We start from the raw sequence: 243,793 nt of genomic DNA on the forward strand, positions 1-243,793 counted from the left end.
ACACAGAAACTTGGTTACCTAGTACAATACATTCCAAAACAATAATTTATAGTCATTTAGACAGTACTAGTAACTTACAGATTTATAGTGTTATTCCCTTATCAAAGTGCAAAGTTTAGATGGAGCTGAGAAGTTTAATGTCTGTGGTGTTTCTATGTACCAGTACTAAATACTTTGTAAGCCACTCTCAATTCTATGAGTAGACTGGAAAAGAATTTTCAGTAAAAATTGTATTTATGAAATTTAGTTCTTCTTTCTGTTTGCAAATTGCTTGAACAGATTGTGAGATCTTACTTGTTTGTGATCAATTATTCTTTATCAAATATTATGGAGAAAAACTATGTCTACTCATTGATCACAAATTGTTTGCTGATGTTGTAAATATATATATAAATATAATGCACTCCTGTACATATAACAATTCTATATTCTATCTCTGTGATCTCTCACTTCAGGAAATATTATTAAATTCATAGAATCATAGAATCAACCAGATTGGAAAAGACCTCTGAGGTCATCAAGTCCAACCCTTGTGCCTTAACCTTTCCTCAACACAAAATCACTTTCCACAAACATTCCTAGCAATTAAACTGTTTTTCCTGTGGATTCTACACTATCTGAGCACTTGGAGTCTGTCTGTTTATCTCTCAGTGGCAGTGGCCAACCTGGAGTCGATCGGATCCATGCTGGGCTGGCAGTCTCAGTGATCCATATGTGTATAGCATTCACAGGGATGGCTGGATACATATTATCCTGAAGAATCTCTTGTCATTAAAGGTGATTTAGGGCCTTCTGTTTACTCTTGTTTACTCCTGGTCGTACAGCTTAAGTCTGGCAATATCACATACTGCTTCCATCTTTTTATTCGCGCTGGTAAATCCTATTAAATGGGGCCTCCTTGCAGATGGTCCCTGTATGAGCACAACTTTGGTTGAAGATAGATGGTAAGAAATGGACTTTGAAACTACAGCAAACCATGGATTCTTGTCCCTCCTGTCATATTGAATACCTATATATTCACTCAAGCTTTCACTTGAATTAAGGTTTGTGAAGAGTTGAATTCCCTAGAGGGTGTGCTGAGATTTTTAATTTAACGCTGGTTACTCCAACAAACACAATGCATTTGCATTTGCAGGGCAGGAAAAGCAATGCTTAAATGAAACTTAGTCCCATATTTGGAAAATCTGCAAATGATTTTAACTCTCTTACTGGTCACTTTGGGTTTCATTAAAGAATAATGGCATGAAAAAATAGGAAGCCACAGTATTCTTTCATGATTTGAAAATATAACATTACAGATAATCAAATGTAATTGTCCAGAGATTCAAGGAAGTGTTTCCACAGGCAATAATTTATATAACAAGAAAGAAAACCCCATTGTCCACTTAGAAGGGTTAAAGGTGAGGAAGTGGGAATATGAGCTATGCTCTGCAATCAAATTCTTGACATTAATTGCATGTCTTTGTGTGTTGTGTGCAAAAACCACATGAAAATGCATTCTAAGAGTATTATTTACTTTAAAGAAATCTTTCTGCACGTGTATTAGGAAACATGAAAGAAACTATGTAAAAGTTTAAGCATTCGGCATGTTTAACCATTTATGAGTTGTTTATGAATATTTTATTAACTATTGCCTAAAAGAACAGCAAAAGTGCTGCTTGCCAATTCAGAGAAAGTAAGTGATCTTTAGTGTAATGATTTAACATACAAGCTTTATGAACTGTGCTTGTTGCTATGGTACACATGCATTTCTCTGACAGAATAGATGAGAAAGTAACGGAATACACGTGGCATTCTCTTGTGTGCAGAATATCATTCCTTTTGGATCCTTTTCAGTCTGTCTGACTCTTTTCTTCTACAGACTTAGTTTCCTATCTTCACTCTTTCTTACTGAATAGTATTCTTTTCTCATGGAAAAATGCATCCAGCAACTGAATCACCCTCTTTTTGAAAGTGAACTTATGATGCACTTTTTTTTAAGTGTCTGTTGCATTTACAACAGTTGAACCGTGACATATTTTGAAAGATTGTGAAAAAATATTGCTATTTTTGCCAGCAGGAAGTGTTTCATGAATGCAAAAGCTGTGCAGAAAATAGAGCTCAAATTCATAATATATAGGGTATTTTTACCTCTTTGTATATCATACACTATACAATACCACCTCTCCCTAATTTCTTTCTTACTCTACAGGCTATACACTTTCATGAACCATTCATAATGATAATAACTAAACAAATCGTGGTTGTTATTTTGACTATGATTGTTTTAAAATGTCAGGTAAGTATAACAGATTGTGCTGTTTGTCTGTGTAGACTGAAACAAATTCTCAGTAAAGGAGGTACAACTGAAACATCAAATCGTTTGTGTGACTAGAACACTGAAATCTGATTGGACTCTAAGAGATACAATGTTGCTAGAAAAAATCAGAGAGGATGAGATGTAATAGGACATTTAAATGTATAGACGACTCAGAGGAGAAGAAGGTAGGGGATATTACAGATATATGTGTTAGCTAGGAATGATAAGGAATGACATGGAATTACAGAGATTGATATTTGAGACGCTGAAATGGCTAGTGCAGCTAGAAGGTTCAAGAGAATGTGTCTGTCTATTCCCTGATGCTAACAAGGAGAAATAATGAGGGAATTGATATTTAAATTACAGACCTAAGAAATCTGCTTTCCCACTTAAAAGTATGGAGAGACCAGGAGTTTCTCCTTTGAGTTTAGACTGTCTACGGGACATCTGTTTCCTGGTTAAAGCAGAGGAGGTTTTGATTGCTTTGGATTACCATAAAGGTGAATATGTAGGTTCTAAAGCAACACAAAAACAAGGTCAGCTAAATTTTGCAGGAGAAAGATCACGTCAAAAGCAACACACAGTACAAAACAGATACAGTGCCATAAAAAGAAGCTCAGGTAAGAGGACTGGGACAGAGACACAAAGCCTAATCCACTGTGTCTACAGCAGAGAGAAAGACAAGAAAAATGCTTACAGGAGATGAAGAATCATGAGGCAAAACTAAGGACTTCATATCCCACTGCAACAACTATCAAAAAAAAAAAAAAAGAGAGAATTCTGAAGAATAAGAGGATATCTGCCATATGACCTGAACTGCTGCACAAACTCTTGATTTAAATGCTCTGCAGGAAAAAAAAAAAAGGCTGCTATATTTGCAATTGAGTTATTAGATCACAAACCAATTCAATTTCAGCTGAATCATGGGACCAGATGCAATATGAGCCGCAGAAATATTGATAATATTACAAATATTACACTAGAGAAATGTAGCTGGGAGCTGGTGATATACAGTGTATGTGCTCTGAGTCCTGTAAGCAAAAATAAGCTGTTAATAAGAAACCTGTGAAACAAGCAACATTATCTCTTGGAGTCTGTAACAGCTGACAAGCAGAAATACCTTGCTGAGCAACAGTGTAGCATGAAAGAGCAATTTGCTCAACAAGGGCCATCAAAAGTACTCCAAACTGAAATAGGGAGGACAGCAGCATTCCAGCACGATAGGGATCATCCTTTTCTAGCAGCCCTAGTAAAACAATTGAAGAAGGAGCAGGCATATCTCCAAAGTGTTGTTACATGTGAAAGTGGCTCAGTATGATCTGCCTCCAAACACTGCTGACAAAGTCTTTTGGTAAACTAGACATTGGCATTGGCTCAGAAACACTTAATAGTGAGGAATAACATTTCTCACAAGCAGCCTCTGAGGGCTCTTGCCTGCTTTGCAACATTCAGGAGTGATTATTTGGTGTTAAATTATACACGGTCTCCTGTCACCTGACAAAGTTTTCTTCATCCTGTGGTAAGTACCTCAGAAAACAACTAACTCTGAATGCTTCCAGGAAATGTTCTAGTTTACACTGAACTTAGTATAAACTGAATGAGGTGTTAAGATCAGAACAGATAATAGCTTTTATTTTAGGAAATGGAAAGGGCAAAGAAAAAGTTAAGCAATGCTATGACATCAAGTTACAGTGACTGCTAACTGAGAAAAGAAAGAACACAAGGCTGAGTGGAGAAAAGCTAATTATAAGTTTCCCTACTTTGTACAGAGAATTTCTTTGTCCATCCAAATCTTAAGAAAGGTACTAAAAGAAATATCACCACAAGAGTTAAAAACACCTTAACCCCCTGCACTTAGTTCCCTTTCTCATTAGTGATTTGCATCCACACTCCTATATCCAGGGCTAGTGTCTTCCACCAGGCAGCAAAGCAGAGTTCCTCCCACCTCTCTTGCTGGAGCACTGTTGAAATCTATGTAGAAATAAATGCTGTCTGAGAAGTACGAGCAGGTCTCTAGTCTCCTGGTTCTTACCTGAGAGAAGACTTTGATCTAATTCCTGCTCCAGATAATGTTATTTGTACATATTGAAATAGTATTGGCAGGAAAATAATCTTCTCTTCCCTCTTTTTACATCCCCAAATAACTTATAACTTAGTAGATGACAGTGAGAATTCAAATTTACTCAGGCAGAGAACAGATCTGAATCTCCTACGTGCTTCAAAATGTACCTACTCTCTAAGAGAGTAGAAGAAAGAAGATTGATGAAAGCGACTCTGACGCATTTGTGAATCTTGTCCTGGAAATACCACAAAAAAACTATTCTGCAGAGATAATCCAAATGTGTATTTGAGGGGACTAAGTGAAACTGCATCTTTATTGAATTTAGTGCATGAGAAAAAATAGTTTGCCCAGAATTTATCTACAGTTTTGTTTAAAGGGAACTAAGCATAAATTCCAAGCAATGTAATCACTGATTTCATAAGACAGACACATGCTCACAACTTGAAGCAGGTATTGTCGAGAAAAGGAAGAGAACTGGTGCACATTCTCTTTCCCAGCAATGAATATTCAATTGAGATTATTTATGGGACAGAGAAGTGCAGTGATTGACAGTAAATAGAGATTTCTGCCCCATGTGGTCACAGTGTAATTCTGCAAGGGGGACTAGAGGATGCTATTACACAGGCTGATCTGGCTCCAGGACATTCAGACAGGAACTGTAATCAGAAAACGGAAGGTGCTGCTGTCTATCGAAATGCCCTGTTCAGACAATGTTGCACTGCAGTGAAATGGGATGATTTCTTGCCAAACAGGAATTTCAGCACAAGAAATCTTCGCTGTACCCTCAGTGCCTTCTGCAGTCAGTGGGAAAGGCAGCCAAGAGAACGGTGGTGATGGCAGCATGGACAGAAAAGGACCTCTCTGGCAGTGCTGGACAGTCACAACACACAGAAGCCTGTACTGGAACTGCTGTGCTCGGAACAGGATTGTTTCCTCTCCAGTGACTGTAGCCCTGTGATGGGTGACCCCATCCACCAGCTGCCCATCTGGCCATTCCACCACTCCCTGTGCAATAGGGCAGGGGAGACAATAAGGGGGAAAATCTCATGGATTGAGATAAAAACAGGAAGATCACTTACTGGTTACTGCCATGGGCAAAACTGACTTGCTTTGGGAAAAATTAATTTAATTTATAGCTGACTTAGAATATAGTTGGATAGCAAGAAGCAAAGTTAAAAATTATCCCCTGCCTCTCTGAGGAGGGCCTTCACTGCCTCACCCTGACCCTTCTACCTCCTCCTGCCTTGAGCTTCTCTGAGGGGCTCAGCCTTGCTCTGGAGTGAGGACGGTGGGGAACCAGCTGGAGTCAGTGAGTCCACTCAGAGCAGCTACTGCAGTCCCCCACACCTGGATATGAACAGCTGGAGCAGGGAAAGGCTGCACAAGGCAGCTGGGCACAGTGAGCACAGCTGGCTGCCAGGAGGAAGAGGTGCCAGGGATGTGTGAGGGAGCCTGGCTCCATCCCACCTCAGCAGCCTGTCAGACACAGTCCTTCTGGCTAGGTCTGGTTCATGGTGACCATGACAAAGAAATCAAATGCCATTGCAAAATAGGGGCCAACAGTGAGTCCATTCCCAAAACCAAATACAGAGCAGGGACCCTGAGTGCTTCAGCTCATTCAGAAAAGTAGGACGAAATGAGATTTGGAAACCAGCAAGATGCCACCAAGAAGAATTAAAGCAACAACAAATCCTCCTCAAGTAATCGCCCAGGGTCAGAATGACTCAGCACATGGGTTTTCACAGGGACAGAGTACCCAAACAGGGTGAGAAGGGCTGGGGGACAGGCTGTCCCTCAGGTGAGCTCCAGGCTCAGCAGAAGGGCGAGTGACAAAGGTTGTGGTGCTGGACCTGCACCTGCTGTTGATGGAAAAGGAAGGAGAGAGGATTTCAGAGAACATATCAAAGTCAACTCCCTTGCTTGTGGCTTGAAGCCAAGCTGCTGTTGCAGAATCTGAGAAACACAATTGTCACTGAGGACTTCTAGTAGAAAAAAAAAATTAGGATATAATAGCATTCTTGTCCCTGCACAAGTGTCACTTTCCTCCGTAGCAAATCTGTTCCTTATCTGTAGAGGACCCCATACCTGGAGAGGGGTGTGATGTTTTCCTTAATAGATTATGCTTGAAGATAAACTGCAAAATATTTTCCCATCTATATGCTTTAACTTCCATTAATTTCCAGAGGGAATATCTGGTTTCTGAACTAAGGTTAGAACTAACCAAATTACTTTTATTTTTCATTGAAAATTATAGTAAAACATTCAGGTTAGACATTATGTTGCAATGCCACCAAACTGGGATTTTAATAAAATAGCAAAAAATAATAATAAAAAAAAAATCAATGACAACAACAAAAACACCAGAGGCTGCAAAAAATTAGTTTAATTTTATATTTGTTTCAAATCTAAAGCAAATTCTCTCTGATGTTGGCTGAGGGAATATTCTGAAAAGTCTATGATGCAAAATCTGCAACGACTCAAACCCAAAGTGAAACAAAAGATTTCCATTTCATACCAAAGTCAAAAACTAGAGCTTTTGTTGGAGAACTTGGACCCCACTGGGGGTGACCCTGAGCTGTCTGCTCTAACTCGATTGCAGGTGTTAAAGAGGAGCGGAGGCACTCTCCAGACGTCAGTTCCTCGCCCGGACAGGACCTGCCGCTCCTCGGGAGGCAGGTGAGCCGCGGGAAGAAGCCCGTGCGCACACGCAACGGGGAAGAAGTTCGCCGGGATGCAAAGCAGGAAAAAGTAACGGGAGTTACTTTTCAGGGTAAAGTCTCTGCCTGACACCTTCCCCCGCAGCAAAGTCAAATGACAGTATTGATCGCTGGAGAGCATTTGCAGCGTGGCCGGGGCCGGGCGGCTGCTGGGTTCGCCGAGCCGCGGCCGCGCATCCCGGTGGGGCACCGCGTTATTGCGGGGCTGCCTCACGGCCGGGGGCAGAGCGGGGGACACGCGGGGCCGAGCACGGAGGAGGCGAGGACGGGGCCGTGCGGGAGCGCGGGCAGGTGCGCGGGGCGGGCGGGCCGAGTGCGGGGGCGGTGCAGGTGCGGGGCGGGGCGGGCCGGGGGGCGAGCGCGGCCGCGCGGGGCGGGGCGGGCCCGGCTCCGGCTCCAGCTCCGGCTCCAGCTCCAGCCGCGCCGCTGATCCCGCTGCGCCGCCAGCCGCGCCCGGAGCCGCGCAGTGTCCGCCGGCTCTGCCGCACCCCGAGTAAGTCCGTCAGTCCCTCCGTGCTCCCGCGGCTGCGGCCGCGGCTCCGGCCGGCCCTGCCCGCGGGGCGGGGGTGCCGGGGGTGCCGGGGATGCGGGCGCTGCGCGGGGCTGCGCCGGGCGGGTCTCGCCGCCCGCCCATTGTCTGCGGCGCCCCGAGGCTGGGGGCGAGGTGGGGCCGAGCTGGGCCGGGGGCTGAGGTGGGGCGGCTGCGAGCCCGTTCGCGGGGTTTTCCGTGGGTGGTTTTTCGTGAGCTCCGAGCCGAAGGGCTGCCGGGGGGACGTGTCTGTCCGCCCGGTACTCGGGGCGTTTTGGAGCTCGGTACTGCCGGGGCTGCTCTTCCCGTTAATTCTTCTCAGGTGTTTCTACTTTCCAGTTATTCTCCCGGCTGGAGTCTCAGCCCTTTTTGCTCGTTGACTGAGGAAATGTTTATTTATTTTAAATGATGGTAGCCCTTCTTGGTTGTCTTAGAGCAGAAGCGGGCGTGCTGTTACAGGTCTCTCTCCGCAGCATTCATGAATCCCCTTTGCCATCATAAGACATGTGCATCTAATCAGTGAGATGTAAAAGGCAAATTTATACTCTGACAGTGTCTCGCTGAACACAGGCACCTGCAAGCATCCTCCCCTCTTACGAGTCTGTGTCCTGATCACTTTGCTGCACCCACAAAGGTGTATTTCTTTAGCTATGCAAGGTAGCGATGATATAAAATATCTCATGTAAGAAGTGGTACAACTCATGACCCTAAACTGCTTGTGTGCATCAAGTGGTGCTGGGTGTTAATCTCAGGGGACTGGACATGCGTGTCTGCCTTGAATGCTTTTTGTTTGATGATCCTTGATGGACTTGCTAAGTGCATTAGTCTGTAGGCTTAGAGTTTTCTAGCCCCTGAGAGCAGCACATTCTGCGAGCACCTCTTGTCTAACGTGGAGTTTAATTTCAAAGGGAAAACCCATGGTACAGGACTGACGTTGATATTATGGAAACTTAATTCATAATTTCCTCGAAGAAAGAAGAAATCTTGGAGTGATTTTACAAATGGAATACAGGGGTGTTGCAGGAATAAAATGTTTGTATTAGCCATCATCAATATAGACATTTAGTCCTTCTCTACAGTAGTAGCAATTTGTTTTAATTTTCCATTTGTATTTCTTTCTGTAGTGATTTTATATTGATTGAATTCCTTTTCTTTCCTATCTCTGTGGATGTTGGTCTTTAATCCAATTCTTAACAGCATTTGCAACTACAGTTTCAGTTCATGCCCTCATCTTAAGGAAAAGAAAAACCATCTTGTAGGCAGTGCCCTTATTAATTTCACAACTTTGAATTTGTAAGATTCACGTGATATTGATCCCTTTATTGTTTTTGTTCTCTTTCAAGTGTTAACATAACTTTGGCCCATTTCAGGCAGGTCTTGATTGAGAAGGTGGTATAAAAATGCAATGGCTGCCTTTAATGATCATTTTGACTACTCCCATTGTGTGTTCTCCAGTTACAATGTGATGTCAGTTGTGAGTCTCTATATCTCTTCTCTCCTTCCCCTTGTATATTATTCCTCTTTACCAAAATATTTAGCAGTCAGCAAGCCCATTTTTCACATAAGTTAAATTTGGTGCTAACGCACACAGAATTGATATGATTTTTTTCCTTTCCCTAAGAAAAACTAGAAAGGGGTTAAGATGTGTATAAGTAAAGGTTTAATACAGTGGAGAACCAGAGATTTCTTTCTTTTGGAAAAGAGTCTTTACCAATGTTTATTGAATTTGCTTGTCTGCATGAAGAAAAGAACTGTTGTTTTGTTATCTAGCAGCTGTAGGAAGATTGACAGCTACAAATTGCAAATCTATGAAGGATCTGTCCATGACACAATTTTTAGTTCATTTAGATCGTTATCCTACACATCTTGTCATTTGCAAAATTATATAAACAAGATCAGTAAGTTTGTGGAGAAGATATAAATGCAGTGAATATACTGTAAAGATTTTGAAGCTCTTTGGGATAATTAGCAGAGCATGGTTTTGCCTGAAATATGACATTACTACAGTTAATTTAATTCAAGTAGGAACATACTATTGTAAACATTATACTGTACAAAAGAAATACATATTTTGAAACATGCTAACTCTGTCAGAAAAACATTAAGTGTAATAGTCTTTTTGTTAAGATAAAGAGAACATCATTGATGTTGTGGTGTGCTTTGCATTTTTAAACAGAACCCAATGAATTACAAACATTCATTATGCTACAAGCAATTGCTGAAACTTCTCAGGACCCCAAAATAGAGAGTTATTTGTATCCTCATACTCGCATATTTTCTGATTACAGTTTCACTGTAAAACCAGAAATAAATAAAAAAAGCTATTGTTCTGAAATTAGTTCTCTCCTAGCTCCAGATCTTTTGTTGGTCTACTTCTGTCTTGTAAATTTATGTTTAAATACCTCAATGTGTTCAGGTTATGGAACTTCCTGTTGGGAAGTGTGGGAAAGCTACAGAAAGGGGTCTGGGAGCAGTCTTTGTTGGATCTTGGAAAAGTTAAGGGCATATAATCTGTGGCAGAAGGTCAGGTTTACTAAATGTCTGAGAAAGAAGGTAGCTGAAATTTTCAAAGGTCAAAAAGAGCAATGTGCTAATTTTAAAGGACATCTTGCATAAATATTTTTTCTCTTAACATGTCAAAATGTGAAAAAATAAATATTTTTCATCCTCTGTTTCTGTCTTAATGCTTAACAATTCAGTATTTCTTAGGCATGATATTTGTAACACAGGTACTGTTTTTCTAAGGCTGTTTCATTCTCTGTGGACTCAAGAACAAGCCAGTGGAAATGGTCTGTATTTATAGGCCCATACCAATTTACGGCTTTTGAATGCCTCAGTTCATGACTATTCTTGGCACTGTGGGGTGTCACTTTCCAAAAATGGACTTCTTTGAAACACGTGAGTCTTTGGATCCAGTGTCATTTCGCCTCCCATTCGGTTCCACGTGTGAATGGCAGAGGTGGTCACAGCCAGAGTCTGCTGACATGGAGCTCATCACGTCTGTGTTGAGCACTGACCCTGGGGGCTGATGTGCTTGTGGTTCAGTTGGCTTAGGTTGGTACAGACAAAACTAGGTAGTTCCTTAGGGGATGTGGATGGAGGAGGATGACATCCTCTGCTGTTCACAGAGGATAGGTACTGCAAATTTATTACTGAATTCTACTGCTATTTACAACTGGTTTTAATTTATTTTTAAATACTGTCTCTTAAACCTTTATCTTGGGAATTAATTCCTGCCTTGGCACTGTATTTTAAAATTAACTCAAACCCTGGCGGATTCAATATGCAGGAGACACTTTTATAAATGACAATGTTAATGACAGATGATTAAATACAGGGGCTGGAAAATACATACCAATTTGTCTGTTGGTTTTCCATGCCATGCTACAGGTACATTGATTATCCCTGGTACTCCAGGTGATTCTCTTTGAATGCGTTGGGGTGGAACTGAAAATTACAAAAGTGTACATCTTCAGGAGCTCTAAGACATAAAACAAGTCCTAGGTTTGATCTGAAATAGTCAAGTATTGTTGATCCCCCAAGAAAGTGCTTAATGCTCATCTCTTTTAGACAATGAAACAGTCAGTTAAGTGTGTCATTTACATGGGGAGTGAATATTTAATGGAGAAAAGTCCGTGTCTCAAATTATGGTGATATTGTGGATACCTTAATTGTGAACTAATATAAATGGTGTCTTGAAAATCAGACAAATCTTCAGTGTAATTATAAGTCAAAATAAGGGAAAAGAGAGATGAAGTATTTTTGAAGGCTGGTATTGGGCAGTGTTTCACAGCTAGAAATCAATGTTATTCTGTGAGAAAAATAGGAAGTTCTTTTATTTTTTGATGGTATAAAACACCTATTTCTTCCCTTGTAAGCTGAAGATCACTTGACTTTATCATACAATTCAGATGTTTGAGACAAGCTTTCTTTGGTGAAGAAGAGTCATTGTATTTCTCAGTATGTTCTGCTCCCATGGCAGGCCTGTGAACACAGTAAGTGCTTGTGATGCTATTAGCCAAGGGCCTGTTTCTTTAGCTCAAGTAGGAAAGATCTCCACTTGGAAGAGAGAGGCTTTTGAGTCCTTTCTTCCAGAGCAGGAGGAGTTCCTATCAGTTTTGCAGTAGTATTTTTAAGCGGCTCCAATTACATATTCTTAACTTTGTTTCGCTAGTGGGAGCTCCCCTTTCAGTGTCCCTGACCTTTTTCAGTGAGGTTAGCTTCTGCTGAATCCACCCTGCCTGTTCTGTTAGGTTGTAATTCCCTTTACAAAGTCCACTTTTACCTTTATTTTGTCGCTTCTGGTTTTGATCATATTCCTTCAGTTCTCCGAAATATTTTGTCTTCCTTAATCCTTATGTTTCCTACTGATATACCACTTCCACCTCTTTTAGTCTATCCAAAGAACCCAATTCCTTCAACCCTTTGGTTTGCTCGCTAGCTCTAAGATCTCTTTACACCTACAACGTTTTCTCCCACTTGAAAGCTAGTCATGACAATGTGACAGCACATATTTTCTTTGTCCAGCTGTAGCATGTATCTGTAACTATGTTTCTGAACTTAACGTTCGTGCCACTAACACTGCACACGATTCCCTGTGAGGAGAGTTCATCCTGACAAGTTGTATTACTGTGAAAAGGGCTGATACATCCATGTTCTTGAAAGCCAGCAGAGTTGATTCCTAAGGACTTCTGTGTGTGAGAGCAGAACTATTGTGCAGCATCCGAGACATGTGATCCCAATTTTCTTTGTTAAAAAGTTAAGTGACAAACTGCTGGTGGGTTCTGTTTGCTCCTAAACCAAAAAGAAGCAGTCTTCTTGAGTCAACAGCCTTGCTGCTTTTCCTTGCTAGTCTGCTGAGGCTCAAAATTCTGAGATATATTTCCTTCTACACAGCTTAGTTTTGGTCTACAGAATGCATTACAAGGCTCTTTGGGAGAGCTTGAAGTACAGAATTCTGCTTTATTGGTGCTGCTCTAGAAAGGAGTAGTCTAACCCTGCATTTTCTTCATGACTGGTCGCTTCTTTCTAGTTCATAATGGAAAATATTACTGTAATTCCAATACTAGTCAAATTTTTAAGATCTACTTTAAAAATGTTTTAACCTCATTTGTCTGTTGGTGTGGGTTAAGGAAAAGAAAGAGTGAGTTCTTCACATATAATGAACATGCACAGTTCTGAGTCAGACATAGCCAACCTGAAAATGTCAGATCATAAAGTTCAGCATCTTTGAATTGGGGTTTAGGTGAGGCGAGACCCACTTATACTTTGTAATTTTGAGTAAGTATTACTTTTTTTATTTTCCCATAATTCAAAGAACAGGTGAATGAACCTGTCTAAGGCTGTAAAATTAAAAAGAAAAATCGCCTTTGGAAGGAAGGGAAACCAACCATTTCACAGATCAAAAGATCAAGATGAGACATTTCAGCTATAAATAAGAAATTACACAAACATTATTAGCATGAGAATGTGAGTATGTTGTGCAAAGTCTAATGAAGTGTGAAGTCCCTTTTTGTTTCATACAAAACATAGAAACTGAAAAATCCCAGGGTATGAACAGTAGTCATAAAGTCAAGTATCCAAATTTTTTTTCAAAACTAGAACTTCATGTTTTCTAGACAGTCTCCAGTTAGATCTCTTACTCCTTTTCTGTTCTGGTAGTGAGTCAACTCTTTTTCCCATTTGAAAACTGACAAAACCCCACTCTTTCTCCAGATTGCTTGAGGTTGTGAGGAGAAAAGCTTTACCTACTCATTGCCTTGGTAGCTCCACCAAGTTAAAAAAAACCCAACTAAATAAATCTGTGGAGAGTTTTGCCATGTCCTTGAGCATGTAAGATAAAATGTGTTGAACACATGCTGAATTTCTAGAAAAAACAGCTGTTAAACTCTAAGCCCTACAGAGAATTTGACACACTTATAAAGTAGGCAGGTTTCTCTTCTTCCACATGAAGAATTTGTCTCTGTCATTGGGACACACCAGAAATGTTTTTGCTTCAATCAAATGTCATATCTTTCCACTAATACAGGAAGGCCTTCAGATTTTCTCAGGAAAACATTGCTTGTCCACGTTAAAGCATTCCCATTTCCTCTTAGCAAGTTACATATAGCAGACTGAAGCATTTGCTTTACCACAGAGCATCAATGAAGCATTTATTTAAAAAAGACAAGAGAAAGGCGTTTCCTTTCCCTATAAAATGGCAGCATAATGGAATTTGTTCAAAACTATACCTCTTTCTGCTTACAACAGCATCCTGTAGCAGGCAATGTTGGGCAGCTTTAGGTGGGCACACAGCTCCTGTCCTATCTTGGGCACGTCATGGGTAGTCTGGAATATTTTTCTTTGTGGAGATCCCTGGACCTGCTGGGATGTGTCTGCACTTGAAAGCCAGTTCAGTAAGAAAAGCAGTGTGGATTAATGCAAACAGGACACTCTACTACCAGGTCTCCTGGACATGAAGTAGTTTGATGACTCCCACAATATACTTCTGTGCTCAGTATCCCCGTGAGTGACTTTGACTTGGAGAATGGAGCCATTACATCTGTGGGTATACAGCAGGCATGTTTACAAGTGTAGGGGTGAGAGGGAGAAAATACGTGATGGCATCAGGAATTCCTGTAGCAGTCCAACCTAGGATGACTGCACTGCTCACAACTGGAAGAGATGTATGTGTTGATGGATGGATGCAGAGAGTGAAAGAGATTGGTACATGTGTAGGTATTTATCAGCTTGAAAAGAAGCTGGAGTGAAGACAAAATGCAGTTAAATCTTAAAGCACTGCAATTTGAAAGGTAGCACTGTTCTGTTACCATTCCTGCTCTGTAGAAATGTTTACATGCGTGGTTCAGCTGTGAGTATGGAGTTTCTGAAGATAGCAAGTAATTGCAAAAGGGGGATTTACCTTGTTAGGCTTTCAATTGTTTAAAAAAAAAATTTACAATCTGACTTTGGATGTGATGAGAGGAAATGCATCATTTATATGGGGTTTTTTGCTTTATTTTAACTGTAAATGTAGAACTCTTCTTACTTGTGCATTATTTCAATGTGCTGTGAGCATCTAATAGACATACACATTGAGAAATTGTTGGAAATGTTTTTACCACTTTGCTTTCTGACAGACAGTCTGTAATCCAGTTTGTCAAATGAATTTTCTTGATTGCCTTGCAGCATATGCAAAGTACTTAAGAATGTTGTAATTGCCTCGGAAGAGTTGGGGTAGGGGGAGAGAACAACACAAAAGAAAACAGAAAAAAAATCAGTTTTCTATTATTATGTAAGTATAAAGAAAATGGTACTGTAAAAGGCAGCACAAAAGATATAAGAGGAATGTTATAATGAGAGCAATCAAGTCCTTCAAAATTCTGGGTAGTGGTTGATCAGGGGTTAGGGAGAACACAGATTGCTGTGTAAAACATTGAACAAGCTAAACTTAAGCTATCAAATGCACTTGCAGTCTGACTGTCACTTGAATATAAATATTTGAGTTGTGTGTTCTGCAGGACTTTCAAATGTGGTGCTCTTGCTAAAGTTGATGGGTGTCCCTCTGCCTCCAAGTCTATAAAGATCAAAATCAATTTTACTTCTACTACTGTGATATTTAAGGTATTTTAGAATGTATGTCAGCAATTGTCATCTCTCTTCCTACAGAATTCACAACTTACACTGACTTTGTTACCTACACTGAAGAAATGGAGAAAATTTTTTTCTATGTATTGTGATGTTTGGGTTATAGGTAGTCTTAAGCTATTGTTTCTTCTATGTTAACTTACTTTCTTCTTACCAAAATTATACTTACAGTATTTGTCAGGAATCTATGGAGGGCAGAGATATAAACTCTTAGCAAACAGAGAGGGCTTCACAGAGAAGTGAGAAAACACTTTGCAAGATTCATGGTATGAATTAAGCTGCTAGTTGATTAGCAATTTTTCCAACCACTCAAGAAAGGCCAGTGTGTGGTACAATAAATCTAGATATCTTAGAGGCTGATATTCCTTATCTTAGCCTCTTGGTTTTTGAAATGTTAGTAGGGCTTGTAAATCAGAAGGTTCTGCTTGATATTCTGGGCAGTGTGCCTTTGAAACCAGGCTAGAGGGAGCACCATGACTGTTGCCTTTTGGCTAAAACACCCAAAAATTGGCTGGAGAAAGTACTCTATGTGGGAAAAGATCTTCCCTATCTATTGCCAGGAGGTGTCACTACAACTCAGCAGTAACTATTTCATTCCCTTGAGATGTGCTCTCATAGTTTCAAGGTCTGGTCTAAGTGCTGGTGTCATCAGGTGCAATAGTGCACAACCCTTTATCACATGTCTGGGGAAGGAGCACTGCAATTCTGCAGTCTACTAATTGATATATAGACAAGTAAAGAGATGATACTAATGTGTGCTAAGTGTGCTGTTCCTCAAAAATCCCCTTCCTACATGGATACTGAAGTGTGCCTTCAGTGTGATACATGTGCATCCTGCCTGTGGGGAATCCGTGCATATACAGGGCGGGGGGGCAGCTGTTTGTACTCTCTTGGTCCTGCTCATCCCTCAGGGTTGTAGCAGAGTCTCAGCAGTCACTGATCAAACCCAGGACACCAGAATTAGCATGGCAAGATGTCTTTTGAGTACCACGAGAGCGGAAATGTCAGTCTGAAAAAGCTGGAGCCCATGAGTAGGTTTGGGAATCATATCCTTGAATGCTGCTGATACCACTCTTTCAAAACAATTTAAATAATTTATTTTAATGCATGAGAAGCTTTTTATTCTCAATCAGTTTTGCACAGCATATTATATGTATTTTATACAGCCTACTAATGAGCTGAAGACTTGTTAATTATATGTGTGTGGAATGGCATAGCTGCTGAATTATGCACATTATTTTTCTTTTCAACGAAGCCTTCCTCTTAACTGTGTCTATCCTGGTTCAAATGTACACCTCGAGTTGCTGTAATGAACTCATCTACTGTCACTTCATTATTGTCAGTCTTAGGGTTTTGGTGGTGTGAAGAGTCAGTCTGAAAGCTGGGAGAGTTAGCTAGGCAACAAAAAAAAATACTGTTTAAAAGTGGCTTCCTGTGTTGCATAAAACAGTTGTCAGGAAGTTTATATCCCCTGAAATAAAAGTAAAAAGTTTAATGATGAAAGAAGTGTAAAATCTGTAATGGTTCACTTAATTATCTTTGTCTGTATGGTTTGAAATTTGTTACAGTTTTCTTATTTAATATTGTCCTCTTGATGGGCAAAAACGAACAAAAAACCAGAAAACCTCAACATCAAAACCTGAAGTTATCCGGGTATTTACAGCAAAATATTTTATAATAACAGCTCAGTGTTGTGAGAATTGGAATCTAAGTAGAGATAGATACCCTTTTCCCTAACTTTATTATGCTTATAAAGAGTATAAAATGTAATGGTAAAGCTGATCAGCTGTTTCTTACCTTGGAAAATTCCAGAAAGCTACAAAAATGTGCAATGCTGGTGATATCAGTTACTTACTAAACAACACATTTTTATGTAAACTTGGCATCTAGTATAGAATTTAAATCATTATGTGGAAATAAGATTTCCAAAATCCCTGCATCTTTTACTATGAATTATTCATATTAATGAATTCTCATCTCTAGCTCAGTATATTGAATGGGCATATGTTTAATTTACATGTGTTGGAGGCCATTCTCGTAGATCTAGGGGAGATGTGGAACCTTTGCTTGTGCCAGAGCTCATATTTAAACTGGGAGGCTGCTGGTAAAGCCTGACCATGGAGTGTTTTTCAGTGTGTGTGTCTCTTTAGTGTGAGTGTGCCTTGTAAGCCTCCACTGGTCCAAGATGTGCAAAAAAAGTGAAAACCTGTATGGAAAACTTGTGCAATTTTGTCAGCTGGATGTTAGGCATCTCTGTCACTTCTTAATCTTCTCTTGGTGTTTTCAAGTTTCATTCTGATGGTTAAAGTGGTGGTTTTGATTTAGGAGCCTTAAGTGGATGGAGATGAGCTTATGTCAGCAGTTTTTTCCAGTCAGAATTGGACCCCCCAATTTTCTGTGCTCTGTCCTCTTCCCAAGCCGTGGGCTGTGCAGGTGCTGATCAAACATTCCTGCATTTATGCAGGTGTTGTTGGGAGGCAAAGGTAGTTTGAACCAGGATTTCTATCACATTGAAAATCCTGAACTTAAACAATGTCATGATTGCAGTAGGACCTGTAGGCTGAAAGTCTAAATTGCTTTTCAGAGGCAAACATTGATTGGTTTTGTGTGTTTGTTTTTGAAAGAAACACCCAACAAACCAAACAAAAACAAACCCAAAGAAACACCCCAACAAAAACCTCTGAGTTTTCAGTTTAGAAAAACATTGGGCTGCTTTTTTTTTTCCTGCTTTTTTTTTTTATTGAGGATAATTGTGTTGTAAAAGCCAAAGATTTGTGCAAGTGGGTAGAGAAAAGTAATTTTGCTGAGGATTTCTGAAACTTTGTGGGGGAGGAAGAAAGGAAGAAAAGCAAAGCTTTATATTATGCATGTAATGAAAAGAACCACAGCTTTATTTAATATGCTATACTTATGAGTTTCTCCATTTAGATGAGGGAGTTGTATATGGCTAAAATAAGCAGAAGAAGGTCAATGGACCATCTTGATCAGAGACCCAGGCTCCATGAATCAGTATTGCCTTCAACAGAGTTTTTGTAATACTGTCACTTGAAGACCTGATAAGAAGTTGTGTGTGTGTTCACACCCAGAGCAGCCTTAGTGAACTTCAGACTGAGTATCTTCTACATTTCTCTCTAGTTATGGGGAAGTTTTTGTGATTCACAAGCAACTTTAAAAAAAAAAGGAAACAAACAAAGCAAAAAAAACTACCCCTGCATTCTTCTGCGTTCTTTCTGAGTATGTGCATTTTGGACATGTACTCATGGGGAGAACAGGTGCAAAAGAAAAAAAAAATCCTAAATTAGCCTGAAGGCTTCTTCAGTCTTTGTTATTGTTTATGGAGAGTGTTCAAGAGATTTCATTTGTTGTGCTAAAGCATCAGCTTGTTTCAAATAAGCCATGAAATGACTATTAGACAAATTATCAGCCTTAAAGGATTATATGCATCCCTCATGTTAGGTGCTGCTGCAATATAAACACAATAACAATAATCAGCTTAGTTAACTTCAAGTAGGTGGACTAAAGGGAAAAGTGCATTTTCCCCTCCATCTTCAACAGTGGAACATGTGCTTATGTGGAAGACTAGGGAGATTGCTTAGGGGCATTCTGAACTCTTATGTTCTGGGTAACCAGGTTTGTTTCACTTTTCTGGGTATTCTTTTAACATAGTGATTTCATGATATGACATGGACATGAAGAACCTCAGGTTTTTTTACCTGCTATGTAAAGTGGTATGATGATCTCAGAGGTCTTTTCCAGCCTAGTTGATGCTGTGTGTTTGTGGGATTCTGTGTGATATCATGGCAAGATGGAGAGTGGATTTCCTTCCTAGCTAGTTGATGACCGCCCAGTCATTTGAGTTTTGGTAATGGAAACAAATTTTTAATTTTTATTTTTTCCTTTTCTGTACCCAGTATTGATTTTCCTCTTCCTATCTTTGAAACTTAGTACCTTTGCAAATGAAGAGAGTCTCTGATTGTTTCCATCCATGGTGTGGGAGGTGGTGGTAGCAGGAGAGCTGAGCTGGGGACTCTTGGTGGCTCCTTAGCATTGTCCCTTGAGACAGCTGCCTGCTACAGATCTGGTGGAGTGCTGAGGGTTTTCACACATGTGACATCTTTGCTGATAAGACTGAGGTATCCAAAATATCATTTAACCACTGCACATTTCTCAGTAACATGGGATTTCTCCTTCCAGAACAGATACATTCTGTTTACCTCGAGTTGTTAAATGTCTAAATTTGTTTAATGGAAATAAACTACTTGCTTTGCTGGCTGTTTTCAGTAGTAAATGTATCTGCCAAGTTCTTAAAGGGATATACCAAATATTTTCATACCTAGAAATAACTGTAAAACCAGAAAAAGAAAATGGAGCTGTACAATTACTTATGGGGATTCAGAGACTGAATGAGTTATTTTCAAGCATTTCATTACAGGACTTAATTAACTACTTGCCAAACTTTGTAGTTTAATGTCAATTGTTCATAACCAATTTGGAGTACAATTTATTGTACTGTCTTGGAGAAAATTCATGTGACTAAAAAAGTGTCTGAGGTAAGCAGTTGTTTCTGTTATGATTTAAAAATATTTTTCCTTTCTGCAGCGTTCCTTTGGGTGTTTTCTATGGCTCATATAAAGACATGATAGCTTTAATTTTGACAAAAGGTGTTGTTATTAAGAAAATTTATGGCAAAATGCTGTAATAGAGGCAAAGATGTGAAAGAGGCACAGTTTTAAGACTTTGAAAGAAAACCATAGGAATTATGGCCATGGGAGAAATTCAGAAAGTCCTTTTTTGGTTTTGTTTGTTTTGTTGTTTGGTTGGTTGGTTTTTTTAATTTTTTCTCTCTTTTGTTTGTTGGGTTTTCTTTTATATTTTATTTTTAAAACGGTTTAAGCCTAACTTAGAAAATTACAGGGAAATCCCTTGACCTACAGCTCAAAAAAATTAGGATGCAGGAGGTGCTAAAGTAGTAAATAACCCACCTCATGTGGCTTTATTTGAGGTGACACTTAGAAGACTATTCAAGTCTGAATATTAAACTCCCCATAAGCAAGCCCAGGAAGAATGTGTAGTATAAGAAACCCTCTCATGTGCCTGAAGTCTCTAGATATGGAAAAAAAGATTATTTACTACAATATTACAATTGAATTTTTTATATTTCACCTGGATGAGATGAAAGTGCCTTTGGGATAGCAAGTTTTCAGACTTTGTGCCATGACCTTGTTTTTGATTCTTCTTTATAGATTGTCCAGATAGAGGTGCCAACATGGTGTTATATTGTAGAAAGCCTTAATATGTAAGAAACGAGGGGGAACAAAACTGTCTTTATTTTTTCCCTGTGCTGTGCCATAAATAAATTGCAAGGGGAATGAGCAAGGAACTGATTCCGCTTGAAATGTGGTTGAAGAAGGGCATTTCATCCTTCTCTCTCATGCAAATCCAGTTTGACCTTTTTTTTTTTTTGGAAGTGAGATGCTATTACCCTCAAAAATCTGCACTAGCTTTACTCATTGCAATAGCTTTTGCTTATAATAATGCATAACATACTGTATGTTGTTGCCACAGATTGATCTGTGGGAACGGAGTGGAAACATACATTAGTGAGACAATGTAAAAATTTCACACTTCTGCTGCTTCTGTAGTGCTTGTGTTTGAGATAAATGACAGACCCCAGGACAGCAGTTCTCCCCCTCGTTTGCACTTTCTCCTGGCACCAAGGAAAAGATTCGGAAGCCAAACATAGACATCTAATGCCATTTTAAATGCTTCGGGTACCTGAGACATCTGTCAGGGCTAGCAGGTGTGACAGATGACTTAATGCCTTTTTTAGCAGCAGTTGAGAACCACGGTGGGATGCCCTCAGGCATCTAAAAAAGCAGTAGATATCTATGTTTGGGTACCTGCATTGTTCCTGAATGCTCTGTTGTAAAATTAAGTAGATCAGGTAAAGATGGTTTAAACAATTGTATAGGCCTATTTGTATGTGTTTAAGAAATTACCTGCAGTAATTTGGAAGTGAAAATGATAAAAGTGAGATTTATCTTAATTTTCTTTTGTATCAGTTTAAATTGCTTTAAAAATTGCTTGTAGTACAATCTCTATGCAAATTTGCAGTTGTATGACAAGGGAGGTGGGCGCTTTGTTTTTTAAATGATCGGTTACAAAGCTCCTGATAATCCCACATATTAAGCTTGTTGTGTTTTGAACTACAGAGGTTGCTGCTTGTAAGCTAACTAGTGTCAAACTCACATCATTAGATCAGGCAGATTTCCAGCAGTTTGAACAGAAAATGACTGTTTCCATCCAGCTGGTGCCATTGTGGAGATAAGGCTGTAGTTTGTGGAGTGCAACTCTGTGATCAGGCAGAGCCTTGGGCCAGGCGTACACGTGGCAGCAAAGCTGAGCCACCAACAGAATCCCAGAATATGCCAAGTTGGGAGGGACCCACAAGGATCATCGAGTCCAACTCCTGGCCCTGCCCAGGACCATCCCCAAGAGTCACACCATGTGCTTGAGAGTATTGTCCAAACTCTTCTTGCGTTGTGTCACCCTTGGTGCTGTGACCACTGCCCTGGGGAGCCTGTTCAGTGCCCAACCACCCTCTGGGGGAAGAACATTCTTCTAATATCCAACCTAAACCTCTCCCAGCACAACTTCAGACCATTCCCTTGTCTTCTGTCACTGGTCACCACAGAGAAGAGATCAGTGGTCTTGCTTTGTGTTTGAGGTCCTTCACACACCCAGGCTGGTACCTGTACCAGCTCCTGGGATCCTTCTGCTTTTATCACAGGCAAAAATGCAGGGGTTGGGAGAACTATGATTCAAGTTCTCTCTGCAGCAGGTGAGAAATAAGGAACCCATCTGTCACCTCACAGGCCATGTCTTGGATGTGCTGTTAGTTTAGAAGTAACTGCAGCATTTCATATTTTGAGGTGTTTAGTAGCCAGGTAATGTAGATATTTAAATTCAACAAAATCTAAATGACTTGTTCTGGAATTGGTAGTTACCCATTGAGCTCTGTGATCAAAAAGAAATATTGAACATTTCAGGATTATGTTATGTGTTTACATTCTCTGTAGTCGATGTATAGTTAAATAATAAGGCACAACAGGCATTAATCCCTTTTAAATATACTCCTGATATCAGAGATATAGTGGGGAATGAGCTGAAGGGTGTGTTACTTTAACTACCTCAGTGGTACAATAATCTTTAATTCATTACCAGGAGTGTCTCATTGCTGTTCTGAAACTGATATTTAAATAAATAAATAAAATCCTCAAGGAGTTGCTTTTCAGTTTACAGAAGTTTTGACAGATTTTGGCCTCGCTGGTACTGAATTGTGAAGATGTTTGCTTTATTCATATCAAGACCAGTGTGCTACATGGTCATAGCTACCAGAACTGTCACAGCTACAAAGTACATCCACAGCTGCAGTCAGTAGTCCAAGTAACTTTTCCAATACATGCTATCCATAATTTATTCTAAGCAGAACCAGAAATAATTTGTGCTTTAAAAAACTGCTAGAATGGTGAAAACTGTAACGCAGTGAAGTCAATTTTTTTTTTGTTTCAGAAAGATGTGAAGCAACTAGCGTGAATGATTTTTTATTTTTTTTTGATAGCACTTGACACTTTCCAGTATGGAACATCCAGCTAAACAGTGCATTATTGCAAAGTACAGGAGGAGTACACAAAAGCAGGAGCAGACTTGTTTCTTGTTTCTTTTTTTTTTTTTTTTTTGGCTAATATGCAATCACAGTTAGTACAAGATGTTTTTATTTTGAAACATGGCAGTGTATATTTTCATAGGTTTTAACATCTGTTCATTACCAATTGTTTTCTTACCAGCTATTCTTAAGTATTTCAGAGAAAACCCAAGGGCTTATTAAAATTTTAGTAGGAAAGCGTATTTTTTTCAGGGCACGCAAGATGTTACCTCTAAAGAAATATTAGTGAATTACTTTTTTCCCTTGGCTTTAATGATTTTATAATTATACTTTGTCTTCAATGAAATCTGCATAAGTTCATTGTTTTCCATCTTTACTGGATAAAAGCTAATCTTGCCCTGGAATGTGGACAGATGGGAATAACCATTGTAACCATTAGTTATGACTGTTTCTATGCACAAAATTAGTTTTGGTTTTTATCTTGATTTTATTTTGAGGAGGAAAACAAACAAATTCATACACATCCTACCATTTCTTTGTGTGTAGTGATTAACTGGAGTACAGAGTACTTTTATAGGCTGGAAGCAACTGAAAAATCGACATGGAAAAACAATGTTGTATTATGAGATTTCATAATTAAGAAGCAGGCAAGAACATATTTACTTTGTTTTCTTATGTAATATCTTAACAGATATGGACTTGAGAAGGGCCTTTTCTGTTAGGACCACTGGGACATTTTTCTTGTCATCTTTATTGTGAGATATGATCTGTTGCCTAGAGCTGTTTGGAATATTTCTTTTAATTGTTTCTTTGCACATGAATGTAAAATACAGACAAAGCCTTTGGTTTATTCTATATAGCAGTTTTCTGATGTTTGAGATTGTAGTGCTAAAAATCTCATTTTTCTCTTAGGATTGAGTTATCTGTATTTTGTGGTCGGAAAAGGAGGCTGGGGAAGGGGATCCCCTTGTGGAACTGGCTGGACAGTGTCTGTTACAAACTGTGTGTGATCCTATGAGATCACAGTTATTTCTCTTACTGCTTTTGTGCTTTAGTGCTGCAGCTTTTCATAAATGTGGTTTAAAAAAATAAACACTAAGTCATCAGCAGTTCTGTGACTGTCATATGGGGGAAGAAGGAAAGATATAAATTTTCACATTAAATCTAATGGTAAACATAAGTGTCTGAAAATTTGCAATATCTTGTAGTGAGTGGCTAATCCAAAATAATTAAAACAGAACAAAATTTATTCCTTAACCTTGCTAGCAAACAGTTGACTGAAGTTTAATGATTTATGTATCATCTGTAAATGTATGATGCTCAGCTAGACAGCCAATACTGTCTTGCTCTTTTTTTATTTAAATTTCTAGTCCTCTCTGAATCCATAGCTTTAGTATCCAGTCTTTATCCAGTCTTGTGTATTCATCTCCTATGGAAACTAGATATTCCTAGTCTTTAAAACCTTCTTCCACACCTTTGATTATTTCATTGCCCATCCCTGGACCTTCTCAATGTTTTCTAGTGTTGACTCGTGTAATTGCATTATTGTATTTTCAATGTTTATTCTATTTCTCTGTGCTAATACTTTTTCCCTGTGTGTTTGCAGTTCAGATTGAAGCTAATGTGTAAGCAAGACTATGCAGGAGATAGTTCTAGCAAATGGCACTGAACCTCCTTTAAAACCCTGTTTTAAAAAAACGTCTGCAGCAAGCTCTGCTGCCTTTCAGATTTTTCTTGCTCCCTCTTCCTTCTGATTTCAGCCAGGACCCAAACCCACTTACCTCCAGCGCAGAAGGAGGGGGCTAATTATTGATTCCTGGCTCCCAGACCCTGGGGGTGTCACTGGCAAGTCCAAGTCCACGCCAGTGCAGTCTGGCAGCTCCAAGTGAACTGCTGTGCTGCCTGGGAGCTGTTGAGGAATTTTCCTGACCTAGATTCTCTGCTTCCTCCTGCTCATAAACCCATTGTGAGCTACATCAAGGACTTTAAAGTGTGGAAAACTGCCATGTGCAAAATAAATTCGGGTTTTTTACCCCTTGTTCATATCTCTGAACTGTCTTAACCGCAGAGGTCATGCCAGGGGAGGGCTGAATAACCTTCCTGATAACAGCTAGTTGTTAAAGCTGGCTTGTTTTGTCTAGCCGCACTCAAGGAGCAGTCCACATTGTTCTTCTGAAGTGCCTTGCCTTGTGTTTGAGTTTATTAATTTGCCATACAAGTTTGTTTTACAATTTACCATGTCTTCTGCAGAGACAGGGCAATTCATTATGTCACTTCGCTTTCATCTCTTTTTGCCTTGGTAACCACGCTCTGGGGTACTTAGGAAAGGAAAGCTCCAGAAGCACATTTACTGAGGGTCTGGATAGTAAACCAGAAAACTGGTTAGATCGTTAAAATCTGCATGTTTTCACTCACTGACTTCACTTTTTCCAGAACAAGAATCTAACTTCAGTTGGTTCTGCTCCTTTGGTGAAGTTTAGGTCTTTCAAATCCTCTCTGAGCTGCACAAGTAGCAGAATTAATGCCTATAAAACTAAAATAGTTTGTAATTCAGGATGAGAGAAACAAAAGAAGTGACAGAGTTTTGTTGTAGGCTCTACCTGAGACCTGATTAAAGCCTGCCAAGTCTGTGTCTGCAGAAACTCTTTGGGAGGATAAGCAGTCAAATCAGTTTTACGTTAACTTTAAACCCCATATTTTAGTAAACTAAAAGTGCTTTTTGTGGCCATTGTGTGTGAAGTGAATTCAAAAAAATAATTACCAAAAAAAAGGCCACTGTAGCCTATATACAGACGCATGTCAAATTAATCCTTTAAACTGTTTGAGGGATATTAAAATTGTTCTTCACTTTCCAAATCAGATATTTCTTTCAGGGAGAAAAATATCAAGGCCTGAAATTTGTTGAGTGTAATTACCTGCAGCTTACAGTGCTAGCTATTTACTTTTCTTCAGCAAGGTCTAATTTATTTGCCCCACATCTGGTGATACTACAGGTGCTGAAGGAACTTATGAGGAACTAACTGCTTGAGTGGTGAGAGGCTTTGAAGAATTTAAAAGAGGAAATGTAAGAGGAGAAAGAAATTCCTGAGGATTTTTATACATATCTAGATACAGACTCCTACACAGTCTATCCTATAGTATTCTGACATATAACTGCAGAATGAATAACTTGGCGTATTTCCCAAGAGACGTGAGAGTTTATTTGGAATAACTCCTTTTATGGCATGATGCTGCCTATACAACTTATTTTAAGATGCAAGATACTATGTGTTATTCCTGCTGTAAATGTAACATCATTTACTGTTGGATCTTTGTGTTTTGATGGATATACTGCTATTCAACAGTTTCATTTTTTTAAGCATGTGTGGAAGTGTATATACAAACAAGAAAAATCTGAATAATAATTGTGAATCGTATTCTACAGGTTTTCTTCTGAGTTTGTAATTGCAATATTTATTGAAGTAGGAGACATACAAAAGCACTTTTAGCCTTTTAGTATGAACCTTTGTATTGTAAGCAGGTGTGTCTGAGCTGTGTTGTATTTTGTACATGCATGTACATATAGTACCAGTCTCATGGAGAAAAGGATTAAGGTCATATTTTAAGTATAACATAATAAACTCTTCTACCATGTGGCAGGAATGGATATTAAGGGGAAAAGTGAGCTATATTTGAAGTAGGGGAATAAATATTCTATTCTTCTAACTTAGTGCACAGAACTGACCTTTCTCATAACTACTTGACTCACTGCAGAAATGGCTTATGTGGACCCCAGGGCCTCTGTAACCCGTACACTGCTGAGGGTGAAAATTTAGCAGTCAGTGGGTAACACCATGGACTGGTAAGAAATGCAATAATTTTTGCATATGCAGGTGTTGGATTTTTATCAGACTTTTACAGTACTTATTGATCTGCTAAAGAATTACTAGAACTAATTTAGATCCTGGACTAAAATATGGAAATTGTAGTCATACGCTTTGCATGCAATCAATAAGTGCCTTTCAACACTTCCTCTGTGTGCAGTGTAACAGCCCCAGTTCCTCTGCCCAGAGATTAGATCCAGTAAAAGCTGGTAAGAAGGTACGTTTGTGGAAGAAGGGAGCTGAATACAGAGAGGTTACAGGTGTATTATAAGGTCAGTGGTTATCTGTGCAGAGCACTGCAGAGCATCTCAACTATTGCCCACTTCGTGTCCTCCTTTAGGAGGAAATTATGCAGTAAACATTTAGGTGGTGTGTGAAGATGGCAGATCAAAGTAGTTATTGACATAAGCAGATACAATCCCACCAACACATCCATTGTGATCTGTAGTTCTGAGGCTTGGTATTAACTCTGAAAGGAGCTAACAAAGCCAGACGAGCAGAAAGCAGGGAGGCACATGAAATGGATTTTTGACAAGTGAAAAACTGCTCATACTGGAAGAACTCCATGTACACATCGCTTCTTTCTTTTCAGCCTCACGTACAGCAGTGCTCCACCATCAGCTTTCTTTCAGGTGATAAATCATTTTGAGGTCTCATCTACTTACTGACTTCTGGTGTATGTGGAATAAGGTAGCAGAATCTATCCCTGGTAAACCTAATTATTTCTCTGTGACTGTGAGAAATCAACTCTTTGTCTCAGAGAAGATTGCCTGTATCTAACACAATCTTATGAAGCCACAGAAAACCTGAGGAGGGAGGGGAAGAAAGGAGCATGCCAGAAGTATAATGCTGCCATTTTAAGGAATTTGCCCATCCACTTAAGAAGAAAGGAGAGGCACTGGCAAGTCTCAGTGTTTGTGCCTCCTTCTTGTTCTCACAGTAACTTGGAGATATCCAGATATTGTCAGAAATCTATCATTAAACATGTCCTATTCTAAGAAAATGTTCACCAAATATGAATTTCAGGAAACTTTATGTCTTCATTGTAAAAAAAGACTTCACAAGCCATAAATCACTTTGATTGTATTTGCTAAATAAATGCTATGCCGTAGAAATAGCACAGAATATAAAAATCAGAGTTGAGAGCTTACCTTTAAGGAGAATGACAAAACCGACTTCAATTGGGTCATTTTTCACACAGAATCTCCAGAGTGCTAGAAAGGGAGAAAAATAGTTTCTAGGGAAAAAAAGCCCCTACCCAAAGGCAGTACTGAATCCAGAGCTGACGGTGATCCAGTCTTAGTGCTTTAACAACTGGTAGAGTTCTCTGATGCATTTTCTTCTGTGGTTTTAGAGGGGTTTTTTTCCCCTTTTTTATTTGCCTTTGGCTGTTTTAATGCATTATATTGAGTGTCATCTCGTGGAACTGTGTAACTTGTACGTTGGCTTTTTAATTGAAATTAAAGTTTAGTTAAAATACAACTGCACAGATAAAAAAAATAGTATGTTAAATTATTAGAATGATTTTTTTTTTATTTTATCAAGAGGTAGCTTTATCTTTTGCCTGTCCCTTATCTGACAGTTGTCCATGTGCTCCCACTGCCAATCATCACACACAGGATATTTAGTCTACTATTGTGGAAGCAAATTGTTACATTCAAGAGACAAAATGAACTGGATAATATTGTCAAAACATTTGTCAGTTTTTCATATTAGGTGCAAATTAAAAGAAGTATTTTACTAAGCAGAGCTACTAATAGGAGCTATATTAATAATGAAAGATAATTTAAAAGCATGACTGCACAAGCAGAACAAGCCTTTGAAAAGGTCCGAATGTACGACTGTGACTGAATAAACTCATTAATTCCTTACACATTTCCATTCTTATTCCAGGCAATCAAAATGAAAATACGCAACTCTTTAGTAGCAACCCTTTGCTGTAGCAAAGGAAGATGTGCTGTGTGCATGATATCACAGTACATATGTAGTTGCCTATAAAAAGTCATGCAGAGTGTCAGCACTGCATTTTCTCATCAGAAAAAAAAACATGTATTCTGGGGTGGATTTTTTGCCCGTAGAACTTCTCTTACTGGTCATGTTTCAGTTGCCTCATGCTGTGTGTTTAACAAATCTGAGTAAATAATTTAAAAATTAAGAAAAACATAGCATGTTTTTAAATGTTCCGGTATAACACTGGAGGAGTCTCTCAAATATATAAATACATATGTGGGAGGTGCTGCTGTGATATGTTAATTTGCAACTTTTTTAAAAAAAAAAGTCTTTGTAGAGAAGTTCTGTCATTGGGTACTAGACCAGAAGGGATGGATCTTGCTTAAAAAAAAAAAAAAAAGAACTGATGAATTGTTTGGGCTGGATTTGCAATGAAAAGTAGGGTTAGATAGAGAGTCCTGTAACTGTTTCCTAATCTTTTATTGCCATTTCTGACTTGCTTTAACTGAACCAGGGTCCTAAATGACCCTGCATAGTTGAGGTCTGTGTTGATGTTCTCTATCCCAGCTGTTCTCTCACAGTGTAATAAAGGGGAAAAGTCTTACAGGTCTTATTGTTGGTCATAAGAATTTTACAAATGAGTGGGAATTCTTCCTTGAGCTTCCCTGCCACCCCAGTACTGAAATATTTGGTAGAATAAGTTACCTGAAAGTTTGGTAGACATGAATAAATTTGACATAATGGGGAAATATGGGGGCAGAAAATAAAGAACAAAAAGGATTATTTTAAGGGGAGAAATGAGGTGAGCAAAGAAGACATAAGGAAAATAATAAGAAGGTTACAATTGAAGAAGAATGATAAAGTGATAAGGGGAGGAGATAGGCTTTTTAAAGAGATGTATGAAGAATTCTACACTAAAACCTGTAAAGTGAAGGAAGGCAAGAAAAAAGAAAAATTGAAAGAGGATGGTTATGTCAGTCTTTTAAACTAATAACTTCTCAACCTATTCCTTTTCAAAGAATTCCTTTTTAAAGTTAAGGAAATTAGAGAATACATGGAAAAGACTTACTGTGAAAGTGGCTGACAGCAATCAGGAAATTGAGAGTTAATGCTAACACTATCTCTGCTGGCTATTGTGCTTTGTTACTGGGGTGGCTTGCTCTTGTCCTAATCTTTAATACAAGATGTATTGTGCTTCCTGTCAGAAATAGGACACAGTACCCAAATTGGTACACCTATTACTTCCCTTATCATTCCCTGTTTAGACTTTGCTCCAGGTACTTTTAAATGAGAATTTCTGAAATCTTGAAATTCAACTTCTAGTTATTACACATGATCCTTCAGACCTTGTGTAGGGAGTAACTCCTCCTCATTTTGTTTGCTAAACACTTCCCTGCATATATAATAGATGACCCTGAATGAATTCATATGTGCTTTTGCCTCAGGGAGAACAGCAAGGTTAGGTAGGTGACTCTTGAGTAAGATCCTTTGTCTATTGACATTATTTTTAAACACTTCTTCCTCAGACTGTGGCAATGTGTACTAAATAAATGACAAACATCATACCTAACAAAGCACATGCTAACCATTTCAGCTGCAGATGGTGCTTCCCAGGTAGCTGAGAGATTTGTGTGTGAATTATTTATCTGGTGAAGGGGGAGTTGATAGTGTTATCCTGTCACCAGTTTTCTCACTCAACTAGTATTCAGGCACTCAGTAATGGAGGTGGATATTATCTAACTTCTTAAAAAAAAAAACAAAACTAAAATCACTAAAATTCAATGTTACGCTGTCTGAACCATCAAAAAATCTCCCAAGAGTAGGAGAAACTGCTGTTTTTTCAAGTGACTGTATTGCTAGTCCTTGAGTCCTGTCACAGCAATTTGTCCTGGCAAAGCATAAGGTTAGTAATGGTAAAAGTGCTAATTTCTTGTCTGATCAAACAGATATACTGACTGCTGGAATACTCAGTAAGACTCTTCCAAAGGCCAGTTTCATTGCTTACTTGCAATAAACAGCATATAAATAGGTACATAACCACATACAGTAAACAACTTCTGTTAAAGAAGTGAAGTAGCTTGATTCTCAACAGGAAAGAGAATATTATCTGTATGCCGGATGTGGGTGTCCTTATTTTTCTATGGATGCCAAAGCACTTCAGATAATTTACTCACTGCTTTTAGAGCAAAAGAGATGTTTCATATCGTAACTGTGGTGTTCTCATTCTGAAGTTGATCCATTAAACTGTGGGATAAAGCCTGGCAGGAGGGTCACTTGGAGAAAGGAAGCATGTTGACCAGGTCAGGCTTGTACTTCTGAGAGGCTCAGATATGAAGATGGAGCAGAAATTGCTTCTAAGTCCAAGAGGGTTGATTATTCCACAGACTATGCCTTTCATGTTTTATGTTTTGTGCTGTAAATATTTATGGCTCCCACGTTTTGTTTGTTGTTTCTAAACATAATGAGTTTTTGTAGCATAAGCAACGTCCCTGCTCTGCCAGCCCAAAAAGAGACAGTGAGTGCAAGGGAAGTGTCAGAAGAAACCTGGCATGGCTATGATGTGACAGTTTGTCTAATACACTGCCGTGATATTCCTGCAGAAGTTTGCTAATTAGTCATTAAACTAAAGTTACCTCTACAGTCTTGTCCAAAACGTCACACAAATAGCATTCATTCAGAACCAACAGACAAAGATGATAATTTTTTTTCAAGCTGTCTGCATAATGTTGCATTATTTTATGTGGTGCCTTTCAGTCACCGTGCGTAGTATGTGGCCTTTTTAGCAACAGCATGAGCTAGATTTGAAGTAGGGAAGCAGTCCTAGGAGTTGAGTGCTAGAATGACAGACCCATGTGCAGCCAGGGTTGCTGTGTAGCTCCGTATTCCTCAAGTGCTGATATCTTTTATAGTCCTTGCTAGACTGGGTGCAAGATTTGTGTGGGGAAGTGACTGGGGCGATGCTCTGGGTCAGAAATTCTGTTTGAGTGTGCTTACATTAGAAAGAGATGGCATACCTGTCACAGTCTTCTGCTGTGCCTTAAAAAATGTTATTAATCTCTCTTATAGGGTACTGTAAACAAGTAGAGCTGAGGAGGCAGGAGGACCTGGGTACCAGCCTTGTGACCTCCCTGCAGAGGGGCTCAGGCTGTGTAGAGATTCAGCAACAGAGGCATTGAAGGTCCTGTCTCCTGGTGTACAGTTTAGCTGTTCCCTCAGTTGAGTCTTTATAGTGCTTGCCTGGGTGGCAACATTTATGGGTTGTGCATGGAATAACTCCTAGCTTCTGGGTTTTCTTGGGTTTTTTTAACAAAAACAAAACACTACCGGAAAACCCCACAACACAACCTAAACCACACATGCCATCCCCCTCAACTGTCATCAGTTTTTAATATGTCGTAATTTTTAAGTGGGGGTTCTGTACCAGAAGAGCAAGCAGCTGTTGTGTATTTATCCATTTTTTGTTTTTCAAAAATGAATGTTGTAAAAAGTTAAATGGTGCAGCAAAGAACCATAAACTTATTTGAGAAGTGGAGAAAATACTTGCAGTGAAGCATTTGATAAGCCAAGACAGCACATTTTATCAAAAGTTTATTAGGAGATAACTTGATCAAGATATCTAAATGTGTTATAGGCAGGAAAACAATACACCAAAAGGGTACCTTAATTCTGTTAAAAAGGACAAAAAAAAAGGTCACATCTGAAAAAGGGCTTTCTGGTTTTGTGGGTGTTTTTTGTCTGTTTGTTTTGAAATAGTGGTCTGATTAACTATTGAAATGAGATATTGGTAGATGCAATGAATTTTTTAGGCTATGATAATGCTGATTTGGAAGATGTGCTTGAAAAAGTAATTGTAATTGAAAATACCAAAAAGATGTTATAATTGAAAAGAAAATCCTAGGCTTTGTACACTCACTACCTGAGGATCACTTTGTCATGGCCTTGTAGGTCGCAGCAGAAGAGCCATTGTGTTACTCAATATAAGGCTCAATATAGTTTAATTAGAAAGCAGATACTTAAGTTATTAGACTCGTAATTGAATTAAATGAAGGTCAGATTTAAATAGCTAGTGGTCTTTCTGAGTAGGGTGATGGTAGTAACAGTACCTCTCTTAAATCAAGAAAAGTAATGGGAATGTAAAAATCCTAAAATCTAGGAAGATATAAGTGGAATGACTGTATAAAGTAATCATTTGTCTCTTCCTCTCAGTCTTTCAGTAAGAGGAAATAGGATATTAATGTCTTGAGTCAATCTGAGCACTTGTCAATCAGTTAAAATTCACAAACTGTGTACAGACAAAAGCATTGCAACTGAGTCTATACTGCTGAATTTACAATATAGTGATGAGGCTGGTGCAGTCAACTTTGTCAACTTGCTTGGGCAGACAGTAGCTTGGCCATTTTCTGCTCTCTTACCCTGTGCCTTGTAGCAGTGTCTCATGGGTATGACTATGTCAATACTACCCCATTTCACCTCTTGAAATAGCTGTTAGTTGCTGATATGCCCATTGTGAATCACTGGAAATGCTGATATTTTTACCAGCCTGGGGTGTCTTTTATCCAGTGATGGTGCCCTGCTGGACAAATGCTCCCTCACCTGCCTTTCACTTCCAGGAAAGCTTTGGTCCAGCAATTCTTCTCATAAAAGGAAAAATTTGATAGCTGAATTATTTTTATTACAAGAAAGCCTCTCTGGTAAGTGTATTTCTCTAAGAAAATGGAAACTGAAATTTTGTTTTCAAGGCAAGTTTGTTCTTTCATTTTTGTTTGACCTATATCTAGGTGGGATACTGGCCTGCTCATTGATTTGACCTATGGGAAAAAAGCTGAGAGCAACTGTGACTGACGTTTTAAGACAAGTTGGATCCTAAAAACTACTTTTGTGAATGACTGGCTGTTGTGCTAGGCAGGATCTTTATAGAGGCGTTGAGATCTGCTATTGTGGAAAAACTGCACCTTTAATGCGTAATAATATATGGTAAAGTGTATTTCTCGGTACTGTGTGCGTGCTCCACGTGGTGTCTGGTAGGCAGATATTAGGCCCTGTGGGAGTTTCAGCAACATCTTCAGCAAGAGCAGGATTAGCAGGATTTGTGCATAATCATTTCACTGTTTATCAAAGGCTTGGGTGGCCATTTGGGCACCTGACTTCAGCAACTGGTTGTGGAATGAGAAGCCTGTAATGCACTTCTGATATTTCTTACAAAGGCAGAGTCAATTTATTGTTTAGTGACATACTGTGCTCTTTACACAATTACTTCTGGGTCCCAACCAACAGCCATTAAGTATGTGGAAAAGCTCCCATTGACTTTAATTAGGGTTGGTTTAGTTGCACACCAAAGAAGACTTAATTGCTGTCTGAAGCAAGACATAAGTGACAGGTACTTTATAACAACCAGAGGTAAACAGATAATATTAGAATGATTGTATTTATATGTGAGTAGGAAGTACAATTGTCTGTATAATTCTTAGTGGGTTTTTGCCTGTTATTTACTAATAAATAAAATAAAAATTTAATTTAAACTGTTGAGTAATGAGTAATAAGTACATCATGATTGTACTTTAGTATAACATGAGAGTTATATTGCCATACTGCGTGATTAGTAGTACCTGGAGGTATTATTTTCTTTTGATTTTGACTGTCTTTGTATTAAATTTATACAAGGTAAAATGTGTGTAGCTCTGGATACTTCTAAAATTTTCACTACTTCCACTTTTTCACTTAATGCTTTTTTGTATAAAAAATATTAAAGAACTATACTAATTTGCAGTGAAATGGAAGAGACTGCTAAATCAGAGGACTTCTCTGAATACTCTGAGCTAAGTCTGGGCCATGCCTTTTGGATACCACATTGCCTTCCTCGATTACATTTTGTGAGGAGGAGGAGGAGACTTGTCCCATGGTATATGACAGTTGAACCAACTGGGGGGTCTTATGCATGTTAAATTCCTGTTAACATTAATCAGAATTACACTTGCACACTATGAAATTAATAAATTAGCTGATATTGCCTCAGATAGCTCACAGAAATGCCTCAAACTTCTGTAAACAGTACTCATTCCTCCAAAGTGTGCATTCACATGGAATTGTGGAATTGGATGCAACCAGGAAAGGAAATCTGGATAGTGAATGCCAAGAATAGAGTAGTGTGACCGAAGCAAAAAGCAAGCAAAATTACTTTTGCTGCAGAGTTGTTATTGTTAATAAGTTCAGAGAGGGCATAAATTGACCAGAAAGAGAAATTATGTAAAATGGAAGTGCAAGCCCAAATGTTTAGATCAGTGGATGAGAAACAGTATGTGGTAGATGTTGCATTGAATTTGTATGTGACTTAGTTTAGAAAGAGTTTTTGGCTGGTAATATTGGTTAGATTTTGTCATTTGAGGTAAGGAGGACAGATTTTCCCTCTTGTTGATTAAAAGGATTTGGAGCAGGGTAGTGAAGTTGTGACTCCTTGGTGCAGAGGTGACTCTGGCACAGAGGAAGAAAGAGATCTAAAGGTTGAACCATAAGGTTCTTGTGAACAACATATGGAAGAGAATTAGAGAGGCAGGGAGAGAATCAGGAGAAAGCAGGGCCAAGGGAGGGAAAGATTTGAACAGAGTATGATCAGTACTTTTAAACCAGGTCTGAGGGTGAAAGAGGAGGCTGGGATATTGACTGTCACTAAGCTTTTTGCTAGGAATTAGGTTACGCTTCCAGGAAGAGCTGTGTGCTAAAAGACAAAAGAGCAGGACAGATGTGACATGTTGGGGGAATGGCATGGGAATGGCAGTGAGATTGAGGGGCAAGAGTTACTGGAGCAAATGGGGATAAAGCATGAAGAGTGATGAAAATGTTACATCTTGTTGGTCATGAAGAGGTGGAAGGCAGCAAAGAATGACATAAGGAAAAGCAGCTTCTAGGCATATATTCGCTGAAGAAATCATCAGATATACAGGGGAAAAAAGGAGAAAATGTTACAAAAAAAGAGAAAATGGTTCAAAACAAAAAAGACAGAAATAGCATAAAGAAATCTAGGATTACAAGCATACATTTCTGCCAGGGCAGAGAATTAGAGTATTTTAGCTAGGAAGATGTCAAAGCTGAAGGGTAGAAACATTTATAGAAAAAGATGTCAAGTTGGTCAGTCCTTTCCTGCCAGGAATGCCCACAGCAACACATAATAGCAGAGAAAGCAGATGTTGTGGATGAACTGGGCCTGTAGGTTGGCAAACCAGGCATTTCTTCTGTAGGGAATGAAGAGAGAGCTGTGGTTAGGAGAACAGCCTGGAGAAAATCAGAAGTTTGCAGAAATAGACCTGAAGGAAAATAGGAAAGAGAATTTTTGGAGCAGAAGAGAAGTCAGCATTGTGCATAAGCTGGAAGTAGTTACACAGATAAGTATGAAAGGGGGGCAACTGGGAAGCATTTAGGATATTAAGAAAGTCTTGGTAATTTTGCAGAGCCCTTTCAATTTGGGGACAAGTTGCATGTTAACACACACACCAAAAGGAATGAAATGTAAAATTGGAACTGCCTTTATGGGACCAAAAAGAAGTAGTTTTGTGTTATAGTGAAGGTATATTTATTTAGTACCTTTTGGCTATATAAAATTGCTTTTGGACTGTTTTTAGGATTCTTCATAAAACAAAGACTTATTAAATTTACTTGGAAGCTGTGGGGTAAGGTAAAAATGAAATAAACTGTACTTGTGGGTTTTTTTCTATTTTTTTTCTTTTTAAACAGCCTTTGGCAGTTCTCCAGCTTTTATTTTAAGCAGATTAGACTCAAAAACAGTGATTACATTTAACATCTTTGGAAACTTTTGATCATATTTAGCTATCATGAATTGTAGTGGGAAGTGTCCTGGAGTCCAGTTTGTGACCTAATGCAATGTAGGTTTAGTGAACGAGGTCTGCTGTCTGGGTTAGCTGTGGCTGCAGTGGTAATTAAGGTCCTGAGAGGTGGCACAGTTTCTCTTTTATTGTGTGACACGGAGAGTGTGCCATACTGAGGAGTGTTAATGAGCAGGGAACTGCCTGACTGAATTGCTGTTGTTGAGCCTTGCTAACTAAAATAACAGAATTCTAAATAATAGTTTTTTGAAATATCACTCTACAGTGACATTAAACATGAACACCTGCATTGGCAGGTCAAAAATATTTATCTTTTTGGTTGTTTTTGTTTTTACTGTGATACCTCACAATGTTTTTATTCACCATCAAGGAAGTCTCACCACATTTTACTTTTTTCTTCTTTGTGCCATTTCAAGTCATTGCAGGTTCTTTTTCTCTACTCAAAGCATTTGGCAGGATATAAACTGTGGTTTATGCACAGGGAACATGCCACTATTTTTTTTTGTTATTATTTTGCTGGGGGGAATAATTATTCTTTTCATTTGTTGCAGCAGTTCCTTAATTCTGTGGAGCTTTTGCTCTGCTCCTGAATGGGGTACAGCAGTTTGGTTAAACTTTGTCATGCTGGTTTCTGCACCCATCTGGAGGGCAGCAGCACTCTGAAAAGTGTGCAGGCAGCCTCTTCCAGCAGGACCTACCTGAACAGCATACACATATTCCTGCTGCTGCTCTTCCTTTTTCATGTCTAAAGATCACATCTTCTGTTTTCTTGTCACTTGAAGTAACTTTGCTTATGAATTTGTTTGGATTATGCCATTTTCTCCTTGAGGATGTTGTCCATTTGTCCTTATGTAATACATTAGATAAAATACTGTCTGGCTGTCAATTCCAGACATTGGTATTCTAGAGTAATGGTCACATTAGTCACTCTAATATATGAAAGTACTGTACAATCACTGGAGGTGACTGAGTTCCCATGTGTGTGTATATTGGCAAGAAAATATTCTTGGATCTTAAAAAAAGCTTTACAGAATTGTGCAGATCTTGTTACCTTTGTAAAACTTATATCTCTGTTCATTAAGATATAATGTAGTATGTGACCCATCTAAACATGTGCTAGTTGTTTTGGATTCCTACATTTTCAAAAGTAAATATTTTTCAGCTGTGAGTGAGCATCCCTCACCCTGGAAGAGATTTATCACAGGACAAGTTCAGAACTTTGTGACTTGATTTTCTGTACACTTGGCTATTTTGTTCTAGGCACTTAAAACACAAGGGGCAAATATAAAGGTAGGTTCACTGAGCCTCTAGCTCCTGAAGGAAATAATTCTGAAGACTATCTAACTAAAACAAGAGTGGGATTTTAGAACTGAGTGAACATGTCAAACAGCATATAATTCAGGAAGGGTACCTGTGAGGAAGGAACAGATGTCATGGAAAGGAGGCAAAAAAAAAAAAACCCAAGTGCCACTGAGCAGCTGGGAGGGTGATGAAGTACTTGATTATACCAAAACATTTGAAGATAGTGCTGTAGTGTACCTTAGTACCATAATGCCTCTATATGTATGCAGCCATCATACTAAAAATTATGTATGACCTATTAAAAGTGAGAGAGCTTATAGAATGCCCAGCAGAAATCCATCTAGAAATTCAGGCAGTGAAGAAACAATCATCTGGAAATTGCCTGATCTAAGGGAGATTAAAGAAAAATGTTTCTTTTTCCAAGGAATCGGGATTTGTTTTTCTCGCTGTGTACATCCATTATTCAGGAAAAGAGGTGAACCTTAGTTCCAATAAAGAGCCATAGTCAAGAAAGCCCACACTGGGCTCTTTCTCCTCACCCATTTATCAGCTGGCTGTAACCAACTGAGCAACGAGTACACAACCAACAAAAAATGTTATCAGCCTGGGACTGTAATGTTCAGAAAAACTGACACATTTATTTAAAACTGGAGAAAAGCACTGTCCTTGCAAGGGTGCCAGTCACTTCTGGCCTCTAGAGTTTTAGAGGATAAAATAAACTCATGGCCATATTGATAGTTGGCTCTCACAGTACTTTAAATGCAAAAACCTGAAAATTGTGTTAGCTGTATCAGTCAGTGCAGTTATGCCAGTGTAGGGGAAAAAAGGAGGTTTTGCACTGACGAAGGAATGTGTGCAAATAGCAGAGTCCTGTTCAACAAGTCTCCCCTCCTACAGATGTATTTTTCACTCCTCTGCTTCAGCGAGTTGGGCAGAGGGAGACTGTTCTGTACAGCTGCCACCGTGCCAGGGAGTCCTGGGCACGTACAACAGCCCAGTGCCCATCTCAGCTGTGTCTCTGAGAGTGTTGGTAGCCACTTTGCCCTTCAGAGTTGCCTGTAAAGCCTTTTCTTCTCTGTTCATGCCTTTAATGGCATTGAAGGCAATGAGGGTTTAGTTGTGTCGTCTGGGGATGGAGCAGCAGCTCAGAGTAACTGAGGGCCCTGTGGGTCTGCAAAATCTGGTACTGATGAGTCTGGAAGGAACTAAATTGACTTCCCTGGTTTAGTCTCATTTTAATATGTAGCAATTAATGGATGGGGGAAGGTGGTTGGGGAGCATTTAGGGGCAGGGAGAGGTTAGCCTTGTTAGCTGGTTACATCTGAACATTTCTGATGGACAGTACACATGGAACCATGTGTGGCTGTTATCAAAGAAGTATGTTTCTACATAGAAACATGCTGCAGTGATATTCACCATTGAAATTACTGTCTACATGTGTAAACCTGGATTTCTACAGGGTTTTGTACCACATTTAAAATTTGTTTTATTTTTATTATGTAAATGGTAATAAACTAAACTAGAAACAGTGGCAAAAATGGACAGTAGGGAATATGATACAGTACCAGTACTGAAAGCTAATATTACTTCTGGTGTTTACTCTTCTGACCCTTTGATGCTCTAAATGTGCATCTTTATCATTGCATTAACATAATTTTCTTACTTAACTCTAAAAAGAGCAGGAAAAAGTTGCCTATGCCTGATAATATAAATTGGGATAAATATTAAATGTTCCCCACTAAAAGGATAGCTGAAGTATAGCACGTTTGACTGAACTCCAGACATACTTTTCCATGAAAACTATCAGTTTCTATTGGGCATGAGAAGTGGTGATGGCATCTGTTTAAGAAAGTGGCTCTTTTTTTTGTGCAAAATGTGTGTAGGTAACTGAAATACAGTGAGCTTGAAAAATATGTGTAAACACATCAAACCATGTTGTATTCTTTCCCCCTCACAACACTCCGAGCAGGTCAAAATTAATCTTCCTTGTGTATCCCTAACTCCAGAGAGTGGATTTTGGATGCTTAAAGTATGTAGGTTCAAATCCCCATTTGATTGTACAGCTAAATAGAAAAATGTAATTTATAATATTAACAGACATTGATGGGTGCAAACCCACAGATTTTCCTTCAGTCTTTTGAGTATATTCTAATTCTTTTAAATTCTATTACTTTGCCCATTGCTAATATATTGAAAATTATGGTCTGCATCAGTCTTGTCTTTCTTACTGCTAATCAAGTTTGATTTATGGTAGTTTACCTTATAAATTTGATATTATAAATAAAAAATTTTGTCATTTCCAAAAGGGATCTTCCACTTTCTGGAAATGTTTTATGAACAGAAAATTAAATGTGCTTTGGCTTTTGACTATACCTTAAGACCAAGAGGGATCTCAAGAAGACTTTTTCTTCTAATAACACAGAAAGCTTGGTAGCTGCACAACCACGTAATATGTTATTCACTGAAAATTGAATCTGCAAATAGAAAATAATCTGAGAGAAAAAGTTTAATTAAAAACCAATTTATGTGTCCCTATATAGTTTACAGCAACATATGAAATCTGGAGCTGAATGCAATATTTTAATGAGTATGTTCTTTTAGAACAGAATAATATATTGCTGTGGTACTATATTATCAAAATGCAAGATTTTTGAGAGGAAATAGTCTCTTTTGTTTAAGAGACGAATAAATAACTGCACAAACTGTCATTGGGTATAACTTGTAAACCTGGAATAGACAATTATCCTTACAGGGTTTTTTTAGCACCTTCCTTTTTCTATTAACAAACATGAACATAGTAAATTATAAAGAGGATGAACTATGAGAAAAGAGGAGGAAGCTGAAAATACTAAAATGTGTTTACTTTTTTTACCCCCAAGTAGTAATGAGAAATCTAGTAAAGAGTAAGAAATGGGAGACACTGTAGTCATGCAGTCAAACTGCACAAGTCATGAGCACAAGTCATCTCAAACACTGTGATAGAAACAGTTTTTCTGTATGAGTTCTCCATGATCTCTCAGTCTACGCAATTTGAGGAGTGATTTTGAACATGGTAGGGCACTGCTGACTGTCATACTGCACATCTCTGCACCACCAGGAGGGGATGGGGAACACTGGATCCTGTAGGTTTGTGGCAGTTACTTAATCAAAGCTGCTCTCAACAGCAGGAGTGAGTGTGCAAGAGGTGAGACGTGTCCAGGGAGGAGTCCTGCACAACAGGAGCTCCCTCACGAGGTGACACAACCCTTTCAGAGCTGACTGTAATCCTCAGGGGATGCTGGGTGATGTCCAATCTATCCACGTGCTCTGTGGTGGGAGTGTAGCAGATGCCCAGGCTGGGAGCTGGGAGGGGACTGTGTGTGGTGTCAGGTCCAGACTTTCCAGACCAACTCTGTTATATGTAACCATACAAGTAAAACTTTGCTGCAGTTGGAAACTTGTACCAGTTCGTGCCCTCTTTTTTGTACTAAGAGTCACTGAGATGTATCCTACATTAAGATTTCCAGCTAAGTAATGTTGATAAATACTGTTGGAATTGGTTCAGGGGCAGAATTGGTTGAGCAGTCAACAGTGAAAGGAGAGCCTTGTGCCTTGAACCATAAGGGATAAAACTCAATCAAAGTGATCCCTCAGGTCCTCCCCAGCATGTGAACAGAATTACAGAAGTTGCAAAACAATATTTTTCTCAATGTAATTATTTTATTTACTTCCAGAGAACAGATTTCTAAGCAGAACTGAATTTAGACCAAAAAAAAATTTCTTTCTGTGGGAGCAGAGCTCTATTTTAACTTCCAAGAAAAGCAGATATATACTGGTATTGTGGAAACTTAAAGCCTATTTCTATAAAACTACCTACCACATGAGTTTGTAATCTTTCAAGGCTGCATAAAGAACAAATTGTGCACATCGAGAATTTTATTTAGTGCCGTTTTGATTGCTTTGAGTTATTTATCCTTGTCAATAAAAGTAAAGTTGATCAGCAAAGCCAAGAAACAACAGGTTTTTCAGTTTTATCAGCAGGACAGCATTGTTCTGGGCAACAGATTTTAAAATTGTTCCAGGAGGTGGGTCTAATCTGGAGTAATTACACTAGTTAAACTGCAGTTTAATGAGGTTCAGGTAAATCAAAGAGGAGAAAGTATTTTTTTTCTCTCAGATTATGCAGCAGTTGTGTACCTGTAATACAGAACTGGAAAGAAACAGGACTCCTCATCTGAATAACCATGTATTCTCTGAAAAGATCTGCTTTCTTATTGTGGTGTGTTAGTTAACAAAAGCAATAATGCAAAACTAGAGTACATTAATGCTAGCCAGATAACTTCTTATTGTGTACAGCTGTACAGGAAACAAATACAAAGTTAATGTTTAAATTTATCAGATATTTTCCATTAACTCTCTATTTAACAAATTATCAGCTATTTTGTGTAATATCCAATCTCCAGAAGTCTTAATGATCATGGATGTGCACAGTAAGAGATTAGCATAAAATTAGCACTAATGCAGCTATTAAAGAATCTTGAAAGATTCTGATATCCTGGTACATAAATTGGACTGCAGAATATCTCTGAGCTTTGTCAAAACCCCCAGGCTAGCTGAGTTCAAAAATACTTCTGTTCCCCTGGGGTGTAGTCACCATGCTCCCTCCCCCTGTTTATTACTTTGTACTAATCTTCAAATTCATAGAATAATTTATAAAACTGCAGGGGACCTGCTTCCAGCTGATGCATCTGTTAGGATCAAACCTGGGAAAGGATGCAAGTTGCTGAGTGAATCCTGGGCGGGGGATACTGTGTGTTTTCATTTCCATATTTGCTTTCTCAGCATAATGCTTGGGGTGAGGGGGTGGGAGTTTGGGGGCATGTCCTTGGTTTTTTTGGTCTTTGGATTTGTCTGGTTTGGTTTTCTTGGGTTTGGATTTTTTTAAACTTTCTGAAGTTTGCACTGCCTGGGAAGCAGTCACATTGTGTATCATGTCAGAGTATCTATATTATGGCTTGATGTTGTCTGGTACTTACAGTAAATCAATCTTTTTAACATAAAATTAAAAAATTAACTGTTTTGTGATGATCCATTTCCAGTCATTTTCCTCAACCCTGCCCTTCTCAGAGGGTCACACTGAATTGCAGCTCTTTACCCTATTTCCTCGCTCTACTGAATGCTGCAATTTTTAAGATATCTGGCAGGACTCTCCGGGAGCCAAGCATATTTTTAAAAGAATCTGTTAGCCCTGTAGGGAATATTGTCACTAAAATGAAATATTTCCAACATGAAGCAAACTCTTTAAATAGTCTGAAATTAATTCTGAATCTTTCCAGCAACAGAATTTGGGATGATGTGTTTTCTTTCATATTCCTCCCCCATCTCTTCAAACTGGCTTGTTTGTCCCTACTGGATACAACTTCCTTCTACTTGCAAAGCAGTAATTATCCTAATTACGCTTCAGCATTTAAAGCCATCTTCTAGAAGATGATTTACAAGAATTACATAAGAGATCTATATACAATGACACAGTTGCTTGTTTGACCTGAAGCATTTTATGTTTTCCACCCTAATCGGAATTCTTATGATGAATAGAGAAGTTCTAATGAGTTTCTGCATGAGTCTGTGCCTGAAGATGCTTTCAGAATTATACTTGGCTAGTTTTTTTTCTCTCTGAGCAGCTGGTAGCAGGTAAAGCAATCCTTTATTACTCTGACTTGCTGTAAGGTGTTTATTGTGATTGTTTGAGATCACAGTTGCCACCAGTGCGTGCAACAGTTTCCACTAGTTAAAAAGGTAAAAATGAGAAAGGACTGAGTGGAAGTTAAAAATAGTATCAAGAACAACAGGCAGATTGATACACTCATACCAACCAACACATAATTCTTTTTTCCAAGTGGGTAATTTAAAGAAAATATGACCACAACATAATCTATGAAAACACTGAAGAATTTCTACCTCTGGTTTTTGGGATCTCACAGGTGAAACTGGGGATGAAGATTTGACCCTCTGGGTGATGAGAGGGAAAACAGAAGTGTGATTTTTTGATGAAGACACTACTAGATCATTTGGTTCTTCTTTCTATTTGTTTATCAGATACAGTTATCAGATCATCTGAAAATGAGTGGTGGGACAAGGTATGTCAGTAATTTCATTTATGTCCATTTGGAGTTTTGTAGTCCTACCCAATATTAGTCTCAACTTTGTTCTTCATTTTTCTCTTGGAAAGTTGGCCATTGACACATAGAAAACATGCATAGTAAGCCGATATTTCACGATAACATAGTAATGAGTCATGACTCAGTGAGCTTGAATCCATCCTGAAAAGCCCACAGGAACATGACAATATGCCTGATGATTTTAATTAGCAGCCTGTTTGAAACCACTCCAGTCATAGATAGAATGCTTTCAATGGAAAATGTTTTCTGAGTAATTTTCTAAGCTCCCAAACTATAACTCTTATAATATCTTGGAGGTGGAGTGCCTACTCTGGTGTAGTAATGAAAGGATGATCTTTAAAAGCTGGTTATTCTTCTCTCTTCAGAAGCCTCATAGGAAAACTGAGAATATATCCCAATCCCATTTTGCTTACTACATCTCTATATACACTACTAAAAGTTTGAAGCATTAACATGGAGGTTTTTTAATATACATTTAAAACTGATTATAGAATCATCCAGGAGCTTTCGCCTCTGCCTCTGAAATAGTGATGGAAAAGTGGTTCAGTACAGAAAATCTGGTGGCTTCTTGGGGTAAAACTGTTATAGCAGAAGTGTTTGTAATGAAGAGGAAAGTAATTGAATCATCAACCATAACATATTCTGCTTTCAAAATACTGAGGTTATGATGATGCAATCTCATCCTAGAAAACAGTTAAGTTTTTTCTTCATATGAAGCAGGATATGCCAAGCTGTTCTATTAAGTGAAATGCCCTCCTCAAAGGCCTTAGTATGAGTTACTGCTAACCCAGGGAATGACTTATAAAAAAAAAAAAAAAAGGTTGGCTGATGTTTTCATAAAATATAACATCAAATATTAAACCTTTCTTACAGGGCAGATTTTTTGAACAGGCATTTTAAGTGAATTTTTAGAACTAGAGAAATACTTCAGCTGCTGACCAAGCAACTGGAAACTTCACCTACATTTCAGTGTTTGTTCAGATCTTATTCTGCCTGACTATGACCTTAAGTTACTGCGTGGGGACACTTCAGAAATTTCGATGTGGTGAAGTTGTGGTATTTACTGAGTTTCTGACTGTTAGATATTCCCACACGAGGGGAGCATGATATTAGTACTTCTCTAATTATATTACTGCCTCCTAACAAAGAAAAATGTACAAAATATTTGTGATGTAAGTGAGCATACAGATTTCATGGATATGGATTTCATATGGACACACGGCTCATGTTTTGAGAGGCAAAATGTAAAAGGAGGAATTCTGTCTACAGGGATACTTATGAACCCTAAACTGTTATAGAAAAGCATTAGTCCTCTGATTTGTGTGCAAAGTTTTTCAAGTCAAATATGACCTCAGAAACTTAGCAATCAAATTGTTTTCCAGTTCCTTGCTCTTTAGCTTGCTTTGATGCTCAGGCATATTATTTGCCTAAGGTTGGTCAAAATTTCTTGTACTGTGGGAAGAATAGGCAAAAAGTAATGAATTTTCAGATTGTGCATTTATTTAGGAAAGACTGTAGAAGATGGTGTGGCTTAAAGCTTAGCTACTGGTCAGCATAATAGAAGGTGAAATGTGATATTGAGTAATGCAAAGTATTGCACATTAAAATAATTTCAACTGCTTGTAGAGATTACAGGCATGTAATTAACTGCAATTACTCAGAAAAAAAAAAAAGACTAGGTATCCTTGTGGAAAGGTTAACCAGATGTCCCTTTGAAGCAGAACAGGGTGGTCAGCAAAGTTCATAAAGTTGGATAAGCCTGGAGAATGGGATTTTGGAAAATAAATCTGAAAATATTGCAATTCTCTATTTGGAATCAGTTGTTTACTGCAGTTTTAAGTCTTGTATTTGGTTCTGATGAGTTATTCTAAAAATGATATTGCAAAGAAGATAAGGACTGGTGGATTGGTATTCACTGCTGTAGCATATCATTGTAGCAAAAAGCTTAGCAGGATTCAAGAAAGGATTAAACATTTCCTTTAAAAATGAGAACACTCGTGTTTACCAAAAATAGGGTAAAAACATTTGCTAGAAATATCCCCTAAAGCTGAAAGACTGAGAAGTCAGCCACTGACTGGAGGTAAACAGAAAGCAATTTCTACTACTTTCTCTGTTGCAGGGTTTCCCTTGCATTTGCTGGAATTACTCTGGGAAGTAGGAGTGTGCACACAATAATTGTGCTGTTTAGCATAGCAGAGGTGATGTGTAACTCCAGTGTGTGGAAGATACATGTGTGACAGTATTCATTGTGATGAAAAATACCTTACCTTGACTGCAGATATTACATGTTTGCATTTTAAAAACAGCCAAATTGAAGCTTGGATTCTTCATTGCAAGGGATTATGAGCACAGTCAAAGGAACGTTATGAAGGAGCTCACATTTCCCAGTGGGTTTTGAGGTCTCTTGCTGAGGGTTTCAGTGTTACTAACACTATAGTTGGACATAAATTTTAGCAAAGAGAATTCAACAAAAAATAGTGTCAACGTGAAATCACACAACCTATATCCTAGTCAGATTATTTTTAATTGCATCTTTCATTTCTGTAAAATTTTCCATAAAATCTCTCCCCTTGTTTCTACGCTTTGTCACTAATTTTATTTTTTGTAAGATTTATTTTATTTTTTTAATATATTTATAAAATATATGGGTTTTTTTATTCTAGCAGCAAAACTCAAGAGACAAACAAATGCTTTATTGACACTTTTTTTACTTGGACTTTTTAGAAATGTTCATGCATTAGACCATTCTTTTTGTAGAAACTCTCAAGAGACAGAGTTTTAACACCTTATTGTCCTGGTTTTTTCCCCATAACCTAACCCCTCGTTTTTTACAAAGGCAATTATTGAGTGCAAATGTTTTTAGTGATGCTTGGTTTATCTGTTTGGAAATAATGTCAGGCCACAGAGCATTGCCCTTCATACCCTGCATCTGTCTGTGTCACCATGTTGGAGCAGTTCAAAACCACAAGACTTGCTCGGGCTGCAAGTCCCATTGGCATAAAGAGTCCTCACCCCTTCCCCAAACATTCTGACCCCCGTGCACCGAGTCCAGACTTGGGGAAAGGTGGGAAAGCACAGATGGGGCTATTTCTAGGTGCTTTATGGTCCCCATAGGAACCTGATTTATTCAGACTTCAGGGTGGAGACCCAGAGCTTCCTCACCCTTGGTTTCCACCCCAGCACACTTGGCCTCAAAGGCTGCTGCTGTAAAACGGGGTCTTGAATTCCCCTAACTAGGGCTTTCATTCCATTTTACAAAATCTTTAGTTCCATATGGCACCTAAAGATAGGAAAAAGTGGCACCAGTGAAGAGACTATTTCTGCTTGAGACTGTGTGCACTCATTGATAACTGGGCCTCAAAGGAGAAAGTGGAGATATTTTATTTGCTTCCCCTTTTCCTGTTTTCTTTCTGTGACAAACCACCTGTGTCAAAGTAGAGATTTTATCTCTTAGCATTGCATATGAAGGGAGGGTGACTGCTTAAACCATCTTTTATAGTGCTTTTTTTTATCATATTCATTCCCATTCAGTGAAAACCCATTTTTTTGCTGAATTAGCTTTCCTGGAAACAATAAGCAAACTTCCTGTCAATCAGTTGGCAGGAGGTGTTGTTTCCAAGAGTGCTGATTAAGCACCACATGAAACTAAAGCCTTAGAAAGAAAATTCAATAACAACTTTTTATGAAAATTCTTTTTGTGGGTTTGAGTTTTTAAAATGAAATCTGAGGGTAGGGCACCAAGGCTGACAACAGCTGAAAGCATAAGAGGAATAAAATAGAAATGGAGAGAGCTGATTTAATTTTTTCTTTCCAATTTATTCTTACCTTGTACAAGTCTTTTTGACAAAACTTAAGATTTCCCATTTCCTCTAGAAAGCTGTTATAGATTTGTGTTGCTGCTTTTTCTATTAAAAATATTGTCATTTTTCTGGAAGTCTGTCAGCATCCTGATAACATCAGAGGTTGACACCCTACCAGAAATCAATGATGCAGAAGTTTTGTAACTTATTTTATTATGTGCAAATATATAACCTGTGGAAAAAGAGGTAGCTTCAAACACTACCCAGGCACTCCTGTCTTCCCAACATCCAGTTCCCAGGAATTGCTTCTAAATATAGAGAACAATAAAGAGAATAACTTTTCTATATATGACTGATTTTACATTAATAGTAATAATTAAAAAAAAACCAAAACGAACAAAATAAAAAAGTCATTTGTCCTTGTAGAACCTAAAAACTCACACTGTGGAAGAACTCGTAGACCTGTGTATAATTGTATGTTTTTAATCTCTTAAGACTGAAATTATGCTCAATTTGATATTAAATAAGGACAGCTGCATGGAGCCCTGCTAGCAAATTGCATCTAAATTATTCAGTACTATAACCATGCTTATCTTCTTTCAAAGAGACAGGTAAGATCTTGATCTTACAAATTTCTTAGTGCTTCATGCTGGCTACCTTTGCCTCCTTACCTTTAAAAACCCATCCACATGTTTTTGTGTTGCCCTCCAATTACAATCAGACCCACACCCACAAAAAGCATTTTATCATTCATGTTTTGTCTCCATGCCAGAGCTGCTCAAACAGTTTGAAGTGCTGCTCCATGATGGCACTGGTCTGTAATCAGGAAGGCAGTTGAAGGGAGCACAAACCAAGAATTCCCAGGGTGGAAGGAAGATCACGTCTGTTCCAGGAGCAGGGACAGGGCAAATTCAGGTTCGTGCTGAAAGCTCTCAGAGCAAGGCAAGAATGTAGATATCACAATTTGCAACAGGCAAAGGCCATTGAACACAGTAACTAAGACAGAAAACCTCTTCCACCATTTCTCTGTTCTTAGCAGTTAGAGAGTTTTGATTTCATGAGCTGGGCAGCTGGAGCTGATGGGACTGAATTTCTTTTGTGTAAGTAGGCTATGAACTTGTCATAATCATAGAATGGCTTGTGTTGGAAGGGACCTTACAGATCACCTAATTCCAACCCCTTGCCACGGGCAGAGGTACCTTTCACTAGACCAGGTTGCTCAAAGCCCTGTCCAACCTGGCCTTGAACACTTCCAGGGATGGGGCACCCACAGTTCCTCTGGGCAACTTGTTCGAGTGTCTTACCTCTCTCACAGTAAAGAATTTCTTCCTAATGTCTAATCCAGACCTGCCCTCTGCCAGTTTAAAGTCACTGGACCTGTTAGCCATGCTTGCTTGGATACAGCCCAGGACACAAGTGGCTTTCTGGGCTGCAAGTGCACATTGCTGGCTCATGTTGAGCTTCTCATCCTTCTATACTTCTATACTCAGTCCTTCTGCTGAGGACTGCCCTCAATCCATCCTCCCCCAGTTCGTATTTGTGCTGGGGATTGCCCCAACCCAGCTGCATATGTGATGTATTTCTTCAGCCGTTTAATGGAGTGTGATAGGATTTAAGACTTGCCAGGGTAGGAATAGAAATAGGAACTGTTTTCTCTTCAGCATCATGCTGAACTGGCATACTGTAGAAGTAAAAATGTTGAGCTCTTTGGAGCTTGTGAAACTGTATGAGCTGAGGGCTCTTTTGAAGCTGAAGAGTTTGGTGACTACCATATTTCTGAAGGTTTTATTTGGACATACAAGGCTTCTACTAAGCAGAGCCTTTGACAGCCAGGAGGTCACTTCTGTGGAACTGTGAGTTCAGCATATGTAGCTGACTGTGGAGGAGCTTGGTGCCTGCTGCGTGGAGAAGCACTGCATTTTAGAACACTGATTTGTTAAGCACAACATAGCAGAGCTCCAAACAATGCAAAGCCACAGGCCACAACCCCACCTGCTATTCACTCAAGGGGTAATTAATGAGAGTTTGCAAAATCAGCAGTGTATTAGGCTTCAAAATTAGGTTAATAATGGAGTATTACCTGCCTATGAAATCAGAGGAAACAAGGAGCATCTTCTGATGAATAAACATCTGAGGCTTTCATTTTATATCCTTCTTACAAGGCTAATGCCTTTTCCAGGTTTAAATTTGCCATATCAAATAAGTTGCAATTGCCAGAAGATCAGGCTATCAAAAAGGATTTGGATTAACTCTTGTAAAATTATTAGAGTGACCAAGATTTTTTTAACACAGTTTATATGTAATGTCTACGTTGCTTACTCTTGCACGAGGAGGCTTACTTTTCCCATAGATCAATCGTTTCTTTCTATTTCCTTGGAGGAGAAGAATAATGGGAGCTTTAGGTTTTTTTGTGAAAAAAACAGAGCTGTTTCTCACTCCTTGGGTAAAGAAGAGCTGCTGCCAGGTTTGTGACAGATTTGGCCTTAAATGGATAAGGACCCTTGGCTTTTTATTGGGAATTGAGGGAGCCCAGAATTTGCCTCCAAACCAGGTCTTGATACTGAGTGATAGATGATTCTGTCTGAAGTGCCTACAGCTTCTCCTATCCTTTTCCTCCAGCGACAGAGAGAACATTAATTTTCTGTAAGTGTATTGCTGCAAATATGACTTTAATATAATTCTCACATGTTTGAGTAAAACCCTAATGTCTTCCAATAATTCCCTCCTATAATCCTGTGTCACTGATGACTGCAGACAGTGACAAATGCCAGATCATTTCTGATGGTTGTCTCCTGCTTCCAGTTACCTTACTGGTTTGGATAATGCAATATTCCTTGGTAGGCTGTTCTAAGTTCATTATCCTTCATATAACAGCAGTACAGGCTCTTGATGGATGGGTGTGTGCAAGAGCAGGTCTAGAGAGCTGCTAACTACCAGGGCAGGAGGGACACGGAGCAGGAGGCAGTGACCACTGCAGCTAAAGGTACAAATGCATCTGTGCTTGTGGCTTAGATTTTTCCCCAAACCACTACTTTGCAGAAACTAATTTTTTTTTTTTCACATTCCTTTCTTCTTCTTCACATACTTACTACGTAGATGTCTTAGTGTTGCTCTTATACTGCGACACTAAACTTCATTTCCTTTACTTCCTCTTCACATTACTGAAATCCAAGTCATGACCCACGGGGTCTTGTAGAGTCTTAATGTCCCATCGTTCTCCAAAGTTGCCCTTGCACTTCTTTTTTCTTCCTGTATGTGTGTTTCAACCTGTGCTTTGTCTGCCTTTTGTTCAGTGTCTGTAGCTGGCAAAGTAAATGTAAAGAGAGGCAGAGTTTTAAAGAGGAAGTTTATCTGCTGTGATTCTTCTATTTTTTAGCATCCCTGCTGAAGAAAAATACTCAAAAGTGCCACATTTGTGGCTTTAAACAGTGTCCCAGATACTGAGAGCACTCACGTAGTCAGTGATTAGTCTTTACTGACATGATTGAATTTGAATTTGTAGGAAATTTTGAAGGCTTTCAGGAATTGTAGTTGGCATTAAATTACTTTGAACATTAGGGATACAAGCAAGTGCAGCTGACCATTTGCCATTATGAAAAGCCTCTATAAGCAGTATAGTATCTGAAAGGCACTACTTTTTGAAAAAAACATTAAGGGGAACAGATGCAATTGCTACTAATTTCTTAGCTACTGGGCAGAATAATAACTGGAACTAAATTTCTATACAGTCATACTTAAAATTTTAAGTCAGCAACCACTGTGAGCATAATACTTCAGAGAATTTAATAGTAAATGCTATTTTGATTTTGCCCAAAGAAAATTTATCTGAATTAATAAGGAATGCTGTGCATTTTGCTGTCTTTGAAGAGGAAAGAGACACTGTTTATGTCCTGGCTTGGGAAGATTCACTGTGTTTCTCTAATTATTGAAATAGTTTTTCTGTTGACCACTATAATTATCTAAATCTTCTGTGTGTAGACTGAGCAATCTAAACCAAATTATTGATGTTGGTTGGGGGTGCTTTTTTTCTGGTGTTTTTTGGTTGGTTGGTTGGTTTTGGTTTTGGAGGGGGGGGTTTAAGGCTACCCATGAGCATACAAAATTCCATTTAACCTGGTTTTAAATGGATATTGTCAGAACACCCTTGTTCTCAGCTGGGTGGGTTTGGGTGTTGCCCCACCTTTTCATTTTGCATCCTGTCATAGATGTGTGATAGGAGAGACAGGAGGGGAAGCATATTGTCCAGTGGGCCAAAAGAGTTGTGTGGAATCTAGTAGGAAAAGTTGAGGAGTGGTGTTGCTGAACTCAGGTGTGGCTTCCCACTTGCTTTTAGTTATTGTAGCAGCCTTTTCCAGTGAAACCTGTTTATTCATCTCTCTTTAGACAAGAATAGCTGTGGGACAGGGAGTTCAGACCAATACTGCCACCAAGGGCATGTCTGTGATGCAAGAAGAGAGCACAGAAGAATACAGAGAGAGCCAGATGTTCTCCAAAGATATTTAAAAGACTAAGAAGTTCATGATGACTTCTTGCTGTTTGGAGACATCTTTTCTGTCAATGGCAATTTCTCCTCCTTCTCCCCCTTTCTCTCCCTTCCTCTCCCTCTTCCTCCTTCTCTCTTTCCCTCTCCCCACCCCTGGAGAGTCAAAAGGGAATATCTAACACTGGCTTTTTTCATTGGGAATAGTAGGATTGAAACTGGGTTTGTATTTATCTAAAAGGGCAATTTATTTTTTTTTTTGTCTGGTGACGTTTATCTTGCCATTGTTTTTGTTGTACCACAGTGTCATGAGATTAAGGAAGTCCATCACCTTGCTCTTTACTGTTATCCTAACACTGGTCTTGATATCTCTGAATTCTTTATAGACATTGTTTTGTTGGCATAGGACTGCTTCGAGAAAAATGGAATAAAATGGAACAACCATGCCATGACTGAATACAGGTTTCAATCCCTTAATTTCCACGAGCCGTCAAAGAATAGCCCTTTGCAAATTGGGTTGCATAATTTAACTCAAAAAATATCTTCTGTAGAATTGACACATACTGTGTTAGGTACTGCAGCTGATAATCTTTCACAAGACAATTCTGGTTACTGTAGCATGTGTGTATTAATGCTGTCACTATTCTTCTACTGAATAGTGTCATTTTATGCACGTGGTCCTATTGCTTTTAATTGAATAGTTTGAGGAATGAGGGAGGGAAAGAGCTTTCTTTAGAAGGACTAAGATGGCAGCATCAAGAATGTGGATTAAGCAGTGCTGCTTCAGGGAGTAGCATTAGACCTTAATATTTGTGTTATTGCCACTGAGATAAGTATCTTAAGCTAAATTCTCAAAGGTTTGCAAAGGGTTTAACCACACATGCCATTCAAATCAAGGGGAGTCACAGAGCTAAAACCCCATGTAATGTTTTGTGAATGTATCTCCTGGGTGCTAATTTCATCATCTAAAATATATAGCATAATGGATAGTTACTGCATGAATACAAAGTTTTAAGTCCCTCTAGGGGCTCTGCTAACAGCACAAACCATGAGAGTGTATCTGAGTTGTTTATGAACAGAAGCAGAGTCCCAAGAGTGATACACAGCTATAAATTCACTGCAGTCTGTGCCTATCTATTGTTATTTGTAATAACTGAGAGAGCAGTTTTCCTCTAAAATGACTTCCTTTAAGAGCTTTAACTGAGGAACTCTGCTTGAAAATCAGTCCTGATAGTTGAAGAGCTTTGCTGGAGAAAAGACTCCATTTTCTCTATCAGTATTTGTGTATTGTATCACACTGTCATTTTGTAGTTAACATAGTTATTTAGTCAATTCGTGTGACTGTATCATTGTAAGTGACCTTAAGGATGCATTTTATTTAGTGGACCTGATTTGATAATAGATATTCTATTAAGCCATTAAAATGTAGTATTAACACACAAGCTATAGTGACGTGCTTGAGACCCCTTTACACAACTCAAATGTTGTGTTCTGTGGTTTTTTTGCTAAAAAAGAAAAGATGGAAAGCCTAATGAACTTTTTGGAGGCTTCAGTTCCTCCCTTTTTCCAACAACAAACCCTGTTTAGGCCCAGTCAAGGCAAAGATGTAACATAGTGCAGAGGAGAAATTTGATTTTTAGCGTAGGAATTTTCTGACAAGCGTTTGTATGAACAGAGTTTTATATATGAACTAATTTCTATTAAAAGGATCAAATGTTGCTGAGTTGTCGTTATAGTGGCTTGAGTAGTAGTGCATTATTGCTTTCAGTTACATTATACTTATATATTAAAAAAAGATGTCTGTATTCAGACAGTATGCATGGGTGCTGTTGAAATTCAGAATGCTGGCTGACAGCCATACCTGTGCAGGTATGGTTTACTTTGGGGCTGTGGGCAGGGAGTGGGCAACACTAACTGGCTTGGACAATCATCAGATTGAAAAGTTAGGAAAACAAGGACTCTTAGGAGCAAAGAAAGCTTATAGTACTTGTGACAATACTGATCTCTTGAGTCCCTCAGAGAAAAAAAGCGGGAAAATTTACACGTTGCTTCTGTGCTTCATTAGTAAAAGGCCCTGATTGTTTTTCTTGTCCTGTAATTTTTGGCTGCTACCTAGACGAATTTTACAGTTCTTGCATTTTACAGTATTTTGGGGATTTATAGTCCTGGATGGTATGTTTTATTTGTTGTGTGTATGACACTGCAGACACAGTCTTGTCCAGCATAATTCTTCTGATAAACCATTTGGAACACCAGTAATTGCTCTCTTGCTCATTTTGTACCTGTTTGGTTTGCTTTTGGTTTGTTGTTTGGTCTCTTTGAAAGGTTACTGAGAAGTACTTAAGACACACTTTGGCTGTGTGCAGGTCTCCCCCAAGCAGTCAGAATTGGTACCTCTGAAATGGGAGGGACTGGCTCAGTGTTTCATACCTTCCAGAAGTGTGACCAGTGAAGATGCACCTGAGGCTATTGGGGTTGAAGGCTGGGTGGCCCTGTGTGACAGCCCTGCCTGCCAGAGGTCTGGCTGCACCTGCCTGCTCACTGCCCCTCCTTGCATGGGGCTGTTTTAGCTTATGAACATGCATAAGAAAGTGGGGAGAGTAAATTCCCATAGTAAACTTAGTAAAATTAAAACAAAAAACCCAGAAAACATAAAAAACCAAAACCACCAAGCCTGCAGCATTTTTTGAGATTAGCTGGGGTCATACTGTTGGGGTTTTTTAACAAAGAAAAACAGTCATCGAGGCCCTGTCATCAGTAGATAAAAGAGAGGAGCCTTTAAATTCATTCCAGGTCAACAGCAATAAAAAATTTGTGCGTTTTAGAAGAGATATGATTATGTTTGAACTTCAGTTTCATCAATACCAGAGTTTTTGGTAAAATGGATTTCTGCAGTAATTCTAGAAATTCATTTAAGTTATGACTCTGTGAAGTTGTAGGCTATCAAAACAAACTTCCTGTTCATGAGAAGCAGCATAGTAGGAGGCAACTCATAAATGCTTCTGTTAGTGTTTTCTGGCAGCTGGTTTTGAAAACAGTAGATCCCTTTCCAGTTAATCTCCCTGTTGTTTCTTAAATAAATGTTATTTCATTGACATAAGCAAGTGGCCCTAAAACATGATCTTTAAAAAGCTTATTTTGAACTGCTGTGTTTAGTTTGAGGGACAGAGACTTTCCTAAAGAGGTTTCTGTGACAGCACCAGTTGAGATGATGTAGGTAGCAGCTAAGTGGGTTACTTTACTGCACACACAGCAGTCCCTTTTTTTCCTCCTGTGAAGAACAGGGTATAAAAAAAGTATAAAAACAGTAACTGAAAAGGACATACATACACATTGTAGTCAAAAATACATGCAGCAAAATTTCATATCTATAGGGATATTCAGACTGTGGAAATTCAGTACAGTGAAAAATGAGACAGGTTTTTTCCTTTAGTTTTTCAGACCAAAGTGCTCTTCTGAAAATTCAGAGTGCCCCAGCAACCAGGACAGGAGTTATTTTTTATATCACAACTCCAACTTGCCTGAGATCTTACTTTAAAAAAAATTAATTATTCAAAAGAGACAGCTCAGACCATTCCATCACTGCAGAATCCATCAGCTAAAAAACGTTTGAGTCAACTGAAGTTTTCCCATTCACCTCAGTGCTTTTTAGCTTGGGCTGCCTGCACTTGGCATCTTTCCTTTGGCAAACCACAAAGGCAAGGAAATTTCATGAACTTGTAGAAACCGCATAATCTTTAAAAGTAGTACTTCTTTTCAGCTGTGCAGTGTTTCTACATACTCGCAGTCTTAATACTCTGCTGCTGTGTCCTTACCTGCTGGCTCTTGTAGAGGAAGCCTTCAGTGGAGGCCACCAGAGAATTCTTAAAATATTGATGTTTCAAGAATCTCCCCCAGTGAAGTCAAGCTCCCTCATTCCCATGAAACTTACTTCTAGTAATTTGGCAGGAGACGGGAAACTTATACTAGAAAACATTTGCACATAATGATGTTTTATAGTACAAAACAGAGTCAAAAAGCAGTTATCCTTTTTTTTTTTCTTCAGTAGCCCCATGTTTGGATGAAAGGAATTCAGGTCAGCAGTGTGATTCAGAAAGAAATAGCACTTACTCAACGTGTGCTTGAGTTGTTCAGTGTGAAATGGTGTTTAGTGGTCGTGTTCTGTTCTACATAACCACAAAAAGCAGTTTCGTGTTTCTTCTTTCAAAGAAAAAAAAATCCTTCAATATCTCTAGGACATGAGGGGAGAAGTGTCTGCTCAGTTCCTATGAACTTCTGCAAAGTTTGGGAACTGGGCAAAGTAAATAAATTGGGTTCTGGGTTTGGTGACTGTAAGACCTGTGAAGTCAAAGCTGTGCAATTGATGTGTGACACCAAGAGTTCATCTCTAAACCATTGCACTCAGATTTACATCTCTTAATTTAGGCCATTAGCACAGTGAGAAAGGTTAAGCTGACTATTATGAATAGCAGGTCTCAAGAACATGTGTTCCAAAGGCTATTTGAAAGTCTACAAAATGTGGCTTAAAGGAGCCAATTCATAAAATATTATTTGGTCTGTTTCCATGGGATTCTTGAAGTATTTCCCACTGATAACCATTCTTTGTTTACAGTTTCTAAGACAGTTTTCACTGTCTTGGAGTTCTTCCACAGTCCTCTGTGCTCCTATTTTTAAATAAGTCTTGTCCTGTCGTGTTCTCCGTGCAGTTCCCCACAGGGAAAATTTGCATCTCTCAGCCTACGGTGTCTTCTGACCTTAAAAAAAAAAAATCAATCATGATTACTTTTAATTATGTTTTTCTTTCAAACTTTGCTGGCTATTGCATGATAACCTTTGTTTTGCACAAACAATTTACTGTTGAGTTGGTCAGTGAAAGCTTCCAATAGTATTCAGTCCACTGACAGCACAGGGATTGGCGTGAAGCAGGAAATGAGATTGTACAGCAGAACTGAAAAGTGGTGAAGCATTTGCCAATATTCACTCTTTTGGTTCATCAGACTTAGAAAAAAAAATATTATCTACTCTACTGCTCATTTCTTCCACATGACACTAAAATCTTAAAGAAGGTAAAAAGCTCTTCGTGGTTTTTGTTGTAAAACACAGCAGTGCACATCATTAATAATGTTAAAGCTAGAACCTAGATGGATATATAAGTGATGGAAAGGGGATTTTTTAAGAAGTATATCTGAGCATGAGAGCTCATTTCTGCAACAGAAACTTGCTCTGGAAGTAAATAGTCTGAGGTATTTCTGTAATTTTGTAACTGACTGAATAGGAAAGTTAAGTTTGAGATTTAGTCCCCTGGTATGTAAATAATGACTCATAGCGCTCCCTGGTCTCTGCAATGGGATTTTTTTATTTCTACTTTACAGTCTTATTAATGTAAAGAACATTTCTAATATGCACATAAAATATGCAAAAAATGCACATCTAAAAAATATAGTTTGTAAAGATCTCCTGCTCCTTTTTTTTCTTCATTTTTATCAAAAGGAGACAGAAATTTACTCCAAATATGTTATTGATTATTAGGACGTAATGTTATTTACCCAGGAGACATCTCGTATGGTTGTCATCTAATATAAAGGCAGATAGTAGTTATAGTTAGAAATGGCTGCTTGCCATTCTGTTTAAAAGACAAACTTGTGTGATTTTTCTAAAGGGCTTAAAATCCACATTGAACAAACCTCTAAAGCTGGCAGCAACAGTACAGAAAAGAGAAACCAAGTAGGTTTATTTAACAGTTTAATCTGCCTTAAATGTGTGTGTCCGATTGTCCGGCCCCTTAGAATGAAAATGCCCAGAAAACAGGTTCTGAATTCATTCTGAGTTTATCATCAAGATTCTGCACATCCTTTAAAACCTACTTAAGCTAAAAAATAGGAGGAATGAAAACAAATTTTGAACTGATTAAAGATGGTAAAGGTTTAGATTTTCCCATGCAGAGTACTAGTGGATCCTGAATTGCTAAATAGTGTTCTATATTCTCTTCTTTTATGCAGAAATGATCTCAAATATGCGTAAGATGTGATAAAGAGTAAGTCTGTGATAAGGTAGACATTTGGAGAGAACAAAATCTCAAGATTTCTAATATTAATATTAATACTGAATTAAATCTACCTTTCTGTTTCTATCAATTTTAATATTTACTGCATTCTCTTTTCCCTTCCCTAGTTCTGTAACAAAAGGAAAATAATTTTATTTGTCATTGATCATTTTCCCACATTGAACAGTATCTCACTCTGTGAAATTGCCATATTGAAATTAGAATCTAGCCTGAAAAATATGCAGTGAGAGCAAGCCTGGAAAAATCTATTTTTATACTTATTCTAATCAGTTAAAGAAGTATGACTTAATCTGTGATCCATTGATCATAGGCAGCCCAGTCTATGAGCAACAAATTCACTGTATGATTGTGCTTACAAAATTAACCCCATTTCTGCAAGCAGGGAAACAGTGGAAATGAAAGTCAATGAAAAGTCAAAGCTTAGGCTGATCTTCAATTGGCTGTAAAGGCAGACCACTGTATGAAATGATCTAAAGGGTTTTGTTGCACAGACTAAGAAAACAGTGACTTGAAGTATGCTTGCTGCTGAAATGTCTAGACATTGCAATATTATTTGAGAATGAGGAATAAAAGTCATAATCTTAAAAAATTGCTCATTCTCACAGGACACTCTTTGACTAACTGGTGACAATTTTTCTGGTAAATTACCTTTGCCCCATAAGTCTTGGCTGTGGCGGTGTGTTGGCGTAGCAGTTTGGGTGTCTCAGGATGCCACCACGTTGGCATTCCAGCTCAGAAGCACACTTTTGAAGTGACTCTGCCAATCCTCCTGCATGTGCTTTGATGTGCTGACAGAGCAGCTGTCAAGTGGAAACTGAACATCTTTTCCATGAAACAAATCAGAGGATGCACTGCAGGAGGAGACCTTGTGCCTTCTGGGTTCTAATTGGTCTTTGGTCCATGGGACCAGGCTAGAACGACTCAACTAAAACAGCACAATATGATGTGTAGATGTTTCGGTTCTCACCACAAACTTCAGTGTGTACACCTTTAGTTTCCATGCTTAGAGTGTACTTTCTCTGATTTCGCTTTCATGACTCCAGTTGTACTGTAGATTTGTTCTGTGGTTGTCTTCCCTCTTGGAACATGCAGACTACCAGGAAGGCCAAACTGAAAACACAACAGGCATGAATTCCCATGGCAGTGTCTGTGAACTGAATACTTAAGGTTTCTTGTTTCTCTACAGCTTAAGAAATAAAAAGGCAGAAAGAAATCTCTTATCAGAACAAATTTTGTTTGGATGAAAATTCAAGTTAATAAACAGTTTTGCTGAACCTTTTTTAGCAATCCATCCAGTTACATGTCAAGTTAAATGATACTCAGATACTGCAGTTTCATACTGATTGCACTAACAATTATAGAAAGACTGGAGCTTGTATAGAGTTTCCTTTAACTATCTGAGTCTTACTGGGAAGGCAGTGATTTGAATGAATTGTCCTGATTTAGGCAGTTTCCCAGCTTTCATATTGGGGGCATATTTGTTTGCTTGGTTACCCCTTGGAGAGGACTGTATTTTAAATAATCATTGATGGAAACGTTACCCAGAAGATGAGTGAGCAGCATGATGCAGATTGTCAACAGGACACAAACATAAGAATAGATGTATACAAGCAGAAGAGAGATTGTAATAGATATATATAATTTTCCTATTTTCTCACACTTACTGAACACATTTACACACCATTTGTATATGCCACTTTGTTATTGCTCTTGCATCCTTAAGAAAGTAGAAATTACAGATCATCAGGAATGGTGATAATGGATATCCCATAGGATGCTGAGAGGAGAAGGTGCATAGAGAAATCAGACTCCTGTAGCTGATTAGAAATCCATTTATTCTGAAGTCTGCAGCGGCTCAACCAATCTTTATTTTGTAAGGAAAAGTTAATTTGTTTATAAAACATGAGAAGTGCAATCTTGAGTATGTGAAATAAGATTCATTAAAATGTTGTTTCTGATGAGAGGTGCCAGCTGCTTGACATGGGGCACCAGTTTAAGTCTGCTTAGAAGGGAAGTCATGCTGTACAATACAGTGACATGGAGTGTTTAAATCTCTCACATCTGTTTGATTATTTTGACTATTTTAAAAAAATACAAATTTACTAAATAGAGATGGTAATTTTGCTGTTCCAATGGAATTTTCACAGAGATGAATCAAAAGAATTGAAGAGAATGGCACAGATAGTTCGGGTGACAGTTTTAAACTGGTTCTACTCTATTAAACCTCAGAACACACCAACATGGTCAGTGCTTATGATAGTGGGGTTTTTCCCTGAAGCTTGGTCTCATAGGTCTGAGTGCATAGTCAGACAGCAAAGGAAACTTCTCTTTGATGACTAAATAGAAGTGCACAAAAAGACAGAGGATAAACAATTTAAAACAAACTCAGAATAAGTATGATTGTCTTAAAGGAAATATTAAGATTTTAGAGACATCTTTGGATATCAATGTTTAAACACTTTTAACCTCAGATTATTTTAATCTGAAATTTATTTATTTTAATTTTTAAGATGAGATGCAGATATCATTGATTTTTGCCCAGAAATACTGATTGTGAAATGCTTTCATGAGGGCTGGCTGTTTCATGAGGGCTGAAAGATTTCACCATATAGTGAAGACTAAAGGCAATTTATAGGTAAAATAAAAAAAATGTGTATAAAAGGGAGAAGAGGGTAAAAATATTTATGGTTGTCAGCATTTTTAATTTTTGGAAGGGAAAGTCACCAGAGTGTGTGGAATAACACAACCATGAGTAAAGGTTAGTATTCTGCAGTATTTCCAGAAGATAAAGTCAGAAAAAGCTTTTTTTCTTACAATTCTAAGTATTTGGACATATACATTGTTCCCCAAATTATCAGAGTTTTTCTGATCTTTCCCTCAAGATATAACTTGTTTGCATTCCAGTGTTTGAGCTTTTAGGGTATACTGTTTTCGAGCTCTTGTGTCATAACTACAAGAGCTAATAAGTCCATGCTTGTTTTTTTCTTGAGGGGTTTCAGATTTTTTTTTTTGTTTTTAAGAAAGCAGAGGTTCTCATTTAATCACTTGCTTCCAGGAAGTTGTGATTTTAAGAAAGAACTAGGTACTCAGACTTGTCAGTCAGAAACTAAAATTTAACAACTCAAAGTCCAGTTATCCCAAAATCCATGAAACAGTATTCTGGAAGAGGATGAAGCCTGATCATTCCAGGGGTGGCCTCATGTAATGTCATATTGTACTAGATCAAAACTGGATTATACATTCCTTTGAACATAAACTTCCCGAACTGCAGCTAATTCAGCTGCGTTCAGTTTGATTTTGTCACCCACTGGGACAGAGCGATTCCTTGTTGGCAATGTTTGGATGGTTTATGTCTACCTTCCATTTCAGGAAGGGATGAAAGCTGAAGGTGGTACTAGTTGGAGCTGAACACAGCCAGAACAGTTCATCATCTTCCAATGTGCCTGAATCTTTGTGAACTACTTCTCTTATGTTAATCTTTTTTTCTTTCTTGTTTTGAACCGTGTAATTACCTACTCTCCTTGTTGGCATGTGATACCTAGTTTTCCTTTCAGTCTGTACCGTGGTGAGAAGAGATTTCTGCTAAAAACCCATCTTTCCAGTCATTAGAAACCCTACTGCCATATAGCAGCTATTTAGTGTTTTAACTGCAATAGTACTTCTGCCTTATGGTCTTTGTATTGATTTTCCTAGTGGGAAATTTAACCCCATCATTCAAGAGTAAATAGTGGAATTAGCTGTTTACAGAGTGAAAGAACAACTTTTTCGACGCTAGAAAGGGCAGCACACGTTGTGGCTGCCCTCCTGCTAGTTTTATTGATAGAGTTCTGGAGAGCAGTGGCTGTTCTGTGCAGACATCAGGGCCGGCAAATACAACGTCTTTGCAAGTGCATCCAACATGTGCTTTGCATTAGTACATGACCTGGAGTACAGACACTGCACTGGGTGGTGCTGCCCCAGGGGCAGGTGACAGCCCTACTCTCAGGAAAGAGAGTTTGGTTATAGCTCTGTGTGTGTGTTTGTGGACAAAGGCAGTATATTCATCTGTACTCTTAAAGATGCAAACTTCTGATGTGCAATTTTGAATCCATTCTTGCTATCTTACTATCATTGCATACTAATCCAGCTCCACAAGTCAGAATATTATTTTTTTTTTTCCTCATGGGTTCTCCTCTGTTTCCAGTAGCAGCAGGAAAAACCTCATTGACCTCAGAGGACAAAAAAGCGAACTAACGTCAAGTGCTTGCTCTTTTCTAAATATACTGTCTTTGTGAATCAGCAGAGTGGCAAACTTCAGCAGTGATAGAACAGTGATAACCTGTTTACCAAATGGGGACATGTAGAGTACAGCAAATCTGAAATCCATCAAAACTCTAGTCTTATGGCAAGATTCCTGATTTTGACAAGTATCTGGAATCTTCAGGAGGGTCCTGAAACTCTTAGTTCAGCAAACTCCCACTGATTATGGTAGAGCTGCACTTTGCTGGCCCTTCATAAAATTAGGTTGCTCTTGTTTTGATGCTTATCTATTGGGGATTACCTATAGGCAGGCTTCCAAGTTTTAATTATTTTGCCTTTTTGTATTGCAGCAGAATACTTAACAGATGTCATTTCTTTTCCATACTGGTGTGATAACAAACATATGCCATCATTTTTTAGTAAGGGATTATTGGTATATTTATATATGTCTGGTATAAGATGGAGTGGTTTTGTTTTAGCAAAAGCACACTTCAGTTTTGCCTTAAACTCTTATCTGATTTTAAAGCCTGAATTTACCCATCATTCAAGTCATCATGGAAGAGACTTTACCTAGGATTTGAGTCCTTTGGGCTCTATAAAAATAGGATTATAGAACATCTGGCTGCACAGTAGGAATATTTCACTCTGAAGTACAAAAATAAAACTACAAAAGATAAAGAAAAAAACATTCCTGGCAAGAAATTAACCTTTCTTTATGTTTTTTGTATCCATCAAGCACTAGCCTCTTCCAGATGGAAGGCAAGGAGACAACGGAAGAAAAATGGAGAGAATTAAAGAGCCACATCATATCATTAATACTTTGGCAGTTTTGACAGCTATGAGTAGCAGTGAAAAACACTGCAGTTTCAAAGTCTGAAATAAATAGGGAGCTTGGCAGGTTCTCAAAGTAGGGCCCTCGGTTCAAATTCACAGAAAATGAGCATTCCACTCTTACTTGATGATTATATACCTAAGAGCAGAAAATTAAAAAGATCAAATGTATTTATGAAATAATCCCCAAAGAATGTACTTTTTAAAGTCTGTGATTCTGTGAACTGAGAGGTTTTTTAGAAGAAAAATCAGTAATTTTTTGGGGGGGAAGAAAAAAAAGCCTGACTTTCAGGGATAATTTGTTCACATCTTATTTAGTAATTTTTTGTATCTCAGTTAAAAACTGAAAGGGAGCATATACTGGGGCTGAACAAGTGTTTTTACTTTCTTATTTACATTCTGTTACTAATCATAAAGATATCACAAAGATCTGTGGTCTGCTTTATTTTCCTTAACACCTCATCAACCCAAGAGTAACTTGTCATGGCAGTTGTTGATAGCATAAAATAATAGCTATTGGTTTGGATATTACTTAAATATTAATTGTATGGCAATGGGGCAAAGTATCATGATGATCATTAAAAAAATAATTTCTTAATTCCAAGATAAAAAGCAGTAGGTAGGTGGGTTAGATATACAAAAAGATATCTAGGTAATATATTTTATATTTAAAAGGTATTTTATGCCTCAGAGTTGCACTCCCTTGTATCTGGTCGAGAAAAATGAACTTGCAAATAAAATGTAGTTGAGATATTATGGCCTAACAAAATCATATAGCAAACCCCTCTAAATATGCCATGATTCAAATAATTTATTTTTTTTAAAAGGGGCAAATTCAGTTTAACAAAACCCACCCCAAAACAACCACAAACAAACAAACAAACAAATGCCCCTAAACCTCAAGTACCCTTTGTGCTCATATATCTCTGAAGCTGAGCCCCACAGCCCAGGCTGAGACATGAGGGCAGTGCAGGGATTGGCTCCCTGGTATGTGTTTTTCTTCCTTGTTGGGATAACACTCACCACCTTTAGCTGGCACATATATTTAACTTCACATTCTGAAGCTTCATTTGCAACCAGGCCACTGGTTGTGCTGTTCCCCACAGTTGATTTTCTAGCTGCTCATGCTGCTCATGTAGCAAAAAGAATGAAATGCTGTAACTCAGTCTGATAACACATGGCAGCTCTTTTTCTTGTAGAAGTCAGCATTTTTCTGTGTTAAGGCATTGCAAAAGTGCAGTATTAGATGAGCATTTGCTTTGAGTTTGCTGGTACTCCAGACTATGATCAATTATTACTTGTGTTTTTAAAGCAAATTCTTCTAGAATCAGGTCCTCTCAGCATTTGTGCCTGTACAGTGCTCATGCTTTTACTGATTATCTACTTTGAATTAAAGGAGATTAGAAGCTGTCAGCAGGTGTTTGCTTGGTGTTTTTCAGTGCCTTCATTTTTTGTAAGTGGGAAGATGAAGCTGGGGTCTATCATGTTCCCTTGTTGTTTAATGTTCCATGGTCTTCAGGGAAGGAGGAATGCATGTCCCAGTTTTGTGTTGACGGCACTAGTATTTATGAAACATTTCAATTAAATAAGTTAAAGCAGTCCCGTGTTTCTGTCTTATGGCTGATGACAAGCTTTTGGCTCATCACCACTTCCATTTAACAAAATGAGACCTACTACTGCTAGGAACAGGAATCTCCAGAAGCTTGATATCCAGCTTCCCTGCACTGGTATGTCTGCTGCCTGCCAGCAACTGCCTGGGCATAATTCAGCCTGAATGGAAGATGGCAGAGAACTTCACCAGAACCAGTTTTCCTCTTTGCATAGTGATGCTTCAACAGTACAAAGTGAGACTTTAGCAAAATGTCTTGCTCGTTTTAAGCAAGCCACCATTGTTCCTAGAATAGATAGGATCTTTTAAAATTGTAAGGAGTGTTATATAATTTCTTTCAAATTGTTTGACACCTTTACAATGTATTGCCAAAGAAAGACTAAATAATTTGTAATAGATGTAATACGTTCTTAGCAAATTTCCTTGCCTTATGTTTTAATTTCCCGTGATGGTTCACCCACACTACTTAGAGAGTAAAATCAAAGACTGCTGTTGTGATTTTAAATTCTTTTCAATTGGAGTTGAAAAGGTAGATTTTTCTTCAATACTAAAAGAGGGCAATTATCTTGAAATTAGGTTCAGGCTGAATCTTGCTAATTATTACAGAGATCAGACTGCATTTTAATGCAAGCATAAAAGTTACCATATTAGAACATTTTTTTTTACTTATGTCCTAAAACATACTAAATAAGAAAAAAAAGTGTATTTTTTTAAAGATGGCCAGTTTTCATTTTTAAGGTTTTTCTTGTTAGAGGCAGTAGAAGTCTTAAATACTTATTGTACACTTCGACCTGTATGTGTGTGAGATACGTCACAGCAAAAGGGTTTGTCATACATCAGTACAGTGCTGAAAAAAAAAGGTGTTTTTTTTCACTTATTCTCTCAGTAGTATTTATTTTCTATATTAAATATCGTTATAGTCTTACTTGTTCTAACACTAAGGACTTGTCTGCCAGGGAAGGCTCAGTGGAACAGTTGAGAGCACAGGCATTTCCCAGCTGAATGCTCTTGTACCTGCTAAACTGCTGTGTGTGAGGGGTATTTACTGTGCACAGGGATTATTATGTGGGATTGTCGTGCAGGTTGGTACTTTACAGCGCATGAAAAAATTATTCATTCCAGTAGCTATTAGCTATTTAATACAGCCATGCTTTGGGTTATTTTTAACTATTTATATTACACCAGCTTACAAAAGTCTAACTGGGATTTTTATCCAAATTACCCAGATAACTGCGTCAAATTGTAGTCAAATATGATCCGTACTCATAATCTCATTGAAGGTAAATGAGTTGTAAATGTAGACAGGACACAAAGATACCAAATGACTTGTTCCAAGGTTTACTGAAAGCATGTGAAGTGTCCAGTGACAGGATTTGGGGTTTCTGTAGTACAGTCCAGTGCTGTGGGCAGGCTGCTCTTGGATGCAGACAGTGTAGCATTGGCTTGTGGTGTGTACCCACAGTTTTTTGGAACAGCTTTGTTAAAGCATCTGTCTGCATCTCTCTGTCTCCTTCTGCCCTCGTGACTTATGAACCAATGGGCCAATTGCAGGGAAAAGAAGAAAAAGTAGTGGGGAGCTTCAGGATAAGTTAGTTCTCAGTTCTTCAGATGGGTGAAAGAAACACTCCATGACACTAAACAGAAAGCTGTGGAAGGAATTCGTACTCAAAAAAGAGAGATCTCTGTTTTGTGAGATCTGCACCCTGACTTATGAGAGAGATCAGTCAGCAACTGCACCTTACTAGGCAGGTAAAAGTTGAAGACAAAAATCTGCAGAAAACCAGATTGCTTTAGCTGAAAGGCTCAAAACTTCTCTTCATTTTTAAGTAAATTGTGCATATATATTATAGACTGTTTCAACCAGATCCTTTTGCAGCAGCAGAAAGGAAGCCTGGGGAAAGATGTATTTCAGGCGATGCAGGTCCAACTCTCCCTTCTCCTGGGGTAGTGACCAGGGCACAAGCTGTACCATCATAATGTTGCAATATAAGTAGAAGTTTCATCCTTTGGATTTCATGACAGCTCCAAGAAGAGAAACATGTGGAAACATGTGGCATGGAACGAGGAGGAAAAGGGCACATGGGCTTACCTTAAAAAACTACTCAAAAGCCAAGTAATCCACCCAAAATGACCAGTTCTGAAGCTCCCATTTTATAGAATATATAGCCTTCTAGAACACAGCCACTGTTTCATGTTGTTACAGAGAGGGAAGATTCCAGTGATGAGCATATATTAAACAAGTGTTCAGTACTGTGCTAACATAGTCCTGGGACAAATTCTCACCACCATGCTGAAGCACACTGGAGATGAAGGAACATTTTCCTGGAAAGTATCTGTCACGTAATTTAGAGACCTGTAAATTGGAACTGCTTAGTAAAATAGGAGTCTCTTAATGTCCAACTTGTGTTCCTGTATTCATTTTTTCCAGTTTCTGTATTAATCTAGTTAAGTGAATATCCCAAAGAACTATTTTACTCCCTCACAGAAGTAATATTAATAGGGGAAAATGTGTGTGACTAAGCAGGTAATAAAAGCACAGACTCCAAAGAAGCTTCTTCCAGACAACCATCTAAATTATCATTAACAGCTTCACCATTTCTGTTTTAAGTATTTGTCAAGAAAGATTTTAGCATCATATAATTATGTTCAAATTATTTTTTTTTATCCTCTACTGTTACTTGTAGTTAATGTGTAAGGAGAACAGATGTTACTGTTCAAGGGCTGAGTGCTGATCTTGTATTTAAAAGGGCTTTTTGCCTTGGCAATTGAGTAAGTTCAGCCTGACATGGGATGCTGTAAAATTTCCAGAGCATCCACTCTGTGCCATGGTTTTTAAACTTAGAAATTACATGTTTTACATAAAAGAAATTGCACAGTTCAGGAGTATGCAAAATGCTGAAAAGAACTTGCTTCGAAGTTGAATACGTGTACTGATACCACAAGTTTGCTAAATGTTGTGGAAAGACCTGTTTGTATATGAAGTGGATATCTCAGTCCCTTTCTAATGCCTTCAACAAAACTTTTAGTACTGATACCAGTGCAACATTTCCAGCCTGGCTGCAAGAACTATCACATCGTGGTATACATGTCTTCCACCAGTCATGTCAGAATCAGTTTATGAATATAGTTACTTTAGCCTTTTCTTTTGTTTTCTGTAGAGGCACTGTGCTATTTTGTCTGTGGCCATCCATAATTATGTAGGCTGCTGTTTCTAGTTTGGTTGAAGTATCATTAACAGATATTTTGGAAGTGCCTAAAAACTGGTAAATAAGATGATTCGATCTTTCCTGCAGCCCCTTTACAGTTACAGAATCTTCATCTAACATGGACCCGACTGAAAAACATTAAGAGGAATTACGATGCTGCTGAGAAAGAATTTTTGTGATCCCTCTGTTTCTAACCAACTTAGACCTGCTATCTTTAGAAGCATTCTGTGGTATTTGTGTCTGTCTGTTTCTTGAGGCTTTGGCTCTGCAGGGAATTACTCAATAACAACAATTTCTGAATACTGATTGCAATCTAAACATTTTGGTTAACTTGGGACATCTCTGAAAGAGTAGGATGAGGCTATGGCATCATTTAGGGAAGGAGAGTAAACAGTGGTGCCATCTTTTATGATGGATGGCCTGGTAACTTAGAAGTAAAGACGGTAATTTCTCGTAACATCTGGACTTCAGCATCTGATTCTGTGACTGTTTAAGTTTTTGTACGAAGACAAGTGCCTTTCAGAGAACAGCTGGAGGGAAAAAAAAAAACTTCATTCCTCTGCATTATCCTAACATGAGGTTTCAGCTTGTTTCCAGATCCTGTCCCAAGTCAGGAAAGAAGGGACTTTTTGATGGGCTCTCTCCATCCAGTATGATTGCCCTGAGCATTAGCCTAAAGAAAATAATGGAAGGAGCCCATCTGTACGTCCAGTTGTATGAATGGCACCTAGGCTGTCACGGGAGACTGTCAAGGATGGCTTGAGAGGTCCCACTCTGCCCCATATGCAGGGCAAAGACACACTGCCCTGTTCCCAGAGATGTGTTTTCATTTCTCTGAACTGATCCATACCGGAATAATCCCAGCACAGCTGTGGGACATGTGAAGGCTGATGGCACGTTAACAGCTCTGAGTTTTGCAGCCCTTCTGCTGTGGTTGGTGAGCCCAGCTGGGGCAGCACTGTGTTGAGAAGGTATGAATGAGTATCCATGTTGAAACTCAGCTGATGTCTCTTCTTGGTACAAATATTTATTGTTACTGATATTGCTAATACTTATCATGGATATTCTTGTTTAATTCATAAACATAACTGTAAGTTGTGAATGTAGAAATGTGAGCTGATAAAGCCCTCAGCTGAACATGTTTAGGTTGCAAGCAAACTTCTTTTCGTTGTGAGGTCAGAGATGCAGTAATCCTGTTGTTTCAGAAAGGACGCCAGATCCCTAGATAATGTCTGCCCATGAGAAATGTGAGATGCATCTGAGCAGGATAACAACAAAGTGCAGCAGAGATAAAGAATTGACATTGTTTGAAAGGGATATCCAGTATCATTTTCTAAAAGACTAGATAACATTAGCTTCAAGCCAAACACGAAAGATAGTGATCTTTTTTAAAGGAGGTGACCATGTGCTTAACAGCTGATCAATTTACTACAATACAAAGAATTAGTAGGAGGCAATTAGGAAAAGTAGGGAAGCTTTGTTGACTAATCCTATTCTTTTTGTGTGCCCTTTTAATTCATATTTCCATTTTATATTACTCTTTATTTCCAATTTGTTGCTCTTTACTGCACTGTTACCTTTATTTCAATATCATTAATTCATTTTGATCTTGAGCACAGTTGGTTGCAAGCTGCTGTCTCTCTGTTACAAATTGATTTGTCCTTTTTAAAAAAAAAGGGAGACGGACACAAATGTCAAACTTGTTTCACAGCGGAAATGTTGAACATAAGAGTTGGCTCCAATACAGTGTCCACCCAGTGGTTCTATGAATAAGTGTTTATAGATTGCACTGAGCTCTCTAGCCAACTCCTAGTGTCTCCTATAATTGCCACTTTAGGAAAGAAAAATGTTTGTCTGAAAAACCAAGCTCTTCATTTAAGCTGTGTAAAGCTATTATTCTACTTTATGTGTAGTTTACTAGAGGACGATAAACTTATGTGTTTAAAGAATACAGAAATACAAGATTGACTCACCACAGGTTTCCTTACAACTCCAGTGATGGTTGACAATATTGTTCTGCTATACTTGATGTCTTTTAGGGCCCTTTCTGTTTTTCAGTATTTTGGTGGGGGTTTGAAAAAGTGGTCTATATGCTGATCTTTGTATTATGTGAGTCTTTCTTTTTCTTTAATTGTTGGGTTTACTCAAAAACCTTCTATCATTGTGTCTACGTGCATTTTTTCCACTGTCTGTCCTGTTAGTTCAAAATGTAAAGAAGATTAGTTCAGAAGAAATGGGAAAAAATAATCAGAGAAAAATCTTAACTGTATTGACAAAAGTGATGATTTTCAGCAGGCAGAGTAGCCAGGAATAGCTATAAAAGGTCTGTCAAAAAGACATTAGAAGAATGTGCAGAAGTACATAGTTGTGTCTACCACAGAGGATCATGAAAATGATGATTTTTTTTAATTTTTATTTTATTAGGCAGATGCATGTGAATTTGTCCATATAGCTTTAGCTGATGGATATTGGTAATTGCTCTTTGAAGATATTAATATGGGACATATGCTAAATCTATCACTAGTTTAAAGTCATAATCTCTAAGTAAAACAGTTACTGAATCATACACTGACAAGAGTAATTAAAAACTATGAGATATATGTTGTAGAAACTGTCATTGTTTTACAGTGCCACTCTGCTGCTGCTCTTTAAATAAGATGGGTCCTATCTAAACATACAAAATGCTACACAGTAAAAAGAGGGGGAAAATAAGGAAAAATTGTATACCACCTGCTGATGTGTGAATTGGATAGCATTGCAGGAAACGACATGTGTTGAATTACTCTGATGATAGAAGGAAGAAAAGTTAGAAAGTAAATGATTTATTTCAAAACACTGAATTAGAACATAGCATGTGTTCAATCTGAAACACAAAAGCTACATTCAATATAATATTGGCCACTGACATTTAAAGTTTGAACGAATGCAATGGTTTTAAAATTTAGACTCAGAACATACTGCTATAATGTGTGCAAAGAACTAAAGATTATACTTTATTATATCAAAAGTCTGAAAGCCTTTCAGCCTTAAAGCCGATTTGTGTAGGAGTGTGTGTACATGGATGAGTGTACTTGTACGTATGAAATACAATCAGATTTCTCTAAATCTCCATGGACAATGCACTTGTGGTTTTGTATGCCAAGTGTCAGATATAGATCTTTGTACTACTTATACACAGGAAGGTAAGTTTTTAACTTTACCATTTGTATGTGCTATTCAGGGGAAAAAAAAAGAGAATTCCAGAAGCTAATATGCTCATTCATGTAATGTGATTCCCTCTATTTTTTTATCCTTTAATTGAGACATATTGCTGTGTATCCAAAATGTCAAACTGCTATTTTATATTAGAAATATTAATCACAAACTTGGCAGCTTCTGATATCACGCCACTAAAGGAGGTAGCCTTGGTAATAGAAAAATCTCTTTTCAAAAGTCTGTTTGCTAAGAACTTGTTATGGTGAAATTTTAGATGGGGTGGGGATGATGGGATGACACAGGACAAAACCAGAAGTTTAAACTTGGACTTGCTTAGGAAGAATGCTTTTGGTGTCCAAAAAGCCCCAAGTGTTCTTTCAACAATGAGCAAAGATTTGGCTTAAAGGTTGCTCTGACTTGGGTCTGAACTGACGACTGACAACTGAACTGATAAGAAATTATTAACAAACCTTGTAAGAATGGAAAAAATTACAGTAATCCATATGAAGAAGCCATGAAACAGAAAGTTGAAATGGAAAAGTAGGGCTATCTGGAGAAAAGGTATAGCTGATACAGCTACAAAAATAGGTAAATTAGGAAAAGATCACATCCTTGCTGTAGTCAACAGGACTGGCAAGATCACCAACAAAGTATGAAAACTGCAATTTGCATTTACTATTTATTTTCTGTCCTGGGAAGGATGCAGGATAACACACTCTGATTACATGAAGAAAGCAAATTGTTTGAAGTCTCTAAGTAAGAAAATATTAACCATCATTTAGGTCTAAATACTTTATACAATGTCTGTGGATCTGCTACTTGAATACTCTAGTTCAGAGACCCAATTTTGTAAGTGATGCTGACAAATCAAGGAAAATGCTGGAAAGAAAGATGAGGTGGTTATAGTGTTTCCGCAAGAAAGACTCTTTATTCTCTGTAGTTTTATTCATTCAGGAGGTAAAATCATAACAAGAATCATCAGTTGGAAACTGAAACATAATAAATTCAAATGAGAAATCAAACAGAAGGTGATCAGTGGTGCTGATTAACCTTGAACAAACCTAAGGGAGTGCAGAGGTTTTCGGCTTCTCAGTAGACCTCAGTCAGGACTAAGTGCCTTTTTGGAAGGTCACACAGTATTTTGAGCAGATACTGGAGCACTAGTGACCTGTGGTATACAAGTGGTCTTATAAGTGCCTCTGGCTTAAAATGTCCAAATTTATTAACCTTGGAGGTGGGAAAGATGTTGAAAATCTGCTTTGATGCCCTATAAGACAGGAGGCCAAAGCCAAGAGCTCAACCATCAGGCTGAAAGCCTTGTTATCCCTGTTCTGTTGAAGGGAGGCAGGGGGTGAGGCTGGCACAGGGGGTTAGGGGTGGCAGCCGAGGGGCAGTGCTGTACCAAGCTGGCACTGCAAGGACAATAAGCAACTGGCTTTTTGAGGTGCGTTCTTCAGAAGCCTTAGTGGCTGTCCCCTGGGGTTGCTCCTGCTCTCCTCTGATTGCAGCTCTCAGCGTACTGAGAGCACTGCTGCTCATGCATAGTCAGTCGTGGAAAACTTCAAAACAAACATCTGCCAGCAACACATCATTTCCTGTGGTTGTCCTAACCATGAATTTTTTACATTGCTCTGCCTTCCCTCTTGCACACTGCTAATCTCTGATCATGCTGCCTCCCTCCCCTCTTATTTGCTGGAGTCCAGGTTAGCTTTAACGTAGAGACCAGCTTGCACTGCTGATCATTGTGGTTTTTTGGGGTTTTTGTGTTGGGTTTTTTTTGGCTAAACTGTATGGAAAGACTGGGTCAAGTTGCTACTCCTGCACTGGCTAGTTATGCTCAGTGTGACATTCCTCTACAGTTGTTCTGATTATGCCACGTCCTACTTCATTCCTTAGACTTTGCAGAGCCAGATTTGCAATAGTCTCCTTTTCCTGTGCCTTGTTTTATTCAGAGAAGTAGATCTGCCCATCTTTTCAGATGGTAAGTACTGACATATCTAGAGCACTAGTAATCGGGCTTTTTACTGCTGTCAGCAGCTCATATCATCTAACACTGTTGTGCTGTGCACCCAGCAATGAGAAAATGAGGAAACCACAGAAATACAGCTGTGTTCCAAGTAACTCTTGTTTACCACTGTGTATAAACACTCCTGGCTTTTCTATTTAGATATGCTGTCTCTCTCTCTTTCCAGTATTCTGGTAGTTTCTACAGCAAATCACAGGGAAGGGCTTTGAACTGTGCAAATAAAACTAATTTTTCAGTTCAAGTGCATTAAATGATCCAAAGTGATGATTATTTCTGACAAATCAATATGTATACAAATATATTTTTGCAGGGGTTTTTTTAACCCAAAATTGAATTTTTGAGGCATTTGTACAAAAATGTGTGGAGATAAAAAGCAATCTCGGACTGGATTCAAGTTCTTCTGGCAAAGTGGTATAGAAGGTACTCTCCACCCCATTGAGCTCAGTAATTTTATGTTTAACCCACAAAACAGAAGTAAATTATAGGCAGAGAGTCTGTGCAAGTCTGGGATGGGTAACACAGGAGGGTTTTGTTTGGTTTGGGTTTTTTTCTTCTCCTTAGGAGCTTGTGTTTGGGAAGGAAAGATGGACTGACACTGAGAGAATGGCGTACTGAGGAATGCCCTCTGAAGTATTGCACTCTTAGCATGAGAAAGTCTAAAGGCTGCTTAGTAAACTTAAGAATTTGGGAAACACATAAAGAACTAAACAACTGAGAAGCAGGTGTACCAAAACAGTACCAATAACAGTGCTGGCCCTGGAAGATGGAAAAGCAAGTTGCAATTTTGATACCATCACAAAATTGTTGAAATATTGGCTCCAGAAATAGCCAATGGCTTTGCAGTTGGTTGGTGGGAGATTTTTGGAGGTGGGAAGGAGGAGGAGATGGGGTGGTGGTACAGAAAATACTAAAAGTTTGTGAATCATTCAGAGGTTAATGTGAATCCACTGGTTTTACTGATGGTTTGAAAAAAGTATTACATGTGGAGGCTTTTATTGAAAAGGTGATGAAGTTGTTGCTTCCTACAAAATGTCAGTGTTTCCTTTTGTTAGTGGCAGAACACGTAGGGTCCTGCATGACAATACTCAGCTCAGGAGGGGGCTTGTGCATCTTAATTTTTTTTTAGTACTGTAATGATCCAATCTGAGATAGCAATTCGTGTTTAGCAATTCTGATTTAATTTACAACTCAGCTAGAATATAATTATTTTCTGATTATACTTTAGATTTTGTGATAAAAGACGGATTGGTTTTGGAGTTTGTAGGAAGAGGAAATACTCAAAACTTTTTGTAGTCAACATTTATTTCTAGAAAACTGATTTTTCTGCTAGTGCAGAGTAGGTGATTAATTTTTCTGAGTTTTATTTATCTTAATGTCAGAATTGATTCCAAGATGATGGTAGGTAAGGGTTAATTATAAATTTTAAATTGTAATGCCTGCACAACAGTTCTGTTAATTTGTACTGATGACTGAGAGATTTGCAAATTAACCAGTAAATATTATTAGAAAAAACACAAAACTATGCATCATAAAGGTCAATGTATTCATTGCCAGAGACTGCATAGGATTTGGATATTTATTATAAAACTAATGTATTAGCCAACATAGAAAATAAAGACTTATGAGACATCAGTTTAGCACCATGTTGCTGCTTCAAGCAGTTGTTATATTCCTGTACCTCTATTAGTGCGTATGTTGTGTGGTTTTTTACCCTTGAATACTTGCCAGCAGTATCCCTGAGGGGAATCATACAGGAAATGTGGAAGACCAAGCATTGCCTCCTGTGTGTTGGCATCTCTCACCTCTCTCCTTGTCCAGGCTTTTTACTGCCCGTGTCAGGACTCCAAAATCTCCGTTGCTCTCCCACGGACCTTCTCTCTCTTAATCACCATTAATGTCGTGTAATTATTATAATCCATTTCTTTTTTCCTTTGTAAATCTCATTAGATCTGTGATAGTATTATCAAGGCCACAAGCGTTGTCCTTTCAAAACATCTGTACAAATTCAAAGCAGATGCTGTATATATGTCTCTGGTTCTTGGGAGAAACATTTATTCCTGCGTAGCATGTTTATGTGCTGGCAGGAGGTATCAGACAAAATACTACAACTCCCCCGCTGGTTTCTCAGGAGTCAAAGGTACAAGCACAGGGTTATCATCTTATGAAAAACCTGCATTTGCTCTGCTGTACCATGCATCAATATGGCTGAGAAATCTCCATTAGAGGAGGTAAAGAACAGATGATTTTCAAGGACAGAAACTTCTGAAGTATTCCTCTTTCAGGGCATTATTTCTTTCCTCGTACTCTGATTGTACTGCCGTGTCTCCATCCCAAATCGTTCCTGGGTGCTGGTGCATGCTGTGGTGCTAGGAACTGTGCCTGTAGCTGCTGCTCCAAAGAAGTGACCACTGCTGGCACGAGTTCTCGGGATAGAATGGAGCCTTACAGAGTTAATTCAACAGAGCTCGCTTTTGTCTGGTGTGTGTGAAATGGAGTCCGAGACTCACAGACATAAAAGCAAAAGCTCTTGTGTCTGATGAACCACATTTATGTGCACTATCAACATATCTCTGTGGATTGGTACTGAGGGAGGCTTGTGAGATGCACTAGTGGTTTCCTCCAACCTTCTCCCCTCTTGGTCCAACTGAGTGCATTGGTCACTCTTCAGTGCAATACCCGGTTGCAGAAGCTGAGAGGTGACTTGACTTGCAAGGATGAAATTCACCCTTGTGCAACACTCAAGTGGAATTTGAGACCTTTCTTCACAGAGCTGAACTTAATCCTGGAGGAACAACAACTTCACAGATGATGCCAAACTTTGATTTTTTTCAGACCACTCTGTTTTTCTAGGGGAGCAACGCAGTTAGAAATGGAAGGGTGCAATCTATGGGCATGGCCATTACACTAAAAAGTAGTTAATAGTGTTGCTGTTTGGATGAAATACAACTTCCTGATGATTCAATAACATACTCCCATAGCTAATTAATAAATATCTTGAAGATTATTATAATGTTGTCACTTACAGGCTTCTAACAGCTCCCTAGGGGTAGGACAGCTAGTTAGATCAGCAGATCTTCCTCAATTAGGCCCCAATTTCACATCAGTATTAGAGCTTCTGTGTTGCAGATATTAAATATTAATTTTGATCCATGTAAGGGGGAAATGCCTAGTCTGCTTGTGCTTCCTGTTGATTTGCATGGAAAAATATAAAGATTAGAGAAAAAACCTGGAAAAATACTTAATTTTACTGTTCATGCAAGCATCTGAAATTTCTTAATTTGTTTTCTTGATAGATAAACTTGATTAAAATTTTCAGTATAGAATCATATAAAAAAGCTGATTTATTATGTCACTACATATTTTAATGAAATTAATGTCACTGGGCATAAAATATTATCACCTACATTTGAATATGTTACTCTTTTAAAATAATGTTTATTTTCAAAAAAGGAGTGGAGTAGTAAGAGACATGGTGTTAGTAGATTCTAGAAACACCTTTTATTTTGGTAATGCTAGGCTTTTCCTGTTCCCCTGTTTAAAATGGTTGAATTAGATTACTATTGTCCCTCAAAGGATATTTAAACTAATCAGGAAAGAGCTTATCTACTCCCCAAAGGACCTGATAGGGTTGTCCCGTCTGCCATGTATTATTTGCAGTAGCAAAAAAAGCTTCTAGTACTACTTAACGAGAAAGGATAATGGAATCATATATATAAATGGTCAAAGCTGGAGTAAGAGCTGATGCCCCCTGAAACAAGTTCTTAATATGTCCTTTGGGAAGCGTTTCCTGCACAGATGTTTTTATTAAATGTATGAGGAAAATGTACCAAGCAATACCACTTCCAGCATTAAGAGGCTCACGTGCACTTGTCATGTAGGGAAGGCCAAATCCTGAGAGCTATGGCATCCACAGCCTACAGCTTGTACCAGTTTCTTTAGGGGCAGAAGGTTTCATTCCACCCATATAACCAGATCTGATCTCCTTGTATCTCATAAATCACAGCATTCCACTTGGTTACAGCAACATGAGCCTTAATAGGTTTCTTTAACTGAAACAAGTTGCTAAACCAAACCCAATCCAATTTGCTGGTGAATGTACCGTTCCTCCTTACAGTTTCTAATGGTTAATTTAAGAAGAAGAAACTGTATTTGTAACTTTAATTTGCTGTGCTTCAGCTTCTAGCAACTATTTCTTATTATCTATTTCTTCCTGGTATTAAAAAAACCTCTTTGTAACAAATATTTTCACAGTTATGGTCCCCAATCTTCTTCTGCATAAACATAACAGATACAGCTCTTGGAATTTTGGAGACCTAAGACCTTCTCTCCAGTCCTCAAAACATTTCTCTGGTTCTCTTTTTCAATTCTTGATGAGTCAGGGTTTATTAACAATGAACTGATTCCAAGTCTTTAAGGGAAAATAAATCTAATTCTTTAAATATATGGGGTTTTTTAGAGCAGTGCCCTCAGACTCCTACAGTACAGCCTTACCAGAACTTATTATTGTTTATGTTGCCTAAACATAAATAGTTTTCCACAGGGAACAGAGTACCTAAACCAAGAATACTTATTCTCATAGTGGATGTTTCATGACGTTTGTTCAGTTCTGTTCTTTTCAAAATATTTTTGGACAGCAAAAGAACACCAAGGTTGCAAAATTAATCACTGAAAAGGTAATAGCTGTTGAAACAAAGGTTGCCTTATCCTGCTTCTCTTCCTCTCCTTGTCTGAGGGAGACTTAAATCCTGCTGCTTCTCCTGGCACCAGCTGTCAGCACCACCGTAGCTGTGGATCTGACACTCAGTTTTGCCCTGGCCCCTTACAGAGTGTGCCCAAGAAGACCTTTCAAGACATGCTCAGGGTATATGCCTTCAGATTATTTAGTTTTCAGAATCTAATTATCCCTCCAATGGTCTTATACAAATAAGATCTTTGAAAGGTTTTTCATGTAGCCCAACTTGAATTTTCTTAGGGACAACAAAAGGCGTATCCTTAAGTGCTATTTAAGTCAGATATTCCCCACACCAAAGCTCTTAATTCAATAATAGTTTGAAAATGTATTTATGTTGTGTCATATTGAAGCAAAGTATTTTCAAAAACATTCAGCTCTGAGCATTAGCCCAGCAGAGACAATATCTCCTACTTTCCTAAATAATGAGTCAAAGATCTGGATCACTTGGTTCTCTCAAACTAAGAAGCTACATATTTGCAGATATAGAGCCATAGGCAACAAGAGAATTTTAACACCTGTAAAGTTTAGCATTTTATGAGTGAACTGGCAGGTAAATGAGGTTTTTCAGATTTGTGTTTTGGGTGTAGCCACCGAAGTCCTGAAAAACATCTCAGAAATTCAGGTCTCAGAAATTCACAGAATCACCCATGTACTGAAAATTCTGGCTGTTACAGCATGGATGATACAAGGCTTTTTACAAACCACTTGGCTTCCCACAGCTCCTTAGTCATTCATTGTAATTTCATAGGACAGTGAAAAAATGTTCTTCAGCAGGGAAACAGCTGATGGAGTCCCAGATGAAATACATAATTAGAACACCTGTAGCATATCTAGTCTGCTGATCTTTCACGGTTTGTCTACTTCCAGATCGCAGTTGGTTAGTAAAGTTGTTTTCATTTTTTTAAACATGTTTTCTACATTGTGACAGTCACTTTGTTCTTTCCCCTCTGTTTTAGGTAAGTTTTAGTACCTTTAGCTGTCACAATAGTAGGAGTTGTCACAGAACATTTTAAGGAATTGTATCAATCAATTAGTCCTGATACCCAGACAATTAGGGCTGCAGGACAGTGACCCTGGTTTGTAAAGCAGGACCAAAAAGCATGTAAAAATACGAAGTTAGACAGTGATGTATCTTTATTAATTCTATCAGGAACTTACAAAGTAATTTCTGTTACAAATAGGATTTTTAAATCAAGAATTCCAAAATTATTGAGAAGTAATGTCTGAAAATTGATGGGTAAAATTATGTATGTTATTAAAAGTTTCAGAACATACATTTTTCATTTGTTTGTTTAAAACATATAACTAAACAATTTATTTGGCCCCTTACTGAATACAACATGTGAGCATCCTCCTACAGAAGAAGTCAAGGAAGAGCAATTCTTGGCATCAGAAATCAGGAAACAATGGAACTGTGCAGAATGTTTCCATTCTACAAAGTTCCCCCTGTGTGGGTATGAGACTGCCCCTGTGCAGAAAGTCCTGGGATGACAAATAGAGGTGTGAGGTATGCCCAAAACCATACTGCTGCTCTCACTTTGGGATTTGCAGCAGCTGCCAAGATTTCCTGCTGTAGTTTTTCCTCCAACCCTTCAATGATGAGGGCTAGGTGAAATATGGCACACCTTTTTTTTTTCCCCCAAGCTTTGTTTCCCAGGCCAACATATGACACTTCATTTTCACTGCCTTGCAAATGTCACATACATCTGTTTCTTTGTGTAGCAAATCTCAAGATTTACATAAGTAAATAGCTTTCAGCATTCTTGAAGCCACAACAATGTACAAACGTGTTTGCAACGGGTGAACTAAAATTATATTTGGCTGCCTACTGTGAATAAAGATTTAGAAGACTGAAAATATTATTAATGATTTCAGTGTAACATCTTCATACTGAGATGATTAGGATGACAGGTTGACCTTGTATACTTATGTTTTGCTCCCTTATTTTCAGTATGAGCTTCTCCTGAAGAAGTTTAAAGTAAGAAGAATAGAACGAAGCAGAGATGTAGTTTGCATACTGAATTTACCTAGCAGGTAGTTCAAAGGTTTTCAGAAGAAAACCTGAATATATGTGGAGGCAATACAAGGTGAAAAGTTTTGCTTAGAGCAAAACGTAAGTGTCAGCAGAGTCTTAGAAAATCTGTGTATTAGTTTCAAGGTTCTCAGTTGTGATCAGGTCCTTGAGTTTTATCCTGGTGATAGTTTATCCCTGTGATTGCCTTGTGTCACCTGCCATAGTTGTGCTACTGCCAGGCTGGTTATGTAGCAGTCTTGGACTTGGTGTGATGAGACAGGAGATGAGTGTGCATATGCAGGTAACCTGGCTGGTGTTGCAGCCTGAGATTATCTATGTTACCCCTCTGCTTCTCTGGTTGGGGCAGAAAGAGGACAATCAACCTGTTCCTTTTCTAGTGCTGTGTCCTTATCCGAACTGGAGTGCCTTCATCCATCTGCAGAAATGATGGAGAGCCAAGGTGTCCCGTGGGGAGGAAATTGTTGTGAGATATCCCAGACTCCTCCAATGGTGTATTTTCATAAAGTGATTACTAAAGACAATTGATTCTTACTCAAAACCTGTTGTAATTTTATTTGGCATTGTATATATACTTTCATATTTGGACATGGAGAAAAAGAACCTTGAAACTATACATGTAAACATACAGTATCACTTGTGTAAAGCTTTCTTACTGAGGGAAATATCCACTGCTACCTGATCTTGGCATTTTTCCTCCTGCCTTTCCAGCATCTATCTGTTGCTTTTTTATCTGTTCCTTAGATGGTTAATTTAAGAGATGATGCCTTTAATAGTGCTCAAGAAGGCACCTGTCACATATGGGACACTGCTAGGTATAGCACATAATGATGATAATCAGCCCCAGAACTGAACTGATGTGATAGTAAATGTGAAGCCTATAGATTCCCAGTTCCTCTAAATCCTGTCAGTTATCTTTAAGTAGAAGTGCTGAACTGTAAAAAGAGCATAAAAAGATCTTCCTGTGATAGCTGCAAAATGGAAATAAATACCTGGCTATTAAAAAGAATAGGTGTCTAATATCCAAATTATTTCAAGGCTATGAAAAAAAAAATTGCATAAAATCTGTTTACAAGTCCACTTCAGCAAGACTCTTATTTAGACTCATGGTTCTTATCAGTGCCATATGTGCAAGTTTCGAGCTGGCTTCCCGCCAAGTCCCCGAAACTCGACAACAAGGACCCGCCTCCCAGAGAGGGAAAAGAAAACCAAGCAGCCAAAGCTATAGCAAATATATATATATATATATATATATTACATATGAGACAGATACACAAAAGGAGAATACCACACACAGAAGGGGGGGGGGGGGGGGGGGGGGAAGGGGAAGGGAGAAGGACAAAAAGGGGCAAGGACCGAACAAGCCAACCAGCCGACCGAAGGCAAACTAGCAAAAAATCTCACCACTTCCCTTCGAACAGGCAGGATGGCTAGACACGGCCCAAGGCTCTCCCCTCACGCGTGGCAGATAACGGTAGTCACTGTAGGCCTCGGCTCCAGATAAACCAGACCAAAACAGGGACCCGCCGTTCTCGAACCTCGCCGGAAAGGAAGAGAGCGAGATGCCTCCCGCTGGCCTTATTTATACCTCAAGTTACGTAAAGGAATAGCATGGAATACTTCCGTGGTCACTTTTCTAGTTTCCTTCCTGGTTACAAGTTGGTCTCCAGGAAGGCCTAGAGTGAAACCACCACATTCTCCACCCCTTATTCCATACTATTTCTTTACGCAACACCTATGTCTCACGTTCGTCTACATCCCGCGCATATATATACACATTTGCATATATATATATATATAGTTCTTGTTGGTCTCTCGGCACAGTTGTCTCGTCGTTGGAAAATCAATACAGATGTCAGTTCAGTCCAGATCTTTGGTCTCCTCAGTCACCATTACAATTCTGATTTTATGGCTGTTTCATCACTGGACTGTCTCATCACTGGATACCAGCAACAGCTTAGTTCAGGTCTCTCTCTCATCTGGTGACTGGCTTCCTGTAAAAACACAACTTAGGATATACAATTAGTTTTTCCCCAAGGCTAAGTTTCCTTGAGGCACACACTGGATGACTCCATCCTTCCTCATTACCCACCACGTATGTCCTGGCCCTTGAGCAAAGACAATCCCACGAATGGGTTTGTCTTGGCCTGAGGCAGGGGTAACCCAAACAGCTTTCCCTAGCATTCCCCTCAAATGGATTGCTGGAACTTTATCTCCATCAACAATGTGAAGGGATTCTGCCTGTGCAGGGCCAGCTCGATTGACAGAACCCCTGGTGTTAACTAGCCAGGTAGCCTTGGCTAAGTTCTTGTCCCAGTTTTTATAAGTCCCCTCACCTAATAACTTTAGAGTGGTCTTCAATAATCCGTTATATCTCTCAACCTTCCCAGCAGCTGGTGCATGGTATGGAATGTGGTATACCCATTCGATACCATGTTCCCTCGCCCAAGTGGTGACTAATTCATTTTTGAAATGAGTCCCGTTGTCTGACTCGATACGTTCTGGGGTCCCATGTCTCCACAAAACTTGCTTTTCAAGGCCTAGAATGGTATTTCGGGCCGTTGCGTGGGGCACTGAAAAAGTCTCTAGCCATCCGGTTGTTGCTTCCACCATGGTAAGTACATAGCACTTACCTTGGCGGGTCTGTGGCAGTTTGATATAATCAACCTGCCATGCCTCTCCATACTTATACTTATCCCATCGTCCACCATACCACAGGGGCTTCAGTCTTTTTGCCTGCTTAATAGCGGCACAAGTTTCACAATCATGGATAACTTCAGAAATTACATCCATGCTTAAATCCACCCCTCGGTCTCGTGCCCATCTGTGGGTGGCATCTCGGCCCTGATGACCGGAAGCATCATGGGCCCATCGAGCTAGAAACAATTCTCCTTTCTGCTGCCAGTCTAGGTCTACTTGTGACACTCCTATCTGTGCAGCTCGGTCTGCTTCTCTGTTGTTATTGTGTTCTTCATTAGCTCGCTTCTTGGGCATGTGGGCATCTACATGGTGGACTCTCACATTCAGATTCTTCGCTCTGGTAGCGATGTCCTGCCACAAGTCAGCAGCCCAGATGGGTTTTCCTCCACGCCTCCAGTTCATCTTCTTCCATCGATCCAACCATCCCCATAAGGCATTGGCTATCATCCACGAGTCAGTGTAGAGGTAGAGCCTTGGCCATCCTTCTCGTTCAGCAATGTCCAGGGCCAATTGGACAGCTTTGAGCTCTGCAAATTGACTTGACTCGCCTTGACCTTCAGCAGCTTCTGCCACTCGTCGGGTGGGACTCCAAACGGCCGCTTTCCACTTCCGGTTCCTTCCTACAATTCGGCAAGAACCATCAGTGAAAACCACCACACCATATATACTTAAATACAGGCAAAGGTGACCCCTATTATGATTTTGCTGGTGATTATTTTCAGTTACTTTTTAATTAACATAGGCCTTTACTTAAATGCTTTATAAAAATAGAAATCTTTGAAAAAACTTGAAAGATTTCAGAGGGAATAAATATATTGTTCTTCTAGTTCAGCCTGTAGCATAATGTGCAAACCATTGGATTAAAAGCAGTAGGTATCACAGGTCAACTGCACTCACTAATCACTGCCTCAACAAAAGAGATTGACTTTGTTGCTGGCTGGCTGCAGTAAGAATAGTAAATTACTTCATAGACTTTATATTTATTCTGTTCACAGCTTGATCACTACTGTTTCACCTTTCCTCTGAAGAACAGTAATGCTCTTCGCTTTGTCCAGGAAATAGAAATTGCTCATGGAATCCCCTAACTATTTGTTTTAAGTGAATGAGCAATACAGCTTATGCCCACTGGCTCCTGAAATGAAGCACTGTCATAATATGAATATTTATATTGAAAACTGGGGGGGGGGGATTTTTGGTTGAGGTGGTTTTTTTTTTTTGAACCAGCTTCTGACAGATGATTGTGCTGCTTTATGCATTACAGTTTCAGTACTTTGTTATCTGTGAAGACTGCCATAACATAACTTTGCAGGTAGAGCTGCAGGCAGGCATCTTGTGAAAGATGAGCCTCCTGGGATGTTGATTGCATTACCATGCTAAATAAAATTGCTGTAACAAAAATGTTTACCCAAACCTCTGTAGAAAAGGGTAATGTTCATTCAAATGCATTTTCAAAGGGAATCTTCTAAAATGGACCTAAATATGTCTTTGAAGTAACTAAGTATACAGATATAACATGAAAAATAAGTGCTTTTTGACATATTGTTTCACATTCAAGCTGTAGAGTTTTAATTTTATTAAGAATGAAAGTGATGTCTTAAATACTTATTCACACCAATATGTCTTTGCGCCAAGAGGTCAAGTCTTTATATCTAGAGTCAGGTTTGGAAAGACAGATTTGGAGGAAAAATTGGGCCTATAGCAAAGAACTACAGTGCTGAGGCTGTGGGACTGAGTTTCTGCAGAAGGTACATGGAGATCTGGGTGTATTCTTGTTGGAGCAAATACCTTTCTCCGTTGACTTCATTGCTTTGGGCTCCCAAATGTCTTAGAAAAGAAAAAGACTGCCTCAAACATGAGCTACACACAAGTCTGCAACACCAAGTTATGTAGCTGCTAGTACATCCTTTTGTAGCAAATCACTAGATAAAAGTAAGTTTAAATACATTGCTTTGTGGTGAGTATTTCTTCTCTAGCTCTTAACCTAATAACTTCTGAGTTATAATTTGAATTGATTATCATCATCTAGCTATGTGAGCTGACTGTCTTGTAATGAGGAAGAAATGGCTTTAGTTCAGAACTCTTCTAGCTCACAAAGTGGGTTTTGAAAGGTACTGAATCCTTGCCTGAGTACAGATTTCAGATCCTGTTAACAGCAAAACATACTGCTATTAAACAATGAAATCAAAGGGGTTTGATAGTCCTTTGTAAATCACTGGCAAAAAAAAATGAAAGTACAACATACTACTGTTAATTTAAGCCAGAGTTTCCAAAACTATGTCACGCATGCAATAGCATTTAAATGAGTGTGTTCTAGACACGCAATTAAGTTGGTTGGGGTGCAGCTAATGAAACACAAGCACTGCTTTTCACATAAATCCTCCTGAGCATTAAAACTGCTATATATTATTGTGCTTAAGGCAGGGTCTTGAAGTACAGGAGGTGGTGTTATTGTCAGTTACTCTCAAATGTAGGAAAGCATAATATTGCTATAAAATGTTAAAGCTACTTTGAATCAGATGTGATAAAAGACAAGCTTTTCAATTAGCTATTATTTTAAATGATAAATTATAGCATATCGCTCTTCTAAAATAAGCAAGTAATAGCCATTCATTAAACTGTCATGTGTCATTATGATTGGGTTTTTTTGTGCTTTTTGATAAAAAGTACCTTTTCAGGAATTTTCCTTTCTAAAGAGGTTTCTCTGCCTTGATATTTTGGTGTTCTTCCAGGGTTCTGACTGATTGGCCTATGAGTCACATTAAATTCAGGTGTTTGGAAGTGAGAAGGTCTGAAGTTTGCATCCTTTTGGAGTAGAGGCTAGGTAGAAATAACAGCTAAACAAGCAGCATTATTTTAGAAAGGGCTAATTTTTGGAGAACCGGGGACTGTTATATTGTGGAAGAGACAACTAATACTTGAATGGAAAAGAATACAGCTTAAAACAGGTTCAGGTGTACCTGACCTGCTTGATGCTGACAGACAGCATAGCAGAGGACTTGGGCATTTGCCACGTGCCATAGTACATGAACGAAAAGCTGGAATCATTTTATGTGGCAGTGAATAAACATGTATTTATTTATATATCTCTTTATAAAGATAGAGAGTTAGATATGCTTGTATTTAAGTGGTTTTTAAGAATGATATGGGACACATCATGTCACAATGAATATTTATACTGTGATTCCTGTACTTTCTCAGGGATCATGAATAACTCCAGGCTAATAAAAGCATGCCAAAGGAGAGAGAGGTGTCCTTGGAGGACAGAGGCAGACCTGCACGTGCCTCTGTGCGGTCCTGGGTGGGCTCTCTCCTGCAGGGTGTAGGAGTGCTGAGGCAGAGAGGAGCTGCTGTGTGGAATCCTGTACCTTACTGATGATGTGTCTTTACAGGGGAGTCCAGATGTTCTTGCTTAAAGTCTGTCTCTGAAAGCCACCTCCTTTTCCCTAGAGTGATGATAACCATAGGCAATAAAAAACGTTGTCTAAAGGGAAATGGGGGACTTAGTACTCTCTGGGTGGGAAGAAAAAGTAATCTGCAAAATGTTTCCATGGTAGTGGTTTTCTCTCTCTCTTCCAGGCCTTCAGTATATTCCAGTTTAGTAATACTTATTATCTGCTTCTACTTCTTCATTTCTTCAAGTAATGTGCATTAAAAATGTTCACTTATCCACTTTGGCTCAATGGAGCTTTATACACCACAGGTATTTCTGGTAAAGGCTGAACTTATTTTTGTATTACTTCGGGTTTTCAATTAACCTTGCTTCCACGTACTTCACAGCATTAAGAGTAGTTTAGTGTTGAACAGAACTCACATGTCCTCACACCTCCTCTCCTTTCCTCATAAAACATTAAAATGCAGCTTTTGTATGCTGTATGAAACCTTATGATGTCTGAGTTACATAACCAGTTTGATATTGGATATATGTTATTTCAAGGAAATAACACCAGTGGTAGTTTTTCCAGGGTTTTACTCCACTGTTAGATGTGCAAGCAGATGTTGCTGCACTGAGCTATGTTCCTTGTTAGTGAAGCATGAACATCAGTTTTTATTCCAGGTGGATAGATAGATGCAGTTTTTTGATGTACGCATATACATCTAGAGAAATAAAAATTATTATTTTTATTTTGCAAAATTCTCTTAAACTCAGTGCATTTACATGGAAATAGACGAAAAATGGATTCCTGAAGGAAAACAAACGTGAGAAATTTCATTCTATATTGTTATATTTGGTGCTACTGGATTTCTTCTGTTGCGTCATGAAAATACACAGACTAATCTAACAATGTGTAAATTAATGAGTATTTTATGGCAATCCATTCAGACAAGTTGACTACAATAAGATTGAAATTAAGCATTGGGTGCGTAGTGAATTTTAGGGCATTACCCATTCAACTATTAGTTACTCTCTCTTATCTCTAAGCTTTTGGAAGTGCTTGTCAATGTTTGCTTGAGATTAATGTTCCTCTTGCTAAGGTCTTGAGCTTGATACCATCTGCAGCACACTACTTAGCAAGCTGGAGCCATGGGTACCATCACAGACCCTTGTGATCTGCAATATAAATTTCATCTTTAGGGAATCACCTATTCTGTCCTCTCAGATAATTGTTCCCCTCTGAATGCACATTTGGATGTCACTTGAGAATATCTTCCTTAAAGCTTTTTTCATTTCAATTTTTTATTTTTTTTTTTTGCTCATTCTCACTCCTTTAGTCTCAACTCCTGATTTTGCCAAAACAATGTAAAATTTCATATGACTTGTTAATAAGAAAATACCTTCACTTGGAAAAAAAAAAAAAAAGAAATCCATTCTCAGTGTCTTACAATAGTTTCCTTTCTCTGAGCTTTCTGGTCTATAATTGCCCATGTTATCCCCAAGTTCTCTTTGCTTCCCAGGACTATAAATTTGCCTTATATAAATCATAGCCTTAGCTCTCTCATCCATTGTATCAGCCATTTGTCTGACAACATTTTGAGGGGCTTGCTGCTGCCTCCCGTCAAAACTCTATGTGCTGAAAACCTTCTGCTTTACCAGAAATGTGATAGGATTGATGGTATACATCTTTCTATCCCTGGAGTGGACTTGACCATGAAACAAATGGAAATCTGAACCCAAATTATCAACTGGTCATGTCCTCACACTGAAATACATCCCATGAATATGAAATATTTCATATGGTTTTCTTCAAAGTACAAATCATAGTATTTTTCTGAGATAAAAAGCATAGTGGAACAAATATGTCTATATTTTTTAGCCAGTTCAGGTGTCATGTCTGAATATAAACCAGGTATTCAGAGACCTTTTATGGATTTGCAATCATTTTTGAAGTGCTGGAACTTCATGGTATATTAAATTCATCCACTTGTCAAGTTCTACTTACCAGTGACAGACATCATGAGAGCTTAAATAAAGACCCACTTATGACTTGGTCTACCAAGGGTGGAAAATGCCCAGTGACTTCTTTATTGTCTCTCCTCCCCTGGTCTCCTTGCACGAAAGCAAGTGATGTTCTTGAATTGATTGAATTCAGCATCTGCCTCCTCTCTGAATCTCTCAAAGCCATCAAGACCACTGTTCTTATAGATACTTTCTCTGCTTCTTGCTTTGTGCAACAAGGCATTTCTAGCAGAAACCCTGTGACCAAGCTGACTTCCTCCATGGCACATGCCTAGCTACTGTAATTGAAATCTTCACCCACAGACTGAGTCTCCTCTTCACCACCTTTGACTCATTCCTCAAGGCCTGTTTCTTTTTCTGAGAAGGATCTTGACAATTTCTTCACAATGAGAGTTGACAAACTTATGATCTTCATCTCCCTAACTGTTCCCCTCACTGATTGCTGTTTCTGAAAGTCCTCTAGCCCATCACAAGTTATAGTTTACCAGCTGCTGTCCTCTGATCATCCACTTCATCCATTCCCCATCTTATCCCTTTTTTCCTCCAATCTGTCACTCTCATCTTTTCTTGCAAATTTTCAAGCTTTCCTTAGCCTTTCACTTATTCAAAATATCCCAGTGTTTACCCAACCTGTTCTCCTAAGAAGCTCTTGACCCTGAATGCATGGAGCACACTACAGTCATTGCCATCTAATTCCCACTCTTTGTAGTCAATGGGAACTGCTCAAATCAGTCTGTACCAACTTTCTCCATTCTAATCAGAGCTGATACTCCACCTTTGGCCATGTGAGCCGAGCTGCTGTTTTAGCTTTGATAATGATACTGCAATGCTCTCCTCTTTTGGCTTCCATGGCACTGTCCTTTTCTCCGTGTTGTCTTTGGTGAATCTGCCTTCTCATGTCTCCAGTTGTAGATTACAGAGAAGCTAAATATCATTTTACCCAACTTAAATAATGCTGTTAGAAAAGTTGTTTTCTTAATTTCTTTTTTTTTTTTTTTTGGACATATTGCTTTCTGACCGTTTTTCTCAGGTGATATGTGACTCTCTTTTAGGAAGCTCATTTGTTCTTTCTCTGCTCTATCTCACTTTCCTCCTCAGCTCTTTTTTCAAGGCAGCACTTTTGTGCTTTCTCCAGAACTCTTCAAGCACTTCTGTGAAACTGGTTCTTGAAATCTCTCCTCAAAATGTGCCTGTACCAGGTTGTCTATAAAAAATACTGCTTGTCATAATGGCTATTATAGTCTTTTTTTTCTTTTACTTCATACTGACCTATTGCCTTTCGTCCTCAGTCCACTGTACAAATTCTTAGGAGTGTTTTCCACTGTGCATTCAGCTGGAGCTAAGCCTGTGAAGTCCTGGTCCATGAGTAGAACTCAGAGGTGCTGTGCTAGAGTAAACAGCACTGAAGGGAACAGTAAAGGCCAGGAGGAGTTGAAGTCATGGCTATATCCCTGCAGAATGGACCTGGCACACTATTCTAACAGTTAATATTTTTGGCAAAAACACAGATATGGAAACTATGTCCATGTCCAGATGTGCACACAGAGAGCTGCCAAAGCAGAGTAGTATACACTGTAACATACACTGTTTTCCCCAATAACATACGAAGAGATGCTCGTCCTTACCTTGGAAAAAGTGAAACACTGAGTAAACTCTGGGATCAGCAGCTATGGTTCTGGGGTGCTAAACCAGCTAAGTCATTCCCTCCAGCACCCTTTTGTTGTAATCTCCCTCCAAAGATATTAAAAATACAGAAACCTTGGCCAGGTTGTGGTTGATCTAATTTATATAACATTTTCTGGGTATTAAAAGCTAGGGCAATGCACTAGTAGTTTTTAAATTGTGTTAAATATACTGTAAACTCCCAGAAAGAACCTTTCATTGAAGATTATTGTATGAAGATTTGAAGATTAAAGTGTCTAGATTAAAGATTAATGTGAAGTGCACTGGGAAATTGTTTGATGTATAAGGAGCTATATAGTATATTTATCGTGCACTTTTCAAAACTGCCTGAGGGAATTAGACACCCAGTTCTCTACTTCTCTTTGAAAATCTCACTCTAAGGAATTTGTTTTTATATAATGAAAATGGTAATATTTTCAGTGGGAGCTTGAGTAAAAGAGGAAAGGAGAGATGTGGAGACCCTCTGTATTCATCTAGGGCTTGATGTTAGCTCTTTGCACTTTTTTCTTGTTTTGAATTTGCTCTGTTATTGCACAGAGGCAACTTGGGTTTGAGTGCTATAAGATCATAAAACTGGCCTGACCTAAGAACATTTCTCCACCTGCCTATATATTTCTTGTCATCAATTCCATTTCTTTGCTTTCACTTTAAAATAGTTTTCATGTTCTTGTAAACAGAAGTAATTTGAATAATGTGTAAAATAACCATGCAAACATGAATGAAACAAATGTATATATGTGCATAATGGTATTTACAGTATAGTATGCAAATTTATGCAAAAATAAGTATGTTATACGTGTATTTTGTAAAATAATCCTTTTGCTAGAGTTTTTCTCAATCGTTTTTCTGTCTGGAAATTGCAATATTTTAATGAAAGAAACGTTCCACATATGGTAGAAATTACAAGTTTGCTTGTCCCTGAAGTGCTGCAATACAAATAAGCTGTTAAATGCCAACTCTGAATGTTATTTTTCAGATGTTAAGAGAGATAATCCTGTACTAAAACTATGAGGAGGCAAATTTATTTGAACTTCAAAACCCCTTTGATCTGAAAGGAAAATGAACTGTGTATGAGCGTACACTTTGTTAATTTAGGGTTAGCCAATTGTGTGTGGTTTTGTTTGTTTGCTTTTTTCCAGGAGGCGTCTTTCTATTGAAGTTTATTAAAACTTACTGCAGTTTACTGTTTCTTATTTTTCTGGTAAACTCTGTTGGGCTACTTTCATAAAAGGAGAGTTTCTCTATAGAAAGGACCCTGTGGGAATTGGTATTCAGGTTCACAGTCACTTGAAAAGTCAATGTGCAGGTGTGTTGCGTCCAGATCTATTGTAGTGGTCTTATCATTAAACCTGCAGTAGGCATTTATAAAGTAAGGCTTAAATGGGTACTGGGAAAGTGTGATTAAAAATAATCATCTGTCTGATGAATATTTTCCTCTGACTTTTGGCAGGGTAACCCATCTGAATTCGTGCCAGACTTTGCAGAAACACCGATGCCAGAAATTTAAGGATCTTCGCGTTCACTCTCAGTAGTAAGTCTAAAGATGCCATAGTAAATCACATTAGAATATTACTGTTTTCTGTTATGTTACACTGAAACTGAATCTGTGTGAAAAATGAAGTACTTTCCCTTGACCAGTACAACAATAGCAAGATATAAGAGCATATATTGATCTGCAAGAGATTGAGCTCAGGACACAAGTTTGAGCAATTTTTGTCTGACTAAAATCAAAAGGCCTTTTTTACTGTCCTCTCTACTAATGTAACTGCTCTTGGAAGGTTTGACATTGTACATTTTGAAGAATGTAACCATTGGGCAGACTCCAAAGGGAAAGTAAAATGCACAAAAAGGAAATTCAGTAGCTTCTTCTTGCTGAAAATTCAGCAATAAGTTGTGAAATTACAAATTATTTTCTCTTCTGATGCTTTCTTTGTTGTGACTAGTCTGGTTGCTCAAACCTTGAGTCAGATTTTCAAACTCTGCTGTGGAGAACTTATGAAGCGATGTAATCTATGTGCATCTTGAGGCACAGAATTTCTGCTGCAGAGATAAATTCTCAGCTTTTGTAAAAGAGAAAGGGAAGAGGGAGTATCTGAATCCTACCGTATTTGTACATCATTTGGAATGCACTTTCTGTGGTAGTTAGGTGGTGTGGGACAGTTCTTTAAGAGGAACTCATGTTGGTGCGTAAGTGTTCAGCTTTTTCAGGAAGAAAGACCTAACTTTTAGATTATAATATTGTTTGTGATAATATTGTGGTCAAAATTATTCTCACTGTTATGCCATATACCTTGTTGAGTATTTTGGGACCTGGGGAAGTAGGAAGCACTGAGAGAAAACCACTGCCTGCTCTACTCCTCCACTTAGCATCGACTGATGGCCACTGACAGAGGCAGGATTTAGCCCTTTGACCTCCCCTGGCCAGTCAGGCTCATGCTACTTTTAGATCACTGTGACAGAGATGTCAAGTGCCACCACTTCCCAGTCCTGCCAGTTGCAGGCTATTGAAGTATATATCCTTTTGAATTAAATTACACCACAGAAGCTAGAACTCTTCTGACATGGAAACAAAACCTGTATTCAGAATTCCTCTAGCAATTTATTGTCATTAACCAAGTAGTTCAGTAAAATCTCTGCTTCAGTTTAAAGATGTATTCAACAACAATGGCATTCCTATTCAGTCATGTTCTTTTCATACAAAAAATGAGCATAATACTGTGTTATCATGAATCCTCAAGACAGATTACATTTCATTATTGCTGGGTGACTTATAATGTGGGAATGTGTTTCTAATAAAGGACAGTATCTCCCTTAGAGCATACTGTTCTAGCAATGTTCTTTATTAGAAATAAAAGAATACAGCATTCATATCATGTTACTTGATCACATAACCAGTGTGCAGAACAACAAATTATCAAGGCAGTTTGTAAGGAAATAATATGATACTAACAGCACTATTCTTAACTTTTCAAATTGTTATTTGACACTACCAAATTCTATAAGCACCATGACTTAGAGAGCTGAAAGTCAATGCTACTTTGACAGACAGAATTCATGGAAGCCAGAAGTGACTGGTACTAAACTACTAGATCTTTTTCCCATGAAAAAAAGAAGACAGCAATGATCTAGCAAAGGAAAACAAGAGAGCCTCATTTGTTGTGTCTTAACTGAGGCAAGTGAAAATCCATTGTAAGTCATCCGAGGCTCAGCCCTGTGACAAAACTCCCATTCACTTCAGCAAGAACCTCTCGGATAATGGACATTTAAGCACTAAAAATATATAACTGGGTTAGATAAAGTCCTTTAGGGTCTAGGAGAAAAATTTGACCAACCAGAAATACATACAGGGAGAGAGAAAGAGAAACTTCCATATTCATATTATCAGTAAATACACAGCATATGCCTCTGAATGAATAATGACCTTCAGGGCATACAGATGACTAGCTCACTTGTTTAACTGTTGCAGAGTTTAAAAATAGTTCAATATTCTGTGCAATTAAGGGAAAGTGTTTATATGCACATGTGTGTTAAAATGAGGAAAAAAGACAGTGTTCCGTTTTACTGCGTTTCTTTATTTGACCATCCCTTCACACTTCATTTCAGCCTTTATATGGGTTTTGTGTTCAAATTTTATTATATTTTCTTCAGGCAAGAAAGATTTTCAATGAGAAGTTGATGAATGTCCATATTAAATTGGATCCCCTTTTTTAATTAAGTTCATCTAAATTTAATTTTGCAATTTTACTTCAGTAAACTCATCTAACTCCAGATGTTGAATGCGCTTTTTCTATTCCTTCTCTCACATAATTTTACCTGTAAAAGATTTATGACTTAGAGAGGCATTTCTGAATACTTTTGAGTGTTTTCAGCATATGTTTCATGGATGGCCAGTACACATGACCAGTTAGCATCCAAAAATACTGCTCCACACCCAGGCTTTCGTTCAATAGGTCGTTACTTTTTTTATTAGCTCGAACTTTAAACAAATCATCAGTTTTTAAAAAAGCATTATCAAAGCATTTCAAATGATGAGGGGTACTGTGTTCTAGAGAGATTTTAAAGCTGAGAGAGAAGTCTTCAGAAGCTACAGGAATCCGTAAGAAAAAATATAACTAAGAACAATTCACTTTGATTAAAGAAAACCCCAAACAATTTACAGGGGTTTGGACCCTTTTCTTTCATTACAACTGTAGTGGTGAATTGTTTGGAGCTGTCAGCATGTTATTTGAACTTTGTAAATGTGAGAAACATATACTGAAGTGCTTATTGGTCTTTAAGATTTCAAAATACTTTCTCTAACATGAGCAATGACATTGCAGATTAACTATCCCTGCATACTTTTCATACTCTGTCATGACTTCTGGATCAGTGTGAATGGCTCTTATTTTAAGAATTACCCGGAATTAGCTCCTTAAATCTGGACATATTTTATAACTTTGTATGTGACACATATGAGGCATTGTGTCATGAAGGCTCTGGTTCTCATCAAAGAAACAGATACCCCAGTTAAACTTTCCGATAATATTAAAAAGAGAATAGTCTGATTGTAAACAAAAATATGGTTATATTCTTTATTTTTTTCTTCACAATGAAATCACTTTCCTCGGGATTTTTTGCTGATGTAAGCCTTTTGATATATTAATTTGAGTTATATTAATTAATTATTTGGGATGTATTAATTTGAAACATTTAATAATAAATCAAATTTTGAACATTAGTGTCAATTCAAGGCTCATAGGATGCAAAGTGCTGTGAATATGACTGGCAATCTGTTATTCAAGGTTTGTTTGGAGGTTTCTTCAGAACAAGTAGAGTTACCACTACCAAGCATCAGCAGTGCTAATATGAATCAACTTCTCTATTTTCTCTTTTTATATTCCTGCAAGCCCCCATAACACAGTTTGGCAGTTACTAAAGATTCTGAAGAGGTGTTGTTATTCCTGTAGTCCATGTGTTAGGAAAGGGAAGGAATAAGTGACCCAGCTGAGAGATGTCAGGGCAGGCTGTAGAGCAGTGTCTACAATGACTTCCAGAGGCAGTGGAAGAAATCAGCTGGGGGGAGCATCCTCAGTCAGGGCAAGACCATAAGCCCTGGAAATTTGGCTCTTCTTTTGTGCTCAGGTCATGTCTTTCTGGTGAAAGATGACCTTCTAGAGAAAATCTCACTTCTGTGAGAGTTAGACTTGGGCATCTTTCTCATAACACATTTTACTACCTTTATATTAATTCATCTGTGTTTCCTAAAAGGACTTTTTTCCATTCATCAATAGCAGGTGTGATTTTCCCATAATTTTAATTTTCCCCAGAATTCTTAGTGATGCTGGGCTAAAGTAACTGCAATACATAATGCAAAGCAAGTATGCACCTCTCTCTTTTGTCAAAGAGACTCAAGTAGCTCATTTAATTTCTAGCAAAAGAAAGAAACTTAACAATCCTCCATTGGATGAAATGCTTCTGAGCTTTAAAGGCTTCCTGTGGGAGTCTGCATGGCACCCAAAGAAGGAACCACTTTGAAATTACAAAATGACACATTTTATGTTATTGTTAAATTGTTGAGATTTTCTATATATTTGCTGAGATTGTAACCATACAGGGTGTTTTCAAAGACACTAACTGGAGAAGGATATGTTAAACCTCCATGGTCTTAAGAATTCCTAATGACTGCCTGCCAATACGGCTGAATCCTGCAGGGTAATGGGGGGAATGCCTACCATGTAAATATAAAGGGGGTTATTTAGAAGACCCAGTGAGCTGTGAATTATTGCCTAGGTTGTCACCAAAAAAAAAAAGGAAAATGAGTTGTGAAGAGGAAAGAACGTGTACTGAGTTCTGAATAGCTCTGTAAGACTTTTCCTGAGATAGATGGGGAAACTTATATAGACTCTCTGCAAAAAGAGATATCTGCTCTGTCAGATTGCAGATGCACCAGCCACCTAGACTACTGTGAAAATCCCATTAAAGAAACAAAACTGGGTTATTTTTATGCCTGACAAATGCATGGATGAGAAAAAAATAATAGTTGTTCAATAACTCAATCTAAGATCTGTATTGATCTGGTTTCTGGTGAAGTCAGTGGGAATGTTTCCACTGCATTTAATGGGACTTGGGCTGGACCCTTGGGGAGCTAAAGAGTTAAGAGCTGGATTGACAGGAGAGGTAGTAGGGGTCACCTTCCAAGCCTGTGTGTGTTGTGATCATTAGCACAAAACAATTGAAATCATAAATGTGGAAATACTTCTAAAAAATATGTCACTTTATGTGCTAAAGCTCATAATCCATATCCCAAATGGATAATCTGAAAATCTATATTGTGTACTTGTATAAGATTACATACATGCAAACTTTTTTTAAATGGGAAGAATTTCACCTAAATTGTGAAGCTCAGCTTTCTGTTCCCTTCAGGCACTTCATCACAACTGAGGCAAAAAAAACCCAGGGTAGTAAGATCTAAACAAAATGTTGTTTCTATTATATGGAATTCATACAATCTCTATTTTTTGTTCCATTATATTGTGACAGGAACTTACTTGCTCTCAACATTGTATCTCTTTAAATGGAGCCTGTGAGTTTATAAGTATGGTGTCAGAAAGAGCACAGGAAATTAAAGAAACTTATGACAGCTGTGTTAATTTTTTAGAGCTGGTTCATTTAAGCAGATCTAGCTGGATATCTTGGTTTTCAAAATTGAAGCTTTTCATTTTTAAATCCTGCTTTCAGTAGAATAAATAAAATTTTATACAAGCAAAGACTAAGTAAAAGGGGAAGACTAAGACCACAGGAGTGCTCAGACCATAGAAAAGCGTGTTTTTCAGGGGGTTGGTCTTCTTTTTCAATGGAAAGAAGTTTGAGCTTTTATTGCTGAAAATGAACAGCTGAAATTAACAGGAAAAGTAAATGTTTTTATATCTACATCTGAAGGAGGAGTAGAATTCTTCAGATATCTTGGTAATTGTTGTTAAGGACTTTCTCTGCTGAGCTGAGTGGTTCTAAATTAAATGATTTGTTTTTCAAATGAATAAGATTTTCTTATCAGTCAGCTTACATGTAATCAACTTAAATGCAGTTTTAGAAAGAGATGAGCCATGTCACTGTAATTCCCAGGATGAGAAATGAATACCTGATGAACTTCATTCTTCCAGGATAAAAAATAATGCATTACCTTTTTTCCTGGCAATTCTGTTAAGTAGCAGTTATGGTGTGGGTTCTGTGCAGGGCTAAGGGTTGAACTCAATGATCCTTGTGGGTCCCTTCCAACTCAGCATATTCTGTGATTATTGTTACACACAGAATATTCACCATACAATATATAAGCATACTTACTCTTCTTGTGCTGTAATTTCATTAGTAGTGAAATATCCCCAAATATGTTGAAGTTTTTGCCAAGAGAACTGTTTAAGAACACCAAAATCTAATTAAAGATGACAAATTAGGCTAGCCAGAAGGTTTTTGAACAAAACCAATGGTATTCAAATGTGAAGTATGCACATATCCTTTTTGTTAGGTTTCACCTGACAAAGGTAAATGTGAAACCAGGTAGGCTGAAAGTAAACCCAGGCCCCAGAGAGGAGGGATCTATGGTAGTAAGACAGAGTGACATAATACAGAGAATTTGGCATTAAGCTGAATTTAATTTCCTCCAAATAGACTGTGAGATGACAAAGTCCATGAGAGATCTTGGAACGGTATGTAGGCAACTCTTTGGGTGCCTTCCATGCAGTGTGGGTTAGTCCTTTACTGTTAAAAGAAGAGTAAATTATGGTGTTTTGAAAAGAATATAAAAGGCAGGTCAGTAAGAAGTCTTACATGACACTATGGTGCTTCATGGTTGTGTGTTACATGTGCAGGTAGGATCTCTTCAAAAACAATTCCCCCTTTTTACGAAGGTCTGAGCTAATGGCCCACTGGATCTCCATATTATGGAGTGATGGGATGATACTGTATTCCATAAAAATGGAATCATTCTTCATTCATGAGAATTAATAATACACAATAAACTCATTAACTAATTTCTTTTTTTTCATACTAAATGTTCATAGTCAAAGTACAAACAATAAATAGTAATTAAAAACATAAACAAAACCAAACAAAGAAACAAGAAAAAAAACACAAAAACCCTACTGGTCCTCCAATTGTATCTGTTACATGCTAGTGCAGAATTACTAATGAGAATATGTTTAGGTATAAATAAATCTTTTATCCTCATTATAACTCCACTGTGTTCGTACAGTGAAGTCATCCACACAGAGCTGATTATGGGTTGAAAGCCTCAATAGCCTCTTTTATTTATAATAAATATTGCATACTAATGTTAACAATGTCATTGTACTATGTCTCAATAGAGGATTATGACTTCATGTAATGTTAGCTTGATGTCTCTTCTCTCCTGTAATGGAGTCAATTTTCCTTACAAAGGAGATGAGAATCACTTATTCACAAATCTTGTAACAAATATTCTATGTGCATACTATGCTAACCCAATATTAAGGTGGCACAATGAAGCTCAAACCAGGAAACAGAGTTGAAGTTCAGTGCTTAATCTTAATTTACCTGTGTTGCATGCACTCAAATGCACTTTAAAGTTAGAAATCTGTATTTCCCCCCATTTATTCGAAATGTGAGTAACTGCATTTTCAGGTGTAATTCCACAAATAGGTACGTGGAATATTCCTAAAATGTGCATGACTATAAGTAACATAATCAAGAAAATTATTTTGTGGCACACAGCTAGTGCAAAGAAAGGATAAGATGTATTTATATTAATGAGCAAAGAGTAAAGCAATCTTCTGTCACATACCAGAGACAAACGGCACGTTGGGGAATAGGAACCCATCTCAGGCAGCACTTATGCTTAACCTCAATTATGGCATCAACGGGACCAGTACAATCTGAAACACTGTGGAGAAAAAGGAACTAATGCATTGGCATTAAGACTCCATATTTATATAATAAAGAAAAATATTAAGTAAACTATAGCACAGTCATTTGTGATACATGAATATAGATATCGTGTAATATTAACATAATACAGTTGGATGCTTAGCTCCTGAACGCCTTCGAAATAATTTATCTGAATGCTCGTGAGGGAAGTTCAGGCTAAGATGAAAAGCATAAATCCACCTAACAGCTAACAAATAATTCACATTAACAGAGGACATGTGCAGAATACAGGATTTTTTGATAACTAAAGAGCAAGATATTACAATCTTGTGAAAATACCAGCTCCTATTAGTGCAAATTTGCAACTTAACATAAAAAATAAAATTGAACAGGAATTAGCCTAAAACAAAACCCAAGTAGAAACTGAACCCTTTTTAGTGGAATTGGACATCTCTGGTAGGAATCAATTTCAGAACCAATGCTGCCATTCCAGGTTTTCACATCTGTATGAAAAATAGATGTCACGTTGTGTAGGCCAGTGAAGGTACTGAAAATACAGGTATAGTTCTTAAGGAGAAAATAATGTGTGATATTTGAGAGACTTATTTCTCACTTAAACTAAACTCATGTCTATATTTTCATTAGAATATCACTTCTAACTGCAGTGTAATCCTGCCTGATTTGTCTGGAGATCCTGCAATATTTTTATCTATGTTATAAACATGTTACTCAAGCGCTATTATTTCAATTAGTAATTTTAGGAACAGCTAGCTAGATTGTCTTTTTTCTGCCAATATAAACTTGGAGGTATTCCACCCTTGTCTGCATCATCTTCACATTTACACAATGTATACAGAGGATTAAGCATTTGCCCTCCAGTCTATGTTAAACTGCAAATTCATATTTTTTTTAATTTTCTTTTATTTTCATATTATCGTGTACTACCCCGGAATAATTTTAAACTACAAAACTATGTGAATTGTGTTGAAATGAACAAAAGAGGGGATATGTACATGACACCCTCTGGCTGAAAGAAAAGATGGGCTCGATGGCCTCCTGTGTGCACAAAGGAAATTGGTTAGGAATCACCTGATATTTTTGACTGTGGTCAGCGTGGTGACAAGAGCATAGGATTGAAATGAGTGTGAAAGGAGGGGAGAAATGAACAGATGTAGTTTCATCTTGTTGACAAGGTAGCATTTCGGGGGCAGTGTGCAATGCTTTTGGTGCTCAGGTAGAGCAGATGTGTTTACCTGTGGAATTTGTTACCTCTGTGGTACTTGCAATTAACTCCAAAATTAACTCCAAAAGGACAGGCCTCTGAGTCTGTAGAGGGCTCACTGTAGGATTCATGAAATCTTAGAAATTTCTATTTTTCTATTTTCTTTGAGTCAGTTTTGTGCCACTTTACCCTAGTGGGGACTGTTCACCTCCTTGCAGTCAGGGGTGTTCTAAGTGTCTGCAGGATCAGAGCATTTGATCAGAGCACTTTGGGACACTGCCCTGTGCTCAGGGCAGGCGGGGTCAGGCAAAAGTGCATTGAAGTTTTTAGCATGATGTAAATAACCAAGACAAATGTAAGGCTCTGTAAACATCATCCATTTTCACAACATAAAAAATTGTAAATGGGCTTTCCTTTGAATTTTACAAGTACCTGCTGAAATCGTGTAACAACCCAACACAAAAGCTGCAGGTTTTGAGATTTAAAAACGCGTGAGAACGGGGATTTTTGCTGAGACCATATTTCCAGTTTATGGGATGCATTTCTAAATGGACTTGCACCTGTTACAACAAACAAGGGCCAAAACCTCCCCGTCAGAGGGTTCTGCAGGTTCTCTCTGGTCATCTTGGGGGACATGCAGGTAGGAGCCTTGATTGGAAGACCTGGAGCTCTCTCCCAGTGCCGGAGGCCTGTTCAGGATTGTCCCTGTCCCACCCTGTGGACCTGTGGTGTGTGCAGCAGCCTGGCAGCAGGGTCGGTGCTGGGCTCAGATCACAGCCTCCCTGCAGTCAAAGCCATGCATCAAAGGAGGCTTTGTAAACACATAATTAACTTCATGTTTAATTATATGTCCAAAAATTGTCTGAAAATTGATGTTCCAAAAATTAAAAATGAAAAACTAATTCAAAAATTTGAGCTGCTCTGACCATAGTCATTAGGAAAATCCTCGAAAAGAATTATCTCTTCAATAAATAAACCTCCACTTCCATAAATAAGGAAGGCATATTTAGATTACAGTTCAACATGGAGGAGAAATTTGGCGAATCTAATGTTTTCAAATCAATTTGGTATGTGTTATGAGAATAATGTCAGTGGAAAGGTTGCTTTTTATTTTTTTTTCTTTAAAAATGTAAAGGAGAAGGAAGAAAGTTGCCTTTGATAAACAGAAAGGCAGTGCTATAAATAGCTGGAGCAGTGATAAGGCAAAGAGCTTCTAAATAAATGAGGCGTGAAAGTTGGGTTTTTTTTAAACTCCCAATGAAAGTTGTGTATTCATCAGAACAACTTTAAATTCTGTGAAACAGGACAACAATATATTTTACAGTTTTGAGCAAGGAAGCATAATAGAATATGTACTACATCCCTGCAAAGAAGACAAATGACAATATCTAAAGTGATTTCACCTTGACCAAAGGAATTCTATAAGACAGAAGCAATTTTGATTTTGCCACAGCAAAAGAACATTGGAATCTGGAGTTTGATAAAACTGTTCTGTTGGCTGGGAAGTTTGCCTTTCAACTGTGTTTGATGTGATATTTCATTCATTTTGCCAAAATATTTTATGCCAAGTATTGCTATTAAATCTTCTATATTGCAGAGATTTTTGTCAACAGGCATACAAGGATTGGGTTTTAAGTGGAGTTAATCATTGAACTCGGAGAAGAGAAACAGTGGGGGAGTTCTTCACTTGTACAAACAAACCACCATGCAAGCTTCAGCCGTTTCTGTAATTATTACCCTCTTTTCAGAATAGTGTAGGTAAAATATAAAATCTGGCTCTCTCTCTGATCTCTATTCATATTTAAGTCTTGTAGAACCTATTAGAAGAAATGGATAATTAAAACAGAAAAAACCATGTATTTGCTGCAGCTGCTGGTGTATTGAATCTTTTGAAGTCTGCTTTAAGAAATTATATCTGAACACTTCTTTTGGAAGCCTGTTTTTTCTGACTCTTTCAATTCTTTGTAAATACTATATATCATTATAGTGAGAGATTAAATGTTAATCCATTTTGCCTTTAAAAAACAAATTTTAAAAGGAAAAAGGATCCCCACAGAATAATGTAGTGCTCTGCCTTCTTCTCTGTCCCCTCCAGTGTATCTGAAACAGTCGCTTTTTTAACTAGTATTTTTAGTTGGTGTTTGTGGTTTCATTTTGCTATTTGATTTACATTGTAAATTTGGGCATCTCTTGAATGCAAAGGTAAATATATATTGCAAATATATATGGGATATTGCAAATATCCCATTAATGGGACCTGCTAATAGTTGTAGGCTTTTGGCAAGTGATTCCTTCCCATGCTGGAGAGGAGAAGTAAGGGCATACCTGTACATGGGTAATACTGAGTAATGTTTAGCAGATATTGCTGTGGTATTACTGAAACTCTAACTTATAATTCTCAAAGCAAGATCTATGCTCCATCACCAAAAGCAGTGAGGTGTGGTAGTCAATTGTGGTTGGGATGTGGGAGAGAAAATCTGTGGCACAATCCAAGATAAGAAATAGATCACAGCCTGACAACAGGGCAGCTCTTGCTACCTAATGAAGCTATAGTTCCTAATGAGCTTGTCCTCCTGAACCATCGAGGATAATGGATCTATGCAATTCTGGACTCCTTTCCCCATTTCACAGAGCCCAGGCCCAACTGGGAGGCTCTATGACATTTAAGGATGACTGCCATTTGCCATTGCTGACGCTTCAGTTAAAATGATTTGTCCTTGTGTTTCTTATTTTCCATAGTAATCACTGCCATAACTCTGTGTCCAGTGGCGTTTGACTGTGAAAGTGACACCCACGCTAAGGAATATGCCTAGAAAAGGAGCAGACAACATGGAAAAGTGTTGCTAAAGTGACATCATCCTTGATGGGTTTGTAGCACTCTGTCCCAAGCAGGGGTAAAAACTTGCAACACAGACCAAAAAGTCAACATGCTCAGGGTCTGCTGCAGACCATCCTGATCTGGATTTGGAATAAGGTGTTAGGCAGTGGTTCTGTCTTCCTTGACACCTGTCTGATCAGGAGGACCACGGAGGGCTGAAGTGCAAGGTGGATCCCAGGTATTATTTTGGAACTGGTGGCAGGTTACAGCAAAGCACACTGATGTTCATTGCCTTTCTTTGGGTATGGTAGTGGTTCCTTAATAAAACTAGCTTGGCAGTGCAACACAAAAATCCCAGTATGGATGCCACAAGTATTCTTTCCAGATGATGAGAGTTTTACAGGATCTACTGTAATCTGACCTGGCAGCACCCAGAAATATTAGTTTTCCCTACTACTCATTTTGGCTGCTGCTGTTCCTGTTACCTCTGTAAACCAGCATCTAAACCAAACAGACCCTGCACCAGTAAACTCTCTGTGCGGCCACAGAGGACAGTCAGGCAAAGAATAATCCAAGTAAGATGTTGTTTAAAAAATTCCTGTGCCACTTGGGCAGCTCCCTGGAGATGACAGAAGAGACTTAACAGTGATTCTTCCAAAAAAATACAATTCCGTTTCGTATTATTTTGAGGAAGGTGATGTGACTACCTTAAACTTTGGGAGTGTGTGTAAGAGTATAAATAACAACTCTCTGAGCTGTTTTACTCCTTTTAAAAGTCGTATTAATCACAAAGATTTCTGTAAAAAAACCCTTCCAGCAGAGAAACGTCTGTTGCAAGTACTTAAAAATAGATCCCTGCATTGAAATTTTCAAATTAGAAATTTTATTTCTGGCACGCTTTTTTTCCTTCTTTTTCCTGAGGAAACTAATTAATTAGACTCTCTGCTAACCTGTTTCTGGTGTGGGGGCAGTGCATGGTGTGGAAAGGTGGTTCTTCCAATGCAGTGGGTGACTCCAGGAGATGGAGCTGAAGAGCAGCAAGATAAAGACCCCAAATCGTCAGCCCACCCACAGACAGGAGCTGTGCCTTGTGCGAGCCCTGGGGCTTTAGTTTAAATTCAAAGAGTATTTCTTTTGAGGGAGCTACCCATGGACCCCTGCATCCTATCTCTTTGTTGTGCACAGAACGACTGCTTGTGTGGCCTGTGTTAGAGTAAAGCCTGTGTATTTTTAAAATAAAGGGTAAACACAGTCCAGTTTATTACTCAGTCCAACAAGCATCTGTTTTGGGGACAGTACAAGTGCAGAAATAAGGAAGAGGAGGCTGAAAATATCTGGTCATTTTATAGCCAGGGACACTTTTTTCCAGGAACATGGTGGGGTCTTCACTTACTTTAGCCCAGCTTCAGAGAATACTGGGGTACAGGGACACATCACGAAGCCAAGGCTTCTTCAGCTGTCACTGCTGTGGCAGGAGACACTTGTGAATGTAAATCCCTGGATTCAAATCTTGAGAAACTCAAACAATCCAGGAGTGACCAGATCTTGCACCCTTGTGAGTCCCCAGAAATCAAGGCTTCAGTCTATCACAAAGACCTGTTACTGGTATTTCATTTTTACCTGTATCATAACATTCAGATGTCCAGCAGATACAGCAGTGCCATGCTGGCATAGATAGGTAAGGAATATTTTTCTGAACAGAAGTGGAAACAGCTGCTCTGTAATGGTTCTGTGTTACCTTGAAACATGAGCAGAGAAAATGCAATGTGTCCCTTGCCTATAAAGTCCCTCTGAGGCCTTAATTTTGTGCACATCAAAAGGTTTTACTCTCCAAAATTACTCCTCAGTTAAAAAGAGAAAAGATGCCCTTTGCTACTTTTGCCTAGAGCCCAATATCTTCTGACATTCCATAGCAGCTGTGGCAATGCTCTGCTTAATGCAAAGAACATCTGGGCTGCCTGCAATTCTGGGAGAGAAGTGTCAAAAGTGTCATAGACATCCTTGAGCAAAGAAGGATCTTCACTTTTATTACACAGAAGTGTCAAAAACAGCATTATTTAACATCAGGTTGCAATTTGGTGCGCAGAATATAAGTCTGAATAGATGTGACAAAACCCCTTCTAGGAAATTGCTACTTAGTGTTATTTTTTCATAGTTTCAAATTAACATTTAAAGGAAAAGCACAAAATGGGGAGCCTGGAGGTAATCCTGACAATGAAAGATCCCAGCATTCTTTTTTTGTGCTTACTTCACAACCTCATTGCTGTCCGCTGAGTGACTGAGATTGATTAAATCATTGTCATCATCAGTGAAATGCACTGCATTGATCCAGCCTCACTCACAAAGCCAGCCTATGTGACACAGCTAATTTGACATAATTGAAAGTTCCAGCTCCAGAAGGTCACTGAGCTGGACTCAGGACACCAGTTATCATTTTGTCCTTGGAACAGGGTCAACTCTCCTGATAAATTAAGATGGCTTTTTGTCACACTATTAATTGTTTTTCCATGGTTTGTATAGGATAAACACAGGCTTTCATATTTCGATTGAATTTTTTATGGTGGACAGAAGATAATTATCACCTCCTTATGCTAAATATTTTTTAAAGTCTGATTAGATTGAGCTCTTGCTTCTTACTCAAGTACAATTCTACTAAGAAAAGCTTTAGATCAGGACAGCAAATTTCTTTCGATAAGGATGGTAGTATGATACGCATCATGAAGTATTTAATTTACAAAGGAAAATATGGCATTAGTTAAAAGTTTGTTGGAACAGTGTTGAAGGCAATGTTCCTCTCTTCTGTTACCACATCTGTCTTTCCCACCTTCCCCTCTTTTTCCATTTTCTGCTGTTCCCTTCTGGAACTTGAGTGCTGTGTTTGAGATCTTGGGCTGAGCCAAGTTTGAGACCGTGGAGTTGAGTAAACGCAAAGGTCACAGAACAGAGGAGTCGCAAAAAGCCATGCAGACAGGCATCAAGGCTGGGTTGGCAACTTTAAAGTACTGTCAAGTGTTTCAGCTGAAACTCCTCTGAACAGGGTCCAAATTCCTGATGAAAGGTTGTGCCTTAAGAAAAATGACCATCAGGCCATTTGCTTCGTGCTTTAAGATGGACAACAAAATCCCACACCACTTTCAAAGATGTGTGGTTTATGTAAGCAGTGCAGTATGAATATGCTTGTGTCAAAATTCTTTTTCATAAGGGGAAACAAACACTGAAGTTTTTGGAAAAATTGTTTCTTTATGCTGTACAGAATCAGTGGGCAAAGCTAGGAGTTTAAGTAGGTCTTACAAGCTGTGTAATTGCTTTGTTGGCCTTTTGCTCAGAGTTAAATTAGCAGCGTATCTTTTATTTCTTTCCCTGTGTTTGCTGTTAAAAAGTCAGCATATCCCAATAGCTCCCATTGCTTCCCATTCCAAATGCAGGTCAAAATGCCAGCTTTCTAATGGTGAATGTCATGTGTAATTTATCATGGAAAAAAGTACTTGATAAAATCTCTGCAATAGTTTCTTCTTGCTTTGTTATTCATATAAGGGTTTTCTGTGTTTTGGGGTTTGTTGGTTCCTTGGGTTTTTGGTAGGGTTTGGGCTTTTTTTGGAAGCGTGCCTTCTATCATCTATAAAGCAAGCAAAAAAGGAAAAGCACCAAAAGGAAAAGCTAATGTAAAGGTAAATAAGGGGAAGGACAGCTGTGGCAGTGGGACAGTAGCTTGACACAACCTTTTTGTAAAGGAGTAGTATTCCTTAATTTCTGAGTGACTTGTGAGGAAGGGTTTTCACAAAGCAAGGAACACAAAATTGATATAAGCTTGGCAATACAATGTCTTTAATTACTAGGAACAAACCAGTGAGTTAAGATAGCTGGCTTATAGGAAGACATATGAAAAGCAAATAAATTTTTCTATAAAGATTTTTCAAAAAACCTAATGTTTCAACATACTCATAGAAATAGGAGGTAGGTCTATAATACATAACTCTTCAAAAATAAAGGTCTAATACAGGCCAAAGGGAAACGACAAGCCATAATGTAATTGTTCTATCTTTTGTAAGTCTTTCAAAAGTTTCATCTGAGTAGCTTTTAAAACATAACTTGCAATCGACAAATCCCACTGGGCTCCTATTTATAGTATCCTAATCTTCAAAGAAAGCAAATCAGGCAACTGTTTTTAACATGAATAATATTGCTCCCAGCACTCTGCCTCCAGCCCACACATTGTGTTTTTTGGCACGATCCTGGCAATTAAAAAAAATAAACAGCTCTTTTTAATATTTTTTATACATAAGCTATTACAGTCAGCGCTGACACAGCTGGCAGAGAAACTCAGTGAAAGGTAAACATTCTGCTCAAAATGTAATCCAACATATTGTTGCGTTTAGTTGTTAAAATGTAATTTTCGTGAAAGAATATTTTAAAAGTAAGTTTAATTTTTTATTTTTTTACAGAATTTCTAGTATTTTGATATCTGATTAAAAAAAATCATAACCTTTTAAAGCAATGGCACTTGTGACACTGGATATTTCAGTCAACAACTTATTGAATTTTTAAAAATATTCTGAACAAAAATCAGGAACAAAAATTAGGTGTGTGATGCTTTATCCTTCAGCAGAATGTAATAGTCTGCGCTAGTAAAATCAATTTCTTTTAATAGAATTCTGTCAAAAGCAGGAAGTTCAGTAATAAATGTCTTCAACTGTTTAAAGGGAAGAAAACTTCCAGTAGAATTAAGATTAGTTTGTGACTTGCTTTTTGTTGCTCGACCTAATTACTACGAGCACGTATGAAGTGAGATATGGAATGATAAGTATTTCACTAGAAAAGACACATGAAGGTAAGGGACATAGGTAAATAATTATCTGTCATGCATGTCCAGAAGTTCTAAAGGTACTTTTATTTTTAAAAAACATGACTTTGTGTGGTGGCTTACGATTAAGATGCTGTACTTCCAACATTTTACTCCCTGTTGGAGACAAATGCAGAGGCAGCCAAGCAGAGCTGGGTGCATGCAGGGTTCTGCTGCTCTTTATAAAGCTTGGGAGGTTTCTTAGCAAAAGCTGGGTGGTGCCTGTGTGCTGCAAACCCCACCTCTGCTCCAAACCGTGCCCTGGTGTTCATGGGACAGCTCAGTGGGAGGTGTGTGTAAGCAAACAAATGCAGGAAGCACCCAGTGGAACTGTTGAGGAAGCTTGTGGACATATTATAGCTACATATGCTCCATGTTGTGTGGCAGGTCAGCAGGAATTGAGAGTCCTGGTTGACATTTGCTCACCTGATGTGTAAGAATGTGAGATGTGCTGGTTTGTGCTGCCTGGACAATGGAAGTGTCCACCATAACTGGTGTCCCTATCAGCTTGCCTTTAATTATGTTTAAAAGGAATTTCTTTAAAGATCCACCTTTTCCTTTCACTGATTACCGGTGTATATCCTTGGAATCAGGGTCTCCCAACTCCCAGTTGCTTCTCCTTCTCTCAGACTGAATTATAAAAATATCAGGTATGCTGCAAAAATAGGTTTCTGCCCTTTTATAATCCAGTAAATTGCCCTCTGGCTGCAAAGTTGGAGTATATGGATTTATATTTGTAAGAACAACTGAACATTCATTTTCAATGTGTATAACATGAGGTGAAGAGAAACATTTAAAGTTTAGAGCAACCTTCAGTAGAGAAGAAAATTATTTGGTGACTCCTATTGTTGATCTTGGAATGTGTTTCAGATGTTAGGTGTGGACTTCATATCACCCTCGGGGCAGTTAATAACAGCTAAAGGAGCATTATCTGCTGAAGTCAGTGGAGTGTGAATCCAGAGGCGTTGTTGTCTTTGTCTTGTCACAAAAGAAATTCAAAATAATTGTGCAGAAGGAGTGCAACAGAAGCATTCTGTGGTCTGGTTCTCCAGTCATTCTGATCTGTTACACCAGCAAATTTGTGGCCAGGACAATTGTGAACTAAAGTTGTGCTCTCTGATTAGGACAAATAGATTTTAATTACATAGAAATTTCTTTGCAGCGAAGATACAATTAAACGAAGAAGAAAACCTTTAGGCAAGTGGTAATCCTGGAGTTGTTGTGTAACTAGACTTTCAACAACTGTACTCTCTCTCTTCATGGAGATGATCATACCTGGCATCGTATGATCAAAAAAACCCCAAAAGATTAGAAGAGTGATGTATTTATTTCACGTGAAGTTTTCTATTGATTCCCTTATCTGAATGGATATGCCCCACACAGCTGTCCCAATGGGCATGTTGGTGGATTTGAGAAGAGTCATATGCTCCTGACTGGGGCCAGGGTCTTGCTGTTCTTACTGAATTTCAGAGCAAACTCCTTCCCAAATGCAAACCCCAAACAAATGATGACTAAATGATTTGTATCAGTCTGTTGTGCTACAGACCCTGCAGGACCTGGACAAATGAAAGTTTCACATGCCCCTATCTGCTGTTGGCAGTACATTTGGTTCAGGCTTTCAGAGTCATTGAAACATGTTTGTCTGCTCTCTGCTGGTGTTCTTAAGAGCCCACACAGGCCACAGGGAAAGGTCATCTATGGTGGGAACAGTCCTGATGGGCAGATCAGCTGTACCTCCTCCTTGATACTTCCTGCTGAGCAAGGTGGAGCTCCCTGTAGGGCTGCCCATGATGGACAGCAGGCTGTGCTTTTCAAGTCTAGCCCAAAGTCAACAGGAAAGGAAGTCCTATGCAATGAAAAAATTTAAGTCTTCTTTAATATACAGCAGTGTGATGATTTTTGTTATTATTATTATTATGGACTCTGAATTAGACCCGTGTGAAATGAAGTTGTAGATGTTAAATGCAAAAATATCTGAGATGATGTTATGGCCATTTGATACAAAAGGGGTGGCAGGGTAACAAAAGAGGGAAAATGAAGGAGACTGATGTTTGTTTAATAGAAAAAGGCAGCATCTGCAGGGAAAAAATTATAATCCTAAGGTTTTTTTAAGACTATTACAAAGAATAGAGAATAAAAATAGGGGAAGCTGGAAAATGAATAAAGTCTATAAACATTAATTCATAGCCTGTTTTTTTGAAGTATATGACATTTTTTTTCCACAAACTCACTAATAGGGTTCTAAATATGAGTGAGAATAGCAAATTGCTTTTTACATCTCTGGGATCTATAGTTTCACCTCTACACTTGAATAAAAACATTAACCAAGAGGCAGATACTTATTTCTTTTGTTTATGCTCAGCCTCAGGAATTTTTCAGCTGAAATCAATAATTAAAATGTTTATTAGCCATGGTAAGTGTTATAAATGAAACTTTGTTAAACACAGATTATCTTGGATAATGGAGATATTTATGTCCAGATTTTTTAGCCAAGTAACAGAATTTGAGAGGAGAGACAATGTATAACTTCATATTTACTCTGTAGATACTGTATTCACTGAGGAGATTCAAACACTTTGGTATCTTTTCATTTTCTTTACACAACAGAAAGCAGTGGTTGGTTCTTAAGAAACAGATTCACATGGGGTTTATTTCAAGTGTTAAAGAAAGCATGGAGTTTAACATAACAGTTTCTAAAAGATAACAGAATAAATGGTTTTAGAAAGTAGAACTCCTGATGCACCCAGAATACATCTCCAATTAATAAAAAACGCTTATAATACCTACTTGAGAGGACATATGTAGTTTTATTTGTGCATATTGAGTGAGACAATTTGGGTGTGTATTTGAAAAGAGAAAATGAGAGTTTGAGTACATGCTTTGAACAGGAGAGGGATCATGTGCCCATACACAGTACTCTGCTGTAGAGGGACAGAGGTTCAATAGACCCACACTTCTGTTCCTACTCTTCCCATGGCACTCTGGGCAGGAATAGTTTGATTGATAAGGAATGAAAACATGGTTCATGATTGTTAGGCTCTTGGGGTTGTAACACTGAGTATAGTGAAGTAAGCCTAAAGCTTTTGGAAGCTGGAACAGCTTTTTGTAAATATCCACAGAAATATTAGTCTGATGGGATTTTTTTTTTTTCAAATTTCCCTTAAGAATTCCATGATATTAGTTATTTTCCTCTTTCTGATTTCTCTGGGTATCTGTAGCTCTGAAGTGGAGCTGCACATCCAGCTGGCAAGGTGCTGGCATGGGAGTGTCACTGCTCCAGCAGCTGCTGCTGTCCTTTGCTTTCAGCAGCAGTTGCTTGGTGAGAGCCAGTCAAACTCTGCTGGGCTTTTCCTGCCAACCACAGAACCTAATCTGTGAAGCAAAATAGTTCAAAATGCTATGTTACCCAGTTCCTCTTCTCCTTACACCAGTGGTACTAGCTTGAAGTACTTCATCCTCACAGGCATCTCTATTTTTCACTCCATAGCTTTTATAGTAAAATGCTGTAATTTAATGAACATGTGAAGTGCTTTTCTTTTCTGAATATCTCCTTGAAGAAACGTCTGCTGTGATACCACAAGAAGTCACTTACACACAGAGGTAACCAGGGTTCTGTGACAGTCAAAATCAAAGGTGGAGATTTTTGTTAAAACCTTTCAGATTATTTTGGAATCACTAAACTGTGAAATAGCTATTTTGTTAGCTTAGAAGTTTTTCTACATGTAACATTTATTCCTCTTCATCATTCCTTGTGTTTGCTTCTCATAGCTATTTGTTGCATCTTGCTTCAGATGAAAGTGCAGACTCTGAATAAGCCTCAAATCTCCTTGCTCACTGACCTAGCACAGTGAAGGCAATGCAACATCCACATCACTGCAAATAGTAATCAGCCCCCTCAAAGAAGGCATAGATAAACAACACCCGTCTCAGTGTGAGCAGTCACCAGGCATAGGTGTGGTTCATACTGTTGTCCAGCATATATCTTAGGAATCATACTCTGTTGACTGTACTTTTAATATGCATTTCTTAGAATAAAGCTATTATCCCGTAAGCCAAAGTAATGTGTCCACATTTCAAAAGGAAATTATTTATTTGGATTTAAACACTCTGTTTTGTGTTTCCAAGAGTGGAGAAAATTGAGTCTAATAGGAAACCCATTATTATATATCTGGTGTAATAAACACTAACAACAAATTTCTAAAGGCTATCCAGAAGTTGCTGCTATGTACCCTCCATTTTGTTCTCATTTATGGCACTGATAGTACAAACAAAGCCCTTACAACTCCATGAGTGGGCTTCCTCTGAGTTGTGATCAGAGCTGGCCTTTTGTTTGTATTGATGCTAACCTGTCAAAGTTTCTCGCTGACAAGGGGCTCCCCTAAGTTTTGTGAAGGACTGGAGGACTTTAAGTCCACTGTACTTCTGCAGTCCAAGGCACTCTGTAGTCATGGAAGAACAAGGTTTTGATTTTTGTGTGTTTGTCATTTAGTTGCCAAAACATTTATCCACAATGAAGAAAAAATATTCATACTGTACGGAGGCTATGGGATGAGTGTCATTTAAAATACTTATCCCCTCTTTTTTATCCCAGCTGTAAAGAACAGGGTTAGGGTAGCAAAGGGAAGTGCAAGGCTGGTAGACTCAGCTGTATTTTCAGAATACTGGATATATTGTATGCAGCCTGGCATACAAGCAAAAACAAACAGAGAAAAGCAGACACTCTAACTATAATTAATAATTCTCAGCTAAAGGAAAAAAGCATGTCTGCAAGATAGGAAGGATACTGAGCTCCTGCTCTGCCAGATGGGAAAAAAGATGAGTTTTGAATCTGCCATGGCTTTCCACATTTGGCTTGAAAAGTGCAAAGCTGTGTGTGAAGCAGCTAGTTTGCCTGTGCCTTCCCAAGCCAGTCTCTTTTGACCCTGCTCAAAAAGGAAATAAATTATTTAAATGAGAATAAGCAAATAGGACCTCGAAAATATGGTCAACCGCCCCTATATGTTAGTCTAACTATATAATAAATATCACAGGAACTCATTAGGAAAGAAAGTTTTAAGTTTTTTTTTTTTTCTGCCTTGGTACAAACCCTGAGTGAGAGAAGGTTAATCCTTAACATGGATGCCTACTCTTGAGATACTGTGGTAGGAAGTAGCTCCTTCCAGCCTAATTTAATCTAGATTAGCCCACAGGGACCTCTGTGCCCACAGAGCTGAATATTCCTCATCCAGCAGAACTCAGTAAAGGGGGGAGTATTCCACACAGGGCACTGGTCAGGACTGGGACTTTTCAGTACTACAGTAATACAAATAATCCATTATATTAGGAGGCTTTGAAAGAGGAATGTTTGACTGTATGGAGCAAGTAATGGTGTTTGATGTACCTCCAAGGTGGCAGTCAGTGGGTGAGCCTTGCAAAACTCAGCTGCTTCTCTCAGCAAGTTTCCGCCTTGTAAACAGTGCCTTTGTTTTCTGTCTATGTGGGCTCTGATGCCTTTGGTTCCCTTTGATGTATGAATGAATCCGGTGCTTCACAACAAAACTCAAACTAGACCTGGAAAAGCACAGAGGGAGAGAAGAAAGAAGGGAAAGGGAAAAGGTAGTTTTAAATATCCACATTACTAAAGCTGGTGAAATGATGTGTGTACTGACAGGATGATTGTGTATTTGCTCTTTGTGGCCATTTGGGGCAGTTGAGGCTTGTGGATGTACTTGAGGTTGCATGAGTGGTTTTCTGTCTGCTGGCACCTATGTGTATGTAAGGAGTTCAGAGACAGAATTTGTTTACTCAAAGCATCTGTCAAATCACTTAATGCAGCAACTAATTCAGGTGAAAAGAGTAACCTGGTCTTGGACAAACTGCAAGCAGACAAATGGGCCAAAAACCAGGCTGCTGTAGCTTGTGTATGGGAGAAACAACCTGTCCTCTCTTGATGGGGCAGAAGGATGCTTCTTTCTTTGCACCTGTTCGTCCCATGGCTCTTGATCTCTAAGGATCATTTAACTGTCCGGTTATTCCATACAGAAATGGAAAAGAGGGGATTTGCCCTGTCTTGCTATTGCATGTCTGTCTGTGTGAGGGAGATGAGGCTCTTCCCCCTGTTCAGAGTCTGCCACACAGGACAGCATGCAGGACAAGCTGACCTTCTCCTTTACATCTCAGAGCTGTGAAACAGAGCCCAGCTACACTGACCCTCAGTTTGTCTAATACAGTTGTGTACTATAAATGGATCAGCCAGTTGTGACTGGAACCACAATCCTCAAAAAACCTTTCGACAAATCTGGTTTGAGTTTCAAGTTGCAGTGAAATATGAGACTAGGTGGGTTTTATATGGTTTCAGGTTTTGTTGAAAACCTTTCAACTAGTTCTAGTCAGTAGCTGTTGCTTTTTCAGTTCCCTCCTTCTAACGTGTCTGTGGTATTTCTAGTTGAATGTGCCTCAGAATAAGCGCAGTTAGGAGAAGGGGTAGAAATACAGCCCCTAAATTTGACTCAACTCAGAGGGAACTGAGAAAGAGTGAGGAGGATGCCCTTTCCTTATTAAATTCCTCTTTTGGTTTAGTGGAACTTTACCAAAACTTCATTTTTGTACGGAGATTTTTGGACTGCTTAGCTAGCTGTGATAATAGCACTATAGATCACCTCCTAACTGGCTGGGGCAAGTGGAAAAGGAGCCCTGCAGACTCTGTTTGGCAGGTGGACAGGAGACCTGGAGAAGCAGTCAGATTCCCAGCTGGCTCATGGCGCTCACAGCCGGGAAAGCAGTCTGCATGCTGCCTGCCACGGAGCTGGGAGGCGAGGAGGGGCTCGGCTTCCCAGCTGGCAAGGGGAGCACAGGCCTGGAGAAGTGGGCTGCTTTCTGTTTGGCTTCGCAGGTTGAGTGAGAGGCCAAGAAATGAGGTTCAGTTCCCATTAGCCTGTCTGGTTCTTGATTTGCTTCCTTTAGTTAAAAGAGGCAGAGAATACTGATGATGTTTTGCCAGGCACAGGATTGAAGCTGAGTGGCATGGAAGAATAGAGACTTAAATAAGCACAGCTCGCTGTCTCCACTTGCTTTTGTCAGTCCGTGTAACAACCTTGCTGCCAGCAACCTTCCTTGCAAAACAGAGGAAAAACCCGGGGTCACTGGGAGGTGATTGTGCAGTTCTACGTGTGGTACTTAAGGTTGTTTTAAATTATTACAGAACCATTTATATTATTAGCCTAAACAGTGTATTGATGGTTTAAATATTTAGGAAAAGATTAGTATTTAGTGATTCCTTCCCAGGTATATTGGAAAATATATTTAATGGTTCATCTGTTAAAAGGTTGTTTAAATACATCATGAGTATTTTACGTGCAGACAATTGAAGTTTCATCTCCTCTGAAAACATATTTTTAGTATATTAGTTCTTTTTAATATGCAGTACTTGGGAGAAAGACAACAATAGATCTTCTGTTAATATGTGGCTAGCACCATTGTAAAACCTGATTGTTAATTTTTTCCCCTCATTGCCTTTAGTTATTCCTTTGGAATTTGTGGTCTGTTTTTTAAAAATCAGTCCTGATTTCTGTGCCAGTCTTCACTGGAGTTTGTAATAACATACTGTAATTTAGGCAGCTCTGTGAGGTCCCATGTGTAAAGTTATCTGTGTAGTGCCTGCATGATCAGAATCCAAGGCAGTCCCATTTTCACTGAGTGCAAGATATTAACATTTTAAAATTACTTCAGATCCACAATTCAGTAGAAGCCAGCGGAACCTGGACTTCAGGGCTCCCTGCACTGCAGGCAGTAGCACATCTGTTCCCTCACTTGTAACATAGTGCTAATAGCCAGGGCTCTGGCAGCACATACTTCAGCTGAGAGGCACCCAAAGCCTTTGGAAGGTATGAGCAGCCTGGGCTGAAGTTTGAGCTGGTACAGCTTCCCCTCTTGGTGGACGAGTTGGCCAGTGAGTGTCATCCTGTGCATTTACAGGTGCAGCTTTGCATATGCACCTGGTGCAGTGTAGAGACAGCATGAGTTGCTTTGGAGTTTTTACTACAGATTTTGCACGTAACATCCGTACCTGTACACAACCAGTGCTCTTTTTTTATTTGAATGCCCTCTATAGTCAGCATACTTTGAAACTCGTCTCCCACTCTCATCACATCACAGCCATGAATTACCTCACAGATACAGTGACTTAGTGGGGCATTCCTAGTCTATCAGCACATCTTGAGAATTGTGTGTAACTAAGGATGTCTCCAGGGTGCAACACAGGGTTCCATGGAAGTGTGCTAGGGTACACAGATAACTTTACACATGGGACTTCACAGTTCAGGTACTGCAAGCAGTATGACCAGCTTTCTCTGGCAGTCCCTCTGGATTCATTATTTCATGTTATTACTGATCTGTGGGTCCTGAGTGGGCTACCAGGTCCTCATCTTGGGGGATGAGTCACTGGTGAGAAGCTCTGAATCTTTTCATCAAACCCTAGTGTCTTGAAGCAGTTTATCAAGGAAAGCTGCTCATCCAGGTAGTACCTTCTGAGCTATGGAGGGGTATTGCAGAGTGCTCCAAACATAGCACTGTACTTGGCTAAGCAGAAACAACAGAAGGGTAATGTACTCATGACTAAGTTATGAGTAGAAGGCCCAGTAATGAGGGTAAGCTACACTCCAGAACAGGCACTCTCGAGCCTTCACTGACCCTCATCAGTGTGTTTTTATTGAAACACTCAACATCCGTGAGGTACACAAGCAACCTGCACTTTGAAAGCACTTGAAAACCTTTTTTCAGGAAGTCAGCTCCAATGACATTAGAGGAGAGAAGAATGCATTACCCTGCGTTCACTCCACTGGGAACCAGTGTCCTTGCAACACAAACAGAGAGCAAGAGATTCCAGGGGAATTTATTCACCAGGTTCACGCCTTGTACCCCAAGCTGGACTCCCCCATTCCCTTGGGGAAAATGGGTTTGTAAAGCTCAGCACATTCTCAGTGCTGAGAGAAGCTCAGCACATTCTCAGTGCACAGCTCACTTGCATAAGGAAACATGTATTTGGCCTGTCTTTACTGTCGCAAAATTCCACTTTTTCCATAATCACTTTTAATCATAGTACTTGTAAGTTGCTTCATTTTACTTTTTTTAATAACAGTTGATTGCCACGTTATATAGGCAATAACCTATAAACTGGAATTGCTTTGCACTCATAAAGGCTTAAAATAGCAAGTCTAATTTGTTTATTAAAAAGTGATAAAAAAAAGACAATGCCCCATGCTGAGACTTTGTAAACCACCTTTCATTCTATAGTACATCTTTATAGCTGTGTTATAAACCCCTCGTAAATGGGGTTTGTAGTAAAAGTGCTGACACAACTTTAACTATAGAATCTTGAACAGCAGCAATGCAATAAAAGATCAAACTGTAATGCTAGAGTAAAAAGAAAGAATCATGATATGCAAAAAAAAAAAAGTTTGTAGGAGTAATGGAACCTGATACTAAGATACTAAATATGGACAAAAGAAATAATCTGCCAAAGTTTTAAACCAGTCCTTGGAACATTTATGATTTGAGTTTTGGGCTGTTGGTATGTATTCATTGGGTCCAGAGAACTGCTAAAGCTCAGCTCACTCTAGTGGGCTTCTGTTGCCCCATTCTGGCATGGACTGTGCATGAACAGCAGTGGGTTTGCAGTGAGGAATCAGTAAACTGGTGACCTGAGAGAACTGTGCTTCTGGAAGGGGTCTTTAGTGAACCAAGTCAGGTGTAAGATGTTCCTGCAGCAACACAAGCTGGTTGTTGTCCATCCGTGTTCTCGACAGCAGCTAAACCAGCATCCAAGTCAATAGCAGTTGTTTGTGTTATAAGAGAATCCTTCTGGGGTACCATATGCCAAACAAATTTTTACTATTGCTTCTTCTTTGTTGTATTAAAGGTCTGTGAATTAGTGAGATTCATGAGGAAAATGATGAGTTAGGCCAAAGAAGGTTACATAGTAACTGTGCATTTTAATGGAAATGGCTGGGGGGCACCTTTGGAAGGGTTCTGACTATGTCAAGTCACTTTGTTGTTGTTCAGCTTGGATGTACCTGTAACATAGTTTACCTCACGCAACTGAAAATCAATTTGTTCTCTCAATTCTAAGCTACCTCTCAAATTAAGCCCTATAAAACATTTCAAATAGAACAAAGAAAGCTGGCTGAAATAATATTTCATCTTCTGAAATAAGGGTTTGTCAAAGCCAGTCGCATTACATGTGGCCAAGGAGAACACTGCTCATTTGAAAGGCTATTGAGAATCTGAGAGCTCATAAGTTCAAGTCCATCTGCTGCAGACTTCATGCACTACTAGCTATTACAGTAGCTTGACAATAATCTCAGTATCATCTTTTATTCCAGTCACAAAGGGCTGTCAAAAACCAAATAGTAAGAATTACTATAAACAGCAATGATTCAGTCTCAATGGCAATGGCTCTCTATATCCTAGCAATGTAATCTACTGCTCTACCCTTAAATTGGATATAGCATATGAAGTCCGTCAGCCATGCAGAAAGTGAAAATGTATATTGTCAAGGCCTTTGCTGTCTGTGAAACTGCTGATGAAGAGTCACAAAAGGAGTTTTAAATGCCCTAGAAGAAATTCCAAGTAACATTAAAGTCACAAATAGCAAATTTGACAACTCCCTCTGGACTAAGAAAGTGCCTTCAAAAGTTTTATATTAGCTTCATGCATCATTGTTATAATTTATTAATGTACAGTTTTTTGTTTTTCAGACTGCATGGCTGGGGAATAGTAACTGTAACTTCTTTTTCATGATAAACAGCTGTTGAAAGATTTGCCAATATTCCCTCCTCTTATAATTCAAAAATGCATGCATTGCTTTTCATATTTCTGTTTCCCCAAAAGCATAATAAGATACTATATTTATGATTTAATCGATGAAACCTGTTCTCTGTAGATATTACTACACTGTTTAGTTTGCTAATGTGCATATTTGCACCTAATCTATTAAAAAATCAAATATCATGGCTACATTAGGGCATACACTGGGTAAAAGCCATCTTTAACACTTTGGCTTTTTCAGTATTCAGTAATTCTCTAGCAATTCCTATTCATCTTTGATTACAATCTCACAAGCTTGGAAGAAAGAAACAAAATTGATAGGCAGTAAAAATACAGAATTTTGAAAAGGTCACCTCCTAGCAGGATTAAAACTTTGAATCCACCTGCTCATTATAAGGAATGTACCAAACATGAAATGACATAACTGGAATCTGTTCTTCCAGCAGTGGTTGGTTTGTATGGCTACCAAATGCCATATACCATTCTAATGGCAGTCTGTGTGCTGAGAAATTTCTGCCCTGGCTGGGTGTTGAATTTACCAACAGCTGATGCATGTGCTGTTCTAAGGAAGGACATTTTAGGTTGTCCAACCTGTGTAGCTGCTGAAATTTGCCATGCAGGTCTGTTCCTCCCAGCTCTAAGTGTCTGTCTTGATGTTGTGCATCTGAGTTTCTCCATGACACATATCTTCAGTGCCTGGAGGTGTATAGTGTGTGCTTGAACTTTTGTTCATCTCTGAGTAGCAAGACAACCAAAAGACCATGGTGTTTCTTCTATGAAATGTATTTTAATTATAGGATCCTTAATTTAACCGTACAACAAACTCAGTTCTGGAGATATTTGCCACGTTTCTTCAAAAGGAAAGTGTTTCTCAGTTAGAGACCTGACTGAAGTACTTTAGATGTTCATTAAATGAAATTATCTTCTTAATATTTATTGTTGTCAAATTTTTCATTTGATCTTAAGCAACTCTCAGGGTAGATTCAGGCAAGGGGAAAATCTACAGTTTTCTATTAAATTCCAACCAGAGTATTGCAAAGGTGAGATAGTGCATGTGTCAGACTATTCCCACTAAACTCAATGACAAATTCTTGATTTTTTTTTTCATCTTTTGTGTACCAGTTATTATGAACAATCTGGTTTTTGGTAATAGTTATTTGAAATCCTTATCTCTGTTCCTGAAATAGAGTACTGTAACTGGCAATAGTTGATCCATGGTACAGTGTGATTTAGTTACTGATACAGAAATGTAACACTTTTCTGCTTCCTTGCATCATTGCACATAACACTTTCTGCTTCCTCTTGTGCCTCCCTCAAGAATGGATTCTTGCAACCCTTTACTTGTGTAAGGAAATTCAGGAGACAGCCCTGAGGATTCTGCATTACAAACACTGTTGTTTGTATACAAGCTCACATTGCCTTTAAAGGTGGAGTGAGATTTAACTGTATCAGAGAAGTGCTAGAGAAGAGGGCTTCAAAAGATAATTGAAGGAGAAATCAAGTCACTGCATAAGGAAATATGTAGTGGGATTGTCTGTAAAAGATGAAGAGAGTGACAGATATTTTCCATTATTTATGGTCTTGTTTTTAAATAGTTTTCATTTCATGACATCATTACAAAAAATGAAAGGGTGGAACAACCTCCAGTTTTTAGGCTTTGACACTAAGTTGTTGTTCTGTAAAAGCAATTAACTAATATTCCTATCCCCTGGCTGTTACAGTACGTATCATTACACTGATACTGGAGAACAAAGATAGAATTCATTTTGGCTTCTCTTCTGCCATAAATGAAACCATTCTAAATGTTTCAAAATGTTTGCCCAGTACCTTAGATCAGCACAGTAACCACAGCTATCTTAACAATTACCCAGGGACAGATAAACTAATGACACAAGCAAATGTTTGCTGTATAGACATTTAGGCAATGGTACAAGTAAGTTATGATAAAATAAAGTAATATTATATTTTGTTTTCATGGCACTGGCCTCAGGAATTGCTGTGTACCCTCCAACTCCAACCTCTATCTGCTCACTCACCCTAGTGCATCAGGCTCTACTCATTTGGAGTATGCAGTCAAGACATACTGGCATTTCTAATCAGAGTTCGTGTTCTGTTTACACGGGCCCAGTTTTGAGGTAATCCCATTGATTTCACTGGACCAACAGTGATGGGAACTGATTGAATCTCCCAGAAGTGTATCTTCAGATCAGGCCTTGGCAATGTGGTAAAGAAATCCTTTAGATCTATAGGATGTTGCATCCGTTCAGAGTGTCTGGGACCCAGCAAGTTTGGGATTTACTGAGAGATTAAAGTGAGTAAGTGGGAGAGGAAAGATACCACTTCAGTTTTATCATGACATCTTAGAGACTGTGTCTTGAATAGTGAGTACCCAAATCTGAACATAGGATGGAGTTCACAAAGGCTTTTATTTATGTCTGTAAAGCATGCTAGTCAGAAATGGGTTTCTTCTGACACTCCAGCTATGTAAGAAATCAGTGTTTTTTGTTTCCTTGAGGATATGGGTAAATCACAGAGAAGCCAGTAGAGATGCACAACTGAATTAGGACAGCTTGGCATTTTGTTTTCCACATGTCCTGTCTGTTTATTGTCTTGGACCTCATCATTTCCTTTCTTTCTAGCATATGTCACTACTTTAGAGGAGCAGGAAGCACAGTCTGCTTTGATATGAGTTCCATTCTGTCTTTATTTTAGAAATTGCTACATAACCAGTGGATACAAAAGAAATGAAGGCCATTATCTGTTCATAATTGCAAATTAGGTAAAATGACTGAAATTGTTCATATAAAAGAAGGTAGCTTTGGCTCTATAATGAAGTAATACAGGAAGTGATGAGGAGATTAAGATATTTAGATGGCTATCTAGAATTTTTACCTATAGGAGTCAAAAATTAAAAAATGGTGCCAAATCTATTGTAGTGAAAACGGGATGAGAATCTGAGCTCAGCTGACATGAATTCTGTGGTCTGTAAACTATTATTCCTTTACTGTTGAAGGAGCACCTGACCCTGCCTCCTATTTCACCTCCCTCCACTTCTGAAGGCAGACAATGCTTAGCTCACACCTCCACGTAATTGAAGGTACAGAATATGCCAGGAATACCCTTAGTGCATTTCTGAAATGATTTTTTAAGTAGCTGTCACTCTTTAATACATATATCCTTCTCTTATGAACACAGAACAAATTATTAAGTGCACTAATTGGTATCGTGATAGTGCTTTTATTTAAGTATTTTAAAAAATAATAAATAGTGCTTTGAAGTTCTCCTTTGGTTTGTCCCATATTCTTCTCTGCCCTCTCGTTAAAATTACTTTTGCTGCGTACTTTTAATTAATTTTCTTCTCATGTGCAGTACTGTTATTCTCATACTTTGGCCCGTTCCCTGGGGTGGTTGCTCTCCTCTCTAAGGTCTGCCTGTGCTGTGCCTCAGGTGGTCAGAGCTGCTGTGTTCTGGCACTGTGAGTGTGCAGGTTTGCAGTTTGCTCCTTGGGAAGGCCGGGATGAACTGTACAATGTCACAGGCAGATCTGGGCACCTTTTGATCCAAGATTAACTGGGTGTCCAGCCTCACAGGGCATTTGAAAGCAGAGTAAAGGTTTACATAAAATGTGCAAGCACTCTCAAAATAATGATAGTTCTAGGGGAGATGAGTTTTCTAAGTGAATTCCTTTTTCCATTCAGCTTCTCAGTCCTGCCTGATTGAAGTCTAGCCACCCATATGGTATGAAGATGTCTGGCTGGGCATAGTTGCACACAGCTGGCAATTGGTTCATTTTTGCTCACCTACTTTCCAGAAGTTTCATGCTGATGTTGAATAACCTGGGGAAAATCCTGGATCAGGTGAGGGCTTTGAAGGTCAGGAAACAGATGCTCGGGAAGAACCCTCATTAAATACAAACGGAGCAAAACTTTTCAATGAATTAAATTAAAAGCCCATATAAACATCAGGGACTAATTAATGGTGCAAGAAACACAATAACTGCCTCTTTGCACGTGTGACACAGAGTACAGCCACACAGTTCCCAGCACTAAAGCTGAAATCCTGTTCAGTGAATCCAGTGTTTGGTAAGAAACCTTAGGATAGCCTCTGCTCTTAGCTTTCCACATTAAGAATTTTATTTGTTTGGAGTTGGCAGCTGACCCTATAGGCATATTTAGGCCCTTTTTTAAGCTTTGTATCAAGACTACAGACAAGAAAGAGATTGACCATGCCACTGGGAGGAGGTTCGGAGAGTGACTCACTGTTTTATTTCTAATTTGGTAGTGTATCATTTTTCTCCCCACCTGCATTAGGGTGCCATTGCAAGCAGCTGAAGTGATTGCCTGAATAAGCAGGATAATGTCAGATTTCCCAAGCTAATTCACTGAAATCTGCAGTACAGCCTTGATTCTGGAGCACAAATCATGCAAGAGAAAAATATGATCTCTCTCTTAACTAAATGATTTTTCTAAGAACCGAAGAGCATCACCCAGTTACCCAGCTATAGGCCTGTCTTTGGTTACATCTCATGGTCTCCCCACTGCGTGGGCAAAAAGCTGTGAGCCAGTAAGTGTTGTTTCAAAGCTGTACGATTTTAGAGTGCTTTGTTCCTTTCCTCTGGTTTCATTCTAGGTGAGTGCACATGAGCAATTACAATTCTTTCTGCAGATAATTGGCATTAATGGTATTCTTAGTTGTAATTATGAAACAGCACTTTGACTGCTCATACAATGGCTGTGGGTACAGTAGTGTCAAGAATCCCCTAATCTGGCTGTAAAGCAGTTCTTTCAAGCTGAGCTTTCGTGATCACTGTGCCTGAACATCATTTTCCTGTCTTCTACCCTGTGAAAGAAAAGTGAAAACTATTTGTTCATCTTAAATGAATGCAGTTCTCATGTTGGTTTACAGTATACATTACTTTGACTGTAACTGCTTTACTACATTTCAAATGCCTATTTTGGTAGGTGTGAATCATAGAAAGTACTGACAACTCGTTAGAATTGGGCCTATAAACAACACTTTGGTTTTACCAGGCCTTTGGAGGAGAAGATACAAATAATACAAAGTGAAAACCCCTTATACTTCTTTCTTGTCTTACCCTGAATAATGCCCAAACTAATATCCCTTCTTATTATTTCCAGTTGTTTTACACAAAGGCTGTTATATTTAAGGCCAGAATATGTGCAGCATATGTTAAGCTATTTATAGATTTACAATTACCTCATCAGACAGAATCAGGCAGATGGTAAACATTACTACTAGGCATAAGTACATTTAGAATCAGACATTTAAATAAATTCAGATCTGTCTCAAGCTTATTTAAAGGGTTTTATCTCTTAAGCCATTTGAGGTGTCTGGTTTTGCTGAGTGTATTTGTATCACATTCAGATATCACAGTGTATGACCAACAGTCTATAGATAGCTGTAGAAATCAGATTACATTAATTCTTGTTTTTTGAACCTGACACAGGCAATTGAACTAGTAAGCCAAATTATTTGAAAATAAAGAGAATAAAACTTTTAGATTGAAAATGACAATGGCTGACTTCTTCTTTTATGGTGTTGAAAGAATATACACGCTTCAGGGAACATCAATTGGTCTCTCTCTAAAGCTGAAAGACGGCATATAAAGATTAAAAAACTGACAAAGATACATGCCAGAAGGCCAAATTATAATCTTTCAACTTCAAAACCCCAGGCTATGGTTGCTTTTCACATGAATCTTGCTGAACAAAAATAAGAGTTCAAACTAGATCTGAGAATTGAGTGAGCACTTTAGTTGAATGTGATTAAAGTTCCCCCAGACTGCTTAGAAACATCTTTGTGTTCTTCAAAATTGTTATTTTTTAAAATATATGTACAGTTAAATAGTGTTGACAAATAAAACCAGAAAAAGTCAGAAACGCAGACTTTGTCATTTGAATTGAGCTACCTGGGTTTGGAGGTTCTTTTTTTATCTGTCAGGACTCATTTTCTGTGTTTCTTCAGAACTCCTCATCTGATGCACCGTGATGCAAATCTGTTAACCTGCTTTTTCTTTGGATGGCAGGGAAAGAATGCAATGATCCAAATTCTACCCTTTATTACTACAGTGCTAATCCAGAGCAATGCAGTGGAAGTCAAAGCAATTCCTTCAGAACAGCTGCATTGTAGCTGAAAACAGAATTTGGCCTGAGGTCTGCTCAAGACACAGTCTGGGCCAGGGGCCCAAAAATACAAACCAGAGGAAATATGAAATTATGTATCCAGAAATCCACTTTCTTAAGATAGATAGCATCCCCTCAAATGCTGGCTGCAGGAAGGAGATGTGTGACTTCCATGTCAGTGCTTCAGTAACATCCTGGTCTGTGCAGGTGCTCATGCTGAGCAAAGTCTCGGGCCAGTGGGGACTTGCTACTGCCCCTGGGCTCGCTGTCACAGGCTGCAGGGAAGGAGCCCTTCCAGAAGGGACAAGCTCACAGCTGCTTGTCAAAGGTGGCTGTGCCAGTCCCAGCCCTGGCCAGACCCAGTGAGCTACTGACAGATACTGTCATTTTTCTAAAATATCAGTTGGGTTAACCTACCAAGTGCCCTGAACCACTGCCCCAGGCACTGAGTGGCAGAGCAGTGCCATGTCAGCCAGCCCAGCCCAGAGAGCTCCTCTGTAGTGTCAGTGCTGGGAGCATGGAAAAAGATTTGTACAACCTCCACCTCTATGAAACAGTTCATGCAGTTATGTCTGCTGTGTCTGTGCTACCACAGAGTCCTTTTCACCTGCCTTAGATAATATATTTCATACTGGTAGCTGATGTGTAGAATGGATGTCCACTAGGGCATATCCACAAGCTGGCAAAATCCTGGCTGGATTTTTTCAGTTCTGGACTTCACTTCTAAGTTCAGGATGCACTCCATGCTCAGCTCGAAGGGTAGTTGCTTGTACACGTCTGTCTTTTGTTCAGGTATTTTCTGGAACTTTAGTTACTCTTTGAAAAAGATCTCATTGGTATCCCAGAATTATAAGGCACAGAGTAATTTTGCACACTTAGAAAAGAAGTAACAGTGATGTACTTGCAACCATTTATAAGATGATTATGGTAATTTGCCATGCTAATTGCCACATAACTGCTAGGGTGTTCAATTTTTTTTTTCCAATTTGCCCTATAACTGTATTCCAGAACCTAAGCTTTTTCCATAAGTCTAAACCTTCAGCTTTTACAATGGAAAAGAAAATCTTTGAAACTAAATTTATCTAAATGTGTAAGAAAATAGTGAGCACTTTTTTGATGGCACAGGGGTTGGTTTGAGAAGGGTGATGAGGAAGACAAGCATGAGTGGGGACACTTTGTGATGCAGCAGCCTCTGCTTTTCACTGTGAATAGCTGAAAAACATTGTTAACATTCATATAGAGCCATAGAACAGCCCAGCTTGGAAGGGACCTTGGAAGATCACCTGGTCCAACCTTTTGTGGCAAAGGGAGCCTAAATAAGATTTTCTAGCACCCTGCCCAATCACATCTTGAAAACCTCCAGTGACAGGACCCTGCCAGGCCTGGGGAGATTCCTTCCATGAATGATTGCTCTCACTGTAAAAAATTTATTTTTTATATCAATATTAAATATCTTAGTATTATATACTGATACAGACTGCACAGGACACAAAGACTTCCTAGACAGCCTGTGAACTTCCACATTCAACTCCAGACACATATTACCATCACTCTTTCTGCATATTATAAGTCACAAGATACCTTTATTTGGTCCATGAGTGTGTTAAATCCTAGACAGAATTGAGTCTGAATACAAATAATCTTCATACTGCAGCAAGTGATAAATATGAATTGTTTGTCCAGCACTGTCATATCTATCAAACTCTCTATTGTTAAAAATACAAAGTAGAGTTAGTGTGGAACTCACTAATGTGTTTAAATGTTATACTTGATTTCATTAAAAATACTTTCAGATCTGTCTTTGGATATATAGAGTTGTCTGGGGACTTTAGACCATTTTATTCCATATAGCATTAACATGCTAACCCTAATCTCTGCTGCCAAAGATGAAGAATGAACATTCCTTTGGAGAAACTGGCTGCTCGTTCACTGTGTATAGAAGATGTGTAGATGTGGCACTTGGGGACATGGTTTAGTGGTGGATTTGGCAGTGCTGAAGTTAACAGTTGAACTTTATGATCTTGAATGTCTTTTCCAACCTAAATAATTCTATGATTCCTTAATACTTTTATTGGTGGCTCAATCCTTATTTTTTGTTGTTTGAATTTCACTCTGGTCTTGTATTGCTGTGCTTTGAAACTTACCCTTCATCTTCCATTGCCTTTTTAATAACTGAAACCATATTAGGAGGGGGAAGAAGATATTAATTAAACTTTTACAGATAAAAGTAGTAATAATAAGCTTACCTCCAAAAAGCTCCCTGATAGCACAGATAAATCATGGTGAAATAGAAAGCATACTGTTGTCTCCCTAATTATAAATGGATTCATACTGCATATGGTCAGACCCTAAATATTTGGGTTTGTGATCACAGTAAAATGCAATTACTTCTACTGCAGTTTATTTACTATGGAATCAATAGTATCACTGTACTAATATGCAGAAAGCATAATTTAGAGACTCATGTTTTGTCGTGGTCAATTTATTTCTGATAAGAATGCTGCCTTTTTTTTTTTTTGGCTGGTAAGAAAGATCTTGCTAAATAACTAAACCATCACTTCTTTTTTCATGTAAATATAATAAGCTTTAATTTAGAAAAAGCTGGTCAGTATTATGCAGTCTTGCTTTAGTAAGTTGTCAAAATAATTGCTAAATGTAAGTTAATCATTTAGGTCCTTGATGTGTTTAGCCTGCTTCTTATTAGTTGCTTTAATTTGTTTTTATGTAGTTAAGAGCAGGCTGCTTTGATCTGAGATTGCTCTATTTCATTCAGTATCTTTAACTTCTAATGAGTGTAATTTTAGTGATAAAAATGGTTCCTAGCTGAAGTGTTGTATCAAAGTCTTTATAAGGAAATAAAGGAATTCACTGTTTGTGAAGAAAGCTAATCTTAGGGGGGACTATGAATCTGGAAGAGACAGGGTGGAAGTTACTCTAGTTATCAGCAAACCAGCAAGAGCCATTTTGTCTGAGCTTTTGAATAAGAACTCTGAAGAGTGCAGAAAGGAAACTTTCTACTTATAGATTCAGAAGTTTTCTGAGGAATGCAGAAAAACTATTCATAAAGAAATTGAAGGAAACATTTGTATTTTATCAAGTAGTTATAAATACTTAGAGTAGTGTAGTCTCTGGACTACATTCAATATAATATAATTTTGAAGTGTCCAAAACCAATAACTGTTTTCAAAGGAGTTTAGCTTATTTCTAGGTCCTTAAGAGAGTGGAAAGTTTGGAAATTTGGGCAGTGGTGTCACACTGAGAACTTCAAGTGGCTAAATGCTTTGAAAAGTCTGTCCTTAATCTTGTGCCAAATGGGAGGTGAGCTCTTTTGATAATTTGGCCCAGGGTTTTGTAGTTAAAAGTTTAGTTGCAAGTCCATTCAGACAAGTGGCCTTTAGTGAATTCCCTAAAGTTATTTCCTAAGTTTTCTCTATTGCCAGGCACAGTGGTAGGAACAGGAAGCCTTCTCTAATGCTAAGATTCATAACTAGGGATGTTGAAAAAAGTTCTGGGTTTTTTCAGATTTTTTTACAAGATACACACTAGAAATGAACTGTTCCAGTGGGGGCAGCAGTAAGGTGCTGCATTTCAAACAGTATACATTACTTTCTGAAATTCAAGGAAAACTACTTTTTGGTCTTGGGTTTGTGTTTTTTTTTTTTTCCACAATTATACAGGCTCCATGCAGAGCATAAAGCATAAATCAAGAGAAGAGTTTGCATATTTTGTATGTCAGCTGCAGACATGTGCAAGAACAATTTACAGAAATTCTAGGACATGAAGCCAGAAAATATACCTTTTGCCTCCAGCAAAAGTGTTTGATTCTAAATGAAAATCGGTGAGCAGAGATGAAGGAACAAAAGAGCTACAAGCAATCTCTTTGCACTGTCTGCCACAGAATCTAGGGAAAGTCCCTGGAGATGCAAAAAGATAGTGCATATCTTTGCACTGTGCACAGCCTTTTGATTGTTGCTGCTGAAATTCTTGGTGCTATCCTTTTGCCAAAAAAGGTCTTGTGTGATAAAAGTGACTTACTGGTCCCCTGCTCACCAGAAGTAAGATTGCTTGACACTGGCAGAAAAGGCTGGTGCTGTGCCAAACAGGCACCTCACATATGAATTATGTTGTATGTATGTGATACAACGTAGATGGCTCAACACTACCTGTGTGCTGAAAAATGTAACATGGCATACACATCAATTTTAAGCAAAAAAAGCCTGATGCTGTTTCATTTTCAGATGTAATAACTCATTGTGCTGGTGCAAACCAAGTGTTTTCAGTGATAAGCAAACCTGCCCTAGTTTTCAAGGCTGAATGGTAACTTCAAGATTAACAGCAAGGCTATCTCCTGAATATATTTCTGCTTATCAAGATATCACTGATTATAGTGGAGTCTTCAAAAAAGCAAAATATTCAGCCTGGCATAGGGAAGAGGATATGTGACAGGAACATATCTTGCAACAGAGAGGTTTCACAGCTGAGAAAAGTTGAGCACAGTTCCCAGAGGCACGGCTTTGCAGAGGCCTGCAGACTGCAAGACTACTGCTTCATGTCCCAGTAAGCTGCACATGCAGCAATAAATTCTGCCCTAGGAGGGGTGATCCTGTTAATTGGGATTGGCAGGCACAATGGGGCTATGATCGCAGTCACATTAAAATGATGCATACTGACTGGGCTGAAAAAACACCCACATCAGGACAAGCCCCTAGTGACATTCCTCATTTTTAAGGATATCTGAGAGGACACCACTAAATGTATTCCTGTGTTTCCATCATGATTACTAAATAAGCTAATTAGAAATATTAAATGTAGGCTATTTGATTGGTAGTGATTTAACAGCACCTGCAAATAATTGTATCGAGTCATGTGTTATCCTGCTATATGTATACATTAAACAGTAACCAGAAACTTGCAAGCAATATGCAATTGCTGAATTTTAATTTGATAAGGATTAATAGCTATATTTAAAATGGTCATCTAGGAAAAGATAGCTGGTTTTGGGAGCCCAGTTTTTATGTACTTTGTTCCGTGAGGAAACCTGAAATGTCATGATGGTTGGAAGAGGTTTCCATGAGAGGTTTTCCAGTGCATTTTTTATTTAAAACTCAAACTACTGGGTGACACCACAAGCAAATGTATCTGTAGAATTCCTGAAGGGGTGGAAATTGCAACACCAAGGTCACGACTGTGTGGTGGTTCAGAGAGGGGGAGGTGGAAATCTCTGGAGCTAGCCTTGCCTGTGGAAACACTGTCACATAAGGCCCACTCAGAGACTCAAAACAAAGTACAGTTTGACATTTGAAAAATGCACATTCCATTAGACAGAAATCCAAACTCTGTACTAATGCATCTTGCTTGAAAAAATACAATTTGCTTAGACAAAAAAAAATAAAATCACAGATAATTTATTTGAAATGTAAGGTAGAAAGAGCTAATTTATCATGATATTCAGATAAGTATCATCCAACTAACTAGCTGTGGGTCTGCACAGTATAGCTGTGTTACAGGATTTCTGTGCAGGAAAAAGTGATTTTATTAATAGATCAGTGCCATTTCAGCATTATTTCAGGGTAAGTGCAGAAATTTGCAGAGCAAGGGGTAAGTTCTCAAGTGATGGCAGGCTCGGCCTCCCTGGGAATGTGCATTACAGGAGACCCTCGTTGCAGGGTCACGCTGTGACTCAGCTGACTGTGCAATGCTTGTTCTTACTCCACTCTGTAAGGGAAAGGGTCAGCACCTTCTGCCACTTTCAGTTATCCATAAAATTAGTCTTGTTGACCATGGCAGCAACCAGGGCTTCTTGAAGAAGCCACCATTGCACATCTAAGTGCTCACACCACGTGATGAGTTGGCCGCAGCACTCCAGTGTCAACTGGTATTTGTAAGTAGCCACAGCCCTTTAGAGCCACGTCCTCTCTCATAGCCAAGATACAAATGTCATTCTGGGGATAAAGATGCCCAAAGATGGGTCAGGATTACTAGGTTGGCAGCTAAGGTTACAGAGTGTACATAGTCTCAGAGGCCACCTGCCAGCAAAGCTGTGTGGGACTGGGATCCTTCAGCAGGTTCTCAGTCGAGTCACAGGACCTACAGTTCTTCCCATTCCATCATGGCCACAAGCAAGGAAGGATCTTGGCTCCTGTAACACAACATGAATGTGTTAATGTTCCTGTTAGGATTGCAATTGCATCACAGAATAAATTAGACTGCATTGGAATTAATCTCATGCCTAATTTCAAGCACATGAGTAATCCCAGTGAAGATTTCAGTGCTTTGCAGAACTGAGGTCTTAAAGAAGTTTGGTTTTCTGGGAAAGTTTCTGCTGTTTCACCTGTAAAGATAGATAGATTCACTGAGGCAAGAACAATGGAGCAACTGTAACTTATTCCAAGAACAGCAGTGTATAGTGCACAATCACAGTGTGATCTTTAAACACCAGAGTGATTATGTCAGGGGCTAAAAATCAAGATGTTCTGATCTCTCCCCCCCCAAAGAAGTTAATTCAAAAGAAGATAAATAGTTTTGCTTCTCCCTTTCTTCAGGCTATGGCCAAGCATGGAAAATTTTAGCATAGAAGGATTTTTGAAGGTGTTTTTGAATGTGTGAAGTGACAAGGTAGAATGAAAGTGTTGTCTCAGCCTTAACTCTCAAGTCTTTATTAAGTTACATCTTGAATTTCTTTTTATTTTCTGTTAACTGTAAAGTGACAACGTTGGAGTTTTAAATTATAAATAAAATGTTTGGTTTGACATATTTAATCAGATCTCATATCAACAGCCTGTCTGAATCTTTAATAGTTACCATAGCAACTTCACAATTTTTCTCTCAATCATTATATTCAGCCTTTGGTCACATAATTTTAAAAGTTTGGTTTCTGTGAGTGTGGTAGCATAGCTTAGTTGCAAAATTATTCATGCCATTCTTTTTTTTTAAAGGGCTACCCATTTTCTGCAGAAATGTCAGAGTTTCTAGCAGTTAAAGGCAAACTTGCTGTTACTTTTACAGCATTACACAGGCAGTGGCTAAAATAGTGATTTGGGACTGAGCAAGACACGAACTGAGTCCATGGTTGATAACTGGCTTGTGGTTAACTTTGATTAACTTTGAAAAAGTTCCAAGTCTGACCTGTGTGATTATCAGGTTTAAACTTTAATGTCTGTAGATTTCAATTTCAATAACTCTTTGTATGGATAACCAGGTTTTTTTTCTCTGTGCTCACTGTTTTATATATTAAACTGGACATTTCAGAGAAAAAAACAAACCTGTCTTCTGTATGTACGTAGAGCACACACTTCATGTGGTCCTCACTTCAACCTCCTGTCTGGGTCTCCCTCTGGCTTCTCCAACTATCAGTCCAAGATCCAGCTACCCAAGATATTATTTTTTTTCTCTTCATCATGCATTATGCCATCTGAGATAGTTTTTGATGCTCAGGACTAATTGTCACAGGATATCAAATGGGGGAGATTTTGCAGTAATGAAAGCTATATTTGAAGTGGTTTTGCTAAACGACTTTTCTCTGGGGGTACTTGTTTCATACCTTCTGAGAGACTTCCAGTTAGTTAGCCTTTACGGGATGTGTCATAGTTAAGATTTCTTTTTCAGGGCCTTGGGGGTTTTTTTGGAGGATTGGGGTGGGTTTTTGGTTTGTTTTGTTTTGAAGGAGTAGGTGAAGGTGGTGGTTCTTTTTTTTTTTTTTTTGGTATATTGTTGGTAATTATGCTGCATCGATTGAATAAGGAAGGGTTTAATTATTAATCTGTGAGATTCACAAATTTTTCTTTGGAAACATGCCAACTGTGAATGGATGGCTGTAACTAAAAGTGAATATGTGAAGCAAATAAGTGGCACTGTCAGTAAGCTTTGTTTGTTATTTCACCTCAAATGATCCTTTCTTTGGCTCTGTTCCACTCCTTGGGGTGACAGCACACTCCATCCCGTTAGTCCTTATATTTTTCAAACCCCACACGCCCCCAAATGTGTTAGTACTTACATCTGAGTAAGACAGTTCTTTATACATACTGCTTCTGGCATGTCCCACCAACTCCCTCTGTATTAATTGTGCTTTCATCTTTGATTCTGTGTCCCTGCATCTATGCCTGCCATCTTCCAATAATGACCTCAACATCCATTCACTTCTTATCTACTCCATTCACTTCTCTCCCAAATATTTTTATGCTTTTAGACAAAATTATCACAGCATGGATTTATGGTCTTCAACTCAACCACATGGTCAATCTTATTGTAATGATCCCAGGTTTTTTAAAGCTTTGACCCAGCAATGCTTAACCATTTTTATAAGTCATAATGTATGGAGTCTATAAAGTTAGAAATGCATCATATTTTCTGTGTATTTTTTTCTACACATTTGTCTGCACAGTGATCTCTTTTCTGTGAGTCTTGAAGTAGGATTAAATCTTTTAATAACCAGCAAATGCTTGCCACATTATGTCTTCTCTAAGACACAGAAATAGTAAGAAATATAAATACTTTCAAGGCACCTTCTCTGCTATGTACAACAGCAAATGTTTTCATTCTTTTTTAAATGCTCCTAGAAGCATTTGAAGGCAACTCAGATGTCGGGCATTGAATGCTGTACCTGTTAGCACATGTTGCAGTAAGCAACCAAGCAGTTTGCTTGGTTAGCTGATTTTTGTTGGCATCCCACTGACACAGGAGATAAAACAAAAAGCAGAATGAGTCCCACTTTACCCAGATTAGCAGGATTGAAAGAACATTTCAGGTACTGCTGCTTAGAAGGGTTTGGTGCTAGAGGGGAAAAACCCAGAATGACCTTGAACTGCATAGCCTATTGCTTACTGCTTCTGTTCTTCCCCTGGCAGAAGTCCATCTCAGCATCATTGCAATCTACCAGAGGGTGCTGCTATGGACACAGGCAGAAAAGAGCCAAGTGTGAGATATAGAAAAGGCAAAGACAAAAAAAGGGAAACCCTTGACTGAAACAAAGAACAAAAATGTGATGGGTGCTATGGGTACTAATGGAACAGCTCTACAATTTCAGTTTAAGTTCTGCCACAAACACGATTTTCTACTGCTCTTCCAAAAGTGTTGGAAAAAACCCTAGTCTTTAAATAGCTGAATGTTACATCTGCAAATCATCTGTGGAAATAATCCATCTGTATTTTAAAATGGAGATGTATTACCCTCATCTGTTGCAAGAGCTCAGATTTTAAGCTGTTTTACTCTGCAGCTGTATTCTCCTAGTCCTCCAAAGAACAGCCAAGAGTGAAACGAGACAATGAACTCGAGTTTGGTTTGCGTGTATTCTGCGAAGTGCTGCTCTGAGGATAGACATGGAAATGTATCTGAGTATTTCAACAGATCTGATCTTCTTCCTGAATATTTTCATTCTTACAGCTGCTTTCCCTTTAAAATCCTCACATAAGAAATACTTTCCATGTCTGTTGAAATCTGTTTCCTTCTGCACCCTAACTCACAAGCCCTTTAAGGGCTTTGTTGGTTAAAAGACTATGCAGTTATTACTTTTGTTGCTACAATACTGTGATAGATGAGATTCTGTGTAGCTCCCATACAGATTCACCACAGAAAAGTACTGTTCATATTCTAGGACATTGTGAAGATTGTTTTCCAAGTGTAAAATCCCACAGAGCTCCATGTGTCAAGTCTTTAATTTTGTGTCTTAAAATAGCTTTGACCAAAAAAACATTTGACATAGATCATCTGGCCTGCACCACACAGGAGAGGACTATGAACAGTCTACTCTCCCCTGCCCCCACGTTAAAATAAAAAGACAGGGCTGGAGTAGCAAGAACAGTCTCAGCTGCAGACACAGCTACACAGAAGCTATAGGAATGGGCTGAGGAATGACAGAGAGCTGTGGGGAGCCACCAGTTCCCTCTCACTGTCCTAGGCCCAGGTGAGGTGTGACAGGCAGAGCTTGGGACATGCTTGGCCTGCTGCCCTTTCCGAGAACAGCTGTGCTGCACCAGCCCCTGCTGTCCTGAACAGTGTCACTGGCCAGACATCATATTTGGCACATGAGGTCACCACAAAGCGCTGTGAGAACCTCATGGCAGTGGTATGGGTTTGTGGGGCTGGGCAGGAGGGATGAGGGCAGCCTGTGGGCTGTCTCCTGTTTGGATCTGCCTGCACTGCAGTCATTGCCTTGAGTGATAAAGAGAGGAAAGTTCCCAGGTTGCAATCCCAACTCATCCATGTATCCAGACTCATCTGTAATACTATCATCCCAGTGCCAGGCAGCATCCATGGCTTCCCAAAGGTGGAGCAGGCAACAGTCATTGAAACACTAACACATTGTTAGTGTTAGTGCTGCCTTTGGGCTTCTCTAACTTCTCCCCAGGGAACTAACGCAGTACACATCTAGTGCTGGATCTGAGAGCTCAGACATGGGATGAAGCAGTGTGTGCAGGCAAGCACGACCTGCCAGCAGGCTGCATGCTGTGGCACAGCATGGCACAGCACTGGGTGCCTCCTGGCTGTGCCCAGGACTGCTCTGGCATATCTCTAGGGTTCCCACTGTTCTGATGGGGCTGGCAGATCCCCCTGTGCTTCAGCCTGTTTTGATCTGAAATTGATTAGTGGGGTTTTTTAAAAAAAAAGTGTAGAAAATTGATTTGCAAATTAAGGTAAATCAAGATGGCTTGCTGCATTATCCATCATTTTGTGAATAAAGTGGACATATATTGATTTACATTGTATTTTCGGGTAGCTCTTCACAACTCAAAACTCTGTATGTGACTGGATAGTAGGTGTCCTGTTCTTGAGCACATAAGTTCTTCTTTAGTCTTTTCATATCTTGTTGTGTTGTTGATTGCCTCCTGTCATATCCCTTCACGTTACATCAATTCCTGTGCCAGTGTGACTGAAGGTCAACAAAATAGCATTACACAGTGGTAAAAGTAGAAGGCAAATACGCCTGTCTTTGGATGAAATATTGTACCTACTATCAGCTCAGATAGTGTACAGTCAATCCCAGTTTAAGGCAGATAGTTAGGATTCTGTTATCTGCTAAAAGTGGGTAATTTTCTTTAACCTTGAACCATCCATGGGGACTGAATACCTCTTCTCTCTATCTCTAATTGGTGCACTGCAAATGTGGCCAGCAGTTTCATACATTTTTCCCCCATCAGAAAAGATAAAGGAAAAATAGTTATTGCGTAACAATAATCATTCCACCTCCCATTCTCAGCTTCCCAGGAAGGGACTGAGCACACGTGCAGTACAGCCCAGGCAGCATGAGGAAGCCTTAGTGTAAAGGAGGGGGAATCTGTCCCTTTCTGCCAGCAAAAGAACAGGAAATTGGACAAAATGGTTATCATAAATGCATGCCGACAATGGAAAACAGTTTGCAGTGATGCTTCCACCATTAGACCTCATTCAAGAGCAATCTGTAACACAAAAGTCATTTTGGATGATTGCTTTCTTATTTTTCTGCTGTGTGTACATTAGCCAGAATTTTTAATATATTCGTGGTGGGTTCTTTGGGGTTGGATTTCTTTGTGCTTTTGCTTTGGTTTCTTTGTGGGGGGCGAGGGGGAAGATGTTTTGTTGTTTGTTTGCTGTGGCCAGGACTATGAAACAGTGCAAACAAGTCTAATGGACTTGCTGAAAGTACATATAGGTCCCCGTAATGTAAGGTGTGTGGGCAGCCCCCAGCCCAACAACATCGGACACCACACCTTCAGGAGTTAGATTATTTTCAAACTTAGTAAAATCTAATTTCAGCCCTTTTTCCCCTCAACCAAAACAGACTTCACAGAAACCTCCCACTTCACATGCAGTCCCTCAGCCTTTGTAGGAACCACCTGACCTCTTCCCACCTGGACCTGATAATTGAAAAGAGCTGGCTGGCCCCAAGCCCTGGGGCTCTTTATGAGGCAGACCACCCCCAGTACACGTGCCTTTTTCTCAGAACAACATACGTTTTTTGGAGGGGGAAGAAACTTTTAAATGAAAGATGGCAAACACTACAGAAACTACCAAGCTCCAAAACCATGTATATATTTGTGGGAGCTGTAAGCTATTAATAGATGTTTTTTTGGAAAGTAGACATACGCAGCATCTGTGCATGTGTATCCATATATGTGAAGGCACAACTGCTTGATGGCGCTGGTCAGGTTCCCATGAGGAGAAATCAGGTGAAAAATACAGGAATTGTGTAATCCTCCTGGTATTTCAGACATACAGATGTGGACCTGCTCACCTCTTTCCATTTTGTATTGCTCTAATACCATGTCATGAAAGGGTTCACAGAGATGGAGACCAAATGATGAAAATTTGATGACCTGTCCCACTCTGTTTCTTATTTGTCTTAGCACTGTCTTTCATGGCACCAATATGAAATGGGAATGCTGGTTTTAGGTACTAAGAGCACAATATCACTTTCCTTTTTCTAGCCTAGTGATTTTCCCATTTCAGCCTTGGTGCTCTCCTCTTTTTATGGACGTTTATACTTAAGAGGAAAAAACCCACTAAACTATTTTGCAAATTATATATAGAAATTATAGAAACATCCACAGTTAGAAAACTCTCAAAGGGGTTAAGATCCTGGTAATACCCAGGAATCCAAGAAAAGGACAGGTTTAACAAGGCCATTTGCTAAGTCTAAGAAAAAAAAGAAAAGGCAACTAAAAGAGACCATTCAAAAGTCAGTTAAAATCACTTCCAAAGTGCAAAGAAGACAGGAGGTCAGTAGTCAACAAAATGACATTTTGGCTGTAAAGAGTTTTTATTGCACCTTGCTCATGTATCACATGAGGAATGATAAAGGCTCTTTTCAGTGGGAATGTCAGCTTGGCTTCTCTCTCTCCTTTTTTCACCTTGTTTCTAGTGATTTTTCCATGGGGGGGCCTTGAGTTGTCCCTGATTACTGACGGATATAACTTTGCCTCACATAATTTCTTTTCTGGACTGTGAATTCAGAACACTCTTGAGGGTATGTGTGAAGATTAGAAGGTTCTTCCTATCCTTGCTCCCCTTTTGCATAAGGCCTTATGAATGTGTCGCAGAACAACTTCATTGTGGAGTCTCTGTAACAGTATTTGGTAGGAGCAAACTGGTAAGAGAGCAAAGAGAATGTGACAGAGACCCCCAGATAACCCACAGTGGAACATCTTGGTTCTTTTTGCCAGCAAAGGCAACAATAGTCAGTTGTTCCTTTTTCTTTTTTTTCTTTTTCCTTTTTTTCCTAGCGGAAATTAAATGTAAAAGATATGTTAGCACGGCCTTAAAGCTGAGATTTAGACATGTTTTCCAGTGTTATGATTCCCACAGCAATTGTAATTCAACTTCACTGCACATTCTACTGCAAGGCATAAAAATTAACATCACACTGTATACAGCAGAATATATTACCATAGCACTCTGTGAAATACTGTAGCAATTTGAGAACAACATTAGGTTGTGTCTACTCCAAGCTCTTGAATGAGTGTGTAACTTTAAGCATGAATATAAAAGTTACTCAGTTTTGGCTTATGTTTACAGTCCACAGTTCCAGGTTAGCAAGATTTTGTACTTACATGTAACTTGCAGCACATGATTTTTTTTATTTTTTTTGCTTCTTAGGGATTACTCAAGTGCTTAAAATCACATGCCAGCTTAAATACCAACCTTCTGAGACCAGTGCCATTTCCACTCAGGGGTTATTTGATCAGCTGCTTATATCTTTTGAATCTTTCATTTTTCAAGGAAAAATTTCCTGTCCTTGGTGAGTCCTTTTTTATTGCATTTAAAAATTAATTTTAATAAAGTTCAAGCAAAAATAGTTCATTGTTTTTGAGAATGAGGTGACGCATAAAGGACACTTTTCCCATTACAAAAATTGCATGAGACTGTTATTGAACAACATGAAAACCACAGCAGTTGGGGTAGAAAACTTAAATTTGGCAGGTGTTTGGGGGAAGAGGTGCCTTCAACTAACTGTTCTGGTAAAAGTTTATTTTGCTTTGCTGACTGCTTGGAAACCATTGCTCACTCACACTTGGAAATCCTTTAACAGCGGCCTTCTTTCTCTGCTGATGTTCCCAAAGCAAATGGGCTCCACAGCCAGTGAACAACGAGTCAATTAGTGGCTTAGGGAAAATATGATAAATTTATGTACTGGAAGAACTAGAGATGCATGTCATTGCACCCACTTTTACTACTTCTTCAGCTCTCCCACTCTTAATCTACTGTGGCATCAGACCTTATGCTAAGTATGATTTTACACTACATAACGACTCCTGGCATATTTTTCTCACTGAAGGGTATAAAATAGTGTCGAGTGAAAGTTTCTTGAGATTTGAGTCACTACTGTACTGCTCTAACAGAAAGAACTTAAAAACACTGTTTCATTCTGTATCAGGAAACTGTGTGGTAACTCAGAAGCACAACTATGGTTGTAGGCAGTTTGTAGACCATTAGTGATTTTGTGCTTGGTGTACAAGATATGGAAGCCCAGCTTTTTAGAGCAGAGCTTATTATTGCAATGTGTGGAGCCAGCTGGTGCTCTGCTGAGAGGACTGCTGGTTTCTGCATCTTTTATTATCATAAAATACATACTGTAGCCAGAAACACCTCTGCCTGGACTAACTTCATTTATTTTTCTGGCCTCTTCATCCTTGAAGTGTATGAATATCCCGGGGAATGTGCACACATGGCAGCAAGGACAGCTGTACGTGTGAGCAACACTTGGTTGTTAGTCGTGCTGTTTCCTTTAGTACTGGTGGTGACAGAGCCACGCAGGGCCAGCAGTCCCACTAATCCTCTAAAGGGTTTTCCTCTGCCTGCCACATGGATCAGCCTCCTGAGGCAGCACAAGGCTCAGAGCCTTGCTGGGACAGGCTCAGAGGCTCTGAGGACACGGAGAGAGCACACCCACTGGGAAACCCACTGCCAGCTGTTAGAACCTACCTCACGTGGGCCAAGCTGTGAAGGCCAAACATGAAGGAAGAAGCACAAGCATTTCTACAGAAAATCTTATTACAGTAGATTTAGGACTGTAACCCTGGAAGCACAAGGTGTGGGAATTGTTGGACCTTGGTACAAGATGACATGAACTGTTTCCCATTTGCAAAAGCAGCTTCCTCTGTAATGATCATCTGCAAACAAATAGTTCAAGTATTTCTTCATGCATTGTTTAGGAAATTAGAGCATTTAATGTTAAGATAGTGAGGTGAAAAATTAACAGTTTTCAGTTATATTTCTCTGCAAAAATGAGGAGGAAAAGGCAAAGGATTTCAGCAGTATTTTAGTCCCCCAGTGAACCTACAGACTGCAGAGTTCATGAACAGATGAACAAATACTGCTTTTCCACAGTGGAATACAATGTTTTTTGAATTAAAATAGCATATGAATTTAATATCGCTGAGAATAAAACATTTATATTATTGGGTCAATATATAGAATCTAGATTTTTTGGAAAGGGCTGAGAACATAACATAGTATAAAAGAACAAGCTCAGAAGGTTTGTAGAGCTACAGGCAGTTTCCTCTGGAGACTCCTCAGAGCTTTCTCCTGACAATAGTAAATATGATATGATTAAATAGATGCCAGTTTGAACCCTGTTGAGGCTAATAAAGGTAAATAATTATTGTGATTTGAGTTTTTCAGTCTTATCTGCAGCAGGCAACCCCCAGCCTCATGTGCCAAACATCTGTTTCAAGAGCCAGGTGCTCCGAGACCTCCCAGGGCTCATCGCTGGGATGAAAGGAAAACCTTTCCAAGGAAGCTCTTGCCATGGCACCCATATAGCAAAGACAGGAAGGTTCTGGGTTTCAGTTAGCTTTCCAGGGGACAAAATCAGAAGAGATAATTATAGTCAGGCAAACTTTTTGTGGGTCCAGATAAGAATAGTTTACATCTTTAAAGTAATTTTTTCTAACTCTTCTGCAATCTCTTATATCTGCATTGACTGACAGAAAATTGTTCAATCGCTGCATCCCAGTTTGACTAGAAATCCAATTCTGAAGTTGTTTGAGCAAGGAGTTGCCACATAATTTAAGAAAAAAAAATTGTGACATTTATACATTTGTCATGGATTTTGTCACGTTTCTGATGTTCAAATTATTGTTCCCCTCTCCAAACTAGTATCAGGGAATCACAACCAAATAACACTGTCCAAAATGTCATGTGGAGTTAAAATTGAATCTCCACAGTGCCTCAAGGAAAGGATGAACCAGAGTCCTCTGGCCACATGTATCAGTTCTGTTACAAGCCAGGGGACTCACAGGCATCTCCTATTAATGTCCATCTGTGGATTAGGTGTTAATCTCAACTGGTACCTTGGCATTGTGGGTTTGAGTCTTTTCCTTAGAAGCTTTTTTGACATGCCTGTATTTTGAAGGGATTCCATCTGAAAGATTTCTTCTAGCAGCATTTATACTATAAGTCAGTGTTTATTCTGTGGTGCTCTAAAATGCGTTGGTATATACAGATTTTCCAAATTTGTATTTCTTATTAGTGTTGGAAGGGAAGTAAGTGGGGCAGACTTAGAATTATTAGATTTAGGGAGTCTTCAATATTCAGACCCCTGAATAAACAATTGAATTCTTCAGCAGATTATTATAATAATAAATACAGTTTTATGGAACATCTGTGCCCAAAGGCCTCTTCAAAAGCACATTTACAATGTTAGCATATTGCAATCTCTTCTGCTTCTCATCACATTGCTTTAGCTGAATTGGGAAAGAACTGCCCACAAAATAGTCCTGCAAAAGTGTCACAATAGTCAGAGTTTACTGGAAAAAATGGTAAGGTAAGAGAATAATGGATGAAATACATATGATTGCAAAGTTCTTGGTTTCCATATAAACAACACACTATCGATGTAAACTGCCCTAAAATATTGCTAATATAGGCTTAAGGTTGCACTGTAATGCTCTTGCCTTGCTGAGAGAAGGACAGCTGGCTGGAGAACAAGTAGGACAAGGGAACTGATCTTTCCCTTCTATTGGCATTTCTGGGCCTGTGTCTGGAATATTGCAGCTAGTTTTGGGTTGCCTGAGGACAGCAGAAAGTGCAGTGGGGAGTCACTTGTAGTCAGGGGCTGGAACATACACCATATGAGGGAGGTAGGTCTGTTTAACCTGGAGAAGAGAAGGCTGAGGGGGGTTATAATCAGCCTTACACTACCTAAAGAAGGAGCTACAGAAAAGATGGAGCCAGATCCCTCTCAGAAGTGCACAGTGAAAAGACAAGAACCTGTAAGCACAAGTAGCAGCAAGAGAAATTTTAGTTGAACACAAGGACATAATTGTCACTGTGAGAGCAGGGAGCAGGCTGCCCAGAGAGGCTGTAGGATCTCTTGCTTGGAGGTTTTTGAGACACAGCTGGACAAATCTTTGAGAAACACGATCCAACTTCAAAGTTAGACTTGCTTTGAACAAGAGTCTGGTCTTAATGATGATCTTCAATGGTCTCTTCTAACCTCATTTTTTCTTTTCTGTCGTTCAGTTCAGTTAAGGCACGAACTGACCCCCTTAGCTGCATACTCTCTGACATTCCCTGAAGTGTCAAGACTTCCCACAAATTGGTCAATAAATAAAGTGTCAAAAATTACAGAGAAGGAAACTGTATGTAAAACCACCATTGCATACATTGTGTTGAATGCTGGCCTTGTCTCACACAGTCCAGGGATTTGTGTAGCCAGGGGGGAGTTGTGTGAGCAGAATATGAAGACTGGGGTATTCCTGTCTTGAAGGAGTCCATGGTGTCAGTAGAGGTTCACAGGATTTTTTTCACCAGGAGATTGGCAGCAGAGTAACACCATATTGAAGAATGGTTTCCCTTGGGCTTGGCAAAGGGAAAGGTGGAAGGCAGAGTGAAATGACACAGCAACTCCAGTGTGATGTGTGGCTCTCGCTACCTGCAGGCTTAATTTAGTGAAGTGATGTTAGACTTTATTCCATAGTACTCATGTTGACTGGTAAATGTTTATTAATTCCATAGTCTTATGTTAAATGTTGTGATACGATTTAAGTAAGAGGGAACAGGGAGGAAATCTCAAGAATTCAGAATTCTAGTTCTGATATCCAAGATTTAAATTTAGAAGTACATGATACTCTGTGAGAATTTGTGGCACACTAGTGGGTCTTAACTCTGTTGTAGTCATGATTTGGGGTTGCAAATATAAAATAAGGATGTAGGGAGGTGCTTCAAACCCATCAGTCATGCCTGACTTCATTCATGGTGCTATCTCTTCTGCTGCTGTAAATGAAACTAATTATAGTTTTATCATGCTTCAGATTGCACTTGTTCAGCTTTCTTTTATGCACATAAGGATGTAAATATTTGCTTTTCTCTTAGGTTTTACTGCTCATAACTACCTAATACTCAATTGTTTGAATCTTGATTTCTAAAAATATTTTGTTGCAAGAATAGCTTGGTGGAATAGTGCAGCTTCGAAGTTTTGGTTCATAGCAACATTTACTGACTTTTCACTACTATTTTTGTGCCATACCTACGTTAGTAACATAACCACAGAGTGAGCTTAACATTTTATCATAAAATAAACTATGCCAACCATCATACTTGAGACTGAGAAATTAAGAAGACTGTATATAATAAAAAGTGATTTTCTAGCAGTCAGTTTTGTCTGACAGTGGGAAATATTGCCTGCTTTCAAACATCATGTCCAGCAGTAAGCTATAACTTCCAAATACTTTGAAACCATCATCGCTAAAATGAAGTTTTTCTGATCAGCAGTGAAAGGTCTGCCTGTAATTCATAATGTAAATGCCCAAACTAGTATCAAGTTAACCAGATATGATGTAAACCCAAAAGAGGCTCCAAACTCAGACAGGAATTTGTTCCACTGCTTAATATCCCCCAAAGCTGCCACAACACTACTGTTGAAGATGCCTGTACCCTAAGCAGTCTCATATATGCTTTGTTACAGTAAGACCAGTTTACTCAGTTTCTATTAGGAAAAATCAAGACAAATATACTGTAATAAAGCATCTACATTGCCAGCATTTCTAGTTGAGTGGGTGGTGTTGGCTTTTAATCAAAATATGATTTGCGATGTCTTTTGAGTTAAAAGAAGAGTAATTAAAGTTTGATGGGCCTTAGAGATCAACTTACAGATCCCAACCCACCCTAACAGTATACCCTATAATCAGTCCTACAGAAATAAAGATATAGGGCTCTCATTGTGATCTGGCAGTGTTTGACACTGGTCTTGCAATAGAGTAAAAGGCTGCAGTGGCAGGGGGTTATGAGTTAGACTCCCAGTATTTTCTGATGGACTGGAGTTATGTAGAGCCATTAAATCAGTTAGCTAAAGAGATTCCAATTCACTGAAACATCCTATTTGTTAGAACATCTCTAGGTGAAACTTGTGCTTAAAATTTTTAGTGTTCACTTATCTACTTCTTCTAGTAAATCCCTAATAAAGTAATCACAATGTGATATGCACAAGGAGATAAAACACTACCTTCATAAACACAGCAGAGAAAGAACCAAGCTGTCTTAAACTATTACTCTAAAACTGTTATTCTGTGGAAGGCGAGAGAAGGGTGGGGACTTTTGGTGGTGCTTTTTTTAAACAACACAGCACATGTGGCAGCCTGGCTTTTATGAAGCAATATTTTACCTTCCATGCAGGACACAATGTTTTCAAACATTCAGATGAAAGCAAACAGGGCCTGAGGATCTGCTGTCTCACTTACAAAATCAGCTATAGACATGTAGATAAGCTCTTGCTTGAAAAGGAAGGCACGCCTGCTGCCTCATTAAGTATAGCTGGTATAAGCACTGCATTAACTGACTAATGCACAGCAGAATGCCAAATGGAGTCTAATCAGAGTGGATTCCAATTTACAGAAGAGATGAGCCAGCGACTTGAGGTTGCCCTCATCAAAGAATGCTGATATTGTCGTTAAATCTTATTTACTCATCTCTGACATTAAATCATAATCTGAACTATGTTGTTTTCTCTGTTTTTGTGAAGGAAAACAGATATGGTTTGAACTTACTTACCAGTTTTTACTGTGCTCCTGGCTGAAAACTGAGCCTATGATCATAAACGAAAAAGCAGTGGCTTTGGGAACTAAGAAAGGTTTCTGCTGTGACTGCACAGTTAACACACTGTGTTATAGTTAACACAAGATATGTGTATGTGTGCACACTGTGTACATACATTAAAGAGTATGAATGAAAGGGAAATGTCTATAAGCAGACTGATGGAAAGGACCAGAAATGTGACACCCATCTCAGACTTTATTTCTGTCCTGGTGTGGTATTACCAGTCACCCAAATTTGTCAGTTCATAAAAGGTCCCTGTAGGCACAGATATTGAGAGCACAGAATACCTCCTAATGGGTCGCGACAGGCTGTGAGTTTTCCTGTAGGAAAACTTGATTAATCTCTTTTTACATGGCACATTATGTTTGCATTAGCATGAGCTGTTAGGCAGGCTATGGTGTTATTGCCCTCTTGAGCTATTACTCAACGATATATTTAGTGCATCTTACATGCAAACTTTTACGACTTGAGCTTTACCTTTCTTTGAAAAGGTCATGAGTTCATTTCCCATTGAGAATGACTTTTCAACCCACTTACCTGAAATACAGTGTTGCCATTTTTAGCCGCACTGCAATGTTCATTCCACCAGAGAGAAAATCATCTTGAAAAAAGCACTTAGAAGTAAAACAAAGAGCTGACCTTACCATATTCTGCCTTGTAGGAGCTTACCTGGTATCTGTGTAAATGGTCCCTATAGCCACAGCTATTGAGAGCACAGAATACCTCCTAATGGGTCACGACAGGCTGTCAGGTTTCCAGTAGGATGCTAATTGATTGTACAGCTTTCAGACTCACAATGTGTTCGTTCAAAGCCCAGCATTCTACCTTTCTGCACTGAACACTTTTCAGCCACACCGTGCTGGTTTTTATGGTTTCAGCACCAGCAAACTGGCGAAGGTGCATTTCAGGATTTTTTAAAAATATATATTATTTGAACCTAAATTGCGTGTTTTTACAGTCAGCTGCTGTGAAACTGATTATAAGGAGTCTGTATGCATTCAGTTCTGCTTCTTTAAACATGCAAATAGCTCTCTTGTCATTATTATGGTTCAGTGAATAGGAACAGGGGTAAGGAGGGAGTTCAGCTATTGATTTTTGCAGGGCAGGAACTTCACTAGAGAGCTCTCACTTTTCTGACTTGGGTGGAAATTGTGTAAGACCACAACCATAATTATTCTCATCTCTGCTATTTCAGCATCGTTTAAACCTGGGCTTCAGGTTCCCTCATTGCAAAATGGGGATGGGGATCTGTTCGTTCTGCTGAGGAGGGCTTAGGAACAACGGGTGATTTTTGCATACGTGCCAGTGGTTGGTACTCGGGTGAACAAGGTGAGCGGGATACTTAATTACTTGGTGTGAAATGGCAGATTGTTGTATTCTCTGCCTCGCTGTTCCTCAGTAGTGTGGTGCTAATGCTATTCCTCACCATATACAATCAAAAGATAATGAAAATTAAATAGTCATCATAGCAACCACAATTAACTGAAATCAATTTGCACATTTCTCTGAGAATTTCTTCTGGGGATTTTTATTTTCACCCAGCTTTATCATTAATTTCACAAACCTGGCATGGACCATAGTGCATGCAGAATTATTAGTGGTCTCTAAATACTGGAGCAGGCAATGGGAACTAAAACCTGTCCCTGGCTGAGATCCCACACTATGGGTCTGCTCCCTCAGCTGACCCCTTGCATTTTGCAAGTGTTGGGTTTTCCAGTGAGTTTGTTCAAACCAGAATGGGAATTATTGACCCAGTAATACCCATTATTGGAAGTGAATTGCAAACCTTCAGTCATGCCAGAGAGAGAACTGGCACTGCAAAATGTCTTGGTTTGCCTGCCTGCAGGAAGTCTTTCATTAAAAATGCATATATTTTAAAATATGTCTTGTAAACTGTGTGTTTGTAGTGTTGACTGTCACATTTCTTGTAGTACAAAAGGATGTAGCCCTCTTGTTTTCTCCATCAGTAGGTAAAGAGCCTTCCCTGACCCTTTGTGCAGCTCAACAGCCCTCCCTGGTTCCTCAGTACCAGCACCAGCTGCTGTAGCACAGGGAAGCTGTCTGGAGTATCTGCTTGCAGGGCAAGGGCAGAGCAGGTTGTCCTAGAAATTAAGGGTTTGTAACTGGCTTCTTGGTGACTAACTACCAAAGTGCATGAGCAGAAGATAAGTTCTAATTCAAAATAGTGTAGAAATATTACAGAATTACACACCCTTAAGGATTAGATTTCCTAGTGACCATTTTTTTTTCTATGCATCAGGCTAAAGAAAAGTGGTAAATATACAATACAGAACAATAGTTAAAACTGAATAATAAGGCCACATGGTCTTCCTTTGAATCCATTTTAATAAATGTTCTCAACTTAGTCTTTTGCATCTGTTTATGTCAGCTCTGAGCTGTTGCCTGAAGGAAGCCTGGTGTGACATGACACAGTGCAATGTTCATGTCACCTGGTAATGCACTCTGAAAGGGATCCTGATTTTTTGAATGTGGTTACACTTGGAGATTATTAATTGCAAAGCTTTGCTGTTGTATTGTTTTGCTGCTAGTCACAGCTGTAACAAAAGCATCCAAGATTTTATGGCTAGTACAGTTCAGCTTTAAATTTATACATCCTATAAATGCCATAATATTGTTATTTTAATCTGTAAATCAGATTTGTCATGGGCTATACATTAAAAATGGCTCCTGTGTCCAATATAACTCCTAGCAGCCCCAATTTTGGTGGATAAGTGTTGATTTTAAAAAGGCTCTTATGCCCTGAGCTCATCATACTCCTGACTGCCACAGAGCAGCCATGTTATGGCAGATCAAGAGGGAAAAATATTTCCGTTAGTGAAACATTTATTCTTGGCAGGCGTTGAAACTTTGCTGGATTTTTAGTTCTTTCATTCCCCAGGACCAAGACATCAGTCTTCTTTTTTAAAGCTGGAATAAGTGGGAGTAGTGGGACCGGCCCAGGCAGTTCTGTGCTATTTCATGAAATTCCTTGAGCTCCTCCACAAGGAATTGAGAGCTTGGGGGTGTGCCACAAGCACTCCCCATGCTGGCCAGTTGCAGCCCAGCTCCACTCTGAAGGATCAAAGCAGAGCTCTAAGCCCAGAGAAATTAGCTTTGTTCTAAGGCTGCCCATGGTACCTCAGCATTGTGCTCACATTGGTATGAAGCCTCAAGACCAGAGCTGGCCCAAGTGCGGCCAACCTGCAGTGTGGAGAGCACTGGGCTGGACAGGGTGGAAATTTCCTATGAGTGTGGGTCAGGGAAGGCTCAAAAAAGGCAGAACGGGAGCCACACGACACAGGAACCTCCTGTGGCAGAGCTCTTAGGCAGAGGGTGAAAATTTACCCTCCACTTGCAGGGAGCAAAGCCCAGTTGAGGAGATCTGGGCCCCAAAAGCAGGGAAGGAGTCAGGCAACACAGGTTAGCTCAGATTTTACAAGCTGCCTCTAAGCCTTGGCACTCACAGTGCAGCCACAGGTGGCTGTCCGACCACGGCAGTCAGGGGCTGAGCATGTTGGCTGTGGGGGGCAGATGGGACATTGTGACACTGGAGACCTGTGGGAGAGGAGGCTGGCAGGAGAGACAGCAAATGGGCAGGTGCAAAGTGAGGGTGTGTGTTTGCTGCTCTGTGATTTTTCTTCCCTGTCCTTGGGGAATGTGACATCCCAGGGTTGCTAGTAATGCTTCCTCTTGGTTCCTTGTCTTGGCCCAGCGTTGTCTTGACACTGAAGTCAAGCTAAAGAGCAGTAGGTTGAGGCTTCTTGACTGACTTAGATGTCATTATATCTAAGCAAGACAATGGAAAACATATCCCAGTGGGCAATGCCTGCACTGAGCTGAGCAACAGCCAGTGTGTTTCTTTTGCCATCAGATCTAGGTGAGTCTGTCAACAGTTGTTGAGCTTCAGTTGCTTCCATGAGAATCTTAAGTGGGTCCAAAATTAATTTTGCACAGTAGCTGTCCAGAAGAGAAGATTACTCATGAAAACAGCCTGGTTCATGGAGAGTTGGAGTCAATCAAAAGAACTATTGTTGCTTACAAGTATGAGCTGTTCATGTGCTTTCAAACTTTCAGGGAGTCATGAATTTCAGAAAACTTTAATCTGTCTTCTTCTGTTATTGAGACTGCTCCTTTTCCAGTCTTGTTACTAAACAGCAATCCCACCTGGTCAGCTTTACATTCTTGGTCTTTTTTACTTTCCAGCTGATATTTTTTCAGATGAATGTTATGGAAATGGAAATGCTCTCATTCCCCCACAAAAGGGGATATTGGAGAACAAAAAGTAGTGTAACTTTATCTTGATTTCCCAAGTTGTACATGGCCTTAGTTACTAGGGAAAAGTTGCTCTCAGTCTGATTGTTTCCTTCCCCAGAAGGACAAAGAAGGTGTTTTGCAGTTGCTGATGAATGTTGCTCTGGTCACAGCTGAATAGAACAGGACACCATTCATTTGAGCAGCAGAGCTAATCCTGTTATTCAGGGTACGGGCCCTTCATCACTTGGGCTCAAGGCAGATTCCCTAGACCTTGGTTCCTCTCTCACACACACTCACAAACCTGGGGTGGCAGCAGCGTCAACCCTGGCATCAGACCTGAGCCAGGTGTTGCTGCCTGTGCCCATAAAGTGATTAAGTGAGAAACAGTAGGCATGAGACCACCTTCCCTTCTGCAGGTCTTATTAGTTATTTTCCATTCAGGCACTGTTTTCCTTGCTAAAGAAAAAAAAAATGGTATTTCTTCCAATATAATTTCATTGATTTTCCAGTTTAAATATAATTTCAGCAGCACTGAATGCAAAATAGTAGCACCTTTGGGCTAGCCTTTTAGTGGGAAGAAAATAAAACCCCTGTTCCTATAGCAGGACAGGTTTTAGATGTTTCAGACTAGAAAAGAACTCAAGTTACCTCTTTGTAACACATTGAAAAATAAAAATCTGTGCATTTCCGGTAGCCTGCCTTTGCAAAGGTTCTGATCATAGAGTGTGATGGTAATAAAACAGGTTGTGCCCTGCCTGTGCACCCAGATCTTGAATGCTTTATGATTGTTTTCCATTCTGATGCCAGCATTCCTTAACGTAGAAATTTTTCTCCTCCATCCAGATTTCAGAGCAGGATGTAAGACATGATAGATACACTGTTAACTCCATTTCCACAGTAATTTCTCCTTGAATGTTTGAGTAAGAAACATGCAGATTTGTCGTGTGGTAGTTAGTGAAAAAAATTTGAATGGGCACATGTGGTGTTTGGCCAGAGAAGAGAGTGACTATAAGTGCCAAAACCCAAATGTGTGCATGCTGGCTCTCAGTGTGAGGAAACATGTAACCTGCATTGCTCTGCTCTGTAGTCGTTCTGGTCAAATCCTGCTCCCTTTGACTTAAATATAATTAACAAGAGCAAAGTCTGGCCTCTGAACTGCAGAAACTCATGTGTGGTAGCCTTTTTAAAACCTTCTCGTGTCTGTATTTGTGGATAATTTTGATATTTTAACACTGTAAATTTCTCTGCTCCATTACTGGAAGATGTGTCTGACCTTAGCCCTCTAATTGTGCAGTAATTAGCATCTAAATACCATGCAGAACTCCCTGCAAATCAACCAATTGGAATATTAATTCTTAATCTAAATATATTCTAAAAAAAAATGAGAAGTGCAAATTCAGTCAGTAGGAAACTGTTTTCTCTGCATCTGGTATTTCTGTGCAGTGAGGGGGTTTGTATTTTGAGTGTATCCATAGACACAGGAAAGTGCCTCTGACACTGAGTGGATCTCATGCCTCCCCTCTAGTCTCGTGGGTTTAGGCCCAGAGACCTAAGTACTGTTATTCTGTATATAACAACTCCTAGCAAGAAAATCAAAATGTGTATCAAGTCAAATCTATAAATCCATTATTATTGGCCCCAGTCATATGGCATATCACAAGTCCTTTTGGTAGTGATACATTCTGTCTAGACAGCTCTGTGCCAAGTTATAGTTACAAGTACTAATCTCCCAGGATAAATCCAAGTAATGAATAATTAAAACTAGGATCTCCTCATCTCAGATCCTGGAAAGGTTGCCGTGTCCTTCCCACCACCTACCCAAGAGCTAGAGGAGCTCTCACCTGGTGGGTGGCCTGGCTCTTCATGTAGTCTAGATTCAAAGAATACCACTTCTGCTGTTTTAGTACTGGAAAAGCAACATTTAATATAATAATTTTATGAGCAGAGAATTTAAATTTTGCCTTTTAGTTTTGATTTTTAAAAAGACAGGCTTTTCAACTGTTCAGACTAAAACTATCAAAGATATTGGAAAGGCATGGGCATGAGGGGAAAAAATTAACCACAAAGGTGAGTCAGTCTCAGAACAGATAGTGCCTAAGGGAATTTTCCTCACTGAATGCAAGGTTAATTCCAAAAATCTACACTTGAAAATTGAGAGAAAAACCCACCAATGTCAAACTGTAAATAGGAAAATTCTTTCCTATTTTACCCTAAATAGGAAAATTCGTTCCTATTTTGGGCTGTTTTATCAGGAGGCACTCCTAATATTCATTACTATTTACGTAATACAAACACACACACCCCCATCAAGGCTGTGCAAATATATTGATCTGTATGTACATTATGATAATCAGCAAGGTTTGGGAACTTTGGTCACTTTAATAATGTGATTGTATTTAATATATGCAAGACTGAAAGCTGTATGTTGTCAGTAGCAAAACATGAAATACTATATGAATTAGGAAAAATCCAATAACAAACAGCAGGATGCTCCATGCATACATATCACTGTTGTGGTTATGAGCAAATACAAGACTGTACATGATTAACCACGATTTATTCTTACTATAAACTCAGCAGACAGATGCAGAAGACATACCATAATTGCATACACATTTCCTCCCAGAGCTCAAAACCAATAAAAATATGGTAATTTTGTATAACTTAAGACACATTCTTTACCTCTTTTAAATAAATAATAGGGTTTTAACATGCTTCCATTGTTTTGCTTTTGCAGTTTTTGAAATAAACTGTGTTTTGAATGCTGGTAGGTAATGAATTAGAAACAATATTGTCTGCAGGGAGACTAATATTGTTATAGAGAAAGATTTTCTGAATTAAACTTAGCAACATATAAGGGGTTTATTATATGCAGTTCCAGCTTTTTAACACTTTCTGGCTTATCCAGTATTCAGAGTTTTGACTGAGATGGTTTTTTTACATCACATTTTGCCGTCTTCGGAAAGGATATTTTCAATTGCACTGTCTCTCTGAATAAAGACAAAACAAATATCCAAGCCAAAATCAGCCTCCAAAGCTCAGAAAGTGGATACAAATTTCAACAGTAATTAAAACTATGGAAACATCAATTGTCTCAGTGTTATTTTAAACTAAACATTTCTATACAGAGTCCAGAAGTATAAGACAAGTATATCTAAATATACAGTTAATTGCATCAAAATAGTGCATCCATCTGTGAGTTTTGTTCTAAGCTTGCTGAGCGAGTTGAAAATTCAAAATGTGATCTGCAAACCAAGCAAGTTACTAAGTAGCTTTGGAAAACTTATCTAAAGGAATTGTTTTTGCTGAAGTTTCCTGTTGCAGTTCTCACTGCAGTGATAATGAAGCAATTTCAGGACAGTCTCAACTAATTCAACCTCTCCAAGAGAAGTTATTATTTGAACTTGACCCTCTTCCACCTTCTTTCTCCCTTCCAATTTCCTTGAAGACTTTGTCCACTTGGTAAGGTAAGCACCTCCTGAATATTCATTGCCCAGGGCCAGTGAGAAACTTTCATCAGCCATCCATGTCTTTCTGTGGTGACAAAAAGGATCTCTTCACAAGGCCTTAGTTTGAGCCTTCTGGAGTCCACAGTTACTTTTTTTTGTTTGTGTTTGTGAACTGGGAATCCAAACAAATAAAATGGAATGTAGTTGCTGAATACTCAGATCTTTAGCTGGAGAAAGCCAGGTTTTGTCCTTGGTTTTCCAGTCTGATTAATCCTTTTATGAAACCGAAAGCTGCTAACCTCTGTAGCTGGATCACATGGCAGCGCTCTTTTGTCTGCCCCTCTGATGCCGCAGTGCACCTTCAGGAAAGCCAGTTCTTCAGGGAGGGTTAAAGCAGGTTGCCTCCACAGATCACTGTAATGGTATATTTTAATTATGGTTTGCCGTGCACTTCAGACACTCCAGCAGGACTGCCTAATTAACAAGGTTGTTCAGCTTTCACATAGTATCAATCAACTAGTTGCTGAAAATGTCTTGATCTCATTTTCTGAGATTAAAGTATAAACGAAGGACACTTTGCTCCATTGTTACTAAACTAAGGCACTACCATCTGGTTTGCAAATGTGATATTAAAATCTCTGGAAATATCTGAGGCCCCAACTGAACAAAGCAGTAAGCACATGCTTACCTTTGAATACGTAAGTAGAACCATTCATTTCAGCAGAATCACATGCTTAAGGTGAATGTATGCTTAAGCATTTTCTTTTAATCAGGATTTCATAGACTCATTTTGAAATACAATACCAAACTTTTCAAAATAGACAAGTGGATTAACCCGTTTTTATCATTAGGGAAATCATAGCTTAAATAAATTAAATATCCCCAACAGCTTGTATCATATAAGGTAACAGTGCCTGATAAGATAATGTAATTTTAATTCAAAAATCTTCCATAGCATTTTGTAGTTTGAGTCAAACTGTTAAAAAAGATAATTGCAAATTATACAGAAAAATGAGTGAAAGAAAATAGTCATAATTAGAAATCATTTTTATCAGAATATATGATATCCAAACGTTTTCTTCTAATATCTATTTGGAACAGTTAAATTCTGCTGAGGATTGTTACTATACTAGCAATCGAGTGATGGTTTCAGTAGCTTCAAACTAGGTTTGAGCTGAACTATAAAACTTACCTGTCCCTTTTCCCCTCTCAATTTGCTACATTTTTTGGAAAATTCTTACTTGTGAAATAAAATATAGATTATTTCCCCAAAAATCTGGGAACAGTTTGTGCATTTGCCACTAGCCCCAAGAGGCAGCACACTGGATGCAGGGATATGTAATGATGCAAGAAATCAGTTTAGTTCTCGACACCCAGTTGCTGTAGTGGGGAGTTAATGTGCACCTGCCCTTTCCCTGGCACAGGTCTCCCTCCGCAGTGGACTTTGCTGTGCAAGTCAAAGCTCTGCCTGTGCTCCCCCAGCGCTGCCCCACGCAGGCCAGGAGAGGAGATGCAGAGGCAGCAGCAAGAGCAGCAGCCTCCTGCAAAGATCACTCTTCCTTCCCACTGTACGGCATCACATGGAAAGCACATGCAGTGGAGACAGATGGTGCTCGCTTTCCCTGCAGTGCCATCACTTGGCACTTGCAAAGGAGAATGTGATGGCTGCACGAATGTAAAACTGCGGGTTTCAATGCTAGAAACTCAGATTTACCCCTTTGCAAAGAACAGGAGCGAGACCTCTTCCCCACGAACATGCCACTTCAGATCTGTTGTGATGGCATATGTGTGAGCTTAAGTGGTGCTCAGGGACAGATTTTACTCATAAAATCATAAATGGATTTCATTAAACCTACGTGGTCTTTAATATATCAGACATAGTTGAGCCTCGGGACTTAAAAAAAAAAAAAGGAAAGAAAATGAGAGAAAAAGATATATTGGTTTATTCCCCTCACTCCCCTCTCCCCCAAACATGAATCATAGATGTTTCTGTGCACTGAAAAATAAACTAGATTAGAATAAGAGCTGCATAAAAACAAGGTGCAGTGGCCTTCCTGGGAAACAGAAGTTGTTAATACATGTATGTAGATGTAGTTTCAAATCAGCAATAACATTTTTAAACCTAATTAAAGAAATATATTATCCTCCCTCAAGGAAAGCAAAAATGGGAGTCCATGACCAGAGAGGGCTGAGTTAGTGAGGAAGAATAGAATATTTCTTTAATAGTTTTGCTGGTCTTGAAAATAAACATTTCAGCATCCTTTTACCTTCAGACACACTTTTTTTCCTTAAGTTACATTCATGGTTGATGTCTTCAAACCTAAATCAAAGGTCAAATATATATAGTTTCCTTATTCTTAGTCCTTGTTCTTTGAACAAATTTTTACAGGCGCAGCATGTGTTTTCATATTACACTGGACTTGAAAAAATTCAAATAATTATTCCTATATTTAATGCATGGTTTTGAAAGGAGAAATTTTTTTATAAACATTGATGTTTTATTAATGTTCTGCACATGAATATTGGAGCAAGTACTGGCATTTGTAATGTGCTGAATAACTAGTAACTATTTAGGTTAAAAAAAAACCCCTTCTGTGTTTTCATAGTGTGGTTATCTTGAAAACCCACAGAGCAGTAAAGCTTTGTGGATTAATGCCTTTGAATCAGCAAAGCTGCTTCAGATTAACAATTCTTTCAGCTGGTGACATATTTTTTTTTTACTCTATATAATAACAAACATGATTAGCACAGAAGTACTATGCTCTCCATAACCTGTTTGTAATTGGGAGAATCTGCAGTGTGTGTCCTACAGTCCATCTCACACTGAAGATTGAAGTGTAATTACAGTGCAGGCAATCTCATCTCTAGTAATTACAGCTGTCACCATTGATCCAGTTAACCAGGATAACTAACTGCTGAGCCAGAGTTGACAAAGCTTTCTGGCTAAACCCAGACTGCTGTATAAGGGAGGTTTTTTGCATTTTTTGAGACTTTTTGATTGCCAAAGCACTTCTGCGTGAAAAAGAAGGTAACAAATATTGCGGGTTATGGAATAGAAAGCTGAAAGCAAAATCTGATTTCCCTTCATTCTGAGGATTGAAACTTGTAGAGTCACTTTGCAAGGCTGAAAATTCAAAACAAATCCTTACATAAATGAGCTGGATGTAGAAAGGGGTGGGACTGCTGCAGGGATCAGGGGTGAGGTGTGCTTGGTCCCCACAGGGGTGGTGCAGTGCACAGTAAGGGGCATTGCCTGCCAGAGGCGAGGGGTGGTGCAGGAGCCCCAAGCCTGTCAGGTCACCCTTGGGTCTGTTACAGCAAAGGTCTTGCACAGTTAGCTGCTGTGCCAGTGTCCAGTTTCTGTGGTAGCCTTGCCTCACTCTACAGCGCTGAAGTGCAGGAGTGTGCCAGCTCAGCTGAGCGGCGGAGCCGGGATCTCTGTGTCCCGCTGCAGCCCTCACAGAAGCTGTACACGCCCGTTTGATGCTACACCAACGTGGAATCCTTCCAACCTTGCTGTGTTGTGATCAAGAGCAGTGTCAGATCCAATCCAGGGGCAGACATTACCTCTCTCTTCTCTCTCTCTGCACACTGATTTCTCAAAGATGGGTTTAGGTCCTCGTCAGAAGTACACCACAGTCTAAATTGTTTAAAGACAAACCTCAGTCTGTGAGTCAGAGTTGTAAAGCATAAGTCTTAAGCTTGGATGGAAAATAAATAAAACCCAGAAGACTTCTCAGTTCTGACCAGGAAAGGAAATCTCAGATGCCTCTTCAAAAGCAAATAAATATTTTTCAGAAGTTTAATAATAAGAGTGCAACTTCCTCCACTATACTGCAGTAGAATTGTTTTCTTTTTGGGCTATTGCTCAAAAGCAGCTAAAAACTTCCCTATATGCAGCTACTACTATAGATTCTGCTATATTACAAACTGTTGCCTTGCCACCTTCTTGGTTATTGGCACTCCAGATTTAGGACAACATTGTGAAATGTTGTGTAACTGGGTAACACTTCCTTCAGAGGGGTCTGTAGTGAGTTCACTGGGACCACTTGAGGAATAAAGTACTCTTCCGTGGGTTTAGACTAGATTTTCAATAACAGAGAAGACTCACATTCTTTATGTCAGGCACTTTTCCAAACCCAAGCTGGCCTGTTACAATATGACATACCTAGGCTGCCTGACTTTTTACAAAAGTAAGTCATGAAGATGTAAGTGAGCAACAAGATTTGCTACTTGCTTCTTGCAGAAGACTCTACAGTGTAGTTAGACAGTTGCCTTAGAGAATGCCTCAGAAAATTTTTTTTGGAACACACTGCCCACAGAGAAATTCACCTTTCTGTGAACAAAGATATCAATTTATTCAGTATGCTGTAAGAGAATGAATCCACCTACCAAAATCCACAGCATCTTTCACTCTTCACTAAAGCAATATATAGGCACCTTATGTGCAGTACTTTGCTTTTACTTGTATTTATAACCCCATTGAAGAAAAAAGTCTATTGGATGTACTCACCATGGGACCATATATACTCCAGCATTTGAGCAGGATATAAAATTATCCAGCAGATGCAGTGACTGGCTGTGCACTATGCAGTCATCTCTGTGTAATGTCAAAAAAATAAAATATAAAAAAAAAGAATTGTGAAGCCATGTCCCATCAATAATAGAAGGTATTGTAAAAGGGCTGTAAATTGAGAGGACAGCTTGTTGGTTTGGGCTTTAGTTTTGTTTTGTTTCTTCGGTGAATGTGTTTGTCCAAGAAAAACCTTGCAGTGAATCAGTGTTATACTGGTAGCTGTTTTTTGAGAAATATTTTCTAGCTTTTCTCTAAGCAGAGCAACTAGCAGCCAGGTTTACTGAGGAGGTGTTTTGACATCCATTCAAGTCTTTTTTGTTTTCTACATTTGCATATAGAAGACTTTTAATAAGAAGGACACCTCAGAGGTATGTTCACTGTAAACTGTGTAGCCTTTCCTTCCCCTTTTCGACCCTTTGTTGTACTGCTGCAGCATCAGTCAGTGGGTCTTGAAGTCTTTGGGGAACACTGATTAATTTTGCCAGAGGAGAAGGATGGCAGCTGCTAAAGCATAGGAGCTAGTTCTGCTTCCATGGACATTAGTGGTAGAATTCCTATTGACTTAAGCAGAAATCGAGGCTTATGACAAAATATCCTCTTCCAACAGGAAAAAACAGATGCATGAACTTGGTCCCTTTCTCAACTATCTGTACACAGCACAGTGATAGATTGGGTCAAAAAATCACATGCGAAGAATGTGACAACACAGAGCCAACCCTGTGGTGATGTCATACTTTAACCACCATCTCTTGGAAATCCCCAGAACAGGACAATTCCAATGGGCTTTATCTCCTCTGCTTTAGGTTCCCTTTCTTTTACATGGGCTAACCCTGTTCAGTGATACATTTTTCTCATGCTTGAGCATTTACATATGCACCTGTGTCTTAGACTTTTCCAGGTAGATTCTCTATTCTGTGTAATGTCAGTGGAGCCCAACTAGCACATTAAACTGGCTCTGCAATACCATGCTCCACTGTGTGTGTTTTCTGGCTGTACAGCTTAGTAGTCATGTTTTATTAATATTCAGAATTACATCTGTAAAGAACCTAACAAATTCGGGGGGAGAAAATGTGATCCAATCTCTCTTTGTTCAGGTTTCCATTAGAGAAAAATTCTATGACTTTCCTTTCTCCCAAAATGTAGATCCATATCCTCTGTGAAAAAATACTGTCTTTCCCTGTTCTGCACAGCTCATTAGCACTTCCCTCCATACACTTATTTCTGGTGCCATTTATTTCTTCTGATATCATATTATGCAAATGTAATACACAGCCTCGCTGTATAAATAAGAAGCCTTCCTTAGCACTTATTTCTTTTTTCAAGCTCTACAAAGTGCATTTCACAAGCACAGTTGCTCTAAAACAATTGCACGAATTGGATAACAGATTAAAAATATATGTGAGAAGAAAATCCCCAAACAGTTAATCTTAAAGGTCACAGACTAAAGTAGTTTAACTTCATAAAATGGCATCCTGAGTCCTGAAGGCTGGCCAGGAGAACCTTGGAACGTCTTATGTGAGGAGAGGTGAAAATCTTTGCATGTCTAATGGCATATTTATGACCAGACAAGCTCTAAGGAAGTCTGTGGTTGTTTTTTTGTAATCCTAAACACATCTGTTTTGTTAATTGGGAAGAGCTTTTAATAAAACTGAATGGTGGGTGCTTTTCAAGTAACCCAATTCAACAACTATATCCTTGCTTGAAAGCTGAAGCAACAATTGCTGCTTTTCCCAACAGCGTACATATTTGGAAACAATTGTTCAGTTTTATACATTTACCAGGATGTGTCAAGATTAGAGCTGGATTTTTCTGCTTGTGTCTAGCCTGGAAAAAATATATTTAAATGTCAGTCTCAGCTGACACAAAACATTGTGCCTGACCTAAGACAAAGAACCTTATTTTCTAAGAGGATTATTTATGGTTTTTTTAACCCAAAACCCAAATGGGTCTGTCAGTTTCAAAATGCAATGTCATTTTGGAACAAAAAGTCAAAATATTTCACCTAGAAAATGTCAGTGAATAACATTTATACTTCTCTGATTTTACTCTTTTGACCAAGCTATTTTACAACATGATCTGACTTTCTGAATAGATTAATTCCCTCTGAGCCCTCATATCTGTAAATTTTATGTACCCTGAAAATATTTTCAACCTCCTCTAGTTAACATGTAGGTACTGCTGAGACTTGTGTTAACTTCACTATCACTCCACAAAGTGGACTTTAGGTCATAAGGTCTGCCCCAGGCTGCCCACAGGGAGGTGACCAAGGGGAATTGTTGGAATATCTTGTCTGCAGATGAGAAAGATCAGGCCTGGGTTAGGATCTCTTGCTTTCAGGATTTCATGCTTTCTTGCATGTGCCAACTTGCTCTGTGACTGTGATCCTGTTCTCTAGAACAGATCCTGTGACCTCTAGACAAAGTTTAGTTTTCACTCATATCTACACATATGTAGAGCCTTATCCTGTAAATTCTTGCTCATACCAGTAAATTTCATTGCCAGGAGATTCCTTGGAAAGCAAGGCAACTGTTCCCAATATGACCAGGAGTAGGTGTGGACAGGATCAGGCCTACAATCAACGTACAAACACTTGTGCAGTCAAGCACTGTATTTGTATATGTTCATCTTTTACAATGTTAAGGAAGTTGTGCTAGTAAAGCTCATTTTCCTTGAAGATTGTCAGCCTTAATAAGAACCAAGAAACTAGAACAAAGCCATCATGAATTCTAATGTATTTGAACATATGGCCCTAGGACCTGTTATTACCATATCAGTCAGATAAAGGAGTGGGAGAATGGTTGCAACAGCACAGAAGGAAAAATGTTAACACAGCAAAAGGACTCTTAATTTTAAAGAAATACTCAGTCTGTGAATTTAGTTTCCAAATTTGAAAAGTCTTGTGGATAGTATAAAGATCTTGCAGTTCTTGTTCAAATACTATTTTTAACATTATTGTTGAAGCATTCCTTTTCTGTTTAAAATTGAAGTTTTTCTGTAAATCTACCTTCAGAGTAAATGGGGTGTTTGAAATACCAAATCTGGGGGTTGTTCATGGTAGGCTTGGAAGGTAAGTAAAATAATCTCAAGCAAAAAGTGAATTCAGGCCAGAGTCCATTTCCAAGGCACATCTAAAAACCTGATCAGTTCATTTAGTCTCTGTCCTCCAGCTCTGAAATGGATATCAGCATCAGCAAATGTACAGCTCCCAGGTCTCCAAAGAGCAACCAGCTGATTCTGTTGCATATGTGTGTGTGAGGGAGAGGAAAATGCATGAAACCATCTAATTATACATATCTGGACCAAGAACCCCACCTGGGGTTGCCATGTAAGGTTTAATCAGGTTTAGCTGTAACTCAAAATCATCTAGAATTCCCAACCATCTTAAAACATGTACAGTGTGACTTTTTCCTGTTAATTCATTGTAGGCATTATGGTATTTACAGATTTTTTTTTTTTTGAGGCTTTCTAAAGGCATTTGATAAATTCATACAACTTGCAGTAAGCATGGATGCCTGGCAGCAGGTTAGTGAGTCAGGATGAGAGGTCTGGTTGAGCTTCATGAATGCAGATGGTGCAGAGCCAGGATGGATGGTAGTGTCTTGTGATGAACTACCACCACCATGTTCCAAAGCATTGCACCATCTGGATTGTGATCATTTGCAAATTTCTTGGTTTACATGTCATTAAAACATTTCTAAAGCTTTACTTGAGTTTTATACTAATCTCTCTGCTAACTTTACAGCTGAGCAAATACAGAAACATTTGGATAATTTCTTTTAATACTTGCATTAGCCTCCATCAGCCTTTTTTATAAAGGCATTTTCTTTGACAATGTTCCAGTGTCTGTCTTTCCACAGATATCCACATAAATTAGTTTACTCAAGATAGATGGAATTTGTCCTGTGTAAAGGACCATCACAAAGCCTGTAGCATTTAAGTACTATGTTTGTCTTCAAAACAAAACCTGAAGTGACATAAATTCAGCTTAAAAGATGGACAGGCTTTGAGATGGCCTCAGTGTGGTCTTCAACATCCTCATAGGTGGAATTGGAGGGGCAAGAACAGATCTCTTCACTCTTGTGGCCAGTGACAGGACCTGAGGGAATGGCCTGAAGCTGTGTCAGGGGAGGTTTAGGTTGGATATCAGGAAAAGGTTTTTCACCCAAAGGGTGGCTGGGCACTGGAACAGGCTTCCCAGGTCAGTGGTCACAGCAGCAGGCCTGTCTAAGTCAAGAAGCGTTTGGACAATGCTCTCAGGCACATGGTGGGATTCCTGGGGTGTCCTGCACAGGACCAGGAGTTGGATTTGATAATCCTGACGGGTCCTTTCCAATTCAGCATATTCTATGAGTCTACACTCAGCTGTATTTTGCCAAGCTTGCTGTTTAAGTTGAATTCAGGTAGAGCAAAACAAAGAGTAGAATTACTCCCTGATTCACTGGTAAAATTGAAAAACTTGGGGTAATCATTTTGACCAATGACAGTCTCTTTACATAAAGGATACAGTGGCAAACCAGGAATATTTAAGGGCTCTGTACCTCTTTGGGAAGGATGCATTTAGGGTATTAATAAAATCTAGTGATAAGACAGTTGCTGCATTGTACAACCAAGAGCAGACAGCAAGCTGTATGTTTTTAGTTGTTTTTCTATTATGGTACTTTTTAAGCATTCATATTGTAGCTTCTGCTATAGAAAGAGAGGATGAGAAAGGAGCCTGGGAAGAGCTGAAGTAGTTCTTTCATTAGATTTGCTTATCCAACAGTGTCAGTGTGAATTGATGGTGGGTTCTGGTTCTGTGTTTGCCATGCTCATTGGGGACTGGTGTCTGCCATCACCCTGCTTTGTGCAGCTTGTGCAGCCACATCTGTCACTAGAGAACATAACTTTTGCACTGAAATACGCTTGCCCGCTCAGTCTGAGCTATTGTGAATAGGATTTTTCAGTCTTTTGTCAATGGGATTTATGTTTATATAGTAAGGAACATGATTTTAGCTTGGAAAGGGAAAATAAGAGGGGTTTTTTTCTACTATACTCAGGGTTACACTGAAAAGCTAAGCACTTCTTTCTGTTAAGATTTAGCCCAATAGGATTCACAACAGGCTGAAACCTCAGTCTAGGAAATGCCTTTAGGCTGCAAGCCTGATTTCTTGCTTCTGACTCAGTTTTGCAGTTAAATCTTAGTGCAGTGGCCATTGGTTTTGTGGGGCTTTTTTTTTTCCTTTGGTGTCTGCTTTTGTAATGTATGTTTGTGTCTTCATGATGTTTTAAGGAAAAATTTCTCATTACCCCACCAAAAAGGCAGGCAGAAACTTTTGTGTAATGCTGAATATGAGCAGGCTTAATACTAAGACTAATTGACACATATTCAAAAGGGATGAAAGCCTGTGCCTTCATGAAAATGTGTCAACATCTCTTGAGACTGGAATATCCCAAAGACCTACTAAAAACTCATCACCTACAAGTACAGGACTATTTGCCAAAAGATTCTGAATTATGAATGAAGCAAAACAAGCTGTAAACTATTCACCGACAGATCACAAACAGAATGAGAGGCTAAATTTGTGCACTATAAATTCACTATAATTTGTTTACTCAGCTTCAGCCAGTTTATAGGTTATGCTGGAAATCTGCCAAGTCCTGGTACAGCTGAGGCTTAGTAATTCAAGAAGAAACCTTGTTACCACTTATGATAAGAGTTTCTCAGCACTCCTCGTGATGGAAAGTCAAATGAAATGAAAGTATATCTTGATATACTCCACACTGAATTTCAATACTACTTGTGGGCAATTAGGTCAAAACATTGTCACTGGATGTGTGCCACCAATATGGTCTGTAGGCCAGGCTGGAGGGGTGGTATCCTGTGTCAAACACTGATGTCCAGGAAAGAACAATGATACCCACACAGAGGAAAGAATCCAATAGCAAGGAATGGCCTGAGATGTTTCCAAGAAGATTATGCAGGGCCACATGATTCAAGAAAACTCTGACCACAGAATGTTGGGAAATTCCTCTTTATGCCCTTGAATCATGCCTGGTTTCTGCACGTGCTGGAGAACAGATTGCTGGTAATACAGTAGAGGGCAGAAATGGAAAATGACCCTTTGAGATTCCATGCTCAGTGTATTTTGCAAACAATAAACAGGCACAGGGTAAATAAAACATAAAAAGACCAGACCAGAACCAACCCTAAATAAATCCTCTAGGAGTAATCCTCCAAAAGCAGAACATTCAGGCAATGGTACAGCTTAGAAAATGTCAGTGTAAATATTCTTTTCTCCTTATTCTCAGCCTTAAGCAAATCTTCTGCTGAAAGAGTGGGGGGGTTTACTACAGATGGCAGGAAAAGGGGTGCCACAAATCAAATTGCCCCTGGGGCACTTGGAAGCCCAGAGGTTCAGTATCATGCTCTTGCAGGAAAAATACTGTATGAAAAAGACTGTTCATTTTCCATTGTCTAAGCAAGAGAAATGAAGAGAGCATATTCATAGCAGTGAGAAACAGAAATTCGGTATTTAACCTCCTTGCACAATAATAATTGAAAAGGTGTTAACACAGCTGACCAGCTGATGCAGCCTCTGTAGCTCTGGTGGTTTTAGTGGCCCCTTGCTGAGGAGCTATCCCAGTGCTGTTGCTGTCCCCTTAAAAATCCAGTATTTTTAATGAGACAATGTCCCTTGGTTAGTTAAAAGACATTAAGTTTATTCTATTAATCTGATACATTTTAATCTGATAAAGTTTCAAAAACATTTCTTTGTCTAAAACCCGGGGTTTTAGGGTTAAACAATTTTCAGTGAGTCAGCTAAGAGTAATCTCCTGCTACAATCAGAGCTCTGGATAATGGCTATATTTCAGACATACATTATGTGCACTTTAAGCAGATAAGTGTTAGAAAACGAAGTTGAAATAGCCTTCTTGTGAACTGTGCTAATACAGAATGGGAAGGATGGTCTAACTGTGAAACTTGAACAAAGGGAGAAAAGGGATCATTGAAAAAACAATTCTGAAATGGTAAGTGTGCCTGAGGACACAGGAAGACAGAATTATTACTATGTCCGAGCACTTCATGCCCTGCAGAAGGAAAAAGGGTAATTTGGATCCATTTTCATTTACCAATCATGCCTTTTGAAGTGATGGAGTTTGGCAAGGATGTTTATGACTTGTTTAACAATTACTAAATGAGCCTTTCTGTTAAAAAATCAGGCTGACTGTGAAACCACTCACCTTTCTCTCAGATGCTACTGCTGTTTGATTGTATTAGATTGAATGATGTCTTGAGACTCACATAGCCCTCAGAGAACTGTCATTTACAGTATTTAACATTTATTCAATGAACAAAGATTATGCTGAGCTAGAAAACAGTAAGCAAAAAAAATCCTGGGTGATTATAAAGATGAGTGTACCAGTATTTGATTTGGAGAGCTCTGATCTGTCTGCTCTGACATGCAGTGGAGATTTACACTACCTTCCCAAATGTTCTTTTGGAGATATTTACTGTATCTACAGCAGGCTTTGCTGAAACTGCATTCTGAAGGATATATATAATGTGATTTGAAATCAATAAGATAATTCCAATGCTTCATTTTTAAGGTGAAACTTTATGAATTTTAAACAAATTCTAAGTAAAATGCAAATATTGCATAAATTGTTCCCAATTTTATCATGATTGAATGGCAACTTGTTAGCACCATTATTTCCCAACACATTTGTTTCATAACCATATGAATGACAGAGGCAAACTATACTTGTTAAATATATACATTGATATTTTTTACCTTCTGTTGCTACTTGAGGTAATCTTAAAATACATGCTTCACCTTCAAATGTGACAGCTGTTTCGTTTTGTTTCTTTTTGAGAGCTTCAACCCATATTAGATTAGTCAGTCTTTGGTGTTGTGCAGAAGCTGTCTGTATTCCAGGCTGCTAAAACAAAGAGTATTTTGTTTCTGGCATATTAAAGTCAGCATATTATAAAATCAAGCACAGTATCATCTTCACAATATAAAACGTGTGAATCATTTATACGTTTTTTGCTGTCAAATGATGTTTGACAATCATCGTATGATAATGAAATGTATAATTAATAATAAAAATGCCAACATCTGTTAGCTTGCTATTACAGACTGATTCTAAGTGTACTACTTGGAATATGTCATCATTAACTTAATTAATATTAAAATCCTTTAAATACAATTTGTTTTCATTAGTTGCTAATTTAGGTGGGTACAAGGCATACAGAGTAGGTTCTATTTTTTCCTGTTGTCAATAACCATATTTCAAAAATGCTTTTAAAACTGTTAAATTAATGTAAATGTCCTATTAAGAGATGAATCCAGTTAGATGAATATGTTGTGTTCAACTGTGACTGACTCGGCCTTTGCCTGTCTGGGGAGGCCCCTTCTCTGGGGGGATGCTGGTTTGCCTGGGGTCCTGCCCACTAATCTCTTTAGTGGTTTTTGCTGCTTTTTGGCTGCCAAAGTAAGACACATTCAGGTGCTTGTGCAACTCCTAGCTGCAATATGCAGGCCCTTGAGCTAATTTTATGCAGTCATACCATGCATGTTTATAGCCCTGAGACACTCTCCTGCTCACTGAGGAGAAAAGGTTCTGAGGCCAGGCTCCCCTGGAGGCCTGATCAGCAAATGAATGAAAAAAATTTCCCCATCAATTTATACATGCATTCATATATATTTATATATATATTCACTTACCTATGCATGTATATGTCTGTTTAGTACATTAACACTTGCCAAGACAAATATTGGACACTTAGAAGATTGTATGGTGAACAAAGAGAGGTGGTTGTAGAGAAGAAATTCCCACTTCTATCGTGCCATCTGCAGGGAAGGTCTTATCTATGGGGCAAACTGTGAGGGACTGCAGAAGTGCAGCCTCTAAAGCAAGCTTGCCTGTCTTTTAACATGCAAATTAAAGTCATCCTCCAGTAGTCTGAGAGCGACCTAGGGATTTGTAGAGGCCATCTGAAAGCTGCTAAGCTTCTCAGTAATGGGGGCGAAAACATCTGGCCATGGATGAAGATCTCCCAGAAACATCCCATTCTTCTGGTCACAGCTGAATTGGGAGGCATTTTGTCATTTTTGTGCTTGGAGTCTGTTGGTGATGTGTGTCCCTATAGCCTCTCTCAGAAAAGCTATTAAGGCTGTTGAAAACAGCAGAACCGCATAAACACACTCCATTTTGATTTATGAAACTGTTATCTAAGTATTTGTGATAATTGATAATTGTTTATAAATAAGCCCTACATTGTTGCAACAGTGGATGTTACAAATTTTCATAGGAACAATGCATGCAGCACAGACTGATCACATTGTTCTTGGCATGCAATTAAAGCTGTCCACAAAAAGTGCCTGGATCTCCATTTCCTGCCTGGGAAGGGCTTGAGTTGGAATAAGTGAGAAAGAACATTTTATTTTTTTTCCTCTTCATTAAATTCACCATCCAGCATTCTGTAGCAAATGCAACAGAAAGTAACTATTGCTGATTTTGTGGAGTTACAGTACAAAAAACTCACAAGTTAGAATTAACGGATTGTAAAATACACTAATTAGAAAAATGAAGAAAAAAGAGGAAAACCAGCATTTGTGCTGATCACAAAGATAAGACAGCTTTCTTCAGTTCACACTGATGTTAAGGAAATTAAAATCATCCGTGAGGTTTTGTACCTAATTTAACAAGAAGAGCAATGCCATATTTCAATATGATCTGTAATATTTCAGTCTCCTATAGTATCTTGGTTTCTGTAGCATTCTGCTGTCTGCAGCAGAAAGAGGCTGATACCTTCTTAAGTGAAACTTTTCAAGCTAACTTGGCTCACTTTGGTAGGAATAAATTTGGGGGTTCTCCTAAATGTAACTGAGCAGCCTGACCTAAGGGAGCAATTACCTACAGGAGAGGGAAAGTAGCAACCAGTGATATGTGCTGAGGGCATCTCATCTCTTCTACCAGAAAGACTGGGATCTGTATGTCTGTAAAATTTCTTCAACTGGATGTATCAGCCCAAATGCCTATGGCTGAAGTTAGGTGAGATGAGTCACATCATTTGTCTTCATCACTCATGGGAAGAGTGACTAATTTCTCCTAACATCACTTGGGAACCAAGAGAAGTTAAACACTCAAATAATTTGTAACAGCTTTAGTGAACATTAAAGCAAACAAAATAACCCAACACTAAAGACAAACAATAGAAGTGGATGCAAGAAGCAAGTTGCTCCTAGGCTTTGTTTTCATGAGAACAGCTTCTCTGTTGTATGATTTGTGTGTGGCAGGAGGATGGAATAATATTTTCAGGCAGGCTGATGCTGTGTTATTAGCAGTAGGTCAGAGGTTTGGGGTTGGTTCCACTCCAGAAATTTTTAATAGTGGATTGTAATTCAGTCCTGGATATAAAGACTGCCTGAGTCAATGATTATTGAAGCTATTTACTTTAATGATATATTGAGTGGATTTTTATATGAAAATATGGAGAGGGAATTTTTTTTTTGCATTTATTTAGGGTTTTTTCATCCTAATTTTTAAAAAGTCACAATTCTGGGCACACATGCTCTACTGCCTCCAGCATTTCGTTCCAGCCTGCCTGCAAGAGATGCCCCAGGCTGCCAGTGCAGCTGCTGGGACAATGCCTCCCTCCTTCCTTTCAGCCAAAGCAAATCCTTGCAATGCAAAATGTGCAGAGTTGGAAGGTTAAAGGTGAGAGTTGACTGTTGAAGAAGCTTAGCTGGCTGATCAAAATAAGCCATTACCTCCAGAAACAGAAGTGGAAGTAGATCCATGTCTAAGTGAACAGACCAGAAGCATCCTGAGGATGTTTGATTCCCCCTGTGCCAAACTCTGTTAGTCCCTTTTCCCTCAGTCTCCCTCCTCCTACCACTTTATTCAAGTGGGAGCAGCTTGGTATGCAGCAGTGGATGTTGGGATTGCTGCTGTTACAGTGTATGTGTGCTTTTTAAAAAAATTTTTGAGAAATTTGTAAAATCTCTAGTATTGCTAAATATACCATTGACATATTTGATATATTACCCTTTAAACAGTTTAGCAAATAGAACATGCTCATTTCAAATGGAGATGAGCACCCCTTAGCTGGCCACATGCTTTATGCAGAGGAGATCAATAGTATTTACTGAACTGCAAAAACTGGATAAATATATTCTCATGTGCTGGGACTGCACCCTGGTACTGCTGCAGTCAAAATTAAAATGCACTGATTTCAGTGGGAACGAGTTCCAACCTTTGATAAACAGAAATAGGGACAAAGCTAAATCAGTTAGGTATTCTTCAAAGAACAAGTGTTATAAAGTATAACACTTACTGTAAAGGGAAAAAAAAGGTAATAATATTCCTGCCACAACTGTTCTATAGCAAGTGTAATATATTAATGCAAATACAGTATTTCCATTGGCCCATGTACCCACTTTATCTCACACATGCAAGAACTGCATATGCCTAATAATCTATGCTTTTAGTATGAGAGAAGCTGTGTATGGTCTGACTTTTTTCTTGCAGTTCATTTCACCTCTACCACTATCTTATTACTTGTCTATCTAATTCCTATTGTGAAAAATGTGAGCAAAAGGGCTTTTGATTTCTGCATTCTGTTTAAAGAACTCTGTACCCTCTACCCTTTCCCTAGTCCAGGAAGGATTATCTTGGATATTAATAGTATTCTTTTTAGATAGTGGTATTGTTAGTATTGATAGATATTGGTATTGATAGCATTGATGATAGAACTATTTACAGATAGTAGTATTATATATAGTAGTATTGTTTAGTCAGTGATAATGTAAACAAATCCCATTTTCCCTTTGTGCTGTTAATGGATGTAATGCAACTTTGCAGCCTGCCTGCACTTTAGAAGCCAATGAATAGTTTCTGTGTAGAAAGTGAAGTGTTGCACTTTGCAGAGGTACCATTAGCAGTCTGAGGATATTTTAGAGAGCATCCATGAGGTCTGAAGGAGAGAGCCCATCACGTGAGGGACTCTAACCACGCTGTCAGGTTTCATTTGTGGATGTTTTGCAAACCACCTCAAGTCTCCAGATTTCAGTGTACTGGCAGTTCCAGAGTATTTGTATTATTGTTTTATTTTTAATAATAATACAAATATTCATACTGTTCTATGATTTTATATTCTCTCTATACATTCTCATAGAACAGAAAAACTTCAGTGTTCAGATGGAATCAACCAAAAGCATGCATTTACCAAGAATTCTCCCATTTGTCACAAGATTTGCTAAGGAGATAAACATGCAGGTGAGAAGAGCAAAGTGGACAGCCATGCCATTTAGAAATCTGCATTGCCTATTTAAACCATATTTGATCAGTGCTTGTAAAATACAAACTGTGTGTAGCTCAATAGCTCTTCCCTGATCATACAGCAACTCCCAACCAGTGCTGTAGAATAAAACACACCAATGGACTAGCAGCTAAAATTAGTAATTTTGAGAATTGCTTCACCATGCAGGTCCTTCCTGTAAGATTTTCAGATCTGTCTCCCTTGGAGGCAAGTCTGTAGCATGACTGTGGTTCTCCTGCTAAAAACTATGCAATATTAAAAAAAAGGGACCCCTAAATGACCCACTCCCGGTCTTGGAATGCCCCATCACCCTAACCCCTCCTTTCTCTCCCAAAGTAGATGTAGGTCATATATTTCTAATGCTGAATACATTCAAATTGAAGACACCAGTTTTCTAGGGCTTTTTAGGAATTGCCTCTGCTCTGAAAGGAGTCAGATGACATGCTTAAGTGGCAAAGGTTCAGCTATTTTTGAGAGATGACACCAAGTCCTACAGAGAGGTGGATGTGAATGCTATCAGGCAAAGAATAGGTGCATCAGCAAGATACACTAGTGCCAAACAAAGTTTCTGTCTGGCATCAGCAATGTGTGCTGCCCCCCAGGATCTGAATCCCCCCTCAGTCAATGAATCTTAATTCATCTAGTTACTGGAAGACCCCTCTGATCAAATTTTGAAAACCACAAGCCATTACAGCTGCACGGGTAGTTGAGAGGTTGAATGTGCATTACAATAAGATTTCCTGAGTGTTTAGATATTTCATAGCAAAGGCAGCAAGTGTAACAAACCACATCAAACCATTCAACTACTCCTGCAGTTGAACCAATTAAAAACATCAGCAAGTCATCTGTGCACTAAAGTCCATAAAGGTTAGTGAGGTGAATTATGTCCTCCCTAAGGGCCACCACGAATTAGAGGGAACTGGTCAGTCTTCACAAACAAGACACATCATAAGAATATTTTCTGTATGTCTGAGTTGGCATGGCAGCTTGGAGCTGATAGCAGAGGCAGGAATAAGAAGTAAAGAGTGTCAGTATTCATCATTGTGGATTTATTTATTGCTTTGCTAGGCCAATGCACACCTTTCAGATGAAGGTGGTATTAACTGAAGGAAGTATTCATCATCTCCTTTGTTTGACATAAGATATAAACCTGGTCTAAAAGCTACTTAAAGGAAATTATTTTTCAGGATTATGTAAAAATGTCTTGGTTTGGTTTTCCTCAAGGCTGCAGTTGTGGCCACAAATAGCTAAGCAGAATACCATTTAATTGGGCTGTAACTGCAGCACATTTTATTCCCCTTGCTCCAAAGCCATATGTCAGGCCACTCACTTCTGATTCAATCACACAGATCTACCTTATGATGGCTTTTCAAAGATCAGATAAAGCAGTTAGCATGACTGTATTTTTGAGTCTAAACTTCATGATTACAGTTTTCCTGAGAGAGTAATATTTTCTGTGTAAAGCATTCTTTACAATGTATTGGAATTTAACTACAAAGATATACACCTTCATAAGTACAGGCTATTAAAACAATTTACTAGTATGTCAACAAGTACTGATATGTACATAAAACCAGAATAATTTGGTTTGTTTTAATGCACTGAGCCAATCCAGCAGTGTGCTGTCAAGTGCTATTGAGAAGCACTTTGCACTAACAGGATGACATGACTGGAATCACATTCACTGCACATCTTAGTTCTATTGAATGATCCAGAGCTGAAATGAATGACTGACACTTTGTGAATAAAAGAATAAAGCAATTGTGCCATTCACACTGCACTAAGGGTGAAATTTTGCTTTCATTATATTGGGTGTTAAGATTCACTATATTAGAGTTCATTAAAGTAGGTGGGAGAATGGGACTCAGTGAATAATTAACAATAAATCATTTATCAGGGAAATCTGCTTTTCCCTTCTTTTTGTAGAAAATCTGTAAGCAAATCACAGCTGCTTCAGAAGTGTTTCTTATTCAAACCTATTTCAAAACTAGGATATTTTTCCAATTCTTAGCAGTTTGGATTGATTGTAATTTCTCTTGCATTGATTAGCTACAGTTTGTCATATAGGTACATGATTAGCAGTCTCCCTCCCAGTTGGATATGTTTGCCTACTTCTTGAGAGCAAACATCAGTGTGTACACATGCAAATGTAAATTTTTTCTTCACCAAAATCTCTTCAATGACACTTTGAAGGCTATTTGCCATGAATGCAGGTGCCAAAAAAAAAAAAATAGGTTCCTTGAATTTCTGTGAAATGGAAACAAAAAATCTGATGTACAAGTAAATCAAATTGAAATAATTACAATATTTGCAGAGCATTTTGGCAATATTTCACTTCCTTTATTAAGTTGTATCTGTGCATATTTGATAGAAATTAGATAGACAAAGAAGATAAATAGTGAAAAATAAGTGTGAAATGCAAGATAAGCAACAGATAGCGAACATCTATATTACAGTGTGCAGTGCTTTTTTACAAAAGGCATATTTTGAATACAGAGACTGTGACACTATTTTTTCCCAACACTTTTTTGTGTTTATGGCTCCACTGAAGTCATTTTGCCATTAAGTGTAGTGAGATCAGTATGTTACCCAAAACAATTGACCATTGTCCTTTCTAACAGCCCAGTGCACAGTGTTCTGCAAGCTTCCTCCTTCAAATGATAGGATCCCTCATGGCACATATTTAGCTTTCCTCTAGTAGTAAGTGCTGGTATCTGGTTGAGATCAGTGGATTAAAAGCTTTACAGGAGTGCTGAGAATTATTATTATCTTAGTTATCACTATTTTTCAGAAGTATTTCCCAGGACTGCAGAGACTTTGGGCCTCTAGATTGCAGGGTCAGACAATGCTGAGTGCCTGACACCATAATAACAGGAGAATTCATTCAAATAGAAGTGGTGGTTTCCTCCTCCTAGTTTTGATAGCACTCAAGTAAAGCAAAGATGTCAGAGGATGCCTGTGGGAAGGGATCCATCTCTAATCAAAGGCCATCCAAAAAGTCAATCAAATTAATTTCTCGTTCATAGCTTATGGAGAAAAAGGTGCATTTGCAGTAAAGTATAGATACTGAATCCGATTAGCAAAACAGCACATACCTTACACTTAAATATATATAAAGCCCTCTTTCAATGCCTTTTCAGAGCTCATGTTGCCGACAGTTATGCCTTAAGTCTTTTATGTGACAAACTTGCCTGCACACCTGGCGAGCAGCGAGCTCTGCTCTTCCACGGGGGTGGATTGGGTTACTGGGGGGCAGTGCCAGGAAAGTCTCAGGAGGGGTGTCTGCATTATTTTTTGAGAAGAAAAGCTTCAAATGGAAAGTGTAACCCAATGCTTTCTAAATGTGGAGGCATGCTTAAAGAGCAGTGCTATTTGGTTTCTCCCTACTTGAGAGAAATTTAAATCCTCAGTAAATAAATCCTGCTCTTTAAGTACTGAACAAATGAAATCGCCCGGTCAAAATTTAGAGAAGCTCCTGCTGCACTTTCCAAAAGCAGGAGAGATGGGGAGAGAGTCAGACTTCCTAAGGGAGAGCTAAAGCTCAGCCTTTAGCACCACAGAGCTAACTTCTGTCCTTGGGTCAACTCAGTGGAGCCGGGATAGCCTGGGTGTAAGCTGAGAGCAGAGCCTCACCTTCCTGGAGGAAGATCACAGCCAAAGTGAATACACTCCTCTGGTAGAAACAGCTACTTTCAGAATAAGAGTCTTCCTCCCTTTGAAGCCTACAGGCATGACAAGCATAGGCTTAGCAAAAACAGACAAGAGGAGAAAGAAGGGAAAACAGAAGATTACAGGAATTTTTTAAAAGCACCTAATATACGTGGAAAAGTTCTTTCATGTTCTTGTGCAGTTGTGATCTCCAGGCACAGGTGTGAGCACAAACACATTCCCCCGCAGTGGAGGCTGCCAGCATGGGAGAGGAACTAAAACTGTTCAGGCTGATGAAAACATATGGCTGGGACATGCTCTTGTAATATTTCTGCTTAAGTATGACCAGGTCTGTGGTCAGAGAAGTAGCAGGGATGTGGTAGGGCTCACTCAGAGCTGGTCAGCCCTCTTTCAACAAACAGTTTGGTATAGGGTTTCTTTTTATACCTCGAGAAGATGTCAGTCAAGCAAAAGCAATCCCCATCCCGCAATTCAGCTGTGTCTGTTTGCTCTGATGAGCCACTGGAGCAGAGGCTCAAACCTGCATCAGTGACATCAAAGGTAAATGCTCAAATTTGTTGGGTTGTATAATCCATCTCTCATTAAATTTAATAATATTTAATTATTCCTACAAATTGGAACAACTCAGAAGTGACAGAAAAAATCTCCTTTCGAGTGACTGTCTCCTAGTAGTCAAAACAGATATGTGGGATGTAAAAGTTCAAGTTTTGAGTCCTTGCTTTGACCCATTCTGAGCAGTCTTCAGATTATGAGGTGGAAGATCCCAACCATGAAGTTACTGTCAGGCCTTCTCTTTACTCTTTTAGGAGACAAGACAAAAAAAAAAAAAAAAGGCTATATAAATATATAGTTTCTCCTCATATAGTAGAGGATCATTTGGAATCGCCCAAATGACTGATAGAAAATCTTTTACACTGCCCATGTTTTAGGCAGCAGCACAAGTACATAGTTATAAGAAGCACAAGGAAGTGCTTAAGGTGCAGAGTATCCTGGAAAAACACAAGGTCTCATCTTGCAAAAACCATACTTACCCATCTGCAACAAACTCAGCCTTGTGTGGAAGGCTCAGAAAATCATTTCTATATTATTTGCTTCATCATTTAAGCTAAATAAGGGTTTAACTTTTTCACAATAAGATCTTTTCCCCCCATTCCATGCCCCATTTTACCTTCAATAGCAATTTTCTTTATTTTATCTGCTGTCACTGTTCAAGAAGAACATAGTTGGGCATTAAAACCAGGAAATATGCAGATGTACATAACAGTACTACAAGACACATGCAAACTAAACCTATTCTATATCCTCTTATAGCCCTTAAAGACTATTGAAAGAGGGCCAAAAGAGGTCCCACAAGAGTAAGGGGCCTTTAGTGTATTCTTCATATTTTTCCCACAGATAATTTGGAAGAAATACAGTGTACTTTTGCATGCCCCTGAAGTAAAATTACAACCAGCTGATGAAACTATCTCAGCAGCAGTGAGAGTCAACTCAGAAAGGCAGGGTTTGTTGCCAAATAACACAGATTGTTTATAATGAATATAAACAATTACACTGCTGACCAGATTCCCAGTACACTTCCATCCACAGAATATACAAAATACTGCTCTGGCATTGATCTCTCAAATATTTGCTATATATTGACCACTTCCAGTGAATGAAATTCAGTGGAGATGACACAGAGGGAATTCCACATCACACTGTTCCCATTCCCCAGTGTTTTTTGTTTCCAAGTGCTTAATTTTGCCTTTCATATTATAATTCCACATAAGCAAAATGCTCCTTGATTCACCATGATCTCCCTCTAATACTTTGATCCCACACTGATTTTTCTTGTCTTCTCATGAAACAAGTTTAACATTGAGCACAGACAAGAAGACAAGGGAAGTCTTGCAGTTTTTCTTCTTACCTCTTTCTCTGTCACATCTTGGTGCAGATCTTGACAACATGACCCATCTTTCCAGAGCTGAGACCATATATAAATTGGTGGTAGTACAGAAGAAAGGCTTTCCACTGTAAGATCCATCCAAGTGGACTGAGCCTGGACACTGCCAAGCATTTATCTGAAAGCAGAACCTTCTGAGGTTTCTAGTGGATTGTAAAATTGAAACCCTCCTATGGGAAAGTATTGAAGGAACAAAATTATCTACAACAAATGAGAAGAATCTTGCAAAGAAAACTCCCTTTTTATTGATAGAAGTATATTACATTCAATGTTAACACAGGTAATTTGCAAAAAAGTTCCATAAATCATCATTTCAATGGGTCATGAACTTCAAACTGTGCCTTCAGCTCAGCAATTTCGTTATAGCAGAGTAACCTTATTTCCATACAAAGAGTAGTCATGGTGCTAATTCTAAAGTAGCAAATTGTCCTTTTGTTTCAAAACTTATTGGTACTGTCACTGACAGTACAGGGAAGAAAAAAAAAAAAAAAACAACCAAGAACAGTTGGCCTTTTCAATGTTGTCCACAGAGGGGAAGCTGAAGAATGATGAAGATGATGGCCCACTCACTGCAATTTTCTGCTGGAAAGGAATGTGTTTTGCTGGCAGAAGATAAGTTGCTTTAGTTATTACTGGAGTCAAAAGCTAACTCTATGTATACCAGTCTGGAGCACAATTTCTAGCAACTGCTTACAGATTTCAGTACTGTAGTCCCACATCCCTTCCTTTGTTCTCCCTCAGAAAGCTGCCTCTTGTCTCCACAATGTTTTTCTTGTAAGAAGCAAGAAATACTGTTACACATTTACATAAAAGGTAGTTTTTCTCTGTGATTTCCTCAAACCGCTCCCACCAACTTTATCATGAGTGTTAGGAAGATATCTGATGGGCGAATTGTGGATTAAAGCTGCATCTGTCTTTCTAGAAAGCTGTACCTGTGATGCTGCCACATTATCTTATTCCTACTCCTCTCTTTGCCCATTTCCACCTACCACCCCACTGGAGTCAAACAGTCAGCAACAGGCCTGAAGTTCTGACCCTCATCTCAGCTAAGCAGTTTTCAGTTTTACTGAGTTCAGTTGTGCACTTACCAAAGCTCATGACATCGACTATCAAAAACAGGACTGGGCCTGTAATGCTGTGATTAAAGTTTCAAGTCCAAATACAAACTCTCTTTAGAACAATGAACTGTCATACAATATTAAGTGCCAACTGATCTGTCAAGTTATTTTCTTAGGTCCCTATAAAACTGCAAGGCCTTGGGTATAGCAAATATGAAAAAACTAATGATAAAGTGTGATACATTTGAGTCTGGCCTTGAAAATGTGAAGTTACTGCAGCTGTGGGTGCCTTACACTAACTACATCCTGTTTATAAACAGCCAGCACAAAAATGTCACTTTTCTGATTTGAAGTCATTTGCTGTAGCCAAATATGCATTTCACGATAACAAAAGTGAACAACCAGTTAGAACTCATTTCTCTCCCCTGCAAATAAACAGTAATCAGCTCGTCCATTGGTGGCAGTTGCTCAGTTTGTATGTGTAGCTCCTGCTCTGAATATGCAGATCTCTACACTCTCATTAGCTTCTGAAGTGCCTCTGCTCACTCTGCTTGTTGTAGCTGTTTCTGAGTTGTTAGGGTGACAATACCACAACTTATCACCCTCTGCTGAAGACAAAGATAACTTTAAAATGTATATAAAACAAAAAAAAACCATACCATGTCCCAAATGAAATAAAGCTGACTGTTGAATTTTTTGACCTAGCAAAGGCTTTTCAACACTAAGAAAGAGTGGTAGGAAAACAGCTCTTGCAGATGAGTGGATCTGATCTGTAGGGACTGGATCAGACAGTGTTTTTGTCCCATGCCAGTAAACCTGGTGGAGTACATTTGCAGGGCTGGGTCTGAGTAAGGCACGCCTCAGAAATGAAGTCTATTCAGTGTAGATGCACATGCTCTCGCTCTCAATATAATAGTCTGCCTTCCCAGCACTGGCTGGTGCTATTTCTTCTATGTTGTTCTGGTTTATTTTTTAATAAAAGATAGATTAGCAGACTGCATTAAGTTCCAAAGGTTAAGTTCCAAAAAATATATTTTCGTTATTAAGAAAAACCTGAATCAGCAACTCCTTGTAGGCTTATGTGCAAGCTGCATGAGCAGGTTTGTGAAGGGTGTGTACATGCTGATCTTGCAGAGATTTACATCTCTGTAACCCATCTCTCTCCTCCCCACCACAGTAGTCCCAGAGAAGTGGTTGTAAACCCGCAGTATTAGTTAACAAACCATTACTATGGTTTGAGGCATCACTGCTTTACTTTTCCCAGTTACCAGTCCAGTGTCAGAAATTTCCCCACACTTATTCAGCAGAATGGTCTCCAAGACTTCTCCTTGCTTTTCTGTTAGGCTTTTATGGCTTTAAAACTACATTAGGTTTAAATAGTTAAAGCAGGTGGTTAAGCTGTCTGCCTGATTTTGCCCAGAGAGCAGAGGGAAGAGGCACATGATCTATTCTGCAGAGTTATGGGGCAGCAGTGGTTGGCAGAGGGGCTGTAAAAAGCAGCTGGGCCTGGAAATGAGCATCAACACGTGGGAGGAGATGTGTGTGCTCAGCCTGAGCCCCTGGTCCTGCACTGGTTCTGGCAGACTCCTGTGTCTAAGCAGAGCCCAGTGGCTGCCCAGGACAGGTTTGGAAGTCTTCTGGTGTATCTTGTCACAGGACTGGAAACTCTGGTCTCAATCAGGAAAACTGCTCAGATCATTAATAATTCCAGTCTATATCAGTGGGCCTTAAGTGCCTGTTTGATGCTTAGACATCTGCAGATGGAAGGGGACATGCCCAGGGAATATAACTGAGCCACAGGACTTTGCACTGAAGCAGCCACCAAACACTCCATCCACTCCTTGGTGGGATACAGTGCCTGACAAGCAGGTGGTAACAAACAGCTTGAGGAAATTGCTGCATCTGCTTTGTTAAGTGAGCATGTGTCTTAGCCCCGAATCCATCTTTCAATCAAGCTTTTAATAGGAAATGTAATCCTGAAAATGATATTTCTGAATGGGACCCAGTAAGGAATAGATGGAAACACAGGTATGGTTTAGAGTGAAATCAAAACAAAAAATCAGACAAAGTGCTGTTAAAAAGTCCCGTGGTGCTGAAAGCAATCACAGTACACTAATCAATTATGAAACTGTAAACTGAAGTTTGAAACTGGCCAGTCTCCTTATCTGGTTTCACTTGCAAGGTTGAGTCCAGCTCAAAAGAAAATCAACAGTAAACCAAAGAAAAATCATGGGGAGACATGGATCCAGTGTTTACATTGCCATCCCTTTCACGGGGCTATGACAAGAGAGAGACTAGAAAAATACGAATTGTAAAATACAATCTTATCTTGCTATTCCCTTCCTAAGATTGATGAGCTATAAAAGCAATTAGCTAGAAATGTTTTTAAAACTTGTCAAATACATTATTTGACAAATATATTAATAAATCGTGTATCTAGTAACAAACTGCGTGAACTCTGAAAACTACCTCATCATTTTAAAACAACTTGAAAATCTCATTTCATCCATTGATGAATCACCTGCCTGCATTAGCAATAAACTGGCACAAGCAAGACAGAGACATTTTTATCCTTCACATCATATGAAGTGCATTTCAGGACACTTACAGTTGCTAAATTTAAGCAAAGGCAAAAAAAGGCACATGTGTGTTTGGAGATAGTGGATGCACACGCATAGGTTTGGGGCAATTCTCTGCATCTGTGCAAGCTCCCATTCTGATTTCTCTGCAAGGATTCTATGCATAGAGAGTGGTAAAGGTCCACAGACACAGCTGAATCTCTCTCAAGTGATTCCCAGCTCACTTGCAGCTTCTGACCTGGGGAAAAGACCCACTTAGTCCTTTAGGCACCAAAAAAAAAGAAATTATTATAGGTCAAACTCTGCATTCTTATCAGCAACTTCAGTCTTAAGCAGTCGGGTAGCTCCATGCAGACAGCTCATGCAAAGGACCTGTGTCACCTCCAGTAACTCAAATATATCTCCTTTAGGAAAGGGCCCTTCCTCTACCCACCCAAGTGGCACACACTGAGCCTGAGAAGCTCAATGCCTTCTCATTCCCCTTCCTCTGTCTGTCAGCCTTATCAACAGCTGAATTTGATAAAAGTGGGGGAAAAAATCCATATTTATTCAACTGTTTGGGTATCAAAAGTGCTTGTCCTGCATGGTTAACTGACAGTGGCCTCCAGACCTGGTGGGCACTTCATCTGGCAACTGTTTTTTGCCTTATACACTGCTCGTGACCACACATTGTCACTTAATTAGGTTGAAATTACATAAACGGATCCAATCCAATTCTGCAAGGTTATGGATTCATATCTGTGTATTGGACTGTAGTAACTGGTTGCTTTGCTCTGCCAGGGGATGTAAATTGTGTGCTTGGTTTGGTGCCTACGCAGCATGTACTGAACTCCTGCGTGCTCCTCAGGGAGCCCCCAAGCTGTGGCCCAACCCAGCTTCACCTGGGACTTCTCCAAAAGAAAAGTTAAACTCTCAGGTCCTTGCAGGCTAAAATATAGTCATTCACAATACATCTCTGAATCATGGTCAGTTCATGCTGCTCTATTATCCACTATCAGTGAACTAATTATACTTTTGTGCTTCCTTTTTTGCCATATACTCGTTGACATTTGCAGATGAGATGGCTGGAAATATGATGTCTTGATGAGGGAGAAACAGTTCACAGGGATGCACTGGTTTTCACAAAAATTTCACCTGGAAAACATCTGGATCTAATAAGAAGGGGAAGAGAGGAAGAAAAAAAGAAGTCCTTTATTCAAAATTAAATATCCAAAAGCATGGCTTTTGGTGTAGAGGTAACTGGTAACCCACTGCTAAGACTCAGAAGTTTCTGCAGAATAGAAATATTGCCTGCTGGATCATTTTCTCCATTTCACTGACTGAGAATGTCAGGTCTTAGCTGAAAAAGGAACTCAAGTCCTCCCATCTTGAAGTCAAGGTACACGCCCTCTTGCTTTCTGCTGAGCATTGTTCTGGTTCATCTCTGTTAATTTACAGGAAGCCCTACCATATATTAATAGACAACTTGGCCTTGGAATTTATTTTTCAGATTTTGTTATTGCCTCATAAACACAGAGAAATTGTCATCAAAATGCATCACCATAAAATTACTGAATCAATAGAAAAAAAACCCCTACAGCACTGCAACACCAAATTCTACTTCAAGTACTATGCTTGAAATTCACTGTCCTTGCAGGGATCTAACAGCTTTGCCATATTCTTTCACTGATATGGGTAGTCCAAAAGAAGCAATCACACTTTCAGCAGAAGTTGATTTAATTTCTGTGGGACTGTGGGCTCCAATCTAGTAGGACCATCTTAAGTCTTCTTAGCCAACACTAACTGCTGTTCTTCCCTACTTTGCACCTTAGATAGACATTTATGGCTGAGTAAAGTGGCTGTAATTTATATCTGAGCAAAGCAGGGCTCTTGATTTGGAAGCACTTTCCATGGGTGTAAATGACAAGCCCAAGGCAGCAGCAAATCCAGCCCAGGAGATACAGTTAGTCCATTCCAGGGAGCCGGGGAAATGAGACTTTGATTATTGTGATCTGTACTGGGTGGATGTTAAAGGCTGTGTGACACTTTGCAGGAGAGGGGAATGTTGTTTCTGCTGAGCCACACACAGTGCTTTGTTTCCCACACTTGGTGTGTGACCTGCAGCACAAGCTGGGAGCCCTGCACTCAACACGGGGGGAAGAGTTTCCACGGGGCTTCCTGCACTTCACTTCGTGAAGGGTTTTGGAAACCCCCCAGATGTGCAGACACAGATGATGTTATGGTGTGAGCATTGTGGTTCTCGGTAAATAAACTGTTGGGAAATGGCAGTACCCAATTAAATGGCAATAAAGATTTTGTTGTTTCAGTTTTATGCATGTTTTAAGACAAAATCTGTGATGAACTTCATTGTGTATGCTCGCACCAAAATGAAGAGGGTAGCATGGCATATAAATAAGTTTAGCATTAGACTGGTATCTTTTTCAAATTATGACTCACTAACAGAGTTTTACAGAAATTTGATTACAATTTTACTGCATGGAGGACTCCTTTGCATCTGTTTCACAGATATCCACCTTTTAAATTTTATTTAATTTGTATTGATCTTTCCTGCACTTTCATAAGCAGGCATCACACATCTGAGCACACACAAAAATGATTACTTAAGTGATGATTTAAAAATAATGGATGTACATTAGCACATGAATGATTAATTCCTTTTTGTGAGTACAAGCATCCAGGCTATGGCTGAGTAAAATATTGATGGTACAAAGGAAATGAGCTGTTTCTTAATTTAGTTTTGTTCTGGTAATGTGTAACTAATGTTGTTCCCTTCTAGCAGTATGCATTTAGTGACCCTTTTAAATTTTAATACCTAGTGATAACTAAACTAATAGTTTCATGGGATATATAAGACAGGATTTTGAAAATATGCAGATAGAGTTTACCTGCATTAATTTGAGACTTTGTAACACAATTAATAAAAATAGGTGCTACAGAAGAACCTAGATAAAGCCTCCACACACAGGCTGGCATTTCACTAGAAAGTCAACGCTTTTTTTGCACAAGACACATCAAAAGGTGGAGACTTCATTGTCACATTAGTCTCACGAGGCTGAGGCATATGAATCCCAGTTCATCAAGGCCTGATGCTCTTGTGAGCGAGTGAGAGTGTGGGGATTTGTGAGACTAGTACAAAATGAGAGCAGGACTGCTCTTACCACCTGGTACTTGGGCACATGTTCACACTAAATGTAGGGGGACCTGAGCACTGAGATTAACCCCTTACTGATCTCCTACAGCTCCAGTCAGAGATACCTACATTGCAGTTTCTCACCATTTCCACAGCTGTTGAGGGGTTTCTGGCAGTTTTTGCCATGACTACAGCACCCTGAAGTGTTTTCCCACATATTTTCTGCTAAATGCCTCAGTGGGGATAAAGGCACTGAAAGACAAGCACTGCTCATGTGGTCCTGCCCACACCTTCCTTGCAGACCATGGCAGGCCAGGCTCACCCATCCCAAACTTAAACCTAGTGCCTGGTCAAACGGAGCACTTTGGGCTCAAAATCAAATAGAAACGTTTTAAATACCCCATAGATGTGTCTGGGCAGCAACACATGTAAGGACACAGGTTAAGGCAGAGCACAGCTACAGGCTCTGACACTCTCAGATGGGAATACAACCTTGTTACTCAGGTTGATAAACAGACTGAATTGCTGGCACTGCCTACCCCCTGCCCATCTGCTAGAATGGCACTTTGCCCACCGGCATGGTGACATGCCAGGTTTCATTTGAAGTAGGTGTCTTCTAACAATGGGTTTAGAAAGCAGCCTGTTGAAGACAGCAACTGACACTTCTTTCTTCAATAGGCTATTTTTGGAGTGGGAACACTTGCTCGCAGCAAGTGCAAAGGGTCTAAATCAGTTTCTGCGAGTCAGCTGCAAAAAAATCTCATTTGCTACAGTAACAGAAGGTTTGGGCTAAAAAGTAAAGCGATTGCTTCCATTTGCACTTTCTGGCCTCACATGGGTGTGTTTATTGTGGCTACTTAATCCCACTTTACCAAACTGCATGGCAATTTGCAGATGAGAAGGGAAAAGAAGGAAAAGGAACAGTGTATTGCTTTTGAGACAAGAAAGTGTACTGCTTTGTTTAATTTTAAATCATGATCCTTTGATATTTTCCACTGCTGCAATGGATATTATATGGTAATCCTGGCAAGACATTTTATATATGAGGAAGTGTTTAAGGGTTGGTTCCCCAGCATGACATTTGAAAACTACAGTTCACATTTTTTTCCTTTGACAACTGAGAGAAAAGAGGGATCTTCATGCAGTCCCAACAAAAATCAACAGGCTTTCTGTCATCAGGTCTGTTTGAAAGGGTTTTGAAGATCCTAGGGAAAACATAGACTTAGGCTCTGTCAAAAGTTCATGAAGAGGTGTAGATCAGAGAACAAGTTAACACATGCAGTTCTCTCTGGTGACGTTCTAGATACAGGACACCTGAAACGTGGGCAGGGTGTAAAACCACACGGCTTTAAGAGCAGCCCAGATGGCCAGCAACCCCAGGAACACATGCTCACGTGCTACCCTGATCCTTCTAGGAATGATTTTGAATCTAAATTGTCGGCCTGACATCAGCACCGGGACATTACTGATGGGCAGGAGTGATACGTGATCCACCTCGCAGAGACTTCCTTGCTCAGATCCCTCTTCTGACATGTCCAAAGCTCCTCTGGGCTTGAGTCCTGGCAGTGGGATGTGATGGGAGTCCAAGCTTGACCATGACCCTGTTCTCAAAATCATCTGTGACCTGGCTGAACATTGGAAACTCTGCTTTCTCCCCCCTTTGCCTTTCCTTTCTTCCCCTGACTCCGCTCCCTTCTTCACCTGGCAGTGCCAGGGCAGTGCAGGGGACTGCCCAGATGGCAGAGGCCCCAGTAAGCCTGTGCTTCGTGCAGATGGGTCCCCCATCCCACACATGGAGAGTGTTTCTGTATGGTCTGGCTGCATGAGGAGGTGGAGACCTTTCCATTCCTCTCTGGTTTAATGCTGAACTCTTGGCCTAATGCACATACATGGCTAATAATGGCAGGGAAAGAAATGCCAGCTAGGCATTTTCCACCAGCATGTAAAGTACATATGCACAAAATAAACAATCACTGAGATTCTTCTGAACACAGGAAGTTATTCAGGCAGCATCTGAAGTACTCAGATAAAATACCCAAGTCTGAAAGAGCTTTTGATAAGAAAGCTGAGAATAACCTGTAGTTATCTTTGGCTACTGGACAGTAGAGACTTTATTATAAAATGATTTATTTGCTATAACACGGCTGCTAAAATCCTGGCACCTTGTCATGCAAGTAATTAAAAAAAAAAGTCAAATCTATAAAAGGAGGTGGACAACTTTGACTGGAGTCACAAATACTGTTTCTTCCATTGCTTCCCAAATAGGGAACCACTTTTCATGCCCTCCTCTTACCCACAAAGACACAGAAAAGAGGAGATCAGTAGCTGACAGTGACAGCAGCTATGACTGCATCACTCCAAGCAGCAGAGGGAACAGAGTGCCTGCAGCAGTCCCTGTGATTTGCCAAGAATGGAGATGTCATGGCTTACTCTTTTTTTTGAGCCACGTCAGATAATAGTGTTGGCATTCCTACCTGAGCCTGTTTTTCCAAGTCAAGCACCATCCAGGGTATTTAGTAATAACTTCATTATTACTGGTTGCTGCTTTCTTGTATATTTTTGCAATGTTAATTTTTTGAGTATACGATGCAAATAGGAGATTTTATGGGCTAGAATAGGTGCCATTGCTAATTTATACTGCCTTGGATCCAAAGTGCTTTCTACACTTTTGACCCCATACACCCCCCCTCTTCTAGACCAAGCCTCCTCCCTGACAGCTCCTTTGCATGACTGTTTCCTGCATGAGTTGTCACAGACAATGGTATTTCCCCAGACTCTGTGGAGCTTTGCATCACTCAAGATTAGTGGGCTGACATGCAGAGTCATACAAGCAGCTGGCACACTGTGATCAGGGAAACAATGTGGGGATGAAATGGGCCACCTATCTCATTGTCACCTACTGTCACCTCAAAGGTGAAAATATGTCATCTTTCATCCTCCAAAGAAAAACAGTAGGATGTGTCCAAGGATCAGTGGACATGGTGACATTTCAAATGTTGGTGGGGGGAAGGAGTAGCAGTAACTCCAAAGGGTCAAACAACCTGCACTTATTTTTGCCTCTTAATTTTTATAATGTGGTATATAAAGAATAATAATTGTGTGTACTCACCTTCTGTAAGTGGAAATTTTCCTTCTGCACTAACGTGCAAAGCACAGAACAGAGAAAAGCAAACCTTCCATGGATGGTTCTGCTACAGCTACTCAATAGAAAGGATTTTGCAGCCCACAGCTAGCACACAAGGAGGAACACTGAGGTACATCAAAGATAGAAGTCATTTTTTTCAAACAAACTGTAATGTTAAATAAGGCCATAAGTGTTGAAAATATAATTAAAGGTATCCACCTATGCCTCAAGAACAAAATATTCTAGGCTAGGAAGTAGATACTGAGATGTCAATGGGGCATACACTAAACAGAAACTCAAGGTAATATGCCAAAGGCAGCAACTCCTGTCATTACTGTTTGTGTGTGGGCTACGAACTTTCTGTGTGTGTCACAGAGGTAAAAGTAAATAGTTTGATCATCTTTCTTCAAACCCAGGATGAGAGTCTACCCTCTTGCTGGACAGGAATGCCATGTGGTAAGAGGCTTTATGTCAGAATTCAAGCAGATACAAAATTACAAGCAGGTTGTTTATCTTTCTATTCTTAGTAATTACTGGTATTAACTATTTTCTAAGCACCCTCCCTACATCAGCCACGAATAATGTCTGTCTGATCCTTTACAACTGTTTCACTGTCGCCCAAATGAGGCAGGTTTTTGGCTCCTGAGTCGCTGTTAGGCTGGACAGCTGCTCAGCTGCGACAGCCGAAGGAGCTACCTCAGGCTTGCCCGAGGGAGATTCAGACTGTACTAAGTTACATTCTTAGAGACTTATTTAAGGCCTTAATCCATGGAGTTATATTTGGTGGGACAGGGAAGGAGGAAGGTCTGTGTGTGCGTCTGTGGATGTGTCTGTGTGAGTCTGTACAAGCACACATTAATTGCTTGTTTTTTGTAATACTAAAAACCTCCAAGATTATAAAATGTCATCAGCTGCTACCTGTGGACTCACCTTTGTGTAGGATGTGATTGTTTGTGTATGAAGTCAAGCTGATTCACGTCGGATTTTACAGACTCTGGAATGAATAACATGATACAAATCTATAGATAAACTAATCTGCTGGTATTTATAACCAGTGAGCAATTGCCTCACCCCTTTGCAAGTTTTGAGATGTGACAGTTACAGTATAAAGGAGCTTTACTGTAGCTCTGAGCTGCTTGAGAACATGTATGATTGGTTAAATTTCTAAGGGAGTATTTGATTTACCTTAAAGAAAACATCAGTTATGTCTTTGGTCATTCTTACTGATAGGGAGTAATTTTTCTTCTTGGCCAAGACATAAAACACTTAAAATTCTGAGCCCAGTGAAATAAATAAAAAGATAAAATCATCTGTTCTCATCTTACATTATCTTGTAATTTACACATAAATAACAGTGAAATAATAGAATGTTTTCAGGCCTGTTCCTGTTCTGAAGGTCAGTGGGTCTCCACAGGACAACAGGGACTCATCACACAGAATCAATTACAGGATTAGGTAATCTGCTAAAATGGGACTGAAAAGTGATTTTGTGTAACAGAAGTTGCTATATATAATATATAAATAGATAACATTAAGTGTCTTGTCATCTGGTGATTATATGCCATGAACACAAATTTGTTACTAATACATCTTTTCATCTGTCTGTGCCTGGAAAAGGCAGCACATTCTACTACTAGTGAGGAAAAGTGGAGGTAAACACTGTGGATGGTGAATCTGAACTGAGTACAGCTGTATGACAAATGAAATTCTGGAAATTAAAATTGTAGCCTGTGAGGAAGATCACCTATTAATCTTGGAAGTGTGCCATTAAATCTAATTACAGTAGTTTGTTGATATTACCTTAGATGTTTTAAATAAATTCCCCATCAAAAGATGGGTGCTGTAATATACCTAAATGAAAAGCTAATCATTGTACAGAAAAATGGAGTTTTCTGGCTTTCAATCATTCCTGTAGACATTTAAAGGGCTGAAGGGAGTTTGCAACACTTACCACTCTACACCTGGCCCCAGAAGGCACCATGACAATGCCTTAAGCTTGGTTTTTCTGTTCCCAGCTCTCTGCCCTGTACAATTGTCCCTCTCTGGGATATTTTTTTGTTTGTTTTTTTTTTACAATACTATTCTTTTGCAAGGACCAGGAAATAGTCATGTTTTACTGTTGCAATGATCTTTGCAGGAAAGTGCCATGGCAAGAACTGTTGTCCTGAAAGAGTCAGTTTTACAAAGTTAAGCCTGATGGGGAGCTTACAGGCAGGAAAGACCAGTTTTACAAGACTGTGCCCAGTTATGTTTATTGCTTGAATCCCTTTTATTAGCTTTGTCATACAGTCATCCAGATTTCACTCTTAAGCACATTTCAAGCAGTAAAACACACAGGACAACACATTACAAGCATTGTGTCTCTGTGTCTCCCATCTTTGCTGACACAGGTTCTCTCTGCCAGCCTCACAGCCTCAGCAGAGGAGGGGGAATTTCTGGCTTTCCACTGCCTCAGGTTCATCTGCACAGGATCCTGCATGATCCTCTCTGGCTGACCCATGCAGCATACTGCCAAAGCTTAGAAAAAAATATTTGGTTTACAATTATTTTTATTCATTACTGGCACATCTCTTCTACCTCCCCAGAGGTAGTTGGAGGAATTGGAAAACCAACGTATTGAATTTCAGCCAGACTTTTGCCTAAGTAAGACTTGAGAGCAGCTATTAGATTTATCACTTAAATATTCAATATAGAAATAGTGTTCTGTATGCTTCTCGAGGCAAATTGGTGTCAGATGATCGTGGGTGGTCATGAATGACACTGTGGACCCATTTCTTACACCAGCCAGAAAGATACATGACAAGAGTGAAAGCATATGCACAAGGTGATCCTATGCAGAGACAGGATAAAGTTGCCAAGTTTGGGTGCACAGCCCATCACCGTTAGCAGAAAATTATCACTACACCTTCAAGTGACAGGCATACAACCTGATTTCTACACATCCCTCTAACTGAGGAGGCAGATTAGAAGAATATAAAAAAGAGAGCATGGTGATGTTGTTAATGGTTGAACTCAATGATCTTAAAGGTCTTTTTCCAGCCTAAATGATTCGATGTTAATTTTTGACAGTCAGAAATACTTTAAACACAACTCTCAACACAATACCCAAGAAGATGCTATGAGAAAGTGTTGGAACTGTTTTGTGTCCTATATTTTACAAAATGGTAGTTGCCTAAAAGCACCTCCTGTAATCTTCTGACAACTGACAAGGGTGAAAAGAAGGGTTTCCCATCCTTTGGAAAGTATGAGAAAATTATCTTCTTTCCTGTAAGCATTATAAAGAACTACATTCATGTGATACTTGAATTGGATACTATTTACAAGGATAAATTTGCAATGTCTTTTCTTAAACTTCCCACTCTTTATACAATACTTGAGTTATAACCAATTATTTGCCTGTATCAACACAGCACAGGCTTATTACATTGGCAGTTTGCTATTTTTAGCCTATTGGTGTAAATCATGAGCAACAATGTTCTGAAATGTCTCACTTCTGACTTGCGTTGATACTGCTACAAGCTCAGGACTTGAAAAAGGAAAATGGCTTTATTGCTTTGCCAGCCAAACACTGGGATTTTCACCTATATTCCCCCAGGCAACAAGGTTTAGGGTGATTGAACAGGGATGGGATTTAAATGCAGGCAGACTAAAGACCCATCTTGAGATCTAAACTGTGGGGAGTGGAGGTGAATAAGTGGCTACAAATAGGGCAATAGCTACAGTAAGGGTTCATGAAGACTGGATGCTAAAGCCAGGAATGGTTGGCAGAGGTGGGCATTAGGAAACACCTAATTCTGCCTTGTGTGGGCTAAAGGTGGAGTACCATAATGAGCTATCAGTATATGGCTTTAACCCCGTTCTGGTGATGAGCTGTGAAGCATTATAGCTTCATCTTCCTATTTTCTACAGTTATGTTCTTAAAAATCCAAAGGAGAGAATTCTTCACCAATCGATAGAGATAAAAAGCCTGTTTTTCTTGGAAATTGTTCTACATTTATTCACCTATTACACATGCCTGCCCTGCCCTGTGCAATGGCTCCCCAGATATTGAGAAGACACGAATGCACATAAAAACAGAGCTGTATAAAAATAACTTTTCTAGGTTGTTAATAGAAACTAATATTATCAGACAGACTAATGTTTACCCCTGCTATGGGAGCATTACTCATTGAATAGCACCTTAAATTGTCCAACTAATTTTATGCACTCATAATAAATAAATTCTATTCTCTTTTATTATCAAACTTAATTACAGGCAAGGTAAGTCATTACATCTGCACTTTGCAATTTAGATTTAAAGACAGTGAATATAAAAAATGCTTGTCTACTTCATCAGAAATTATGTATTGATCCACATTACATTACCAATTCCTCTATACAATGCCATGCAGTAGGCAGATGTCTGTACACACTGGCAAAATGTGGTGATTTTTGGAAGAAAAAAAAGAGAAGGGAGAGAGAAAATATTTAGCTAAAACAAAACTACTCTTAGGATATAACAGCATCACTTCTTGGCACTGCTGTGACTTGACCATCCTTCTGTAACTGACGTTTGCTGTTTTTATTGGAAATGACACAGCTTAAATGAACATGTCCTCAAAATATAAGTTTCCTTGTGTTAGCATGCTGAGTCACTGATTCAGCTCTGGCTCAGGCAGGGGGAAACCATCAATGCCATTTTCCTTGGCACTTGGTATTTCCTAGGGATGCGCCATTTGAGCAAACTTTCCTGTGTGACCATGCTCTGAAGGGGGTTTTCTGAACTTACAAACTGCCCTGCACTGTGTGCACTTGCACTTCCTTACCAAATCACCGTGTGGCTGAAGCAGTGATTTTAATTAACACACCTGCTTGCTGAAAGCAGCTCAGCCTTGGTTATAAACCCAATGGAGGCATTCAAGCACAAAGAAATGCCTGGTTTAAACACATATTAGTTTAGTATTATCCATATATTAATGAATCAAGAACTCAAGATGGTGTTCTAACAGATGGCGGTTCTATTATCAGTATGTAAATTTTTAATATTTTGCTTACATTTTCAAATTCATGAACAAGTGTTGCTTAAGTCTGTAAAACACTTAAAGGGTGAAAAGTCCTTTAGACTGTAGGAATAATCCATATGCTAAACCCATGAGATAGGGTGGGTAAGTGCTCTCATTACCACCTGGAGCATAGGGACAGTCTGGTCGGAGCCAAAGCTGGTCCTGGGGCATTCCTGGCTCTCAGGCTGACACTCAGCCCATTTTATTGTACCTCTGTACTTTCAGATTCTGCTGATGTGTTTCTTTTACAAATCAATCATTGTAGGGATAATTAACATTTAAAAGCCAGGTTTCTTTTCATTCCATTAGTATATTTGTGACAAGAAATGTGTTGGCAGAATCCAAAGGTTAAGAGTTACAATGAAGAACAAGTTTTAGGATAAATGAAAGTTAAGGCCTAAAATAGCCTGACAATACGCCATTAATCTGCACACTATTGACACAATAGTGGTCTGTTGTGTCAATGAGGATTTAAGAAGCTTTGCAGCACATGTTACTGATAGTTTATCATATCAATAGGAGCCTGCATATATTTGTGTTTAAAAACCTGTGGCTGTGTAATTCCCTGACTGCACACATATTGTAAGTGCACATACTTTAAATCCTTACATAAAGTGGTTTCTAGCCATGCAGCAAATTTTGAAACGATAATAAACTACCGTATTTAAGTGTAGACACAAGATATTAGTCTTGGCTATACCAAAATCCTCTAAAATGCTGTTCTTCAAACTGGAACTCTTTGCCCTACAGGAATGTGATCCGATGCTCAACATTGTGTCACCTGCCTAATTGAAGCAGAAGGAGATTTAAACCATATTAGTCTCTCATCTTGATATATGGAAGCCTTGAGACAGCTTGTGGCTGGGAGGTATAGCAGGGAAGAAAGGTCCCTTCCCACAAGCCGCCCTTCTCAGAGCAGAGGGGAGTGTGCAGCCACAGCCCAAGCAGATGCCACAGGCTGTGCATCCAATGCCCCCCGCTGTAGGGATAACCGAGCAACATTGCAGAGTAATTTCTACGTGGCACTCACAGGGGATCTATCGAATGAAAATATGAGTGGCTCTTCTAGTACTGCCATTTTTCTGGCTGGCACTACCATCAGGCGTTTCAAAAGCCAAGAAGCAAATCCTACATTTGTAATGCCCTGGTGTGGGTAACTTGCACCAAGGTACCCCTCTGTACCCCTGATAAATCCTCACAACAGTGGGTTTGCTCCAAGGGTTTGACTTCCAGTGCAAAGGCCACAGAACTGTTCTGTGAAACGGATCCTTCTGTTTGAAGCACTTTCAGCTTTTTTTTCCTCAGGTTGCAATTTGATTCCTAACCAAGCGAGTAGTCTCCATCACAGCATTTTCGTGCACTGTGCAAATTTTGATGCTTTTCAGATTAGGGCTGTTCATGAGAAAGGGAAAATAATGTCCTTACACCTTTAACCAGGCAGCAGCTCCTGGGGTGCCACATCGCCGTGCTCTGTTCCCTTCGAGGAAGCCCATAATGATCTCGCCTTTAGCCTGTCACCACTAGGAAACATCAGAGTGAGACAGCCAAGGGGCTGAGTTGCCAAAAACGTCCTATTCCCATGGCTGGAAGATTTTGTTGGCACAATCTCTAAAGAGAATTTACTATGGGCCAAATCCTGGCGCCCTTGCTTAGATGAATCAGTTCTCAAGAAGAAACGCTCCCACTGCGAGTGGTGTGTGTGCACAAAAACCTGCCAGATCAGCCCAAAATACTGCTTGGGAGTATCAAGTGTTTGTCTTCCAGAGGGGCAGGAGAGCTGTGGGGAGCAACCGGCCCAAGGATTTGCCATGGAGGCAGTGCACAGCTAAGGGGCAGAAATTTGGGAACTGCATGTGAACGAAGAAGATATTCCACAGCAAAATCTCTAAATTATTTTTACTCAGTATTTTACTTATTTCCCATAAAACAAACACAGATGATACGGTTTGGCGAGTAATCATTTATTACTCCTTGCAGGGGCATCCAAAATATTCCATGGCACTTTAAGCCTTAATTAATTTATCTTTCATGTGAAGAAAAAATGAATTAGTGACAGCTATTTCCTGGACTTCATTTCTGGGATTAAATCTTTTGTTTCTGGAATATCTGAGGGGATTTTGGACAGGCATTTAAAAAGATGTCATTTCAAGGACATCCCCCCCCCCCAGCACCACACGCGAAGTACTCGTCTGCAAAATCATTAGCCTGCAAAATTGCATCGCTCGCAACGACTTTTTTCTTTCCACGTAGAAGCGAAAATTTCTGTCTTAAGAAGCGAAGGTGGCGTCGGCGATGAAGAAAACGCCTCCCCATGGCTTCGCCCCAGCTGTTTACCTCCGCGGCCGCGGGGGCGGCAGAGGGTGGGCAGGTTTGCCGAGAGGTGTTTTGGGAGGGGTAAAACTACGGGCGAAGTTTTGCCGGAGCTCGGCGCACCGGGCCGGGGCCGCTCGGTGCGGGATCGGGGCGGCGCCCGGCGCTGCCCGCGGCGGGGGAGGCGGAGGCGGGGGGGCCGCGGCCGGGGCGGTGCCGGGGCCGGTCCCGGTCCGCCCCCGCCCCGCCATGGCGCGACTCGCCGCCGAGCCCCGCCGGCCGCGGGCCGCGCTCCCGCTGCGGTGAGACCCGAAAGTTGTCCGCGGTGGCGGCGCGGAGGACGGGCGAGAATAAACCCCTTAGCGGGAGGCGGAGGGAGGGAAGGAGGGAAGGGGTGGGTGGGCTCTGCCGGGCGCGCCTCCCCCGCGCCGCCCCGGCTCCCAGCGCAGCGCCGGGATGGGGCGCCCGGCGGGGGCCGGCGGGCGGAGCGGAGCGGGCGGCCCCGCCGGCGGGCGGCGGCCGCGGGCAGCAGCAGGTACGGGGAGCGCTGCCGAGCGGGAGGGAGGGAGCCGGCGCTGGCCGGGGACGGGGCGGCCGGAGCGGAGCTGTGGGGCTCGTCCCCAGCGAAGTCGCCCCGGGGCGCTTTGGGGTGAGTCGGGGCTGTGGCGCCGCGTCGGGGGCTGAGCCCGCCCGGCCGCGGGGCTCGGCGCTGCCGGCGGGGCGGGCGCCCGGCGAGGCGTGATTTACGGGCTCCCCGGCAGCAGCCGGGCGCTGGGAGGCAGAGGGAGCTGTGTTTCCAGCTCCCCATCAATTATGGATGGAAACAAATACTGGAGTCAGTTGTGAATTATCCCCGCGCCGCGGCGGGGGCAGCTCCGCGCCGCCCTCCTGCCGAAAACAATGCTCAGGTGCGGAGCGGGGAAACTTTCTTTTTTTTTTTTTTTTTTTTTTTTTCGGGGGGGGGGGGTGTGGAGGCGTTTCAGCGCTGCAGAAACCGATACAGCTGCTTTCAGGGAGTAATTAGGAAGGGTTTAAAGCCTTCTTTATTATTTATAAGGATGAATGGAAATGAAAGGTCGCACAGATATTTCTAGGTGGCTATCCGGGTTGTGTTTTAAAGGGCTGGGGGATGGTGGTGCGGGGTTTTTTGTGATTGTCGTTGTGTTTTATCTTGTGAGTTGAAAAATGCGATTAAGTGCTTTAGGTTGATGTGTTGAAAACATTGTAGTTCCGGTGGATATCCCACTTGTTAGCATGAATATAGCTAGTCTTAAATTAGTGGTTTTCTGCCAACCTCTGAGTTGTTTCTTACTTCTGGTCAAGATTATGTCTGTATCACAGGCGTTAGCCTGTGAGTAATTCGAGCAAAATTCAGCCCTTAGTGTGTAAAGTCATTTGTATTTATATGTGTGTGTGGCTTAGAATACATTTACTTTTGAGCATAGCAACAGCAATGATGGTTCATAATGCTCACATATGTGGCACTTGCTGTACAGATGGTATTGTAGCTTATCCATGTACACACACAAGCTTCACACATAATGTGCAGGAATTACAGCAAACTTCCTCCAGAATACTCTTCAGTGCTCTGTAAATGAGTGGCATTTTTTCTCCCGGTTATTTCCCTTGGAGAAAAAAACATGCATCTTTATTGGGATACCTTTGTGCTCCAAGTTTTTGGTCTTATTAATGTGTTTTAATTCCCTAAATATTATGTGAAGGAACAGCTTCCTACTGTCTTAGAGGCTTTTACTGCTGGTCTGTTGCTCTCACATACAAATACTTTCACAGAGAATTTTCTGAGGTTCTCTCCTTTTCCCAAGTCCAACAGGAAGCTCATTGTAAAGCTTTGCAATTACTTTTGTGGCAAAAGAGAATAGATGTTTTTCCTGCTTTATTCACACTATAAAATTCTATGCACCTCCAAAGTCTACTTCAGTTCCTTTCAGTAAATTAAGCTGTACGTAATCATGTTTAATGTAGTAAGTGACAGGCATATTTTGTTATGTTGGCAGATATTGTATAAACATTTACTCTGGCTTAGATAAATACAAATTGCCAGCTTAGTGCCCTGATTTCTTTTCTATATAATCATGAACTTGAACACCTTTTGTTTTAAAACTCAGGCTTTCTTAAATCAGAAAGGAAAAGTTTGTAGTAAGAATTTATTAGCATTCTGAATTATGTAGCTCAGATTTGTTTCCAAAAAGACAGCCAAAAAAGTATAACCCAGAGGCTCTAAATTGGTTTATTTAACCAGCTTCTCACTTTCATCAGCACCTTTAGTTACAGTGAACATTCCTCCCCCATATCCTGCAGTCTGTCACTACCTGTTCTCCTTTATGGTCGAGATGCAACAAAGATAACATCATTTTCTAAATGTGCTTTGTGTGATGCAGGAGTGTGTGCCAGGAATACAGTGATGGCCCTGTCAAAGCTCTACAAACCAGCTGTATGGCTGCGGGTTTTTTCCCCCAGCCTCTCGTGCCCTTTGAGCTGGACCATCTGAACGTTTCTGGGAACGGCTGGGCTGAGCTGACTATTGCAGCAGATACTCTAGCCCTTAGAACCGCCATAACTTTGCTGTGTATTTATGAAGAGCACAGTTTTAGATAGAATGCTTAACTGTATATGCAATCCACTCTGACTAAATTGGCCTTTGATCCGATCAGTCCTGTCATGAGAGGTGTGGGAAGGAAAACAAAAGTCCATCATAGAAGCTCACTTCAAAGTGTATATCAGGCATTTGTAGCAATGTGTCTTCTGGTCTTACTACAGTTGATCACATGCAGATTTCAGCTCTGGAGTTTTAGGGGGTTTGAATTCTTTTTAAAACATTAGTGCACTTAACAGAGGATTCAGTATCCTCTGAAGTCAGGTGAAGCCCAATTGGATGGATAGAACCTGTATGGAAATGTTGAAATGCTATGGTTGTTCTTCCTTCTGAAAAAAAAAAAGAAGAAAGAAATTTGAAATCTGAAGTCTAGTGGAGATCATGTATGAATACAGTCAGTTTTCATCAAGTGTTTTACAAGTGATATGACTGAGGCTGTTTCAGTTCTAGTCTTTGTAAGACAAAGAAAATAGCTATATCAACAGCTTCTGTGCCTGTATGAGCTTATGTTGAGCTTACTTATGTGATCTGATATTTTTCAAGGCATAGACTATGTGTTTACTTTGCTTGCTGAACAGAGGAGATGGTGGTTGATTACATACTCGTCGTTAAACATACCTCTAATTCCAGATTGATAAAATCAGATACCTTTTCACTTGATAAAGTAATAATTTGCTCCACAAGTAATTAAGAAAAAATAGAATAAGGCATCTTACTTGCATTGGGTAGTACAAGTTATTTTCAGTCTTAGCAACTCTGTATGTAATTAAAACAGTTCAAATGTCGCTTTCGTCAAAACTGCTGCTCGAACAGATGATCTCTTTTCTTACGCATCTGATAAGCTACAGCAGTTACTGCTAAAATCTATCTAAGTCATCTTATTAAGTTGTTGCTTGCTCTGTGAATAGCTGCCAGCCTTGAGTTCAAAAGAAAGCGGGTTCTGATTTGTTCCCATGTCACATGGAAGAGGTGTGCAGTGAAAATCGTGTTACTGCCCTTTCAATGGTGTTTCCTGGAGCTCTGTGTGTTGTGTGCCATAGCCCACTTTCCCTCGTTGTGGCTTGACAGTAATTACAGTACAGCTAATATTACAGTTGATTCAGTTTATTCAGACGGGAAGACTGTTGAATTGTCCCACTTCCAAAGTCAAATGTTTGTGTTAACCACAGAGATCAAATCTGTAGTGCACACATATAACATATGAGTAGTGTTTATTTCGCTAACTTTTCTGTTCCACTCAGCTTTTGTTAACTAACCCAGATTAGCATTTTAACAACCCTGAAGTGAACTTCTGCCATTCTCCCTGCTTGGACAGTGTGTGTAGACCATCCATCATCCTGTCCTTGGCCACAACAGGCTACTGGCTCCATAACCATTTGGAGCTACACAGAAACCATCCGACTGTGAACAGCACAGCTGGCTACAGCAATTTTTTCTTCCACGCCAGTGGCAGCATTGTCTGGCTATGGTAACTAAAGTTAACATCCAGAACGTGGAGTTTCTTTCATTCTGGCACCCCTGCCCAGCCCCGCTGCGGCTCGGTGTGCACACCTGCAGGAGGAAGGGCTGCAAAATGGCTCTGAGGAGCGAGGCAACTGCTGGACTCCTTCTTTTCGAGGCTCCAGTTTGGAGACAGCAACCTGTTGTCTGGAGTGGGATTACATTAACTCTGTCCGTACTCGAGAGGGAGCTTGCCGGCTGAGTCCTGTGTGCTGTCAGAGTGCGGGTCGGGCTGTGCTTTGAGAGCCTCCAGCTAAAGAAACAGAACTTGCCGCTTTAACTTGGCCACGCAAACTGCCAAGGAGCACAAAAAGAAATGGAGAATTTCGGCTGTGTATTTCACACATTCTTGTAGAAGCCTTTTTAGTTCCACAACGGAAACCATGTGATTTCGCAGGATCTGTGCCCAGACTCTAATACTTGCTACAGATGCTTTCCTTGGTTTGTTTTGCGGATCTATGAATGCAATAGGAAAGAAGTCGTTACAGGATTTGTTGTTTTAATTCTGATGTGCGCTGTGAATGGCAGGTAACCAGCAGGTGAATGTACTTGTGGCTCTCTGCTAATTTTACTTGTTGAGATTTTTGCATAATTTAGATAAATTGGCCTAGTATGGCTGTCTATCATGTGTGAGCCACTGCTTTCTTGCTGGAAAACAACTTTTGATTTCAAGAGCAAAGGAGGTCAAGAGGTATTACCAGGAAGGGAGGGGCTAGATGGGAGTGGAGGAGCAAAGAAGTGGTGGTGGAAGAGGAGGAGCAAGGAGCTCAGGCAAGCAAGTGACATTTGTTCTGTCCGAAGTGGTTACAAACCTTGTAAATGAAATCAGTCCCTGGACAGCTTTGATTTATATTCTCACACAGCAGATTGGCCTTGGTCTGCCTGACCTTGGTAACATAACAGAGGTCGTATTTGCACACAGATACTCTTCTTGCAAAAAGGTTTGTTGTTGCCGTTACTTTTTTTTTTTTTTTTTTTTTTAACCATTGCATCTGAGAGGCAAGTTGCAGCCCAGGTTTCTAATTGGATAGGTACTGGATAAACACAGACTAGAAGGGATGGATCCTGTTCCCACAGTGGATGTTTTAAGAGAAGAGATGGCAAATAGGTACAGCCAGGCAGTGGCCTGTGGAAGCTGGAGAGCCGTGTTGGACTGCATAATCAGCAGCTGTGCCAGCGCACAAGCCGCCTAAGCATAGCTGAGCTGTGTGTTGGGAAGAGGGGGCACACAGGATTGGAGGCATCAGAGGCAAAAGGGAGCTTTGAAGAGAGTTTGGGATGAGAATGAAAAGTTAATTGGCAGATGCATGCTGGGGGGCTCTTCAAGTGTGTGAAGGACAGCAGGGAGGCAAACACAGAGGTGATTGTCTGGAAAGGTAACCAGTGAGCAGTGGGGACCATCATCACAGCCCGTCAGAGGTGGGAGTGAAACCTCAGAAGAGATGAGAGCTGATCAGCTGGTCACTCAGCTCAGCTACTGCAATAATAGGCTTTTCCTAATGTGAGCTACATAGTTCATCTTTCTTTTACCAAATGGTCATGGCAGCTGGGACTCTGCTTTCTCAAGCAACAGTAAAGTAGCAGTTCACACCTCTGTTGGGTTGGACCTTCCTCAGAGCTTTATTGTGGCGTGAAACAAAAGGTATTTCCCTCAAATGCTGCTGCCTGGCTTCCCAGGCCGAGTATGGGTGCTGGTGGTGGGCAGGGACTGCAGCTCCAACAGGAGGTGTTGCTGCTATTTCTGTGTGTGTCTGTCATGACAGATGCACTTTGGGGTCAAAAGAAAACTTTCACGCATGTATTTCAAGCCCCTGCTTATATTGTGCCTCCATTTAGGTACCCCCTTCCCATGTTGTGTGAACACCTACATGTTCTGTCGGGCTGTGTAACCATCCTGGTTTGGGAGACTACAGGGAAGAAAAACGTATATTACAAAAACCTCAGTGTACAGTTAAGGCTACAGTATTAAAATTTTAGATAGTGTTTGAATGTAGCCTAGTGTTAGGGAGCGTGACTGTACCTGATGGTGGTTAAAACAAGACAGGGCTGTAAGCAGTCTGTGTGTTCCCTAAGCAGCACTCTGGTGGGAAATACCGGAGCACTGCCTGGCAGGTCAGGGAGGCTCAGTGCCCTGTGGAAGCAACTGGAACCAACCAAGCTGGAAGGCAGGAGAGGACCCTCTGGCTCTTCAGCAGTTGTCCCAGAGCCAGCATTGGCACCCCTGGCAAATATACCTCTTTTGTGTATTGCCACCTAGGGATGAGTGCTGAGGAGAAGGGTAGCAGAGGAAAAGCAGTAGTGTGAAAGCTGTCAACACTGTGTGAACAATGTCCCCAGGTGTCTCATGAAAGGAGTAATGAGGGGGCATGGAGGGGAAATAATCTTGAAGAGTTGAATGGTTTATTTCAATTTGCAAACTTCTCTCTGTGACAGTTTCTTTAACCCAGCACGTGTTTATCAAAGATTAACACCAAAAAGCCAGTAATTTGTTTTTGCTCAGTAAGTCATATTTTTTCTTCATAAAGTAAATGCTGTGGATATTTTTAGCATTATGTAGGTTTTTTTCCTTGATGATAACCTCAGACAAAAATAATCAAATCTCATGCTTTGGGGATTAATCTGATTTCCTGCAAGGGTACAGATAGATTTTTTTTTTTTCTTGTGTACCATTGTACAGGTTTTACTGTGAGAGTGGATTATGGTTTTTCCTCCCTCTAAAGCATCAGGTTTTCATCCTCACCAAAAACGTAACAAACACTGCTTGTGGTTGAACAGTGGTCTTTGGGGGCAAACTATGCCAGCACAAACTTAAATGTGTTTGGTGCAGATGTATAAGAAAAATAGACCTGCAGATTTAAATAGTGTGGGGGTGAGTCTGTTGATATTGGGCCAATATTACTGGTGACAACACAAGGATTTAAGGAAACATTGTAATTGTATTGGGCATCTGGGGAGGTCTGTGTGGAAGAGAGAAGGGCACAGGCTGTAATATAAGGCTTTAAAACCCTTCCCTGATTTGCTACAGATTTCCTTCTGACCTTGATTCAAGCACTTGCAGTCCATATGTTACTGATTTGAATATCTTTTTTATTTTTAATTTTAAAGGTCTGATCTGTGACTTCTCTGTGGCACACTAGTCAAAATGCCAAAGTACTGAGATGCATATATTTCCCTGTTTTGCAGTGTTACCATGAGGTGATGAAGCCCAAGTAAAAGAGAGAAAGAGGAGGGAGAGCTGGTGCCAAGCACAGCTGCATCCAGTTCCAAATTACTGCTGAGGGTGGGCTCTGCAGGTTGTGTTTGGTCTGTAGAAATGGGTGGGTTTAGGATGCAGAGTTCCCCAAACTGATGTGAAGCAACACAGGGATGTGCCCAAGTTTGGGACCCAGAGCAGGATAGCCATGGCTGAACATTGCACCAGTCCTGCCTCCGACCCCAAACTGGCAACAAATGGGTATAATTTACCTTACTGAGTTTGTATCAGTTTAGTAACTTCAGGAGACTGTAGGGCAAGGAAATCAACTGGATCAAATCCTGCACTAATACCTGTGATTTCTAAACAAATAAAAATAAATTTTTTACCACTACTCCTCAGCATTTTTGGTAAGCCAGGTCATCTTAGAAGACCCTCAGCACAGGCACCTCTCAGGACATGGGTCTTGTCCCTCTGACTGTCCCCAGGGTCTCACAGCATGAGCACTGATGTTCCCCCCCTCTCCCCTCTGAATATGTATATACATACATTTACAAATACACACTTGGGGACTACAAAAGCAGCAAATGTGATAATGTGATCCAACTGTTCAGTGCTAGGCTAGAAAGAAGTATTTTTCTGCCATTATGTGAAAATTTAGCGTGACTGGAACAGAGTCTGCATTTGATTAGGCAATTTAAGAAATGTAAGAGACTTCATACTGTAGGGCAGTGCTGCAAAACAATTGCTCGGAACATGTTCTAAAATTGGTTTGCCTTCACCAGATTTCCATGTGTTTCTGCACGACATCTCAAATGAAAGTATGAGCAGTCACGTGGCAAGTGACAACAGTTTGGTATTATGGTAAATAAAAACAGAAGTTTAAACAATTACTTGAAATCCTGAGTAGACTTTGAGATGAAAAAAAAAAAGGCAACAAACCCAAAAACAAAAAGAAAAAAAAAACAACCCTAACTAAACAAAAAAGCCAACTGTATTACTTTCCAGCCTGGGAAAGACATTTCATAACACATCCTTTCACTGGTGTGGTTAATCTTTAATGCTTAACAAGAGAATAGTAATCGTTAACTTTGAGCTCAAGCTTCCTCCAGGTTTTCATGCCTGTATTTTGTACATGTAATTGATTGTGCCCAGGAAAGTGGTGGAGCACATGCTTTGCATATCCAAATAGGTAACTGGGTGGCCAGCTACCAGATTTGTCTGTGCAGAAAAACCAAGACTAGTTAAAAACGCATTGTTCCCCACTCTCTATAGGCAGTATTCCTACAGGCAAGGCTGGCTGACCATTCCAGCCCTAAGAATGGCATACTGATAGTACCAGCACAGTGCTTAAGATGCTCTGATGTGTTTCTTGCCAGTTGATAGTCTTCTGTCTCTCCCCTTGCATTTTCCAGGAGCCATTTACTTTCTCTCTGAAGGGGGAGCAGTGGCAGCCTTTTCCCTGGCAGTAGCAACTCAGGCCAGCAGGCCCCATGCTCCAGCAAGGCACAGTGATGCAATGCTGGAGGGATGTTTATAGCAGGGGAGAGCAGTGGGTGGAAAGAAGTGATGCTTTCTGGAGTGAGGTTGACAGAAACATTGTCTGAGGCACAGCCTGTTGAGCAGCAGATGTGCCCTCTCCACAGTGCAAATCCCTTTTTATTTTGCCTGTCCTGCTTGTTGGGATGTATTCTTTCCCCCAAACCTCCCTTCCATTTCAGAACATCCCATTCACTTCATCCCGTAGGCCAACCCTGACCTCCTGGGCTTCAGCCAGGATTAAAATGGGCAGGAGTTATCTCGGGGATCAGGGCTGGAGCACTGCTCAAGGTGCAGGCTGGAGAGACAGCAGGGCTCTCAGACAGCAGGCCCGGGGCACTGCCAGCAACTCGCCCTGGCTGTGGCGTCAGCTGGACTTGTGCAAGTTGTGCCTGAGACCTTCATTATGTCCTCACCTGCAAATACTGGTTTATACCTGTCTCAGAGTTGCCTTATCAGATGATGCCTAATCATGCTGAAATGAGTGGCAGTTTTCCTATGTAAATCATGTTCTGTAGGCTTGCAGGAAGAATACTTACTTCCTTCACTTCCAGCTCTCACTCACACTTGTGGCCAACCCTCCTTGAGGGAGGAAAAGTAATACTTTGGTCTAGGTTTTTAGGCTTTTGTTTGAGGCCAAGGGGGGCAGTTTGGGTTGTTCCCAAACCTGCATCTAAGCCTGTATGTAGTACTGTAAGTAATTAGATCTTTGCCATCATGGCTTAAGAGTTCTTGCTAGTTTTCAGTATAAAAGTATTTCGGTCTGAAACACACTAATCAAAAGCACCAGACACCTCTGACCCAGCTGGGAGCTGGAGGCACTCAGGACTTCACCCCGATGAGCCACAGCTGCTCTCCCCAGCAGGGTGGCTTTGCTTTCCTCGGGTTGGGGTCAGGGCAGGGGTAGGAACTCATGCTACCAGTGCTGCCCATGGCCAGGAATTAATGGAAGATCAGTGCCAAGAGTATAGAACAAACCTTGAACATCACTGCACTGACATTTGCTGCACCAGTCCTTGGATGCTTTCATGAATAAATTTAGTATATCCTAGGGCAGTCCCAGTTGGGCATGAGCAGTTTGAATTAATGAAATGCAGGTCTGCTGAAATGGTGAATCCAGAGCACTGCTTAAGTTAAAGTACCTTGCACTCCATCACCAGTAGCTCAACCTTGGCAAAATTTCAAGGGAAGGATGTCCTACAGGAGCTTTGCAAAACAGAACAGATTTGACCATAGATGTGAGCCGAAATCAAAGGTTGGTTTCAGCTGAAGCACTTTTGTGTCACCCTGGTAAGGGAAGGTAGTTAACATTCACTCTCAAAAATTAACTTAAAATGAACATAATTGAAGCAATCACTTACAGTTTGTTGAGCATTTTATTTCCTTTCCTGCTGAAACTACCTTGTGTTCAAGTAAATTTTTGATCACAGGAGAATTTAGCCCTCAAAGTGCATCTAATCAACCACTAAACACTTGCATCATTAAAAGTCACCCTATCCATTTTGCAAGCATTCTGTCAGCTCATTCTGGAGTAAGAGGGGTATGCTTTCTGCAACGTTCAAAGCCTGCAAACAACTGAAGTGTAGCTGGCAGTACCATAAGCCAATTAAGATGAAAGCTGTGATACTCAGTGGTAGGGTTTCATCACTTTAATATTAAACTATCTTTTTTTACTTAGGCATAGATCAAGAGGTGTTAATGCAGAATCCTTAAAAGAAGTCAAGTATTATCTTAAAATAACAGACCTGTTATTTGCACTTTCATGCTCAATTAATATATCTGCTTCAAATATCCTAAATTTTTTCTTCAGAGCTGCAGACTTTAAGGTTGTTATAGAAAGTCAGGAGGGCTACATACAGCAAAGTTTAAATTTGAGTGTACCTTTATAGGACAGAAACAGGTTTTATTACCTATTTATTCATACAAAATCATGCTGTATGTTTCTCAAAGGGACTACAAGAATTAAGTACGTCTCTTTTATTAAAACCACAAATATTTTTCTGTGCTGTTTGATAATTAGCTGAAACAATCTGTCACCAATTTCCACAACATGGATTTATCACATCATAGACAATCTCCAAGATTTGAATGTACAGTAAACCTGTGTGTCAGGCATTGCCTTCAGGAACTTTATTGAAGTCAGCCTTCATTAGAAGAAACACATACTGGAATGACATTTAAAAAAATTATAAAGAAAATCACACTTGCATTGATGCTGGCTGTTGTATCCCTGTTTAGGGAGGATTTAGCACACTATAATGCAATTGCATCATTGGAAAACCTATGTATAGCTATGACCTAAAATGGGAATCTAATCCCTTGCTTCTCGTATAATAAATACTGATACAGATTTTTAAGGCAAATGTTGTGTTCTGTGTGGAATACTTTCTGGCTTGTAAGCAAATGACTCATCATACCCATTTCACACAGTAAGACACAGAAGAAAAAGACCGAAACCAAAAAAATAGAGGCAGGACAAAGAGTAGTTGGTTCCCTCTCTGGAGTTCAAGCCATTAGACCTTGGGCCATGCTGGTCTTACATTTTGACTCCAGTGATACAAAAAGGCTTCATTTTCATGTTTTGATTGCCAAAACATTTTTTGACCTGGTTCCCCCGCTTTGTGGCTCTGCTGTAGTTATTTTATTCTAGTCACAGCAGGGATTAGGTATCTGAGTGAATATTCTCGTGTATCTGTGATTGCCAATGCATACATTTCTATGAGTGTAGGGCACTGCTGAAGACAGCCTGTACCACCTTCATATATTTTCTTCTGAATGTTTTATCTTCTGAAAAGATTGACCTGGTTGACAAACCAAAATTGAGCAACAACCTACATTTCTTTACTAGGTACAAGTGGAGCAGAGCCCCAGTGCCCTAATGGTGATCTGTTCTCTCTGCAGCTGGCTCAAGAAGTTGAACTTCTCCCACCTGGTAGCAGTTAGCATCAGCAAGTAAACTCAGATGCAGATCCTTAGCACACTAGAGGGGAGTCACTGCCAACAGGTGTTTTAACTTCATGAAGCCCAGAATCTGAACCATACCCTTTTCAGGTAGTGCTTTTTAACCTGCTGTAAGTGATTTGTGCATCAAAAGATGATCCCTGAGGCTGTAGTAAACAAGATTTTTAACTTTTCTAGACTTGCCCTTTGTATCCAAAAAAGGGGGAGAGGTGCTGAACAGAAGTTCCCATTCAGAGACTAATGTAGCTTTTATTTGGTTGCAAGTGAAATCTGTGACTTGCTCTAGCCTGGCCAGCACATCTTTGTTGCTTGAGTGTCTTCTGGTTAAAGAGCCCAGCTGCTCAGTGCCCTGAAGCCACTGTCTAAGGGTTCCCTGTGACCCTCACTGAGGGTTGTCTCAAGGGCTGAATGGAAGTTGCTGAGTGTTGCACAGGATCTGCTTTGCTCTGTGTCAGAAACTGAAGTCTCAACTGTAGGCCCTGAGAAACTTGTTGAGCATCTCTAAACAAACAGCAGTAAAAGATTTTTATGTTTTGTTTCGTATTAACTTTTATCTTATTATTAGAGTGGTTTCATGCTCAAGATTTCAGAAGGTGCCATCTGAGAAATGCAGTAGTTAGTGCCTTTGCACTAATTAGTGCCCTCAGGGAGCCATTTGCATGCAGGAAGGAACAGAGGACAGCAGGGATTTCCTGATCTGTCCAAGTCCAGTCACTTGGGATTGTGGCAAACCACACCAACAGAAATTGCCTAAGCTCAGCATATTCAATTCTGCCTGTCCCCCCTCTACGTTATGGTTCACTTGTACCTTCACGCACAGAGGACATCCTTGATCTCACCTAACAGCCTGAGTCTGGTGGAGAAGGAAGACAATGTAGTCATTTACTCAGCTTTTATTATTGCAACCCTTTTCTCCATTCTTTGCCAAACTCTCCACAAGTGAGCTAACTTTTAGGATATATCTTTTGTTCTGACCTGTCTTGAACTTGAGCCTGGATTTGCCATGCTGCTCTCCTGTCTGTGCTTTAGCATTTTGAGAAGCATTTATTGCGTTAAGGAGATTTTTAAGATTTTTTTTTTTTCTCAGTGAGTAGAAGATATTGCATCAGTCTGGTTTGAAGCCATTTTATATGTTGCTTCTCCCGAGCTGGCTGAATGCCCTTTCCCTTCCCCCCTTCTCTTTTACATGGTAGTGCACAGAAAGATGATTGATGGAGTGTCACCAGCACGTTGTCAAAGGCTGGAGTAGATTAATGGGCAAGAAACACCAGCCTGTTCCCCTTCATGTGTGATTGTTTGAAGGCAGGCTCATATTTTAACAGAAATTATATCCTGCTTCTCTGGATTCCCCCAATCAGGAATTGAAGGATGGGATTTGTAGCTGAGATTGAAAGGTACCAGCCACAAAGAACCAGTTTATTACTTGGGACAACTGCCTGCCTTCCATTTGACCAACAGCATCTCCCTGAGGCCCATTTCAGGCAGGTTGCTCTCCTCTTAAACAATGTGGATTTGTGCCACCAGTTAACATTTATACCTCTAGTTCTTTGTATTTGCAGCCAACAAGTAGTTATGGCACAGACCAAGTGGCCAGAAGAGCTCTGCTTTGTGACTTGCTCTCCACCTTAGTGGCACTGGTAACTGTGCCTGTGCTGCAAGGAAGGACCCTATGTGACCCAGAGCAGCTCAGGACCTTTGAAAAGGCTTTTTTGGTTGTTGGCCTTGGTCACAAATTCAGCCTTGGTCTGTGCCTCTATTCCCCAGCTGCAAAACAAGGATAGCAATATGGTAATTTCCAAACACTGCACTTGCCATGGATTGTTTCCTAGCAGAAATGCTAGGAATGCAATTTATAAGAGAAATTAATCAAAGACTGGTCTGAATCCTGGCTGGGGAGAAATAATCAAACCCAGAGTATGATTGTTTTCTGCATTTTCTTGAAGGTAGACTTTGCCAGCATTTTGTAATCAGCTATTCTGGTCCAAACAGATACTTCATCATTGTTATTTGTAGTCCCCAGTAGTGGCCTCCACTAAAAGGTTTGAATGTGGCAAGAATTACATCTTTCACACCAGCCTATCTGTGTCTACCAGAGGCATACACCTGGCTGTCATAAACCCCTGCTCCAAGGGCTAGATGGAGCCCATTTTTCTGATTATCCAGGAAACAGCTGTTCTCCCCAGTTTATTCTCTGTTCAGTCTGATCTCAAGCCTATGTCCAACCAGATAAAAGCTGCATTCAAGAGCCTCTTGAAGCAGGTGCATTTCCTTTTCATATGTGGCTGGAAATCAGAGCTACTGTTAATGTTCTTGTAATAATTTTGCAAGCAAAATAACAAAGAAATCTGTGCTTCTTGCCTGGCTGGTGAGAAGTGATTGCCTCTGGTTTGCTGATCCAGTCCAGCTCTCTGTCTGCCCTTCTCTCCTTCTCATGACAAAGGTCTGTGCTTCATGTAGATATTTTCTTTGATAGAGATTTGTGACAGGTGATGTTCAGTTAGAAGAGATTGCAGAACATAACTATTCCTGCCCTGTGTGTTCTCAGAGTTCATCTCTGGAGTATGCTGAGATGTTTCAGGGGGTTTGAAGAAGACATGAACGCGAGTTTGTTTCTGCTCTGGATGCCATCTCTGGGGAGACATATCCTGGGAATTTACATTTACAAAACTTCTCATTCTTTGAGGGAGTATGATATGCCCCCTGAAATTTGAATCAAATTGAGAGAACTGAAACTCTCCTTGTTTACGTGGCATTTCGGGTGTTTCCTTATTGCTTTTGATACAGTTTGCTGTGTGTTGGCCATGACAATCATGACCCAAAAACAAATTGCCCTTTTTTCTGTAGCCATTTCCTCGAGTCCAGAAGCCAGTATCTGCCTGTGTAAGGCAGGTTACATGGAAGTTTTGTGACTGTTGCCCCAATGAATTCTTCCCAGATGGGACATTGGAAGGAAAGTGAGGAAAAAAGGATCTCTGCCCATGCTTGGTACGGGCAGAACTTGTGCAGCTTGCAGGCTGTGTGTGATTTGCAGCTGGGCCAGGGTCTCTTTGAGTCATGGTGTGTGGGCCACGAACAGCCTCATCTTCTATGCTAACTACAGCCTGCATGGCTGGGAGAGCTTCTTGCTCTTTGGCAATTTGTATTCATTTGTTCTCCAAGAAAACAAGGCTTCAGGGAGGACTTTCACTAAGCACCTTACGGATGTTACTGTGCACTGACTCAACATACAGTTTTGTGCCTCCCCTTTCTCTTTCACTGGGATAGCAGTGGATTGGATATTTGGAGCCTGCTTTTCTTTAAAAAAAGAACCCAAAAAAAAAAAGAAAGATTGTGTAACCATTAATGATTTGTTATTGTGTCTGGGAGCCACTGTGCTGCAGGACTTTGCTCTAATGGTGCTTTCACAAGAAAGAACTAATTTGACTAACTTTATTAATTCCAGTTTGTTTTAAGTTTGCTCATTAGTAATTTAACGCAAGATGCTTCAGCTGCAGAGGCCATGTCAGGACAAGGAAGAGCAGAGGGAAAGTGCCAGGAATCATTAGTGTTTATTAACCACTGCACTCATCAATCTTGACTAAGAGCACAGCCCATTCGTTCTGGACTGGTGGACTGAGATACAGAAATATCATTAACAGTGGAAAATGCTTCTTTCCAGGTCAGTCTGTAATGGGCAGGCATCCAGACAACACCCCCGCCCCCATCCCCAAAATGTTACCAGCCTCTCGGTTGCTCTGCTCACAGTCCAGCCTGAACTGACAGCTCAGCAGCCTTGTGGAAGGAGGAAGCCCTGCCCTTAGCCAGCCATAGTATCAATTAACAAATACAGCATTTTTGTCCCCAGTAAGCATTGCTGAAAGGTTAAGTGTTGTTATGAAGGGGTTTTTTTAATTGCTTTTCAAATTATTAAATGATTAATACTTTTGTGCTTTGCTAGATTGGGTCTGGCACCTTGTGCTGGCAACGTGTTCCTCTCACTGCAATTCTTGAAACATTAAAATGGAAAGGTTTCTTTTTTTTTCTGTTTAGACAAAACATTTAATAACTAATTTCAGCAACTGCAAGGCATTGAGCTGATGACTCAGAGCTCTGACCTGTGAATCAGGGCTGAATGAATGCCTCCAAAAGGTTGGAGGAGGGAATAATACAACATTTGCCAGGTTTCTAATGAGAAATATGACCCCTGCCCAGACCACTTGCGGTCATTAAAGATCACATTTCACTTTGAGATGTGTTTTCTTGCATCCTACCCAAATTGCAACTTGAGTAGTTACATTCTTGCTCACTAAAATATCTCTGTGGTTTAATTGGAGAAGTTATGTTTCCCTTCCCCTCTTAAAAGCTTTGTTGTATAAAGTTGTGGTGCTGTCATACTCTGTAGTGTACAGTCTATAGGGCACACACAACCCCCCCCCAGTGAAAGGCTCTGAAGTTGCTGACTTTCAACAGTAACAAATAGAATGAGGGGGAAAGTGGCATCTTGGGAACCCAATTCAACATTATCCCCTCATTTAAGTCTCTTGCCACCCTTGCAAAACGTGTGACAGTGCTGTAAGGGCAACATTTTGCATTTACTGTGCACATGTGTAAGTCACTGCAGAAGACAAAGCATCAAGTGCCTGGTCCTTGGCATAAGGTCTTTGACAATGGGCATGTTAGACTGAGTACTGATGGCACAGCCTGGAAACAAGCACTAATATTAAAACACAGCATGGGTGTTTGGACAGATTGTGTGTGCCATGACGTTTTGTGGATAAGATTTAGGTATTTTATGGGAAATGGGGTTTTATTGGATGACATTCAGTGATAGAAGGGATGGAAAGAGATTGCAGTTTAATTAAAATTCTAATCCCAAGTTTGACAATTTTTCTTGCCAGGTCAGCAGCCTGCATGTTCTGATTCCTGTGAATTAAATGGGCTGACAGTTGTCAGCTTCTTTGGAAATGCCTCTAAATCCAGCTAAAAATTAGCAAACATCAATATGTTTCAGGGCAGCTTTGAGTTAGAGGTATGCTATGCAGCAGTTTTCCATCAGTGTGCCTACGGGAGCCTTTCCTAAGCTCCAGTTTAGTCCACTGCTGCCAGTGCTCAAACACAGACAAAATCTGCTGTAGGAAGTCACGTTTACTGTCCTGTGCAGCTGAAATCTCACTGTTGTCTTCCTGTTTTCCAGGTAGTTAAACAGTGTTTCCACAAAGGTAGTGCTCATCCTTCCCCAGCCATGAGGCTCCCTCTGCTCTGTGCCTTCCTGACGCTAATGAGCCTGTCCCGGTGCCGAGCTGTCAGCTTCCCTGAGGACGAGGACCCCATTAACGTTGTTGACTACCACTGTAAGTTAATCTGCAAGTGGTGCTAAACACCAGGGAAAAAGTTTTAATGTTGATTTTTGGGGTTTTTTTTTCCTTGGGAGATTGAAAAAAAAAATCCGATTCCTTTCAAATTGAAATGTGTTTACTGGCTTTGTATCTTTAATAGAACACTTAATCATTTTCTTAAAAAAGCAATCAGAAATACAGCAATAACTTCAGGAAAAAGAACATTTGCTGACATTAGCCATCTTTTTCTCATTTATATTCAAGACATTACTCAAGGAATTTAGTTTAAACCCTTCTACACCTAGTATATACAGCTAATCAATGCCATATATTGATTCTTTAGCTCTATAATCCTGAGTGATGGTGTAGCCCATTTTTACTTGCAGATTCAAGGCAATATCCAGTATTTAGAGGACGCCCTTCAGGCAATGAATCTCAGCACAGACTGGACTTCCAACTAATGCTGAAAATTCGAGACACACTTTATATCACTGGCAGGTAATTTTCCTTCACTCAGTTCATTAGATTAAAATTCTTTTCTCTTCTGGTTTTGCATTTATGTGTAAAATTCATTTAGAAAAATGTGCAGAATATGATAAAAATTAGAATTGGGAAAGGACTTCCCAGAGAAATATACCATATCTGTGGCCAGTGCATGAAAATTGGATTTGAAGGCTGCAGTTACTGTAGTTAGGCTAAAACCAATGATCAAATGCTCTTTTCCCTCTTTTATATTGCTGCCCTGCCTGATAAAAACCTCTCCTGATCGCTTTAAACTTGGACTGACACGTCAGGGATGTCAGAAGTGAGGATTACACACTTGCATATTTACAGCCTGGGTTAGTCTTTAACTGAATGGGCAGGCAGAGATGAGGAGCTGGACACTGCAGGTGCTGCTTAAGGACCACACCAATAAAAATCAAAACCACCCCATGTTTCCCATGAACAACCTTCTCAGAAAATCCAAAAGCATTTCATAGGAGTTTTTGGTCTAACACAATATTCTAAAAATCAGTTTAGCTTATCAAATACAGGAGCATAGAATTAATGGATTTACTGGTGTCTTTTTACTCTGCAAACAGGGACCAGGTTTACACTGTAAACTTAAATGAAGTTCCAAAATCAGAAGTTACTCCAAGCAAGGTGAGTAGATGCAGGTGCTGGAAAGGGAGAGGTGTTTTCTTTGGGTTTAATTTTTTTTTAAGAATGTTCTATGGAAAGGAATTTCAGTGTTCTTTTCTGGTCTTATTTAACAGAAATTAACATGGAGATCAAGGCAACAGGACAGAGAGAACTGTGCTATGAAAGGCAAACATAAAGTAAGTTTAGGGTTAATAAACATTATAGAAAAATTATGCTAGTATTTACTATATACGTGAAGTCTGTGATTAATACATATTATTCTCTTTTCAGGATGAATGCCATAACTTCATTAAAGTCTTTGTTCCAAGAAATGATGAGATGGTGTTTGTCTGTGGAACAAATGCATTTAACCCTATGTGCAGATACTATCGGGTAAGAATATTGCAGACATCATTAATCTGTTACTGATTTTGCTTGCACTGATTATGCTTTAGCAAATACATCCAGTGTGATTGGGGAGTGCTTCAAGGTGAAATAAAAACAGACAGAAGCCAAGGTGCTGAATTAAGTTTTGTGGAAAGACAGTGTTGTGCTTTTGTGCCAGTGCACAAAATAGAAATGACACTATCACCCATTTATTCTTCTTCTCCAGCTGAATACCTTAGAGTATGATGGGGAGGAAATTAGTGGTTTGGCAAGATGCCCATTTGATGCCAGACAAACCAATGTCGCCCTCTTTGCTGGTAAGAACTTTTGCTTGTAATGAGTCTAAATGATTAATGACACCAAAGGAGCCAGAGAGCTTTTAAAGCAAGCACAGGAAAGCTAAAGGTGTCATGGTGCCCCTGCTCTTAAATTTTTAAAGGGCCTCCAAAGGATCAGAAGCTGACCTGCTAATAAATAGGTTACAGCAATTTGGGGAAGTGTGACAGCAAAAAAAATGGGGGAAAATACAGGCTAATCAGAATTCTCTAGATTATTAAAGGCCTCTTAATATCATGTTTTCAACTTCCGTTTTAGATGGAAAATTGTATTCGGCAACAGTAGCAGATTTCCTGGCAAGTGATGCTGTTATTTATCGCAGCATGGGGGATGGATCTGCCTTAAGAACAATAAAGTATGATTCCAAATGGATAAAAGGTAATTTGGGGAGTATTTTCCCATACACATAGCAAATGTAATTTCAGTGGCACAGGTCAGGTAATTCACAGCCAGCATGCTTTACACATATGCTACAATGTCAGCATGTATGAGGCTTTCAGTGTGGTATCATTACAATAAAAAAGTTGTTTAATGTAAAAAAAAAAAAAAAAAAGGAAAAATTTTTGTTAAACACTTCAGTGAGTGGATTTGCAGTAACAAAATACCACAGCTGAAATAGAATTTCTGCGAGGCCTTTTTACAGTCTAGTAGCCAACACTAAAGACTTCAAGTTCACTTAAACTCCAGTTCCAAGTTCATTTAAACTCCAGTGCACCCTTATTGGCCATCCCAAAGTATCTGGAAGACTGGAGCTCACATTGGCTGGTGTGGGCCTGGGGGGGAGCCGCCAAGTCGCACAGCACAGTCAGTGTCGTATGATGACTGAGCAGCTCTTTGAAGTAACTTGTCCTTGCTCTTTCTTACAGAACCACACTTCCTCCACGCCATAGAATATGGGAACTATGTTTATTTCTTCTTCCGAGAAATCGCTGTAGAGCACAACACTTTAGGCAAGGTCGGTATCGTCAGGGAGCTGTCGGGGGGGTGTGAGTCACAGCAGAGAGATCATCCTAAACCAGCATCAGGAACAAGCACAGTTTACAATATGAAGTAGGGACTGATACAAAGGTTGCACAGTTTTCCCATCATCATAATTTACAGGGAGGGAAATAAAGGAGAAATAGAGCAGTGCATTCTTCAACCCAAAAGCTGTTTCTGGTCTCTAAGCCTTGCTGTTAGGTGAGCTCACTACAGGTATCTTTCAGTGTGCTGTTGCCTTAACTCTTGTGGCAAGTAATGGAAAATCTGAGGGTGTTTTCATGCTTATTAAAGAAACAAAAGAAAACAACACAAAAGAAGAGTTTCAAAGAAGTTTCTCTAATGTCCCTGGATATTGAATAATTCAGTCATGCCAGTACAGAGTATAATACTCATGCCTCACCATGGAAGGATATTCTACAATAAATTATTAAATCCTTTACACATGGTTAATTAAAGTCTTTAAATCTCAATAACAATACAATTTTGAAGGGGGAAAAGGGTGGGGACAAGCTGTAAAGATGCATTTGCTTTGTGATACATTATGATGCCTGTGCACTACGAGATGAACACCATTTGCTTTCATCTTTTCTGTGCAGATAAATGACAGCGTCCTGTTAACAAAATTATCTTTGCTGTTTTATTAACAGCTTGGAAACAAGCACTGATTTTTTTGCATCTCTCAAGCCTTCCTCCCTTTTCCTTTCTTTTTTTGTCCTTGACAGGCTGTGTATTCCCGTGTGGCACGCATATGCAAAAATGACATGGGGGGATCCCAAAGGGTCCTGGAGAAACATTGGACATCCTTTCTGAAAGCTCGACTCAACTGCTCAGTTCCTGGGGATTCATTCTTCTACTTTGATGTTCTGCAGTCTATCACAGACATAATAGAAATCAATGGAGTGCCCACAGTTGTTGGTGTATTCACCACACAGCTTAACAGGTGAGAGATGAGCAACTTTACATCAAAGGTACTTCTCTGGTTCTCTCTTACACTGAGATTGCTGCCATTGTAGTCTGAGTTCTTGCAACCGTTTTTCTAATTTTACAGCATCCCTGGTTCAGCAGTGTGTGCTTTCAGCATGGATGACATTGAGAAAGTCTTCAAAGGCAGATTTAAAGAACAAAAGACTCCTGACTCTGTTTGGACAGCTGTACCTGAAGACAAAGTACCAAAGCCAAGGTAAAAGGTTCTTACTTATGATGTCATAACACTGTTCTTGTAAATAGCTACCTTAAATCAACTACACTCTTGAGTGCCTTGTTGGGTAAAACCCAAAGCAGAACTTGACACTTCAGCCATAAGGATGCTCATTAGCTGTCTGCCTTCTCTCATTAGCCAAAATACCAAGAGGAAAACAATGCTGTTCTCATTTCAGACCTGGCTGCTGTGCAAAACATGGCCTAGCAGAGGCTTACAAAACCTCCATTGATTTCCCAGACGAAACGCTCTCCTTCATCAAATCTCATCCTTTAATGGATTCAGCTGTTCCCTCAGTCACTGAGGAGCCTTGGTTTACCAAAACACGTGTCAGGTATGACATTGTTCAAAAATAACAAATGTGAAAAGGAAAACAAGAAAACTTGTTGTTAATGATATGCCTTTTGGTCTTGCTAGATACAGATTGACAGCAATAGCTGTAGATCATGCTGCTGGACCCCACCAGAACTACACAGTCATATTTGTTGGCTCCGAAGCAGGAGTAGTACTTAAAATCTTGGCAAAGACTGGGCCCTTTTCTTTGAATGACAGTGTATTACTGGAAGAGATTGAAGCATATAATCATGCAAAGTAAGTATTACCAGAACATCTAAGCTTTTCATCTAGTACTTGGTACCTAGCTAAAAAAGATTATAGTAAGAGAAAGCCAGCTCATTATCACCAACATCACTACTTGTTTGTCATTTCATCATGTTCCTCGTGCTGAATAACCTGAAAATATTTGGTCACTTGCCATTTTGCATGGGTTGAATGAACAACCTAATTCTACTCCAGTGATGTCAGTGGCACAGTCTAATTCTCCCACAAGTACTTCTGAAACGTCAGAAGTATCTGCTGATGTTAAATAATCTGAGCTTATCTTGAGGGGTTGCTCAGGAGTGACCAATAATGTATAAACTACATCTGATCATTTTAAACTTGCTTGTTCTGGCACAAAGAATTTGGGAATGGAAATGTTCCACTTAGACTCTACAGGCATCTAATACAGGACTCCTCTTCTGCTCTGTCAAGATATTTAGGCTGACTGAGAGAACAAAGAAAATGGATTTGGATTTTTTTTTTAGTTCAGCAAATTTGTCACCTAGCTGTAAATAGCAACCAGAAGCTGGCATTTGATAACTCACAGATTTGTTTCCAAAATGACTCAGCAAAGACTAGTAGGTTACATTTGTATATATAAAAAGTCTCTTTTCAGTATTTACACAGACAATAAATAAAATATTTACTGCACAAGGTACTACAGTCACGAAAGCAATGACCTCCCATTATTTTTGCTGAACAGGTGTAATGGAGAGAGCGAGGAGGACAGAAGAGTCATTTCCCTTCAGCTGGACAGAGACCACCATGCTCTGTTCGTGGCCTTCTCCAGCTGCGTCATTAGAATTCCTCTGAGTCGGTGTGAGCGTCACGGGTCATGTAAAAAGTATGGTTACATTCCTGAATTCCCCCTTAAAGGAAGGGCACCAACATCTCTTGGGAAGGAAGTAAAAAATGCATGATTTTTTGGTTTTTTTTCTCTTGCAAGGGCATGTATTGCTTCACGGGACCCGTACTGCGGCTGGTTAGACCATGAGACTTGTGGAAGAGTGACACCAGGCATGTTGTAAGTACTCCTTTTCAAATTAGCCCAGCATCTCTGTATATGCTTTACAGACCCCATGAGCTCAAATCCTGTGCCTCTTCCCTTGCACACAGTTAATAAATCTCCATTTTTTTAAACATGTTTTTTCAGTGCACTGTGCACATAAGAGAACAGAATGCTAAAGTCTGGCCTAATTCTGTAACCTTTGGGTGAAGACTTGCTTTCAGTGGGAGTTTTACATGTGCAGGAGGACGAGCAAACTTGTAGGAAGAGCAGTTGGAAGCAGGAAGGCTGCCTGCAAACCTGAGCAGCTCAGAGAGGAGAGTGCAGAGTATCCCCTCCCAGGCATGCTCCCGGCCAGGGCACAGCCAACTGCAAATATGAAAGCACAGGATTCACAGCGGGAAGAGTAAGGTTGTGCCTCTGTGCTGGAGCTGGGGTGATATATATGCATACCAAAGGCATTTTGCACAAATCAAGTCTGTAATATATGGTGCATTAGCAGCTGTATCTTAAAAAGAGGCCTTTGTAGCAGGCCAGTGCAAAGTTTAACTAGTATAATTGGACGTTGTATCTAAACCCAAGAGCATGCCCAATGGAGAAGACATGATGCAGTTGCTAAAAAAAAGGGATTTTTTTTTTTCTATTTCCTGGCATAAGCACACACAAAGAGTTTTAAAGCCTGGGCTATAGCTAACTTGTGCATTTTGTGAATTCTTTGGGCCATGCACTGGCTGTTGGATATGTTTCTGTTTGCTGCTTCCAGGGGAAAAAAAAAATAAAAATCTCCATTTGTATCCTTACTAATACTGTTAATTGCAGGTTCTCTTTGTTTGTTTCATACAACCACAGCACTGGAGGATACGTACAAGATGTCGAGTACGGCAACACGGCGCAGCTTGGGGACTGCCATGGTAAGGCACAGTCGATGCTGCTCCTTTGTAATGTCTCACTGTAGTCTGTGGCCACACCTCACTGTGGATGTTAAATTTCTGATGAGCTTTTCAGTAACATGATGAACACATCACCTGGTGTTACTGTGAATGTTCACAAAGCTGAGCTTTTTGGTCCTGGGTGGCAGAGTTTTTGTCTTTCCTTCACCAGTTTACAACTATTTGGGGTCTACAGCAAAGTATTGAAGAATTTATTTTTTATAAGCAGTAATATTTTAGTTTTTATTTTCCATTACTCAGGTTTGAGATCTTTTGCTTTCTTTTTGTTACTTTTTACTGATTACTTGTTCCTTTAATTCTTTTAGAAATTTTGCCTACTACAACTACACCAGATTACAAAATATTTGGCGACCCAACATCTGGTTAGTTTTTTTTAATTTTTTGAATTAATGACCTTTACTTTCCTTCAGTTCAGCATTTTCAGCCCTTTTTTCCTTCCTTTTGCACAGTTGGCAGTCCTCCATTTTTGTGCTTTTACTCATGTTCCCACTGATGGTAAAGATAGTCAGACTCTTCTCACTCAGCACTTCACCCTGTGTAGCCGCATGTTAACAGCTCATTATTTATTGAGCCATCTTTTATTAAAGAGCCTGATTAACATAGATGACATCTTCACTGCACGAAGTCCACTAAGCTTTACTCTTTATCCCCAGCCATGTGTTTGTGAATGCCCCTATTGGTCATCTCTAGTAGATGAATGGCAGAACTTCATCATCTTCCTCCTTACCTCTCCTTTTCTCTTTTCCTTCTTTCCCAGCAAGCTTTCTGCACAAATACACATTTTCTAAAATGTGTATTTCTATATTTTTGAAATGCTTTAAGTAGTTTATGCTAATGGATAAAAATTTAACATCACAAACTGTGTAGCTGAATGAGAACTTGTGTAGATGGAAGTGGCTTAGAAAGAACATTGTGCATTGTCAGATGGACTTTCACATCCTTTTCTCCTCCAGTGACTTTTCTAATAGTGTTTCCAGTGTCGGCCTCTGGTGTTCTGGGACACCAGAGTGCTCCTCTGTTGAACTCAAGAGCAGAACCTGTGTTGACTTCAACAGGAGCAAGACTCAGCCCTTATTTTCCAGTCTTTGGTTCTGGAACTTGGGTCTTTATTTTCAAACCAAGGGCACATTTCTGACTGACAAATACAAAAATAATCTATTTGTATGTTAAATTTGCAAGGGTGAAACAAGAACATTATTTTGTGGTTTGGTTTCTGACATTTTCACTTCTGTAACATGACAAGAAGTTTGAGACAAATATCTTCCAGATCTATTTACTCATAATGCAAGTTAGAGACTCACTTAGGAAAGCAAAACAAAACCGTGTTACACGGAAGTGCTGCCTGGCTTCATGAGTGTTTATTGACTGAATTTTCAAAGTGATATTTTATGACACAGATACAACTGAACCTTATTTTCAAGTCCTGAATTTGTGTGCTTTTGAAGTACATTTCTCAAGTCCAATCTTGAGCCATAGACCTTCATGCCTAAACCTACTGTGACAGTGAATACAAAACACTTGAGTGTGCAAACTAGACTGTGAATTGTAAACCCAGTTTGATGTGTTTCCTGCTCCTGTCTGTTTTCACATAGGCTGTGGTGGTTCTGTTCAGCAAACGTACTACAGAGAGCCAGAATCTATGCAACATTATTCCTTAAGAACCATTACAAAATAGAGGTTAAAAGCATTCCTTTTATCCCCACCTGCAGAAATAGCTCATTCAGCAGTTCCAGGTATACCATAATAACAATAATGGAGCTGATCTGGTTTCTCAGGCGTAACCTGTCATGAGCGTGTATCTTTCCAAGTAACTTCTTTTTTTTTGAAGATGTTTAAAAGGCAGCCAACTATGTTGTCTCCAATGAAGAATACAGCAATTAAGTAGACTGAGTTGTGCTTTTCACCCCCACAGTTGCTTACTTTAACTTTTGCACTGCTTTCATGTTTGACTTCTCTGGCTTTTTGGCTAGCAGCTGTTGATGTTTAAATGTACTTTTTTCATACTTAAAGTTTTGAAGTGATTGATTTTAATCAGCCATCTGTACTTCTGCAGAGTGTAGGGGGGTCACATTTTGTAACTCCCGTTAAATACTGTCTCCAGTTATAGCTTAGATGTGCCATGAAACACATTAATAAAAATCTGTTTGCCACCACAGACATGAAGTTCTCCTCAGCTTCCATTACCACAATGGCAAGTATCCCAGTTATATCACCTAAAGTGATTGGTTCCTGGAAACCTAAAGTGACTGGCTCTCGGAAATTTGTAGTTCAAGATGACCCAAACACTTCTGATTATTCTGATCCATTATCAGGTGTCCCAAAGGGTAAGGCCTTACCAGGGAATACATTGCAGCTGAATGGAAACCTGATAGTCTCAGCATTGCCTAAGGCTTAAACGTAACAACCATGATTGTTGGGCTATATTTTACACCCATTTCCTGTGAACATGCAGACAGTGCAATCATGTTTTTCATATATACTTATCCTGTGGACAAAATGCTGCTTAGAGATTATAATGAGAAACACAGATAATAAGCTCAGCCTTTTATTCCTGGGATGTTTCAAAACTCCCATTGAAATCAGTGGGAGTTCTGGATGCATTAAAAAAAAATTACCTTCAAGACTTGCCTGTACCTCTGTTTGTTGTTTTCAAACCAGTCTAGTTTGGTTAAGACTATTAGTCCTCATGAATGGTTGCTTATGTTTGGTTTTTTTTCATTTGGGTTTTTTCATTTGGGTTGAAGGTGGGGGGGAAACAGAAAACAATCAGAGCTCAGTGACAGATCCTTGTGTTAAATGGGGCATATCCCAAACACTGCTTGCCTGGAGCATGTTTCTGAAGAACGTGGGTCAGAGTAAGAATGTGCTGAATTTTTATTCTCTGGATATGAGCATCAGTTTACAGATGGTCTCAGTACATACTGAGACACGCAGAGATTTTTAGCTAAACACAAAAAGAAACCTATTCTGCCTGTAGTTCATCCTTCTGTTCACTTAGCTAAGTGAACCTTTGATTAGGCTGTTATGGCAACAGAGACTTTAATTTAGTAGGACTATTGCAGTCAACCACAGAATCGAGAAGCTTCCAATCCAATAACCAAAACTTAACACAATTCTCCATCAGTGCACAGTACAGTGAGGTGACAGACATGTTTGCACAATTCTGTATTTACTGAAAAATCTCACCAGCCAAAAACCATTTGTGTTTTATTACCATTCACCAAAACATATCAGGTTTCCTATCAGCCATTATGGCAGTGCATTTGTCATTTTTATTTGTTGCAGCTATTTTCCGTTTTGCTTTAAGTTTTTATTATCATTTGCTCTTGGTTCTGAATCACATTTTGTGTCGTAGCTATTAATGAACTTTACTCGTGTTTTCCTTCTTCTTCTGCACAGTGCCATTAAAACCTGTAACCCTGAACATTAACAATGTTCAAAGGCCTTGCCTCTAACAAAAAGCGAATCTGTTCCTTCCCTCTTGCTCTTTCATTCTAACATCTCTTGGGATAGCAACAGAATTACTTTCATTAAAAACTAACATTGTCTTAGCTGCAAGATGTCTGTGGTTGCTTTAAAATCTAAAAAAAAAACAAAGGGAGCTTGTTAATACACAAATAAAAAAATTAATCAAATATTCAACTTCTTAGTCTAAGCTAAAAGTTTCTAAATTTTAACATTCTCTAATGACTTACCCTGCAAGTTGTTTTTTTTATGTTATGTAAGTATTTATGTTCATTATTGGCTAAAAAAAAAAAAAAAAGAAATAAAAATTAGTGCTCTAACAGAATCACATGATCCTGAACTTCAAGACTTGTACATTAATATAGTGCCAGGTGTGCACTACACAGTGTCAGGGCCAGCAACATGGGGGTGGAGTAGTTCACAAGTTTTGCACTGTATTACAGTAGCATGGTTATAACAATGCAGTATGTACTTTGTACATTTTTACACAACATTTGCATAATCCTGTCTCTCCTTTGATACTGATTTATGAGTTGGGCAGAAAAGAGAGAGAAATCCATCCATGAGTTATTAATTGCTGTCTGGCCCAGTAGGACCTTCTAACCTCAATTTTCCAGCAGAAATCATTAATGTTAATAACATAAGGCCCCTACTTGTGAGCCTTAAAGGAAATTTGGGGACAGGCTAAACAAAACATAAGGAGAGAGAAACTTCGACAAGAATACCTTATTATCAAAGCAGATAGACAGTCTTCATTTAGACTGGTCAATGCTCACACAGTCATTTTTATTTATAAAATTATTTGCATTCACCAGTGGTGTGAATTGCAGAATCCTACTGAGTTACACCAACACAACACCCAGAGCACTTACAAACACTGAGTAGACACTTCCCTGAGGGAGGCTGTCATCTTCTGAAATGTGTCAGTGTGAATACCTGTAGATTTATGATATCCTGCCTGTTTTTTGCAGGTGTAAGGTGGGAAGTACAATCAGGAGAGTCCAACCAAATGGTACATATGAATGTCCTAATCACTTGTGTCTTTGCCGCTTTTGTCCTGGGAGCCTTTATTGCGGGAGTGGCCGTTTACTGTTACCGGGATATATTTGTACGGAAATCCAGGAAAATACACAAAGATGCAGAATCGGCTCAGTCCTGCACGGACTCCAGTGGGAGCTTTGCCAAACTGAATGGGCTGTTTGACAGTCCCGTCAAGGAATATCAACAGAACATTGATTCACCCAAACTGTACACAAACCTGCTGACTAGCAGGAAGGAGTTGCCTCCAAACGGTGATACAAAGTCCATGATGATGGACCACAGGGGACAGCCTCCAGAATTAGCTGCACTTCCAACTCCTGAATCTACACCAGTTCTTCAACAAAAGACTCTGCAGGCTATGAAAAGCCAGTCGGACAAAGCGCATGGTAACCTCAATGCTTCACGGAAGGAAACCCCACTAAAAAGCCCTCAGTTTTTTCCTTCCAGTCCTCCACCCCACTCTCCTCTAAGTCATGGACATATTCCCAGTGCTATTGTTCTTCCCAATGCTACCCATGATTACAATACATCTTTCTCAAATTCTAATGCGCACAAGGCAGACAAAAAGATGCAACATATTGATCATCCACTTACAAAACCATCCAGCAAAAGAGACCACAGGAGATCTGTTGATTCCAGGAACACCCTGAATGATTTTCTGAAACACTTAAATGAAACTACTAATAATCCCAAAGCAATTATGGGAGATATTCAAGTGGCCCACCAGACTTTAATGCTGGATCCAATGGGCAATATGTCTGAGATCCCACCTAAGGTTCCCAACAGGGAGGCATCTTTATACTCTCCTCCATCAACTCTTCCAAGAAACAGTCCCACAAAACGAGTGGACGTTCCCACCACCCCTGCAGTACCAATGACCTCTTTGGAAAGGCAGAGAGGTTATCACAAAAATTCTTCACAAAGGCACTCGATATCTGCCCTTCCTAAAAACTTAAACTCACCAAATGGTGTTTTGTTATCCAGACAGCCAAGTATTAATCGTGGGGGGTACATGACCCCCACGACAGGCACAAAGATGGACTACATGCAAGGGACGCCTGTCAGCGTTCACCTCCAGCCTTCCTTGTCCAGGCAAAGCAGTTACACAAGCAATGGCACCCTTCCTCGTACAGGAATAAAGAGGACACCCTCCTTAAAACCCGACGTGCCACCAAAACCCTCATTCGTTCCTCAGACAACTTCAGTCAGACCACTGAACAAATACAGTTACTAGGACATGTCTGTGCTAAAATGAGTGTGGCATTGACCTGTACAGGTTGTGAGATGATGTTGTGGTAGACACATAAGACAGAGACTTGCTTGTTATTAAGGAGAACAAAGTGGCCAAAGAAACTGTCTTTACTTCAGCAACATCTGTGTCTTGCCACGTGTAGCTGTAGCAAGACTTCGTGTACTTGCTACGAGCAAACACAAAAGAACAAAGGAAAGTGCTGGTCATTACATTTCTTTTGTTTGGAGCTAAGGAGACATGTAGCACAATGGGGTGGGGGCTACGTTACTGTTCTAAATAGCTAAAAACAGTTATTGGGAAAAAATCAGTAAGCAAATACTTGAAAAATGGGTTCCATTTTAGACTGCCATTAAGTGTGGTCATTCCCATTAAATGTGAACATTTTACTATGTATGCATTCACCTTGCCTCTTGCACAAATGTCAGAAAATGGTAATGTCTCAATGAATAGCTGGGTTAATAATCAATTTGCTGGAATTCAGTCTCTGGCCCAACTGTAGCATTATTTTTTTTTTTCTCTCCATGTGTGTGGCATTTTGTTTTTGCCACAGATAAGCTGTGCGTGTGTGTGGATGTGCGTGTGTACTGTACACACTAGGATGTACTTAGATTCCCATTGCATCTTTTATGCTATGGAATTGTTTACATTGAGCATGACTGAACAAACAGATGACTCTGCCTTCTGCAGCCCGTTGGGTTCAGTTTGGAGCCAGCTAAGGATGAACTGCGCATCTCTGACAGCCTCCTGAGTGGTAACGCCTTGATGAAACAGTCACCCGGTGAAAGAGTGCAGATGTGTTTAATTCTTCATAACTCTGTTATGCTGCTATTGATTCAGAGCTGTGCATTTCAAATCTAGTGTTTTGGGCTGGAACGGGGGAGTTTTACTGTGTTTCCACAGTGCCTCCATCCAATACCTGGCCACTGTGAACTTGAGCCCCTGTACTTCTCATTGAGGGCAGCTACTAATCAATTCACTTGGCAAACGCCTGTGTAACTGGAGAAGGTTACATTTTTGTTGCATTTAATTATGCCCTACACGCTGATAGACTCTTGTCAGTAAAAAAGAAGAAACATTAATTGGCCTGGCAGAAGCAGTCTGTGAAAACTCAACTGTAGTGCAATCAATTTGTTTTTGTTGTGTAAAGTAAGGTTTGTTTTTTTCCAAAGTCATGCAGGTAATGACAATATTCTGTAAATATTATGTGTGAGTTTACCTGAATCTGTGCATTTTGTGCCTTATTCATGCAAATGATAAAAGTACTAAAAAAAAAAAAATTAAATCTGTCAAGTGTTCTCACTATAGCACATATCTCCCGAGTGCCAGTTGTAAAACCTTTCAACAGCACCCAAAAAAAAAAAAGGATAAAAAGCAAGAATAATTAATGGTAACTAAAGGCAGCCTACAATCCAAGAAGACAGCAGCATTAAATCACCTTACCATGATAAACATTCCACTCCAGCTCTCTGAAGGATCAAACAGTTATAATGTGAAATCAAATGAGGTTTCTAGGGTAATGGAACACCTGCTAAAGTTGTGTAAGCTATTTAGTAGGGTTTACAGTATCCACTTGCAGCTGATGTTCAACACAGATGGCTATTTTAGCTTGCAAACTACACACTACCACATTGTTTATTGAACATAACTATAGAAATAACCATGGCAGAAGAATATTCATGAATTAGTGGGACAAATAACTGCAATGGGTTTCAGAGACGGTGGAGATTTATATTATGTGTTCAAAGGGGAGAAAAGGTTAGTCACTAAAAAACTGGATCTCTGTTACAGAACAAAGAATAAAGGATAGAAGTAGTCATTTCTTCTTGTAAGGCTGTAAGGGACATTTATTTCCTGAGACCTCTGGATCCAAAAATCAATGATCTCTCTTCCTAAACACTTCTGTCTTGCAACTAAAACACTACAGATTAATAACTATTAAAATGTACTCCGTTGTCAAAAGACACAAACTGATCCGAATTCACTTTACAAATATTAATACAGACTTGTGTGACCCGAAAGATAAATGTATGTGAACCCTGATAACCTCCTGTAACATTGTGCTGCCTTGTAGATGGTAATGTGAGTTCTCTCAGTATTTATGTTGAAATTTCTAACATTCAACCTAGTCCTTATTCTGTTAATTTAATAATAAAAGATGCTTTATCCATTTGTGCAAAGGTAAACGCAGATTGTATCTTTTTTAATGGTACGGCATAAAAAAAGTAACCCTTAAATGAAGCTGCTCTATACTATAGAGTACTTTAACATGTATAGATATCTTGTAAACTTGTATTGTGGATGTGTAAATAATACGTTCTTTGGGTTTTTAACACCGCATGTAAAGTCAAAATAAAATATTCCAATGTACTGAGAGTGTAATTTCATTATTAGTGCAGCTGGTTTTAGATGTGTAGTTGGGATTACAATGGAGGAAAAATCTCTGCTTACCTTTAGTAGTTCAGTGAGGAAAGCACGGAGCCATCCAGCCGCTCATCAGCCGTACGGGAATTGCGGAGGTGGAGGTGACACTCACCAGTCCTTCGTTTTCCTCGCAGCCACACGCTGACATGGGTGTTCCTGGGGAGCAGTGAGGGTCTGGAGGTGACTTTCAGCCTCCTGAGGTGAATACAAAACGTCCAAGTAACCAGTGTGCAGTGGCAGAACACAGAGCCAGGGCTGCCCACATGGCACACCAACATGTTGCACTGAATTTGAAAATGTGCCCATGTGCCCATATGAAGCCTTTACTGGAGCTTGATCCAGGTTTCACCTGGGCAAACCTTTCTTATTATGGTAAAAAAAATACCAATTTTGTGCAAATGCAGCACAGTTTTGTAAGACGGTAACATGTTCCTTCTAAAATATAGACTGCAAAAGACAGAGCTAATTACTGGTAAAATTAATTGCAGACCCACATAGCAGGACATTCCTATATACTTATTAATGCTTAATAATTGAAATTCACATTTCCTGCAGACAGTAAAGCCCAGCAGAAAAATATATGCTGTATATTTAGTATGTGCCAACATCACACTTGGTCTTAAGATAATTTAGTAACAGAAAACAACTATAACGTACTCTTTTAATTAAAACTGGATTTTAGATAATGGATAAAAACTATGTTTTTATGAGATTATGCTGTCAAGGTATTAATCATTTGAAATTGCTGCCCATGTTTTAGGAGTACAATGGCACCTAGTTTTATCTTACTAAAAAAAACCATCTTTTAAAGTAAAAAAAGTATGGTGCTTTAAAAAAAAAAAAAAAAAGGCCAAAAATGCTTCCCAAGCCTATAATGGCTCAATACATATTTTTCTAGTGCCAAAGAAAATTTATATTTCTTTTTACTGGTGTATTATATTTTTTCATTGGATGTCTTTATACATGAAATGAAGCATCAAAGACATACAGCTGTCATATGCTGCAAGCCTGTGCTGCTTTTCCACTTAATTTCCACTAAAATTAACGATGCCTTTGACACCAAAGTGTCAGCCAGTGTGGCTAAAGGTGGTCCTTTCATGGAGAGTCTGTAGCATTTGAAGCACACATCTACTGAGTCATTTTTAGTCAGGCATTAAAAGTCATTAGAAAATTACAAATTTCTATTTTAGTGACATATAAATGCGCATCTGCAATGCAAATCCTGGGGTACTTTTTTGTGTTCAGAAAACGTCTGTATTTTATCTAAAATGTGCCAAGTGACCATTTTCCAGAATTACCTGTTTTGATCTATATTGAACCAGCCTTCCTGTAACCAGAGGGACGCGGTGGCTGGACACGTGTGGCCAGACCATCATCTCTCCAAACATCTGCTGAGCTCAATGATGGCTCCAAACACCACAGAAGTCTATAAAACAAATATTTACCATTTTTTAGAAAAATAAGTACAAGAAAATCTCTCCCTTTATTAACAGAGAGGGAACATGGCAGCCAGTGGCTAAGCAGCCATACCAGCAGCTTCTAAACTGCTTTGTCTCCAAGGATGATGCCAGAGCACCCACCTACAGACATCCCATTCTGGAAGGGAACTGCAGCAATGAGGAAAACTTGGAATGAAAAGAAATGAACACAGGATCAGTTTTTCTCCTCCAATGCTCTCTTGGGTCAATTGGTTGGTTTTAAGCATCCTAAAGTCTCTCTTGAAGAACAATTCATGGCCACAGCTGATGAGCACACAGAGGGTGCTTGATGCAGGTGAGCAGGATCATCCTGGCAAGGGCAGGTCCCAGGCCCAGAGCACAAAGCTGGCCTGAGCACCCAGGGCTGCTGTGGGCACGGGGCAGCAGAGAAAAGGCTGCTGCTCATCTCTGCCTTGCTTTGGTTTTGTTAGAAAAAAATAATTTTGAACAGAACACAAAAGGGCTGCAGGCCCACACTAGTGAGATGACTGCAAGAAAACCAATTTGTAAAACCGTGAGTAGTTGTCTCTATGACTGTGCTGCCAGCACAAACCTATGGCCTTTTAAATTGGGGTCTTAAAGTAATCAGAGTAGTTAGAAAAATCAGGATGCCTCTGTCTTAGTGCTGTCTTGCTAATGACTCACTCTGTGACCCTGAGAAGATTATGCAGGGTTTATGCAGTAAATGGCTCCTCAGAATGCAGTGTTCTTAGTGCAGTTGGTCTGTTTGTAGCATTTTCCACTTAATGTTTCCTTCTCTATCTGTGATTCTGAGAACCAGCAAGGACATCTTGCAGGTAAATAAAGGCAAGGAGAAATACCTTCCCATCTGGGAAAGGTTAGTATTTGCAGGAGTAGGGAGGAGTTGGTTGGTATTTCCCTGGGTGCCTATTAATTTCATGGCATGGAAAAATATTTTTTAAAAATTGATCACGACAAAATACCTCATAAATGGAGCATCTGGACTTCAGCTAGGATGTGCAAGCTTTTCATATAAAAAGCAGTACCAGGAGACCAACGTACCAAGACAGCATTTGTTGTTCAAATGTCATCATATCACAGTATGAAAGAGCAAGAAACCAAAGGATTTGGGAGAAAAAAAAAACCACATTAAATATTTAATTAGACTGAGCTTTGCTCAGAGAAGTAGGGATTCTCACCTTTTTATTCAATCCTACTAAAGTTCAGCTGGTGTGAGGGCCTGACTCTGGACCAGCCATTGCTGCCTGCTTGCAAACATTTTTGTAGGCACATTGAGTTGGCCAGACACACATCTGAAATTATAATCTGTGCTGAACTCTCGACTGAGAAACTGTTGCTACTCTGCCTGAAATGAAATTTATTGGAAGCTCTGATTTTATTAGTGCATTCTGAATTCATCCGATGGCCTGATTTATGGCCTACTCACTTGCTTTTTTCCTACAGTCACTAATAACTTTTCTGAGCTCCGCTCGTTAAAATTGTAACTAGATCCAAGTCTGTGTCCAAGTGAAGGCTGCTGACCAGAGTGGAGAGGCCAGAGTGTCACAATGTTTAGGTAAGGGTTGAGAATTCCTTGGGCTGCAATGGTGACACTGCGTCCTCTGTGTCAGACTGGTGCCTCTGCCCTTCATGTCAGCCAGGAAGATTGTTGCTCAAGCTCCTGTAATGCTTTAAAGGGTAGGGAAGGAGAAGAAAATCTACCACATGGACAAGCTGTCCTGACCATTTTCAGGAATGATCCCCATTTGTCAACAAAAAAGGCAGTTTATGACTGAAAAACTTGAATGGCCAAAAAAAAAAAAATCACAATCCCCAAACTGACCTGCACACACCTTGCTGTCCTTGTTTTGAGAATCAGAAGCAATTTTTCCAGGTCAGAGTCTCACTGACTTGAACAAAATTGAGCAAAGAGTAACAGTTCTCCATGAAGGCCCTTCTGCAGGATCATACCTGGCTGTAATAGCTGTCTTGTAATTTTTTCCAGTAGCTGACCTTAACCATTGGCAGAGGCAGCCCATGAGCTCACTGGTTTGCTTCTGCAGCAGCATGACAGCCTTTAACATATGTCTGTTCCTGCACAGAAATGGACGGCTGCCTAGTAAGAGAAGAAAGGTGGCAATTGGCTTTTAATTTGGGTCACTTCAAGCACAGGGTTATTTCTCAAATCTTTGATTTACAATACTGGCCTCACATGAGGAAAAAATAATCAAAAGCAGATGAATCATAAAAACAATGCACAAGCTGGCTGCACCTTCCTTTTCTGTGCAATGAATATCCATCTGATTACTCTGATTTCCTCAGGAATACATGTTGGTCAATTAACAGCCTATTTTTTTTTTTGTTACGGACTAATGGCAAATATTTATAATCAGGCCGTGCTGTATAACCACAAATGGCCATTAGTCACAGGTTATTGTGCCTCACCAACGATTAGGTGAGAGAAAAGCACTTCCAGTATTAATGCTGCATGTGAGAATTGATTTCTGTGAAAGCTTGTGCATGCAGCTCTGACATTCAGTCTCTGTCACCGTTAGCGCGGGTGAAATACTGACTCCATCGAAGGAGGTGGCAGAGCTGCATGGGGCCAGGCCTTCACCCTCAATCACTCAGACGTTCCCTGAAAGCAAATGCTAAGGAGGGGTGAGCAAGGCCAAAGCAAAATGGGCAGCACATCTACAGGAAAGCATTTGCTGCAACAGGATGCAGCCCCAACATCATCTCTGGCCACGTGTGTTTGGTCAAGGCTTCAGGGTAACAAAAATGCCTCTGCAGGAATGGCCTGCTGTTTCTGGTGGCTGGAGAGTTTTCCAGCAGGTACTGCCATGGAAGCTGAACTGGCTTGCTTAGGCCAGCTGATGTTTTGTGTGTGAAGTCCTCTTGCCATCTCTGGACCACGGTGTGTGTGGCTGTAACTCTGCTTTTAAATTCACTAGAAAAGCTCAACTGGGACATAAGGTGCCAAACACAAAGCTCCCAGGCACGAGAGAAAAGCCTTATAAAGGTACCACAGAGCTCATTGAAACTGCTGCAGGGGGCTGCTGGTGCTAACAGAAGGAGAAGAAAGTGTTTTGTGGTGTTTGTTTCACTTCTATTGGTAGGCATATCAAGATATCAAAATGACAGAATCATTGAGGTTGGAAGGGACCTCTGGAGATCATCTGGTTCAAGACCCCTGTTCAAGCAGGGCCACCTGGACCTACTCATTCAGGAAATCACTGATCTGACCCTGGACTGAATGACAGTAAAAATGATTACTCACCCTTAAAACCCTTTCTAGGAGAACTTTCAGATTAAGCAGGTCTTCTTGCATAAAGGTGAAGTCCTCCTTCTACCCGGGCTGAGGGGAGTTTGAATATTCTATTTTTATCGCAGCACTTACTTCTCTTTGACAAGCATAGAGTGCACATCTCAAATAGTCCTTCACTGCTCAGATCCCAGAGGATATCTGCCGATCCTAATGCACAACGTACCACTCTCCATGCGAGTCTTTCATCTGAAGTGACATCATGATCAAAGGTGAGGTTATCCTGAGTGCAACACACTGTGAGAAAGTCATGTGATGTTTCAGAGCTGCTTCATTACTAGGACGAATAGCTCAGAAAGCACTTGAAAATGACATTTTACTACACATGATATGTCCCATACTACAAGCATTCCTTGCTAGTTCCTGCTGCTTCAGTTAAACTGCAGTAGTTGGTAAAAGACTGGATTTGCTCTTCCACAGGAACAAAACTCCAGGTAGAATTTCTCCCCATATTCTGAGGGAGGGAATATGTCTCAAATGCCTCTAACTACAGAAGATATTCCAGGCCAGGAGGGACAAAATATCACATAAGACACAAAGCAAGATCAGTTGCCAAAAATATACTTTTTGTCACATTTCAGAAGAAAACCATTTAGAAACCTGTCACCTCAATTTGATGGCAGGAGGGAGGAGAAAAAGTTTGCCCTGAAACTGGCTGACAGAATGGACAGCTTTATGATGTTGGCTTCCAATAAAAATCCTGCACAAATACCACCCAGCTAATAGTGTCAGCACTTTCTATCTAAATCCAGTACTGGACTTTTTACACTCCTCCTTGTGTTCTCTGAAACATAGTTTAACTTATTCTGCACAGAACAATAACTAACTTGTCACGAAGCTGCACTTCGGTATTTTAGTACTCATTTGTTTTTTCATAGTCCTTCCAACGAAGGCTTCTTCTCTCCTGAACTGCTGCTTCATAGGATGTTCCAGCCCCACTCCCCTTTGCTTCACATACAAAGTCAAATCAGGATCAGAGGAGCCCAGCTTCAAAATGTCAGACTGCACCTTTTTTATGCCACCCAGTCTCACCTCCAAGCTTGTCACACAACGAATGACAAGACAGAACCTTCTCCAGGATGATTCTCTATTAACTCCTTCCTATTGAGAATGGGCTTCTCCATCTCATCGATGTAACTTGGGTGTTGACATTTGTATTTCTGAGAATTTCCCCAAATCTCCATCAAACGCCCATAAGTAGCTTGTCCGTAACAGGGTCAAGTAGAGCAGTGGGATGACAGACCCACATCAAACCAGGAATCTGAAAGCAAGTCTGGAAAACCAACAGAAACCAGCAGAAGATACATGTGTAAATGCCACTCATGCCTTTGAAAATCCCCTCAGCTGTTAGGCCTATTTAATCCTCGCTCTCTGTTCAGACTAACAAAGATGCCAGCTCTGATGTGCAACATTCACTCTGTAGACATGGGGAAGAACCATGGCACCTCTGGACAGCAGACCAAATCCCCTAATACCAGCTCAAAGAAGCTACAGACACCAGTCAGCTAATGCCTCCTGATGACAAAAGGATTTCAGCCAATAACCACAGACCTACGAATTCCCCATACCTTATTTAAGTATTTCTGAACTATCCAAAGGTACAGAATGTGTCTCCATTTTGGGGGTTACTTTCCTTGCTGGGTTCCTTTGCTGTTATGGCTGTTGTTTTAAAATAAAGCAGTTCTGCAATACTAATAAATCTGTGTGGATATTTTTCCCCGAAGATTATTACAAACGTTGACATTAAATGTACTAGCCTGAACTCAGTTTCTGTCTGATTTAATAAATTCATGCCAGCCAACCAGCAATTTTTTTTTTCATTAACCCTGGAGGTTAAATGGAAGTTTACTAAAATAAGAATATGTTAAATGAATAATTTCTCTTGGCTTCTTTCAGGAAGTCTCTCTCTTACCCCAATAATCAGTTCAGCTGCAAAGAGATCAATAAGGTCTTTCAATTCAATGAGTAGAAGGCATACATTAAAAAGTTGGTAACAAACCTGATAGACTGGAGAAGATATTACAGCCTATTATGGGTTTTTTTGACACTAAATCTATCTGCTAAAAATTCTCGAGAAAAGGTTACTGCCCATACACTAATATTGCCAAATGGCATAATTTGTTAGTGTTGCTTGAGAAGATTTCCTGGCATTTATCCACAAACACAAGTCTTGTCTGTTAAATACTCATTACAGGAGAAAGCAGACTTTTAATCCTGAAACAAAATAGCTTTAGAAGTCAACCATTCTTGGGCCTTCCCATAAATGGGCACACCAGGTTATCCTTCCCAAGACCACAAAATCCCAGTTGAGAATCCTCCCTTTCCCCATTAAGGAGACTCCCAACCTAATGGCTCACCAGGTACGGTGTGTGCAGTCCCAGATACACTGCACACACCTCCTTGCCACTTTTATTAGGAACCTGTCTCTTCATAGCAACTGTGTTTTGCTCACCCTGGCAGTGGTCACTCAAGACAGCTCAGCACAGGTTCTGCTTGTGAGCAAAGATTAAATTCACAGTGATTTAGTGTCAGTCTCACTGAAGGACATGGAACAGTATAAAACCCTCCAGTTACATGTTACATTCTCTTTTTGGCTGTAATTATACTAATAGTTTCAGATCATTAAATAGAGCCATCATCACACTTCTATCAATCTCTTAAGCTAAACTTGCAGACTCAAAAGGAAAAGGAGTGAGTTTTCAAGGGAGTTGAACTGCAATGAGAACTCTGACAGCGCCCATAGCAGTGCAGAGGAGCTGTGCACTCCCAGCAGAGCAGTCAGTGTGTTTACATCCAGCACAGGAGGCAGAGCTAATGTGTTAGGAGAATTTCATGCTGCAGAATCCTCTCTGTGGATTTAAACCCTTAGAGAGACAAAAATCTTGGTTTATTCCCATGATATTTCAGTAGAACAGAAATCACCTGGCAGATTACTTCTGGTTGTTTGGCAGGGCTCTGCCAATAGTGGTTCAGGTCTCGTCCCAGTCCTGAGTTTTCCTCAGTGGCACCATTTTGTTCTTGTTAAGTAAACAAGACTAGCACTCAAAAAAGTGCTCAAAGTAAAGCGCTTTATGTTAGGTGCCTGACTGAAATAAGCATTTCAATTAGATTCATTAAGTAAGTTATTACTTGTTAATTGAATAGCAACAGACTGCTAAGGATCACTTATTGAGGTCTAATAAGTATGTAAGAGTGAAATCTACTCTTCATGTAATTCCATCAGCAATAAACTAGTGTAATTAGCTTCTTACTAACAAACTTAAATTGTGGGGAATGTTGAGGCAGATAATTGGCACTTAGGAAGATACCTATAGTTAGTTAGTGCAGTATCAATTAACATACTTATGAAATGTCAGTTTAAACTCTGAAAAGATAATTGATACCAATGGGCTTGGGTTACTTAGTTAAAATCTATTTAAGTACTTAAACTTTCATATTCGAAAAGAAATTAAAACAAGTCTTCTCATTGTTCTTTTAAAAAAATTATTATATATGCCTCATTTCCAGGTGTACAACCTATGAATTACCTGCAATAACCACAGTAAGGACTCTGGGGTGCTGGCTATGCACACTGACACTTGTGGGTGGTTCCAGGACCCGTTTGCCCAGGTTGCTGTCTGCTCAGGACCCTGTTTGCCTCTGACCCCTTACTCCCTCACAACGTCTGCAGGTTATTTAGCAACTTATTTTCACAAAATTGTGCTTTCAAAGGCATGATAGTCGTCTGGGGACCAGCTAATCCCTACTCCTTGCACTTCAGCAGATTCAACCACCACAGGACCTCACCCCATTTCCAGTTTGATTAAATTAAGGTTCATACCTTATGACTGTGAAGTCTCATTTTATACACAGGGAATCTGATGCACCAAAGCAGTAACTTTAGTCCAAAGATGACACAGAAAGATCAGATTAGCTTTGGAATCAATACCGTCCCCAGGAGCTAGTGCATATGACACCTTTATATGCCATTTGGTCCAACCAATCAGCCAACCTGAGCTGATGGAACAAGGGAAATGTAGTAATTGTCTGGTCAGGGCAAGCAGCAACAGAACCAACCTTCATGCCTCTAGTCCTGTGATCTTATCACAGCCCATCTCTTCCTCCAAGTATTCTCCAGATGTTCTGGAAAGTCTCTGCCTCCCTGTTAGAAATGAGAATCGCTCTGCTCTCTCTTTGACTCAGTGTGCAGTTTGGCCAAAGGAAATGAAGCATTTTGCAATGGCACAGAGTATTTGGAGGACTTCTGTTTGTATGCAAAGCCTGAGCCTTCACACCCAATGGAGGCCTTGGGAGGAAGGTAAGAAACACTTCAGCGAGCAAGGGCAACTCCTGGTGGCAGAGGGGTTGGACTGGAGCTTCAGTGAAGGTGTCTGCCTGCAGGGAAGGGGGGGCAGGGTCATGGAGGTGGGATGATACCAGGGCAGAAGCCAGGCAGGAGAACTGAAGGACAACAGGCAAGAGTTCCCAGCTGGACACACCAGGGTGTGGGTGAAGGGAAGGGGAATACAGGGCTGGGGTCTGAGCCTGGATGAGAAGGACAGGAGGGCCAGGAAGCAGGAGGCTATTGGCAAGGGTAGTACTTGCCATTTTAAGGGTATCTGTGCAAACCAATTTTAGAAACTTCTATTTTAAACCAGGTTCACCCCTCCCCCTCCCCCCCCCGAACACACACTGATCCATCATCTATTTAAAAAAATTGTCAGCATATCCCTGTCAGCTAGGAGTATGATTTTTTTTCAGCTATGCTAGCAAAAGCCCTAACGTAGACACAGCTATAATATGAACAAAAGGGGGAAAAAAGTTTCTTTTTGCCAATACAGCTTCTTTTGCTCAGGCAACTGATATGAGCTATATTTTTGCAGGTTTTTTTCCTAGTGTAAGCTTCTGCACTCTGAATGATTGCACTGTCAGTGCAGTTCTGCACTAGGTTCAAAAAAGATGTCCAGAAGACCTTAAATTGTGTTGAGGAAAGGACAGCACCCAGCACTGTGAAATCCTGTCAGTGCCTGGAACTGGTAGTTATGGATGCAATAAAAATACAAAATAATAATTAATTCCAAGCCCAGCATTCCCAAGTTCCAGAGTAATGGTAGCCAAATTTTTCTCACTTCCCCAACCTTTTTAAGCAGCAGCTTCAACCCACTGCAGCATTGCAGGTAATCAATGCCTTCTCAGAGTAAATCATATCCCAAAACATAGAGCTGGCTCAGTGTCCAGAAGCTGAGAAGGACTTTTCTGTATGAATGGAACAAACTTAAGCATCTAGGGGGAAAGGCAATCTCAAATTATAAATAATGCAGGGACTCCAACATACCTTTTAAAGCTTCAGTCCCCTTATAATTTAATGTTTGAAATGGTATGCTATTCCTTTGAAAGCCTTTTCTCTCTCCACTGCTGATGATGGTCCATCTTCCTAGACACTTGAATAATGTCTCTCTTCCTCTTGTAACATCTTCTTTGACTACTCCTCATGCATAGTAATGCTAATAATCTTGCAGTTTTCAGTGACATTTTTCTTCCTTTAAATGAAAGCCTGGTTTTATGTAGGGCTGTTTTGCTCAGTACTTTGTCTCCTGCACGGCCCCTTCACCGCACAGGGTACCTGTATACATACAAATGTCTATTTACTGCTGCCCATTATGAGCTGTTCATGTTCCATTTAGCAACATGAAGGAGAATCAGACTAATTAATTACCTATATTGTATAAATTGTAGCAAAGCAAAAATGATACAGTCCAGATTAGCTTGCTATTATATTGAATATTGTAAAAATATATATGTAAGCATAATCCCTCCCAAAAGAACTTATACCATCATTAACTAGGGACCTTTTGCATGTGAAATGGACTTGATATCCAACAAATTATGCAGTGGATAATACCATGTGCAGTCATGTAGAAGGGTATATTTTATACTACCTGATCACCACAGAGTTTTACAGTTTTTTCCTCAAGAAGATGAATTCAGATTCTATCACTTCCTAAATGTAATAACACAAATATGGACAATAGATAAGTATTAAGCTCATTTGTCAAGGGAAACCAGGCAATTCACCTGAGGTCATGAAGCAAGAAAGGACAAGAAAAGCAAATAGAATCCAAAATTTAACTGTTAGTCCAGTCCTGTAACTGGTAGGGACCACATTAATGTGTTTTGTGCTTCTAAGTTATTTTTAAGCACCTTCTCAGTCATCATTAAATGTTAAAAGGATCTTGTATCTTTTGGAAAGGGTGCAGTTGAAGATCCTGGCTATTTCCAAAGCTTCCTGAAATAGAAATCCTCACGTGTAAATGGCCAGTATAGAATTTCAAATGCATTTTATATAAATAATTCTGGTAGGAAACCTGGACTAAAACCATTCTAATGACTTTGATACAAGTGCACAGTTGGTCTATGAACTTGCAGCCACTGCAAAGAGTAATCACATTAATCTGAACACTATTCCAATGGCAGCTGACAAAGAAATGAACACCAAACTAGTCAGCTCTGTCCTCTCCTGCTTATTTAACCAGTGCTCCTGCTGCATTTAATATTATCACTATAAAATCCAGAGAAAGCCCTTCTCCTTAGATACGGTCTTGAAACAAGGTCCTACGCTGCATTCTCAGAAACAGACACACACTATTAAAACATAAGAAGCAAATTATAAGCAAGAGCTCAGTATAAAGGTGAAACCTGCAGACACCTTCAGAACACTGAACATGATTACAGCAAGTGCCATCATTCGCTTTCCCTTTGAATTGATGTTAACAAGTAAAGCATTTTACTTGTCTTTGTTTACCAGGAGAACATAAATACTGCATAAACTACATCATCTTGCCAACTGAGCTTTGTCTGCAGGATGGCAGCTTGTTCTAACTCTGTTTATACTTTCAAAGAGTTGAAAGCTCAGTGGTTGAGCAGGAACAATGTGGGATGCTATATACATGTGAAATGCGTTTTTCATTAAATAAGTACTTGAGAAACCCTTAAATGCCTCAGCTAGAGATTGCCCAAAGCTCTACACTGCTCAGCAGGATCTATGTCCAACAAGTATTTCGTGAAACACCTGAAGTGGGAGCCTAGATCCTAGTCAAAACAGAGGTTTCCTAAGGAATTTAGAGTCCTAGGAAGAAGATCACGAAAGCACTTAGGTCTTTCTGAGGCGCCAAAGCACTGCTAGACAATCCAGCATGCCCTGCCTAGGCCTTCTATGTGGTCTGGCTTCCCTAATTTTGTCCATAGAAGCCCCTCTTGCTCATGTGCCAAGTGGCTGCTCAGAGCTCTGCAGAATCCCTTCAAGAGCCGTCTGTCCCTTACCTTGGTGCACTAACACCAAACCTCTTAGTGCTGGGGTCCTGGTGGAGCCTTCCTGTCCCAGGTTTACCACACTCCAGGAAATACAGCATTGCAGAGCAGTGCTGTGTGAATTCAAACAGCGCCTGAGAGCTTCACAGGGCCACACAGCTACTTTGGGGTAATTTCATAAACAAAAACTTCAAGCTGGCTCTGAATGCCAGCTCAGCTACAGCACCAAGTGGGCTCCTCGTGGATATTCTTGCAGAGCAAACATTGAGTGATGTCAGGGGAAGTATCTTGCAGTGCTATTTCATGGGAATAGAAAGAAGTCCTGTCCTGAACCTCCCAGCAGGAAAGTGTAGGGACTTTGGCCAATTCAGCATGAGCTGATCTAAACTTAACTGTTTCAATCTGCCTATGATGGGCTGGTTCTGCCTCCAGAGCTGCAAGCTGGCCAGAGACCTGTTGTTAGAACCTATGGATTGAGTGGAAGGTGGAACAGTTTCCACTGGTTTCATACAAAGTTGGAGCTGGGCTTATGAAAAAAATGACAGCATAATACCAGAATGTATCTTTCAGCCAACCCAAGGACAAAATGCTCTCGGCGCTTTTGCCTTGCTTGAATACTCCAGTTCTGATTTCCCATTTCATATGGAAGCAAAACAAAAAAAATTATATGCCTAAGCATGGCTACTCTAACACAAACTGGGCTGTGGTCCATGGACTACTGAATGAAAGATTAGCATCAAGCACCACCATGCAGTGTGTAACATCTGGAAAAAAGTTATAGAGCCATTTTCATTAATTTTTTGGAAGAGAAGAGAAAACCGTAAGTGGTAGAAGGTATAAGAGGAAATTCTAACAGATTGTACATCATCGGGGATTCTATTTCCAGCTGTGGCAAACCTGATAATAAAGCACACTATCACCTCGAAGTTCAAACATCAGCAGAAACAAGGCTCCCCCATAGAGAGCTTCCATCCAAGATGAGCTTTCAAAATGGCAGCTCCCCCACAGGTAAGAAGCAGTCTGGATGCTTTGGAGAAAGTCTGAAAACATTTAAAGGATCAAGGTATGGCCTTAAGTGAGATTTTTTTGTTTGTTTCTTTGAGGGAGGTTTTCTGGGGTTTCTGCATTAAATAAGAGAGTGAAGACACTTTACTTATAAGAATATCGTCGATAAGCACATATTCTTAGGAGAATAAAGTGAAGATGATTAGAAAGCAAAAACAAAGGAGGCAGGAGGGATTCTAGGGATAAAATGTTCTTGACTGGCTGTGGAGAAAAAAAAAAAATCAAGAGCTGCAAAACAGCAGCCCCTGTTATTTGCAAACACGTACCAAGGAGGCTGAGAATAGATCCAATGACAGCTGCAGCCTAATTGATAGGAGACTCGCCTAACAGGTTGTCAGACTGCTGCGTGGCTTCAGTCCAGGCCACGTTGCTGGAGGCACAATGTTAGAAATACTGACAAACGTTTACTAAAAATAAATAAAAAATATTCCAGGGCAAAGGGAAATATGGCTCCAAGTGACTACTTGCAAAATTGCGTTAGATCTCTAGGAAAGAGGAAAGTAAGCAGCAAAACGTGTGAGAGTCCCCCCAGGGCCTGCAGGACAGACACAGGCAGCCTGCCAAGGCTCTCCAGGATTGTGCTGCCTGTCAGGAGCATTGGCTCTGGGTATGCTGAGAGCAGATCTCCACAGAGGCAACAAAAATAACTACCAGATCAGCAAAGAGCATGATCAAGAGGGTTGACTAGCTGCAAAACAAAATTATATTAGCTGTACAGAGATGGAGTTGTTTAATGGTAGGAAGAAACCACAGGGGCAAGTCTTAGAACTCTTTTTTTACATACCAGGAAAAGGATATATGGCTTCCTTGGCCAGTGGGGATGGGAAGAACTGTGAGAGACTTGAATGTAGCTTAGGTACAGCCCTCAGCCCGTCCCATGCAACACACTCACAGCCAGTCACGTCTGGGAGTCTTTGAATGTATTCAGCTACGTGCTAGGACAGAAAGCTTAAAAGAATCCTTGGTCTTGAGCTCCCAAGTCAGCAATGCATCCAAGCAAGCTACAGAGCAGACAGGTGAGCAAGGAAAAACTAAAGCAGAGGGAGGGGAAAAAAAGTGAGAAGCCATATGGATGAAAGCCTGTTAAGACTGTGAAGGCTGCTCTCTTTGAAGGAGATCCAACCTTGGTAAAGCTGAGACTCTACGTGGGAGGGAAACAATCTTCTGAAGGTAACACCTAACACACTAAGAGGCACTTAGGGCAGGATTATTACTGTGCATGTGTGCACAGAGGGACATTGAGCCATGGGTACACAGTACTTCAGGATTTACTAGGACTATTAAACAGACAAGTAAAGTCAATGCCTGGAGAGAGCCCTTCCTCAGCAAGGGGAACAGAGCCGAAAAAGCCAGCACTGGCTGAGCAGGCTTCAGCTGCCCTCCATTTCTCCTCCTTGGTTTGAGTTAACTGCACTCAACACTTCTCCTTTAATCTCTGGTTAGTAGTGAAGATGATCAGCAAATTAATACATTCAGAATTCATTCCCAAAAAATGCCTCATTAATTTCTATAGAAAGGAATCTCAGAACAAGCACTTTTTTAATTGGTCGCACCTTGATATTCGTTTCTGTCCCCGAGAATTTCCAAAATGGTTCTGAAATATCTGTAAACAATATTATGCAGAACTAACCAAGTGATTTTATATCACGAATAAAATCATAAACCTCTCTGTCCTCGCATGCTGCAAAATAAAAGCAAAATGCACCAAGGAATCATTTGCTGCTCTCTCCTTTACGGAAAAGTGACATTAGGCCTTTATGATCCCTGAATTAAAACTCAGAGGGCACTGAGTTTTTCCACAGGAGCATACAGAGATATAACACAGGGCCACCATGAAAATTAATGGAGCAGCCACCTGGCTAACAACTCTCTAGGGTACGTTTCATACATGCTCCTCAGCACTTAGCAAATCCATGGGTAGCTAAGGAGAACAAGAAAATTACTCACAAGTGAGGGCAGTCTGGATGAGTGGAGTTCACCACAGCCAGGGGTGCTGCTACACGAGGGTGAGGCACAGTCAGAAATGGGTTTCAGAGGTAGATTTCTGCAGGAATCTGAAATCCCAGCCTGCTCATCACAACCTCCCCATGAAAAGCAAGTATTAGGAGACACTTCTTTAATAGGCGAGTTCCAGTATGGAAAACAGGGAATAACAAACAAGACATGCAGAGCAAGGATCATGGAAAGAAAAAGTTACAAAAAAAGGGAGCCAAAACTCTCAAGAGGCTTGTGCTGGGTGGATGCCTGTGTACATACAAATACCCAGTTTATGCAGACAGATCAGAAGACTTTCTGATAATTACAGGAAGAGGTAAGCCTATTTGCAGGCTTTACAACCAAGCACCTCTGGATTGTGCACATTCTGAGAGTATCATATTAAGAAAATTAAATCACACAAAACTCTGCTACAAATTCACAGCCTCAGATCTGGCTTAAAATATTAGTTACCCCATCTGCTACTAACTGTAATGAAAACCCAGTCCCTCAACTATAGGGAGTGTAAAGTCCTGGGGAAGGTTAGCCTTCTGGTTCATAAGGCCCAGTGCTCAATACATTTCAAGGTGCTGTGTGGGAGAAGAGACTGTAGACAGAACCACTATTTTTGTATTGTTTATTAAATTGGCTCCCTGAAGAGTATACTTGCATGACATTACTGCAAGAGTGGAATTACAGCTTGTGCTGGAAACCAAGCATCTCAGTTTTTCACACACAAATTTTTTGCCCCCTAATAAAAGTCCCTGACCCAGAGTGGGTGAAATCTAGAGGCATGATCCCCTTATTGACTTTTACAGAAACAAGATTGAGCTCTATAATCAGCTTTTATTTAAGGCAGACATGTTCTTTTGTACTGTGTTTTTGTAACTTCACTAGACCTTAGAAAGCATTAACCTGTTTTAGAATTCACAACAATACTCCTTAAATAGTGGACTCTCACCCCAGAGACTAGGGACGCTGCAACACTGACCTCCTGCATCCAGTGATTTTGATCACGAGTTTTTATCCCAGAACTGCAGGTCAGGTTTAGATCTCAGCTCAGTATATGAGCACATAGTGGGAGTGAGGAGTTATTTTCTAGGGCACATGAGTCAAATGCTCCATGCTGATAGAGAAAATGGTATGGTTACTGAATGTAAAGAAGTTGCTGCTTCTTTACAGCCAGCCTACTTCAGCAGAAACCTCTGTAGGAAATAATGTGGAATCACTTTCTTACTGAGCAAACCACTGAAAGATCTTGCTTATTGACAGGGAGCAGGAGATGCAAGATAGCAGAGCATGGGAATATGCAAATACGGTTTGGAGTTTTACAATAAAAACAACTTTCTGCTTTTAAATGGAGCAAACTGTACTTAGTCCATTTCCCCAGACAGCACAATCAGAATTTTTGAAGTGTTATAAATCATTCACAAGTTGCATCTGTGTCATCCTAAGAAGCCCATCTAGCCACAATGATCAAAATTCAGAAAAGGGCTATGCATGTCAGAAGGGAATCCAAAGCCCTCCACACCAAACTGCCCCAGTGAATGTCAGTAAAGATATGCACATTTTAAGTTGCATCCCTCACTGGACCAAAAATCCTGGTCAAAGGCTGCAGATATCTTCAGCCTGAAAGGGCACAGCCTGCTTCTGTATAGTTATTGGAACTTTCAAGCACTCCTCTGGGCTCCTGCTATGCTGCAACCAACCAGCATTTGATTCACCTTTCAGGTAAACAAAAGTAGTTCCTACTCTGCTCTCAATACTATGGTTTTTAATTATTTAATAACTCAATTTCAAGTGATTTGAGTTTCAGTTACCATTAATCGAGGCTGACAGACAGCAGGCATTGGGACCACAGGTTGACCACTTGTTGACCATTCCTGATGCTCTCCAACATAGCAACAGAATTGCTCGGGAACATCCTCTTTGCAATTTGAGAACTGCAATTACCAGCCGTGTCCCTTTAGCAGGGTCACACTTTCCTTCTGCTATGAGAGTAGAATTCATCTCTGTGGGATACTATCCAGGACAAGACTGTGTGAAGAACTCCCCAGAGCCACAGTGCCTCGCAGCCCCACTGTCCATGCCAAGCATATTTCTAGCATTAAAACCAAATCCCAGCACAGATGACAAGAGCAACAAAAAAACCAACTCCCTACTATAAAAATCCCACACAGCCCTCTGTAGTCCAAGTGACTGTTGTGGGGAGGTAATACATGACACAATTAACTGTTTGTGATCGGCAATGATTTCAAGCTGCTACTTGGAGGTACATGGAGGAAGGGCAAAAAAATTATATGGCAAAGCACTGCTGCCATATCCTACACCATCATTAGCACAACATTCTACCTTTGTCCTTTAGCATTTTTTTAGGATCAGTTCCTCAGGTTCTAGTAAAGCAAACAGACCACAAAACCAAGCCCAAATCAAGTCCTTACTCACTATCATAAACATTTCAAGGTGCACACACTCTCCTCCACCAAAGAGGAAGAAGCTCTGTACTAGCAAGGACACCAAGGCAAGAGCCTCCAATACAGTCCTGACTGCCACTGACTGCTCCCCAGCTAGCAAACCACGCTCTCTGTGTACCACTGCAATGGCCTCAAAGGCACTGGACAGTACTGGATCAGAGCCCTTCTTCATTCTTCTACAGTCCTCTATGCAATGATTAAAAGTTGTGTATTGTCCATCAATATTTTGGCACTAACTGTAGGGCTGGAGTCAAACAGCTTTTGTTTGGTTGCTGTTCACCACTCCCCAATTAGTGGTTTTGCTAATCATGCTAATAACAGCTGCTTTGTCAAGAAATATTTTTTAATCTCTGTCAATTCAAACAGACTTTGCTAATCCTCCAAGCCATGCGGAAGGCAGGTCACAACCATTTCAGGGGAACCTTTTATACTTAATGCTATCAGAAAGTAATGCTTTACCAGAATTGCTGGTATTGGAATTCTTACTGTTCAGAATATTCAGCTGGGGACCATCTTGCTCACAGGTTCTGCAGCATTAGAGATTACAGGTTGGTTGCAAGAGTTCAAGTGCACATAGGAAGATTAAGCATATGTGCCTATTAAGCATATTTTGTGCTTAATTAAGCAAATTATGTGCTAAACATAATTTGTACAACTTTGGTCTTAGGAGACACACCTAACAGCCCATTAATGAAAGAGTTGTCACTGTTATTATTCACTGAAAGCAAACACTGTGATAGGCTACAAAGGGAGATAAGATGTACTCCTTGCCCCAGTAAATTACAAAGATTCAATCACTTGGCTTCGCTGAAGAAGAAAAAGGGCCTCATGAAAAAGTGAGTGACACTTGCTGTAGACCATGCACAGAAAAGTTCAGTGGCAAAGAGATGCCTTGGGAAGTTGTAAGGCTGTGAAAAACAGAGATGCACAGCAATTATAACCAGTTAAGACTTAACCTGATGATAAGTACGAGGCATTGACAAAACAAGAAGCCTAAAACTGTAAGAAGACAGACAAGCCTTGGCAATCTGCCTGGTCCAGCTTCCTAGCTTTTAACTCCCACCCTTGTAAGCCTTTGTGGTGGCCCAGGTTGACTGACTTTGAGAAGAGTGCTCATGACTTAGGAGACATTAGATTCCAGATGAAGCATAGTAATAACCACAATCACCTAGTACCCAACAGGATCACCAGCTATTGCTTTTGCTTGGCCCTGTTTCGACAGGATCATCATATAAATGAACAGCACAGAGGGTTAGCAAAGGAAAGACAACCAAGAAATTGAGGTCTCTTCTGCATGACCTCAGCAACGTTCTCTGCCTTGTATGTGTTTCAGTCCCTCATTGGTAAACAAGGGCCAAGCAGAAGGAGAAAGTGCTGGGTGATAGCCCAGTAAGCAAACTGTTATTTTGAAGGTGTCCTGCAGGAGGAAGCATATTGTAATATACCCATTTTAACATACAAAGTTTAATTTTGCTTAAAATATCTATATTTTTCCGCTGCCTAGCATAACAATATGATTATGGATCACTGCTTTACCACATGGATATATTCCATTGTTCTACACTACAGCAGTAACTTAGTGTGTGTAGTATGACCATTACGACTATGTTTCCTAGAAAGATTCCCAAAGAACAAAAACCTGTTAATTATTGAAATTATTTTCTCCACCTGTGTCAGTTCACTTAATCCTACAATTCAGCAAGCTTTAATCCTTCTGCATATTTCCAATTCACCAATATCACCCTTTTAGCTACTGCATTTGCTCTTAATAGAAATTTTCCCTTGTGGTTCATTTATATTCAAGAGATTATTCAGGTCACCCAGTGCAAATATTTTTGGATCATTGGCAATGTCATTGTCCAGAATCATATTCACTCTATTTCCTCCATTCCCAGAGTGAATTTACCAGGTATGGGATGCTGAAAAAAACCACTCCTCATTCATCTCATATTTAACTGAAGAAGCAAAACAGAAAATAAATGAAGTCTGATTTGCATGAAATCAAGCATTCTGTATCCTACTGTTGAATAAGAACACAGACATTCCTTGAGTTCTTTCATGTCTACTTTTTATATTTAATTCATCTCCTTGTCACCTTCTGTTGAATTAAAGGAATGATACGGTAAGTTTTCATAACTTAATATTTGCCACCTTATCTGGCTATTAACCCCGCTCCAATAATACTGCCTTCCTTCTACCTGC

The 243,793-nt window shown here is 39.6% G+C and overlaps 1 protein-coding gene and 3 long non-coding RNA genes across 18 annotated transcripts; 1 reads left to right on the forward strand and 3 right to left on the reverse strand.

Moving 5' to 3' along the window:
* Positions 1-91,449: 91,449 nt before the first annotated feature.
* Positions 91,450-222,977, forward strand: SEMA6D (semaphorin 6D). 14 transcript variants are annotated; one of them, XM_051797141.1, is made up of 19 exons: positions 91,450-91,530; positions 209,127-209,283; positions 209,655-209,766; positions 210,351-210,411; positions 210,525-210,587; positions 210,682-210,783; positions 211,004-211,094; positions 211,372-211,491; positions 211,980-212,068; positions 212,817-213,034; positions 213,143-213,274; positions 213,471-213,626; positions 213,710-213,883; positions 214,596-214,736; positions 214,839-214,916; positions 215,718-215,809; positions 216,154-216,210; positions 218,005-218,172; positions 220,285-222,977. In XM_051797141.1, exons 2-19 carry the CDS (start codon positions 209,175-209,177, stop codon positions 221,586-221,588), a joined length of 3,267 nt encoding a protein of 1,088 aa, XP_051653101.1. In that variant the 5' UTR covers positions 91,450-91,530; positions 209,127-209,174; the 3' UTR covers positions 221,589-222,977. The 14 variants fall into 14 exon arrangements, with proteins under 14 accessions (XP_051653101.1, XP_051653102.1, XP_051653113.1 ...); XM_051797142.1 differs by lacking the exon at positions 91,450-91,530 and adding an exon at positions 192,375-192,448; XM_051797153.1 differs by lacking the exon at positions 91,450-91,530 and adding an exon at positions 192,568-192,681.
* Positions 112,098-115,892, reverse strand: LOC127475376 (uncharacterized). Its single transcript, XR_007906182.1, has 3 exons — positions 115,801-115,892; positions 113,137-113,306; positions 112,098-112,195 (listed from the first exon to the last, which is right to left on the reverse strand). It is a non-coding gene; the product is annotated as an uncharacterized LOC127475376 (long non-coding RNA).
* LOC127475377 (uncharacterized) lies at positions 219,545-227,411 on the reverse strand. The gene is made up of 4 exons (XR_007906183.1): positions 227,310-227,411; positions 225,326-225,453; positions 224,055-224,222; positions 219,545-219,593 (listed from the first exon to the last, which is right to left on the reverse strand). It is a non-coding gene; the product is annotated as an uncharacterized LOC127475377 (long non-coding RNA).
* Positions 227,412-227,455: 44 nt separating this feature from the next.
* Positions 227,456-234,467, reverse strand: LOC127475378 (uncharacterized). 2 transcript variants are annotated; one of them, XR_007906185.1, is made up of 4 exons: positions 234,106-234,467; positions 229,824-230,064; positions 228,747-228,980; positions 227,456-227,582 (listed from the first exon to the last, which is right to left on the reverse strand). It is a non-coding gene; the product is annotated as an uncharacterized LOC127475378 (long non-coding RNA). The 2 variants fall into 2 exon arrangements; XR_007906184.1 differs by lacking the exon at positions 234,106-234,467 and having other exon boundaries at positions 229,824-230,373.
* Between the last annotated feature and the right edge of the window lie 9,326 nt (positions 234,468-243,793).

The sequence above is a fragment of the Manacus candei genome, unplaced genomic scaffold, assembly GCF_025592945.1.
Source record: "Manacus candei isolate 608988 ecotype Guabito, Panama unplaced genomic scaffold, ASM2559294v1 h1tg000046l, whole genome shotgun sequence".
NCBI classification, from domain to species: Eukaryota; Metazoa; Chordata; class Aves; order Passeriformes; family Pipridae; genus Manacus; species Manacus candei.

What these genes read in the sequence shown, in the direction of transcription:
- SEMA6D (XM_051797141.1), top strand. Translation starts at nt 209,175, where the DNA reads ATGAGGCTCCCTCTGCTCTGTGCCTTCCTGACGCTAATGAGCCTGTCC. An exon ending in CTATGAAAGGCAAACATAAA is followed by an intron (nt 210,588 to 210,681) that starts GTAAGTTTAGGG and finishes TTCTCTTTTCAG; the next exon opens with GATGAATGCCATAACTTCAT. An exon ending in CGTCACGGGTCATGTAAAAA is followed by an intron (nt 214,737 to 214,838) that starts GTATGGTTACAT and finishes TTCTCTTGCAAG; the next exon opens with GGCATGTATTGCTTCACGGG.